Below are 288,358 nucleotides of genomic sequence, written 5' to 3' on the forward strand. Positions count from 1 at the left end.
ACAATGAAGACGCAGGGCATAGTGTAGTGTTTTGTAGTGTAGTTTACACCGTAGTTTACAACACAAGCAGAAAACAAAGTTAAGCCAAACAATACGGAAGGGTACACCAACGCCGAGGTGCTAATGCCACTAGCAGACACTTAAGTCAATGATTAGGGTCGTTTCTATCATTTTAATCCGGGATCGCCTTTCGAATTACTTATCATTTGACATCCATGACACTAGGCTCTATAAGAGTTAGAGAACACTGAACCATTGTCCCTTAATAGCTTTTCTGGTCACGAAACTCCGCCGTCACTCTATGGGAGAGTTTCAAATGTCGCATGAAGCCGCCGTAGCTGAGAGGCCACGTTTCTCCGTGTTAAACCCGGAGAGACTGCAGATGCGGCCGGCAGGCCGAAAGTTTGAACGCGTACTTTGTACTTGTGATTAATTTTTAGGCAAGATCCGAATTCTGGCATTCTACAATTGAAGTGACGCGTTCGCCTGACATGTCGTTCAGGTGTTGTGGGCGGGGGGGCCGTTCCGGCTACAAATATCCCACTTGCAAGAACCAGCGCCTTCCAGTGCCTTCCAGTGTGAAACCAGCGCGTTTTTTTGACACTGGATGGCACTGGGGACGCTGGCGCACACTGGGAGTAACTGCGACACTGGTGATATCGCTGGATAAGAGCTGGGTAACACTGTACGAGACGCTGGCTTCACTGTTATGACGCTGGGGCGCAATGGTGTGCGCTGTACCCGCACTAGTTGTCGCTGGAGTTCGCTGGCTCGTACTGGAGACTGCGCTGGTTTCGTTTGCGCCGCACTGCCGGAGTTTATGTGCTGTTGAATATTAAATGCTTGATAGAATTTCATGGGCATATACTGTCCAAAAAACAAACTCCTGTCGTAAATAGCGTTATATTTTGGGATCATAAATGTCTTTTTCGTGTCGGCGGTGTTGCAGCTTGGAATAAAGGTGCGTGAGCTAGCCCATGCATATGGGACACTTCAGATCACTTTCGCTTTGGACATTTCCCCTGTTGACTGTGCGGATAGCTGTATTCGTGAAGGAAATTACGCAAACGCAGATAACGCTTCGTTTTCTAGTAGTTTGTACGCAGTCGATGACTGCGAGTTGTCTCAGTGTTGTACAGTCGACACGAAACACAGCAGCCGTTCAGACGCTTTCGAACAGACCCCGGGAAGCCTGCCGCTGATTGGTATTATCGCACCGACAACAAAACTGCGGTGATTCGTGCGCTTCCACGTTCCCTGGTCTACTAAAAATAATAGTTAAAAGGTTCTGAAGCTCAAATACAAACATTTTCGCATTAGCCAGGTACCCACACCGAGATCGCTCGCTTCCACCGAAGATTAGGCCTACCGTACCCGCCGAGTCCGTTTACACTCTATCGGTCCGTCTGGGCTGAGGAATCAAGAAGTCTAACAAGGATAAATCACTCTAGTTCAGTTTTCCTGTCGGTGTTTTTAAACAGACCATTCTTTCGAGTCTACAGTGTCAGCACAACAAGCGATGAGCGCCGCTATTACGCGTTATAAACATACCTACATGTGCTGTCGCCGAAGGCTGCCATCCGCATTAACCGACCGCTTCTCTGAAAGAAATATGTGACTAAACATACGTGTCGATTGAAAAGCATTGTCGAGCTATGCAAATAGTGCATTACCTTTAAACGAAGAATAAGAAACGGCAGTCAAAATCGCCAGTAACAGCCCGTACAACATCCGGAATCGGCGGTTCATTTAAGGCTTTTTTCGTAGTTAATATACAAATCGCAAAAGCTAATCAGTGTTGCAGCACTTCCAGGCATACTATGCAATACGGACAACAACTTTTTCGTCCTGATAGAGGCGTAAGTTTTAGTTAAAGGCGATATCGCATCTACCATGTCTGTGCGAGACGTCTGTGCAACGCGGCAACTGTGTCAGCGCGTTGATATGGCAAAATATGATTCGTTAATCACGAATCAGCGTGGCGTAGTGGTAAGATACTGGGATTGGGATCTGTAGGTCGGAGGTTTGAATCCTACTGGCATTTTTGTTTTTTCTTTTTTTATTTCTTTACAACGCTCTCTTTCTTCCTGCACTTGAAAAAAATACATAAGGTAGCCAGGCACCACGCATTTATCGCTCTAGAGGTGCATTTCGCACCAGTACGCCGCGCCCAGCGCCTCCCAGTATGTCGCGCCATGCCAGCGTCCCAGCATCCAGCGCGCAACACTGGGCCCATATTCAGGCATGGCACTGGGCACTGGATAATGGGTTTTGCAATAGGGATACACTACCGAAATGATATCGCTATTTTGCATGTCGAGTGTTCGTGAGCTCTTCTAGAATGGGAAGCGAGCGATACCACGGCGAGAAATGGACGATTTCAGCTTCGAGTCCAAGCATGTATGTACGTGTGTGCGCGAAGCACTTCGATCCATCGTCCATCCCCATACGGCCGATTTCACGATAAACGGTGACGGCCGTATCGTTGCCGAAGGACAAGCTGCGCCTCAGACCTGCAGTCATTGCTCGTGTTTTCGACAGCCTGTGTGTGTGTGTGTGTGTGTGTGTGTGTGTGTGTGTGTGCGTGTGCATGTGTGTGCGCGCGCGCGCGTGTGTGTGTGTGTGTGTGTGTGTGTGTGTGTGTGTGATTCTGATTCTGGTTTAAGCAATAAAATATTTATGACCTCTGACCATGATTGCGCTGTCTGTGTGTTGGTATTTGTAGACGGCAAATTATTCGCATAACCACTTAGTTTGAGTTGCATGCTGATAGCAACAGCTATTGACCATTCTAACGTTTGCTTAAGGTTGCTACCTCAGCGCTGTGCGACTTACAAAAGGGCCATGCCATAGAAGTAATTTTGTTTGCTCAAGGAACGTAGGCTTCCAGCCGTGATAAATGGCACATTAGGAACTTAGTGCAACAGGCGAAAACAAGATGTCAGTTTTCTGTGTCAATACAAATTTCACATCATTTTTGAGCTCTACACTACAGCAATGCTGAGCGAAAGCGAAAATTCAATGTTATTTCTCATAACAATTTTCGCGAGTTAAAACGGCTACATTTGCTTCAAAGAAAGCTCGCGATTAAAATAATACTATGCGTCGCAGTTCGCCAAGGAGGTATGATACTGAGTGCAACGAAACGTCAATCCACGTCACTCTGCTTGTGCGAGTTAGAGATTAATAAGCGCAGTGCTGAGTCAGTCGCGCATAATAACCCGTTTTTGTTTGCATAGGGTATATTGACAACAAAAATCGCGTTTGGTGGTGGTGGTGGTGGTGTTGAAGCAGGCGGGGTTAGCCTGGCATACATAGCCGGCAATTGTTCCGCCTGATCCTCCTTCGAGTTGAGATCAGGGGTGTGTCACCAGGTGTCGTTGAGCCCCGTGTCTCGCATTCACAAAAGAGACAAACATTCACAAAAGAGACAAACATTCACAAAAGAGACAAAGGCGCCCCAAAAAGATTCTGGAACCATATAAAAGCACTCGGAGCTCCAACTAGAAACTCGCAAACGGCTATAAGGGATGAAGACGGTAACATCTATGAAGGCGATGATGCGCTGCGGTACATCACAGACGTTATGAGGCATAACTTCGGTACGAGAAAAAGGGTAGTTCAGACAACAGATCCAGCAACAACAGAGAGGCCTGAGAGATCAAAATTCAGCATAGAAAGCTTTTATTGGAAAAAGGCAGCAGAAAATGTCCCTAACAACACGGCAGCAGGACCCGATGAAATCCCAATACAGCTAATCAAAAACCTCGGTCCAAAAAGCAAGGCACTGCTGACTAATGCCATAGAGCAAGTGATTAGAACAAAGAATATTCCCGTTGGATGGCGTGAAAGCAAGATGAATCTTATCTACAAAGGCAAAGGAGATAAGGATAAGACGAGCTCGTACAGGCCAGTAACAGTAACGTCGGTGATATATAGAATGGCAATGCAAGCCATAAAATTAGAACTGTCGAAGTGGGTGGAGGAAAACGGTGTATTGGGGGAACTACAGAATGGGTTCAGGCCAGGCAGACGCTTAGAAGACAATATGTTTGTACTAACTCAGTGCATAGAGATTTCAGTAGCTCAGAAAAGACCTTTATGGATAGCATTTCTAGATATTAAAGGAGCTTATGACAACGTAGACAGGGAATTGTTGTGGGATATTCTTCAATACGAAGGCATAGATGACGATTTCGTGGAGCTGCTGAGGGAGATATATCGAGACAACCAAGTACAAGTGGCATGGGAAGGCCGAAAAGGAAATGAAATGGTGGGAATTCACCAAGGATTGAAGCAAGGATGCCCTCTGTCACCATTGTTGTTCACGCTTTACGTCAAGGGCATAGAAAGACGACTGGAAAACAGCGAATTAGGTTTTGATTTATCCTACATGCGTAATGGACAAATGGTGCAACAGAAGATCCCTGGACTGATGTACGCAGACGACATTGTGCTACTAGCGGACAATAAAAAAGATTTACAGATACTTGCGAATATCTGTGGGAACGCAGCGACAAATCTAGGCCTTAAGTTTAGCACAGAGAAATCAGGGATTATGATCTTTAATGAGCACACGAGTAACTTCGTGGTGTCAATTCAACAGCAAGTAATACCCATTGTGAAGCAATATAAGTACCTCGGCGTACACATAAACGAAGGAAAGAATTACTCAAGCAACCACCAAGATAATCTGAAAATAAAGGGGAAGCGGAATGCAGCATTAATGAAACACAGAGCACTGTGGGGCCACAATAAGTATGAGGTGGTGCGTGGAATCTGGAAAGGAGTAATGGTGCCAGCGCTAACATTCGCAAATGCCATTATATGCTTAAAATCGGATATATTGGTGGGTTTGGAAGTTAACCAAAGATCAGTAGGCCGGTTGGCTTTGGGAGCACACGGTAATACGACAAATGAGGCAGTGCATGGAGACATGGGTTGGGCCTCTTTTGAAGTCAGAGAAGCACAAAGCAAAATTAGTTTTGAAGAAAGGCTCAGGAACATGGATGAAAATAAATGGGCGGCTAAAGTGCACAAGTATCTCTACATGAAAAGCGTGGACACAGATTGGAGGAAGAGGTCAAGGAAGTTGGCAACCAAGTACAGGATAATCGAAACTGTAAATAGACAACCAGGGGTCATCAGAAAGAAAGTGAGAGAAATAGAGACCGTGAATTGGATGCAAAGAATGGAAACGAAAAGGACAATGGAGATTTACAAGAATGAGAAGAAAGAAATTAGAAGGGAAAATCTGTACGATAACACAAAGGGCAGTGCCTTGCTATTTGAGGCTCGAGCCGGTTGCCTAAGGACGAAAACATATCGTAACAAATATTCGGAATTAGATGAGACATGTGTATGCTGCAGTAAAGATCCAGAGACCACTCAGCACATCCTAATGGAATGCGACGGGATCCACCCAGCGAGAACCGTTGGTAACGTGCAACTCCCAGAAGCGCTTGGGTTTAAAGTGGAAGGAAACATAAACAGATCAGCCGTAGAGATCAGCAAGAGACGATTAGAGTACTGGTGGAAAAAAAGTAGGGAAAAGATGGATGCGACCTGATCTCTTAAAATCATAGGCAGCGGTACAAGGTAAATTTTTGAAAAAGAAAAATAATGATAGGTATACAAAAATGCAAGATAAAGAACATGTATAGTATACCTGAATAAATCAAGCAGGCTAGGTGACTATTTGTCGCCGCCCCGTTTCAAAGGGGATGCCAATAAATCATCATCATCATCATCATCATCGCAGGAAGGCTATCAGCAGTCGTTGCGCTCTCTTCCTGATTGTCGCAGGCCCTCCGGGGAAAACGACGTCTTCAAAGGTACTGTGCGTAAGACCGCTCTTTTGTAGGCTGTCGACCATCGCTTTTCTTTCTGTGTCAAACTGCGGGCATATCCAAATGAAATGTTCGATGTCACCAATGTCACCACAGAAAGCACAGAATGGGGATGCGCGAAACCCAGTTTTGAATAATCAAGCTGGGGTGTACGCCGAGTCGGTTCTGATGCGGTATAAAAGCGTCGCTTCTTCGCGGGTAAATCCATGAGTCACACAGGCTTCGTGGGGATTCTTGTGGATGTCCCTAAAGTGAAGGCGGACTGCACCCTTAGGGTTCTGAAAAGCTTTTGGAGCTTTCACTTTTGGGACACATGTCAGCGCTAGGCGGGCAAGGGCGTCAGCTTTCTCGTTTCCATCAATTCCTACGTGTGATGGTATCCACTGGAATCTTATGTTAAATCCTTTTCTTGTCAGATCGTTAATCAGTGCCAGAGATTGCCTTGTAAATTTCTCTAGAGGTAGGCCACGATGTAATCTCTGTAACGCTGACTTGGAATCCGTCTGCACCACGACATCTCGTGCAGAGAAGGCCCGTAGTTTCCGCAAAGCCGCGGTGATTGCGGCGCTTTCTACTGTAGTAGAGGAGACAACGCGATCCAGTCGGCCAGACCATGACACATCAAGGGATGGTATGCAGAAAGCCGCTGCGCAGCTATCTGTTTGTGCGCGCACCGAACCATCTGTGTACACTTGTAGGTGGCTTTGAAACACTGTGCTCAAGTGTTCCAGCACAATAAACTTTGCTTCTGCAGTTGAAATGGTGCGTTTCGCCGGTAGGTGGGGTACACTGAGGCTGCAGGTAACGTCTGAAAAGGACCATGGCGTGTCAGGGCGACTTCGTTTAGGCCATTGCAATCCTAAAAATCGGAAAGTATTCAGCGCCGCATGAAAATGTGAGCGAGTTCTTGCTCTTAGCCGCCGGAGAAGCGCCGTGCCTGCGCAGGACTCACCCAGCCTTAATAGCTGCATCAGCAACGCCTGAGATGCCAAGAGGCGGAGTGGAAGAGACTGTGCCTCATTAGTGACTTTCTTGTTTGAAGCCGTCTGTGGAACTCCCATCGACAAGCGAAGTCCCTTTCTGTGCACAGCCTCCAAGCGCTCGAATTGACTCGATGACGGTGATATCAGAGGGAGCTGATAGAGAATGCGGCTTGTTATCAGTGCAGCGTTCAGTTTAAGCATGGACATAGGGTTGTTTCCCCAACGTACACCTGCCAATCGACGAAGTGCGTTGACTCTTTGCACTGATGCAGCCACAACACTTTCGACCGCACGACGCCATAGTAGCTTGCTGTCGATGGTGACGCCCAGGAATCGAACATGATTTGCACGACGAATTGAATGCCCTTTGATGTTCAGCGTCAGGCGTGTTGACTTGCGTCTCACTCCCGGGAAAAGCATGAAGGCAGATTTTTCCGCTGATAAAAATAGGCCAAGCGTCGATAAGTGGCGTTCGATGGTGGTGATTGCGCCCTGGGCTATCCGGGCCAACCGTTTGTGTTGGTACCCCGAGATCCAAATGCAGATGTCATCTGCGTAGATAGACATTTTAACTGCCGTCCGACCTACTTTCAGTGCATCTGGAAGGCTGGCCATGGCAACGTTAAAAAGCAAGGGAGATAGAACGCTTCCTTGTGGGACACCGAGGGAAATTCGTCGTTTATCACTCATTATACTTCGGAGCTTAACTTGGACACATCGATCTCTGAGAAATTCATGGACGAATCGAAGAGCATTTCCCGAGACGCTCAAGTTTTGGAGTCCGTTGATGATGCCTGTATGAAGCACACAGTCGTATGCCTTGGCAACGTCCATAAAGATGGCGAGTGTGGAAAGGCCGTCTGCGCGATGGTGCTCGATATGGCTTAGTAAATCCAAGACACTGTCCTGGGCACTCAACCGTGGACGAAAGCCGGTCATGCACGATGGCAGTCTAGTTCCTTGCTCAAGATACCACGTTAGCCAAATCGCGTTTGAAAACTTTGTCGCACATTCGGAATAATACGCACGAAAACAAGCAAAGTTTCCGATACATGAAAATGACAATACTTCCCACCAAACAACCGTTTCATTGCTTTACGGCTATGATCTGCCGATGTACCTGTTCCAAACTAATTCTGACGTCATAGAACATATTATGTTACGTGCGATTAGAATCTGTCACCATCGCCTGAACGGCTCGAGTGCAATCGGAATTCAGTAACAGCACACGACCTTGAGCTAAGGTAGTCGTTTACTGGCAACGCCACGCCTCATGGTAGTCATGCCGCGACATTGATGTCACATGACCTATCATTTACATCCGAGCCCATTTAAGTGGTTTTTGAGTGTTAATCATTTTTCGCTGAGACGTAATTTCTGCTGAATAATGCTCAGAAAGACTTATACCATCATTTTTAGTGTTTCCATCACTTAGTACTAATGTCCGAACCCTTTTCAGTTACATACCAAGTGAACGAAACGACCATGAGAGTAGCAAGACGAAGGCCCCTGTTTCGTGACCTACGTGACATACATGTCATGATATTGCTCTCATGACACATCATTTATGCTTGTCATACACTCTTGTCATACTCTGCAATGTTTGGTACAGAAGTTATCCAAACGACCATGAGAACACCAAGACGAAGGCGGCTGTTTCCTGACCTACATGACATACATGTCATGATATTCAAGTCATAACCTTGATTTATGTTCGTCATACACTCTTCTCATACTATGCCAATTTTTGTACCTACCAAGCTAAACGAAACCACAAGGAGAACACCAAGACGTAGGTGGCTAAATATATAGATAGATAGCTAGATAGATACTGTAATAGTCGCACATTTTCGCCAAGAAATGCTTCTCATTTAAGAAATGTTTATTCAATAGCATTTGGACGGATATCTATGACTACGTGCACGGTAGATGGCTATCGTTGCCATAAAAAACGAAGTGATTCGTGATCACCTGTGACAAATTCCTAGCATATCCTGGTTCTTAAACTTGAATTGTCATTTGACTCCCTTTTAATTGGATACCCATAACTGTGTGCCGTATGAAAGTAGGAAAACATCGGACTGAACTTCCCTTTCTATGATTACCAAAGTCGAATCGTGACTCAGCACATCTGTTGCTTGCTGAGTCACACTCATTTCTACCCTCAAATCACATATATTTTTTGCAAGTCACTACCTCACTCCACCACCCCTTATTTCACGCTTAATTCACACTTGATTTACCCTATCACTACTTGATTTATCTTCATTCTCCCTTTATTCACTCGCATTTACTCTTCATTATCTTAGCTCGCTCTATTTCGTCATTACCTTTCGTTTTAATCCAATCACCCCATTGAAACTCTTTATTGACCATCAATTCACTCTTAATTCACTCTCACTTACTTTTCTTTATCTTATCTCTCTCAGTCTCATCAATACGTTGTAGTTTGACTCCTATCACACAACTAAACCCCTTCAATTCACCAACAATTCCCTCTTAATCACCATCAATTCACTCTTCATTCACCTCATTCACCTATCTCTGAATAGCAATTTTTCATCATTATCATTACCATCATTACTCATTACCATTAATAATTTTTGGTTCTTGGTCATTTTCGGGTTTTTGGACCCATCTTACCGCTCTGTCAAGCTGATTATCATAATTTGCACTTCATTCACTCTTGATTCAGCGTCTCACTGCTTGGTTCACCTCCAGTCATTCTAGCCCCACCTCGGTTTTACTTCCATCACATTTGGTTTGCTCTACTACTTCAAGTTTCCAATTTTCATCACGCATGATTCACCCTATCACCACTGGATTCACCTTCATTCAATCTTTATTCACTCTCATTTACTCTTCATTATCTTAGCTCACTTTACCTCATCATTACCTTTCATTTGACTGCTATCACGCAAATAAACCCCTTTAATTGACCATCGATTCACTCTTAATTCACCTTCATTCACCTGTCCCTGAATACCGATTTTTTATCATTACCATCATTACCATTACCGTATTTATTTTTTGGTGCTTGGGCATTTTTCGGGTTTTTCTTCCCATTATACCACTTTGTCAAGCTGGTTATCTGAATTATTTTAATGACTATTATGGTAATTTATAAATATTTATATCACTCATATATATATATATATATATATATATATAATGTTATGACGTTTGTAATTATCTTATTGAGTTATCGATTTTTATGTACATATGTTTTACCGATTTTCTGCCTGGTTCTGGCTCCACTTTTTAAAGGTCACTTCAGAACGAGACATATAGCCTGAAAAGAAACCCTCCAAAGGTTGCCGTTAGTCACGTGACAGGAAAGCTATTAATCTCTCATATATACTTTTATTTTGGAGGCACCTTTTCCCAAAATTGCAGTAGCCCTAAAGTTCAAAGGTTCTTGAATTGCGTTATGCTTGGATAAAATTCACTGGCGTTTGGCTTATTTCGGCTGGCGCTTGATTTTATTTCAGTGGTGCTTGGATTGAATTGAATGGCGCTCGGAATAAAATGACTGGCAGGTGGAATAATTTAAATTGCGCTTGGAATAAATTGACTGGCGCTCGGATTAAATTGGGTGGTGCTTGGAATAAATTCAGCGGGAAAACCTGTAGTTGCGCTAACAATAGCTCACTAAAAGCTTTATAATATATAAAGTAAGTGTTTCTCTACGAAATTCACCAGCCCGAACTTACACAGTGATCGAGAATGTGGTCTGCATAAACTTTTCACAGCATCGGCCAATTCTTGCAAGGGGTTGTGCGCTCGCTGCTTCGCATTTATAAAAGCGTACCTTTCAGATCGAAGCTGTTGAGTATGTTAAGGGCCTCTAGAAGCACGGCACCCTGTGTGGGAAGGGTCGTCGTATGCACTGCGACTTCTCTGTACGTGGTGGACGCGGGCTCTGTCTCAAGGGGTTCAGTAGACTCCAGGTGATCGGAGAGGTCTTCGGTGGACAAGACGCCGCCCGCACAACGCACGGCCTCCACAATGCCTTCAGCCACACGTCCCTTGTATATCACCTGCGGCCTCTCCTGGCCGAGCCTCTGCGGAGAACCGGTGAAATATTGATTTCTGAAACACTATTCCATGATGCGAATTCACAGAGCATGGTGTTGCTCTCCCAGTGCTGCTAACGACAAGAATGTGGCTTCTATTGAGTAGTTCCGCTGTCTCCTGACAGATTTTTCAGCAGGTTGGTAAGGTACTGCCTAGAGAGCCACAGGACCCTATACATGACAAGTAAGTGGCATCATACCGTATAGTTGCAAGACAGGTCAAATTACCACTACTGTGCCGGCAGGGATATAAAATGCGCAGTGCGGCAGAAACCGATTGTGACAAAATCGCAGAGAACTTACTTGGAAAGCAAGAAATGTTCTAGAACATTTCTGAAATCTTTTGTGAGTGCTTGGGGTAGGCCTCAGCCGAAGTCAATTAAAGCCAGTGTGCTGTTCTGACAGCGCATAAAACAAAATTCCGCCACGCTCTTTTGATTTGACCTAATTTTACTTTCTTTTTTGAAACCAGCATTTCCTATTTGTGCACTGGATGTAACCTGAAAATTGCATCCCACGATTTTTTGAGCTCAGTAGAAGGCGTTCACTGGCAGTGCCAATTACGCTTTAGCAAATAACTTTGGCAACTTACGTTAGTCAAATTTATACTATTAAGGCTTCTCTATGGGCATTCCCACTTGCCTTGCTTGTACAATCTTTCACTTGTGATGATGCCATTATGTATATGCAATAATGAGTGGTTGCGTGTTGCGGCATTTTCGACTATGATTGGGTGTGGGCGAGTGCGAATGGTAAACTATAGGCAAGCTCTCCTTCATTTTGATTATCGGCAAAAAAGTTTTCGCCGAAAGGATTTGTTACCTCGAGTTTCATGGATACTACGCACTCTGCGTTCTGTCTTCATTGATTGCGCAAAAAATGATAAATCAGTATTTGAGAAATTACAAGCGGGATATTTTATATTTTTCTTCATCCTTGAAAGCTTGTTGGTCAAGAATTTTAGGCGGTGTTAGCATTTTCATCCATACGCAACGTGAGATACAACAATGATTATTAGTCACGTGTGGATTACTTCAGCCTGGTCAATCAAGACTAAATTCTAGGGAGGCTTTATGTGCTTGGCATAGTTCAGCCATTGTGCTCTCTTGAATCATCATCATCATCATCATCATCAGCCTATATATATATATATATATATATTTATGTCCACTGCAGGACGTAGGCCTCTCCCGGCGATATCCAATTACCCCTGTCTTGCGCTAGCGTATTCCAACTTGCGCCTACAAATTTCCTAACTTCATCATCCCATCTGGTTTTCTGCCGACCTCGACTGCGCTTACCTTCTCTTGGCATCCATTCTGTAACCCTAATGGTCCACCGGTTATCCATCCTACGCATTACATGACCTGCCCAGCTCCATTTCTTCCGCTTAATGTCAACTAGAATATCGGCTATCCCGGTTTGTTCTCTGATCCACACCGCTCTCTTCCTGTCTCTTAACGTTAGTCCTAAGATTTTTCGTTCCATCGCTTTTTGTGCGGTCCTTAACTTGTTGTCGAGCTTCTTTGTTAAACTCCAAGTTTCTGCCCCATATGTTAGCACCGATAGAATGCAATGATTGTACACCTTTCTCTTCAACGACAGTGGTAAGCTCCCAGTCAGGATTTGGTAATGCCTGCCGTATGCACTCCAACCCAATTTTATTCTTCTGTAAATTTCTTTCTCGTGATCAGGGTCCCCTGTGAGTAATTGACCTAGATAAACGTACTCCTTTACAGACTCTAGAGGCTGACTGGGGATCCTGAATTCTTGTTCCCTTGCCAGGCTATTGAACATTATTTTTGTCTTCTGCATATTCATCTTCAACCCAATTCTTACACTTTCTCGATTAAGGTCCTCAATCATTTGTTGCAATTCGTCTCCATTGTTGCTGAATAGGACAATGTCATCTACAAACCGAAGGTTGCTGAGATATTCGCCGTTAATACACACTCCTAAGCCTTCCCAGTCTAAGAGCTTGAATACTTCTTCAAAGCATGCATGCAGTGAATAGCGTTGGAGAGATTGTGTCTCCTTGCCTGACCCCCTTTCTTGATAGGCAACTTTCTACTTTTCTTGTGGAGAAGCAAGGTAGCTGTGGAATCGTTGTAGATATTTGCTGAGATATTCACGTATGCCTCCTGTACTCCTTGATTACGCAGTGCCTCTATGACTGCTGGTATCTCTACTGAATCAAATGCCTTTTCATAATCTATCAAAGCCATGTAGAGAGGTTGATTGTACTCCGCAGATTTCTCGATTATCTGATTTATGACATGGATATGATCCATCGTAGAATATCCCTTCCTGAAGCCAGCCTGTTCTCTTGGTTGGCTGAAGTAAAGTGTTGCCCTGATTCTATTGGAAATTATCTTGGTGAATATTTTATACAATACTGAAAGCAAGCTAATGGGTCTATAATTCTTCAGTTCTTTAACGTCTCCCTTCTTATGGGTTAGTATAATGTTGGCGTTCTTCCAGCTCTCTGGTACACATGAAGTTGTCAGACATTGCGTATAAAGGGCCGCAAGCTTTTCAAGAATGATATCTCCTCCATCTTTGATTAAATCTACCGTTATTCCATCTTCTCCAGCAGCTTTTCTCTGGTCATGTCTTTCAAGGCCCTTCTAACTTCAGCGCTAGTTATAGAGGGAGCCTCTGTATCCGGTTCATCACTATTTTGAATGAAAGTAGCTTGGCTGTTTTGGGCACTGTACAGGTCAGTATAGAATTCTTCCGCTGCTTTTACTATGTCATCGAAATTGCTGATGATATTACCATGCTTATCTTTCAGTGCATACATCTTGCCTTGTCCTATGCCCAAGCTTTCTTCTTACTGATTCAATGCTGCGTCCATATTTTACGGCTTCCTCAATCTTTCCCACGTTATAATTTCGAATATCCCTTACATTTTTCTTGTTGATTAGTTTTGACAGTTCAGCGAATTCTATCTGATATCTTGAGTTGGACATTTTCATCTTCTGTCGTTTCTATATTAGGCCCTTTGTTTCCTGGGAGAGCTTACCTACTGGTTGCCTTGGTGCCCTACCTCCCACTTCAACTGCTGCTTCTGAGATCAACCTAGTTACGGTTTCATTCATTACCTCTGTGTTGTCTTTATCTTCCTTTTCTAAAGCTGCATATTTGTTTGCGAACACCAGCCGGAATTGGTCTGCTTTTACCCTTACTGCCTCTAGGTTGGCCTGTTTCCTCTTGACTAATTTCACTCTCTCTTTTCAAATTGAGAGAAATCCTAGACCTCACTAACCTATGGTCACTGCACTTAACCTTACCTAACACTTCTACATCCTGCACTATGCTTGGATCGGCAGAAAGTATGAAATCTATTTCATTCCTTGTTTCTGCATTAGGGCTTTTCCAGGTCCACTTCCTGTTGCTGCGCTTCCTGAAGAAGGTATTCATTATTCGGAGCCTATTCCTTTCCGCGAATTCTACTAACATCTCTCCTCTTGCATTCCTAGAATCGATGCCGTAGTTGCCAATTGCTTGCTCACCAACCTGCTTTTTCCCACTTTTGCATTGAAGTCGCCCATGACTACAGTATGCTGAGTTTGCACCTTTCTCATTGCTAATTCAACATCTTCATAAAACTGTTCTATTTCTTCATCATCGTGACTAGAGGTTGGGGCGTAGGCTTGTACTACCTTCATTTTGTACCTTCTATTCAGCTTTATTACGACGACTGCTACCCTCTCATTAACGCTGTAGAATTCATCAATGTTTCCCGCTATGTTGTTATGGACTAGAAATCCTACCCCGGATTCTCTCTTATCTGGAGGACCTCTGTAGCAGAGGACGTGGCCGTTAGTCAGCACTGTGTAAGCCTCACCAGTTCTTCTAACCTCACTAAGGCCAATAATATCCCAAGAAATGCCTGATAATACTCCAAATAGTCCTGCTAAGCTAGCCTCACTCGAGAGGGTACGCGTGTTGAACGTTGCCAGGTTCAGTTCCCATTGGCGGCCTGTCTTGACTTGGTGGCGTAGAGCAGAGGTAGAATACCCGGCTTCAAATCTGGAGGTCGTAAGTTCGAATCCTACTCCAGTCCACCACATTTTCAGGCATGGAGTGGTGCCTGACACCGACAAGAAAAAAAATAATATATCGCCGAGAGCTAGTGGGGCTATACTAGTTCAGGTGCAACCAAACTAGGAAAGCCCACTAAGCTTTATCAAAGTCACTCCCTCACTAGAACAGGAATTGGCCTCCCTGGTGCAGTATTCCGCCACTACCTCCCTCATGACTCCGACAATTAACCCATGGCCTTCAGTTCCCAGTGGCTGCGGAGCACCTGACCAAGGCGGCGGTCAGACCTGCTACGCGGCAGAGGGTGCTAAGAATCTCTTGAATACAGGCTGTCAATAAGCGCTTCAGCTGTAACGGAATAAAAGCCGTCAGATCCTACGCCCTGTGGAAATCAATGTTATGCGAAGCAGGGTGCGGGGAGCCTACCAAGTTAACGAAACGACAATGAGAGCACCATGACGTAGGCGGCTGTTTTATGACCAACATGACACGCATGTGATGACATTCATGTCATGGGTCCTCAGGAGAGCGTTGGCTTCGCCTATCGCCGAAGAAACCTTAAGCTGAAAGCCTTAGTCATGCTGATCACTATGACTTCGACCATTAACCTCTAGCCTTTTCCTTTACTTAGTACCACATCCGAACCCATTCCAGTGATTTTTGAGTTTTAATCTTTTTTCGCTGAGTCATTGTCATTTTTGCCGAGTCATGATTAGGACTATGGCTTCTATCACCATCATTTAGCCTTTCTTCCACTTAGTGCCCACGTCTGCACCCATTTCAGTGGTTTTTGAGTGTTATAATTTTTCGATAAGTAATTGTCATTTTGCTCAGTCATGCTCATGGCTATGACTTCTACAATCAGCCTTTATTGTTTCCTTCATTTAGTGTCCACGTCCGAACCATTACAGTGGTTTTTGAGTGTTGATATCTTTTCTCTCAGTCATTGGGATTTTTTCTTGGTCATGCTTATGACTATGACTTCTACCATCATCCTTTAGCGCTTCCTTCACTCGGTACCCACGTCAGAACATATTTCAGTGGTTCTTGAGTGCTAACGCATTTTCGCGGGGTCATTGCCATATTAGGCGGCTGTTTCATGACCTACATGACACGCATATCATGACATTCATTTCATGACCAATCAAATATGTTCGTCATACGCTCTTGTCCTACTATGCCAATTTTGGTACTTACCAAGGTAACGACATGGCCATGAGAGCACCAAGACGTAAGCGGCTGTTATATGGCCTACATGACACGCTTGTCATGACATTCATGCCATGACCTATCATTTATGTTTGTCATAACCTCTTGTCATTCTATGCCAATTTTCCTACATACCAAGTTAACGAAAGGACAATGAGAGCACCAAGACGTAGGCATGTAGCGAAATACATAGATTAGTAGTAGTAGTAAACGTTTATTCTATGAAGGGGATTAAAGGTTGAGTGGGTGGGTCCCTCAGTCCAGGGCTCCACTGGCCTTAGCGGCTCGCTGGGCTTAGTCGAGGAGAGCGAGTTGGCTCTCCCGTTCCGTGCTAGCATAGATTAGATTAGATTAGACAGATAGACACTGTCAAAGCGGCAAATGTTCACCAAGAAATGCTTCGCAATTAAAATTATATAATGTATACGTTAACATTCAGGTCTCTTGAATCACTGCTTATTTCATATGTCACAGGAATCACATTCGCTTGTTTATTGATACTAAAATGAAACCTCATATGAGTTTAGTACATTTTCCGGTAATCTCCTGCTTCGCTACTATGCAGCCTAGTTGTACCCCCAATGGTATATAGACCTCATTCTACCTCTACAGTAGACAGTAAAATCCAATGGTCTCGTCACGAATGCAGACATTGCTGCCTCGTTGAAGAAGTCCTGTTCGCCACGCGCGATACACACGCGGTAAAAGTAGGGCTTTTTGTGTTTCCTGATTTATCATACCTAAAAACACGCTAGGATTTAATTCTTGTAAGCATTACTTTGCTTATTCAGAAAGGGACGGAAGAGAACCCATTGCGTATGTCACAGGTAGGCCCGAAAGGTAATAAACGCGTTACTAGCTAGCCCTGAGTAATTACTTTTACGGCTCAAATACGTTCTTCAAATAAGAACATCAAATATGTTCACATAATTCCCTTTTTATTTTTGTATAAATGCCGACAGCCCAGAAAGTGGAGACATGAAAGAACTGGAATATCAAGCTGCAGCAACTCCGAAAACGAGGTCACCAATATTGCAGTAATGGTTTAGAAGCCCAAAGAAAACAATTGATAAACCTAATCTTGGTAACGCAAAAAAAGTTCAAAACAGACTCAAAAATATCCCTAGCAATGTGGGCGTACTAACTGGCACAACGGTGTATTATTTGAGAACTTATAACACTGAAGGCTGATAAATGATCGGTGCAAGTAGCACACATAGATAGAAAGGTAAAATAATACACAAAACACCCAATAACCGAAATAAAGACAGACATCATGACCTGTATATACTGTGCCGCTGGCCGAGGAGCTAAAAAAGCAAGAAAGTTAAATGAATTGATTCCGGATACTTGCCTTCAAAAGCGCGGCCAATGGCCTGTTCGCCAATATCTGACCAAGTGGGGGCACAGTGTTGCCCTCGTTCAGGAAATACCGGCCACCGGGTAAACGTGTGAGACGGTTGTGCATGGCCCGCCAGGTGCCATGCTTCACATGATCCATGGGGAATCCGTTCTCGGCATAGTTGATCGCCGGCGCTAAAAGCTCCGAAATGTTAAGCTGCGTGATAGATGCGCGAAGATTACATAAGACTATGAGTGCTGTCAAGTACAGTGCGACACTTTCCACAAGTCAGCATGTATACATGCACGTTTACAAGTAGGTAGCGTTACCACGCGTATTCGTTCGAGCAGAGCTTGCCACTCTTGGACTAAATAGCATGCATCACCGTCAGATAGCCATAGCCGCAAACAGTCCAGTATCTCGACTGCAATCAATGCCTCACTAACACGGACTACAGTTCCTTCGCCTTCATACACACCGTTTATTGTTGCTGTAAGAGAATGCTGTTCGTTTGACAAGCTACATCGGTAAATATTTAAGCCTCAAACCTCACAAGCAATATGGAGACATAGCATGCGACATTTTCTATATATACCTGATTGATACTGTTGTTCAATATTGCTGGGATCACTTTTGAGACACATAGATTCCGGGTGCCTTCTGCCTTTTTTGTGTCCTGTGCTACCAATTTACACCAAATGACCGGCTATATTTAGGCTCGATGAATATGTTTCATGATTGAGTGTGCAAAAAGAATGTTCACTGCCCTTTTATATTAAATTGTGTGCAAACAGAATAAATGGCTCACGTTTTAGATGCATTCAAGAATGAATTATAAGCTTCACGTTCGCGTACAGGTGGCAACACATATCTTTTTAAGGAAGACAGGTATTGAAAAAAGGTAATAGGAGTACTCTATCAAAGTCAGGCAAGTTAGGTCCCTTGAAGGGGCCCTGAACGGTTCCTTGCGCTTGGAGAAATGACATGGTCCACGGGTAGCATACGCTGCTGTGAACATCTCAACCAAGTTTGGCTGTCGTAGACGCTGTGTGGAGCTCCCAAGTGGAGCACGAAATTACCTTTCTCTGAAACGCTCTCTTTCATTGCGTTAGCAATTATATGGACACTCCAAGTGGATTTCTGCCGTTGGAGACGCCGTGAGGTTCCATATGAAGTCCAAGGGCGATAAAATCGTTGCCGCGCGCTGTAAGCTGTATGTGCACGTGCAAGCACGCGAGGGACGCGCGCTTTCTCGGAGAGCAAACGCACGGCGCAGAGAAAACATGACATCTTCCGTTGTGCGAAAGACCGTGGGGGGATGGAAGGGAAGGAGCGGGCGACGTTGCACTGCGGCACCAACTGGGTATCTTGCGGCCGGGCGCAAGTGGAACTGGCGACTCAATCTCGCACGCGATAGGAGGAAAGCGGGGAGGCAGCGCCAGTGGGAGGGGTGCGGCTTCTACACTGCCATCAACTGCGTACTTGGGGCGCTTTAACGTAAAATGATTCCAAACTGTTTTGATTCCGAACTCGTGACGTCAAATTTACGTAACCACCGACGCAAGCATCGGGCGGGCACCCACAGCGTTTTCTCAACAACCCAATCAAACACTCTCCTCGTTTATAGGAGGTAACCTTTGCTCGCTTTCAAAACCAATAACATTGTCTACACTCCGCGGTTTTTCTTGTCTAATTGGCTGACAAGAGGCGTGGAGCACGGTATAGTGGAGACGGTTTCGGCGGGGCCGAGCCAGCTCAGTGAAAATAGATAACCGCAAGGTAAATATACCTGGTAGCGAAGCTTCCATAGAAGCCAATACGTTAAAAACATGGCGGTTCATAGGCAGTTCATGGGGCTTAGCGCCACCTGTGTGAGGAGGGAACACTTTCGGCGGAAGAAAAAAATAACGTGACGTCATATTCGTTAAAAACAGAAGTGCTGTCATTTTGTTCTCAAAGGCGCGAAATTTGTTTCGGTGTACTGCCGTTACACCTGTATATTCAAATGCCCCGCCATTCGACTTTATGGGCGCTCCCATCTTTCAGCACGGAAAGCGATGCCGGAAAGGTCAGACGTACGGGTGTAAAAATCGCATCCCTGCACAAAATATACTTTCTTTGGAAGCCGACGAATGCTTCGGGCGTAGAGTGCTCGTCCTTTCGTCGGACGCCAAGCCCGTCGGCCAGAGCTGTCGCACGACAACAACTAAATTAAACAATTATCTGGCGGTCGTAACTCACTGCTTTTGACTGAACAGGTTATGAAACAACGAAACTACCCGCATCACCAAATTTATACAAACATCGACAAGCAAAACAATACAACATGTGAGGGGGGCCTATTGTTACAGGTAAATTTCACGAGCACGCCTTTCTGCCCACTTCAAGAGCTGCATTGCATTGCAAGTGATAGCGGCGTCAACACCCGCCGCTATCGATGTGCGCTCTTACGGTGGACGCAGAAAGAAGGTATTTATTGATAATGATCAAGTAAAATAGAATTGTCTCTTTTTTTCTCGCAAAGCGTATATAAAATTGATTAGGAATTTTATTTTCGTTGAATGGATCTAACTGTCTCTCTTTAATTATAAAGCCCTTTGTTCTTTCGCAATGTTTGTTCACTTCAAACAAAGTCGCGCTTCAATCGCTGCTCCCATAACCACCCTTGCTGATGTCGGTAACAATTTGTTCTGAACCGCTTTTCGCCCGATGCTTCGTGACCTATGTGGATCGACTTTGGATAACCGCATGAAGAGGGTCGTGCCGGCTTCTCCGATTGGTCCACTTCGCCTTACTTAGCTTGCGGTGGCTGGTCGAAAATCGTGGCGGCATGCAACGGAAGGATAAGAATGCCGCTAAAACGGATCCTCAGCAAGGAAGAGTTGGTAGAGCGATGTCGTATGTGTGATATGTGAAGTGTGCGAGTGCCGTGATCGTAGTGGGCAAGTGCCAGAAGTGAGCAACAAGCAAGGAAGCGACAGACATCGTGGCAGACGTGGAAGAAGAAAGCGAAGAAGATGCCCAGGGGGCGGGAGAAGCGGCCAGTCAAGACGCCTGCCAGCCTGAATCGGACATGGCTCGGTGATCGTTCCAGTTCGAAGGACACTGCCCTGGTGTGTCCTGATCCGGTTCTCATCCGGGTTTGCTGACATGTAGCTGGCGGTTACTTTTCTTACATTTATTGTTTTGTTCTTATCATCTTGACAGACAGTGTTAGTTATTGATAAGGTGATGTCTGCCTCATCTCCAGGCCAGAGGGCTACCCTCTGGTCTGCTTCTATTCCCCCTCAGGATCTACCGGTGGAATTGTTCCTTCGCAGTGGAGCCAGTAGCGTTCCTGTGCCTTTGGTACCTAACAATGGAGGAATTATCCATATGAAGAACCCCAAGGCTATTCAATCAGAACTTCGAGCTATCTCATCTCACTTTCAGCAAATCACCGAGCTCAGACAGTTTGGACGTGGGGGAATCCTTTGCTGTTCACCAGACCAGAGCTGTGCACAGGATCTACTCATATGCACTAACTTTGCAACGCAGCCGGTGAGATATTTCATCCCTCCTCATCAAGCTTGCTGCAAAGGCCCAGTCCGCTGTGTGGACATAAGCTTAACTCCACCAGAAATCCTAGAGATATTTTCTGCAGCAGGTGTAGTTTCCGTGTACCGCTGTACCAGACTTGTAGACAATAAGAGGGTTCCTACAGAATCAATCATAGCGACATTTGGAGAGACGGCTTGTCTATCAGGGATAAAGGCATAGCCATTAATTTACAGGGTTGAACCCTTAGCTCCACGACCACTACAATGTCTCAAGTGCTGGCGGTACGGACACAGCGCTAATGCCTGTCGTTCAAGTGCTCGATGCCGATTATGCGGAGAAGAACACGATGCCAATGATTGCACCTCTCAGGAGCAATCATGATGTTTATGCAATGCGAATCATGCTGCCGACTACTCCAACTGCCCTGTCAGATCCAAAGAAATCCAGATGATTGAAATAATTGAGAGGCGACGGTGCTCTCGTCGAGAAGCTCTTGAAGAAATTCAGAGCAGGACCCATGGTTATGCCGGTGTAACAGCTCGTCAGACATTTGGCATGGATCAGTCACTGCCCCAGGCAATTACAGCATCAATAGAAAAAGCGATGGAAAAGGCATTAGAAAAAATTCTGCTAAATCTCTCTGAATCTCTCTGAATGAACGCAATTGGCTGGTATATCTCAGACACTAACAAACAGTGCACAAAATACGGCCGCCTTACTTGCAACATCACCTAAATATCAGACAGCTCTTCCTTCTAACAGTGTGGATTCAGTACGTCCTTCGACTTCCGCTCAGGTTGATCATGAATGCCATTCCGATTCAGACTATCTAGGCAATCGAGAGGTAGCTATGGACACTCGAGTTCTTAAACGCACAAGATCGCCTAACAACAAAATGCCTCGTTCTCCTAACTCCAAAACCAAAAAGTGTGTGAAAGAATGACTTACGAGGACTGACTTTCTAAAAGACAGCATCCTGGACCAAGCAGTTGCGGCTGCTTGTCTACCGTCAACATAGAGTGCCTAAGGATACTGCAGTGGAACTGCCGATCTATACTTTCTGCAACTACATATTTATTATATTTATTCTCCCAACAATCGCCAGACGTTATACTATTACAACAAACTTGTTTTTCCGCTGCCGAAGACTTTCATTTAAACAATTATAAGTGTTTTCTATTAGAAAGACCTTCCCGAGGTGGCGGATTAGCTTTTTTTATTTCGTCTAAATTCTGTCATAAAGCAAAAATTTCGCATCATACCCTATCAACCGAATATGAAATCTTAATATTAGAAATAACTATTCCGGGTTTCGCCGCGCTCTCTATAAATAAGTCCTACTTTCCCGCTGGAGTGCAAACCGTACGCCCACTTGATGTCGCAGTAGCATACTGCAAAAAGAACATATTGCTTGCAGGTGACTTCAACTCACATCATGTGTCATGGGGCTTCTGCACGGACTTATCTGCAAAACGTTTATGGGATTGGGCTAATGTTAAAAATTTTACATGTTTAAATGCTAAAGTTGCCACTTTCGTGCGTTCGCAGTCACGATCTGTCCTAGATTTGACATTTGCTAGCTCAGGCATTTCCATTTCTTATTACACTGTGGTTGATGCCGCCACTAGTAGTGACCACCGCCCGATTGTCATTGATATTAACAACCCCCTCATTTCTTTAAATAAACATACGCATACATTCGTGGACTATTCAAAATTTGAGAATAATTTACAGTCAACTTTGTTTTCTGGGACAGATATGGAAACAGATTAAGGTAAGGTACTATTAAAAATTATCAACTTGTAGTATCATCAACAAAAGAGCGCATTGATTGTCCATGGTGGAATAGTGATTGCACACGAGATTATCGACGCCGAAAAGGTGCATGGAAGAAACTTATTTCCAATCAGTGCCCTACTAATTGGAGTAATTTTAAATATGCTGCTGCTACTTTTAAAAGAACAGTGTCCTTAGCGAAGGATAATTATGATGAAAAACTGTACAACGTTTTATCGAAAAGTGATAATAAAAATGCATTATTTATGTTTCTTCGCTCTCGTAAAGCTTTTCCAGTGCCCATAAATATTGATTCAGTGGTTCTGTCATCAAAAGAATTATTAGAATCATTAAATAAGATCGCAAAAGCCTTAGAAGAGCGTTTTAAAACTCAGCTACAAGTAAACTTCGTAGGGGTTCTATCAGAGGATGACTTTATAGAGGTATCAATGGAAGAACTTCAGCACGTTATTCGGCTGCTCCCTGGCACAGCTCCAGGTCTAGATCGCATTACATCAGGCATGTTAAAAATATTGTTTGACCTCTCCCCACGAGACCTCTCCAATATCGTTAACTACTCCCTCATGAACGCATGGATTCCTCTTGACTAGAAACTCCCAAAAATAATCCCCCTGCTCAAAGACCAAGGAGCTGGATTGGACGCAGATAATATAGAACCAATCGCATTAACCTCAAATGTTACGAAATTAATAGAAAGGGTATTGCACATTCGTAGTATGAAATATTTAACGGATAATACATTATTGAGCCCATGTCAGATTGGATTTAGACCCGGATGCTCGATATGGTGCGTCCATGTCGATTTAGAGGAACGCATTGAGCTTGCTTTGCGGCACAGGCGGCAGTATGCAGCTTTAGTGACCCTTGATTTAGCTAAAGCCTACGATAGTGTAGAACATGCCATACTCCTTAACGCTTTAAATAGCATGGATTTCCCTCAATATATTATAAATTGGATACATGAATTTTTAAAGGGTAGAAAAATTTTATTGTTCTCAGCGTGGCTTGGTGACACAAAAATATAGTCAAACAATAGGAGTTCCCCAGGGATCTGTCATTTCTCCTATTTTATTTACCATTTTACTAAGTTCAATCCCATTGTGCGATAGTGTACAAGTATACGTCTATGTAGATGACATAGCATTCTTTGCGTCTGCTAGTGATATTCACTCATTACAGAGTACACTACAGTCATACTTGGGAACACTTGAAGCCTGGTTTGCGAATATTCGAATGTCGCTCTATGATAACAAAAGCGCCTTGATTGTGTTTCCATTGAATGTACCAATTAATGTCTGTCTCCAATATCATCAGGAAATTATTCCGCAAGTTGACTTTATCAAATTTCTCGGTGTAATATACCACACAAACCTGAGCTGGCGAAATCACATTGATCTTGTTAAATCTAGGGCGACACGCGTGGTTGGCATGATAAGCAAACTTGGCCGACATCCCTCTGGGCTACGCAGAGACACTTTAATGATGATTTATCGTTTGTATGTTCGTCAGATATTGGAACTTGGGTACGTGCTATTCTCTGGTGGGACAGCGTACAAAATTAGCCCCCTGGTTCTTCTTGAGCGGGAGGCAATTCGGAAAATTGTCTCGGTTCGCCAAAATTTGTAGCTAACAATGTATTATATCAAGAAGCACGTTTGCCTACACTTCCCTGCAGATTCCGCATTCTAACGGTAAAAACATATTTGAAAATTTATGCACCTTCTTGAGAAGATCACAATTTGTATTTATTAGGGAAATGAGGGCATTTTTCGATTAGCATTGGTCCCGCCTACTTCGACCTCAAGTTTTGTTTGTACAAGCTGAGCTCGAGCCATTAAATGTTAATATACGCGAGATCGCTTGCTCAGACAAACCATTACCTAATATAATGATAGAATTTGACGATATATTTCCATCGAATGCCAAAATTCCTGCCCACTACATACTTAAATGGCATGTTGCAAGATCATTTAACGCAACTAGGAATAGATCATGTGATCGCGACTGACGCGTCAATGAATGAAGAGAAAGCGGGTGTGGGTATTTTCTCCGAATCACTATCCTGGTCTTATGCAGTACGCCTTCCGGATTTCACACCCATATATTTGGCTGAACTAGCAGCGATTATCTTAGCTCTGCGGAAAATTCCTTCAAGTTACTCAACAGTGGTTATAGTGACTGATTCACTGTCAGTATGTACATCGCTCACTTCATCTGCGGACACTACTGTAAACAATACATTTAAATTGTTAACCCGTCCTAATTTAAGTCTGGTATGATTGGTATGGGTTCTAAGACATCGTGGTATATTCTTAAATGAAATGGCTGACAAACGTGCGCGGATCTCTCTTGATGGACCAGTTATATCTGTCATACCTAGTTCGGCTTATGTCACTGCGGCTAGGTTTAGAAAATTTTCGCTATTACAAGATTCTACAAAACTGAAAATCCAAATGTCGCAATTTATTCATTTGTCCTTTTCGTGGGACAACAAATGGTGCCCCACACGTGAATTAGAAATCTCAATAACAAAATTACGCTGCTGAATCCCACCATTAAATTTTTACCTACACAGGTCCGGTCTGGCACCGTCCCCTCTGTGTCTTACCTGCCAGGAACCCGAAAACATTGACCAGTTTCTATTATTTTGTCGTCGCTTTAGGAATCAGAGGAAGAAATTCGAATTTTCATTCCGTAAATTGTGTATTTCTCAAAATATCCTCTCCTTCGGGGCTTCTTCAATGGGCTTTAGCCACAGGAACATCTGCGTGGCCCTCTGTGACTATATCTGTGACACAAAAAGACTACCCAGTTAATTCTCGAAATAAATAATTGGATAACTCATTAAATCGGTAATTGTTGTTTTGAAGTTATTCTAATGCCACCAAAAAATTTCCTGTTTATATACAATTACAACGATTTTAATTCTCTCTGCCCTGTAAATCTCTTTCCAAATTATTATAAACGCTATACTTCACCCTGCTTTATTTTTTCGTCGTTTTTTTCGGTCTCCCCCTTCCCTTTAGCCTTGAACCGCCGGCTTCTTGGCCAATCCCCCTTAGTGGGTAAGCGTCACGGATGAGGATCAAGCAAGCAAGCAAGGAAGTTCCTGGCACAAGGCCGCTCCAGGCTCCCACCAGGGATCGACACAACCAACTTCTTCCTGCAGCCTGCGGTTGGCGAACGTCGGAAGGGCATCCGACCCAGGCGGCCCAGTGTCTCCAGCGTAGTGCCTTAGCTCCGGCTGGCGAATGCCGCAAGGGCGTCTAGCCGTTACCCGTCTCCACTACGCCTGTCTTCACAGCACTGTCAACCACGGCTGCCTGATGATTAGGTGCCGACCGACATTAGAAGAAATGAAGCCCTTGTACCAGTCGCACAGGTGAAGCCCTTGGACTTGGTGTCCGGTGACAAGACCTCTACCGTACTAAGGTGACCTATCCAGGTTCCCAACGTCACAGTGAAACTTGCGGAACCTCCTCCTGCATTACTGGATCCCTGGTGTTCGCCTGGGGGCGACCAGGATTTTCTTCCACGGCTTCTAGCTTCACCACCGCTACTCCACTTCGTGCTCCATCTCTGTCGCCGCTTCTAGTTCATCTCACAGCTCCAGTGCAAACCATGAAACTCTAGGCCCCTTCTGACTTTGATGCTTTATTTATAGACTTAATCCTTTTGTGTTTTTGTGACTAGTTTGCTGAGTTTGATGTTCTCTTTTCGCAGTATTTTCTTTAATGAATGGCTTCGTCATTTCATTCGTTGAGGCTGTGCCTCAGTAGCGAGTAATTTATTGAAAGAACCTTATCACAGTATGCTTGCCGAAATGGCTCGATAACGTTTTACTGCCACGCAAAAAGGTTTATCATGCGCAAATAAATACGTGCTCACTGGCAGGTGCAAGTAGCGAGGGCCTGAGCGATCGGCGGGCAGCCATCTTCTATTCCTTTCGGAACGGGGCAGTCTGTGACTATTCAGAAAAATTTTCAGTTTTTATCGGCATATAATGCATTTTTCCGCATATACATCACTTTGACGTGGTGAGTTTTCGCGGTTTTTTGAGGTCGCGTGACAGACAGGCGAAGTGGGCTTAGGCAGAAAACATTAGGGAGAAAACACCAGCAAAGGGCTACTGGTGAAAAGGCGTCGATTCAGGAATGGTTATTTTTCTGTTGTGTGGTTTAATCATGCATAATCAGTGTGTACACGTTACATAAGATGGGGAGCTATCGCGGGTTTCGTGACGTCGCGTGACAGACAGGCGAAGTTGGGAGTGGCCCGAAAATGTGTTTTGACCAATCGTGGAGGCTGATTGCAGAAATTGGAATTAAAACAGTTTGGAATCATTTTACATTATAGCGCCCTTGTACTTTGCGCGGCTGCGGGCGGTCGCGCACACCGTATCTTGAAAGACATCTGCACACGGCTATTACCTTTGTATGTTCTCTGCTTTCGCAACTCTGTATGCGTTGAAGCGATAGACCGCATGAAGCATCGCTCGCTGCAGCAGCCACGCTTGCTGACGCCAGCGTTTTGATACCTCTTGTGTGCGGTCATCGAGTGTGATCTATTTATGTTTGCTTGTGCACGATGAAACCATGATTCTTAATTCAGTTAGTAAGCGAATGTGCCCAACATTTATCATCATCAGCCTATATTTATGTCCACTGCAGGACGAACGCTTCTCCAGCGATCTCCAATGACCCCTGTCTTGTGCTAGCTGATTCCAACTTGCACCTGTAAATTTCCTAACTTTGCCACCCCACCTAGCTTTCTGCTGTCCTCGACTGCCTTTCCCTTGTTTTGACATCCATTCTGTAACTTCAATGGTCCACCGGTCATCCATGGTCCTATGTATTACGTGGCCAGCCCAGCTCCATTTTTGTCTCCTAATGCCAATTAGAATAACGGCTATCCCCGTTTGCTAACTGATCCACACGACTCTCTTCCAGTCTCTTAACGTTTGACCTAATACGTTTCGTTCAATCGCTCTTTGTGTGGTCTTTAACTTGTTTTCGAGCTTCTTTGTTAACCTCCAAGTTTTCCCCATATGTTAGCACCGGTAGAATGCAATGATAGTACTCTTTTTTTTCAACGACAATGTTAAGCATCCAGTCAGGATTTGGCGATGCCTGTCGTATGTGCTCCAACCCAATTTCATTCTTCTGTAAATTTCCTTCTCATAATCAGGGTCCCCTGTGAGTAATTGACCTAGATAATCTTACTCCTTTACAGAATCTAGAGGCTTACTGGCGTACCTGAATTCTTGTTCCCGTGCCAGACTATTGAACATTATCTTTGTGTTGCGCATAATAATATTCAACCCCACTCTAACACTTTCTCGGTTAAGATCGTCAATCATTTGTTGTAATTCATCCCCATTGTTGCTATTAGGAGAATGTAATCTGCTAAACAAAGGTTCCTAAACATTAGCCGTGGATCATCACTCCTAATTCTTCCCAGTCTAAGAGTTTGAATACTTCTTCTAAGCATCCAGTGAATAGCATTGGAGAGATTTTGTCTCCTTGCCCGACGCCTTTCTTGATCAGTAACTTTCTACTTTATTTGGGGAGAACCAGTGTAGCTGTGGAATCTTTCTAGATATCTCGCAAGATATTCATGTATGCATCCTGTACTCCTTGATTATGCAATGCCTCTAGGACTGCTGGTATCTCTAATCAATCAAATGCCTTTTCATAATCAATGAAAGCCATACATAGAGGTTTATTGTACTCCGCAGATTTCTCGATTACCTGATTGATGACATGGATGTGATCCAGTGTAGAATATATTTCCTGAAGCCGGCCTGTTTTCTTGGTTAATTGAAGTCATGCGTTGCCCTGATTATATTGTAAATTATCTTGGTGAATATTTTATACAGTATTTGAAGCAAGCGTACGGGACTATTACTTTTCCGTTCACTAACGTCTATCTTCTTATAGATTAGTATAATGTTGGCATTCTTTAATTTCTCTGGTACACTTAAAGTCGTGAGGCTTTGCGTGTAAAGGGGCGCAAGCTTTTCAAGCATGATAACCCTTCGTGTTTCATTAAATCGGCTGTTATTTCATCTTCTCCAGCAGCTTTTCCTTGGGACATGTGTTGGAAGGCGTTTCTAACTTCATCGCTATTATAGAAGGAGCCTCCGTATCCCGGTCATCATTACTTCGAATGAAAGTATCTTGGCTGTTGTGGGTACTGTAGAGGTCAGTGTAGAATTCTCACGCTGATTTTACTACATTATCGAAATTGCAGATGATATTACCCTACTTATCTTTCAGTGCATAAATCTTGCCTTGTCCTATGCCAAGTTTTCTTCTCACTGATTTTATGCTGCGTCCATATTTTACTGCTTCCTCAATCTTTCCAACGTTATAATTTCTGTATTTAACTTACTTTTTCCTGTGTCCAAGTTTATACAGTCGATTATTCAGCGATCCTTACTGCGTATAGCTCTCTAACAATTTCCTATCGCAATTGATGCTTCAACTTTCGGGCGAAACTGCAACTTTTTTTAACAGAAGCTATGATCCTCACAATTTCTGGGCGCTTTGCCGTCTACACCTTTGCCGTCTACATTGGTCGCTGCAGCCGTCTACACCGCGGCTGCCGAGGGGTGCCGCCAGCAGTCCACTGGCTGAGCGCGCAACGGCTCACTGAGGACAACCGTGTTTGCCCGACGTTTAGCGCTTCGTAGGCACCAAAATCAGAAGTCCAAAAACAAATTTGAACTGCGCGCCACGGTGACGTTTTGGAGGCGGAGCTTTGTGGCCCCGCCCCACTCCGCCGTAGCCTTCGCAGTGCAAGGCATTGAAGGAGGAATGGGGAGCACAGCGGGGACCGTGTTTGATTACCAATGACTTCGCTTCTGCTGAACGCATTGAAGTACTTTTTGCGAGAAAGTATTTCTGTAATAGCCGATTTTCACTTGAAGTGCCTTTCACCGCTTCGATAAGAAATGGTTCAGTGCCCCTTTAATAAGACAATTTATTTAAAGGCTCCCAAATGGAGTAACTTGTGCTGGAAGATTACGCATGAGTACAAACACATACATGGAAACTTGCCCAAATTTTAGATATTTCAAGACTACGGTACAACACACAGGGATTTGTGTGTGTAGCAATTTAACATACGTAGAAACACGCAAGAATTTAGTTCTTGTAAGCATTACTTTGCTTATTCAGAAAGGGGCGGAAGAGAACCCATTCCATATGTCACAGGTAGGCGCGAAAGCAGCTTCACCATAGACGCGACTGCCATGAGCTACACGTTGTAGCCATGTATAGAATTCATTCAATTTTATTCATGCGATGTGATGCCACACACATGCCTATGGCCGGAATAAATGATGTAGAAAAGTACAATAAAAGTTCCAAACACTAACATTTGCGACAGAGGCTAAAACCTAAACCAATGCCAAAGAGTGAGCACTTCCACGCAAGGTATTCGAGCAGTCTATGGCATGCGTGAAGCCAAAGGGATGTTCGAATCTAGAAATACCAAAACGATTTCGACTGCGAATATTAAATGGAAATGAGCTTCCAATATCGACATTTCTGAATTTGATAAAAAAGATGATAATTGTAGTTCTACGGAGTCTGGCCCGTACCACAAGGCTTGTTTATGCCATTTGATACATGTGTAGCCGCTAAAATTGTCCTAGATGCATGTAGTAGAGTCTAGTGTGCGTTGAATGAGCTATGGTAATACTACGCTTAGAAACATGGTGACTTCGGGAAAATTATGCTTGCTTTGTCCAAATAGAGAAGGCGAATAGATATGCTGTGTAAGGCGAGAAAAGGTTACTGAAATCCTGCTAGCTATTGTAATAAGTACCATTCTTCACGTGTTTGTTCAGGGATTTTTTCAAGAGATCACCGCCGGTCCTCCTGAACCAGAATCCTAAAGCCGGGTCTCTGCTTCCGTCTGCCTTCCTTCCTCCATCCAGGCTGCAAGAACTATCGTCCATCTAGCATTCTAATGAAATAAATATTCGACAACTTTGATTATTGAATTCTAGAATTCAATAAAAATCGGGCATTGAAGACTATTCGATGTATGTTTGCTATTTGGAATGTTAGCACGCCCATAGGCAAACAATTTGTACATGTCTTCATGAACTTTATATGATATACTGCTCACCTAAAAAGAATTTTAGTCATCAAATAGTTTGTAAGTGATAGATATATTGTAAAAGGGGGACGTTGTTAGTTTTTATAGATGTGGGGAAACTTGAATCGATCTGTATGGAAACGCTTATGAAGCCGGGCTATATTAAAAACTGGAATCTTTGACGATAGTAAGGAAAGAAGTCACAATTTCGACCGAAAGGTGAAGCATTATTTGCGACAGCAAATAATTACACAGCTATACCATGTAGGGTTAGTAATTAAATTGCGTGCGTAAGCTGTTGTAAATAGTCGCTTACCAACTAAATTAACAAGCACGTTTCCAGGCATGCAAACACGCACACATCTCACTCGACGACCGCGGAGAACGCTGGCGTGATGGAGAGCAGCCGCACAGGCGAGCGAATTACTCTTCGTGTTGCCTCTTGTTTGAATGTGGACTAGCCGCGCGAAAACACAGCGCACATGAATCTATCAGCTATGTCGAGTCTCCTGCCCGTCGACCCCACCGCAGATTACGTCCAAGATAGGGTGCGCGTGACAATGCCCCGCCGCCGAGGCTGGAGTTGAAGAGGACATGCGCCCTAACCTGTCCCGCTTCTCCTAGCGCGTGTACATCTCCCCACTAGCCACTTCGCGCTAGAGAGAAGACCTTCCCGTAGTAAGCCACTGGCCTTCTCGGCTCACGATGGAAAACAACAGCTTGCATCTGCAGTATACAACGCGCGGCCACAATCGTATCGTACTTGGACTATATACGACACATTACGGTGATGAAAACGACGATGGCGAAAATATGTCTGGAGTATCCATATAATTGCATTCGCTATAAAAATGATGGTGGATGAACCACTTGGAGATGATTAGAGACGTTCATATTATTAGTAATTTAACTTATGATCGGCGTGTAAATGCGTATATATTACCGCTAGGTATCACGGGCGAGCACTAAGAAAGACGTCATGATGGGGATGCGCACCCTGAAATATTCGGGCGCAGGCAAAGGAGAAGTCAAAATTGAGGACGCAGGTTTTAGAGATGCGCGCCACCTTGTCGTGCTCTTTGTCTTGCCGGTGCTGTGCGCATCTTCAAGTGTAATTTAGTTTTATGTTGTTTTATATTGCCACGGGGCAAAAATAGTCAAGCCAAGGTGTATTTACACGTATTTACAAATTGCAGCAACGCTCGCTACACAATATGGCTGCCCGCACCAGCCTAGCGATCTCCTTGCCAAATGGTCGATGGTCGTCAAATGTTCGATGGCGTCGACTATCCGGCGGTTTCCGGAAGCCGTACACGGAAAATGTCCATACAGGTCAGTGCCTATGGGATCGAAGGGCCTGGCAGGAACACGGGTTTGGCTGGAGTGGACCAGAGACATTCTGAGCAGGAACCTTGCGGCGTTGGCACTGGGAACACTACTGAATTTACTTGCGCACAAAGGTGTAGATGCCACGCCAATAAAACCTGTGGTGGTGGGGGTAAATTGTAGCAACAGGCGGGTTTAGCCTGGCGATCAAGGCCGGCAATTGCTCCGCCTGAGAGTATCGTACAATATCGCTGAATGGTTTCACCATGTGTCCATCAAACCAGTCTCTCTTAAGAATTCAATAAGGAGACGTGAAGTTTCTGTGCGGGCTATAACTGATCCCTCGGTAAATACAAGGTGTTGCAGGCACGCATGCGGAAGGTCCTTTTTTGTAGATTCTCCTGGAGAACGTCCCTTTCAACTTGGAATTTCTGGCACGACCACAGAAAGTGTTCAATATCTCCTGTCTCGTCACATGCCGTACAGTTCGGAGAATTGATTCATCCCGTCTTAAATAACCAGGTCGGTGTACTAGCACATCCTGTCCTGATTCGATATAAAAGTGATGCTTCCTCTCGATGAAATTTCTCGGTTACGCAGGGCATATGTGGTGGATCCCAAAGCGACCCAAAGTGATTTCGAATGTCCGATTTTTTCACTTGATTACTCTTTGGAGCCTTCATTTTGGGAGGATGATAGAGCGCTTTGTATGCAAGCGCATCAGCTTTTTCGTTGCCAGTAATACCAGTGTGGGAGGGAATCCACTGAAACTTTACCGTGAAGCCTTTGTTCTTGAGTTCTTTCACAAGGGCTAGTGATTTGCGTGGGAACTTGGTGGATGGCAGACCGCGGTATAGTTGTTGTAACGCGGTCTTTGAGTCCGTAAGGACAACCACCTTCTGCGAAAGCAGAGTCTTTAGTTTGCGCAGAGCAGAAGCTATTGCTACGCCTTCCACAACTGTCGACACGGCCATACAGTCCAGATGGCCAGACCATGTATATCTCCGAGAGAAAATACAGAATGCAGCTCGGTCTTCGTCTACTTTGACAGAGCCATCTGTGTATACTTGTAGGTGGTTCGCGTAAGACTTGGCTTCTGCAGATGGAATGCAGCTATTTGACTGCAATCGTGGTATACTTAAGTCGCACGTGATGTCCTCGAATGTCCAGGGCGGTTCTACCTTTTCCCTCTCTCTCGAGCAGCGCAATCCTACGACGCGAAGTGTGTTCAGTTCTGCATAAAAATGTGACCATGGCCTGTTACTTATACGTCTTAACAGGGTGTTGCCGGGCGTAGACTCACTCAATCGTAGTAACTGGATCATGAGACTCTGGGAAGCCTGAAGCCGCACAGGGCGGGACTCAGCGTCGTAGAGCACTTTCTTGTTCGACGCTGGCTGAGGGACTCCAAGGCAAAGTCGAATACCTTTTCTGTGGATGGCTTCTAAGCGCTCGTATTGGCTATCTGAGGGTGACATCAGGGGTAGCTGGTATAGGATCCGACTGGTAACCAACGCTGTATGTAGCCGTAGCATCGACGTCGGGTGGTTGCCCCAGCGTATGCCAGCGACTCGCTTGAGCACATGTAGCCCCTGTGACGATGGCGCCACAACGTGGTGAACAGCGCGGCACCAGAGTAGCCTGTGGTCCAAGGTACGCCAAGAAATCGGACGTTGGTGACTTGTCGAATGTGGTATCCGTCCATATTCAGCTTCAAGCGTGTAGATTTTCTTTTAACTCCAGGAAATAGTACGAATGATTATTTCTCTGCTGATAGTGATAGTCCAAGCATTGCCAAGTGGCCCTGAATGGTATTTACTGCTCCCTGGGCTATTCGTGCGAGGCGCCGATGCTGGTAGCCGGAGACCCATATGCCGATATCATCGGCATTTATATATATCTTCACTGGTGCTCGATGGTTTAGTGCTCTTGGGAGGCTAGCCATGGCGATGTTAAACAATAAGGGAGATAAAACACTCCCCTGTGGCACGCCGCGAAATGTACCTATTTCATCCCTCAAAGTGTTACCAAGACGGACTCTGATGCCGCGATCATTGAGAACCGTATGTATGAAGTGCAAGAGATGACCCGTGACGCCCATAACTTGTAACTGGCTGATGATGGCTGTTGGAGACACGTAGTCGTAAACCTTGGAAATATTCATAAAAACAGCAAGTGTCGACAGGCCATACGCACTGTAATGTTCTATGTGGCTTAGCAGGTCTAGCACATTGTCTTGAGCACTTAAACGCTGGCGAAACCCAGTCATGCACGGCGGTAGTTTTCGACCCTGCTCGACAGACCAAGTGAGTCTTGTGCACGCCATCTTCTCCATTAGCTTCGCTGCACAGGAGGTGAGCGATACCGGTCTTTATGAGTCCAGAGCTGCAGGATTCTTTCCAGGCTTCAGAACCGGCACCACCCATGCTACCTTCCATAAATGTGGGATATCCCCTCTAGCCCACACTTTGTTAAAAATGCCAGCAAGTCACGTCGTTGCTCAATCGGTAGGTTCGTCAGCATCTGATTACTGATGCGGTCAGGTCCCACCGCACAGTGACGTCGGAGGCTGCTCATAGCTAGTTCCATCTCTCTCAGTGTAAAAGGAGCATCCATCGGAGACGACGATAGCGGCGGAGGCGGGTTCGTTGTGCCGGCTGACCTTCCAGAAGACTATACTTGGGCAAAGGCATTCGCAAGACAATCGAGCGTCTTGCCTAACTTCAATGCTAGGTCTTCAAATGGCTTAATTGGTCGAAAATTTCCAGCAAGGTTATTAACGACCCACCATATCCTTGGAACTGGCGTGAAGACTGATAGGCTTGCACAAAATGCTGCCCATTGATCTCTTCTTAGTTTCTTCGTGTAACGTCGAATCACCGCGTTAATTCTGTTGTATACTGTTTTCATTGGTGGGTCGCCCTTCGTCCTCATCAGCCTCCGTTCCGCTCTTCTACGAGCAGCGCATAGATTTTTTAGCTTTAGATCCGGAGCGGGAAAGTGGTCGGTTAGCTTCAGCTCAGCGGTAGCTAATCTCTTGCTACGTAGCATGTCCGTGAACTAGGTCTCCAGACGATTCACTTAGGCCGTCCCTTTATGTATCCCAATGCGTCACAGGACAGGATTTTCGGCCGTTGGTTTCATATCCAGCAATGTTGACGAAGACAGGAAATTGGTCACTACCCATTCTATCTTTACTCGTCGTTTACGATGCGAGGATGTCTGCTGAGTATAATGTCAAGTCAATGACACTGTAAGAGGCCGGTGGTTGAAAACACGTTGGTTGTTTGTGATTCGCCACGCAGAGTCCCTCAGTGTCTAAAGCACTAACAATTTGCTTCCCACGTGCATCAGTCACCTTGTCGCCCCAAAGAGTATGGTGTTCGTTAAAGTCCCCACATATAATCCTCGGAGCCGGGCAGCGGCTGCAGAGGCCTATTATGATTTCTCCCATCGAGACCTTCTGGCGAGAGCTCACATATACGGACGCCACGCTGAGGCTTCAGTTTCCCAGCCGCACTTGTACAGCAGTGACCTCCAAAGCACTGCTGCAAAGGTCTTGAACTGGGAGAACGTAATGTGGTATTTCACGTCTGACATATAGCGTCGCGCTTTCATTCGGAAATGTCGGAATACTTTGGTTTCCATGTGCGACCTAACCAGCAATTGATCTGGAACTTGGAAGACCAGCCTCGGACCGGGCCAATATTGGCACAGGCATGTTGCGTAAGAAAGGCGACAGTTCAGGCAAATGGCACACAAGACCCGCACAGTTCCATTGCATAATAAGTGGCACCTTTGGGCGAGATGGTGAACATTGTGTCCTGACCACATCAATATTGTTAGGTGCTTTAAGAAGAGGCAGAGCTTAGAATTACCGACTCGAGAGCCAGGACTACTTCGAGCATGTCCTTCATCGAGCTCGCCGGCATCTTCCCTATGTGTGATCGCAGGGCCTTGAAGAGAGCACGTAGCACCTGTTGGCAGTCCTCCTGTGGTGTTTTTTCATCGCAACACGATTGGGGTCGGTGCAGTGCAGACACATAGCTTCGCTGTTCTGGTTGTTCAGCAGTCTTCTCTTCTATGGGGTCTCTGTTCACTGATTTGACTGCTTTAGCCGGTCCGCTGCGCGATCGCACCACTGTGTCCTGGGTTCTTCAAGGGGGCTTCAGGCTTGTGAAATCAGTTTCACTCCATTTGATGCCGTCTGACTCTCTGCGACTCTGTCTTTTTCTTCGTCTTATTCTCCCTGCACGCGCATGTTTTGAAATCATGCGGTCCTCCATATCTCTTACACCGCTGATCACCACGGCAGTACTTGGCCACATGTCCATAGCGCTGACACTTGAAGCACCGCGGTGGAGTCTCACGTAGTCAATGGTCTCGTGTCTTGTGAAGCCCAAGTTGATCTACTCTGGGCGGTCTGTGTATGGAGCGAGCGTTAGAAACACGGCGCTGGTTCGCCTGGGCTCACATTCAGATTCGTGAGTTTGGACGCGTCGCGTGACCCTCCTTGCATGATAAACACCTTGTGGTTTTAGGTAGTTCAACAGTTCCTCGTCAGTGTACCACTTCGGCACTCCTCTAATAATGCAAGTGTTTTGTAGGTACGAATTGGGCACTCGTGCTGAGATTGCAGTCCCTGAGATTAACTTGCAACTGAGAAGGGCGTTCACATCTTCTTCTGTCTGTACATCTAGGAGTAGCGCCCCTTGAGCAGTAACTCGGCTCCTAACTGGCGATCTGCCAAGAATTTCTTAAATTTCCGTACACAGAGCAATGGGATTCATCTTTTTCAGGTCGGCTCCTTCTGTGACAGGCGTAATAATCACTGGGATTCCGACGGTCCTCTCCTTGCGGTGACGCACAAGCCTGAAGGCTTCATCGGCCAGATCTGTGATGTCAGCTATGTCACAGTCATCAATAAGCGTGGATTCTTCGTCTGTTTCTGTAGCCTTATATCTCTTACATTCACGGTTGCTCTCAGGGTCAGTTGGTTGCCTCAGTCCCGGTGTCAGGTCAGGCGTAGTCATGACGGAGCTCCTGTTGCTACCAGATCGGGCTCTTCTGCAGGCTCCTATCGAAGCGGCGGGAGGCGAAGGCGTCCCCGGCCTCCGGTAGGGAAGCTATCTTGGCGAGTCGTCCAACGTCTTCTACAATTCTGGTTGACGAAACGTCGAAAAAATGCAAAAACACTAGGGACCGAGACAGCAGTGCAACTGTGTTGAACCAAACTTCTTTTTCCTTCCATTTGCTCATCCAATGATTTGTTCTTCCAATAAAACCTGGAGCGAAGCGGGGTGTACGTTTTCAAGACACCCGCATGTGCACACTGTGGGTCAGTGTGGAACGCAGAACATCTTTCACCACGACGATGTGGAGGTATGACGAGAAACCACTGCGGACGTCAGAGACGTAATTCCGGGGATATAGAAGCCTATCCCGCAGAATGTGGAGGAACAGTCTACGGGTTTGAAAGGACACGAATAAGAGCACTAATCCAGGCATCGTTGCGTTGCCCCGAAGCCATGTCACAGCCTGCTGGCAACGAAAGTAGTTGGTCAACGGCAGATCGGCAGGCATCGCTTTCGTTTGATACGGGCGATCGGGAAAGTGCATCGGCATCGGTGTGGCGGCGGCCAGACCTGTACACAACGCGCACGTCGAAATCTTGCAACCGCAAAGCCCAGCGAGCTAATCGACCTGAGGGGTCCTTCAACGTGGGCAGCCAACAAAGTGCGCGATGGTCCGCAATTACTGTCGAAGGGGCGTCCATAGAGGTAGGATCGAAATTTACCAAGTGCCCAGATTATGGGCAAACATTCCTTTTCCGTAACGGTATAATTCGTCTCGGCTTTGGTGAGGGTGCAGCTTGCGTTTGCAATGACATACTCTTCGAATCCAGATTTGCGCTGCGCGAGCACAGCACCAAGTCCAATACCGCTGGCGTCGGTGTGTACTTGGGTCAGAGCTCTCTGGCTGAAGTGACGCAGTATAGGCGGTGAGGTCAGTAGACGAAGCAACTCTTGGAAGGCATCGTCACAAGCGGACGACCAGGCGCAATTGTTCAATTCACTTCGTAGAAGCTGATACAAGGGAGCGGTGATGGACGCCAAATTCCGAATGAAGCGGCGAAAGTAAGAACGCAGGCCGAGAAATCTGCAATGTTCTTTTATGGGAGAAGGTTTGGGCAAATCAGCAACTGCTTGGAGCTTGGCAGCGTCAGGAAGAATACCGTGTTTAGATACGACATGGCCAAGGATGGTGAGCGGACTTGCGCCAATGTGGCATTTATTCAGGTCGAGCTGAAGGCCGGTGGCAGTTAGGCACTGTAACACTTCCTGCAGCCTACAGAGATGGGTGGGAAAATCGGGGGAAAACATAACCGCATCATCTAAGTAGCACAGGCACGTTTTCCACTTAAGACCACGCAAAAGGTTGTCCATCATAAGCTCAAATGTTGCGGGGGCGTTGCAAAGCCGGAAAGGTATGACACGAAATTCATATAGGTCATTAGGTGTTACAAAGACCTTTTTAGCTTGGTCTTCGGGTGCCACGGGGACTTGCCAATAGCGGCTGCGTAAGTCGATAGAAGAGAATTACTCCGCGCCTTGGAGACAGTCAAGGGCGTCATCAATTCTCGGAAGAGGGTAAACATCTTTACGAGTTATTTTGTCAATACGACGGTAATCGACACAGAATGAAATCGATCCATCTCTCTTCATAACAAGCACAACGGGAAATGTCCAGGGGCTACCCGAAGGCTGAATGACGCCGCGCTTGAGCATGTCAGCTACTTGGTCGTCGATAACACGGCGCTCTGTTGCGGATACACGATATGGTCTTTGTCGCAGTGGCGCACTGGTGTCGATGCGATGACATACTGTTGACGTGCGGCCCAAGGGAACATGCTGGCAGTCGGTCGAAAGATGAACGGAACTTGTCAAGAAGGCGTAGAAGCTGGGCGCGTTGGGAAACAGTCAACGTATCGGTGATGGAGCTATGTAAAACAACGGGCGAAGTCAGCTCCGTCGCGAGTTTGCAGGTCACTCCGGCGACCTCATGAGTGGCGATGGAACCAGTTGGCATGTCAATGATGGCAGCAGGGCCGACACACTGGACGTGGCCAACGCACTCCCCATGAAGCAAAGTGAGAGGACAGGACAATCGGTTGGAGACGAGCAGTCTGCTGACGCCGGCATGAACGTCCAATTGAGCGAAAGGCAGCGGGGAATATTTGCGACGAGCGAAAATTGCACATGGCATAAAAAGTACATACATATACATAAATAACATTAGTCGGAGAAGGGAAAGGCCTTAGTCTGCTCGTGGGTGACGAAGTTCTTGCATCTGGAACTGCGGCGATTAGTTTTTCCGTTCCGGCGCAGAAGGACGACGACGCATCGGCGAAAGCGAGCGGCGTCGAGGCGATGGCGAAGGGCGGTCAACAAGAGGGCGGTGGTCCGACTATGAAGACATCTGGCCAGGGTTCTGAGACGCGGAGGACGACGGATATGGTGAAACGCATGGTTCGATGCCGAAGGTACGGTGGTAGGATGTTGCGCGGCGACGGCAAAATCGTGCAATGTGGCCAGGTAGACCACACGCAAAACCGGTTGTCAGGAGTGCGCCATTGTCCACTGCTATGTCGGTACCACGCCTGAACGAAGTGAGAAGCTGGACGCAGTGGCACGGCTGGTGGAAATGGCGCAAAGGGCTGAGGTGGAGGCCGTGCCAGAACCTCGGCATAGGTAAGAGGTGCAGTCACCTCAGGAAAAGCAACGGGAGTCGGCACCGCCGGAGTCTCGTGGGCAGGAGGGAGAGCGGCGGAAACTTGCTCTTGGATGATCTGGCGAAGGTTGGCCGGCAAAGGCGAGGGCGGTGGCGTTGCTCAGGACAGCAGCGAAAGCTGACGAGCGATCTCAGCACGGACGAACTCTTTTATCTGGCAACGCATGGAGTCCATATCAGGAGCCGCGGCCCTGCTCGCGAGGGTTTCGTCGGACCTATAGGTGGGTGCCGCGTGAGAAGACGCTGTCTGCAGAGCTCGTCAAACTCTGGCAAAGCTCAATGACCTGAGAAACAGTCCCTGGGTTTTTGGACAGTGGCGTATGAAAGGCATCGTCGGAAATGCTTTCATGATGTGACGTACGTTGTCCGCCTCCGCCATCGTCGGGTTGACACGCCGGCAGAGGTCGACGATGTCCTCTGTGTAGCTGGTGAACGTTTCACCAGTTTGCTGGGATCGGCTTCGTAGGCGTTGTTCAGCGAGAAGTTTTCCCACGCCGGGGCGGCCGAAAACTTCTGCGATGCTGGTCTTGAAGCTAGCCCACGTGCAGAGATCGGCTTCGTGGTTTTTGAACCACAGCTTAGCGACGCCCGATAAATAGAATATCGCGTTGTTGAGCTTGAGGGGTTCGCCCCATGTGTTGGTTTTGCTAGCGCGTTCATACCATTCCTGCCAATCTTCAACGCCTTCTCATCGGTGCCGCTGAAGATGTGACGATCGCTGACGCTGGGCACTGGCACATACGATGGCTGGTGTAACCAGTGGGGACGTCGGGCTGGGGTCGTCAGGCATAACAGAGGGTAGAGTACGGGTGCGTAATTTCAGGTTGGGGGAAAGCCGCAGCTCCTCCACCAGAATCTAATGTGACTACAGGGCAAGAGAGCAGCAGGCAGCGTTGGCAGCGTGTCTCAACCAAAGCAGCTCAGGCAATCTCGAGTTCGCGCCTCCCGGACGAATGGCGATGTGTCTGCAGCGCGGGGCATTCCTCTTCACTGCAATTCTTTGGTCAAGGAAACACCATGCCCCACTGCTCCGTAACATCACGTCCCCTTCGGAAAGCCGCTGTCTCGGCGGTAGTGTTTATGGGGGCAAACTCGCAGTGAAATATGGTTTCAGCCTAGCGACGTGGACATCAGTGGGAACAGGGGCAGACGAAGAACGATAGTGCAGCGGGGAGACTTGTCGCCGAGCTGGCGTAGCTACGTGTAAGGTCCGGTGAAGTGCGGGAGAAGTTTCTCGGACAATCTAATGCGGTGGCTTGGTGTCCATAGAACCACTAGTGACCCAGGGGACAAATGACCGACCCGGTGGCAGCTGTCGTACTTCGTCTTCTGTGCTACCTGTGAGGCAGTGAGCGGGCGATCTGGCGAGCTTTGTGAGCCCGGGCGAAGATGTCGTGGGCATACTCAGTTGGAATGTTGGTCGCGGGTGTAAGTGTGGGGAAGGCTTGAGTTGGGTGGTGACCGAAAAGCAGATAAAATTGTGAAAGGCCAGCGGTCTCGTGACGGGTCGAATTATATGCAAATGTTATGCAGGGTCGGCCCCTTCACTGTGGTCCAACGTCGTGTAGCATCTTCGTAAACATCCGGATGAGCCGCTCAGTTAGTCCATTGCTCTTAGGTTCGTAGCGTAGCGCAGCTTGTCGGCAATGCTCGCGTGATGGCGCAACGCGTCGTGTATCCAGTCGTAACAGCGACCCACTTATTACCGGTTTTAGACGTAAGAAAAGGGCCTAGAAGATCGATTCCAACTCGAAAGAATGGTTCGGAAGGGACATCGATGGGGTGTAGGCGTCCAGCGCGTAATACAGCAGGTCTTTTCCGACTCTGGCAGAGTGCACACACAGCAACGTCGCGGCGCACGGAGCGATACAGGCTGGGTCAGTAAAAGCAGTGCCGTACACGCTCGTTGGTACGGGAAACACCGAGCTGATCCGCGGTGGGCACGTCATGTAGCTACACAAAAACTTCTAGCTGAAGATGTCGAGGTAGAACGATCAAAAGTTCCTAGCCTTCAGGGCGAAAATTGCGTCGGTACAGAACACCGTGACGGAGTACAAATGCGCTGATAGCGGGATCGGGATGCACCGAAGCTACCCGATCGATGAGGAGACGCTAATCAGTCATCACGGCATTGTTCATTGCGAATGTCACGCAAGTCTGAAATTGCTAGGACACAAGCATTCCTGTCGTGGGCATCATGGTCTGGACGGTCGACTGGGTGACGGGATAGACAGTCAGCGTCCTCGTGTAAACAGCCGGATTTGTACAGAACAGAAACAGTGTATTCTTGTAGCCGCAGCGCCCACCGACCCAGTCATCCAGTCAGGACTTGCAGCGGTGACAGCCAGCAGAGGGCATGGTGATCAGTGATAACGAAAATTGGGCGACGAAATAAGTACGCACCAAACTTCCCCACTGCACAAACCAACGCCAGGAACTCGCGTTCCGTGATAGAAAACTTCCGCTCTGTGGTAGAGAGAAGGCGGTTTGCGTATACAATTACGCGTTGTGCGTTGTTCTGCTGCTGAACGAGAACAGCTATTATTCGATGGCCGCTGACGTTGGTGTGAATTTCAGTAGCAGCAGGTGTGTTGTTGTCAGCCAGCAAGGCGGGGCCGTTAGCAAGAGGACAGGGGCAGCGAATGCTTCGGCTTGCGCAGGGCCCCATGAAAAGGAAACACTTTTTTGAGTAAGTGAGCGGGCGAATGGTGCCGGCAAAATTCTTAATGAAGCAACGGAAATAGTTCAACAAAGCTTTTGACATCTGCGGTGGATGACGGTACGGGAAGGTTTTGGAAGGCGCGAATCTTGCCGGGGTCGGGATGAATTCCGGCGGAACTGGCAGGGTGGCCGAGAACCGCAATCTGGCGATGTCCTTAGTGATACTTGGCGGAGTTGAGTAGCAGGCTGGCGTGTCGGAAGGCAACAAGAATGGATGACAGAAGCGTAAGGTGAATCGCAAATGTGGGCGAAAAAACTATCACGTCGTAAGAATAACACAGACAAGCGGTCAATTTGTAGCCGCGAAGTAGAGTCCATCATTCGTTTGAAAGTTGCCGCGGCATTACAAAGGCCGAAATGCTTAACCTTGAATTGTTATACCCATCCTGCATTAAGAATGCTTTCTTTCGCGGTCCATGTCATCTACAGAGATCTGCAAATACCCAGAGCGAAGGGCTATAGACGCGAAACACTTGGCGCCATGCAGGCTGTCAAATGCGTCATCAATACGTGGCAGTGGGTAGACGTTTTTGGGCGTGATCTTATTAAGGCGTCACTAATCGACGCAAAAGCCCCAGCTGTCATCCTTCTTAGCAAGGACAACTGGGGAAGCACATGGACTCGACGAATTGTAGATGACGCATTTAGTCAGCATTTAGTCCACCTCCCGCTGTATAACTTGACGTTCTACGTGTGAAACGCGGTACGGACGTCGGCGTATGGGTTGGCGTCTCCGGTATATATATACGGTGAGCGACCACTGACGTCGGGCCTAAGGAACGACCATCAAAATAAAAAATGTCGCGATAAGCCTCTAAGTCGAGGCGTATGTCAGCAGCATTGTCTGGTGCAGGGTTTGACTGATCGAACTTGCCTGCGGATAATGGTGGACCTTCAGCGTCTAATACGGAGATCTCGCAATCACCGATAGGTGAGATATAGGCCAGCGCCATGCCTATCAGGATGACCTGCGCGCAGTAAAGTTGAGGAACGGGAGGGTCGTCCGGTTGTCTTTAACAATGAGTAAGGTATGCGGAAAGGCGACGTTCATTTCAAGCATTAGGTGAGCACGTGGACACGCCACATACACCAACGCCTCCTAAAACCTAGGAGGCGTTGCATAGATGCCGTCAGGAAGAGGCGGAAAAGAGGTCACAGTAACGCGCTTGGTGGCTTGCGGTGGAAGGCGGATGTTATCGAAGGAACAAAAGCGTGCTTGTGTCTCTTGTGGGATGTCGCAACTCTGGGGCAGCTGAAGCTGAATCATACTGGACGCGCAGTCAAAGAGTGCGCAATGAGAAGATAAGAAGTCAAACCCCTAGTATAATGTCGTGAGAGCATTGCTCAATATCTTCAGACAAAACAGTGGTAAGGTGCCCTGCGATGCTGACGCGAGTAGTGCACATTCCGGGCGCGGTGGGCGTTCCTCCATCGGCGACGCGGAGTGCTCGTGATGCGGTTGGTATGAGGACTTTGTTCAGGCGGCGGCGCAATCGGACACTCATCACAGAAAGTTGCTCACCAATGTTAATTAACGCCGGAATGTTTACGCCATGAACTGTGACATCAATCAGGTTTTGCAGGGTCGGCAAAGTGAGCGCATGATTTTTAGGTCGAGTCTTCTGTGCAGCATCACTTCCGGTAGCTGCAGCATTTAGTTTTCCGGGGAAAAGGGTCGGAGGTTCATTGCGAATGGTGGGCGACGAGCATGAGGTGATAGAGATGACGGCCGACGAGCTGGTGGCGAACGGGACGGGTGACGGCGGAATGACGGAGCGGAAGTGTTCCATGTAACAGTAGCGTCGGCGTTAGGCGGTTGCTGGTCGAATGGTGGCTGAAAACGGCGTGGGCTCAATCCTCAACGGTAATAACCATATGTCGATCATGGAAGTGAGGATCCAAATCGATTGCGGTAATGGCAGGCAATGTGACCGATTCGACGGCAGGCAAAGCAGATCGACCGATCATCTGCAGTTCGCCACTCCGCAGGGTTTCGATAGCCTGGAGGGATCCGCTCACTAGGCGCAAGATAAGGACCACCCGAGAGTGTGAGGGCGCAATAGAACATACAAAATGAACTCCTAGATTTTGGTGTTCTTTACGGGCTATTGCTTGGACAAGTACAGCGGGCAAGCTGCTGGGATCGCTGACGCGTTGAAAAGAGGTGGCAGGTGACATTGCGTCAATTTTGCTTAAACATTCATGCAAAGCGTTCCGAAGCCGATGGTAGCAGCATTCTGCTGTCCCCGCATTAGGAAGTCGCAGCTGTGCTCGGAAAGCGGGGGAACGACGTTGGCAACGTTGCAATGCGGTGGCCCTTTGCGTGCTCAAAGCGTTGGCACTCTTTAATAATATTACCTACTGCCCCAGAATTCTTACAGATTAACAGCTTGAAAGCATCGTCGGCAATGCCATTCAAAACATCCCCGACCTTGTCCGAGAGAGACAGAGAAGTTTAATCATACGAAATACAGAGAGGTTGGCCGGAGGTATATTCCTCTAGCCAGCTACTCGGCGTTGGGGGAAGAGGGAAAGAGAGAGGGAAGAAAAAGGCGCATGATGGGCGAAGATGACTAGAGGAGGAGGATCTAAAGCATATGGCAAGCAATTTGGCATGCTCAAAGCGTACAGTCAAGGCCCGTACTTTTTAAAAAGTTGAGTAACGCCTGGATGGCCTTGAAACTCGATTGAGCGTCTGGCCAAGGGCCTAAAATAACGTACTTCGACAGGGGTGGGCTGTCAAGAAGAGTAAGGTCATTGTTCTACTTTTGACGCTCTTCCACGTACTTAGGGCAGTCACAAAGCACATGACCTATAGTCTCATTCACATTACACTACTCACAGTCTGGAGACTCGGTGCGTCTCATGAGGTGCACGTATCCGCGCGTAAACGCTACCCCCAGCCTTAGTCCATGAAGAAGACTGGCACAACAGCGTTAAATTTTTGGTGGTAGCCTAAATTTCCTGGTAGGGTCCAATCTATGCAGTCGTCTGTGTCGATTGTCCGGTTTGTCCCAGTGCTTTTCTGTCGATTTTCGGATGACACTGGAGAGAAGGCAGTTGGCGTCCGCTCTTGAAAAAGAAATTGCAAGCAGTGACCCTGGTTCTTCGAGTGCTTACTTCACTTCGGTATCGACCAATTCCTGGCCGTGTTTTCCACAGTGACTGGAAATCCACTGAAATGTGATGTGGTGGCCATTTTCTTGAGCTAAAGTGTATAGATCGTCAGTTTGGAGAGCCAACACTCTGTTAGAGCTTTCTTTCAACACCACTATAAGTAGTTGCAGAACCAATTTTGCGTCACTGAAGACTGCCCATACTTGGGAGGCTGTCGCGAAGTATATTGAACTGCCTCTCTGATTGCCACTAGTTCCGTAGATGTAGCCGTCTTGTTACTCAGACGAAACCGTCGAATGGCTTGATGTTCCGAACCATACATGTCACTGTCAGCTTTACGGCACATAGCAAGCACGTCCTGCATATAAGCGACGTACGATCCCGTGGAAGTTACGCACGAGCCGTAGCGGCGTTCTTCCGCCAAAGTGGACGGCCACACAAGTCCTCCAGCTTCTGCTAAGGCATTTCGCAGTCCGTAAGCTCATCTTAGTGGTTGCCAAATCACAACGTCCCCATGCCTTGCAAATGTAACGTCAAGTTCGCCAACATTATGGATCCATCCCACCTGTAGTGGGCACTCACATGCTCATACATGGCGATGCAATCTTCCACGCCGACGTTATCGGTTACGTAAATAGTTCCTGGATCTTTCGCATACGCTATTACAATGGTTGAGGTTGTCGCCGCTGGCGCACGCCCCGCCTCCTCCGTCATGATATTAATACCGAGGCGACGACCGCGGCGGAGATCCGTGGTCTCTTGAGAGTACCCGCACCTCCAACAATGCGCCAAGGGGGAGAAATAGTCAAGCGAAGGTGTATTTACACTTATTTACAAATCGCAGCAATGCTGTATACAAAAGATGGCTGCAAGAACCAGCCGCGTCCTCTCCTTGCCAAATCGTTTTATTTGTTTATGGACACACCATGCCCCCCCGCTCGGTAACAATATGTTTCGCTAAAAATTGGCCACATATCTGCTTGCTTCGCTGCAAATGACGTCGAAAGAGATAGTCTTCTGCCGTCCCTGATATGTTACACCCGCTCTTCTGCCAACTCCAACCCCTCCCGCTCTTGCCCTCTCCTCTCACTCCTCCCATGAATGAAGGTTTTGCTGAATTTAATTCAAATTTCCCGCGTTCGTCCTGCTCCCGCGCCATCTGTTATTACCTTTTATTACTGTTGGCTTAAAGCCGGCTAGAGCCGCGGCTTCAATCGGCTTGTTTTTAACACGTAGCGTCTCTTCGACACCATTTCTAACGCATTGATTTGCAGCGCTTCATTATTTATTTATTTCTGTCTCTCTCTTTCTCTCTATCTGTGTTTTTCTTTCTTTTTATCTCTCTTTAAATGTCTCTGTCTCTCTCTCGCTCTCATTTTGTCTTTCTCTCGCCCATAGTAAGTTCTGTTACAATCACTGGTACAACGCAATCATATGGTTACCATAGATGCATGCTCTACATACGTGGGAGTATAGCCTAGTGATTATGACGCTCGCCTTCGGACCGTGGGTACCCGGCTTCGAATCCCGCCTCGCCAAGAAAGGTTATTTTATTTATTTATTGCTCTCGCTCTCTGTCTGTTTCTCTTTCTCTCTCTGCACCTCGTCTTCTCATGCTTGGTTTTGGCCGGGCAGTTGAATCGAGTTACAGACAGATAGACTAAGTTTTTCGCGTTTAGGTAGCCCAAGAAAGACTATCATCTTTAATAATATGAAGAACTGCCTATACTTATGACACACGCAGAGACAAAAGTGGCCGTGAAAGATGCTTACTGAAGAGCGGTACATGTATATCGGCGCTTATCGAGCCACCCGAGCTACAATGAAAGAAGTTCATTAAAGTGCGGATACATCTTGCGTCACATACCCTGTGACCATTGTTGGCGTAAAAGAAGCTCTTCGAAAAGCTGTTCGTACGGTGGCCCACATTGGTCCGATAGTTGGCTTTGAACCCGGTTCCCTTAGCACGGCCGCTTGATGCTCAGTGCTTTCGACCGTAGACTAGCGATTGTTTGAAGTCAACTGCGCGTCCCAAATGAATGACAGACAGAAAAGCGAAGCTGTGGCTATGGTGGGTCTGCTGTAGTAAATATTGCTATAGTGAACTTATATTGTTACGATGCGGAAGTCACACATAATATGTATTTACACTATTTACAAGAGAGACAACGACACATAAACCAGATGGCTCTAGAGACCCAGCACACCTCTACACGTCAAATAATCTTCTGACATGCGGTTGCGCCGCAACATGACCCCCGCCTGTAAACGCACCGCCTCGGCGGTCTCGGCGGTAACTGGAATGCATGAGAAGGCTTCAGCCGGGACACATGCGCAACGTCAGTGGGGCCACGCGAGTTCAGTGGAGCGATCTCGTAGTTCATATCACCAAAATGACGCAATGTCGTGTATGGCAATGTGTAGCGCGGTATCAGCTTTTCAGACAAGCCAATGTGGCGACATGGTGTCAATAGGAGGACAACGCTGCCAGGAGGAAATCAAACGTGCTGATGTCGGCTGTCGTAGCGGATCTTCTGCACGGCTTGAGACTCAGTGAGCCGGGATCCGGCAACCAGGCACGCCGTGTGAGCCCATACGAAGACCTTTTGGAAATAATCAGTGGGAGTGTTGGTCCAGGAAGGAAGCAGTGGTGTCAAAGGACAAAACAGGGTGGTGGCCGAACAGAAGCTAAAACGCAGAGAAGCCAGCGGTCTCGTGACGGGACGAATTATAGGCGAAGCTCACTAAGGGTAACGTACATTGCTAATCACTGCGGTCGTCAGAAACGCACATAGACAGCATTTCTGTTAACGTGCCATTAAGCCGCTCCGTTATTCCGTTTGCCGGCGGGTGGTAGGCCGTGGAAAGCTTGTGCTCGGCAGAACAAGAGCGAAGGAGGTCCTCAACAACTGGGGACAAAAATGTGCGGTCGTGATCAGTGAGAAGCTGCTGGGGTGCGCCATGATGGAGGATGACGTCGCGTAAAAGGAAATCCGTCGCCTCAGTTGCACTGCTTGTGGGCAGAGCTCGCGTAATCGCGTACCGGGTCGCGTTATCAGTCGTGACAACGACCCACTTACTGATAGATTTCGACGTCGGAAAAGGACCAAGACGATCCAGACTAACGCAAAAGAATGGTTCCTACAGGGCACATCGATAGGGTGAAGGCGTCTAACGGGCAGCACAGCAGGTTTTTTGCGGTGCTGACAGAGCGCACAAGCTGCAACGTAGCGGCGCACAGAACGTTTACAGGTCTGGCCAGTAAAAGCGGCGCCGTCTGCAATCGTAAGTACAAGAAACGCCGAGGTGGTGTGCAGTAGGTGCGTCATGCAACTGCTCAAAAACAGATGTCCAGATGGCGCGGGAGAACGAATAAAAATTCTGGTCTTTTAGTGCGCAAGTTGCGATGATAGAGAACGATGTCGCGGAGTACTAAAGCGTGCAGCGTGGGCTCCGACTCTCCAAAACTGAGACAATCGATGAGAAGACGTGAGCAGTCATCACGCTGTTGATCAGTGGGAATGTCACGCAGATCAGAAATTGCCAGTACGCAAGCATCGCTGTCATGCGCGTCATATTCGGGGTAGTCGACAAGATGACGAGAGGCAGTCGGCACCTTTGTGCAAGCAGCCTCACTTGAATAAAAGAGCAAATGCATATTCTTGGAGCCGTTGCGTCCATTTACCCAATCCTCCAGTGGGGTCTTTAAGTGACGAGAGGCAGCACAAGGCGTGCTGATCGGTAACTATGGAAAAACTGCGGCCGTACAAAATGAGGCTGATTTGGCTACTGCCCAAACTAAGGCCAGGGACTGCCGTTCAGTGATTGAAATATTTCACTCGGTGGGTGACAGGAGGCGGCTGGCGTGTGCTATTACGGGCTCTTCGTTACGCTGCCATTGAACGAGTGCAGCCCCAATTCCATGACCACCGGCATCCGTGTGAAGTTCAGTGGGAACCAATGGATCATAATGAGCGAGCACTGGGGAACCGTTAGCAAGCGTACGAGGGCGGAGAAGGCTTTAGTCTGAGCAAGGCACCATGTGAAAGCAACGTCCTTCTTAAGTCGGTGAGTGGGCGAGCGGTTTCAGCGAAGCTCTTGATGAAGAAGAAGAAAGAAGCATTATTTAAAGAGCCGGCACTTTGCTTTTAGTGGCTTCAGGGGTCGGAAACGACGGAAGTAGAAGCGGAGTCGAAAAAACTATCCAATTAAATAATGGGGGTTTACATGCCAAAACCACCGGCTGATTATGAGGCATGACTTAGTGGGGGACTCCGGATTAATTCTTACAACCTGGTATTATTCAAGCAGTTCAACAAAGCTTCTTACGTCTGTGGTGGAAGACGGAACAGGCAAGTTCTGGACAGGGCGAATCTTGCCATGGTCGAGTTCAACGACAGCGGCACTGACGAGATGGCCACGAAGGGTAATTTGACGAAGTTCAAAGTGGCACTTCGGACGTCGTCAGAAAACGCGTCGGAAAACAGCAAGAATGGCCGATAGATGGTTTAGATGACTCGCGAAAGCTGGTGAAAAAACTATCACCTCGTCTAGATACCACATACATGTGGATCATTTATAACCGCGGAGTAAGGAGTTCGACATTATTTCGAATTACAAAGACCGAACAGCATAACCTTGAATTGTGGTGTTGGGCTGCTGAGCACGAGGTCGTGGGATCGAATCCCAGCCACGGCGGCCGCATTTCGATGGGGGCGAAATGAGAAAACACCCGTGTACTTAGATTTAGGTGCACGTTAAAGAACCCTAGGTGGTACAAATTTCCGGAGTCCTCCACTACGGCGTGCCTCATAATCAGAACTGGTTTGGCACGTAAAACCCATAATTAATTATTAACCTTGAATTGGCAGATGCCGTCAGGTGTGACGAAAGCAGTTTTCTCCCGGTCCATGTCATCTACAGAAATTTGCCAATAGCCTGATCGAAGGTCTATGGATGAAAAGAACTTGGCTCAATGTAAGCATTCCAAAGCGTGATCAATACGTGGATGAAAAGAAACTTGGCTCCATGCAAACAGTCCAGAGTCATCAATACGCGGAAAGACGTACGCATCCTTGCACGTGATTTGTTGAGGTGTCAGTAATCTACACAAAAGCGCCAACTATCGTACTTCTTCATGACTAAGACCACAAGGGACGTCCATGGACTGTAAGATAGCTCGATAACGCCTTTAGTCCACATCTTATCGACTTCTCGTATAACTTGTCGTTCAGCATGTGAAACACGATACGGCCGGCAGCGTATCGGATTGGCCTCTCCGGTTCAAATACGATGGGTGACCAGCGATGTCTGGGCTAAAGGGCGGTCATCAAGGTCAAAAATGTCGTGGTGTGTTTCTAAGAGACGGCGGAGGCCAGCAGCTTGTGCAGGAATTAGGTCAGGGGCAGTCATCTTGCTAAGATCGTCTCTGACAAGAGTACGTGAATCAGGTGTGTTGTAGAGGGCGACAGAATTTCGGCTTCAAAAGGCAATACCTCGCTCTCATTGATAGGCAAGATGTCCCCAAAGACATGTGTCTGGGAACAATTGGATGCGAGCAGTGAAAATGAAGGAGAGGGAGCGAAGTCCGATTGCCGGTGATAGTGAGCACGGTATGGAAAACGAACTAATTATTTTCAAGCAGTAGGTCAGCGCTGGGCATAGCACATAGACACCGTCAGGAACAGATGGAAACGACAATACAGTGACGTACGGCGTGGCTGGAGGCGACCGGCGGATTTCCTCGGGAGAGCATAACCGTGGTGGTGTCACTGGTGGACTATAAGAACCGTAGGGCAGTTCAAGCGGAACGACACTATACGCGCGGTCAAAGAGGGCAGAGTGGGATGATAGGCCGAGTATAACGTCGTAGCGACGTTGTTCCAAAACGGCAAACAATACAGTGGTTAGGTGCCCTGCAATGTCAATGCGAACAGAGCAAATACAAGCACGCTAGGCGTTCCTCCGTCATCGCAATTGGGCACTCATCGAGGCTGCATCGGGGACGAAGGACGACGAGCCTGCGGCGCTAGGACGATGGTCAATGAGCAGGTGGCGAAAGTTACTGGTGACGTCGGGGTGACGACGAGCATCAATGTTTAGCTGTTCCGGTTCAAATGGCGGCTTGTAAAAACGCTGGCTCTGTTCGGGGCGATAATAACTGGCGAATGGCGGTTGCAGAGGCGAAACTCCAGGACGGTTGTTAGAATGGCGAGCAACGTGACTGATACGCCAGCAGGAAAAACAGGTTTTCCGATCGTCTGCGGTCCGCTACTCGGCTGGATTTCGGTTGCGTGCAGGCTACCGCTGACCAGTGGATGGACAAAGAGCACTGGACAGCTGTGAAGGGGCAACGGCACACACAGAATGAACTCCAAGATTAGCGAGTTCTGCGCGGAATATTTTCTGCACAAATGACAATGTAGGCAAGTTGTTCGGCTCGGGTGAAAGGCCTGCAAGAGCCATGGCTTCAAGTTTTTCCTGCACTATTCGCGTCAAGTCGTTTGATGATGATGGTCGCGACATTTCTACCCTGTCGTCACAAGAGGATGCCGCAGCCGCGTTCGGCAGACGTGCGAACGGCGTTGGAATGGAGCGGCTCTTGGCCCTGCTCAAAGCGTTGACACTCTTTTATGATGTCCTCTATGGTTTCACAATTTGGAGGTGCTGGATGAGTATACACAGTACCTCCACCAATCTGTTGCGATGCGGATGTCACATATAAAGATGTATTTACAATGTTTACAAGAGAAACAGTGATACATAAACAACAGGGTTGTCGAGTCCGAGTCCGCCTCTACATGTCAAATCTTCTGACTGGCGCCACTCTTGGTTGCGCCGTAACAACATATTATCATCATTGAATATATTGAGTGTCTTCGGCATATTCGTCAAAGAGAAAGGGCACCGGCATCTTGTTTTCGCCCGGCGTGAAGGGCAAGTATTGCGTTTTCCTGCACCAAGTCCGCCCCATCGTCATGAACTAGCGTATGTGCCACAGCGTTCACCGTGCAGTGTGCCGCAGTCGCGACACACTGCACGGCAGCGTCCAGGATCCTGCGAGATCTCTCCCGCTCCTGCTCTCGGCGGCTCATACCCGCATATCGAAAGAAGGTATATATGAGCCAAACGTGATTTGTTTCTTACCTTCCTTCATTCTTGTTCTTTCTTTCCTTCTTTCTTTCTTTATTTATTGTAGTCATTCTTTCTTTCTGTCTTTCTTGTCCCTGGCTCATGCCCGCACATCCAAGCGGGTATGCGCCACACGTGCAGTCATTATCGTTAATTGTGACCTAACTGACGAGCATGTTATGTTATTGATGTCTTGACTTATCAGCCATGTTTGTCATTCGTTTTGACACCTGTGCTAAGGCACAACTGACGGGAAACGGCCACGCACATGGAGCCGACCACCACGCACATGGAACCGAAATTCTGATGATGGTAGTATTTTTCTACACGTAGACGCGAGCTTCTATGCTTCTACGTGCAGACGATAGCGTCGCTGTAAAGACTAGGCAGATCAAACTAGCATGTTGGAATCTATGTGAATTGACGTTTTCGTGAAGCGGATAATCAACGGTTATAAATTTGCCCCTTTCCTTCATGCGTCATTAGCGTACCGGAAACTGGCGCGCATTTACTCTCGTGCAACCGTACTACGCAAATATTGCAAATAATATTTTAGCTGACTTTTCGTCATTTCTTCATTGTTTCGAAATGTACCGCTCGCTTGTGGCCAATCACCGTTGTAGGTATTGCCACCAGTATTAGAAAATATAATCATATTCAGCAAGTGGCGATCATATCGGAAGAACTAATTGGTAGCACCATATGTACCGCCAACTTCTTGACCAGCCCTTCGTTGTGGGTGTGTGCCACAGTATAGAGATTAAAATCCACATCCAACAATCATCTCAAGAACTAGCCGGCAGCAGGATATGTACCGCCCAATTCTTGACGTACCCCCCGTTGTGGGTATGTGTCACCAGTATGGGACACTATAATCATATTCAGCAAGTCGCTATCATCTCGAAGAACTAGTTCGTAGCGCGATATGTACCGTCACTTCTTGACAACCCCTCCATTGTGGGCATGCGCCACCCCCCCCACCCCCCCCAGTATAGAAATTAAAATCATATTCAACAAAGTGGCGATCATCTCGAAGAAGAACTAGTTGGTAGCACGATATGTACCGCCCGCTTCTTGACAAGCCTCCGCTATGGGCGTGTGCCACCCAGTATGCTATTAAAATCATATTCAGCAAGTGGCGATCATCTCGAAGAACTTGTTGCTAGCACGATATGTACCACTTAATTCTTGACCAACCCTCCGTGTGGGTATGTGCCACCCAGTATGGAAATTAAAATCTTATTCAGCATTCATCTCAAAGAAAAAGCTGGCAGCAAGATATGTACCGCCCACTTCCCCAAGCCTCCATTGTGGGTATCAGCCACAGTATGGAAATCGTCATCATTATCAACACGCGGAGACGCCGCTTGGTCTACCTTTCGTTGTATGTGTCATAGTATAGGAATTGCAATCATAATCATATCTGGTGGTCATATCAAAGAATTAGTTGCCGTTAGAATTGTATGTACCACGCGCTTCTTGGTCCCTCCCCAGTTTTGGGTATGTGCCATAGTATGGTAATTATTTTCATAACAAGTGGCGACCAGCTGAAAGAGAGTTGTAGCTGGCACGAAAGGAGTGTACAGCCTATTGTCACTTCATAGTTTCTGCATCCGGCTACTGCGCTGAGAACCGAATGCTGCCTCGGAACGCGCTTCCTTTTACACGTGAAAATGAATTAACTGAGTGAGAACGCAAATGACCGACCGACCTACCCAGGGAAAACCACCGAATCGTAGGCAAAAAAAAGCTTTGCGGTAAAAGTAGATACGTTCCGGATCCTCGTCAACTGCTTTAAAAGACCGCACTCATATCTCAACAGTTCGTTGGATAGTTCCTGCAAAAATTATTTTAGTAGAAGCAGCACGTATTCGGATGAATAATAGTCTTTACCCCAGCAGTGTTTCCCGACTCTGAATGACTAGAATCAACAAGAGTTCATGGGCCGCAAGGCATATTGTCCATTCAGACATTATTTGGCCCGGCAAATAATTGTCGAAATAAAGAGCTAAACATAATGTGGGCACGAACGAAATGTACCAGCATGTGCTAAATGCAAAATATTGTTTGTCAAAGCAAGTTCACTTTTCTAAGAGTGATAGCAGTATCCGAACACGGTGCGTTGCCTGCGTGTTGGTACCGCTTAAACCAGATCGTATTAACCCAGCAAACCGATACTTTAGGAATAATTATAAATAATAGTATGAATTACAAATTAACAGCAACTAACAAGGCTTCCCACATACTGTAAACAAAAGATCGTGAGATAATTATGTCTAACATCAGGCAAGTTGTTACATTACTGCAAACGCCAACACGCGTAACTTTTAGAAAAGGGGCATTGTTGTGATTACGAAACAGGTTACGGTCGGCCAGTGTTACAGATAAAACAGGGTGAACAGTTGCCCCCCTCTATTATTTTTTGATCGTAGCGTTGGTATACGTTCTTTAAAATGATGCTCTTCTCTATATAAAAATACTGGCAACTATTAACGGCCACTAATGATATTTCACGGCTCATCTACAGTGGCAAAATAATTATCACTATTAGTATGGTTTTCGCGTAGAACCAATACCGAATGTTGAAGAAAAGCGACCTTCCGACCTCAAATCAAATATCAAACAGTTCTCTGTCGAAATTATACAAATTAAAACAGAAATGTTCTGTGGTGTCAGTTTGTCAATAAAGAAAAACAATAATGTTTCCTATGTCTCATATCAACAATTCCGTTAAGAACTGGACGCCCGGTAAACTCAGGAGCTGGTAAATTAGAAACCACTGATTGTTTTTTTTTAACCGGAGTCAGTAATGACAGTAATAAACCACAGGAAAGCACGTCTCATCATCGATGTCAAATGCAATGTAGGCCGAAAGACGAAGGCGTAAGGAACAGCACCGCATCATCTTTTCAAAGAAATGCAAACATACCATAATTGTATAAACGGTAATTAATGAAACAATGCAAACACTGGCAAAGTAATAAATCACTTTGTCTAAATAAAGAATACAAATTTCTCTGCTGTAAAAAGCGAAGCATTCTGTTTGAATGATTAGAAATAGCTGACCTAAGTTTCAGTGTGCTCCTTGCATTGGTCAATATAGACAGTTTTGCTCCGTCAATAGAATCATTCCGAACAGTCACAATGTGTGACTATAATTTACTCTCTAGACGCGTTATGCCAAATATCATTATCGTATTTATTCGAATACTAACGAGTATTTAACATCCTTGATTTGTGAGTTGTTCATTGGAATAGTAATTTCTGAATAAATGCTTTCACTCGTATTTGAGAATTCCGATAATCGTACCCCGAAGTTTTTAGCAATAATCTAGAATGCGGACAGTTATTTCTGAGATTTGTCCATTTTGTTAATAGATCTTCTTTGACACCTAACATGTTGTTAAAACCTTGGTTTAAGCGTGAGTCTATCAAAGCGAATACTGTGTCTGCAGTGTTTGACAGTTGCAACGTTTATTGTACAACTACTCTACGGAGCAATAGAACAGAAAGCTGTGCGAGTGATTCATTTTAAAAGTATAGTACGCATAAAGAACGAAGGACATCTTCATGTTATATTCACTAGTATAGTTAGCTTGCCTTTGTTTTCCATTGTGGATGAACTGCGGCAAAACTGACTGCCGTGGATGGCAGGCCCGGGCGTGGCAGTACCGCTGTTTTATTCGTTTTTGATTTTCGTATGCCATGATTCAGCATGTGCGTGTTCCAATAAATAGAGCAAAAGCCAACGCAAGGATTTTCTTTGTTCGCGGATTTTAAGCGTGTTCGGTGGTACGCTGCAGTGCCGAGCGCCAAAAATGAGACGTAAAACCAGCTGCGGTGTTCAACAAAAGGCTCCACGGCTGCAGTTGGAAAGCCACAGTTTTATAAACACCTTTTGGGACAACGAATGGAAACGTGGAGATGAAATACCAGGAAGCTCTGGCAGCTGCAACGCGAAGTGCAGGAAACGCTATTGAAGAATTGTGGCAACATAAATGAACAAAAGCTTCGAGAATGTCAAAAATACTAGGGACCGTGAAAGTGGAGCACCATGGGTGCTTCGAGCACAAGGAACTAGAACAGCGCACATCAATCCATAATTTAGAAATAGCAAGCATTAAAGAGAACAGCGGTAGAAACCATGCAAAGTAATAATGAAAAATATACAACCTATTTTTTAGATATACCTCGCAGAACTCGAGAGAGGCATCGAGTGAGGCTAGCATGTGGTACACTTCAATTACATTGAAGACAATTCCGCTACAAAACATCGTCAAGGAGACAATCCCACAATCTTAAAAGAATGTGATGACAATTCAGTGAGAAATGATAAAGAGAACTGCAAAGCACTAACAAAATCTCAAAAATCCTTCCCAGAATAAAGTAATGGAAACAACAAAATGACGGCAATGACATTACCGGCAATACAAAAGTGTTCGAACAGTGTTCACAAAAAAAATAATATAAAATTTTAGAAACAACATTGGAAGCACTGGTAAAGGTCAAAATGAAGCATCATCGTAATTACAAGCAACTATATATGCACAAAGTTTGTCAAAAAAGTAAAACAAAGAAGAAAAAAGCAAAGAATAAGCTACTACACGTGAGCAAAACAATGTTGCGCTAGGTTATTACGGAAGGCGTCATGATTCTTAAGTGAAGCAACATCAACTGGAGGGCTCTTCCGGAGGTGGATAGCACGTAGCAGCGTTGATAACCTAAAGGTCTGTGCCACATCATATATGCAGGCGTTACTGAGATCGCCAAATCTGCGTGTTGTGAAGGCGTGGTGTCGCAAGTATGGCAGGGATGAACCGTCAGAGTGAATGATATTCAGTTACAATGACAACAAGACAATATCACGACGACTGCTTAAGGGCTTTTGCGATAGTTCAATTTTGATTTGAGGTATGCTTGTCTTGACCGCTGTTATTACAAGGAATAAAAGTCTTGCCCTATTTTTAATTAATTTCAAGCTTCAATAGGTTATGTGGTGGCCAGAGTGCAGAGGCACACTCAAGCTGGGATTGAATGAATGCTAAATATCGAAGGTAAATAAGTCAGGGAGAAGGTGCACTGCGCAAGTTCCGGCGCAAGAAGCCTAATGATTTGGACGCATTGGCTGAGACGCACGTAATGTGCTCAGACCATGATGCGTTCGGTGTGCAGTGCACGCTAAAGTATTACATTGTACAGTCGTAGATACAAAGATGCTGTCATTTTATTAGTAAAACTGTGATAAGGTAGCTTTACGGGTGAACGACATTATTTTACACTTTAACGACGAAAGGATAAATGGTCTATGGTGTCAGTGCCGCAGTGACGAAAAAGTGACCAACGCCGCAAAAAATGCTCGCATTGACGTTACATTTCTCAGCGACGTTGCAGTAATCAAACATAATTAGTGGCTTAAAAAATAAAATTTGGTACATTTTGGTCTGGGTGGTAATAGAGTCCGGGCCTCCGTGGTGCGGGACGAGCAGGCTTCCCGGAAGAAGGGGCTGCTCCACGGTTCTAAATTACTAAAGGTGTACCTAGTACACGCGTGATAGCACACGCCAGGTCGCAGCCATCTCTATGACTAACGGTGTGGCTTAGTGCTTGCACTAACATGCTGAAATTTAGGTACTACGTTAAGTGTTTATATGTGGCGTTCAGGAGGTCGCCTTAGGGTCACACGTGTACTTCCCATTACGGGCCGCTATGTCTTTCAATAAGTCTAGCCCCAATTATATAACTTCATGCATTACCAATATGCCTTACAAGGAAGTCTGTCTCCGACTGTAAAACTTCATCTATTGCCAAATGTGCAGCAGGCTTTCGCCTTTATTTGTTACAAGGGTATAACTTGCCGAATTCTTGTTATATTCAGAGACGCATTTTACCCCATTAATTCACATTTTCGATGTCATGTTGGAGCGCTAGATGATCATCACTGTTATTCACCTAATAATAGATTGTTCAATCGTCCCCGAATATTCGTATCCAAGAAGATAGGGTGTTCGGAAAGTCATTAACTTCGTTTAAAAATCAAGGGCCCGAGGACACTGCCTTGTGGCACACCAGAAGTAATTTCAGGTGGGGAAGAATTGAAGTTATGAGCAAAGCTAAATTGCTCACGATTACGAACTTGCATAGCCACACTCTTAGCACGGTAACGTCTATGTGAACCTATAATTGCGAGTCACTTATAACATAAAGGTTACTCGGTGACTAAAAAATTTGATATTTGTGTTTTCGTTAATTTCCGTCGCGGCTAGAGGTTACATGTGCCGAAGCGTATAATTTAAAGGTTACTTTAACGCGAAATGTCTTGTAACCTTTAAATTGTAACCTCTAAACGAGTTGGCATTCGTGGCTTAGGAGACCTACTGTATGGATTGGAAGTTTACTTATTATTATGTCGTATTGCGATCCGGATGTGGTGTTTTTAGCTGGGACTAACCTATACGATATGTTGTGCGGCCGAGGGAATCAGTCAGGTTGGACTAAACTAATATTTTAGTGACAGCAGTGGGGATCTTTGGTTTCGCAATGTAAAAAGCAATTTAAATCTTGCACGAGCGTATGCTCAGGAGAGACAGCAGCAATTCATTCTTCACTGATCTCTACTGCATACGTGCCGTTATAATCTAAAGGAAGCCACAGAAACAGTGAACATGCATCAGAAAATATTGTGGCAAACGTGTTCTGGCATGAATTATCACTACGGTTCAATGTGATGGAAAGCCCTCCGCTACCGCTGCACGCATTTTGGGCTGTGGTATAAAACATAGACTTGTGTACCTGCACAGAAACTAAAAGCGGATGCATTATGGTGATTGAATGTACATTTGTACCCAATATCTTTTTATTATTTCCTTGTATTTTAATGCTCCCTATATTCGCGTTTGTTTTAAATTCTCCTGAAACGCGACACCCACTAACAGCGGGCGCACACTGAAGGTCGCACGTGGGCGCACGCTAGAGTACTGTAAAATCTCGATGACCGAGAGAATCAAAGCGTAGAGAAGGTCGAATAACTAATCTGCAGGGCGAGAAAGATGCCTCGTAATCAGACTTACTTGTACATTGCAACTGAATGTTTGGCCACCGCGCTTTCTTTTTCTTTTTTTTTCTGTTTTGTATTTTTTCGTATTAAGAGGGAGTGGTTCCTAAATTACAGCAAAGTTGGGTTCTTTAGAGAACGCCAGGCACGCACCAATTTCGCCCGCTCACTAACACGCGAGAAAGACGCTGTTTCATTCTCATGACAGCGGGCGATAGCCTCTCCAGTAAGGTTTCGCAGAGAGAAGACGTGCGCTCACTGTGGGAGGACACAATGGCGGCCAAATGAGGAGGGCAAAATATACAAATACAAACGAACAGCAACATCTTGAAACATTAGAATATTAGCGTGTTGATATACAGGGTGTTTCAGCGAACACTTTCAAAATTTATTTTAGGTTGCCTGTGGCAGATAATCTAGTTAATGAGCTGGTCTACCCAAAGAGGCGGACACTACTTGCACAAATAATTGAAATGAATAATTGACTAATCAACAGAAATTCACTAATTAAGTTTTAACTAATTACCTGATGGCACATATTGCAATTTACCAATTGTAGCCGTGGAGTTCTTAAGGTGGATCCACTTGGACCTCATTCTCAGGATGACACCAGTTTCGAGATAATAATTCCCGACTTTGCGGAGAAATGCATTGGCGTTCCTGTTAATTTCTGGGCTTCATGCATAAAGCGACGTTTTGTTCAGACCTAACTGGAACATCAATGCATTTGTCCCGCAAAGTTCGGTATTAATATCTCGGAAAGTGGTGTCATCGTCGAGAATTCGTTCCAAGTGGATCCGCCTTGCGAACTCCACGGCTACATATTTGTAAATTGCAATAGGGCCATCAGGTAATTAGTTAAAAACGTAATTAGTGCGTTTTGTTAATTAGTTGAATATGCATTTCAATTTCTTGTGCAACTAAGGTCGCCTTTTCGAGCAGCTAGCCCATGAACTTGAATTGTGCCATCTGCCACAGGCAAACCTTTAAAGATTTTTGAAAGTGTTCGCTGAACACCCGTATATCAGGGCCTGTGATACTTTGATGGAACGGTAGTTTGAATATTACATTAGTTGCTCTAGATGTAGGGCGTAATCAAACGCGCTTCAGCTTCCCAAACATGAGCGCTGTCATATCTTCTTGGCATTGTGCAGCTGTCGCGATGCATTCCGGGAAGAGTATCACCGGTGGTGTCGTTTTGAAACGTCGTGTCGCGATTGGTTTCATCGCTTTACCCACGTTATGTACACTCTCCGATTTGGTGCGTGCGCTTTACCAAGCGTGTTGTGTGTCAGAGTCACTCGTGACAGGTGGTACAGTTACTAATGACTCCTAAAGGCGCGCGCGCCGCTGAAAGAAGCCATGACGCCAGGCGTGGAGCAGGGACATGTTTGGCGTGCTGCGTGGCCGCTGCGATGAGAAGCATTGCCGATGGCCAATGGTAAAATTTCTTCGCCTTACACTGAGACTGGTTGAGCATCGTTGTCTTGTGACTGCTGTAATGGATGCCGAAGACAGCAATAATAGTGACCTAGGTAAGCAATGCTTCCTGGTCAACTATTTATTTGCTGTGTGTTGTCTGTCGTAAATTTCACCGTCAATTCATGCTCATGCTCGCACTGTGCAGTTTTATTTAGTGAACTACTTGCTCGCTTCATAAACACTGTTGTATTAATATTTTTATTACTATCAATCACCGTGTTGGTTATTCTTAAGCTCAAGTTTATGTTGCCTTTTGTGCGGACGCACACATTGACCTCGTGCACGGAACTGGTGTTTTGTGCTGATATTCAGTTTGTAATCACTTGATATTGCGTTTTGACTGTTAACTGTCACATTATTGCGGTGTTGTATTTTGTACTTGTACTGGAGGGGAGTACGAACTGACTTGAGAATTCATTGTCGTTGAGTTTCTTAATGATAAATTTTTATTATTAGCGACATTTCCTAGACAGAAGAGTATATTCACCTTAGGCGTGTTGATTATTTGTTCTGTGGTAGTTTTTCATCTGTTTGTGGTTTATTTATGTCTCTTTCATTACATGTTAATATCTGTTGTTTGCAGGGCGACGCTAACAAGTAACTATGAGATCGTAAGATTAATTTCTGTCGTTGCAGGCTCCGCTACACAGCAAGGAGATCGGAGAATCAGCCTCTGACATACAAGCACCAAAGAGACATGATTGTGGCCTCGCAACAGGAATGAGATCGTCCTCTTCGTGGAAGTCTAAAACTTATATGTATTTGTATTTGAACATATTGTACACGAACCTTCAACATTTTATTTTTTTGCCCCATTCCTCGTGATGCTGTAGAACTTTGGGCTACCAGGGAGCGCTGTACTGAGAGGTTTTTTCATTATTGCTTCATGGCCGTGAAGAGAAAACAGACCAAGGCAAATGTAATTTTGCTTGTGAAGGGAAACAGTTGAGTTAGCTTGTTTTGTATATGCAAATAAAGTAATCATGACATTTTCACTAAATATTTTTTGTCAGCTTCCTTCTCACAGCTGCTACTCACATCATTTCCAGATGTGGGTGCTGCCGACTCACACCTCTATAATTTTTTCGATACAAGAGATGTTGCATGCTGAAATGCGTATTCATTCTGAAATGTGCCGCCTTTTCATATGTACTTTCCATTGTGCAAAATATAATTATTAGAAATCTCACTATCATGGGATGACATGATACTTTTTGCAAAAAAACCTTTAACATGGCCCGCAGCAAAGAAATGTGTTGTGGGACGAACCTGTGTACGATGCATTCACCTATACAAAAGCAACATACTGTGTATTTCATCAATTATTTAGTGTCTTGTGCATTTAATAAAAAACAACCAAGTATGTGCCAGCTTATATCAAAAGGTAGAACTGTCTTGATGCATCGTGCATTCTATACTAACTTCTGGAAGCTTCCTTGTGTATATCACATGCGCTGTAAAATAGCAAGGTGGCAAAGGTTTACACCTTAATAACCAGTCTGTCCTTGAATATTAAAAAAGAGAATTTGAGACGAAATGTTGATTTCTGTGGAACAAGTTTTATAGTCATTGCAACAGAATTTCAGCAATAATCATTAGTACGAATTGTGCCGATAAACTCGAATAATCATCATTAGTACGAATATTACCAATGTCTGACTGATTAGCATGTAAATAATCTATCGTGGTAAACGGCAGAGCTGGTCAATCAGCACTCCATATCCGGTTGCTGGAAGCATTCTGCCACAGAAAAGTCTCAAAAACACATACTGCGAACATGCCATAAATGAATTACTGTTCCGGTTGAGATATTTACAGAATTTTGCAGCAAACATGCCATAAAATGCATTGCTGTTCTAGCTGAGATATTTACAGAATTTTGCTGCAGGTTGTACAGAAAGAGAGAGAGAGAAACGTGGTGGGAAAGGCAGGGATGTTAACCTGAAAAGGATTCTGGTTTGCTACCCTGCACTGGGGGAAGGGGATATGAAAGACGGAAAAATAGGGAAGAGAAAAAGCTGTCACGAACCCTGAATTTTTTATTTTTTGTACAGAAAGAATAACTGAAACAGCGACGCACTTTATTGCAGATTCAATTTCTCTAAATTGGTGCCAGGCACAATTATAGTAAATCGCTATTCTTTCAGTGCTGGCTGCCTTCAATATGCAAAAAATTACCCCAAAGAAATCAAAAAAGCTAATTATGGAAATTTTGTCCCCATGTGTATTGACTATCGCGCAAATGCTGTCTGTCGTCGCTATGAAGTTTTCACAGCAATAAAATGTCATTTGTCTTAAGACCTGAATATTCTTTAGTTTTCGACAATGAGTCATTTCCAAGAAATTAGGGCATAACACCTGCGGCCATTTTTAGAAACCTTTTTTTTGTAATCTTTGTATAGGCATCCAGTCATGCACGTTTTCATCCGCACGTCCGTCTGCGCATGCACATGAATTTTTTACATTGCTCCTTCGGCCATCCATTGAACTTCACTGCAGGGCACTAGCGTAACTCACTGAGCAGCGTTCTCAGAAAAATTGTATTTCGGAAGATCAGCCGAAGATGAACAACTTTCCGTTAGCTACGTCGAAAGGACACCCTTTTCCGATAACATAAGCTTTTATGACACTTAGTCGTAATTTCCCTGCTGAGTTATAGCAGTGTTTTAACCTTGACCAAAACGCTAATATAACGCAGCAGGGAAGTTATGACTAAGTGCCTTAAATGCCTATATTTTCAGAAGCGAGTATCCTCCTGACGTTGGTAACCGAAAGTTGTGGAAATTCTGCCGATCATTTGAAGTAGAATTTTGATGAAGTTCTGCTCAGTGAGTTACGCTAGCGCATTGCGGTGAAGTTTGGTGGTTGGCCGAAGGATCAATGTCCTAAATTCATGCACATGCGCAGAAGGACGCACGTGTGAAGCCTTGCAAGACTGTATGCCTACACGAAAGGTTACATACATAAAGGCTACGTGTACCTATACTAAAGTTTACTATAGTAAACTTTAGTATAGGTACACGTACTATAGTAAACCTATACTAAAGTTTACTATAGTAAACTTTAGTATAGGTACACGTAGTCTTTTATTTTATAGGTGCACAAAATTATGAGAATATGCCCCTTTATTAAACGTTACTTAAGTAAAGGTTACAATTTTATGTGCAACTTATAGGTTACAAATTTGTGAGAATGTACCCTTTTAGTAAACGTTACCGTGCTAAGAGTGACCAATTTCGGCAGTATAATTTTAGCGCAGAAACTTTAGATATGAAGAGGCAACGTGCAGCACGGTCGAACGCTAAAGAAAAGTCAATAAATAAGCACTGAGTCTATAAGCAGCTGCACGCCCATATCGTGTGTCGCCGTCTGAGCGAAGCGTCATGCAGCAGGAAGTCAACAAGATGCTTGCGAAGGACATCATCCAGAGATGAGGCCACGTCTGCACGTCTGCTGTAAATTCGAATAACTGTGTCGCGCACGAAATCTTTTTGTGATACCATGTGGAATGTGGATAAACAAGCTATTATTTCTGAGATTATTATAAATTTGGCAATCGATGACGTGTTCTAGCATCTTGAAACAAATGCAAGTAAGCGAGAAAACCTCTAATTTTCACACGAGTTTTTACTTCCATTACTCCAAACCAATACAACTTTTGCTACTTACCAGCCATAGGAAAGCATACCAGACAATATGGCTAAATATATTACGTGGAAGCTCAGTAGGAAAACTATTTACAAGGTGTGTTTACAAGGGGTAGCAATCACTGGCGAACATGGAAGCCAGTCGACATTAAAGAAAGCAGGTCGTCGTCCTCAGTTCAGCCAGAGGCTGCCTATGCGTACGTCCTAAAACGTCAAAATTTCAACCTCATCTCTGAATAATGTCCTTCGCAAACATCTTGTTGACTTCCTGCTGCATGACGCTTCGCTCAGACGGCGACACACGATATGGGCGTAGGTGAACAGGGCTGGCATCATCTGTGTGTATCCGATGCGCGACTATAGACGTCTGGCCCATAGTTCGATTACCGAAGTCAAAATATCTCGATGTGATTCGAGAATACGTCTAAGGGCTTTGGTGTGCTCAGGCAGAAGGTCAATACACGTTGCATCCAGTGAAAAAGCTTCTAGCGTAAAGTGTTGCAGTACTTGCTTAATGAACACAAAATTCATAACTGGAAGGCAGGTTCTGTTTCCGGTAATGCTCAGGACCGTGTAGGGTGCAGCGAAACCGTGCGTGAGCAGGACGTCAGTAAGAGGCGTCACGTAGTAGGCGCATATGGAACAACTGCCGAAAATGACATTTGCGCGTACGTCATGGTTTTAGATGGTAGGCGAACAAAGTCGCTGCAATGTAAGCGAGACGGAGCAGGTTGGTCACTGGGTTCACAGAGGCGAGGAAGATCAAGGCATAGGACACCGGCGGAAGAATCGATCAAAGCGGAATCGGCAGAAAGAAAATCAAGTCCAAGTATGAGCTCGTGCGGGCACTGCGCAAGGACCGTAAACATAACAACCACCTGGTGACCAGCAACGCAAACCCGAGCTGTGCACATCCAAACATTAGCGACCGTGGCACCATCAGCGACACGTACGAATCGTCAGTTGAGGTGTAAGGATCTTCCTCATGCGACGAGGAAAACTGCCACTCATGACAGAGACGTGCGCTCCAGTATCAACCAAAGCTTTGACGCGGACGCCGTCCACGTGACGGGGACGCCGTCAACGGCGAACTTCAAGATTATTCCGATGGGCACGTAAGGCCAACACAAGATTCTGGGTCAAGGTCGAAAGTGCAGATTCACCTGCAGAAGCTGCGCAGTCTAGTTTTCCGGCGAGAAGCGACGGATAAAGGACGGCGAAGGAGAGCGGCACTGAGTCGGTGAACAAGATGGACGGCGTTGCGGCGTAGGCGACTGGGAGTAGCGTGTACGTTCCTCAGGCACATTGGGCGCAGAGGATTCGGTGCGGGGCAGATAGCGGCTTGCAGTACGGAAGGGACCAGGATAAGTAGAAAATGGGCTAGGCGGCTGAGATGGACACTGGCTGCGACAATAACGAGCAATGCGGTCAGCACGATTGCAACGAAAACAAATAGGCTTGTCATCGGCTGTTCTACATTCCGACGGGTTTCTAGATTTATGAAGGACGTACGGTCCGCGACGAGGCCTATCCGCGGAGACTTGGGTGGCGTCAGTAGTGTTCATGGCGCAGACAGTAGCAAAGAGGACAAGGTTCGCAAATTCCTGCCGAACAACGGTCTTGATCAACGAGACAGCTGGCGTGGAGGTCTCAGATTCCGTGGGTTTATCGAGTTCTCGGCTGACGATGCGCGTCACCTCTATGATGTAGATGGCTGACAAGGAGTTGCCTCGCAGGACGACGTTACAGGGGTATTCGGTAGACGGTCGATCTGCGGCGAGATGCGCTGACATTTCGTTTGCTCGAGACGACGGAACTCTTTGATGACACTGTCAACGGTGGTCACGTTGGTGAAGACGAGCAGATTGAACACGTCGTCTGCGATATCTTTCAAAATGTTGGCGATCTTGTCATCCTCGGACAGTTTCTGGTCAGCACAAAGTCAGCACACAAGGTCAGCACGTACCGTATGTACGACAGGTACGGTTAAGTGGACGTCTGGAGATGTACCCCAACTTGTTTCTTGGCGGCAAGCTGTCGACCAAACGGGTTGCCGAAAAGGCCGCGGAGCTGTTGCTTGAACGCATCCCAGCTGGTGAGATCGTCCTCGTGGGTCCAAAACCAGATACGAGGGGTTCCGCCGAGGTAAAATATGACGTTGGCTAGCATTATAGTTGGGTCCCAGCCATTCTGTTTACTGACACGCTCGTACATACTGAGCCGCTCATCCACGTCAACGCTGTTTGTCCCAGAAGAAGTGCCGGGATCGCAGTGCTGTGAAATAGCGATGAACTGTGTAGTGGTCGTAGGCGTTGCTGGCGGAAACGTGTCATCATCTGGCGGCATGGTGGTAGATTCGAGGTGGCGTCCGCTTCAAAGCTTCGTAGTCAGAAGTACCCAGCGCCTCCACCAAATAAATGTTACACGGAAGCACATTAGGGAAACTATTTACAAGGTGTATTTACAAAGGGTAGCAAGCACTGGCCAACATGGAAACCAACCGACATCAAAGAAAGCACGATGTCGTACTCAGTTCAGCCGGAGACCGCCTATGTGTACGTCCCACTACATCGAAGTGTCAACCTAACCTTCGACTAGCACGTAGCAATCAATATGAGGTAAAATAATGCTTCAAACAGAAGTGGGGTTCTTTAATATCCTAGAGTTTATTTCATCAATACCATAAGAACAAGATACTTTAAGGCTATTTATGATCGAAGTTATGCACTAGACGAAGATGCTTGATAGCCGACATTACATGTGCAAGTTATATTTAGTACGTTATTTTTTGTGACGCTGAACAGCCTTCGCATTGTTCGCAATTGTACTTTATATAGGCTCTTTAGCTGGAACTTCTATTCGGGGCGAATAGAACGTTTGTATAGATATATACAAAAAAAATCAGCAACGAATATGATACTCCGCAATGCTATGTTAATTTCGCGATATATTGGCTGGCCGGACGATCTGCCTCGCGCGCCGCGTTTACAACGGAAGGAAGTGTGGCGCAACTGCCTCGTTAATCGGGAGATCGCGAGAGGGAGCACATGGGCGACGCGTGGGCACGATTCACAGCTGCAGCCGCAAACAGACCTTCCAAACGACGAGCGCTGCTCTGGTGCCATCTCGTAGCCATCGTCGCCGCAGAGTCAACGCCACCTGTTAGAGCCTGTCTTGCGTGGCACTACGCGTTTCTTCTAACGCTTTCGCCATACCCTCCACCTCCACTTTTCACCTCATGGTTCCACTGCACCCTCCTCCTTCAGTTTCCTCCTCGCGCTCTTACGCTATCGCTCTCTTCCTTCTGACGCTGCGCTCAGCGTTCGCTCTTTTATCCTTCTAACTGCTCGTTCGCCCCGTTACGCCGACGCCGGCGCTCGCCGCAGGAACGGGCGCCTAAGAACTGTGCCCTAAAACATATCCTTATAGATTATCAGTAAACCATCCAACACACACGTCAAAGGCGGCAGTGCAGTCAAATAAAGTTTTGCTTTATTATAGTGTAGATGAAACCACAATGATGTATGTGATTTGTTGCAGGAAAACCATGAAGACAAGAAGCCGATCCCGCATGATTTGAACAGGATTCACCGATGCTTCTCTTGTCCAGGCCTTGTCCGTTCAGTCCAAAGGGGCGTTGCTGCTTATGGGAACTGCCAGCGCCGCAATACACAGTCAACGCTTCCTACAGAGTTTATTTAACTGCTCTATATACCATCTAGGCGGCTTTCGCGCGTTGGCTTGAACTTACTTGATCCATTTGTATTATCAAGTTCTGGGAACAAGCGGTTCGCTGCGGCCAACAGATTACCCCGCACGCTACGCAATCACCCGAGCGCTTCCAACAAGCGCCCCTGCATGAAGTTGCTTTGCAACAAGGACCTCCAGACTAACTGCTTACAGTGTCCGCACATGCCTTTCACAAATCATCGACGACATCGTATGTTGCTATTCATCGCACAACAACCTCACTGCATGTATTACACCCAGCAAACAAATGTTCTCTGAAAGCGTCTGAATCAAATCCTTACAGACTCTGGTAAGACCACAGTGATAGGGATCTTGCTCTTCCGTACGTCATATTTGCATGGAACCACGTCACTGCCAGTTATTCTCCGTTATCTTTTTTCTGTTGGTTTCGGCAGAACTCATATAACCACTGTGCATGTTCCTTACATCTGTCGCAGCACCGGTGAACGAATATGCACTTGACGCCAACATCCTTGCTGCCCCCCAAGATAAGTTACTACCGCTCGCCACCTCACCTAACGAGAGCCATTGGCGTTCGGAAGTTCAATGACGCCTAAATCTGCAATTTTCTCCAGGGACTCTGGTAGTGCTATTGTCCCGTCATGTTGTGCTATCAGTAAAGCTCCTGTCCCAGTACAAAGCCTCTCACCGAGTGCTTCAGGCCGTGAATACAGTTTCATATGATGTCGCCCCCGTCGCTCGCACTGCCCTATCGGCCCCGTATTCATGTGTCGCTGTCCAAGTAGCCTTATTACTCTCCTCTTACCCCCGATGGTTACACATGATAAGATGGCAATGGTGCCGCCATATATTGCTATGTGCATTCAGCATGCTTTTCTTGGACGATGCGCACGGTCCCACCAAACAGGAAGACAGTAACCTTACCCCTTTGCTAGAGCTGTCAGCTACGCTGGTAAGAACTGAAATTGCGCTTGTAAATGTAGCTTGTGAAGAGTCTTCAATCGGGTAATACAATTTTCAAACATGGAAGCGTCACCCTCAGGCGCATGTTAGAAATCTTGTTTCACGGCCAGACGACTTCGCGAAAACATTCATCAGAATCTTATGGCAAGTGCCCCATGGGTAACAACAAGGGGTACCAATGTCTGTATTGAAACGCGTTGCCGCTTCATAATGCCCACGATAAACCCACCTAGTAGAATTAAACCAAGTGTCCTGAACATATACCAGTGTCCTGGGCGCACAACAATGACCAGGACACTGAGGCGTGATCCGTGCAGTAGACTTGGATGAGCCAGAGTCATGGTCTCCTGCGACACACCTACGTGGAATTGTCCACACTAGTAGCTGTAGGAATACACGTAATCAGCTCTAACCCTTGCCCGAACCGTTTACGCAGTTTAACTAGTGTCACCGGCAGAACGTGTGATGGCATGTGCCAATATGCATACATGTAGACCACTAGAAATGACCATAGGCTCTTTGTAACTTTGTTTTCTTTACGTTAACATTCATAATTGAAATCACAGACGCAGCGCTCGGCTCCTTGTCAGGCAGAAACGTTTGGTAGAATTGACGAAATTTATCCAGGAAATCAGTGTGAAAATAAGGTCAGCTTTTGTGGGAACTGCAATGCCACTAAAGCGGCTTGGATGTGCGCTACCGAACTAATATTGGTGCGGATGTGTGTTTTTTCCCCAATGTGGCAACTGCTACAATTTCATAAAAATCAATGGTATTCTTGTCTTCAGCAATGTCATTTACAATTTGGTACGTCTTTGAAGGAGCATGTAGCTAGTATGCAAGATGACCTTTTTGAAGAAAATCCCCTTATGAAACATTTTCTATGGCAGATTGAGCACTTGGGCAAAATAAACTGGATTACTTGTAGAGTCGGATACTGCTAGTACGAGAAATCGAATTTTGATCTTACATATTAGCAAGGTGTAAGTATAAATTATTTGCTTCCCTTAGACCAGATGTCTTATTTTCAGACTATAATGCGATAAATAATGAAGTCATATCGAGTCAGAAGGCATCTTGTGTTTTGCACAGCTTTGAGGTATGCATCCTCTACTTGTGTGAATCACCTTCCAATTACAACTAATCGCGATTATCGCAAATTTAAGCTGAAAATAAAAGAAACCTGTCAAAAATAAAACATTCTTCCAGCAGCCACCCATGTCATTTCGAATGGCAAATGTAGGATGCTAGCGATGCAGGTCTATACATTAGGAATCAGCGTCTATTACAATTCACATAACACAAAATAACTACTTCTTACACTACCCACGCTGTATCAAAATTCTGTCATTTTGCTAGAAGTATCAGCGAAACTGAATACTGCGACGATCTTACGGTCACTGCCCTAATAATTTAATAAATTTAGCGGAAGGTTATACCTTTAACTTCTTGGTAGTTTTTCAAACTTCTAGAGCAGTTTTAAGGTGAACCGGAAAATAATTTCATAGAATCATCATTCGAGCATTGTAATACGGGTTCCCTTTATAGGTAGAGCTACGCTGACAGCACTCACGCAGCAAGACGCACCTTTCCCGAGCCGAAACGATTACCGATGTGGAACCAGGCCTTCGCTGCACCGGGCACCGTCGCCTGCAAACCGTACATGCCCCTCTCGCTTGTCCAGTCGTAGCGGCTCTTCGACTCCACCATCTCTAGCGTGAGCGCGGCTGGGCTCCTGCCGCTGCGTGTTTTATCATGTATAGTGCATGAAACCGTTTCTTAAGCGCACAAAGTACCGCATAAAAGCTGTCGACTGGAAGGCGGCATTGATATAGGGGCAATGAAGTTCTGATTGTAAACAGCTTTAGCGATGGAGTAAGATATACCATTGCTACAGCTCGCTTAGAGGGCATTCCAATATTGGCATGGGCGAGTCGTGCTTTGATGACACAAATAAGTGATGGCGCGGGAACTTGTTACTAACCTGAGCGGCGTATTCTGTGCCGCCTATGCGCGACCAAGCACCCAGAATCTACAGTAACCTTTACGTTACTAAGCTAAGGAGTAGTGTAAATGCCATTGTCGTACTGCTGGTGTTAAGCCAATTTTTTATCTTCGTGTGCATTTGTGGAATATCGTTTGATAAGACAAAGAAATGTGGTGAGAGAGCACCACACTGGCTTAGTGGCTGAGTCGCCGTGTTCCTCGGCATAGGGGCATCTGTTTACATCACAACGGTGGCGGTCGTATTCGGATGATAGCGGAATGCGAAGAGGCTTCTGTACCGTGCTTTGCAGCCTTTGAAACTTAAGTTTTACAGGCTGCAAAGGACGTCAAACCACACACTTATTGTGGGACGTTAAACCACACAATTATTTTTTAAAGTTGTCAGTTGTCTCGCATTATTGGACATTAACAGTTTGAGAGACTACAAACCTGGTGCTGAGCTCACAAACGTTTCCGTTGGTAAGTGTTCTTTGACACTTGCCAGCCTGCTTCGCTACAGATAGGTTCATCATCAAGGGCCGGTATAACATAAAACTATTCCAATACGTTATTATACCAAGTCCGCCATTGGACCTCCATGATAGACCAGAGTGATATGATTGAAGTTCATATGGACTGGCGCCACGCCAAAATGGGCAGAGCCAGAGCCATTTTGACCTTTCTTGAGGGCTAATGGAAGATTTATAATAAAACATTTTGAACTAGTTTTACGTTATACCGGCCAATATTGACAATTTGTTTCACGAACCATACTAGCATAAGACGTTTCGTAAATACAGGTCTTGATGTTTACCTTTTCTTATGTGTGCATTATTGCTGAAATGTTGTGAACTACCTATCACGACATACTTCAGTGCGCCCGAGAATACTTTTCCTATGTATGTGGGGTAGTACCGTAAAACAATGAGGAAGCTTTCAAAATGCCCTGATCTATCTGCATTTTTCTCGAAAACGCTCCCTATTACAATTTATTTTCAAGCGCACATAAACAGATCTTTTTTTGCTGGTGCTTTGAAAATCGACAAGTTTCGTTGACCTTTGCAGTAGCCTGACTTCAGGGTTGTAACCTTACGTTGGCGAACCAAAATAAGGAATTGGCGTCCGCAGAGATAAGGCGGAAATTTCATGATGGCCCACAGAACCGCTAGACACTCTTTTTCAAGGCTGTAGTAGTTGATTTCGGCGCGTGAAAGGGTGCGACTGGCGTAAGCAATCACTCGCTAAACGCCTTCCTGGCATTGAACGAGTACAGCACCAAGCACGATGTTGGTTGCGTAGGTGTGCACCTCGGTGTCAGCGTCCTCGTTAAAATGAGCGAGGACGGTTGATTCCTGCAGGCGCTGCCGTAACTCGGTGAAAGCTGTAATCTCGTTGCACTCTTTCGCCGATACGCGATAAGGCAGTTGTCGTATGGGACGAGAATCGTCCTGCGTGATTATTCGTTGTCTCGTAAAGGGCCTCTGGCGTACCTTAGAAGATCTGAAGCACTCCTGGAACCGAAGTATGAACTCGCGCCACCCTTTCTGCTTTTCCTCCGAAATGTTTGAATTGATGTCGACATAGCTGAGGGTCTGGGCGGGGCGGTCCATTGTCCTAGACACAAAGCATTCAGCAACGTCTGCTATGGGCTCAGCGAAAGCGATAGTAGTACGACGAAATCGGTGCCGATGGTCCTGGCTGAAATTCGTCACGAGGAGCGCAGAACGTCAACCTCGAAGCATATAGAGACTGTGGACTGCACATACGCCATGATTCAACAAAAGAGAGAAATTGCCCTCGGCACCAGGTTCGCCTCCACGCAGATCGTCGCACACGACCGCTACCAGGACACTTGCGCGTGGTGGTCAAGTTATACTGTTGGCGTAAACCCGAAGCGCACTACGTCGGCAACAGTCGCGGCTGTTCGCTGCTCTTTCTGTCGAAAAAGTCACTGTGTGCTCCCGGAGGTCTATAATGGCACCATACTCTCGCAGAAAGTCGACGCCCAGGATGAGGTCCCGAGAAGAATCGCGGGTATAAGGCAGCTGGCTGGAAACGTAGAGCCCGAATTTGTACTCTGACCGTGCACATGCCCAAGGGTGATACGATATGCCCGCCAGCAGTACGAATTTGCGTTCCCGACAAAGGCGTGATAAGCTTTCTAAGTTGCGTTGCTAGTTTTTCGCACAAGATTGAGTGCGGAAAACTACGGAAAGATTGAGTCGGCCCCCGTGTCCAATTACGCACTAACGTGGAGGCCGTCGAGCCCAAAAGGTATGTCTAGGGAGAGTCTGTCGCTGAGTTTGGCAGCTGTCGTCATTGAATCGTGTTGAAAAGACCCTGTTCGGGTTGATGGGAGGTCATCGGAAGGGGGGATTATCAGCGGACTCAACCCCGAAGGTCGCTGTTCTTTCTTTTCCGGGCGACGGCTTGCCGATCGTCTCTGCGCTGCCATTTGAGGGGCTTTTTGTGAGAAATCTTTGTGACGTGGGCTCTATTACGGCATTAGAATGGCTTCAAAACACTGGGGAAGATCGCCTGGGACGGCGAACGCGACTGCCGCCGCGGTAACAGTGGCATGCTCTTCTGGTTTAAGTATTCTTCAATCACCCTAGACTTTCGCCATATCTGGTCCTTGGTGAATCCGTGGCAAAACCTTGCAGTCCTAGGCGGCGGTATGCGTACTCGCGGTATGCGTGACCGGCTTCTCCTCAGTGATAGCACAGGGGCCTTCTGTCCGGGGTACGTCAGACGTCAGAATTCTTTTGGAGTGGGTGTCGATCCTCCATACGTTGGATCGGTTGCACTGATGGGAGCAGCGGGGACAGGGACTCCCCCAAAACTTCCACATACGATGCCCGCTACAGCTGTGCTGTTGCAAGCGGCCTATTGGTGCTTGGAACGCGACCTTCGATCGCTTGCTGTACTTATCGTGGCCAGAAATGAAACCCAGCGTGGGCTGAGGCGGGTAGGTGAGCTGTTGAAGCTCATCACGCACCCCAGAGTGGATAAGGTCTCGGAGAACGTCCACGTTTCCAAAGGCAATCGTGTCTGTCAGTAAAGCAACGTTCGCTTGCCTATCATACGAAGCTGAGCGCTGGTCTGAAGGTGAAGTAGCGTTCAAATGCCTTTCATAGAAAGCTTAGCGCTGCTGTAGAATCTTTTCCATCGTGGTGGCTTCGGTCTAGAATTCAGCCACGGTCTTCGACGGGCTTCGAACAAGACCAGCAAATAGCTGTTCTTTAACTACCCGTAATATGTACTGCAGCTTCTTTTCCTTTGACATGATTGGGTCCACCCGATGAAAGAGGAGCGTCATATCCTCGACGTACAACGTCAAGCTCTCATTCGGCAGATGAATGCGGGATTGGAGCGCCCGTTCGGCTCGGTCGCGGCGATGTGCATTGGTGTAGGTCTCCAGGAATGCACGGCGGAACTCGATCCATGATTTGATGAGCGCTTCTCGGTTCTCGTTCCAAGCGCGAGCACCATCCTCCAAGTAGACTTTTCTCGACATCGCTGCGTCGCTCATTCGTTTATCTCGGCAAGGCGCTCAAACTGGGCTCGCCATTCTTCTACATCCTCGCCAATATCCCCGTGGAACACTTTCGGCACTCGTAGATTCTGCACCCGGTACTGAGTTGCCGTTGTGGCGATACCATGCACAGTGGTCAGTAGAGACGTCGACGTTCCTTCCATACCAGTGTGTGGGGGAGTCGATGCTGTTTCGGAGAGATGATCAAGCTCTGTAAGCAATCCTCGGATTCGCCTGCTCGCCCCGTGGACAGGTGTGTTCACTAGTATAGGGCTGGTACTCCTGCTACCCGGAGGGGTTTGTGGCATCGGATGAACTGTATCCCGCACCTCCACCAGTATTGTTGCAAAAAGACAATTGAACATGTACCCGGGTTGGGCAAGACAGACAGCTGGATAACATGGCGTGCAAAAACTCACGCTGACGTCCTCAGCTTCTACTTCTTCATCAGCGCCTGCATCTTGCAGAGCGCGCGTCCCGGTCTCAGCATCTTTCTCAGCGCTGGCTCGTGCCACCTAGCGGCAATATTAAGGTGCTGATTTATTCAGACGGTGTGCTCTAGTTAACTGCATGTTCGCTAGTAGAACTTCGCCGAGCAATTCTGCATCAAGACTGAGAGGTGCGCTAGTTGGCGTGGTTCCATCATGTGAAGAAGTACGCCAGAAGACAAGGACGGAAAAATAATTCGGCAGAACCGATCTCACGACGACTGTCAATGGTAATGCATTAGCATTTAATGAATATATCAAACAACGTATTGCCACCATCGTAACGAGTTATGTATTAGGCGTAAACTGCAGCGAGACTCATCATTCGCGCCTAAGAACACTCGGCGCCGTATAGCGCCGCCGCCGCGAAGCCTTGGGTGGCGTTCGAAATCCATGGCGCACCGCTGCGTCCGAACGTTTAAAAACGTGGTTCCTCAGTCATTCTTCTTTTTATACACGCTGCTCCATCCAGTGACGCTGCCAAGAAGTCCACGCATAGCACCCGAGACAAAAAGCGTGGCGCGCTTCTGCCGGCGAACGCTGAGAAATGTTCCCTCGCTTGCCGCACAATAAGTGGTCTATACTCAGTGACCCAAGTTTGCTAGAAGGTCATTGAAGAGCGGCACATATCCAGTACATTTGTGCCACAGCCTCCTAATGAGTCGAGCTCCTTTTCTTGAGGAACCATTGAGACGTGGGCTCTATTCCGGTCAGCATCAGATAAATTTACGGTATATTTTACAGCGAAGCTGCCTACTGCTCGGCCAAACTAAAATCTGCACGTCCGATGTGTGCACAAGCTATCATCGTCAGCAATGGCTCGAGCGTCGTCGTCTTCTTCCACAGCTGGCTCGTTGCCGCTCATCATTCCAGCGTATGATTTCACTTCTTTTCTGCCGTCGTAATGGGGAGGCCGCGTTTGCGGGAGTATGAGTCATTGCTTAAGGGGGTATGAGCCATTCATTGTCTTACATCATGGACTGAATTAATCTTGAAGCAATTTAATGTTGAAGAATCGCAAGCGGCAATGCGACAACGACGGACTGCAGGCATACGGTCAGTGACGTCGTTCTCTCCGTCGCAGACAAACGCGTGAGTAACCTCTTTAGGAAACACAAAGACGTAACCAAATATTGAGAAATACTTTAACGAACCATTGGGTTTAACGCAGTGCTAAACAGCAGGGCCGCTCGTTTCAGCTTCGCTTGTTAACGATCTGTCTGTAGTGCTTGTGCGAAGTTTTTTTTTTCGTTATTGTAGAGCGACCCTTTTTGCTCATGACGACGTCGAAAGCTTCGCTGAAGAGAGACACGTGCGTACACAATGGAACATACGCAGCGCATACTTAGCGAGCGTAGTTGAACCGATGGTTGGTTTTGAAACCTGGTACCAGAGAACAGCAACCATATGCGCTAACCATTCGACAACCGACTACCCAGTGACCCAGGTAGAAGGCAAAGTAGTTATATGCAAACTTTGATACCTACAAACATAGATAAATAGATAGATAGATACATAGATAGATTGATTTGACGCTGTTTTGCCACATCTGGCCCTTGCGCCAATAAGCTGCAATTTTATCACCATCAGATAGATAGCCCCCGGAAAATGCGTGAAGCGTCTTAGGAAGGCTAATGATTTAAAAGAAGGCGACGAAAACAGTGACTCACAGCCGAATGTTTATTTCGGGATATGTAAAGAATATGTTTCGGATTAGGTAAGGAAAGCTGGAAAATAATATAATCAACACACTTAGATAAGAGGCCACCTCTCATATGAGGTGGAGCAAGAGCGACGCAGGTGCGCTCGTTAAGTCGATACAAGGCTAAATAGTAAAAATATAAATGTAAACATATAAGTATATACGTCATCTGCTCTTCCGATAAGACGATCAATGCTTGACTTCCACGAATTGTGCGTTCAATTGAGACAAAAAAATTGTTTCCACTAGGACTCTTCGGAGTTGCGCCTTATCTCCATACAGTATCTGTCTAACAAACAAGGAAGTACAACGAACAATGAACCGCGTAATGCGACCCTGTTCCATTTATGACGTTGAGCGCATTAGCGTTATACGCTAACAGCATGCAAAGCCTAACTATAAAAACAGGCTGCGTCAAATGTCCTGCAAGCAATGTCAGCATTCCTCCCTACCTTACTCCGGGGTTGTAGCGTAGCGTGTACAGCCTGCTTTACAGAGAAAATGTTATTATCTGTGGCGGTTCAAATGTTCAAACTGTGGTGGTTCGATTCCTATGGATTGCGGAATGCGAGGACGCTCGTGTACTTAAGGGCCACATTAAAGAATCACGAGTGCTCAAAATGAGCCCATGATCCCCTACTAAAGCATGCCTTTTATTCACATAGTTGTTATTGCTGTAAAACCACAGAAATAATTAACTTGTTTATGTGGTTTTGTCAAGCACTTTGAGGCATCCGTGGCCCTAATAATTTTGCACTGTGTTAGGACAGTCCACACCTGTAATAAACCTGCGGAAAAGGGTGCCAGCAATTCGAGTAAAACTTATAACTGAGATGAGAGGAACAGGCTACTTTGCCACCGTGCAGACTCTAGGGAATGAACATAGACAGCGATGACGCCCAGAGCAAAACATAGGCTTCAATTGGTATGAGCAATTATATTGTGTAAAAATTAACTTGATGCTTTCTGCACGACATGTTTAGAATTAATTTTGTTCCCCGCTACATCTTTTGCAAGACTCTTAGGGATAATTGTTATAGAATCAAGAAACATTTCTAGGTAAACTTGAAGCATCCGTACGAACTATCATCTGATACATTGCCTTGGCTTTGTCTGAATACGCACAAAGCTATACTCTAAGGTTCGTAGTTCTACACAATATGACAGTTATGTGATAGTTGAGTACTGTAAAATGATGTCAATCTTAATGTGTGTGAGCACAAAGAGTTGCCACAAAAATTAGTTGATAGTTAATAAACCTATTTTAGGCATTATAAAGAGCCATGTATATGGAACCATAAAGATGACGTTTAACAGCGGGGTCAGTTTACTGCATGGCTTTTCGAAAAACTTGTTATGTGGCAGTTTCTTAGGAAGTTTCAGACGCAAAAGAATATAACTAGAGGGATCAGTAAGTTCACAAGAGAAAAATCTCCCGCGGTAAGAAACAACTACAAAAAATGAACCTTTAGCAGTCGATATAACGAACATTTTGAGTAACGTGCTTTATAAAAAAAGGTTAAACAGATTAGGCGATTAAGATAAACGAACAAAATAGGTATGTACACATATTCGAAGCGGAACTACACACATTCACAGCTTCGCACATGCAATAAGATCATATGGAACTTTAACAGACGCATATGGCTGTAAAAAACACTCAGGAAGGCAGAAGAACTCCAGCGTGAATTGAGTGATCACGATGAGGTTCGCTGTTGGTCGGATAGCGTTTCTCATAGCTCCAATGGTAGTTGGTAGCGACATAAATCTTCACCCTACTTCAGTGACTCGTTTATCTGATTAAAGGTTTTCGTCTATGTGATTACAGCAAAGGAAAAGGCAATATTCGCGCGTGGGCTAAGGGACGGTTGAGTCAACCACTAAGCCAGAAGCACAGTACTGCGGAACGTTTCTTTAATATTACTTCAATATAACTTCGGTTCGCTGCTGTTATTCATGACAGGTAACCGCTACAATGTGTGAGCCCGACATAATGACAGCGGTCAACCCTGGTGAACTCTACGCAGTCGCGTTGGTACTATTCTTTAAAGAAATACACATGGTCACGAATCCCGCGAAGTGTTATAAAATCAACCAGCAGCATTAACAACCCTCCCCCCCCCCCCCCCCCGGAGTTCTGCCGCGCTTTACTTCAAAGAATCTGCACTAGTTTTGTGTTATTTGGTACTGCGTGACAAAACCCACATGCATCAAGCAGATAATAAAAGTCCAGAAACATATAAAGGAAATTTTTTTGATACTACAACAGAGATAAGCTAAAGCAAAATGGGCAAATAAAATTACTCGTCGCGGACGGGAGCTTAACCCACGCTGTCCTATTCTTTCATTGGGCCTTGTTATCTTGTGGATTTATATGCTTGTGAATCACAAAAATCGGACCCCTCAGTTTCCTTTTTTCTCGTTAATAGCGCGGTCGAAACCTTTGCTACAATACTTTGTGCGGTAGGGTTATATAAAAACGAATGAACTGAAACATGTTAAGCTAAGAGGCTATGACAGCTGCGCACGCACTCCCCTGCTGCTCACCATCCATCGATGCAGCGAACGTTCTTTGTACGGGCGTCATAGTGCAGGGCGAAGCAGTCGCCTCCAATACCGGTGGCATATGGCTGAAGAACTTGCATGCAGGCTGCCATGGCAAGTGCAGCATCAGCAGCGTTTCCTCCACGGCGCAGCACATCTGCGGTTTGGATGACGATTTAGGAAATAAAATTACGGATAATTTCGTAAGCCTACAAGCGATACCTCAAGGAAAGATGATTTTACTGTAGGACATGCGTTCCCATTGATGCGTAGGTTCTTCTTGTTAAAAAAAGGACATTCTATATAATTCTAGACTCTGAGCACTAAGAGTTATACGTGACCTAGAATACGTAGAGCCGCTTGTTCAGACGTTGGGGATTTCAGTTGACTTGATGCATCAGTTGCTGCAGCTTTTCTGAATAAGGAAAAACTTTTATGGTTGCGGGACGTTTTTGAGTTTCCAGTCTGCGTTAAGCTACTGAACAGCGTGCTGTCCTTGACGTGTTTAGACTTTCGCTTCGTTAGTTGCACGTGTATTTTTGAGCAATTGGAGGCTCAACCACACTACCGATGTAATAGAGTGATCTCGTCCAAGCACTTTGAGCCCGTTTTACGTATCAATCAAAATTTTAAAGCAAATGTTTTGCATAGTGGGGTCATTGATACCAATGATGTAAAGGCAAGTCTGCAGCGTTTAGATATAAAGGCGAGTCTGCAGCGTTTACATACAATGCTATGGGTTCTTGGGCGCATTTGTGCACCACGTGGTTTGTTACTTAGACTGTAGTACCTTCGGTATAAGATACCTATCCAGAAAGGGGTCAGGGATGCAGGCACAATCTCTCTAATGCTATTCACTGCATGCTTAGCAGAAGTATTCAAGTTCTTGGACTTGGAAGGCTTAGGAGTGAGGATCAACGGCGAATATCTCAGCAACCTTTAGTTTTCAGATGGCATTGTCCTATTCAGCAATAATGGGGACGAATTACCGCAAATGATTTAGGACCTTAACTGAGAAAGTGTAAGAGTGGGGTTGATGACTAATATGCAGAACACAATGATAATGTTAAACAGCCTGGCAAGGGAACAAGAATTGAGGATCGCCAGTCATCCTCTAGAGTCTGTAAAGGAGTACGTTTATCTAGGTAAATTACTCACAGGGATCCCTGATCATGACAGATAAATTTACAGAAGAATAAATTTGGGTTGGAGTGCATACGGCAGCCATTTCCAAATCTTGATTGGGAGCTTTCCACTGTTGTTGAAAAGACAAGTGTACAATAACTACATTGTACCGGTGCTACCATATGGGGCAGAAACTTGGACGTTAACAAATAAGCTCGAGAACAAGTTAAGGTCCGCTCAAAGAGCGATGGAACGAAAGATGTTATCCCTAACTTTAACAGACAGGAAGAGAGTGGTGCGGATCATAGCACAAACGGGGATAGCCGATATTCAACTTGACATGAAGCAGAAAAAATGGACCTGGCCAGGCCATGTAATGCGTAGGATGGATAACCGATGCACCATTAAGAGTTACTGAATGGATACCAAGAAAAAGGAAGCGCAGCCAAGAACGGCAGAAAACTAGGTGAGCTGATGAAGTTAGGAAATTTGAGGTGCAAGTTGGAATCAGCAAGCGCAAGACAGGGGTAATGAGAGATCACAGGCCTTCGTCTTGCAGTGGACATAAATATAGACTGATGATGATGATAATGACCTTCGGTATGAGCCCACATTTTTGGACGGCACTGTCTCCGAGATCAGGCCATGTATATCGTTGAGTGAACTCACACTCTGGTTGCGCTTATAGGGGTGTTCAGTTTCAGCAAGCGTATCTTGGTTTGGTTTCCGTATTTTTACGCTAGTTTTGCATTTTTAGTGCTCTGTACAGTGCCTTATGCTAACTGGCTTCGTCATTTTTGTTTCAAGCTTTATTTTGACGCCTTCTGCGTTGTCCAACAAGTGCTAGAAGACCGACCATTGTCTAATTAGACGGTACAAAAGTAGTCAGGTACTTAGGATGAACGCACCATGAAGTCCCCAAAGAAGGCCTTGGCTTGAAAACTGTTCACACCAGTACATCCTGAATACTGCGCAATATTGGCATTTCGCTCAGGCCACCTTTTTTACCCCTACATTTTTATTGACGTCAGTGGCAGCTGCTCAAAAAAAAAACAGAGAGAAAACCCCTATATATTCGTAATATCCATAATCTGCTCGTCAGGTAAGGAGAGTTCAATAAAGCTGTTGCCCAATAATAGCAAACGAAACCTAGCGTAAACTCCATAAACAATATCAGTTGAGGGGCGTATTAGATGTTTACGCGTGTCACCATCTGAGTGGGAAAACAGAAATTTTGAACCTAATAGTAGGGAAGCACGTGGAGTGTTGCATGTGTTTACAAACGCGCGGAGGAAGCAGAACTTACTTTAGTCAACAATGTTATAGAGGACATAGTTGTGAAATTATCACTGGAATAATTCCATCATATACATTGGCTATTCAGCATGATTTACTGCGCACTAGACACTACTAGATATGTACTGGTCTCCTGTTAGCTCAGTGCCACTGTTTCAAAACGCGCGCTACTTTTGGCTTCCTCAGTCAAATTGAACTTACTTTAATCAACATACCTGTCAACGCAAGTTTACAAAGTCCATAAAACCAATTATTTTATTTGAAAAATTGTGCAAAAAATAAATGCCGCCACCAGTATAAAAACCGCTTTGGTGTAGAGTTAGCGTAATACTGTGCTTCGGTGCAGTTCGCTTGTTGCCACAGTCACCTCGCAACACTATATTGGTCTCAGATAGTACCAGGGGCTGAACTTCATGCTATTTGAACAGGTAGCGCAAATACTACGGCTTACAGCGGGTCTGGTCAACATCATCAACTCAATTTTCCGGCAATCTATGCTGAAAAATAAATGCATATATCATATAGCACATAAAAATACCCCCATTTGGAAAAAGATAATAAAGATAGTTACGCAAGTTTCGAAGTTATAAAACAAGTTTTTGACCAGTCCTGCGAGAAATTTGGCCTCCTATAAAGGTGCGTTCATGACGCCGCAGTTCTTTCTCAAAATGTGTATATTTACACCTGAAACATTTTGCACGAAGCATAAATCATATGCCGGCTATTATGACCAGGTGATTTTCCTAGAGTTGCACTCTGAAACGTGGACACTGTGATTGTTTGGTTACCTAAACGCGTTAGAGACGCGTTCAGGTCCCTTATTTAAGGACTCCATCTTGTAATTGTTTACTTCCCATAAACTAGATATTTTACAGACATCAAAATATTGTTGAAGGTTTTTTGGTTGATGTGGCGCTGTAAATTAATCTGCAAGCCACTATAACATTGAGCTCGCTTCCCGCTATCTCTAACATCTTGGTCAAGAGTAAGGATGAAGTATAAAGTAGTTCACTAAATTGCTGTAGGAATGGGACAGAAACAAGACACTGAAACCCTTATTGAGTTCCCTGCTGCCTATGAGCAGCTTCCCGTAGGTTACATTGCAATTTAGTTTTTGAAAGAACAAGATGATAAGAATTGTATAATTGAACCCACTTCCTAATCCGGTAATTTTATGGTTCTGTTTGTTTTGTCTATCTGATTTTCATTGTATGTACCATATGTCGCCCTCCCTGCTTGGACCACGTGTCCACAGTATTTATTAAATAAATAAATAAATAAATAAATAAATAAATAAATAAATAAATAAAAATAAGAAGATAATGCTATATTAACAGAATTCTACTCTTGAAATTTACATAACGTTTAAGATTGATAAAGAAACATTCGTAAACCGGTATGTATTCACGACAAACTCATAACCACCTCTGCAATATTTATTGCTTCCCCGAGGACTGGTTGAACGCTGCTAGCATCCATTGAAAAGAAATATACTGAGTTCAATTGAGCTTCTGATTGGCAACAAGATTTCACAGACAGGAATCCAGCTAAGTTGCCGGATACACAATTGCATCCATGGTTTTTTCGTAAAGCCGCTGATTGTAAGAAAATGTGGAGCTTACCCAGGCCAGCCACGCTGGCCAGCATCTCATCGCTGACCACAGCCGCTTTTGGTGTAATTGTGGGAAACCGAGTTGTCATTCGCCTAACGCTTCTGTAGCTCAGGAAAGCCATTTCACCGTGCACGATTGGTGGGTAAAGCCCTCGAAAACGGGTCCCGCAATTCGGCGTGCTACAAAAGAGTGGCGAGCTTGCTGTTTATTATACATCTGGCTGCTCTGTACAAGTCGCAGCTGGTATGAAATTGCATATGCCGACGCGATCCCGAAGAGCCAAATAGCGGTGACATCTCTATATATAGGAAAGCCACCATGTGCTGTTGGGTTTTTGCTGGATGCTGTCACATACCTAGCTTTTTTTTTTTCAAATTCAGGTTCAGCCCAACGTATAGACTACCACTCCTCCTTCACCTAGAAAGAGAATGAAAACTTGGCACGCGTGTGCAAACCTAAAGAACCATTTTTAAATACACGTCGAGCTGTCGAACTTTCATGCAAAAGACCATCATGCCACTGTCTCTAACTGCGCACTCTGTTTACCTTTACTACTCCACAACAAGAGTTGCCCCAGTAAGCATCGCTTTGCCACCGCTAAAGGCATCCGGATGTAAATTTACCCGCATAGTCAAATCTTATGAGTTTCATTTAACAACCAGTAATACCCACATCGGTACGTGCAGTGTACGCACTACATCTGCGTAAAAGTAAGCCTACATTTCGTACTCGGCTATATGGAACATATACAATCTATTTTTTTTCTTTAAACGACGTTTCACCCACTGCTAAATAATACACCACAGCTGTTTCAGAACGTCCTCCGTGCAAGGTTGGGTAGCTGATTGTATTTTTATTTATTTCTTCGGAAGCGTTCCTGTTTTCATGAAGGCAAATGCCAAACAAAAGCATTTATTTATTGGTCTTATCGTACGCGAACATTCAATTTAAGCCTATTGAGGAATCACATTTTAAATTCAGGTAATAATATTGTTATTCATATTATTATCAGGGTTAACGACATACAGAGAATTGAAAGAAGAAAAGAAGAGGCTCATACGCAGGCTGGCATCTGCCTACGGGTAGGCCAGAACACCTGCTTGCTCCCTTTAGTTAGTAGAGAACAGAAAAGTTTAATAATGGACGCTGCACAAATAATGCGGCATGGGCGTCGGTAACTTTAGGAATACATACGGTGGTAGTCCGTGTGGTCTTGTCTGCACCCAACAAAAGATGTACACGCCCACATTTTGTTTTATTGTGACTGACGCCGCCAGACCTTCAAGTGGCGTATTGCGTTTGGTGACAAAATGGTGTTTTTTTGTTTTTTTTTCTAATCCCATAACCAGTATCAGACTTCCACGCCAGCACAAGAAGAAAGCGTAGCCACGTCCGTCTAAAATCTGCTCCTGGGCCCTATGTTGCACAGACCGATCCACGGAAACATTAAATACAAGAACACCAATTGTTATATCTCTCCCATACTTGTGAAGCACCTATCCATGCACTTGAAAAAGATATGTGATGGAAAACCTGGTGAAAAACAATAAAAGTATTTACCTTGCTATATGAAGATTATGAAAACTATCCAGCTTTGAAAACTGTAGTGATGTTAGAATCAGCAACGTACAGGTATCTGCTGAACTGTTTGCACTTAATTTTCGGCAATTCTTTGTCACGCATCGGGGCTACCTGATTGCGATGTCATCATCCGTGACTCGAAGACTGCTATCCGGAACTTCAGTAGCGGCTACATTACCATCCGTGCGCGCTATCTACTTGTCGCTCACCCACCAGAAAACTACACCGCTCTCATCTGGACTCCAGCACATCACGGACTACCAGGCAACGAAATGGCTCATGCCACTGCTCGAGTAATCACGGACCGGGTAGTCGCAAATGTGGGCCTTACTTTAGAACCCAATGACTCGTAACAACACACCAATAATGAAACACTCATCACATTCCATGAAATTTGCACACATTACAAACACCAACGCCTAACGTGTCCACCTCTCTCTGTGTCTAGCACGCGCCAGAGAGAAATATTCTGACGCCAACTACAAACTCGCATTTTGTTACTTCACGCACTTTGCACTTATTCTTTCCCGTCGCATACCCGACACCCAAGTGTCGCTTCTGCCCTGTCCAGACAGCAGATCTCTCCCATATCATGTGGCAATGCCCCATCAAATCTCCGCCCCGCACCTTCAAACCATTAATTATTTGCGAGGAGCTGTGGGAGACTGCCCTGCGCAGCTCTGATCCCACTCTGCAGGACCGAGTCCTGAGGTGGGATGAGGAGGTAGCGGAGGCCTACCACGACTGACGTCTAGCCACATAAAGTGGTGGGATGGAGTACATAGACTTCCCTCTCCCCCTCCCCCGGCCTCACCCCTTTCTTAAAAATGGAAATAAAAGTTTATTCATTCATTTATTGTCACGAAACGTCCCAAGTTTACACTCGGTGTTCTGGAAATATCTATAATGTTTGTAAAGAGATTTCTATATTGCTTATGTGATTCACTAGAATTGAGTGTACTCACTTTGCCATCCCATTGCAGGCAGTGCAGTAGCCTCGGCAGGGAGCACTAATGATTGCGTCTGCATACTTGCTTATAGCGTCAGAATCACTTGTACTCTGAACTATAAAATCCAGAAAGGACCTAACAGATGGAGTAGCTTATTATGGTGAAAAGCTTAAAAACAGGCATAAGGCCAGCCATTCTAAGGCTATTTGACGCTCTTTATAACCGTTACACCACCATGTGTTGGAAACTATTGTTCGTCCATTTAAAAGTGCAAGAAAAGTGAAATTGCCATGTTTTATGCCCGTTATGTGTCAGGCAGCTCCTGTCGCAATGATTAATGACGGGTATGCGTTCGTGCTCAGAAAAGCTCTTAGACTAGAAAGTATCACTTTATCGCAACTACAGTGTCAAATTTATTCCAGGGACTTACGTACTAAACAGCAAAATTTTGCCCTACGTTCATGAGACTAACGCGTTCTGAGACGTCGTAGGTCATATCGTTGTGTATGACCTACGACGAAAAGTCTATGACGAGCTACGATGAAAAGTCTATGACGAGCTTGTTGCTGGCGCTTCGTCATAGACTTTTCACGGATCAGCGGGCCACTGACGTACCTATCGAGTGACGTACCTACCTATCGACGTACGTCGAGTTCGAGTGGGAGACGCCGCAAGTCGAAGCATTTGAGGAATTGAAGCGACGCCTGCAATCGCCGCCAATACTTTCGCATTTCGACTAAAACGCCGATACCGAAGTCCACACTGACGCAAGCAGCGTAGGACTCGGAGCCGTGCTTGTTCGGAGGACTGAGGGATTCCACAACAGAAAAGGAGTGTCTCGCCATCTGGGCTAGATCAAAGTTTCGTCCCTACCTCTATGGCAATCCCTTCAAAGTTGTGAGCGACTAACGGGCATTGTGTTGGCTTGCTAACTTGAAGGATGCAGCAGGTCGCCTCTCTCGATGTAATCTGAGACTTCAGGAATTCGACATCACCTTCGTTTACAAGTACGGGCGAAAGCACTCTGACGCCGACTGCTTTTCTCGCGCCCCCGTCGAATCACCGCCACAGGACGACCAGTTTGACAATTTGTTGGGACCCATCAGTGCCGACCAATTAGCCGAACAACAACGAGCGGACCCGGAAATAAGGAACCTTGTAGACTACCTGGAAGGCAGGACTGTTGTTGTGCCGAAGGTGTTCAGGCGAGGATTGGCGTCGTTTTTCTTGCAAAACGACATTCTCGTAAAGAAAAATTTCGCGCCACTCCAAGCCAACTACCTCCTCGTGGTATCCTCAACATTGCTTCCAGAACTCCTGCAAGCTCTCCCTGACGACCAAACGGCTGGACACCTCGGTATTTCCCGCACGCTGTGGCAGATAGCCCAATTCTAGTTAATGAGCTGGTCTACTCGAAGAGGCGGACATTACTTGCACAAAAACTTTAACTGCATAATCGACTGATTAGCAAAAATTCACTAAGTAAGTTTTTATCTAATTACCTGATGGCCCATATTGCAATTTACAAATTGTAGCCGTGGAGTTCGCAAGGCGGATCCACTTGGAACGAATTCTCTGGATGAAACCAGTTTCGATATATTAATTATCGAACTTTGCGGAGAAATGCATTGGAATTCCAGTCAGTATCTTAACAAAGCGTCGCTTTATGCATTCTAGCACAAAATTAACGGAAACGCCAATGCATTTCTCCGCAAAGTTCGGGAATTATTATCTCCAAACTTGTGTCATCCTGAGAATTATGTCCAAGTGGATCCGCCTAGCGAACTCCCCGGCTACAATTTGTAAATTGCAATATGGCCCATCGGGTAAGTAGTTAAAAACTTAATTAGTCACTTATTGTTAATGATTCGATTATTATTTACAATTTCCTGTGCAAGTAATATCCGCCTCATCGAGTAGACCAGCTCATTAAATAGAATTGGGCTATCTGCCACAGGCAACCTTAAATAAATTTTGAAAGTGTTCGCTGAAACACCCTGTATATATATATATATATATATATATATATATATATATATATTGTAGCGAGGCGTTGGAACACTGAAATGGGGCGTCCACTCCAGCGCCACTCTATTGCGGAGAAATGCATTGGCGTTCCAGTTAATTTTGTGCTTGAATGCATAAAGCGATGTTTTGTTAAGAACCTAACTGGAACGCCAATGCATTTATCCGCAAAGTTCGGGAATTCATATCTCAAAACTGTTCTCATCCCGAGAATTCGTTCCACGTGGATCCGCCTTGCAAACTCCATGGCTACAGTTTGTAAATTGCAATATGGTCCATCAGGTAATTAGTTAAAAACTTAATTAGTGAATTTCTGTTAATTATACGATTATGCATTTCAATCGCTTGTGCAAGTAATGTCCGCCTCTTCGGGTAGACCGGCTCATGAACTAGAATTGTGCTATTTGCCAGAGGCAAACTTTAAGAATTTAGGAAAGTGTTCGCTGAAACACCCTGTATATATATATATATATATATATATATAATCACTGAATAAGAACCCATACTTCACCCGAAAGGTCCTTTATTGATTAAGATAGGCAAAAATTTGGTATACGAGGCTATGATTAGTACTTTTACCCGCTGTGTAAAGTGCTATAAACATTCATGATGTATTCAGATTATCGAGCATGGTGTCATGCGCAAGAGCTAACATGAACCATTCTCCCTCGATGCGCGCCTACACTCGCTGTCCAAACGCTGGCGGGATGAAGAGTCGCCGCAGTGGCGACCGAATTCTTCATGCTTCCTCACGCTTTAATGTAAACTAGACCTGGGAGAATTTAGCGCACATCAAGCACTCAACTATATCGTGTCGCATTGCCCACGAACCTACCGCAGATTACAGCCAGTACGGTCCCTAGATATAATAATTTTACAGCAGAGCTGTGTATATATAGGATCCCGGGATATATATATATATATATATATATATATATATGTTGCCTCCGCTGGCCAAAACTCAACCAATCACAGCGGGATGCGCACGACGCGTGCGGCGCTGGGTTCGTTGCAGTGTCACCAGATGGCGCTCTCCTTTGCGAATCCGCAAACATTAACTGCCCAAGTGAACGTTCGGTGCAAAATATTCGCAAAAGAGACAAAGGCACCTCAAAAAGATTCTGCAACCATATAAGAGCACTCGCAGCTCTAATTAAGAGAGAGAGAAACGAAAAGGAAAGGTAGGGAGGTTGACCAAGGACGTGCACGGTTTGCTACCCTACGCTTGGGGAGGGAAGGGGGAAGAATAGATAAGGAGCGAGAATATAAATAATCATAAAGAGTCAGTCATTCACACAGTCAGTCGCAGAGGAGGGTTCACTGTCACAAGCGTTCACACAGTCCAGTGTCCTTCAAGAAGTGAAGAGCTTTCGTGACCTTTCGCATGCAAGAATGCGTTGGCCATGGTCCCACAATCTTTTCCTCTGACAGCATTCTGCTATCTAACATGCTGAGTTGAGCTTGAAGAATCCGTCGTTGGGTTTGAAAAGCTGGGCAATGACACAGAAGGTGCTCTAGCGTCTCACTGCACCCGCACGAATTGCATGCCGCACTGTTAGCCATTCCTATTAGGAATGAATAGGAATTTGTAAACGCTACGCCCAACCACATGCGACACAGTAAAGTTGCTTCGCTAGGGGAGAGTCCAGGTGGCAGGCGAAGTCGCAATTTAGGGTTGAGAGAATGCAAGCGTGAGTTGCTGAAACCTGGGTAATTCCATCTTAGAAGCGTAGTGTGGCGAGCAAGTGATTGAAGTTGCCACGCAGCGTCCGTCCTTGAGAGTGGTATAGGCACTCGCTGATGTTTTTGATGGGCCGAGCGAGCAGCTTCATCGGCGCTGTCATTGCCAACAATTCCGCAGTGGCTCGGCAACCACTGAAATATGATGTCGTGTCCTTTCTCGATCGCGTGGTGATAAGCTTGCCTTATTTCGTACACTAGCTGCTCGTGTAACTCGTGACGTAGGGCTAATTGCAGAATTTGTAGGGCTGCTTTCAAATCGCAGGAAATGGCCCAACGATTTGGTGGTTGCTGGAGCACGTAATGGATTGCACCTTGAAGAGCCGCAAGTTCTGCTGTGTCGGCGTGGTGTTGTGAGATTATTTAAATTGCAAAGAGACGGCGTCCGATGGAACAACCACTGCTCCAGTAGAGCTGTTGGAATTGGTGGAACCGTCCATGTATATATGTATTCGGTAAAGATAAGACTCGCGTAGGCAAAGGAGGGACAACTGCTTCAGGGCTAAGTGTGACAGGTATGATTTCTTAGCAATCCCAGGAACTGATAGACGCACGTGAATTTGCCGGAGGCACCACAATGCCGATGTTGGGCGTTTTGCAGGCTTGAAGCCAGAAGGTATCGACTCGCGTTGCCTCGTCACAATACTACAGTATGTAGGCTGTGGTTGTCGCGCTGGCAAACCGGCTAAAATTCGCAGATGGCTATAAGGGATGAAGCCGGTAACATCTTTGAAGGATACGATGCGCTGCGATACATCACACACAGTATTAGGGATAACTCCGACTGGAAACCAAGCGTTGTTCAGACTTGAACTGATCCAGCAACAACAGAGAAGCCTGAGAGATCAACGCTTAGCAAGTATAGCTTTTACTGGAAAAAAAATGTGGTTGATCCCTCTTATATAGGAATCGGTATAGAACACGAAAGTGAAACGTGTCTTCACAGAAGTAGTGTAATGTTTATTGCACATTGATATATAATGTCTATTGGTGTTTTGTGGCTAAAGCGCCCTTAGGCGTTGATGCACCCACGCTGACGCCTGGTGGCACGTCTCCTCCATCACGACTACCAACGTCGATGACCATGAGCAACCGTCGTGAATATGGAAGCTGCACTACGCTGCACACGCTAGCACAACGCGAAAGACGAAGCACGTAACTGACACACTAATACAACGCGCAAGACAAAGCACGTAACTGAATCGTCACCGAGTCAAATCAGCGCGTACAGCGCGTCGTAATTGCAGCCTGCGCGATCAACTTCAGAAACATTTTCAGAGCTAATTGCGGAGGCCACGCTGCGCTGTGCTGAGTACGGTGAACGCCACCTAGGTGGCGTTGGTAGTGCTTCTTGATGCCAGCGTCCCTTCGAATGCTGGCATCGAGGCGTCGTAGTGCTGAGACCACCGAAGCGTTCACTGTCGGTGCGCGTTAAGGCCGGAATACATGGAGCGAATAACCGGCGTCCGAGCGAAGAACTTCGTCGGGCGGCGAACGTCCGACGGCCGGCGTCAAGAAATTTGCCGTCCGCAGCCGATCTGCCTGTCCAAACATTTTCGTCGGGCGAACGCCGCCGCCGGAAGCGTCTAGCGCGCAGCGGTGGACGACAGCCAATCAGGAGGCACTAGTTCCGGTCGCAATGCATGCTGGTGTTTCGCGCGCGCGCGCCTTTTCGCGTCGTCTGCAATCGCGTTGGTGTTGCCGTGTCTGCATGTCTCTGCACCGATTGAGTAGTTCCTAGTATGATCTCTCAGGAATCGCGTTGTATTTGTACATCCCATATCCGCTGATCTGCGAGGAAACAGACAAGCAGTGCAAGCTCTCTACAATAACCTTCAACAGAAATCTTCTGATCTCAGAGGCCACATGCTGTCGTCATGCCTATCTCCAGACTTCCCCGATAGATGGCGCTGGCATCGGATATTTCTTTCGCTAGGCTTAGACGCGTTCGAAACGAGAAGCGATCTCGAAAACTACTCAAGGTTATCCATAATACTCTGTCGTCGAAGCGGCCTGAGACTAAGCGAAAGCCGTTTACGCAGTCATTTGCTTCCAACTAAGTGAATTCTACAAGGACAACGCCAAATTCAGTTCGAAGCGGGCGGCCGGGACCGCCGCCAACACGGCGGCCAACGCGCGGCGGCGTTCGCCGCATGTATTGCAACACAGCAAACATCCTGCGTCGTGTCGCCGCGTCGTTACTTGACGCGTGAAGTTCGTCGAGAAAGTTCGCTCCATGTATCCCGGGCTTTAGTGTCATAATGCAGTACTTCTCTTTTCTGCTCGTAGGCGGCGGCACCGCCCCGAGGAAGAGCGCGGGTACACGGAGGAGTGTTAGATATATAAGGCGCGTCTGTGTAGCTCTCTGCAAATGCGTTTGTGGCGCAATGGGTTAAACGCTCGGCGATCTATCGTCGCGGACCGAGAGGTCGTGGGTTCGATTTCCAAATTTTGCATGTTTGTGGAACTTTTTCTTCTGGTTTCTTTCTTTGTATTATGTTCTATGACGTATTTCCGTGACGGAAATACGTCAGTGAAGTCTTGGTGGACCCCGGAATAAAACACTTTCGTGTTAAAAAATGTGGTTGATCCCTCTTATATAGGAATCGGTATAGAACACGAAAGTGAAACGTGTCTTCACAGAAGTAGTGTAATGTTTATTGCACATTGATATATAATGTCTATTGGTGTTTTGTGGCTAAAGCGCCCTTAGGCGTTGATGCACCCACGCTGACGCCTGGTGGCACGTCTCCTCCATCACGACTACCAACGTCGATGACCATGAGCAACCGTCGTGAATATGGAAGCTGCACTACGCTGCACACGCTAGCACAACGCGAAAGACGAAGCACGTAACTGACACACTAATACAACGCGCAAGACAAAGCACGTAACTGAATCGTCACCGAGTCAAATCAGCGCGTACAGCGCGTCGTAATTGCAGCCTGCGCGATCAACTTCAGAAACATTTTCAGAGCTAATTGCGGAGGCCACGCTGCGCTGTGCTGAGTACGGTGAACGCCACCTAGGTGGCGTTGGTAGTGCTTCTTGATGCCAGCGTCCCTTCGAATGCTGGCATCGAGGCGTCGTAGTGCTGAGACCACCGAAGCGTTCACTGTCGGTGCGCGTTAAGGCCGGAATACATGGAGCGAATAACCGGCGTCCGAGCGAAGAACTTCGTCGGGCGGCGAACGTCCGACGGCCGGCGTCAAGAAATTTGCCGTCCGCAGCCGATCTGCCTGTCCAAACATTTTCGTCGGGCGAACGCCGCCGCCGGAAGCGTCTAGCGCGCAGCGGTGGACGACAGCCAATCAGGAGGCACTAGTTCCGGTCGCAATGCATGCTGGTGTTTCGCGCGCGCGCGCCTTTTCGCGTCGTCTGCAATCGCGTTGGTGTTGCCGTGTCTGCATGTCTCTGCACCGATTGAGTAGTTCCTAGTATGATCTCTCAGGAATCGCGTTGTATTTGTACATCCCATATCCGCTGATCTGCGAGGAAACAGACAAGCAGTGCAAGCTCTTTACAATAACCTTCAACAGAAATCTTCTGATCTCAGAGGCCACATGCTGTCGTCATGCCTATCTCCAGACTTCCCCGATAGATGGCGCTGGCATCGGATATTTCTTTCGCTAGGCTTAGACGCGTTCGAAACGAGAAGCGATCTCGAAAACTACTCAAGGTTATCCATAATACTCTGTCGTCGAAGCGGCCTGAGACTAAGCGAAAGCCGTTTACGCAGTCATTTGCTTCCAACTAAGTGAATTCTACAAGGACAACGCCAAATTCAGTTCGAAGCGGGCGGCCGGGACCGCCGCCAACACGGCGGCCAACGCGCGGCGGCGTTCGCCGCATGTATTGCAACACAGCAAACATCCTGCGTCGTGTCGCCGCGTCGTTACTTGACGCGTGAAGTTCGTCGAGAAAGTTCGCTCCATGTATCCCGGGCTTTAGTGTCATAATGCAGTACTTCTCTTTTCTGCTCGTAGGCGGCGGCACCGCCCCGAGCAAGAGCGCGGGTACACGGAGGAGTGTTAGATATATAAGGCGCGTCTGTGTAGCTCTCTGCAAATGCGTTTGTGGCGCAATGGGTTAAACGCTCGGCGATCTATCGTCGCGGACCGAGAGGTCGTGGGTTCGATTTCCAAATTTTGCATGTTTGTGGAACTTTTTCTTCTGGTTTCTTTCTTTGTATTATGTTCTATGACGTATTTCCGTGACGGAAATACGTCAGTGAAGTCTTGGTGGACCCCGGAATAAAACACTTTCGTGTTAAAAAGAAGAACAAAATGTTCCTAATAACACAGCAGCAGCTCCCGATCAAATCCTAATACACCTAATCGAAAACATTGGTCCAAAGAGCAAGGCCCTGCTGGCTAATGCCATAGAGGAAGGGCTTAGAACGAAGCAAATTCCTGTTGGATGGCGTGAAAGCAAGATAAACCCCATCTACAAAGGCAACAGTAATGAGGATCAGACGAGCTCATTCAGGCTAGTTAGAGTAATGTCGGTGATATATAGAATGACAATACAAGCCATAAAATTCGGACTGTCAAAGTGGGTGGAGAAAAGTGAGGTTCCATGGGGAACAACAGAATGGTTTCAGAAGAGGCAGCCACTTAGAGGATAATATGTTTGTACTAACTTAGTGCAGAGAAATTTCAGTAGCTCAGAATAGACCTTTATTGATAGCGGTTATAGATTTTAAAGTAGCCTATGACAACGTAGACGGGGAATTGTTATGCGATAATGTTAAGCATACGGAGACATAGATACGATTTCGTGGAGCTGCTGAGGAAAATATATGCACACAAACGAGTACAAGTTGTACAGGAAGGTCGGAAATGTAATGAAGCGGTGTAAGTTCACCAAGGAATGATCCAAGGATGTCATGCGTATCCATTGCTAACGCTTTATGTTAAGGGTGAAGAAAGACGACTGCAGAACAGCGAATTAGGATTTGATTTATTTCACATGCGTCATGTACAAACAATGTAACAGAAGTTAACTGGACTGATGAATGCCGATGACACAGTGCTACTAGAGGACAAAACAATAGACTAGCAAACACGATCGAACATATGTGGCAACGCAGCAATCTAGGGCTTAAGTTTACCACAGATAAATGGAGAAGTATGATCTTTAATGAAGAGACGCGTAATTACGTTGTGTCAATTCATCAGCAAGTCACGCCCATTGTCAAGCAATATAAGTACCTCAGTGCAGGACCATAGCCAGGGGGGAGGGGGTCCCAAGGGGCTCGACCCCTCTCCGAAATTTTGATGGAGGGGGGGGGGGGTGATGTTTTGATGCAGGGCTCCCGCCATCCTGCTGAGCAAAGAAACTTGTCCCCAGCTGCTCCCCATGTGCAAGACTGAGCTGATCTGGCCATGACTATGTCTTACGGCGCTGACTACATTGGCCGAACGGGCCGCCGCGTAAACGACCCAGAGCACCACAAAAGAGCAGAGGACGGCGCACCCGAAATTCGGCGACCAATAAACAGACAGGGGTGGTTCTGCTCCCAAATTTGTCACCTCTGCGACCCTTCCCACCCCCCCCCTCGCCCCCTTTTTTTCTAATATTCAAAAAGTCACATAATAATTTACATACTGCGACTTTACCGAAAATAATTACTGAAAAATAGGTGCTTTGCTCAAATAGTCAAGGCCTTCAGCAAGTGTTCCCCCCCCCTCGAAAAAAACACCGCATATCCACGGGGTGAATGATGATGAGTGGGCGAAGCTCCGGAGGTAATCATCGGTAAACCGTGAATCTTCCGTGTAATTCGCCCAGTCTCGCCGCACTAAATCGAACGATTGACTTCCACCAATGACACTCGCCATATGTGACGTCATTCCTATTTTATAACAGCGCCCTTCATTATAATTGCACCATCTCCCGCTTAAGGGAACGCTAGCACAAACGCGTTAGAAACGTGCAGTACTCTCTAGTAAGGGGGAGAAGCCACAGCGTCTTGCGCAGCCGTTTACACATGCCGGAACGTGCACCGCGTTTGCCGACGCCATCACATGACTGCTGAGAGAGTATAACCCCCGTATCGTATTCATAAACGCTCCTCGACTTGAACTTGACTTGCCACCGCCTTCAACGCGTTTCGAACGCGATGCCCAAGGCGGTGGCAAGTCAAGTTCAAGTGGGGGAGCATTTATGAATACGGGGGTAAGGCGGAGAGGCCACAGCGTCTTACACCAGCTTCTTACACGGGCCGTAACGCGCTAGCACAAACGCGTTAGAAACGCGCAGTCTTTCGTTAATGTTGGGTATTTATTGTCATCGTGGTGCATGTGTCCATGTGCGCTTCGTGGCGTAGTCCTCACAATGATGCTAATGCATAAGTTGATTCGTGTGGCGACTTTAAACGTGCGTGGGCTTGCCTCACGCAGGAAACAGAATGAACTGTTCGGACTAGTAAGCGACTTTGACCTGGACATTTTAGCTGTGCAGGAAACGAAAGTCGAGGGCGACGAGGAAACCGGGGGCATGGTGCGCTATTCTTAGCGCGATACTGTGCTCTAGTGAGCCATGCTGTGGGAACCTCTTCCGGCTTCGTGTTGTTCGTCCGACAGAGTCTTGGAGCCAGAATAGAAGCCGTTACGTCATGCCCGTCTGGTCGGCTTATTGTATGTGATTTTTTGTTTTCTTCATTGGAGTGGCGTGTAATTTGTCTGTATGCGCCGACTGTTGCTGATGAAAGACGCAGATTTTTCGAACGGCTAAAACAGTATACCCGGTGTAATAGGCTTGTCATTATTACCGGCGACTTCAACTGCGTTCTTTCAGCCCGTGATGAAACTAGCCCTCGACCGTACAAGGACGCAAGCACCATTGTCCTAAACGAGATATTAAGGGACGATGGCTTGGAGGACGTGGCTGAAGGCCTTGGTGGTGGGAGGACTACTCAGTACACCCACTTTCAGGCAGCCAGCCACGCTCGCCTAGATAGAGCATATGTAAGCCTTGATTTGATACCCTTTTGCAAGGAGTACCAAGTGAGCGCCATTTCATTTAGTGATCACTGCTTGGTTAGCTTTTTAGTAGCAAGCGCGAAAGAGAGAAAAAAGGGCTTCCAGTGGCAACTATGGAAATTTAATTCGAAATTACTAAGCGATGAAATGTTTATGGCGGACGTAATGAAGCGAGTTGAAGAAATGAAAGCTGTGAGTAACACGTCACACAGAGAAAAATGGGAGAACTTCAAGCAGGCGGTTAAAATGAAAGCAATAGAGCGCGCGAGTGCGACATGCAGAGAAGAAAGAATTGAAGAAAAACAGATGCGCAGGAGCCTGGAAAAATTGACCAGTGAAGAATGTAGGATGCCCGGCATGTTCATAGATGATATTCGCGCACTGAAGCGTAAACTAGAACAGTTCGATATCGAAAGATACCGCCGTGCTATGGTAAGGGCAAGGGCTGAAAGGCTGATAATGGGAGAAGCACCGTCAAAAAGAGCGTTGGGCTCAGAAAAGTGGCACGCGCAGCACAATCAGATAACGGAAATTGAACACGGTGGGGAAGTCAGCGACGCAGCAGAAGATATTGAGCGCGCTTTCTTTGAGCACTACAGTGCTTTATTCGCATACTGTTCAGTTGACATTGACCGTTTTAAGAAGGACTTTTTAACGTTGATGCCAAAACTAGGCGACAACACGAAAGAAATATTGGAGGAACCTATTTCACAAGAGGAAGTGAAAAGTGCTATTGAAAGTATTCATCCTGGGAAGTCCCCGGGCCCTGATGGTCTGACCTCAGCCTTCTATAAATTTTTGAAAGGAGCGATCTCACCCGTATTAGCCGATGTATACAACGAGGCATTCGAGCTCAAAGTATTACCCCCGTCCTTTTCATCTTCACACACTGTTCTTATACCGAAATCAGAAGACCCCGTTGCATTGCGCAGAGTAACTTCTTACCGCCCAATATGCCTCACTAATGGTGATTATAAGATAATGATGAAAATTTTAGCCAAGAGGTTGCAGACAGTCATTACGGAGCTCGTGGGGCCTCATGAAACGTGTGGCATTAAAGGCCGGACTATCTTCTCTAATATACAAGTAGCACGGAGTATTCTCGAATGTTGCGACGCAATGGATGCACGAGTGGCAATGCTCCAAATTGATCTTGAGAAAGCGTTCGACAGAGTGCCTCATGAAGTTCTTTTGTGTATTCTCGATCATGTGAAGTTGGGTAAAATAATTAGAGAGGGGGTTGCCATGGCGTACCGGGACTGCTCAACGCGGCTAATTGTCAACAAGGCCGTGGGGGAGCGCATCCAAGTCAAGCGTTCGGTACGTCAGGGTTGCCCTCTCTCGCCACTGTTGTTTTGTTTATATATAGAGTCGTTTTGTTTGAGTGTCATAGAGAATGACTGTGTCCGCGGGTTTAAATTGCATGAGGTTGAAGTACGGCTGTTGGCTTATGCGGACGATATTGCCGTGTTTTGCACAGATTCCGACAGTATAACACAGGCTGTCAAATGTGTTAAACGTTTCTGTGCTGTGAGTGGCAGCGCAGAAAACTGGGGCAAGTGCCTCGGATTCTGGCACGGAGACTGGCCGGAGGCCCCGGACACCTTTGCCAACATGAGTTTCGTAACGACTCCGGTTAAATACTTGGGAGCTCCCCTCCAGTGCTACAAAGACAGTGAATCGTACTGGAGGAGTGAAGTCGATAACCTGCGGGACAAAGTAAACAAGTGGAATGGCTGGAATTGGTCTATGTTTTCGAGAGCTACAATTTGTAACATTTTTTTAGTGAGCAAACTTTGGTATATCCTCCAAGTGTTGCACTGCTCAAGGGTAAACATTCAGAAAATTCACCGTGTGTTCGCTGTGTTCGTGTGGGCATCGTCTTGGGAAAGATCAACTCAAACCAATTTATTTCTTCGAGTTCGAAATGGAGGACTTGGTTTGTTACATTTGTTTTTGAGACAGGTAGTCAATCGATTTTCTTTCTTCAGGGACGTAAAAAACCCGTTCCTATACACTATATGTCAACTTCGCCTGGGGAGACACTTGCCCAAGATGGTTGTCTCAACCGGCAGTTTGCCCGGTGGTATTTATGGTTTTCTTCGTGAAGTTGTGATTTCTTGTAGGTTTTTGTCAGCGCGGTTTTCACTAGAATACTTGAGTGAAGTCAATCGGAAAAAATTGTACAAGGACCTTTGTGATGTGGTTCTACCCGTGCCTCTATCTCGATCCCTTTATGGTGCAGGCCATGGGCACAATGCTCTAAAGCGCGTTAAGGCAATGCTAATACCGTCAGGTGTTAAGGCTTTCTTTTTTAAGTTACACACAGGCACGCTCACTGTCAAACCATGGATGGCTGAAAGGGGTTTTTTTGTTCCCTGGGGCACCCATTGTATAATATGCAGAAAGGAGGAGACAATTGAGCATGTATTCCTGGATTTTGGGATGCTGTTTTTTGGGGGATGTGCTCCAGCGCACAATCAAAAAAGAATTCCCCCTCGATGCGTATGGCATTCGCTACTTGCCAATAGAAAGTGATGACGGCACCCCATTCGATATGGTAATGCTCATGGCCCTGCATAGCATTTGGAAATGCAGAATGGCAGTAAGGCACGCTGATCTCGACGCAAGAGCGGCTCGCCAGTATTTTAAAGAAAGCATAAGGGACTTTGTGGAAGAACAAAAGTTGCTAGAATGTATTCCAGAATGGTTGCCTCGGGTGGAATTATTACTGACGATGAGACAATTTTAGCGTGTACGCGTCCGCACAAGTTGAGCGGTCGTATTTAACGAATATTGTGATTGTGATTCTGTTTGGTTATTCTCTGTGAATTTATATATTTCATTGTGTGCCAAAGACCGGCAATAAAGAAAAAAAAGCTTCGTGGCGTAGTGGCTGGCGCCGCGCGTCCGGAAGCGAGGGGTCCCTGGTTCGATTCCGCGCTACGGACACAACTTTCGGAATTTTTTTTTTCATAAAAGTAGACGTGGCTACCTACTACTACGACGACTACTACTACTACTACTACTACTACTACTACATACTACAGAGGAGGGACAGACCCACACCCTAAGCAGCTTCGCCCCTTAAAAAATCCCTGGGTACGGCCCTGCCTCGGCGTTTACATAAACGAAGGAGAGGCTTATTTAAGTACTCACCAATATAACCTGAAAACAAGGAGGAAGCGGCATGCAGGAATAATGAAACGTAGATCGCTTTGGGGCCACACTAAGTAGGAGGTGGTGCGTGGAATTTTAAATGGAGTAGTGGTACCAGCGATGACGTTCGCAAATGCCATTCTATGCTTCAAATGTGATATTGTGTCGGGATTGAAAGTTAACCAAAGATTGGAAAGCCGGTTGGCGTTGGGAACCCACTGTAAAACCACGAATGAAGCAATGTATGGTGATATCAGGTGGGCCTGTTTTGAAGTCAGAGAATCGCAGAGCCAACCTAGATTTCGAGAAAGACTCAGGAACATGGATCAAAATAAATGGGCGGCTAAAGTGCACAAGTAGCAGTACCTGGTACGCGCGGACACAGAATGGAGGAAGGGGGGAAAAGTTGGCAACCTAGTACAAGTTAACTGAAAGTGTAGATAGGCAACCAGGAATCGTCAGAAAGAAAGTGACAGAAACCGAGACAACGAATTGGATGCAAAGAATAGAAACAAAAAAGGCCATAGATAATTACAAGAATGGGAAGAAAGAAATTAGACGAAAAAAAACTGTATGATAAGAAAAAGGGCAGTCCCTTGCAATTTGAGGCTCGAGCTGGTTGTCTAAGGACAAAAACATACCGGAGCAAACATTCGCAACAATAAGAATAGGAAGAAAGAAATTAGAAGGAAAAATCTGTATGATAACACTAAGGGCAGTCCCTTGCAATTTGAGGCTCGAGCTGGAATTGCCTAAGGGCAAAAACATACAGGAGCAAACATTCGCAACAGCATGAACTATGCGCATGCGGCAGCGAAAATTCGAAGAACTCTCCGCACATCCTAATGCTATGCGAAGGAATTCATCCAGTGAGATCTATTCGTAACGTGCACCTTCCAGAAGCACTTGGATTTAAAGTGGATTGAAGGATAGACCGGTCAGCTGTCGAGGTAAGCCAGAGACGTTTAGAATATTAGTGGGGAAAAAAAAGCAGGAAAGAGATCCATGCGACAGGATCCGTTGCAGGCATAGGTAGCGTTACAAGGTAAATAGAAAAAATTCTCAGGAAGAGAAAAAAAAAGGATTAAACAGATGTACACAAAAATGCTACAATAAAAAGCATGTATAACATACCTGACTCACTCAAGCAGGTTGTATGCCTATTTTTCACCGCCCCGTTTCAAAGTGGATGTCAATAAGTCATCATAATCATGATCATCTTCACCGCAGCAGCGGTGGTACCGGCCGGGCGGGAGAAAGTAAAAAAAATAACCAGAAGGCTCGCCTTTGCGTAAAGCGTTCGCTCAAGTGTTTCCCAGTAAATATTCCGGTTGCATAAGCTGCAGTTGCCGGGAAGCGGCGACTGTAGCATACGAGGCATGGAGTGACGCAACTACACTTTCATATTGCTACGGAACAGTATTTGCCTTGACGAAGAGGCGAGCAGTGTGAAGACGACGACGAAGATTAGAGGCTACTGCGGGCTGTGGCTTCTCGGCCAAGTGCGGCGCATTTCTTTGTAAATATACTTGTATATAGCTTTTCGTCTGGGGCGATAACGAGGCCTCTGCGTTCTCGCATCTAATCGACCTCCTCACAACGCCTCCCGTTCTGGCCCACTTCGATCCTTCTGCGCCTACCGAAGTCCGTACTGATGCCAGCGGCCACGGAATTGGCGCGGTACTGGCACAACGCCAGCGCGGCAGCGACCGTGTTATCGCTTACGCCAGCAGGCTCCTTTCACCCTCCGAGCGCAACTATTCCATCACTGAGCGTGAGTGTCTGGCCCTAGTTTGGGCGGTTGCGAAGTTCCGTCCATACTTATATGGCAGGCCCTTTTCCGTTGTTACAGACCACCACGCGCTTTGCTGGTTATGCTCACTGAAAGATCCTACAGGAAGACTTGGTCGCTGGGCCTTACGCCTCCAAGAATATTCGTATACTGTTACCTACAAATCCGGCCGACTACACAAGGATGCTGACTGCCTGTCTCGCTACCCGGTAGACGAGCCTGACGACGCCGACAGTAGTAACGCCATCGGCATTTTCTCTGTGTCTGACTTCGCTAACATCGCCGATGAGCAGTACCGGGACCTATCGCTGCGAGCACTCATCGAGCGTCTGCGCTCTACACCTACCGACGCCTCCGTTCGCCGATATGTCCTCCACGGCGGCATTCTGTACCGAAGGAACTTCGTCCCTGATGGATCTGATCTTCTTGTCGTGCCAAAATATCTACGACGAACTGTGCTCTTTGAGATGCATGACGCACCCACTGCAGGCCATCTTGGGGTAACCCGCACGTACGACCGCGTCCGGCGCCGCTTCTATTGGCCTGGTCTCGCTCGCTCCGTCCGACGCTATGTTGCTGCCTGTGATCCCTGCCAGCGTCGGAAAACACCTCAGGTGCTACCTGCTGGTCATCTCCAGCCGATCACCGTCCCTGTGGAACCGTTCTTTCGTGTTGGACTAGACCTCCTCGGCCCCTTTCCCACGTCATCTTCGGGGAACAAATGGGTAGCCGTCGCAACTGATTACGCCACCCGATACGCTATCACGCGGGCTCTCCCTACCAGTTGCGCCACTGACGTCGCGGACTTTCTCTTGCGTGACATTATCTTGGTTCATGGCGCCCCGCGACAGCTGCTTACTGACCGTGGTCGCAACTTCCTGTCGAAAGTTATCGCCGACATTGTGCGTTCCTGCTCCACTCAACACAAGCTGACTACCTCATACCATCCTCAAACGAATGGCCTGACGGAGCGGTTAAACCGTACCCTTACCGATATGCTGTCGAAGTACGTTTCCAAGGACCACCACGACTGGGACATTGCCCTTCCTTACGTCACATTTGCGTACAATTCTTCCCGGCACGACACCGCCGGATTTTCTCCATTTTATTTACTGTACGGTCGCGAACCGACCTTGCCCCTTGATACGGCACTTCCTCCTGCTGCGATCTCAACAAGCGAGTATGCGCGTGACGCCATCGCCCTCGCCGACCATGCACGCCAGCTTGCGCGTGCTCGACTGACGGCCTCGCAAACCACTCAGCAGCGTCAGTACAACGCCCGCCACCGTGACGTGCAGTTTTCGCCTGGTGCGCTCGTGCTCCTGTGGTCGCCCTCTCGTCAAATTGGGCTTTCAGAGAAGCTCCTTTCGCGATACACTGGGCCCTACCGCGTGCTGCGCCAGGTGACGCCTGTGACGTATGAAATTGAACCTGTGAGTTCGACCTCGCCGTCTACTCTGGCATCTAGTGATGTCGTGCACGTCAGTAGGCTCAAGGCCTACTACAGTGCTTCAGAGTCCGGCCTTTAATCGCTCCGGGACGGCGCTTTTGCCGCCGGGGGTAGTGCTACGGAACAGTATTTGCCTTGACGAAGAGGCGAGCAGTGTGAAGACGACGACGAAGATTAGAGGCTACTGCGGGCTGTGGCTTCTTGGCCAAGTGCGGCGCATTTCTTTGTAAATATACTTGTATATAGCTTTTCGTCTGCGTCTTCCTACGTAACAATATAAATAGAAGAACCCGCCTGGGCTCTGTGTTCTGATAGCGCTATGAGCGTCTTGCGCTGAAGTTTGAGGTATAGTAGCGGCGCCTGGTGGCGGCGACAGAAGTTATATCTGGGTAGTACCAGCTTGGGTAGTATTGAGCCCTGGCTGTGGCGAAGCACGTTTCTAGCCCGAGTTTTACGTCAATTCGCACTTTTTTCGGCCCTGTTGCGAGTACTGAAAGGCTCGTCACTTCTCAGAGACCACGCCGACCACGCTGCGAGCGGGCCGCAGCCTAGTTTAACGAAAACGGACTCTCCGTGTGACGTGGGACGTAATGCTGGAAGCAGAAGGAATTGGCGACGCCTGATCCGGAGACCTAGCTCAGCCGCGAAAAAGCGTCACCGTCGTTAGTGCTGCGTCGTGAGCTGCCACGATCAAGAAGGCCTGAATCCCAACATCAGATTCTATCGTTTTCTTTCAAGGCCTCACGAAGCGGAGCATCGAGCGCGATGGATAACTTCATTACCCCACTATGAGCAGCCCAGAATTGAGAGTTAAATGTGCTCATCCTTGACCTCAAGCCAGCACTTTGAGGCAGCGCAGCAAGGCAGTATTGATTACAGCACATCGATGTTCGAGCGCTGTCATTAAAAGCTACATCAAGCGAGCAGCGCACGCGCTCGCGCTCGCGATTCGCACGTAGTACGTTACAGCGAGCACATATGCATTGCATCAGTTATTTATCAGTTGCTAAAGGGACTACTTGTTTAGCGGCATGCAGTGAACAAATATCGCAGGAGGCCCGCCGTTTCGCGGCATGCTGAAGCAGCGGTGCCGTCGCGGCGCGTACGATTATGCCCTCGAACTGCAGTTCGTACAAGAGCACTGCATGGGCCGATTTTTTTCAGCCCGGGCCCAGCACGGGCCCTTTTTTGCGATGGGCTGCCCGCCCGAGCCCGACCAAAAGTTTTATGGCGAGACCCGGGCCCGGCCCGGGCCCGAAAATAATCTACGTTACCCGCCTGGCCCGACCCGCTACCACTTTCCCTTATAGGCCCGAGCCCGGCTCGAAACCGGCCCGAGACCGAAAAAGATCAGCGAGCGGCATTAAAAAAAAATAAAAAAGAGAATAAAATGAATTTATTCGTAAGGCATAAATACATGTCATATGCAATTATGAACACCATTTCAGCGTTCTTAACGCAAATACCAGCGCGAGAAGTAGTACGAATGACCCTGCCGAGCAGTATCGCCAGCAGTTTCCAACGGCGCGACCTTGGTGCGGCTCAATCCACATTTATCGCAGCGCCGCAACAGTATATTTCCACGTCGGGCGCCTCACTGCAAAGCTTGCGCCGCGCTAGCCGCTCGTCTCACTCAACCGTATTTCTAGTCGAAGCGCAGCCACGACCGGTCGTGAGCGCAGCGCATGGATGGAGTAAATGGAGAAAGAAAGCTTCTCGCTCCTCCATGGTTCAGCGTAATGCGCTGCTGCTAGGCGGCCGGTTGAGAACATGCGCGCAATCATGGATGGACGCAGTGCCATATTTCGGCAGCGTGACGAATTATCTTATCTTACTAGTCATCGTTTTACCAATTCGCCTTTGAAGAATCAGGAAGTCGCGAACGCGCTTGCAGCGCGCTGAAAGCAATATTTACATTGATTTAGGTAAGGAATACAATGGCATCCTTTGGTTTGAGGCGACTTCGGGCTTTCTTGACTTTTACATTCTGTCCAAACAGCGGAAAGTACGCCGGAAGAAGTAAAGGGAAGTACACAGGAATAGCACTGCTAACTTCCAACTGCTCCGGGGCAACAGGTTTTTCGGAGTAGACGCGCGAAGATAACTTGCTGCACGTTACATGCAGACCACCAGAAAGCCGGAGCCCGCGCGGGCCCGAGTCAAAATACCCGAGCCCAGCCCAGGCCCGGGTGAAAAAGCACATGCCGTGCCCAAGCCCGTGAAAAAACTGCCCTACCCGGCCCGGCCCACGGGCCGGGCCGGGCCCGGGCTTTCGGGTAAGCCCGAGCCCGTGTAGTGCGCTAGTTCGTACATCGCGGCAAGCTGAAAGACCGCTGCCGTCGCGGCGCGTACCGTCGTGTGCTCAAGCAGTTCCGTATACATGGTGTCTGCTTATCGCTGTTCTGATTTCATTTACAGGAAGCATTTCCTCGCGTTTGTGGGCCTGCATATAGCAGCGTGCAAACCTTACCTGAAGTTCAACTTCGTACGTGGCTCGCTTCGCTTGCGATTAACTCCGCGCTAAAACTTCGCCGCTTATGTCTTGAACGGCGTACACGTATTCAGCGTTGCATAATTTCTTGCCTTTACGCAGCGTGCTACGCCTGAAAAAATCTTCGGTGCCCGATATTCTCTGCAAGCCGTGGTACAACACAACCGAAAGTGGCGGGTCCATATTGTAAGTGTGCTTTCCGAACCAGACGACCGAGCTTGGTTCTACCCAGTTTCGGATTGAGGGGGCTTTTTAGCACCATTTTTGCAGCGCCCCCTGGTAACGCAGAAGCACCATGGAAAGGCAACGCATATTTAGGACTTCCGAAGAGCAGTGTGCAAACAATTAACGGCGATGGTAATAGCAATGTCCAAATGAACAGCGGCGTTTTGGGGCTTTGTTATACTTGGCGGACTACCGTGCAATATCTCATTAGTACGTACTAATGACGCGGCTCTTGCGTGCGGCGTTTAGTCTGACAACAAGGCGGAGGCATTGGCAAAGATAACATTCCCCCTTCCCCTGGGAAGGGGGAATTAAATTAAAATATGGAGTCAGATATCTCGGAGCACAGACATGGTATAATTCTTACAAGTGAAACTGTGTAGAAACACAGTGCCTCTAACTTTTGAATACTAGACACGTACTGCAGTCAATGAAAAGTTAGTTATTCAATTTTAGGTAATTCGGCTGCTGACAGCGATAATTATCATCTCACTTTGTGTCTCCCTAGCTACATAACTTATTTGCACTGGTGGTTTTCGTGTGCCTCCCAGTGCCTAAATTTAAGAATACCATAAAACCTAATTTTCAACACCTAATATATGGACCTATATAGGCCCGACCACAGTGTAAGAACAGGTGCTCTGACGGAAGCACGCGTCGCTCTCACTAATGTTGGGCCACCGCTAGGGGGCACACACAACTAGGAGGCTGGGGTGCCGGGGGGCCAGATATTCCCTGGCCACCGTTATGGGAGCACCCTTTGCAGCGTGTGTTTTTTACAGTGCCTGTACTGTTTTTAGTGACAAACCCCAAGCCACTGTCTCTACGTTACTAAATCTTAAAATCGAATTTTTAAGTTCTGAGGTGCACTGCTGCATTTTCGAAACACAAGCATATATTATTTCCCTCTTTGTCGCGTTCACAGTGATTAAACATCCACGACGGAAAAGAGACTGGCAATAAATGCAACTTGTAAACCCCCCCCCCTCCCCCCCCCCCCAAAAAAAAAATGATGTCAATCGATGTGCTGAAGGCACATACGTACCCACGAACGTGGCTTATATCGTAGCCTAGTTTTACACGAGCGTAGCCAGATTTGTCAAATTTCCTCTTCTGGACGTGCTGACGCGAACAATATAAATATATCATGCACATGCTGTCCATGAATTTGTGACGTACGCTGGGTCAAAGTGCTTCTCGTACCCATACTCTCCTGGTCGCAGGACTTGGTCAACGTTCGAGAGCATCCTACGAATCATGTCGTCGGCTCTTTGCACGGAGCATGGACACTGTCTTTGCACATGAGAGAGTGAGAGAGAACAACTTTATTTAAAAATAGACCCCAGTCTGGGTCCACTAAAATGAGCGAGGCCAAATGTTCAGACAGGCCCAGAAGTTTAAGGTGTACAAGCAGTGCTTTCATGATGTCTGGGGAGGTGTCCGCCAGCCACTCCATATGAAAGACCCGCTGTTGAAGTCTGCGGCGAATCTCTTCTTGCCTATAATCTGTTTCCACCAGGCAACGTCACAGCTCGAGATGCAGACTTCCCTTCACTCTCTTGACATTCAGGCTGTTTGTCTGAATTGTTAAGCGCTTACCAAGAACGACAATGATAGATTGCTCAATTTTGAAGTAAACATAGCTTAACTGAGAGCTTATCATCTGGCCGCGCCGCTTGTCGGTAACCACTTCCAAGGATCGACACACGACGTCTGCTGTCATGCACTGTCGGAGTAATTATCGTCTGTTTCGGCGCCTGAGTGATTTTAATGATTAGAAACAGTAAAAAAGAATTACTTTTTTTCTACGCGGTTTGCACATGGTTACAAAATTTTACACATCCGAATTTCCCGCTTTTTTTAGCCTCCTAATGTGTGCTGCCATGCAGCGGTGCAGATGTGAAGCACCACCATTAATTAGTAAGACGCGTTTCTCACCAGCGGCCCCCGCGCCTTTAGAGCACCTGTTTTTCTTACACCGTGGGCCCGACTAAAGGCCGACCCGAGCCGAATGCTCCTAGAGACTGGCACGCCCAAGGGCCATGGCAAAGCTTGCATTTGCCACGCTGGATGAGTGGGTGGCAGGCCGCGACCTACCCTGTCAGTGCCAGGGGCCGCCAGTTTGTACGTGCAACAATGTTCAACATTTATAGTGCACCATTCTTTGACTAGTATACCAGCAATATTGGTAGCAAGGTAGTGTCTGTTGTGCAAAAAAGATTGTTTAACATCTTTCCCATAAGAATACATAGGGCTCCATAGAAAATACATGTGGTTGGGGTGGGTCAACTTTTAAAGGGGGTCTCTTGGGGGTGGCCCAACTTGAATTTTGGAATAATATGGGGGTGGGATAACCTGAATTTGGCGGTTGGCCAACTTGAAATTTGGGGGTGATATGGGGTTGGACTGACCTGAATTTTGGGGTGGGCCAACTTGAATTTTGGGATGGGCCAACTTAAAATTGTAGTTGGGCCAACATGAAGTTTGGGAGAAGCCAACCTGAATTTGGGGGTGATATGGGAGCCAATCTAAATGTGGGGGTGAGCTGAACTAAATTTGGGATTGATATAGGGGTTAGCCAACCTAAATTTGGCAATGGGCCTGCTAGAAATTTGGGGTGGGAGCAACATAAATTTAGAGGTGGGCCAACGTGAGATTTGGAGTGGGTCAACCTAATTTGACGGTTGGCCAACCTATACTTAGGGGTTGGATAACTTCAATTTTGGGGTGGGCCAACCGAAATTTTGGGGTGGGTGTGATGCAGTTTCTTCTATAATGTTTCAATTGTGTCTCTGAGGCACAACCTCAGGGAACACAGCAAAGACAAAGCCGTTTGTTCCAAACAACACATAAAACATTTATTATTAACAGCACGAAAACATATAGAATAGACACTCCGTGAATTATTCACAGTAAGGCACAAATACAATTCCAGTTAGGAAGGTAGGAACACAAAATGACTTTGAGCACACCGCGAGTGCACGCGCCCTTAACAGTTCAAAGATTACATGTGGCGATGTAGCAGTGACAGAAGCGGCGTTCGTCTAGCTAAACTATCCATGGGGCTAAGCGACGGGTTGGTGACCAAAGCGCAGTAGCTACGACTTGGAACGGCGACGTAGGCGGCTTGTTCAGGCCAGGCAGCTGTACCCAGAACTCGGGCCTGTAGCCCTACTGCTTCCGTTCTGCCTACGGGCACAGGAATTCGCTGTCACCAGAAGTCACGATGTTGCCAGGTTACGACAGACGGGAACAGGACGGCAGCATACCCGGCCGGGTGAAGTCCTGGTGACTGTGGTCCTGAACCAGATGGCCCGTCTCCCGTTCCAGTGGCTGACCTTCGCCCTGTGTCACCTCCGAAAACTCCCCCCCCCCCTACCCACCCTCCTGAAACTCCTACCGCCAGCGTGCCTCACTTTTCTTCCACTCTGGCGCCTGTGTCCTCTTCAGATAGATGACCCTCGGAACTATGTGTTAAACGGTGATTGGACCCTGGGAGCTCCGTGGGTCCTCCTGATTGGATCTTGTTCGGTTTATTTTCGTTGCTTGTGCCACACGTCCTCGAGCTCGAAGATCTTCGACGTCTTCTTTTGCCTAACACGGGGTTCACGTCCACCCATGCACGCTTTTAATTTGGTTTATTTACACTAAGGGCCCAGAATCGGGCATTACATGGGGGGGGGGGATAACAACAACAAGAAACTTCAAAAGAGGTTATAAGCATGAAGAAAGAAACACAAAGAGCAGAAATGTTTTCAGCATTAAGAGATACAGTGCATCTCGTAGTAGCATGAAGTGATGATATTATGATGCAATAGTTCAAGTTCGAGCTGTAACACAATTAGAAGTATACAACAATTATATGACAGCATTCAAAGGTAGTAAGGCACGCAAGCAGGACAACATGGTTGTTTAGAAAAGATCAGCTGGTGTGTCACGTTTGCTCATTACGGTAGGTTAGTGAACCCGATTGTAAAGAAGATAATTCCTTAATGTTGGCAATAGATGGAGCAAGGGCATTGTGCTCATTTATTGATAAAACTAAAGGTAAGCGTAAATATTTTTTGGGCCGAGATAAAGGTGGGTATACCTTGAGTTCGTGGTCAATTCTTGGTCATGGTCAAGATGTGCGCTGCTGAATGAATTTGCATGAAAAAGGACCGTCACGGTAATAAAAAGTGTGATAGAAGGATAATCGGGAATATTTTCAACGTATTACGAGAGGAAAACTACCAAGTGTTTATTTTATGGATGACACACTGTGATAACGAGAATACGAAGACGAGATGAAAATAGCGCCTTCACATTGAATTGATGTCAGCATTTTAGTAAGGTAAGCTTTACGGGGATGTCATATGTTAAAAGCGTACCCTAATAATTGTTTAATTAGCGAATTAAATGCCTGAAATTTAGTGTGTGAATTAGGAAGGCATAGGCAACGCTTTAGAATGCCTAGCTTTCTGAATGCCTTGCTGGCGAATTTTTTATATAATCCTTCCATTGTATAGACATTATGTGAGTGTATATGATATGTTCTAGTAGTTTGCAAAATTACATGTAAGAGAAATTGGATGGTAATTGTTAGCAATATGCTTGTCTCCAGATTTAAAGCAAGAACCTACATTTGCAATCTTCCAGTCTTCTGGAAGACACTCATCTCTTTGTCGTCTTCTTTTCACTTAACAATTCATTGCACTTTCTCGCGTGCACCAAACACATCACAATGGGCCAACTTGAATTAAGGAGTGGGTTAACCTAAATTTGGGAGGACATGGGGCTGGCTCAATCAAAATACAGTGGGGATATGGGGGTGGGCCCACCTGAATTTGAACATGTTATGGGTTTGAGCCAACCTGAATTTGGGGGGTAGGCCAACTTGAAAGTTGGGGTCAGCTAACCTCCATTTGGAGGCAGGCCAATTTGAATTTGGTAGTCGGTCAACCAAAATTTGGGGCTGACATGGGGGTGGGCCAATCTAAGTATGAGGGTGGTCCAACTTAAATTTAAAGATGATATGGAGGTGGGCCAACCTGAATTTGGGGGTGGGTCAACTTGAAATTTGGGGTGGGCATACTTTAATTTGGCAGTCGTTAACGTAAATTTTGGGGTGATATGTGGTTGGCCGATCTAAAAAATGCAATGAACCGGAGAATCCCAGAGCTACCCGATGCGATATATGTGGTTTGATTGCTTCTTTAGGATTGTATTTTGTGAACGTTGAATGAAGACACATTTCGTTCAGTTGTATTGCCTTTACTTTAGATCATGTAGCCGTTGATTACATGCACGCACTCACACTTTCACACACTGCATGCTTCGCCGATACACGGGATCGGCCTTACGGGAACGATAGCGCTAACGCTTATGTTCGCGTAAGGCAGCCTTTTCTGCCGTGCACTGCAACCCGCGGACTACCCATGGTGACGGCCGGGAATGCATTGCGTGACGAGCCTTATGCAATGGAGATATATGAAGTTAGTCTAGGTAGCGTGGGTTTGCCGTTCCCATTGTTCTTATCGGTGCAACTGCAAATGTTAGCTATGTCTGATCTACGATTGTGTGCGTAGATGCACAGATTGTTCTGTTGGGTGCGCAGATGTGCAGATAGTTCCATTGTGTAAGTTGGCGTTCCTGCAGTGCGTTTTCAGTGCTCATGGACGAATCAGTGATACAGAAAGCTTCGCTTTAATATGGAAGAAGGGAAACGAGGGGCTCGATTTTGTTATTCTTAGCCACATAAAGCCAACAGAAAATGAGGCCAAGGGAAGCATAGGGCAAATTAAGTGTGGTTCAAATTAGAATGTAGATACTAATGAATAAAATGGAAATGAAAGTGAACGAAAACTTAAGTTCTCGCCGGCGGGAGCCGAACCCGATATCTCTGCATTACACTTGCATTTCACTACCAATTGTGCTACGGCGACGGCTATCAATTCATCCACTAACTTGTCCATTTATATTCACTAAATCTAGCCCTAGGTGTGTTAGCCAGCGCCACACAGAACCATGGTTGGCGGATGTGGAACATCCTTTTTAGTCCGATGGCGTCACGTAACACGTAATCTTTGGAGAGCAGGCACGTGGCTAATAACCGCTCGCATGCCACCTAATGACATCAAGGCTGCCATCAAGGCTCATCAAGGCTGCCAGCCTTGATTTCATTAGGTAGTATACCAGGGTTTATTAGTCACGTGCCTGCACTCCCAAGATCACGTGTTACGTGACGCCATCGGGCTAAAAAGGATGTTCCACATCCGTTCACCATGGTTCTGAGTGGCACTGGCTAACACACCTAGGGCTAGGTCTAGTAAACATAAATACACAAATTAGTGGACGAATTGATCGCCGTTGCCGTAGCACAATTGGTAGTACAACGCACAAGTAATGCGGAGGTTGCGGGTTCGGCTCCCGCCGGCGACAAGTTATCTTTTCGTCCACTTTCATTTCCCTTTTCTTCATTTTTTAGATTCCAATTTTAACCACACTTATTTTCCCGATGCTTTCCTTGGCTTGGTTATCTGTTGGCTTTATATCGCTTTAATATGAGGGTGATGTGAGGATGGCCCAACCAGAATTTGAAGATGATATGGGGTGGGCAGACCTGAATTTAGGCGTGGGCAAACTTGAAAATGGGGGTGGGGTAACAAAAATTTTGGGTTGGCCAATTTGAATTCAGAAGTGGGTCAATCAAAACTTGGGAGTGATATGGGAGTGGGCCATCCTAATTTTTGGGGTGAAGGCACGAGCTAAACCATAGAATGGTATGCATTGGGAGAGAATTCTTGATTTTATAGCTTTTCTTAGTCGTAGCGTGTCGCGATTTACCATAACAAAGGTGCAAAGCGGTTGGTTGACTAACAAGGCTACGAGTACCGAGAAAGGTTCTGTGAACGTTTAGGGCCTACAACGAAACTGCAACTGCGGGAAAAGCAAAATATCCTTCATGTTTATTACAACGAACAACACACAAAAACCTAGAATGTGCAAGAGATGTGTCAGGCATTATAAAAATGAAATCTGGTCTCTCGCCTGTTATCTATAAGAAAAAAAACTAATGTCGGAACAATTGGCCATCCCAACTAAGTCACAACGCGAGACAATAACTGGAAAGTCGGCACTGTCCCTCTCTAAATGGGGGATGGTTGGAAACCCTATGTATTAGCCTTGAATGCAACTCGGCTGCTTGGTCATGCTTTCGCCTGGATACGCAGTGCCATTTAGCGACAGCGCAGCAAAGTCCCCGTGTGACGCCTGTGTGAATATATATTCCGGCAGGATTGTCTGAATACATGTCTGTATTCGACTATGCCCACCACAGGAGAAATATCATTTTTTTTTTTCACTGAAGACTGGCACATACCCAATGACACAGAACCAGTGAACCTAGTTTGCATCGAAGAGGTTTATGGAATAGCAGCACAAACCCAATTACACATAGCTAGCGAACCAAGTAGGCATAAAGGCACTCATTTCAGAGTGGCACATATCCAGTGACACACACCCAGTGTTCCAAGTTGGCATGAAGCAGGTTTAAGAAGGTGCGACTCAACTTTCGGCACATACACAGTGGCCCAAGTTGACGCTAAAGAGGTTCAATGAAGAGCGGCTCACGCCCAGTTGCATATGCACAATGACCAAAATTGCTATGAAAAGGCGCATATTGATTTGGGTATATGGAAGTGGTGAAATAGTGGCGCTATCACGCAGTTCGTTTTGTATTTCCCGGTCTGTCTTCAAGGGCAACTACAAGAAGCTTCATCAATGGTGTATATAGTTGCTAACACTTCTGTCGGCCATTTTTAAATGCGATCTAAGACTTTCATATTGGCAGCTTCTGTCTGACACCAATATTTGAAAATAAGGCAATTAGTTTATATTAAGTACCTTACTTTGCAAAACAAAAAAAAAATACCGCAGACGAGGCCGCGTGTTTCTCAACACCACTGATTTGTTTTCAGCCCCTCGAACACTGTTGTTTTAATACATTGGTGACGTTTAGCTTGGCACCCTGTATATATATATATATATATGAATATGTAAATTTACTTCTTTGTTTATAATATTTTTTTATTTTTATTTATTATGCATGCGTTCTTAGGCTTTATAATTTTTGATGTTTTGTTTGTATGCTGCTCTGCTGTCATACCAAAGCCGTCGGGTCCCCAGTCAAGCTCACGAATAATTTGTAACATTTAAACTACCTTTTTATGTGAGTTAACGCTAAGTGTCCTTATCACGTTGACTAAATCACCATAATGTACGGTCTCCTTTGTCTTGAACCTAGATATAATGGGAAAGTGGTGCTTTTGGTGCACCAGCCCAAAGAAAACCTAATGTAACCAACTGGTAGAAAAATTATTGTCACGTATGTGAATGACTTGAATATTCCATTGACTCAATTCGATCCAGCGTTTTAGATCTGAGACGGTGTATTTTATGCCTTCACGTCTCAACTAACATTTATATCGACGCCACGCCGCCCTCCATGTGGCGAATGTTACGGTAGCCAAAGTCGCAGTGTTTCAAATAACCCAAATTGAAGAGGAGCGCTATTTTTATAACAGGAATACTTGCCATAAGGTGCGGTATTGAGTAAATTCAGTCATACACCTCAGTAATGCAAAGTGGCAACGGCAATGTCCGCGCAAATGGGTCCCACTACAAGTCCTTTCAACGCCCTAAGGCCGATCCGTTGATGCGAGGTTCGACACCGCACCAGGTGGGACCGTCGTCGGCATAATGCTCGCCTGCGACGGTATTTCTGTCATCTTCCTTGGCACACCATAGCGACGCCTTGGCCATTATGTTGGCGTGCCCTGCGCCATGTGTTCGGGGGTCTACGTATTTGTCCTTTATGCTATGGCCCCGATTCTTGAGCGCCTGCAGCACGTCCTTTGGATATGTAGCTTCCACCAGAAGAGGATCACTGCGTTTTAGAGGAAATACATAAGTTTGAAAACTTGCACAATGTTAGTAATTATTACTCATCATCTATAAATGCGAGTGTTGGTGCGATGTCAGAAAAAGTAAAAAATAGGCAATAATAAAAAGATATTCTGCATGTTTACATATGGTTTCGAGTCATCAGCATAATTAGGTCAAAATTATAGGTCTGACTTCTTCCTTCTTTTGGTATATGCAGAATCTTTAACTAACATACTCTATTTTCCCGTACAATTATCACCGTATATGGACGTACAAATACTGAGTCGTCGTAGTAGCAATTGGAACCAAGGTTTACGCTAATTTTACGGCACTCGATGTTCTCTGTGAAAAATTGAGAGTAACGTACTTCTGCCCACAAAACTAATTTATTTCAGAAAAGCCACAACTATATCTTGAGCGCATTATAACAGGGCATCCTGCATAAAATTGCCTTTCGCCCTTTTTGAGCTAGACACCTTTTTGTGCGTGCCGATGTGTGTGTACAAATTTAGATGAGATGATTCAAGAGTGACACGGTATTTGAGGACATCCTAAATTTGGCCAGTCGTGGCAATGCGGTTTCACCTTATCGTATAAGGTGCGGTATTGGACTTGGACTTGGAAAACTCAGCTTGAGCTGAATCACGCCTCAATCACCCACTTATCTTCACTGTATATGTAGGAAGACGAGGAGTTGTTTCCTGTCTCTGTAAATATCCTAGTATACTTGCTGGGCAACCTTCTGTGGCAATGAAGGAAAAGCTACAGAGGCAAAGTGCGCACGAGAGAGGGCATTTCTGAAAAAAATGTTGCAGTGGCTTAGCTCGGCTATGCCAGGATATACGTAGCGTTAGCAAAGGTTCAGCTGATTATTCTTAGCTTTCCTGGTTGTCTAGATTGTCAAGGATTAGCTTGATTGTCATGCTTACTGCTGCTCCAATGACACACACAATGACACACAACTCAGCGGCGTCAAGTCTTTCATGTGCCATAGTCTTTCGCACACGTCGCACACATATCCAAACGAATTGTTTACGAAGTCTGTCTGGAAGGTCCGAGTCGCACTGGCGCTTTCGCTGAGTTTCACAGTATATTCAGTCGATCGGCGAGCCTTGACGTCATCGACGGCGTTTTGTTGTTGCTGCAGGGGTGGTCGAGCACGTCGCTCAGCCTCCTGGCGCCGCTTTGCTAGACGTTCGTCCCTTTGCTCCAGTGTCTCCGCAGCACGTTTAGCCTTCTTATGTTCATTCCTCCTACGCTCAACCGCTAATTGCCAGGCAACTACTTCGGGATCCGATGAGTCAAGCTTCTCCGTTCTTCTGCGCTGTTGAGCGGCATTTGCGCTCTCTTTCTCCATGGCTATACCACACTGGCAAACGCCAGTCAGAAGCGCAGCGGCTCCAGCGCAGTGTCAGACGGCGACTGCACCGCGAGCGAGCGCCGGCGCCAGTGCGTCTACCACGGCTACGACGTCACTCCTCTGGAATGCGCAGACCGGAGGCGGTGAGTCGCGCGCGGCGGCGGCGGAGTGCGCGAGAGGTGCCGGCTCCGGTGCCTCCGGTGCGCAAGCCGTGTGACATCACTGATCCTTGCGCATGCGCAGCACGGCTCTTGATGTGCCGCGCGAAACGGGCTTGGCTAGGCCAGTGTAGCTAACGCTACAAAATGTCTCACATTTGCTGCCCCGTTAATTAAAACTGGTGAAGAGGAAACATAAAGACCTTGTATACAACTGCTAAATAAGACAAACATACCACTGACTGTTCAAGTGAACTTATTACGCTGCTTCTCTACTCCTCGTCTGGGCCAACGCGATACCGTCGCATGTGGAAGCAGCGTCGATTCACCGAGCGTCTGTCCCGAGAAACCAAAGGCGCTGCCAAACGCTGCCGGACCATTTGACCTGGTAACATGTGCAGAAGCAAGACCCCCGTAGCTTTACTTTTATTGGCACACAAAGTTATCCGCGAGTAGAATTCACCAATTTTTTCTTGTAAAATTTATAAGAAGTTTTTATTCTGCTATAGCTTGTTGTGTGTTATAAAATTATAGTGCACGGTATCATTCTTGCTCTAACGTCGGATGTCCATAGCAATACGTCGTCATTGGCACCTATATGTTGATTTATCACACATTGCATCACCGTCAAATAGCGATCTGATCAACAGATATTTTTAAGGCACAATTAGCTAAAGAAGAAGATAGCGCACCATTCACTTCTTAAGGCAATACACTTACGGCACTTCTTACGGCAAAAACTGAGGTGCGGGAAAACCCGAGGTATCCGGTCGTTGGGTCATCAGGGAGAGCTTTTAGAACCTATGGGCGCCATGCTGAAGGTACCAGGAGAAGGTAGTTGCCTCGGAGTGGCGAGAAGTTCTTTAGAAGAATGTCGTTATGCAAGAAACACGACGCCAATCCTCGCCTGAACACCTTCGGCACAACGACAGTCTTGCCTTCCAGCTAGTCTACAAGGCTCCTTAATTCCAGGTCGGTTTGTTGTTAGGCTAATTCGTCGGCACTGATGGGTCCCAAGAAAGTGTCTTCTTTCTGGTCGTCCTGTGGCGGGGCTTCGACGCACCAGCCCCTCCTGTGATATACGAGAGCAGATGTAATAAAGATAAACACGATTATGTAAATCATTTCGCAGGGGGCGCGAGACAAGCAGTCAGCGTCAGAGTGCTTCCACCTGGACTCGTAAACGACGATGACGTCGAATGCTTGAAGTCTCTAACTCCATTGGGCGAGGAGACCTGAAGGATCTTTCAAGTTAGCTAGCCAACACAAGGCATCGTGGTCGCTCACAACTTTGAAGGGTCTGCCCTAGAGGTAGGGGTGAAACTTTGATGTAACCCAGATGATTGCGAGGCACTCCTTTTCTGTTGTGGAACAATTTGCTTCCGCCTTCGCCAGCGACCGGCTAGCGTAACTTACAACCCTTTCGAGTACGTGAGTCCTCTGCACAAACACGGCGCCGAGTCCTACGCTGCTTGCGTCGGTGTGGACTTTAGTATCGGCTTTTTCGTCGAAATGCGCAAGTATTGGCGGTGATTTCAGGCGTCGCTTCAGTTCTTCAAATGCTTCGGCTTGCGGCGTCTCCCACTTGAACTCCACGTCGGCCTTAGTGAGGTACATGAGTAGCTCGGCGATCCGTCAAAAGTCCCTGACGAAGAAGCTGTAATAGGTTTACAATCCAAGAAATCTACGCACGGCCTTCTTGTCGGCGGGCGGAGGAAAGTTGGAGATGGCGGCAGTTTTCTGAGTGTCAGGGCGCACTCCAGGCTTGTTGATGACATGCCCTAGAACAAGAGCTCCTCATCCGCGAAGCGGCACTTTTCTGGCTTCAACGTGAGTCCGGAGGTCTTGATTGCTTGAAGAACTGTTTCAAGGCGCCGCAGGTGTTCTACTAAGCTTGAGGCCAATACAACGACGTCGTCCAACTAGACGAGCCAAGTCTGTCACTTCAAGCCTGCCTGTATTGTATCCATGACGCGTTGGAAAGTCGCAGGTGCTGAGCAAAGACCAAACGGCATGACCTTAAACTCGAAGAGTCCGTGTGGTGTTCTAAAGGCAGTTTTTTCTGGTCCCTTTCGTCGGCTTCTATTTGCCAGTAGCCGGTTTTTAGCTCCATCGACGAAAAATACTGTGCGTTGTTGAGTCGATCCAAGACGTCGTCTATTCGCGGGAGAGAGAGAGAGAAAGAGAAAGAAAGACAAGGAGGTTAGCCAGTGTGAATACCGGCTTGCTACCCTGTACTGGGGAAAGGGGCAAAGGGAATAAAAGATGATAGAAGAAAAAAAAACAACAACATTGAAGTAAGAAAATTTGCGCAATAACGCGACCATACGCGCTACAACGTTCAAAGCCGGTCGCACAAGTCACAAGCCTTTAAAAATATCAGCAGAGCCCTTAAGGCCTTGAGTGCCGAAGTCCGTCTACACCAGTGTCCTAAAACTTTTTCTTCTGTGAGGGGGCGATTGTCCAGTTTTTCAAGCGCAGTCGCGAGCACTTTTCTTGCCACATTGTAGCGGGGACAGTCACAGAGCAGGTGCTTGATTGTCTCCTCGCGGCCACAGTTGTCGCAAGCAGGGCTGTCAGCCATTCCAATGCGGAAGGAATAGGTGTTCGTGAATGCGACGCCGAGCCACAGGCGGCACAGAAGTGTTGCTTCCGCTCGTGGTAACCCTGGTGGAAGACGGAGTTGCAGACATGGATCCAATCTGTGGAGGCGTGCGTTGCTGAAGTCACTGGTGTTCCACAGAGTCTGCGTAAGCTCGCGTGCGAGGGAACGAAGTTTTGTGGCTGCGTCTGTGCTCGACAGTGGTATGGATACAATAGGGGCACCATCGTGGGCCGATCGGGCAGCGTCATCCGCACTGTGATTTCCCGAAATTCCGCAGTGACCTGGTATCCACTGGTAGATGATGTTGTGCCCCTTGTCGGTTGCGTGATGGTGAAGTAGTCGGATGTCTGCTACTAATTGTGCGTTAGGTCCGTGGTTGAAAGGGGACAGCAGGCACTGGAGAGCTGCCTTCGAGTCACAAAAGATGGACCATGACTGTGACGATTTGGGGCCAATAAATTCCAGAGCAGCACGGATAGCTGCGAGTTCTGCAGCCGTCGATGATGTAATGTGAGACGTCTTGAATTGGATGGTCACAGATTTTACGGGAATTACCACTGCTCCAGCTGAACTTTTGGAGGAGACAGAACCGTCCGTGAAAACGTGGGTGCGTTCTCTGTGCTTTTCATGCATGAATGAAAGCACGGTTTGTTTGAGGGCGAATGACGACATGCCCGTTTTCTTTCTGATACCGGGAATTACAAGAAGGGCTTGGATTGGATGCTGGCACCACAGTGGTAGAGATGGTCGTGCTGCAGGCGTGAAGTTCGACGGTAAAGTTCCATGGCTGGCGGCAATAATCCTGCTAAACACTGAACGAGGTCGAGCGGCAGGAAGGGAGGCGAGATGATGCGATGGAAGTCGGGCGAAGTGCCGGATGTGCATCCTTAAAGCATCGACTTGAATGTACGTAGTGATGGGGTGATCATGCGCGATGGCTATTGTTGCTGCCGTGGATGCACACCTGGGAAGGCCAAGACATATTCTCAGACCTTGAGCTTGCACAGACTGGAGGACCCGGAGGTTGGTCTTACCGGTCCCACTCAGTACAAGTAAGCTATAGCGTAGGAGACCCAGGAAGAGTGCATTATAGAGTTGGAGCATCGCCCTCACAGATGCACCCCATGACTTTCCCGCGAGAAATCTGAGAACATGGGTTACCATGGTCAGCTTCTTTTTTAGGTAGGAGATATGAGGACTCCAGGAGAGGTCTCGATCGATTGTCACTCCTAGAAAACGGTGCGTCTTCTCGTAGATGATTGGCTGTCCATTAATTTTGACAACATATGGTCTCATTGCTTTGCGCGTGAAAGCGACCATGGAGCACTTCTCCGATGACACCTCCAGACCTCGTGCTCGGAGATAACCTGATGTAACTGTGGCCGCTTTTTGGAGTCTGGCGCGCACCTGGGGACGCGTAACTCCTGATGACCAAATGCATATATCGTCCGCATAGATCGACACGTGGACGGATTGCGGAAGGGAATGAACTAGGTCGATGAGCGCTAGATTAAATAGAGTGGGGCTCAAGACTCCACCTTGCGGTACGCCACGGTAGGTGTTGTGCTGCGATGTCATACCATCCTCTGTTTGCACAAAGAATGACCTGTCCTTCCAATAGCTGATAATCCATCGAAAAACAAGGCCACCCAGGCCAACATTGCCCATAGCGTCCAAGATGGCTCGATGAGTTATGTTGTCATAAGCGCCTTTAACGTCCAGGAACATCGCCGCTGACAGTCTCTTTAGGGTTTTTTCGTGCTGAACCGACGAGACAAGATCTATGACGTTGTCTATAGAAGAACGTCCGCGTCGGAAGCCTGCCATAGCGTCAGGGTATATCTCGTATCGCTCTAAGTACCACTCCAGGCGTGTAAGCACCATCCTCTCCATCACCTTTCCTAGACAACTGGCCAGGGCAATGGGACGATACGACGCCACGTCTAGAGGTGATTTGCCTGGTTTGAGCAGAGGCACAAGGCGGCTGGACTTCCATACAGCAGGAACCACTCCTTCACGCCACATATTATTGTACACGTCCAAAAGAGCTTGCCGAGCTGTTTGACCGTGGTTGGCAAGAGCTGCGTACGTCACCCCGTCAGGTCCAGGCGATGAGGAACGTCGGCACGCTGCCAATGCCGCTTGCAACTCCTCGGTCGAAAACAGATTGTCCATACGAGAATCCCTCGAGATGGGAACGTCATAGGAATCATGCGCGGTGAACGAGGATGGTTGGCCGGCAACCTTCAAACAGAAGTCCTCCGCTACGTCGATCTCTCGGCGACCTTGGTAGAGAGCCAGGCATTTGAAGGGGTGGCGCTGTTGCGGCGATGTTCGAAGACCGCGCACCGTCCTCAATATATATGACAGGGGTTTATGGGGGTCAAGGGAATCACAGAAACTCTTCCACCTTAGAGACTGCAGTAAGTTGATCCGACGCTGGATCTTCTTCTGTATGCGTCTCGACTCCCTTAAGTCGTAGATGGACTTGGTGCGCCGGTAGCGTCGTTCAGCGCGACGGCGAATTGCTCGGAGGCGTTCCAATTGCGCTTCGAATTCACAAAATTTTGGTGTAGGCCTAAAAACGTTTGTGGCCTTTTGAGCAGCGTCATTAATTAGCTCCTCGATGTTTCCAGGCACACGGTTCTGAGAATTTTCACACATCTGCTCCATGAGGAGTGTGTATTTCGGCCAGTCGATGCGTTGAACTGTGGTGCAGTGTGACTTGCCGATGCCTTCGACCTTAACATATGTTGGAACATGGTCACTACCATGCGTTTCGTTGTCCGGGAACCATTTCACACTGCTACTGATGGATCTTGAAACAAAAGTTAAGTCCAGGCAGCTGCTGTAAGTCAATCCCCGCAGTAAAGTGGGACTTCCATCATTTAGGCAGCAGAGTGCATGGTTCGACGCGAAGGCTAGTACATGTCGTCCTCGGCCATCCATCTTTAAACTTCCCCATAGCGGATGATGCGCATTGATGATGCGCATTAATAATCCATGGTCCAGGTGTCGATTTTAAAATTGCACTTAGTCTTGCGTTGTTAAATCGGCTCGAAGGTGAAATGTAGGCACCTACGAGCGTGAGTGTGACGTTCTTGCATTTTACGGTCAAGCATACGTACTGGTTGTCGTCATCAGGTGCCACTGGGTGTAACACATAAGTGAAATCACATCTGATGTAAACGATGACTTTGCTGCGGTCGCTACAGGTGCCAGACATGAAAGCTTCATATCCTGATAAACGGATCGCGCTATCAATGTTTGGCTCACAAATAACGATGATTGGAAATTTGTTCTTAAAAACAAAGGCACGAAAGTCCGAAATGCGGGACTTAAGGCCACGGGCATTCCACTGGAAGATAAACGCTTCCTTGACTTGTTTAAGGAACGAGTGCAGAGGAGCAGCCATGGTGCTTCTCAAGACTGGCCAGTACCGGATTCAGCGCATCCAGTATCTGAAGCGCACCTCGAGCCGCCGGAGTGTGTATGGACGTCAGGAGAACACGGAACGTGTTCATAAGGGCCCTTATCATGGTGACAACTTGTTTGTCGTCTTCGTGGCTGCTGTCCGAAGGTGAAGTATGATTCGGCGAGCGTGCGCCACGTAGCTTCTCCGCTGGTTGGTCTAGCCTCGGCAACGGAGGCCACTCTTCGCGTGAGGCAATGACATTCGAGACTTTCTGCGTAGGATCCTCGCTGCTAGTATTGCTAGTTGTCTGTGGAAGTGTGTGGACTGTCGGCGGACGCGGTGCATCCTTATCAATAGCAGTGGGTTTCCTCGAAGATCTCCGGCGATGTGAACGCCGGCGTCGCACCTTAGCGGCAGCCTCCCTGTGCGACGAACCATCCCTGACCATTTGCGTCAAGACTTTCATCTCCTTTTTCACATGTGGGCAATTCTTGGAAGATGCGTCGTGAGAGCCTTGGCAATTGGCGCACTTTTGGTTTTCTGCACGACAGGCGTCGGAGCTGTGTGACCCAGAGCATCGTGAGCACACGGCTGTCTTTGTGCAAACTGCACTAACGTGTCCTATCCTTTGACACTTCCGGCACTGAAGCGGCTTTGGCACAAAAGGCCGTACTACTTGTCGAAAGTGACCGACCTTGACGTGTGATGGTAGGCTGTCTCCTTTGAAAGTTAGCTTCACGCAGTTCGATTTCCCTAGGCGACGGGCTTGCAATATGGCAATTCCCTCTGTCGCCGGCTTGATGAGTATAGGCAGGTCGGCATCGCTTATGGAATTGTCTACATCATACACAACACCGGTCGTAGAGGTAGGTTCATCTTATTTGAAGCAGCGTACGTTGATGTTATCCAGCACATTGACGTTGTTCAAAACATCTAGCGCGCTGCGGTCTGCGACATCTATAGCGAGAATGTTCTTACGGGCGTTGATTCTGACATCTTTGATCTGACCCGGAGCAAGGGCCTCGAGCGCCACAGATGTAGCTTGACGGTTGAGCCGGTTTATGTTGTCGCTAGCAGCCACAGTCACAAATAAAATAGTGTGCTCCGATGACTTTCGCGTCGGTATCACAGTAGCCTTACTTGCGGAAGGAGATGTCCTGATGAGTCTTCTCTTTGCTTTGCGCTTTGCTACGGGCACGAAGTCACTGTCATCCGAGGTCTCATCACTGGTCGGTGAGTAAATCACAGTGTCACTCGGGTGACTAGACCGCTTTCTCGGCGCGGCCCCTGCTGAAGTCGAAGGGCCCGGCACCCCTCCAGGTGACTGCACATCCATCGTCGTAGTTATGGGAGCGGCGTCTCCCACAAAGTAGCTTGGAATTCGCAGAGACAGAAAAGCAGCGTTCCATACAACAAACACTTCGTCGTCGTCCCTCGCGGGAGAGGGACCACGAAGAAGGACGTATACCCTCTCGCGGGAGAGGGTATACGTCCTTCTTCGTGGTTTTGTTGAGGCGACGATAATCGACGCAGAAATGTAGGGTTCGATCCTTCTTCACTAACACCACGGGGGATGCCCACGTACTCTTGGACGGCTGGATGATGTCGTCGCGTAGCAGTTCGTCGAATTGTTGCCTTATTTCCTCGCGTTCACGCGCCGAGACTCCGTACGGGCTCTGACGGAGTGGGCGGACATATTCGTCGGTTATAATGCGGTGCTGGGCGACAGGGGTTTCTCAAATTTTATATGTGAGGGCATCTTATGCTCGGGGCAGTGTCCGTTCTGTGGCGTCCGCACCCATACTGCGCATATGCGACTCTCCCTCATTCTCCTCTCCTACGCAGGTGTGCGCTCTCCTCCTCCCCTCTCCGCCACAGGTGTGGCGCAGCAATTCATTGCATATAACTCTCTCTCACTCTCTCCCTCTCTCTCTAAGGGTACGCCGGTAGGCGGCGCAAATGTCGCGGCGCAGTATAAAGCGCGCGTTCACTGTGCTTCCGTCATTCTCTCTCTGTGCAATGATGTGCGAAACGCCATGAACAACGTCAACGTCGGCGCTAGTTGCAGCAGCAACGCCACCGCGACGGAGCAGAGGAAGGCTCGGGAAGCCGAACGTAAACGTCAGCGTCGGCAAGCGGACCCCGAAATTCGGGCCAGGGAAGCTGAACGTAAACGTCAAAGTCGGCAGGAAACTTCTACGGAAGCAACACAGACACGCGCCCTTCATACTCGCAGAGGACTTCAAGGTTGACATACTGACAACCGATTGGCTGGTGCAGCACATGAAGGACATATACTCTTTGCGATGCATTTCCCAAGATCACAAGCTACCCACCACCATCAGGGGAACGCGCATAGATCGGGTCTTTGCAAATTTCAAACTCGACCTTCTGCAGCAAGACCCATTGAAGCTACACTTCACCGACCACAAAGTCATCGTCTTCAAGATACCGCGCGCACCGACGCTGGGAATCACGTACGATCTCTAAATAAAGACGCAACAACCCCGTACAAACGTCTCCTCTCTTCTCAATACATTCTCTCACTCTAACTTTCATTGGGTTGTGTTGCCAAGTGAAATGAAACGGAAACTCGATGTGCACCCCCCGCGATGCTTTCGCTTTCGCTCCCACCATGGTTTCCCGTAGGAGGAGATGATGTGATTTTTTTTATGACGACGAGAAGCAGTCCTTGTACTGCAGGAGCAGGGCATTTAGCTGTTCTTTCTTATGCTTGAAAAGGTTCTCATTGACGTCGAAAGCTGATTCAGGTACTACAGTCGTCGTTGCAGGTTCTCTAGAGTCCGCGAAGGCGAAAGCCCTGCTTGCTTGTACTATTTCATCAATGTAGGCCACCGTGGTGCCTTTGTTAATGGGCGTGTATTCGTGGGTGAAGTTTGTGAACATCACTCTTGCTTTTCCTTCACGTAGCTCAGCTATGCCTCTAGCGACGCAAATCTCACGGTCGAGCAGTAAATGATGATCGCCCTCGACGACGCCCTCCATGTCTGCAGGTACATCGGTACCGACGGATACCATTACGCTTGAGCGAGGCGGAACGGTGGCTTCTTCCTCAAGCACATTGAAGCTATGGTAACTGATGTTTCTATCTGGCGTTGTCACTTTGTGCGTTGAAAGCGTTATCGACCTGCACCTGAAGTCGATGACTGCTCCATGTTGGTTTATAAAGTCCATGCCTAGGATAACACCCCTGGAGCAATGCTGCAGGATTACGAAGCTCGCAGGGTAAGTACGGTTGTTAAACGTGACTCGCGGAGTGCAGATTCCAGCCGGCGTTATTATCGGCCGCCCGCTGTCCGGATTTGGGCCCTGGGCAGGCCGTTTTCACCTTCAACTTGGCGGCGAACGGGCCACTGAAGACGGAATACTCGGCTCCAGTGTCGACGAGAGCGGTGACGTTATGACCATCGTCGGTAGACCACCACCTGGTGTTACAGTTAAGTCGTGGCATCGGATCAAGGCTGCGTCGGCTTGCTCCGCAGCTGTGACGTCGCGTCGGCAGATCTTTCGGCGGCGAAGTGTTGTCGACAAGGCTCTTGCCAGGCGGGGTGCTGATATCTAATAGTGATGATGCGCGAATCGTCGTCGTCGGCAGGGGAGGATCTTCGGTATTTCGTCGTACAGCAACCACACCTTCATCGGTTGTTGTATAAAGGGGATTTATTGGGGTTAAGTTGCAACCCGGCGTTGGTCAAGCAAGTGAGTACGTGCTGGAGGCGGAGCAGGTGCGTTGCGAAATAAGGGGCGAACACCACAATGTCGTCAAGATAACAAAGACAAATTTTTCATTTGAGGCCACGCAGAACATTATCCATCATTGTTTCGAACGTAGCAGGTGCGTTGCAAAGTCCGAAAGGCATGACGGTGAATTCATACAAGCCGTCTGGTGTAACAAAGGCAGTTTTCGGGCGATCGGCCTCTGCCATCGGAACCTGCCAGTAGCCTGACCGCAAATCCAGCGAAGAAAAGAACTCGGCTCCCTGCAAACAGTCCATAGCATCATCGATGCGTGGTATTGGGTAGACGTCCTTCAGTGTGATCTTGTTCAACCGTCGAAAATCAACACAGAAGCGGATGGAACCGTCTTTCTTCGTGACGAGTACCACGGGAGAGGCCCATGGGCTCTGTGAAGGTTGAATGACGCCCCGACGAAGCATGTCATCGACCTGTTCTGCAATGACGTGACGTTCCGTAGCAGACACGCGATATGGTCTTTGTCGCAGCGGTGAGTGAGAGCCAGTGTCGATGTGATGCTCGACTGTCGATGCACGGCCAAGAGATGTTTGCGCAACGTCGAAAGAACGATGGAAGTGCTGAAGGAGTGCGAGAAGTTGAGATCGCTGCGAATGTGTCAGATCGTCGGCGATGAATGGGCTGAACACATCTGTCCATGCTGAGTCGGCTACGGAGAGGGCACTCAGTTCATGAACGGCAGTAGAAGGCATTTCGTCGAGGACGGAGACAATTCGGGTTGAATCAACCGACTCGACGTAACCAAGGCATTCGCGGCGGAGCAGTGATAGCGGCGACGAAAGATGATTGCAAATGGGCATCGTGCTGACACCGGCGGCGAGGTCAAGAGCTGCAAAGGGCAAAGGAAGCGCTTTTCGGGTAACAAAGTGATGAGAGGGCATGAATAAGACCGTCCCGTTGGATATAGCACTACACGAGACCGGTACGAATGCTGAAGAGCACGGGGGAATACAGGTGTCTTCTTGCACGAGAAGTTTAGCGGCAGGTTGAGCATCGACCGAGGCCAGGTCACCAAGGTGGGAAAGTTCAATCTCAGCCCGAGTGCAATTTATGATGGCATTGTGGCGTGAGAGAAAATCCCATCCTAGAATAACGGCGTGGGAGTACGATGAAAGAACTATGAACTCAATCGTGTATAAAACGTCCTTTATGGTTATACGGGCTGTACAAGCAGCGGCAGGGCGAATGGGTTGAGCACTTGCCGTTCGAAGCGACAATCCAGACAGAGACGTCGTCACTTTACCAAGCAAGCGGCAAAACCTGGCATCCATAACTGAAATAGCGGCACCGGTATCGACGAGGGCGACTGTAGCGACATCTTCGACAAACACATCAATGACATTGGCAGGTAAAGGAGGAGGACTTCGGCATGTCGACACTTGCGCAGTTCTTGCCTCAGGAACTGCGTCGTCTAGTTTCCCTCTTCGTTAGAGACGGGTCGCTGACGCATAGGGGAAAGCGATCGGCGACGTGGGGAGGGTGACCGGAAGCGTTCGAAGCGAGGACGGCGATCAGTCTGGGAGCGAGGTGGTGATGGATCGAAGGGTCCGTAAGGCGCACTTGGATCGGGCGGCACATAGGACGCTCGTCGATCGTCATCGAACGCCTGCGATCGGCGGCGGCAGAACCTTGCGACGTGACCGGGATACCTGCATGCAAAGCATATAGGCCGATTGTCCGGCGTACGCCACGGGTTAGCGACGGCAGTGCTGGCCCAGGGAGCGGGAGGAGGAGGGCGGTGCACAGGCTGCTGGAAACGTGGTACGGGCGCACTGCAAGGGGCCATTGCAGCAACCGCAGCATAAGTTAACGGTGTAGCCACGGCATCCTGCTGGTGAACCGCTGGCAGGGCTTTCGTGACATCTTCATGGATCACATTACGGAGAGGAGACGGCAAAGTGCTGGCAGACTCCGGAGTGATGGACACCAGAGACAGCTGGCGTGCGACTTCTTCGCGGACGAAATCTCTTTGATTTGGGCTATCAGGGAGGCTTGTTCGGGGCCAGTGGTCAGGCTGCAGAGTGACGCCGCATTAGGTGTGGGATGTCGCCTTGTCAGAGCTCGCTGCTTTCGCAATTCATCATAGCTCTGGCACAAGCTGATAACGTCACCAACAGTGCGCGGGTCCTTGGCCAGAAGCATCTGGAACGCGTCATCATCGATCCCCTTCATGACGTGCTTAATCCTTTCCGCTTCCGTCATGGCAGCGTTCACACGCCTGCACAAATCGAGGACGTCTTCTATATAGCTGGTGAACGTCTCCCCCGTGTCCTGTGCGCGTGTACGCAAACGCTGCTCGGCTCGGAGTATCCTGACGGCGGGTCGGTCAAATACTTCGGTAATCGACGTCTTGAACGCCGACCACGTTCGGATATCCCTCTCATGATTCCTGAACCAGAGACTGGCGACGCCCGCAAGATAGAAGGATACGTAAGCCAGCTTGTCCGAGTCATTCCATTTGTTGTGGACGCTCACCCGTTCATAAGATGACAGCCACTCTTCAACGTCGTTGTCGTCGGTTCCGCTGAAGATGGGAGGTTCCCGCTGGCGAACGGTGCCAGCGCAAGGGACGGGTGACGATGGAAGAGTCTGCTGGTCGGCGTCCGGCATGGCAGAGGGTAGCGTCCGCGAACGAAGTTCCAGGATGGTAGAGTGGAACGTTACCCAGCACCTCCACCACTTATAAAGGGGATTTATTGGGGTTCGTAGCGACAGCGGGTCGTAGGATGTACCGAGCCCAGTCCTCTCGCTCGAGCTTCTGCTGCGCACTTGATGCTGCCGATGCTGCTGACTCTGCGTCGACGTTCGTCATCTTCCTTACAGTTGCTTTTAGTTTCCCGGATAGGGGCTCACGAACCGGCCCCGGGCTGGGCCAGTGTATGGTCGGCGCTGCGGCGACAGGTAGCGTCCTGGTGACGGCGAGCGTGAGGGTCGTCGTGGTTGCCACTGGACTCCGGGGAGGTAGTCGGCGATGACACGTGGTCGCTCGTCAAGCTGTGGACGTGGCGCGTTGACGGCGAACCTTCGTAGGCCCATATGGGCATAGGTGGTAGACATGGCCGGCGTCCTCGCAGGGATAGGAGAGCGGTCGTTGGTCGGGGGCGCGCCAGGCGTAGACGCCTGGCGCGCCCCCGACCACCGTCAATGACGTCACGGTGCATGCGCAGTAGCGCGAATCTAGCGGGCGCTCGGCGGAGCCGTATCTGTGTCGGGTGAAGCGAGCGCGCACCAGCGCCGGCGATTAGTGGGAAACGCGAGGTGACATCATCGTTCCCTGAAGTTTTCAACACGAAAGTGTTTTATTCCGGGGTCCACCAAGACTTCACTGACGTATTTCCGTCACGGAAATACGTCATAGAACATAATACAAAGAAAGAAACCAGAAGAAAAAGTTCCACAAACATGCAAAATTTGGGAATCGAACCCACGACCTCTCGGTCCGCGACGATAGATCGCCGAGCGTTTAACCCATTGCGCCACAAACGCATTCGCAGGAGCTACACAGACGCGCCTTATATATCTAACACTCCTCCGTGTACCCGCGCTCTTGCTCGGGGCGGTGCCGCCGCCTATGAGCAGAAAAGAGAAGTACTGCATTATGACACTAAAGCCCGGGATACATGGAGCGAACTTTCTCGACGAACTTCACGCGTCAAGTAACGACGCGGCGACACGACGCGGATGTTTGCTGTGTTGCAATACATGCGGCGAACGCCGCCGCGCGTTGGCCGCCGTGTTGGCGGCGGTCCCGGCCGCCCCGCTTCGAACTGAATTTGGCGTTGTCCTTGTAGAATTCACTTAGTTGGAAGCAAATGACTGCGTAAACGGCTTTCGCTTAGTCTCAGGCCGCTTCGACGACAGAGTATTATGGATAACCTTGAGTAGTTTTCGAGATCGCTTCTCGTTTCGAACGCGTCTAAGCCTAGCGAAAGAAATATCCGATGCCAACGCCATCTATCGGGGAAGTCGGGAGATAGGCATGACGACAGCATGTGGCCTCTGAGATCAGAAGATTTCTGTTGAAGGTTGTTGTAGAGAGCTTGCACTGCTTGTCTGTTTCCTCGCAGATCAGCGGATATGGGATGTACAAATACAACGCGATTCCTGAGAGATCATACTAGGAACTACTCAATCGGTGCAGAGACATGCAGACACGGCAACACCAACGCGATTGCAGACGACGCGAAAAGGCGCGCGCGCGCGAAACACACAGCATGCATTGCGACCGGAACTAGTGCCTCCTGATTGGCTGTCGTCCACCGCTGCGCGCTAGACGCTTCCGGCGGCGGCGTTCGCCCGACGAAAATGTTTGGACAGGCAGATCGGCTGCGGACGGCAAATTTCTGACGCCGGCCGTCGGACGTTCGCCGCCCGACGAAGTTCTTCGCTCGGACGCCGGTTATTCGCTCCATGTATTCCGGCCTTAACGCGCACCGACAGTGAACGCTTCGGTGGTCTCAGTACTACGACGCCTCGATGCCAGCATTCGAAGGGACGCTGGCATCAAGAAGCACTACCAACGCCACCTAGGTGGCGTTCACCGTACTCAGCACAGCGGAGCGTGGCCTCCGCAATTAGCTCTGAAAATGTTTCTGAAGTTGATCGCGGAGGCTGCAATTACGACGCGCTGTACGCGCTGATTTGACTCGGTGACAATTCAGTTACGTGCTTGTCTTGCGCGTTGTATTAGTGTGTCAGTTACGTGCTTCGTCTTTCGCGTTGTGCTAGCGTGTGCAGCGTAGTGCAGCTTCATATGCACGACGGTTGCTCATGGTCATCGACGTTGGTAGTCGTGATGGAGGAGACGTGCCACCAGGCGTCAGCGTGGGTGCATCAACGCCTAAGGGCGCTTTAGCCACAAAACACCAATAGACATTATATATCAATGTGCAATAAACATTACACTACTTCTGTGAAGACACGTTTCACTTTCGTGTTCTATACCGATTCCTATATAAGAGGGATCAACCACATTTATTTCTATGTACGACAGATTACGGCTAGGCATAAACAGCTTCTCCGAACTATGGCACTAAAATGTAAATCCCTTGCTGAAATGGTCGAGAAATGAAATTTAAGTTTAACCACCGCGAATGAAAGCCGGTGCGCGGCGGCGGCGGCTTTCATCGTTCCCCGAAGTTTTTTCTATCTACGACAGATTACGGCTAGGAATTAACAGTTTCTCCGAACTAAGGCACTAAAATGTAAATCCCTTTCTCAAATGGTCGAGACAGGAAATTTAAGTTTAACCACCGCGACTGCGTATACTAACACAAAGGGCGGACTAAGCCTTAACTGCCACCTCGCACAAGGTTGTGGAAACTGGTAATCTATTGCGCAACATTTGTAGATAGTATTGACATAACGGCGCCCCTTGTCCACCTGTCTTAGATAAAACCGTGGTCCTGGAAACGCTGAACAACGCGTAGCCCGCTGTATGCTAAGCGCATTCCGCATGAACATTCTTCGCAGCACGTGACTGCAAAAGTGAAAAATATAGTACGGAACATGCGAGTAAAGTTACAATTCTCGCACCCGATAACTTACATGAAAACCTCAATTTTTTTATTTAATGGCGAAGAGTACAGCCGGCTTTCTGAGCGAAGTTCCAAAGCCTATGAATGACATTTCCAGAACTACAACATTTTCTCTCCGTTCTCAGTTTCTTATTGTTTGAATTGGTTATCAATTCTTACGCTCCAAAATTCCTCACTCTGCTAAAATTCCAACATCAAAGGCTAGGTTTTCAAAGGGTGGCGAGAATTCTAAATCCTTGCTTTCTATTGTCCTGAACACGTTGAAGTCAGTGTAGTTGTACACAGGTGCCTTTAACAAGACGAAAAACAGTAAAGCAGACGAAAAAAAAACCGATTAACAGGTGTTATTAGAACGTTTTAGCGTGTTCGTTATTCCGGTAAACACAAGTGGACTGGGCGTTTTACCGGAGGAGCGGAGGCGCAAACGCGAATTTCCTGCACGCTAATAATGACAAAGCTAGTATTGCCTTTTTCAATACTGACTTTTCAAAAGCTAGCAAAACATATTTAATATTGCTGGGAGAAAGTGCATTTTACTTCGCCGCTGGTGTAAACATTCGGCGAAAATTTACATCACCCGCGAAGTAGAATACACTTATTTACTGCAATATTAGCTCTGTGTTTGTCTCGTCGAACTCTGTGCCACCAGGTGGCTGCATCGTGCAGGACGTTCACGTTTGCTATTCTGCTAATCCGGCAAAACGCCCAATCCGCTTGCGTTTGGCCACATACTATACACGCTAAACATCTCCATTGTCTTTAATGAAGTACAGATGTGTTTTATTGCGAGAGCAATTATATGGACACTCGAGGCGCATTTCTGCCGTCGGCGTCGGCGTGAGGTTCCGTATAAGGTCCTCGGGAGACAAAATCATAGCCGCGTGCCGTGTGCTCTATGTGCGAGTGAAAGCTTGCGAGGGTGACCGGCGACAGCGGCTCAATCTCGCGCCCGCAAGGGCGGGAAGCTGGAAGGAAGCGCCCGTCTTCCAGTCGCGCGCAACGCTCTGGAGGGAGCGTAGGGAAAGAGGGGGGGGGGGGGGGGGCGTTTTACCCGCGCCGCCCGAGCGACCGCTGAGCCATAAGTTTTCGGGGCGAGGGCAGGGAGGGGCGTTACGCGTAGTATAGTAAGCCGCGCGCTCCCGCCCAGGCGGCTTTATCTTGAAAGCCATCTGCGGCCGGGGCAGGCTCCTTCCTCTCTGCGCTGTTTTCGCGACTTGTTCGCGTTGATGCGAGCGGCGGGACGAAGGTCAATTCGCTCGCTGCTGCTGACGCGCTTACTCACTACAGCATTTTGACAGCGAGTTTTCGCGGTCATCGAGTGAGATGCGCTCATGTTTGCTTGTGCGCGCGTGACACCATGCTTGTCAATTTAGCTACTATGCCTATATTTGCAAATTTATTCGGCCGATAAAACTACTATTCTTACTTGTATAGCTGTCCACTAGTTTGCTATCGCAATCGATCCTTCGCCTGTCGAGCGAGACTGGGACACTTTAAACGTGTTTCTTATACACCGGAGAATGCAGCTGACGATAAAAGTGCAATTATATTTAACGCAACTTCGTCAAAGGGAAATTGAAATTGCATTGCCGAAAAACGCCAGATATGTGCCTCTGTTCTCACTCAGGATGGGTTCTATTAGGAGAGCCGAGCAGAAAGCGAGGCCGTGCCAGGGACTCTTGTGGGTCCAGACCAAGTTCCAGCATATTCAGCAACAGCTGCAGTGAAGAAAATAGAGCACGGGTTACACGTGGAACTTACTCGACGCCACATTTCAGCTTTTTGCAGAATGGTCGTCTCACTGGAAACGTGCGAGTTGAACATCACAGTTTGCGTTTATCTGTTTGCACTAGACAGGTTATATGTTTGTGATCTCGTAACCTCCAATGCAGAGATGGCCATGGGAATACTGGGCTACGCTCCACATACCCTGACCAAACATAAATCTTCTTGCCGCGATACGGGCGGCAAGACATCGATGTCGCAGAGGACTTTTGTGCTATGATCGCCGACCAAGATACTCGTCCAGATCCTCTAACCCGAGGTGACGTCCCCCATTCCCGGGATTGCCGCATGGACCTTCCATTTACAATGGAGGAGCTCGAGGCGGCACTAGCTCTCTGCAGGCGCTCTTCATCTCCGGGTCCAGATGGTATATCATACCGAGCCTTGTGCTATCTTGGAGAATCTGCACGGAGAGAATTGTTGAGCCTTTACAACTCCTCATGGCAGGAGGGAAACGTTCCTGACGAATGGAAAGTAAGCCGCCTGGTGCCACTCTTGAAGCAGGGCAAATCCCAACTCGAGCTCACCTCTTACCACCCAATAGCGCTGGCCAGCTGTGTAGGCAAGGTAATGGAACGGATGCTCCTTGGCCGCCTAGAATGGTACCTTGAACACTACAAGATTTATCCGAATTCCATGGCTGGTTTCCGACGTGACCGCTCTTCCATCGACAATGTAGTTGATCTCGTTTCGTATGTTCAGCACGAAAGGTCCCGTAAGCGTTTATCTGCAGCTTTATTCTTAGATGTGAAAGGCGCATACGATAACGTATTACATGAGTCCATTCTCGATGCTCTTGCGACGGTTGGCCTAGGTGGTCGAGTCTTCTTGTGGATTGCAAGTTACCTATCTGCAAGATCATTCTTTGTGTTAACTGACGATGGCCCGACTACGCGACGCTATACGAGCAGAGGCGTTCCTCAAGGCGGTGCTCTCAGCCCGACGCTATTCAACCTTGCTCTTCTTGGACTTGCTGAATACTTACCAACTACCATCAAGATATCAATATACGCAGATGACATCTGTGTCTGGACTTCGGCAGTCACACGTCCTCAGATACGTGCGCGGCTTCAAAGAGCAGCAACTTTGACAGCGAGCTACTTGTGTAAACAAGGTCTCAGCATATCACCAGAAAAATGCGCACTAGTGGCATTTACTCGCAAACCAATGACGCCTTATGTCATCTCAATCAGTGGGCGGACCATTTCCTATGTCAGAACCCACAGGTTTCTTGGCGTAATCATTGACCGAGACCTCTGTTGGAGCCCACACGTGGCCTACATGAAACGGCGCCTGACAGCAACTTCCCAGTCGTTTAAATACTTGACAGGAAAGACATGGGGGATGTCAGTAGACGCAATGCTGAAACTTTACAGAGCTCTCTTTCTCGGGTTTTTAAGATATAGTCTACCTGTACTGAACAACACTTGCAAGACAAATATTCGTGTTCTGCAGGCAGAACAAGCTCAAGCACTCAGAGTTTGCCTTCGTTTACCCAGATGCACGTCAACAGAGGCAACTATTGCGATTTCTCGAGACCATCCGATGCAAACTCACATTACGGTGGAAGCCCTGAGAACGCACATCAGACATTTTGCACGTGCCCCCTATCACCACCTTGCAACACTACCTTCGGACCGGCGTCAAGCATCGTTCTCTAAAACTATCATCAAGTACAACGACAAACTTCCCTCGGGCTTCACCGCTGCATCTAAACCATCGATACCCCCTTGGCGTCTTATTAGCCCCACAGTACATCTCAGTGTACCAGGAATCAAGAAAAAATCTGAGCTGTCGTCACCTGTGCTGAAACAACTGTCTCTGCTTCTTCTACACGAGAGGTATGCGGACAGTGTACATATTTATACTGATGGTTCCACAAACCTCCAGTGTTCGTCCGGTGCTGTGGTTGTCCCAGCAAGAGCTATTACCATTAGCTTCAGGACTGACCACCCAATGGCATCGACATCTGCGGAACTAGCTGCTCTTCGTGCGGCACTTCGTTTCGTCAATCGGGAGTCACCTCGACAATGGTCAATCTTCAGTGACTCAAAGGCAGCCCTACAATCTGTGCTATCAGCTCTGCGTCGCGGGCCATACGAACAGCTCGTATTCGATATTAGATACTTACTCCATACATCACAGGAGAAAGGACACCACGTGACGTTTCAGTGGCTTCCAAGTCACTGCGGCGTCATAGGGAATGAAAACGCCGATAATGCCGCTCGGGCAGCTCTTGACGACACACAGGAAGAGGCCATACCGCTCTCACGGTCCGACGCAGCCAGCAGACTTCGAGTGCTTGCACAGGAGATCACGCTCTCTCTATGGTGCACACCAAGCAGCCAGACCAACCGGAGCAATCGTCACTACCACCTGCCCTCTTTGATGCATCTCTGTATGCCAACTGGACTCCGCCGAAAAGAGGCCACTATGCTTTATCGCTTATGGCTAGGGGTGGCATTCACGAAATCTTATTCATTCCTCATTGGAATGGCCGACAACCCTTTTTGCAATGCCTGTCTTTGCGAGGAGACGCTAGAACATATTCTATGCGACTGTCCTGAGTATAATGTTCCGAGACAGTCCCTGGCGTCCGTTCTAGCACACCTGGACAATCGACCACTGTCAATTGAAACCATTCTCGCGTGTCGTCGACAGAAGACATCGCAGCTAAGAGCAACGAAGGGACTGCTTAGGTTTTTAAAGGAAACGGGCTTGGACAAGCGGCTATGACAGTGATGTCACGTACCACGCAAGAGTGACGGACTGTGACTGACGATGTGTGTGCTGTGTACGTTATGTGCTCTCTCTCTCTCTCTCTCCTCCCCATCTTTCATTCCCCCTCACCCCGCTCCCATGTGTAGGGTAGCAAACCGGTTGTCCTGAACTGGTTAACCTCCCTGCCTTTCCTTCTCCACTCTTTCCTTCCTTCCTTCCTTCTTGCCGCATTGCTGCACGAAGTCTTGCATTACTCTTTAACATTGTAGAACGCGAAGCTCTATAGACGTGCAGGGAAAATGTCTGCCTAGTAGGCTACGCGGCGTACCCTTGGTCGACAAATTTAACCTCGAATGAGGAAGCACCTTATGCAGCTGCCATCTTTTGGTGTACTTACAGATGTTTCTCACCACTCTTTACATGGCAATACGGCGGATATTTCATTTACTGCTGGCGTTAATAACGTTTTTAGCCATAGTGCAGAAGACTCGATAGTCTCGCCTAGTTCTCCGGACATGAACTCACGTCTTGTGTTTGCACCCAAAGATTATACCTTGCTACTTTTGGTGTAGTATTTATACCGCCGTAGCACTCGAAGAGACATCACGTATACCCTAAGATACGAACTTCGTTATTTCACTCTTTTAGGCTATTAACTCATTACAATGTCAAGTTCAAATCAATGTGCTCTTCCAAATCGACGCCGTGTATTGCTTTATTACCAAGGCAAACATTTTGCTTGCGCCAGAAACCTGCAAGAGCTCTTGTCTTACGACCCTAATATGGCGGCGTTAAATTATCGCCTCAGGCAGCTATTCAAACAACATTTAGAGCGAAGGTTTCTCTGCTTATTCTTCCCACTACACGTGTTCTCACTGTAGACTCTCGTCTTGCCGCCCAATGCAGAATACCTATTGCAAGACTACCGAACTACCACTATACATAGCAGGTACGCAGCACCCACGCAGGTAGTGAGGTCATAGAGGTCGCACTCCAGCCTTTTTTGCAGGGCAGTTGGTTTTTATCTGCGATGTATTGTACGCTACATAAAATTCAAATATTTCCACTATTTCTTGCGGGCTCAAATTCAATAAAATACGAATTAATTGGGCACATTTGTGCTTGCAGTCTAGACGACGTACTTTATTTTGGTTGCGAGCGCATATAGTGCGCTGCGTGATACGCCGCAGTGATATATCGCAGAAACATGTCTCTCCGCTTGCTTGGTGGTAAATAGGTTCAGGTCACTGACGTCATTCATGTATAAATACGTCCTGTTTTGCGACACATAAGTATGAGACCTGACTTTACATTTAATTACTTAGCACTGAGCAGCATAACTATCTTTCTCCGTCGATGTGAGCAGTGACAGACGTCTTCTCAAGGCTTCGTAGCGTTGCCTGCTAGGTTTGAAACCGAGTGCAGTCAGGAACTCGTAGAATGCGCCACAATGCTGTCGTGGCTTTGGCGTCGGCGCGCTATGCCGTCGAGTCAGAGGACGACGAGAAACTACGAGTGTGGTCCACATGGCGTCCACATACGCGAATCGGAGAACCGTGGACACACAGGACGGCTGGCTTGGAAGGCGAGAGCGCATTTGCTCGCAAGCGCAAAGATAGGCAGAATTGAGGCGCAGTAATGAAACAACAGTGCAAGCACACTGATTGACAATCACTTTTGTAGAGGATAAATTTGGCTTGGTACGCATTGTGCTCGATGAACTGTTTCGTGTCGGCGATGTGTCTGCGATGAATACGCTTGCGTTGAGTGAGGCATTTCTCTGTGAAAACGCGTCTAACTATATCGTGCGATGGACTTGCAAATTTACCTATAAGCGACAACGGCTTGTTTTTGGGTCCCTCGGAACATTGAAAACAACCTAAATGAAAATGAGGGTAGCCCGCACCACAAACGTATCGCGGGCTTAAACCAATCAAACAAAAATGAATAAGGGTATAACCCAAAAAGTAATTTAAGGAAAAGCCAATTGAGAAAAAAAAATTAAAGAATGCCGAGGGTGAGCCGACCCAAAAGCAGAGAAGATATGCGGCCAAATCCTGTCACAAGGTGGAAGCTAAGTGTCTGCCATGGCATGGCATGTCGCGTCTCAGCTGTTTATTTGAAACACACACGTAGTTCACAAACATACATACATAGAGTAAGAAAAGGGGAAAAAGAAATATAGAACTAGATAGAGAAAGGAATGACATAGATCGAACAGCAAGGGAAAGAAGAAGAAAGAAAGAAAGAAAGAAAAAGGAAAGAATAAGGAAAGAAAAGAAAAGAAAAGAAAAAAATTAGAGCAAACATCAGCAGCAAAAGTCCAGACAGCACGGTTGGCGTGCATGATGAAGGCGTCCATGAGGCATCAGCAGTACCGCCAGTCCGGGCCCGTGACATCGAGCAGGACCCAATGACACCATTGACGGAAGGCCTGGAAGGCTAGTTCAGGGATGACTTTTAGGCTCAAAGAAGGAATCATGAACAAAAAAAAAGGGTGAGAGAGAGTGATGATGATGATGGTATGGACCAGACATTCCGTCCCAACTGTCCCCGGAGGCAAGCTCCACCTTTGTTGGCATAACAAAGGACAGCAGGTAACGAAAGCTGAAAGTGAGTAAAAAAAAAAAGAGAGAGAGGGGGGGGGGCACGCGCTTGAACATGGTTAGATTACGCAGTTGCCGGGAATGTGAATGAGGCTATGAGGTGGTATAATTGAATGAGTAAAGCTCTCTTCCGCCTATTATTGAGCAAAGCATTATAATGATTAGTTGTTATTCTCGTTTGAGAGTTGTCCTTGAACAGTCGGGCGAGATGATGGGTAAGAGGACATTCATTAAAAAAGTGTTGCAGGTCGGTGCATGGCAACCCACACGCACAATTGCTATGAGGGGAGAGGTTGAAGCGGAAATAGTAAAAAGGCATCCTGCCATGTGCGGTAATGAAGTGTGCAAGTGGTTTTGGAGGTGGGAAAAAGACAGGTATATTGTTTATGTTGGGAATCCACCGAAAAAGTTCCGTGTCCGTGTTGTCGCGCGTCCACGCCACGTTCCACTGCGCATAGGATGAAGTGCGCATTTGAGATTTGATGGTGGTCGGAGAGGCGAGGACGAAGCGGGACAGACCCCGCGAAGCGGCAGAATTCGCAAAGAGGTCGGCCAATTCGTTTTCTTCAACTCCACAATGCGCGGGGACGTGAAAGAGAGCGACGGGACGGAGCGCACCAATTGATAACAGGTGTTGTTTTATGTGAAATACATGCGGATTAGTGGTAGTGAGAGATGATAAGGCAGTCAATAGCGATAAACAGTCAGAGTATATATGAACCGGAGTATTGTTTAACAGAGAGCGGATGTATGCGAGAGCTTCCAGAAGCGCAATCGTTTCCGTTAAATAAGAACTTGTGGCGCCAATGATTTTGTCTCTGCCAACTTTCGTAAGCCGTCCGTGAGCGTTAAGAACGAGAAAAGCCGAACCAGAGGAAAGTGGCGTGAACGATCCATCCGTGTAAAGATGGTAGACTGGGAGGGATGTGAGAGTGGGCACCTCATCAATGCGGAGGCGACGAAAAAGAAGCGGTGTTTCCGGCTGGGGTGAATGTCCCAGGGATTAAGAGGGAATTGGATTTGCTGCGGGTAGTAGGTGGTAGGGCCATAGGAGGTAATGGCTTTGAGTGTAAAGAGTGAGAATTGAGCATTTAAACGAGCTAATTCTATTGGGAGTGATAAAGTATTTGCCAGGACTTGTAGTGATGACGTTCTAGTTGTGCGGAATGCGCCGGTGAGTGTTAATAGCAGGGTGCGCTGAATAGGTAGAAGTTTTGTCTTAAACTGTGAAGTAGGAAATGGCGGCCACCAAACGGGAGATGCATATGTAAGAGATGGAAGCAGAACCTGATTATAGAGAAGGCGGAGAGCAGATGGCGACATCGAGTAGTGCATGCGGAGAAAGAGGAGGAGACGGGATCTGATTTATTCCGAAGATAATTCAATTGATCATTAAAATTTAGGTGCGTGTCGAAAACCACTCCGAGAATTTTTATGGAAGTCCGAGACTTCAGTGGTTGTCCGTTCACGCGAACAATGGGTTGGCGGATGCGACCAAATGAAGATGAATGACTATGTGAGAAGTAGAGGAAGTGAGACTTCTCGGCACTGATGACCACTTTGGCGCGGTGCGCCCAAGCGGAGATCAGTCCGAGCGCGATGGAAGATTTCGCCTCCAACTCTAAGCGGTTGGGTGCCGAAATCACCACAACTGTGTCATCAGCATATGCCTGTGCAAACACGTCAGCAGGGAAGGGGAGGTCTAATGAGCCATAAATAATGATGTTCCACAACAGTGGACTTATGGGTGACCCCTGGGGGCTGCCCAATGTTGGAGCGGCGGACACTTCACCTGCGCGTGAACGGAAAATCACTCTGCGGTCAGTAAGGAAGGATTTCAGCAGGTGATAGAGATTAGCCGGGCAGTTATGGGACCACAAAAAGTGTAACACCGCAGGGTGCCAGACGCTGTCAAAGGCGCCCTTGAAGTCGAGAGCAATCAAAAGGGCGTGCAATTTTTTAGCTTTGAAGGCCGCTAGGGTGCTCCTAAGGTGGTACAAAGCGATGGGCGCACTCTTCCCATGCGTAAAGCCAAATTGATTTTTGTGAAGAAGGTTGTGAGAGTGGAGGAAAAAATATAGGCGAGAATTGATTAACCGTTCCAAAATTTTACCAAAAAGCGAATTCATAACGATAGGTCGGTATGAGGAGGGAGAGTCAGGAGGGCGGTTGGGTTTTGCGATGAAAATAATTCGACCGTTACGCCAATAGGAGGGGAAATGTGATAACTGGAAACACTGGTTGAAGAGATAGAGAAAAAAGGGCGCGTGATAGCGAAAGAGTGTTTTGAGCATGGGAAGAGTGAGCCCATCAAGACCAGGTGCGGCGTTTAAATTCCCTAAGTGCAGCGCTTGTTCAATCTCGCCAATCGTGAAAGGAAGGTCCCGAAATGGCGTCGAATAAGGCGTGTTTACCAAACTGCGCACGCGATCATGATGTGCGTCGTCCGTCGAGGTAGAGTCAGCAGAAATTTGTGCAGAAAGCAATAAACGGGCGGAGTCGAGTACACTGGACGCATACTGTCCGTTAGGTAAGGGGAGTGAGGGAAGCTGACTGTTGTTAGGAGTTTTGCCAAAAGAGATACGAAAGGGGAGGCCGAATAGGTTACGTTTAGAAAGTTCAGAACAGAGAGATTTCGAAGCAGATGTCTTGGCCCGATCAATGTTCATTTTGTAGTTGCCATGAGCGGCATAGTAACTGTCTTTAAATGTTTGTCGGAGTGAAGGGTCTGTGGTTCGCTGATAGCGCCGGCGGAGGGCACGGACACGTTTGCGTTCGACAGTGAGCTCGGGGGTCCACCACGAATTAGTCGACTGTTGGTGCAGTCGTACCCAACGAGAATGCGCACGACAGAGGCGGTCGAAGATGGCGTAAAACTTGGCTAAAACCAAGTCGACCGCCTCTGGTGACCGCAATGTCGCTCCCTGCACCATGGTAAACCAGGGCAAATTGACGAGTGTTTGTAAGAGCGCCGAAGTACCTGATTTGGTCAAACGTTTAGTTTTAGGTTTGAGTTGGCCGAAGAAGGAAAATAGAATGAATTTGTGGTCGGAGAGTGTTCCAACGTCCGCCACCGCCCAGCTATAGCCGCAAGAGGCAAGAGGCACGGAAGCGAACGAAACATCGATTCAGCTTTCCGCATGGTGAGACTGAAAGGTGGGTGGCGAGCGGGGGTCATTTAAAACGATGAGATTGTTTGCCGCAGTGAATTGCGCGAGCTGCGCGCCTCGGGTATCGCCATCCGCAGGACCCCAGAGGTGGTGTTTTGCGTTAAAGTCACCTGCCATAATAACAAAAGGCATGGTGATCCTGGACAGGTGGAGTTGCAGCTCGTCGAATAGCGGTTCGAGAGGTTCATGCGGGGGGGGGGGGGGGGGCATAAACAGCAACCACCGTAAACGAAACTGAAGGGGCGGCACAGGTTACAACAACATACAGGGAGTGAGCGTGTACTAAAAACACGTCATAGGTATTTTTGGTTGCCAACAGAGCCAGGCGGGGATTAACCGGAGAAGCGTACGTAATATGCGTATGAGGCAGGTGAGGGAGGGAGTTACCGCGTGTAAAAGGTTCGGAAATAATGATGAAATCGATTTGATGTTGTGTAATAAAATCTGACAGAAGCAGGGTGGGTTGTCTGGAATGGGCTAGATTCGCCTGTAGAAATTTAATAGGGGTATTGGTATCCATAGTTGTTGTCCGATAACCTGAATGTTCTAGCAAACCCGAGACGCCACAAGCATGCGCTCCCACCACAATAAGCGACCCCCGCTGGTAACCGCTGGCTACGGAAGTACTCGGCGGCCAAGAAAAAAAGGAAACGGTGCCGAAAGATATGATTACATAGAGTGCGGTGTTGTGGCGGGAAATGGAGTGCGTGAGAGAAAAAAGGGGAAGAGTGCACAAGAGTATTGAATTGCCCCGAGAAGAGGGTAACTGGGGAGGATTGAAAGAATAAATGCAAAAAAAGAAAAAAGAGAAGGGAAAATAAAGGAAAAAGGTGAGTTAAGTAAGAAGGAAGAGAAGAGAATGACATATAAAAATAAAAGGTGAAATATGAGGGCGGAGAAGGCCAGGGGGGCACGCCCACCCGCCGGAGAGGGAAAGGGGCCGCGCAGCTGCCAGCAAGCGTTGCCGAAAGACAAAAGGGCCAAAACGGATCGGCCGGGCAGATCCAAAAGCCACCCGTGAACACAACTGTCGAAGGCAGCTGCGCGACCCCCCAGGTACCAAGAGAGGGTATACCCAGGCAGCACAACCAGGCTGGCCCCAGCACGGCAATATCACGGCAAACACCGGCACAAATATAGGCCCGAAACCGGCAGCGCTACCCGCGTCAAGAATGGCCCAGCGCGGCCATGCCTCTAAAGGGCCATTGTGTGGCAGCGCCAATACAGGCAGATAGCCGGCTCTGCGGTTCATTGCCATTTTAGTGTCCCACCTTGCCTACTGGCAGCGCCGGTATTGGTCAATAGCCGGCTCTGCCACTTTTAGTCAATTTATTGTCCCGCATTACCCACTGGCATGGCGATATTGGCAGATTGTGATGTATGTGGGCGATGCCGTTATTTCCTACGATTTTAAATTACGCAAATATGGCACGGTAGCTCAATGCAACATGCCATGATCTACTATAATATCACCAAATAATATACACAATTTCTTTATTGGTCTTAAAATAGGTTAGTACAGATTGTCGCTCGTATCCCCAATCCTGTGGGCCACCTACGAAAGCTTTGTTTATGACTCTACGGGGGGTTGAGCCGCTTCGGCGTAGTGCCGCCTTCTGCTATTAGCATAGTCGACGGCGCCTGGCAGCCACATTCTTATGAAGTCTTGCGCTTGATTGATGTCGATGTCTGTGTCTCTCAGGCACCATCTGCATACAACACATATACCTTTATTATCCTAACACTGTCAGCAGTGCATAATATAAGCAAGAGGCACAAAATGAGAAATAAATGCGTATCACCTGTTCCCACTCTGCATAGCCGCATGTTAAACAGTCTCTTGCTTTTGTTCCCATGCAGGCTGCACGGCAGTTGAACTGCATGGCCCATGATGGCGTTCATTATATTGAAGGCAACCTCCCACAGATATGATTTCTCCATCCAAACAAGTTGTTGAAGCTGAAAAAAAGAAGCAGAAATACGCAAAAATTAGGTACGAAATGCCGCTGCATCAAAATATGCGACATTTGTTCTAACTAGCCAATTATGATGAATTATGCCTTCATCACAAGACTTCTCGTAAGTGTTTGTGGGTGGCTGTACTTAGCCTTTGGCAATGCGTAAGCTTTTAGAACAGAGGTAGCAAAGAAAGGGTGCATTGTTTCATGATAAACACCTAAGCAAGCTGCAATGCAACAGGTTATACTTTTGCTGGAAGTTCTGAACACCAGTCAGCTCGCAGAATGTACTTCCTGAGTAAGGAATTACGACAATCCAACTTTGGTCTTCTTTAGTGTACCAGCCGAAATGTGCCCTGCTACGTGTTTTCAAACAGACAGTGCGTTTCAGCTGACGCTGAAGCGGTGCAGCACCGTCTACCTGCATAGTAAAAAGTGGCCGTACATTATCTCTGTAAAAAAATAAAATACACGTATTAGGAAATGCACTTAGTTGAAACACTATACTTGAGAATAAAAATAATACAATTGTACTTACCTTGCGATAATTGAGTTTATTTTGCAGTAAATGCAGTTTTCCAACGTTTGGCTAGTTGTTCATGTTTCACCCAATAGCAGTGTGGAACCAAGCTTGTAGTGGCGAAGGTCAAGCCGCTTGTACTGAACACGTTGCTGGACAAGTTGATGCATGCTTCGCAAGCAAAACATGGTGCAAGAAATGTGGGCTACGACAGCTCACAGGCAGAAGCAGAATGTGTACGGGTCCTACGTCCTCCAAGAGACCGAGAGTCACCACGTTTTTTTGGAAGTGGGCGAGGCCCGCGCAGGGAGCAACAAATTTGGCAGGGCATTATTCACGCTTCCTTGTGAATCCGGTTCTGATTAGCAACGCAGGCTCGGCTGTGCGCATTATAGACCGTGCATGCCTTCGACACTGCAAAGCGAGGGAACGCAGGGAAAACGTGGTGAGAGTGAAACACATTCTTGGTATTTTGACGTCACTTCGCCGGATAGTAGTGAAGAACGACACGCGCACGTTTTTTTATTCTTTTATTTATTTTTTCCCAAAAGCTGCTGCGGCTGAAGGAGCAGTAGCACTTGTGCTGATTTTATTATATATTATAGCTGAAATGTAAAACATGACAAATGGACTTGTAGAACAACTCAAAGTGATCAATGAATGTGGTCATTGTTATTTCTTTTTTTGCACTCATTATCCCAGGAGAACGGTAGAGCAAGGCAACGTGTGCGCAAAGGGGTAGTCCGGCGCACAGCATCACTTGCTAACATGTCCCCATGAATTTCTTGCTTCTAGTTAAATAATACAACTTCCCCCTTCGGAAAAAAAATGAATAGACACATAGGAGCGGCAGCCGTATCTAAGAAACCTCGCGACAATACATTACGCGGCGCATAACATATAAGTGAAGCCCAAAAAGCGAGTACAAGGATATCGTTCAAGTTCGCCATATTATTTACTTAATTATGTTAGTATAGTGTCAAAGCCCGAAGCCTTTACATAAAAAAAGCAGGCAGTTTTTTTTTTCTTTTGATAAACTAGAAAGCTTCAAACGTGGCCGCTGCGAGAAGAAACGTAGGTGGGAGGTAGAAAAATGTGTCCTTTAAGCAGCGGGAGTAATAAAATAAATCGTAATAAACAAACACAAGCGGGATCGCATACGGCGACAAGGTAAACCAAGCGATGATTTTGTAGAAGACGCACTGGCTACACGTGAGTAATTGTATGTAACAAAACAAGGACGGCAAGGTTTTGGACACTTTCGAGAGCTTGCGAGACAGAACTGGTGTACTCGAAGATTGACCCCACCATAGATTTATAAAATAAAAGCTTCCCATGAAGAAAATTTTGAAGCAAGAAACCAAACATGCGGTTGGCATTGGTAAATTGAAAACTCAACATGCATATTCCAAAAACGTTGTCTGTGATGTGTATACCGAGATATTTATCTACAAGAGGAAGAAGTTACCAGAGGTGTGTCGTTGAGGGTGTAAGTGGGAGCCTGAATTTAATAAGGAATAACGAAACTTATGTATGCCTCCTTGCAAAGTCAAAGCGATAGGTTTATTGATTAGCTGATATAAGATGCAAACGTCAGCAAAAAATTTATTCAAATCTGTGTTGCTCTCACAAAAAGAGTTCACCTACTTTAAAATATATATATATATATATATATATATATATATATATATATTAGTAGTTTCTTTTTCTTTATGCTTGTTCCACTTTTTAATCAGAAATTAATTTTATTCAGTAGCTTACATTTTTATCCAGTAGCGTTCTTTTTTTTTTCCACTCTATATTCCTGCATTCTCCTTAATCTTAGCCTCGTTCTTCGTTCTCAGTCCCAGGTCGGTAACTTCAACTCTTTCAGCCATCCGTCAAGGTTCGGAATGGCGCGGCGGGCCACGAACATTGCTGTTCTTTTTTTATTTTTCTTTATTTTCTGTTCCCTTCCAACGGAGAGCGCCTGACCAAGACCTTTCTCTTCACTCCCCCCATGCCACCCCCGTATATCTATTGTGGCGTTGTCTCTGTTCTCCGCCTTCCCCTTTCTCTTCAGTGTAGATATATTTGGCGTCGTGCAAAATAAGCATTTCATTGTAAGTTAGCGTTGGGCTTGTCTCACATTCTTGTCTCTTCTATTGGCTGTTTTTTGTTTTAGAAATATGCACCAATAGCCCAGCAGAAACCTCTTCTTCAACATGGCGCCATTTCTTTTTTCCCCCGGTTCTTTCTGCGGGGAGGAATTTACGCCTACTGTGCCAGTCGGTCTGAAAAAATCATCTGGCATTAAAAAAAAACAAAAAAAACACGCACGACAGAGTTTTCCGGGAAAGGCTCGGAATGGCGCGGCGGGCCACGAACATTCCTGTTCTTAATAAGTATAATGAAGCTGGCCACAGGAGACACAACTGCAAAGTTCGATATGCACTCTATGCAGAAAAATAATATAAGGATAAGTCATCCAAAATGCCTTGTATTGTACTGGTACAGATGATTGCACCATAAAGTTATGCAGTATTTTGAAATTCACCACCCGCAACACTACTTAAACGACACACATGTAAGCGCACATGATTTTTAATTATATACCCCCTTGAATTTGTTATTACGCCTATCGAGGATGCACACGGCAAGCGCGCATTGACGCATAATAATGGAGTGCCCTTGTGCCACTTGTTAACAATGTCCGATCGAATGATTCAACACAATAAATACAATTATGCGAAAGTTAACAGCCTTTGTAATAAAACGAAAAAAATGTGCAGAACTTAGTAAGAAACAAAAAAAAAAATACCAGAGTGATCTCGTTGCAGTTGGCGTGTGCGGTGAAAAATTCAAATAAATATTGCGGGCTTTATAACATAAATAATCGGGATTGGCTAGCGAATGCTGCGTGCAAAGTAATATTGAAATGCCGTTCTGTTTGACAGGCCGATATTTACGGGTCTATCAGAACTGCTAAACAATGTGGCTATGCCTATAGCTTTGAACGGACGTTCTTAACCAATGTTTAGAGATGTATAGCCAATGACGGCACTCCCACGGCAAAGCAGGCCCGGGATAGCCAGTTGCGACGCCCGGCCTAGCCGTTAACGGGCATTCACCGACAAAGCAGGGCCAGCGCTGGATGTCTGTTACAGTGGCTTTGCCAGCACTGGCATTACAGAGGCAACGGTGGGCCTTCGCGGCCCAGCCAGTGCCGGCTGAAAACCATCATCGGCCCTAGTTGGCTCCATGTGATGTGCTGCCTGGGTATGAGTCGCATCAGCCATAGTTAGTGCGCAAACGCATCCGCGCAACACGCTCCTGTAAAATGGGACACCGCGCGTCTCCCAACGGATGCAACGACTCTCGCTCCGCCCGCCGGCACTCCGCACAAGACACCGCCGCATCTCCCACACGAATGGAGCACTCCTCCGCTAGGTGTGCGCCGGCACATTTGGTACAGCGTGCCTTTGAGGGGTCCGTTCTGTGTGGGCACCCACGTTTAGAGTGCCCATAAGTGGCGCAGTGCGTGCATGACGGGATGTGAACATCCTCGCGCACCGCAACAGAAGTCCAGCCGATCAATAACCTGCCGCACGCCATAAGCGAGCGGAAAGCGGCCGCGTCCACTTCAAGGACGTGAGTGTAATTGCCGGATCTTTCCCGAAAAGAGACCCGCACTTTACACGTGTCAGGACTAAGTTGGAGAGTCGGGTTCCGTGCATTGATCGCAGCAATCAGGCCATGAGCACCAATATCAGGATCAACCCCTGATAGCCTGACATGGGGGTGCCTTTTTTCGGCTACCTTAATTGATAAAGCGGTGCAGGTGACTGAATTGCGCTCTATCGCGCGCTTGAGGCGGTCGAAAGACTCTTTCTCATTTGAGAAGACCGTCAAGCCGAAACGAGTGTGGCGCAGACGAATGTCCCCGATGCCCTCGGCAACCAAGTCGATGTTTTGTTTAAGCAGTGCCGCGACGTCTCGCGCGGGCGCGGCGGACGGAGCAATAGGCGTCAGAAACATAATGAAATCATGGTCTCGCCTGGGAGCAAAATCTCGAGGAGGCGGAACAGCCAAGTCCGGGATCGTGTGAGGGACGTCTCCAGGAGCCGCAGGGGTTGGCGGCGGGATCGTCGATGGCGGCGGCATATGCATGCCAAGGCGAGCAGCAGCCGCGTACGTCCTAATGGGGCAGGCTGTTTGTGCAGCGGGCGGCAAAGCGCCACTGGCCGGGCGCCTCTCCAGTCGGAGCTGGTCGCGCAACTCATCGACGCGACCCGACTGGTGCGCGGCAATCGCACGCACGTCGGAACACTCCTGCACAATCTCTGAGAGCCAGGAAATAATCTGGGACCGCTGGCTATTAGGTATTTTACTGTTGGGATGAAAAAGCAGGTCACTCGAGAACACTCTTGAAAGCTTCACCTAAACTGGGGCCGAGTTCACAGAGGTTTTTCTTTGTAAGTGCTCCTTAGCATAGGACGGCCGTCTTCGATTATGATATGTTAAGCAAATCATGATTACTAAAATTTTCTATTTCGAACAATTGTAGCGTAACGACTTCTCATGAATACGAGCTGTGATTCTGATCCTGCGTGGGAACCGCACACATCGTGCTTTTTTAGCTCAAGTGATTCTGTGTGTATACTTCACTCTCTCACGGTTTCCAAACGCCGCCCTGGGAAAACCTACTCGCCGTCAACTCAACAAGTGGGGATGTGTTCTCTCTGATTGAGGCCTCCGTTAGCCACAAACACAACAAGCATTACCCACTCATTGTCAATAGAAGGTGCTTTCAGTCTATATTGCGCCAATGAAATGGCTGGCTTCTACCTCATTGAAGCTTACATGCCAACCTGTTTCTAGTTTACACTTGAAGACCAAGCAAATAACGACCGCATCTCGCTTTCAGGCACTTGCCAAAAGAAGTTTTTACAAAACAGTTTATATTCAGCACGCTTTCAACTTCGTATGCGCATTGTTCATAATGCTCTCCATGTTTTCATGAAATTTAGCCTCAGTAGGAGTTTCAGTTCTCTCAGAATGGCGCGCTAAACTTTGGGCCGTTTCTCAATCATACCTATAAAGTTACAGACAGCGTGAACTGATTGAACAAGCCGTAATTCATACAGACGCATTTAAGTCTGCCTTCAGATTCCCCACAACCTGCTAATTATTTGCAACGAATATAAATCAGGTGCCACCTATTGTTCCTCGAGAACAGCGAGGAAACATGATAAGTGACTCGAAACGCAGACAAACAGGCTGATAAGAAGGCTTCAAAAATAGTTGCAAAGCTCTTATATATGTCAGAAACGTGGAAGTTTCGCCACGCATTAACTTCACCTGCCCTCCCACCTATCCCAGTCCCATTTTTCCCAAATGGAAATTTGATGTGTCGTACAGTTCGTTACCGTCGGAAATGTGGTTAATTACGCGGACCCATACTTTCCAACCTTTTTGCAAAATACTTCTTACGAAGACCGCTTGAGCTGTAGGTTTTCAAATTTGGTGCACGCATCGCCTATAATATCGCCCACATTTAATCATAATCCTAAAATTGTAGTAATTAGACTTATTTAAAGATGTCGCAGATTCTCCCGAAAGGCGAAGCATGAATTGCAATGACAAATTAGCAGATATCTATACCGAGTAAGGATAGTGGTTTTATAGGCTGCGTAAATTTGTACATGCAGCAGCACCAACAACGCGCAGAGCTGTTGTGGACGCTGTCGGCGCTTTGCCCGCGTTCGCACCGAACGCGCGTGGCGTTGGTGACTTGCCGGGGCCTCTGGGAGCGGCTTGGAGGTTTTCGACGACATCAGAATGGGACACTCGTCGAGCAGCGTCGCAAGTCTTTACCACATTCTCGCCTCACAACGTTTTAGGGGCGAAGCTCCTTATAGCGGCACCCGTTACGTCCCCGTCGTCGTAGTAGTAGTGTGTAACCAGTAGCGTGTAACCAGTCTGAGAAAAACGAGAGAAAAAATTCCGAAGTTGTGTCCGTAGCGCGGAATCGAACCAGGGACCCCTCGCTTCCGAGCGCGCGGCGTTAGCCCACTACGCCACGAAGCGGACATGGACACACGCACCACGATGGCAATAAATACCCAACATTAACGAAAGGCCGCGTTTCTAGCGCGTTTCTAACGCGTTTGTGCTAGCGCGTTACGGCCCGTGTAAGAAGCTGGTGTAAGACGCTGTGGCCTCTCCGCCTTACCTTCAACGCGTTTCTAACGCGCTGCCCAAAGCGGTGGCAAGTCAAGTTCAAGTCGAGGAGCGTTTATGAATACAGGGGGTATACTCTCTCAGCAGTCATGTGATGGCGTCGGCAAACGCGGTGCACGTTCCGGCATGTGTAAATGGCTGCGTAAGACGCTGTGGCCGCTCCGCCTTACTAGAGAGTACTGCACGTTTCTAACGCGTTTGTGCTAGCGTCCCCTTAAGCGGGAGATCCGATGATTCCCTCCGGAGCTTCGCCCACTCATCATCATTCACCCCGTGGATATGCTGTGATTTTTTATATAAATATGCATTTCGTGCCGCAGCTAAACGTCACCTCCCCTCCCTCCCTCCCGTCCCCCCACGGCCTATCGCGCGGCGGAAGAAGTCGCGTTTTTTCTCCACCGTGCGTTTGCTCCCCGTGAAAGCGCACGTCCCTCGTGCGCTTTCACTCGCACATACAGCATACGGGGGGCGGTGACAATTTCATCGCCGTTGACGTCATACGGAACCTCACGGCGACGGCGACAATGACGCCGACGGCAGAAATCCGGTATGAGTGTCCATATATTTGCTATCGCAGTAAAACACTGAGCAAAATGCTTACGTGGTTAACAAAATACGCTTGTACTGAGACGTTCGTGTAAATCATTCGCTGCATAGGTTGTAATAACATAGAAACTTCAAAGTTTACTTGGTATGCGCCCATAGAATGCCCCATGCTCTCCAAATGTATGACGGCTGCCATTGTTTGTTCTTTCTCGTCAGCGGGGTAATATTGTAAGCGTTTCACATACCGCCTTTAAACGTGAAGCAAGAGAGGCCATAGCAATTTACTTTTGCCGCTAATAATTCCGAACATCTGATAATTTGCCGGCACATTTACCTCTAACGCGTCGTATATTTCCTCTAACAATTGTGAGAGCTGTGCGTGGACATCACTAAAGTCTTGTGTATGCACTCATTATCATCCCTTTTCTCGCCAGTTCCTCGGGTCTGTCCTGTGCGGCTGCCCCCCCCCCACCCCCCAAAAAATGACGCATTTTTGCCTGAAAAGCGGAGCATCGAACGCGATAGCAAATCAGTAGACAACTTAACAAACTAAGGTTACTAGTTTTTTTCGTCCCTATGAACTTGTAAACATTATCTAACTAAATTAACAAGCACGGTGTAACGCGTGCACATGTAAACATGAACACATCGCCCTGGATGACCGCGGACACTCGCTGGCAAAACGCTAGTCAAGAAGCGCGGCCGCTGCAGCGAGCGAACTGACCTTCGTGCAGCCTCCCTTCAACGCTAAGGAAACGTCCAAAGCACAGCGCATACGAAGCTACTGGCACTAGTTTCACTTTTTCCAGATCGCAGATCGTTTTGAAGGTGAGAACCGCGCGGCCACGCACTTCATCCACGTCGCAGGTCGCATTCAAGATACGGCACCCGCGAGGCCGCCGCCGTAGTAAAACGCCACTCCCCCCTCCCCTCCGCCCCGGTGCCTCGCGCGCGACAGAAGAAGCACACTTCCGCCCCGCCTTTCTCCGCCGCGCGTGCGTAATTGAGCCGCAATCGTCGGCTTACCCTCGCAAGCTTTTTCTCGCACATAGTACGTGCGGGGTGGCGACGATGTTACTGTGTTTGGACTTTATACGGAACCTCACAGTGACGTCCACGACCACAACCACGGCAGAAAGCGCTTGAAGTGTCCAAATAATTATTACTATCGCAATACGAAAGCGCAGCATTGGCAGATGCCTTGGAGAATGAACTCGGTGAATAAACCAGTTTATTAATAAATAGGTCCATAATAGAAACCAAGTGATCAATGCTTCCGGTACTTACTCAAGGCAAATAACGACTAATATAAGGGTACCACAAGGGGCCATGTTGGCCCCACTTGTGCTTTTAATTTATATAAACGATCTACCTAATTTCATCACGTGCTGTAATTGTTTGCTGTATGCAGACCATACTACAATATTAAACTCGGATAGAAGCATGAACCGCCTAGTAGATAAACCTAGTGCGGGCCTTCTCAACCTATTCCACTGGCGTAAATTAAACTGGTTACAGTTTAATCCAGCTAAAACTAAACTGATTGTCTTCACATCAACGGTCATTAGTTCCTGTTCCTTCGATTTACATGTCACAGTACTCGAGCGAGGCTACTGATGACTTTATGTATTTTGGCGTCAGTCGAGATATCAACTTAAAATTTCATCACCCCATTTCATAGCTAAAAAAGATGTCCTATGGTATACGCATCCTCAAACAAGCTCGCCCTTTTTTTCACGTTCTATTCTCTTGTTATACATTCAACAACATATCAACTATATCAACTACTGTACAATTACATGGGGTAATACATAAAGTACTCATCTTGCGCCCCTACAAATTGTCCTGAATAGGTCAATAAAAATACCTTTCAGCTTATACTACACCTCGCCAAACACAGTGTCCGACATAATTCAAGATTGGCCCGTAAGTGTCAGACTTGAGATTGGTTCTTGAAAAGAATCTAATCTTACCCAAAATCCGAACACACCGCGGAAAGCAATCTGTTCATTTAAGCGTTTTTTTTTTATTACGGAAGTCGCTACCATTTGTTTTGAAATTAAGACACTACACACATTTATTACAGAACTCAAAAAGTTCCTTTTAAACCAACCTAGTCTCACATAAAATGTTTTTTTTTTTGTATATGCCGCATAGTTTATGCATTTGCATTTCATAGGTAAATACTACACTTTTTATCATGCTTGTGATTCCCGTATGAAACTGCTTAAACAGGGAGATTTCCGTTCAATTTGTTCATGTCTCCCTATGTTTCTTAATAGTTTTAATTCATGTTCTATTGTATATATAATTGCTGCCTTGTCCATTTGTTTTTATAGTTTTGTATTTTTACTGTCGTTGTTATGATTAAGTTTACTTTTCCTTTGGTTTATACCATTTGCAGGAGGTGCCAATTCAGTCTTCGCGACTCCGGGACCTCCTCCTGTGTATTACATGTTGTAATAACTTCGTATGTAATAATACAATTTGATTCTGAATTATTACAGAACACGTAACATTTCCGAACGTTTCTAGTAGCACTATCTAAATAGGCTTCGCCCTGAAAATGCATAAACCGCTAGCAGCGGTGCTGACGTTCTTGCAGGCATGTATTCGCGAAAGCATCGCCTTGTTGCTACGGTGACTGATTGAGAGAAAGTGCATAACGTAAGTTTTCTCTTTTCAGCACGCTCTTACTTCTTAGTGTAGTCAGCTATGAGGATGCTTCGCCATCATGGACACACCAGTAGCGCCACACTGAATTTGTACAATTCTACATACACCCCTGAGTTACCTAAACAGACAAATATTGTGAAAGATCACCCCATTTTCTATTCGATAATACGTTTATTTTTCTCGGGACGTGCTTTTTTTGTGGCACTATGTTGCTCAATGTGCGATGCGTGGCGCTCCCCTTACCAACGTGCCTTACGTGTACGCGGGAGTAAATCGATACTTCGAGCGTCAATTCCTCAAAGATGACTTCGGAACCCCGTTCACCGTCTGCGACCAGAGACTCAGCAGCGTGTGAAACGACAGCGCCTGCGCATTCGTCATGGGGCGTGGCATTTCAACGACAGCGTCTCAGAACGCTAGCTCCCAGGAAAGAATGCGGTACCACTGGTACCACTGCAGGTGTGTGCCACTGTGTTACGCTCCGCTATCTTCGGAATCAGCCCGTGAAAACAGTTAGACAGCCGCAACAATTTCCGGCTAGTTGTAGCTGAATGCTAACGCATAAACACGATGATGAGGATGATTTATTAGCAACCCTTTTAAAACGTGGCGGTGACAGATTGTAACGTAGCCTGTTTAAATTAAATTATGAGGTGTTATGTGCCAAAACCACGATCTCGTTAAGGGGCACGCCATAGTGGGGGAGTTCGGAAAATTTTACCACCTGGGGTTCTTTAACCTGCACCTAAATCCAAGTACAAAGGGGTTTTTGCCTTTCGCCCTCATAGAAATGCGACAACCGTGGCCGGTTTTGATCCTGCGACCTCGAGCCCAACGCGGCGGGTACCTAGCACGGCGGGTACCTACCCTGCTTGATTCCACAAGGCATGCTTTACATATTTTCATTCTAGGATATTTGTATAAATTTCCTGAATCAGTTTTTTTTTCTTCCTCAAAACTTTTCTATGTACCTTGCAGCGCGACCTAGGCCTGTAGCAGACTTCCCCGTATCACTCTCATCCCTACTTTGTTTTCCACCTAAACTCTAAACGTCTCTTGCGTATCTCAATTACTGACCGGTTGTTGCTTCCGCCTGTTTTAAATGCAAGTGCTTCTGGAAGGTCTACGCTACGTGCGGGCCTCATTGAATGAATCAGTGCGCATTCCATTAGAATGTGTTCAGTGGTCTCCTGACTTTTGCTGCAGCGAACATATGCGTCATATCGTTGATAATATTTGATTGGGAATGCTTTAATCCTTATGCAACCAATTAGAGCGTCAAATAGCTAGACACTGCCTTTTCTGTTATCGTACAGACTTTCCCTTTTACATTCTTTCTTACCATTCTTGTAAATCTCCGTGTTTATTATTGTTTCCATTGGATGCATCTAATTCCCAGCCTGTATTTCTCCCGCTTTATTTCTGGTGACTCTTGGTTGTCCATTTACAGTTTCAATTATACTGTACTTGGTTCCCAACTTTCTTGACCTCTTCATCCATTCTGTGTCCACGTTTTTTATGCAGAGATACTTGTGCACTATATCCGAGCATGCATTTTCATCCATGTTCCTGGGTCTTTCTTCACAACTAATTTTGATCACCGCTTCTCTGACTTCGAAAGAAGCCCAACCCATGTCACCCTGCACTGCCACATTTGTGGTTTTAGTGTGGGCTCCCAATGCCAACTGACCTACCGATCTTTGGTTAAATTTCAATCCCGATAAGACATCCGATTTAAAACAAAGAGTCACATTTGCGAACGTGAGCGCTGGCACAATTATTCTTTTCCAGGTTCCACGGGCCACCTTATATTTATTGTGGCATCAAAGTGCTCTACGCTTTATTATTGCTGTTTGCCGCTTGCCCTTTATTTTTGAGTTATTTTGTAGGGTGCTTGAGCAAGTCTTTCCTTCGTTTATTTATACGCCGAGGTACTTACATTGCTTGCTAACCTTACCCTTGAATTGACACCACGTATTTTTAAATATCCTGATTCCTGATTTTTCTGTGCTTAAATTAAGAGCTAGAATTGTCGCTGTGTTGCCACATATATACGCACGTGTCTGTGTATCTGTTGCATTGTCGACTCTAAGTACTATGTCGTTCGCATATATAGATGAGCTCATTATGCATGCCGGATAAATAAAATCCTAATTCACTGTTTTGCTGTCGTCTTTCTATGTCTTTATGATAAAGCGTGAACAACAATGTAGACAGAGGACATGCTTGCGTCAGTCCTTGGTGAATTTCCACCACTTCGTTAAATTTCGGCCTTCCCATACAGTTTGCACCAAGAAATCTTTTGTATACCTCCTTGGTTTGCACTCGGTTGTCTCTATAAATCTCCCTCAGCAGCAACAAGAAATCGTCATCGATGCTTTCGTGCTTGACAATATGCCATAACAATTCACTGTCTACGTTGTCGTAGGCTCCCTAAATATATAGAAATACTACCTCTAATGGTCTATTCTGATCTATTGAAAACTCTACGCAATGAGTTACTACAAACATTATTCTCTAAACGTCTTGTCTGGCCAGAGCCCATTCTGTATGTCACCCCGTAAATAATTTTTCTCCATCGAATTCAACAATTCTATATCTATGGCTTGCATTGTCTGTCTATATATCTAATAGATTGCAGTAACTGGTGTTTATGAACCCGTCTTGTTCTTATCCCCATTGCCTTTGTAGGTGAGGTTCATATTGCTTTCATACCTACCGATGGGAGTTTTCTTCGTTCTAATCGCTTGCTGTATGGCATACATCACCAGTGCCTTGCTCTTTTGATGCAGTTTTTTTATTACCTGTATGGGGATTTCATCGGATCCTGCGGCCGCGTTATTAGGGTCACTTTTTCGCCGCTTTTTCTAGGCTTTCTAGGCTACATTGTGAACTCTCAGGCTTCTATGTTGCTCCTGGATCTGTTTGAGTGTGGATTACAATTTATTTTATGCCTAAATGATCCCTAACAACGTCTGTAACGTACCACAGCAGTTCGTCTGCTTCAAAGATTTTACCGTCTTCATCTCGTATACCCATTCGCGAATTCTTAGTTGGAGCTCCGAGTGCTCTTACATCGTTCCATAATTTTTTGGTGCGCCTTTGTAGCTTTTTCGAATGTTGTACACCCAATGTTCACTTGCACATTTAATTTTCTCTTGCACGAGCTCGCTTGCCACCCTTTACTCGCTATTTGTTACATCTGAGGGGCACCTGGTTTTCGTGTGATCCAAACTTTTTGGCTTATCGATGATCACTAGACGCCTGCTTACGCTCTTCTACAACTTGCTTTAGTTCCTTGTTCCTCCCCTTAGGCGGCTTCCCTTTGCCACTCCAACAATTTTTGTGCACTGTCTCTCTTATATCGTGCTGCATAACGTTTACCACTTCCTTACACTCCCAGAATGTTTTATAAAACGCCACCATTTTTTCACTAGGTTTTTTTATCTGTTATTTGCTTTTCCTACTATTCTTTTTTTTAATTCTGATGCTATTGGTGTGGCTTTTGTGTTAGTATCTCTCCTAAACATTCAGGTTTAATGTTTATGATCACTACCCAGGCTATCTTTTCCGTGTTCTTCTATCATCATTTCATCTAGTGGTTGGTAGACCGTTTCTGAGACTGAGGCGTAGTCGATACATGGCTGCCTGTTTACACATTGCCGCATTACCTGTTCACGATACTTATTCTCCCTGTAAACTACTATAAGGTTCTGTTCATCCCACAGAAGCAGCATTCATACCTCGTAGTAAAATCATGTGGGCCTATTTCTTGAACTTTTGATATCGCTTCTGTTGGAATCAATTCGTGGCTTGGAGTAGCTTACCATATGTAAGCTACTCCAAGCCACGTATTTTTGCCTTCCCTTGTGCCACTAATGCACAAATTTTTCTTAATGTCTCTCGCACCATTTGCCACTTCACACCTCGTCTAATTATCTTGCATATACCTCCGCCTTTCCGTGACCTATGCATTCTCTTGCACCCTTCCTATACAAAGTTCTCAATAACAGGCGGCTGCTCCAATTTTTAAATTCGTTACGGTCAAGGCACACATGCTAAACGCTTCATCATTTAGCAGCGTTTGAATTTACAGGCATTTCCTCTGTTTGCGACCACCATGCATGACTGTGTAACAATTTTACCAACTGTATAATGTTTAGTTTTGCGTCCTTTCTTCATTCGTCGTGGTGTAATTCTGCTCCTTGCTGGTGTGTCGCTGCATTCAATACTTATTCTTCCTTCATGATTGCCTGGTGCCGGCATAAAAAGCTACTGCCCGTGCCATGAATCGACGTCTAAACAGTGTTGCTACACTATTGCTGAAATGCATCTCATCAAGCACAAAAGCGCCTTCGCGGGCAGCTCGGTGCATTTTGGGTTCATTTCAATGACCATAAAGTTCTTTACCCTAGCTAGCGTCCAAATTTTGCTGTATATTTCAACACTGCCTCACATCAATTGCATGCATGACCCGGGGTTCAACCTCTCGCACGGTGCACATCGCGATTTGCACTTCCTTTCAAGCATTCCACAACAAAGGTCACCTTACCTGTGTGATGATGCTGGTCTGTATTATCCCTCCCATGGAACCTAGCGTGCCGAGCCAGGCACCTGATTTGGCGTCGGTAAGCATGACAGGCATGACAGAGTGGTAAGGCTTCTTGCGAGGGCCAACGCAATTGGGGTGGCCTGGCACCTTATTGAATCCAGTTGCCCTTGTCTGAAACACAAGGAAAGCAGCAGTATCGGCTTTCCTGCTGATAAAAGAATAAGGTGCCAATATGTCAGCATTCACCGCAGTTCGTTGCGTACTCAAGCCCGCGGACGCTTCAAACTTGACACAACTAAGGGAAAAAACAAAAACAATTATACAGCATAGCTCTGATAGCAGATAAATTCTATAAATCTAGATGCAGTAAAGCTTATACCAATGATATCATGAGACAAAGCTTAAGTAAAGATTACAGACAATGTTCAGCTGCGGAGTAAAAAGATAGCGGTTCGAACCGGTTTGAATAGGTTCATACGAGTTCGCAATGATTCAAAATTAGAGAGCGTAAATATTTCTGGAAAATGTTTTTCAGCTGATGAAATTGATGTGTGTGAAAATAGTTTATTTCTGTCGTCACGTGACGGGGACCGATGGAAGTAGCTCTGATGTCTTTAATGATATGTAAAAAAATTAATATAATGAGACCTGAGCTGCGAACGTTCACATGTATTGTGATTTGCTTTCGTAGGCCACATATATCCATATGCATAGTATACATGGAAGAAATGAAAACCAGCGTCATTTGTGACGTGCACCAGATTATTACACACGAGTATTTTGCGAAACTTATCTCATTGGCAGACTCAGTTCAGTTGTCAGTATTATTCAGTACCATTCAGTACGTCCTTATATACCAAAAATCTTGTAATGTCACAGATGCGTGGACTAGCTAATGTTAGCGTATAGTCTTGAACAGCGATGCCGAATTCAAATGATTTCTGTGAAATCTATTCCGCCGACAACACATCCGAAGCCGCATTATGCACTATGCTGCTGCAAACAGAAAGCAGCGTCACCTCAGTGGCATAAAATTAAAAAAATGAAATGCTCCATCTTCCGAAGATGATTCAGGAGTACTAAATGCAGAAAGTATCTGCAAAAACTGCCCACAAGTGTAGCCGCAGGTAACTACGTAGACGCCAACGGGTTTGTAAGACTTCCTAACGAGATGAACCATCCTTTCCAGACTAACCTTCTTGCCTACTGCGTGCAGCTTTGAACATGAGGCAAAAATATACACTTAACTCGATGCTGCCACATACAACTACAGCGGTAGGCTACCATTGTTAGCAAACGGCTGCTTCGGACGTGCATTCGCCAGAACAACGAAGTCTGCCTCGGCCACTAGCACGGCTACACCCTTAATTGTGCATGTAGCATCGTGTACTGTTTCATCTTCGTCATTCGCGTCCTCTTTTCTTCCCATTTTCATCCATGCAGAGAGACTGGCTAGGTCGCACTAGTTCAGGCCAACCTCTCTGCATTTTGATGAGTAAAACCCATTTTTCGCTCTCCGGATGTGAAGCAGCGTGGCTACTGGTGCAACATGCATTTAAGGCATTCATTCATCTCATTGAAGTTTATTTTTTTTAATGTACAATTTTCGCCTTACCTGTATGCAAATACCTTGTTCCTCCACTACTGTGCATCCAAAAAACTCTGAATTGCTTCCCATTAAAGCGCATACATTTCCAGTATCGTCAACGGCCGCCATGAACGTCGTACCAGAGCGACCGGGGGTTGGCGCTTGTTCAGGGTACACAGTCTCTTCTCGCCTGCGTGACGATAAAGGACCGACTGTTGATCTCGCTGTCGAAACACGACACACACAAAGAGCACATACGGACACTGGTGGTGCGAGTGTCTCCTGCGACACTGTACAAAGTACAAACACAATAACACACCTGAACTGGTACTTGTCAGTGGTGAATACCGCTTCTTTCAAATGGTAAGTGCCACCGTGTTTTTCATGAAGTTTAGCGCACTCTCGTGGCACAACAAGAATTTGTCTGCTCGAGAAGTGGTGGAAAAGAAACGCACGTGCCCGAGACGCCAAGTCGCACGCCGGTGATAGGGTGCGCGAGTTCGGCGAATTCCATTTTGGTCCGTGAGAGATGTACGCTTTTGTTCATCAACATTCAGCTATACCTTCGGGACATATGAACGGTGTATGAGGATTTCCACATGACTTTAATTCAAAGTAAACAAGACAGTATGCTCGAAGCCGTGAGAAAACCACATTTAGAAGAAAAAAATTGCCCGCCAATCCACCCTGTGAAGGTGGTTGGAAAGCGAAGCTTTTTACGCCACCCTCACGGTGACTGCGGCGCACTTGATATTTCACACACTACAACGTAACTTTAACCACGGCCTTTATTATTATTTACTTCACAACAATGTTCACTACTGCTTTATGATCGGTGTGATATACATTCAAATTTGTAGTTTTCACTGTAGTTACGTTCTTTGCCAAGGTTAAATCAATGCACGTTCCGCGAATGGTGGTTGGTTGTTTTGCATTGGTGAAGCACACGAGTGCTAACTCTTTCTGTGGTCTACCCATAGTGGGGTAGTCTAGAAAATAAACCGAAGCAGTTACTAGGCTGGAAGGGTTTCGAATGACGTCAACGCTCTTTCAAGAAGCTGCATAAGCTTTGCAACAGCTGCAATCTAATCTTACGGACCACGCCGAGCCTGTTTCCGTTGTTCGCCCGCAGCCCTTATCATCCATCATGTTGGCTCATCACTTTGAAGCTTGTTTTTGTGGTTTTTCTTGCGAAAACGAGTGCTTAGTTGTACGCTGAATGCCTGAATTCAAGTAAGCTATACTGCTATACCTGCAATTGTTAGCTGTTCGTCGGGATCGTTTTTTGATTACAACGACGGACACGACAGAACCCTTGGCTGGTAGAGGTACAAAACTTCGCTTTAAAAATGTACCACTGGCAGTGAAAAGCGTTAAGACAGGTACATAATTATATATCATACAAGTAAGCAACGCACACAACAAGCTCTTGTGCGTGCCGTCCATCTGCCATCTGTGCATAGGGTTGTGCGTATCGTGACTGATACAGTGAGGGGTAGTGAGACGATGGCGTCATCACAGGAGCTGATCGCCAGTGCGGTTCTTGGTAAGTGCACATCAAATAAAATGAATGAAGCGCAGATCCATATGCATAATGATCTCATCTAAACATCAATAATTTTTATTTTATTTGGAAGCGCTGTTTCTCTGTTGTCGATGTTTCTCGCTATAATAATCGCGGTGCTGATTGCAGGGACTTCCGCTTTCGGTCCCTGGAATGCAAATTGAGGCCCTACTTATTTGTTGTCACCTTGACTACAGGTTTAACCGTCCCGTATCCTTATTAAGAGACACACAGTGCAAATACCTTTCGATTGAATATCATCATCAGCAACAGCCTATATTTATGTCCACTGCAGGACAAAGGCCTCTCCCTGCGATCTCCAATTACCCCTGTCTTGCGCTAGCTGATTCCAACTTGCGCTTGGAATACAATCGATTGAATATACAAGATGTTAATTATTTGTTTCTATGACTTTGTATGTGCCATGTGGTGTGGGGCCAGCGAGGGAACAATTATCAGCGTTTGCAGGTACCGGCACGCCACGCTTTTCACATCGGAGACCGAATGCGGACTTCTTGGCACCGCCACTAGATGGCGAAGCATGGCCAGGAAGAAGTGCGAGAAAGGAGCCTGGGTGCCACATGAAGCCTTTCTCAGCGTTCGCACACAACGGCGTGCCATGCATTTCGGAAGCCACGTGCAGGTTTAGCGGTTTCGCTAATTGATGGTGCTGTGTTCTTAGGGTAGCGCAAAATAGGAGCTCCGCTGCAGTACAAACCTCATACACAGTTAAGTTCGTTGGTGGAAAGGCGTTGTGTCGCTATATTGATTCTATGCTAAACGCATTACCGTCGACCGTCATCGTGAGATAGGTAGTGCAGATTTTTTTATTGCGACAACAATTATCTGGAAACACCAGGCGCATTTATGCCGTCGCTGCCGTCATCGTCGCCATGAGGTTCCGTATAAAGAGAAATGGCGATAAAAGAGTCCCCATGCGCCATATGCTAAATGTGCTAGTAAATGCATGTGAAGGTGAGCCGGCGGTCGTGGCTCAATCTTGCGCACGCATGGGAAGGAAGCGTTACGTCTTCCATCATGTCCAACGCTCTGGGCGGAACATAGGAAGGGGGGCAACGCCCGCCCGGAGCCTTCCGGCGCGCTCGGGCGTGCTTTGCGCTTATTTTCGCGGCTTAGTTCACATTGATGCGGGACGCAGCACGAAGGTCAATTTGCTTGCTGCAGCCCTTCCTCACTCGAGCATTTTGATAGCGAGTTACCGCGGTCCTCGAGTAAGATGCCTTCATGTTTGCCTGTACGTGCATGACGCCATGCTTGTTCATTTAGTTACTATGCCTATCAACTCTTTCCTTACTTCGTATAGCTGTCCACTAACTTGCTGTCCCAATCGATGCTTCGCCTTTCGGGTAAAAAGGCGACTTTTTTAGTCAATAAAATGCTTATTGCAACGCAAGCTGTCGGTGGTTCTAATTAATAAATTTTCAGTTTAGGGTTCTCTCACCTGTCAGGATTCAGCATCTCTGCACATCTCTGCGCGTGTTCTTTGGAAACCATTTTCTCCAGTGAGCCTCCGGTTGCAGGATCTGCCACGTATCGAAGACCATCAGCAACGGCATGGCGAAGGGCTTCGATCATCAGGTGTTCAAATTGTCCCGGAGTTTCTTGCAGGCCTGTTTGTGGCGATAGGACGGCTAGCATTTTCTTCTGCACTGTGCATTTGTGTACGTCTGTCTGCACCCTTATATCTTTGTGATGCCTTCAAAGATTAGAATGCGTGTTCAGATGGATTAGGAAACAGAAATTAGTGTAAAAAATATGACGTCTCAAAAATACCATCTAGCTCAAAGTGTCGAATATTTCCATTGCCTCATATGTGAAATTCAATTTGCGGACTAGCAAGTTCGAAAATGTGACGTAGCAAATGTATGTTTAAACCAGTGAGACAATTTTTTGTCTGTTCCAGCCACCTCCTTGAATATATGCAATCACGTAGCACATCTTTTGTTTAATATATTTATCTGGGGGGATGGGGGGTATTCTGTATGTGTCCACCTAGAGGATTGTCCATTTCGACCACCGCTGATTGGCTGCAACTGTACAATTGAGAGGGTGGCGGTCTACGTGCACCTGCTGCGATCTCACATGTATCCCAGCACAGCCGATCAGCACTCCAGCAGCAGCCAAAAATGAACTGTCCACTGAGTGGACACTGGCACAGTACCCCCCTCCTGCTCTTTTATTCCTCTTCACTCTTAAAGGCTCCGTGTTTTCGTTTTTGCACGAACTCAGTTGGAAGCTTAGGCACGGATACACGATAAACTTTGAAGCTGTTTTGATAAATAAGACTAAGGATGAATATTACAAGGAATTTGTGAAGGCTTTGATGTCTAAAATACGCATATTAGAAATTGGCCACCATTCGATAACTATATATTCACGCGACAGCGTTAGGTGCCCCGGTACGCAGAAAATCCGGTGTAGGCGTTGGGGGCGTTGCCTGGTCAAAAAAAGCATCCAGAACCACCCCGACCGTGCAGTCCCTCCGCGTGGCGCAAGGCGTTAGTGAACGAAATTGAATTTCTCAAGGTCATCACCATCTTCATCAGCCTATATTTATGTCTACTGCAGGACGAAGGCTTCTCCCTGCGATCTTCAGTTACACCTCTCTTGCGCTAGCTGATTCCAACTTGCGCCTGCAAATTTGCCAATTTCATCACCCCACCTAGTTTTCTGCCGTCCTCGACTGCTCTTCCCTTCTCTTGGTATGCATTCTGTAGTTCTAGTGGTCCACCGGTTACTCATCCTACGCATTACATGGCCTGCCCAGGTCCATTTTTTTCCCTCTTAATGTTAACTAGAATATCGGCTATATCCGTTTGCTTTCTGATCCACACCGCTCTCTTACTGCCTCTTAACGTTAGGCCTAACATTTTTCGTTCCATCGCTCTTTGTGCGGTCCTTGACTTGTTCTCGAGCTTATTTGTTAACATGGAAGTTTCTGCCCCATATGTTAGCACCGGTAGAATGCAATCATTGTACACTTTTGTTTTCAACGAGATTGGTAAGCTCCCACTCAGGATTTGGTAATGCCTGCCGCATGCACTCCATCCCAATTTTATTCTTGTATGCATTTTTTTCTCATGATCAGGGTCCCCTGTCAGTAATTCACGTAGATAAACGTGCTCTTTTGCAGACTTTTGAGGCTGCCTGGCAATCCAGAATTCTTATTCCCTTGCCAGGCTATTGAACATTATATTTGTCTTCTGCATATTAATGTTCAACCCCAATCTTACACTTTATTGGTTAAGGTCCTCAATCATTTGTTGTAATTCGTCCCCATTGTTGCTGAAGAAGACAATATCATCTGTAAACCGAAGGTTGCTGAGATATCCGCCGTTGATCCTCATTCCTAAGCCTTCCTAGTCTAAAACGTTGAATACTTCTTCTAAGCATGCAGTGAATAGCATTGGAGAGATTGTGTCTCCTTGCCTGACCCCTTTCTTGATAGGTAACTTTGAAATTTTCTTGTGGAGAACCAAGGCACCTGTAGAATCCTCATAGATATTTGCCAAGATATTCACGTATGCCCCCTCTAATATGCCTCCACGTATGCCTCCTCTCAAAGTAACATCCGTTAGAATATCGTAAAGTACGACTTAACCCCAACCTGTAGATATGATAGCGTCGTATTGCAATTTCAATGTACGAGAAAACATAATTCTGTTACGAGGAAACTCAAACACAAATCCTTTTTCCAGCACTTCTACCATACAGCAGCGGTGTGCCCGGCTAGGTTACTTGCTAAAACACCATCCAAATAGCGCTCGCGTCGTCGTAGGTCACACTGTGATTTGGCCTGCCTAATGCGCTTTGGACGCGCGCGCGCCTCGGTGCAGCAAACAATAATATAATAAAAATGTCCTGGGGCATTCACATTTTGATATTAGAGAGCTTATATTGCCCCTGAAAAAATTTCCTCCCAGCAATGCATTTGTGTTTAAAAGTGAAGCAGACTTTAAGGAGATCGGTGATAGCTTGGTGTTTGTAAGCTGGCTTTTCCACGTTGTGGTGTTGCAGTGAAGACTACTTATAACGAAAAATGCGATGTGAACTGGGCCCAATAAAGCTATCGCATTCCACTCTTAAAGGCGGAGCTTAAACGTCCTCCAATTTTTCACGTAGATTAGTTGTCGAGTCAACCTATGCTCTGCTTCCGGCCGTCCTACTGTACCACGGCGCTCAAGTTCGTCGCGAATATACATAAATGATTGCCCGCAGTACTGCTAGCACTCCTTAATATCTGACGGCCTCTCTAAGAGATCTGCGTATAATGAATTGGAATTTACAGAAACGGTTCCTAGTACTAGTTGGCAGTGCACAAATAAAGATGGCTACGGCATCCAGGGTCACGACGTATCTTTCGCTTGGTGTTGTGTTCAAGTTTCGCGTTGTTGTGCTCGAATCGAGTTGTTTCGCCGGAGCCGAATGCGTCCTTGAAACCAGTCACCTTAATTAGATCCGTCTCAAGGGTTTCAGTGATTAAAACGTTGAGCCTGCTCCGAAAGCCGCATTGCATTAAAAAAATAACCCTTGAAGCAAGCTGAACGTTAAAAAAGTAAAGTGTTTGTGCGTAGCGGGCTTCTCTGAAGGGTGCGAGCACTTTCTCTTCACGTTGCACCACTGCTACCGGTAAGATACCTGACTGTTTTCTCCGCACTACGAGTCGTGTGGCAGTATATACATACATACATGCAGTAACGTCTCTCGTCCTTCATAAGGTATATGCGGATTTTGCGCACAGATAGAACGAGCCAAAAACTGGACTGTTCCACTAGCGATGGAAAGAGGTAGTATATTTGACATGTTTAATTTTCCTGATAATAGTACACAATATGCATACGTCACTGAATGGTGGAAAACTGCAACTTGTCTTTTTTTAATATTAGTAAACTGGTAAAAAATAATCAAAGGTCGTCGGATGCGAACGAGAATATTATGAAATGTATTTTTTCTAAATTTTGCAACAATGCCTAAGGCCACGCAAGTATAGTAATAGGAAATATTTTTATTTACGCTGCAAACACATATAAAAGGCAAGTAGCTCCCAGAATTTGCTGGATTTCTGAACAAAGTAACATTTTAAAAAATTATTGAAAACGCTTGAATTTTAAGACTTGCTCATCTTTGGGAGTTTTATATACATTCCAGCTTGTTGCGATTTAGAGCAGAGATATGCCTTTATGTGGGTAAAAAACCTGTGCATTTTAGTTATGCTACTTTAAAGTAAAGCTTTATATGTCTAGGCGACATCGTATGTGGCTGGGCGAAATCGCTTGTGTACAGAAAATTATGATCATCAGCATTGGCCTGAATGTCGTGTTCTTATTCCGCAGCTGGCTCATTGGCTCGTGCTCGGCACGCGCTCATATCACTGCTCCCACGTTCGGAGTCATTTGCTTGCACAGCTGGCTGCGTTGCCGCTCATCATTCCAGCGTAGAATTTCACTTCTCTTCTGTCGTCGTAATGGGGAGGCCAAGTTTACGGGGGTATGAGCCATTGCTTAAGGGGGTATGAGCCATTTATTGGCTTACGTAACCGACATATTTAATTCTGAAGCAATTTAATTTCGAGGAAAGCCAGCGGTAATGGTGGGCGAATGCTGCTAACCACGCCATCAAAATAACTCGAGACATCCAACGTAAGCGACAACGGCGGGCGTCGTTCTCTCCGTCGCAGTCGAACGTGTGTGTAACCTCATAATTGAAAAATACTTTAATGAACCCTCGGGATTAACCCAGTGGTAAACACCGGGGCCATACGGTTCAGCTTCGCTGGTTAACCAACTTCACGGAGTGGAAGGGCCGAAGAAGTTGTAGTTGTCACAAATTATTTCTTTCCTGGTTTCGTTTTTACCTGTTAGGTGGCTACTAATAGCATGTTTAAGTAACACATTTTTTTACTCAAATCACTCAAATTTTCAAAATGCTACTTTATTGATAAATGCCCCTCTCAATTTCGTACAAAGCCAGTCATTTTGTTTTCTGAGGATTGCGGCATAATATTAGGGAAAAAAACATGGTCATATATTGTGTTTTGAGAGAGCAGTCCATAGTGCGGAACTGTGCATTTCTTGCAAAACGGTAATAACAGGACGCGCATCCTTCTCTTGTGAGCCTTGCTCAACGGCAAGAATGAGCTATTTGCGGTTGGTGGAAAATGTTTTCGGAAAAGAAAAAAAAAAGCGTTTGAACAAAATTCACTGGCGACGTTCGTGGCTTCAGTAAAGCGACCGATATTCATCAGTCAACAGGCAACGAGCTCATTTGCTGCCCTTCATTTATTTCTTTTTCAGCAAAATGCCAAAATGGAAGCTATGGAAATAGCCAGTGGGCTTCAAATGTGTGCCTACTGCAGTGTTTCTGTGTGGCCGTTCAGACGATGTCGAAGCGCAGACAACTGGGAAATGCGCATGTGTAGAACACAGTGAAGTGCACGGCTCTGCCAGTAAGCCAAGTATAGCGGGAAACTTGGGAGCTTTATGTTATGTCTTTTATGACTATTTATTTAGTTTTCTGTGCGTTAAGCTTGGCGGCTGCAGGTGTTCTGTTTCGCGTGAGACGTCATTGGCTTACTGCGGCTGTGCCTGGTTTCTGGTATAGTTCAGTACACCGGATACAACCGCGTGGGCTACAGGGGTCACAGTAAGCGAGAGTGAGGCGCGGTGCCTCGGCAATTGTATAAAAAGAAACCGTTGAGGTTGCCTGGGTGGGACATTCCGCTTAGGCTTCGAAAGCGCACTTAATTTTGGTTCTGTGACCATCCTGCGCTCGGAGCGCCGTTATGACTAGGCCTTACAGCCGCGAACGAGCTTTTTGTGCCGATTACCTGATGGTGCACAAGACGAAAATTCTGTTCCAGAAAAAATTCCGTAGTATTGAAAATGTCGGTGTCACTCTATCGTGGATGCTTGCATCAAGCTGCGTGTCCATTTAGAGGTGGAGACCAGATATGCCAACACTGCTTGAAGCGGTACAAGGATTTGGTCTTAGCCCTTTCAGACTCTGGTGATACCGGTGACGTCCTCTGAAACTGACGTTTCCCCCTTGAGATCCCAAAGTCGTGTTTCCCAAAGACGAAGAAAGGCTTACGCAAAAAGCAAGCAGAGTTAAATCTGAAGCGCTCTTGGAGTCCAAATTCGAACTGGGGTCATCACACTTTTCGGGAGAACCGATAGCCCTTAACTCTCAAGAAACTATCGTGATGACTGCCTTGAATGGTTGGGAAACTTGAGGAAAGCCTACGCAGTGTCTATGTCTTGTCAACAGCGCCTACAATTGTTGACATGGCTGCCAGCGAACTTTGATCCGCGAGAAATCCAGGTCGCCATGCGAACTTTATCAAAGTACATGATTCACAAGGAACGAAGGTGGTGTGAGAAGCACGGCGTGTGGTCAGCACAAGATCCACTTCAGAGGTCTCATTTAAGCTCATAGGATGTGCAGACCCCCATGGTCTACTATCACAAATATGAGTATGAGTGCTCACTACAGAGCGCAAACAAACGACGTTGCGCTGTTGACGGTGAAAAGCGGTACTTGTCCAGATTATTTGACTTGCTGAATACAAAAGGCCCAACGTGTGTTCAACGCGGCGAATGCGGGCATTCAAATGGCTTTGCCGAAGGTTTATTTACTTCGTTCGAAGTGGTTTCTGCTAGCTCCCCATCAAGAAGTGTGCCTTTGTGCGTATTGACCCAACATCGAGCTCATAGTTTTTGTACTAAATATGTTGAAGGGTGATGCCTATACTATCTGTTGTGACAGTATGAAGTGAATGCCACACCCCCTGTTCGTACCTAGATAAACAGCGCGTGTTTTGGAAATAAAGCCATTCATATTTCTGCTATCTGCGTAGCGTCTGTATGCATGCTATATCAAGTGGTGACGAGGATGGGATCCGAAGCCTTGGTCGAGATTGCGCAGTACGAGAAGAATGGTGAAGTTTTTGGATGTTGACCCTTTCGTCGATGACCGCGTAGAAGATTTCATGTCTTATGTTGAAATATTTGGCCACTACTAGGAAAGTGACTCAAAACAACGATGACAGCCAAAAGAAATCTACCTTTATAGGGGCCATTGGTAAACACCCCTACAAAACGCTAAAGGACCTGTTGCTACCAGCGAAGCCAGAAGTAAAATCATTCGATGAAATCGTCGCAGACCTGGGAGAACACTACTCTCCGCAAAGGAACGTTGTCGTCGAAAGGTTCAGGTTCAATCGCCGCTACCAGATGGAAGGTGAGACAACTCCCGCATTTGCAGTGGAGCTACGCCATATGGCAGCAAGATGCGATTTTGGGACGTTCCTGGACGATGCTCTTCGAGACAGGTTCGTGGCTGGCCTCAGCGACGCTTCGATTCAAGCCAGCCTTCTGAAGAAAAAGGAGCTAAGCTTCGAAATCGCGTGTAACTTAGCAAGAAGCGCGGAACTGGCTGAGAAAGAATCGAAAGGCTTCCGCCCAACCTCTGACAGGACTTCTACGTCAGGTGTCCACGTCATTCAGAAGGGTCAACAAAGACAAAAGGCGAGGACTTCGGTTGGTCTTGCAGCCGGTAACTATTGTTACCGATGTGCGGAGCAACACGACGCTGGAGACGGTCCTTATCGAAAGGCAAGGTGTCATTATTGCAAAATGACCGATCATCTGGCTCGGGCATGCAAGAAAAAAGAACGGAAAGCAGTTAATGCATGACAATGCAATGACAATGATGAAGAAGTGGAAGAGTTACAACTATTTCACGTTCAGCAAAGTGGACCGACGACTCGACCTTACCGACTGCAAGTGCACGTTGCAGGTACGCCGGTGGAGATGCAGATAGACACAGAAGCCACTGTCTCGATTATTAGCGAGAGCGTCTTTTCGTCCCTGTCGTGTTTACAGCCATCGGTCAAAACAGGACTGCAACTTCAAACGTACGTAGGCGCAGCACTGGAAATTGTAGGGCAAGCGGAAGTGCCTGTGGTCTACCGACAACAACGCACGACGTTGCCTGTCGTGGTTGTACCTGGAAGGAAGCCGTCCCTACTTGGACGTGACTGGCTTGCAGAACTGAGGATTGACTGGAAAAGCGTATTCACGGTGCAGACAGATGGAATGGTGGAGGAGCTGCTACGCAACTATAGCGGCGGTTTTTCGAGGGAGGTAGGACTAATAAAGGGACACAAGGCACAGCTGGTCCTAAAGGAAGACGCCAGACCAGTTTTCTGCAATGCTCGACCGGTTCCCTTTTCCCTACGGACAGCAGTCAAAGAAGAAATTCGACAGCTCGAACGGAACGGAGTCCAAGTTCCCGTGGCACAAAAAACTGGGCTTCACCAGTGGTCGTTGTCCCTAAGGCAGACAGGCAGGTGAGGCTGTGTGGAGATGTTAAAATTACCTTTAATGCTTGCATAATGACGGAGTATTATCCATTACCCTTAGTAGAAGACATCTTTGTAGTAATTGCGGAAGGCAAGGTCTTCACTGTCTTAGACCTGACCACAGCGTACCAACAAATAAAAGTGCACCCTGACTCTCAAAAGCTGTTGACGCTTAACACGCACATTGGCTGATTTCAGTGCCTCCGCATGCCGTACGACATTTCCAGTGCCCCAGCCATATTCCAGTCGGTGATGGATCAAGAATTAAAAGGTGTGAAGGGCGTTGTCTGCTATCTCGATGATTTCCTCATCACTGGAGCGTCCGAAAGGGAATGTTTCAAACGCGTGGAAGCCGTCCTTACTCAGTTTCGGGAGCACTGCGTTCGGATCAAGCAAGAGAACTGTAAGTTCTTCAATGACTCTATCACATATCTGGTGTATATTATTAGCGCAAGTGGAATTATGCCATGCACAGAAAAGATTGAAACTGTTAGGAATGCGCCAGCTCCAAGGAATGAATCGTAACTAAGAGCGTACCTTGGCATGCTATCTTTTTACTCTAAGTTCATCACCAACATGTCCACACAGCTGAAACCACTATATCGATTACTTAAGGGAACTCGGCAGTGGCAGTGGCCGAATGACACTGAAGAGTGCTTCCAGAGGAGCAAGCGTTGGTTGACAAGTGACAGTGTCCTAACCTTCTACAATCCGGAGAAGTCAATAGGCTTTGTAGGAGACGCGTCTCCATATGGAGGGGCGGTGCTCTTCCACGAATTCGAAGGAAACGAAAAACCGATACCATAGGCTTCGCGAACACTCAGTAAAGCAGAGACTGGGTATTCCCAAATTGAAAAAGAAGCACTTGCCCTGGTGTTCGCTATCAAACGATTTCATAAATATATTTATGGACGAGAGTTCACTATATAATCTCATCACCTGCCATTAAATGGCTTACTCGGACACAACAAGCCCATTCCAGCACTATCAGTTGCCTGAATGCAGCGCTGGATGCTGCTGCTTGTGGCCTACCGTTACAAATGGGTATATAGGAAAGGGAAGGCTCTCGCTAATGCAGAAGCATTATCGTGGCTAACCTTAAAGAACGAAGCAGACGTCAGTGACTACGTGCAATTTTTCTCGGCAACAGACGAACCGCCGTTATCAGCTGAAGATATATGAAAAGCAACAAATAAGGACCCAGTCCTACAGAAGGTCCACTTCTTCACATTAAATGGATGGCCAGCAAACGTTGCCGATGATAATTTAGCACCGTACTTTATTAGACGCCATAAACTATCGTTGGATCGAGACTGCGTGACCTGGGGCAATCGCGTAATTGTGCCAGGTGCGCTTGTTACGCCGGTTTTAAAATTGCTGCACGAAGGACATCCAGGCGCGACTACAATGAAAATGCTTGCGAGGAGCCTTGTGGGGTGGCCCCGGCAAACTTCGGACATAGAAAACACTGTTCAGAGTTGTGCAGTCTGTGAATTTGCGTAATACACGCCGTCCCAGGTAGACTTCACGCCTTGGGCCCGTGCAAGCAAACGATGGGAAAGAGTGCACTTGGACTTCGCTTTTGCAAACTCGTGCTGGTTACTAGTCCTGATAGATGCTTATTCCAAATGGGCAGTGGTTGTGTGCATGAAAACAAATTCAGCGGAAGCAACTGTGCAAGAGCTGCGAAGAATATCTGCCAGTTTCGGTGTACCGGAAATGGGCGTCACAGACAATGGACCTCAGTTCACGTCTGCTCAGTTCTCCGCATTCCTTGCCTCCAATGGCACACGCCACCTCACTTCTCCGCCTTATCATCCGGCTTCGCATGGGGTGGCGGAACGACTTGTGCAAATCGTCAAGAAAAGCCTACTAAAGCAAGTCGGAGAACATAAAAAGCATGGCAAGTCTATGCAGCAATGTGTCGATCAGTTTTTGTTCTCGTACGGGAACACACCCTGCAAATCGCTGGGGTTACGCCAGATCAGTTGTTTTTGACATGGGCCCCAAGAACACGTCTTAGCCTCCTGCACCCGGAGCTGAGTAATCGGTTGAAGACTGAATCGGGGCAGCCGACTTTTGTCCGCTCAAGGCCAACATGGCGCGAGTTCGCAGCAGGTGACTATGTTCGAGTGAAAAGAACTGGTCCGCGCGACCCTCTTTGGTTGGCAGGCACCATCACGCGCCGTTTTAGTGCCGTTCCGTATACAGTGCGGGTGATTAATTAAGAACGTTTTGTGCATGCCGACCACATCGTTTCAGGTAAGCGCCCGGATTACCAGCCAGCCAGAAGCTCGCATTCAGTCCTACCACTTCCAGGACGGCTCGATCAAGTAGACCCCACGGCGGCCTGAGAAATGGCAGCCCTTCCAGGCCGTCAACAGGGCGACGATCAGACACTGCAAGACCAATCGTCACATAAGCCCCCAGCATCGAGGCGCCTTGAAGATAACCAGGTGATACCCGGCCCCGAGAGCTCGGAGCAGGTTCCTGTGCAGTCTACACCTGAAACCTTAAGGCATAGTACACGAAAACGCAAGAAACCAGATAGGTGGGGACACAGTTAAAAAAAAAGTTAAAGCTTGCAGAAGTTTTCTGATAGTATAACGTCAATGCCGCACCCCCTGTTCGTACCTTGATAAACAGCGCGCGTTTTGGGAATAAAGACATTCCTATTTCTGCTATCTGAGTAGCGTCTGAATGCATGCTGCCATGGTACCGTTCCTGCTACCATGGCTGTGGACAAAAGCACATTAAACCCCCGCTCTTAAAAGCATTGGTAACCGTAATGCAGTGGCAGAAAACGATAAACTAACAAAACCGATTGAAGCTTTAGTGTACGTCGCTATAATTTATTACCGTACCGGTCTAAACAAAGCACACTCCCCGATTTGAAACGCCAGCAATTTATTTAACATGGATAAAATGAAAACAATCATTTCTGGGAAGCAATACTTGCTGGGAAGAAGGAAATCCCGAGTAAAGTGTTTCAAACACACAAGCATATAGTATCAGTCATATCTTCCCAATGCGCAAGTTGCTTATCCAAAACGCTCGCCGATGAGCGTCGTCGTCTTCCTAAGGGAAGAGACGAAATCCTACATTGCTGTTTTTCCACCGCGATGACATGCATAATAGTACACAGCAAAACTGTTTTCACATCCGTGGTTTTTTTTTCTGTTCAGGGAGCTGTGCGTGCGTATTTACATAGAGAATACCGTTTACGTCGAATGGGAAGGGATGAGGAGGGAGGAGAAAGTTGATATCACCGAGGGACTGCGACAGGTCTACCCTTTATCTCCGCTGTTGTTTATGATGTACACACTAAGGATGGAAAGGGCGCTAGAAGGAATCAATATCGGGTTTACTCTCTCATACAAACAGGCGGGCACAATAGTAGAGCAGCAGCTTCCAAGTTTGTTTTATGCGGCCGACTTAGTGCTGCGTGCTAACTGGCAAAGTGCTATTCGACGTCTGGCCAGGAAGGTGTGAATTTAGGATTAAAATTTAGCGTTCAAAATCAGGTGTTATTGCATCCAATGAAAACAGTAAACAGATAGTAGAAATAAGTGCTCAGGAAACAGTGTACTTCGCTTTCTAACTACGCGTTCTAAGGCATCCTGATCTCGCTTCGAAAAGTAAAACGCTCGCCTTTAAGTTGTCGTAAATTATTCCTCTCCTCATTTCCTTTTTACCTGTTAAGTATTTACTCATAGCAGGACTTCTTTTTTCCATTGCCGCCGCCCAGAAGATTGTCTTAGCCTGTCTGACTATGCGTTTGACGTTCTTTGTTTCCATGTTGCTTACCATACCAGTCGCATACTTGCTGGTAAGCTTCCTAGTTCTTTTCCTCCACTGTGAGTCAATATGTTTCCTTTACAAATACTTGAACACCTCTCGCAACTCATTTACTTTCTTTCGTATGCCTCAGTCGTTTATCGAAATAAATTTGACTTTGAGCTTCCGCGACTTCAAAACTTGCGCAGCCCATATAACCCTGTACAGCTTGATTTGTAGTCTTCCCATGAGCATCCAATTCCAGGCTTCTCATTGACGTTTTTTTGGAGTCCTGATTGTACCCCTGGCTTCAAGCAAAAAAAAAAACCACATTTCCCAATGTCAGTCCTGGATCCATTACACATTTCCATAATCCGCGGAGCACCTTGTACCCATCATATCCCCATGGGGCCCTGTGTTTCATTAAGCCAGATTTATCTTCCCCTTCGCTATTATGTTTTCCTGTTTTTCCATACATCTGTTGCCATCGTTTAACCATACACGAAGGTATTTGTATTCTTTTACTCTAGCCAAAGAAGAAGAAACGTGTGCTTGCTGCGGTAAAGCTAGGGGAAACGATTGAACATATTTCTTAGGATGTGAAGATATCTACCGAGCTGTCTGTTTAGGCTCCGATGGCCTCCTTGGGTTTAGGGATAGCTTGGGAAAGTAAACATGTACGCAACAGAGATTAGTAAAAGGCGATTGAAAGCTTTGAGGCAGAAAAGTAGGGAGACCACAAACAACGGAGGCGTACAAAAACAAAGTTTCCAATAGTAGTTCAGAAAGTTTATTGCTGGGAATTCTTGGCGTGTTAAAATAATAATATAGGTTGATGAAAAGGTACAAGAGGAACAAGAGCCTGTAGGCGTAACCCACCGCTCCGTTTCAAAGAGGAGGCTCATAGTATCAATCCATCCATCAATCGCGAAGAGCATATAGCATTCGACACAATACAAAATAGGCCTGGCAGTACTAGAATTTTAAAAAGTTCTCGAGTACTAGAATTAAAAAAAATATTCTCGTACTCTTTTGTAGCGCATATTCTTTTTGCATCGAAGCTGTCACGGTGCCATTGATGCACTTTAATTGTAAATTACCCAGCGTGACTGAAATGAGGTTTGGAAACGTGATTATGCAAGGTAAGCATTTACGATAGGAAGCAGAGATCCCAGGAGAAACATTTACGAATGTCGGTAGTACAACTCTGACAGCCATAATGGACATAGTTCGAAACCACAGACTGAAATGCTGTCACACAGTTCAGCTCACCTCTCCATTGAAAGCTCTCGAATATGTTGAGCGCCTGTAGCACCACGGCCCCTTGGGTGGGTAGCGGGGTCGTGTGAACTTTGACATTGCCGCGGTACGTCGCAGAAGCAGGCTCCACGTCGAGAGGTTCCACCGATGCAAGGTGATCTGCAAGGTCCTGAGTAGAAAGGACTCCACCCGCTCGGCGCACGGCGTCAGCGATGTTTTCGGCTACGATGCCCTTGTACACGGCTTGGGGTCCCTCGCGGGTGAACTTCTGCAAACACGCCAGACAGCGTCGTTCTTATAACTTGCCACATTGTTGTTATTCATTAGTGCAAAATAACTTCCTTAAAGCAACCTGGCAGACACAGGCGTCTCAAAGCACCAAGGGTGTTCTAATGGCCGACGAGTAGACGTCAGCACGGACTATTTTGCTTTGCAAGTGCGGAACGCTTCTGTTATTCCCATTATGAGCTGATTAATATTATGGTGGTGATAGTGCGTTGCTCAAAACGGGCTTCGGAGCCACATATGCCACAATGCGCTCCGATGCGCATTGTGGCACATCATTCTTGATAGTACTTTGATGCTCTTTCAAGCAAACTTTGTTGCCGCACCCCGTCTGCTCTGTATAAACACTTTCGCATGATAACGGCAACTGGTACACCACACCCGTTCTACAGGGAACAAATGCGGGCCTATGCTTAACGTCGCACTTGTTGGAAAGACAAATCCTTTTGTCAGGTTTTCGCTGAATGTCGGCGCAAATGGCACTCATTTTCCTTGGTGACGAAAAAACCACGACAAACCCGTGCCCTCTTGATACGCTTTGTTGGGCCATGTGACACACGATGCACGTATTACATACCAGCCACCTTGCATTTTGTGCGTTCAGCTGATTTTCCGCCTTGTTTTAGCCAACAAATAATCTTCCCGCATGAAAGGGTGAGGAAATGCGCCGGGTGGCCAGCGTCTTTGCGCCTAGCCACTTGGTGGTCGAAGCTCTCCTGAATGGTCTCTGGGCACGACTTACACAACGCGACCTTTAGGCGCGAGACTGCGATACCCCTTTAATGAGCTTGGCATGACAGTACGACTGAACGCGAAGCCCAGGAGTGCAGGAAAATCAGGGGCCAGATTAACAAAGCTTTCCTTTCGCAAGTTCGCTTTGCCATTGGCTGGCCACCTTCGCTAATGAGATGCCTGGCATCCAGATTGGGTAAAATTATTTCTTACGTAAAATTATAGCGTAAGACGTTTTTGTGAATTCGGGCCCAGAATTTTGTTTAAGAACGAAGCACTTGCCGGACACGTCTCAAAAATTGTAGCGTAAGACGTTTTTGTGAATTCGGGCCCAGAATTTCGTTTGAGAACGAAGCACTTACCGGACACATCTAGACGATTTCTGGAGTCCCAGATAGCGCTTCATAAAACCTACCTGTGTCGCATCTCGATAGGGGCGAGAAAAATGGTGAATGAAACGGGCTACAGTGAAAACGGTAATTTAAATGCACATGTTGGCAGAGGCAGGTGGAATTGAATAAAAAAACCTGCTGCAAGGTTTTGGGTGGTTTCTGGTTGGACATGAACGCCAATGCAACCGACATCTTGAACTTGCGCCCCGGTTCCGTCGAGTAATCACTGTGAAACCAACTGACTGATCGTTACGTTAAGTGACTGATAGTTGGCTTCAGGTTTGGGACGCTCCGATAGCAGACGGCAGCTTCCAATTCGTTCAGTGACTAAGGTGATATACTGACCTACAAAAGTGATTCTCCCACTCAGCAATCAAACCTCGAGCCATCTGCCGCTACTATTTAAATATCCCCTTCAGCCAGTCGTGAAGAACGCGCCGCCATGGCGGCATATTTGCTTTCGTAACGTATAACTGTAATATATGGCTGTTTTTATTTACCTTTTCCTGCTTCGTTTCTTGTAGCTGTTTGTAATGTCTAATCGAGTGGGGAATTTTCGCTTCCTCTATCTTGCCCACCCAGGCTGGTACATCGCTCCCTTGGCGCATATCAAATAGGTCAAGAAAGGGTAGCCAAAGGACAACAAATTTAGGAAAGTTATCATCACTGAATATTATGCACTTTCCCATTAAGACTTATTTCTGCTTGAGATATACCTACGAGTGCACATTACGCGCATGAGTTCGTAATATACGGTTTTTTTGGGGGCAGGACAGAGGTGCACAGACAGGCAGTAGCGTGTAGTACAAAATTCCGAGTTATATAGCCGGAGCATCCCAACACCCACATGGCCAGCTATCCAAAAATGACACAGTACAGGTAAAGATCATTTAAGAGTACCAAAAAACAGTGACAATGGCGTAAATCATGTGATGCGCCCCTCTGTTGAGGCACCTCTGTGCTATAGGGATAATTATGAGCAGAATATACTTGTGGAGATTAATGGCATAGTTTATTGTTTTTCTAAGGTAGGACAAAGGTGCGTTCGCTGGCAGAATTTTGAGGCTCCATTCCAGGTGTCATAAGCGCCCTGCTTGGCGTGACAGCATTGCTGAACGCGAAGCCCAGAAGTGTACGCAAATCAAGATTTCGTTTAAGAACGAAGAACTTAACGCACACGTCTAGACAAGTTCTGGAGTCCCAGATAGCACTTAATAAAATATTATGAGAACTTGCTGTTTCAAAACTAGAACTGCATTCCTGCGAACAAGCAATGTAACCGATGAAATTCTGTGGTCCCAAAGGAATAACCTCATGACATTTATCAACCTGCCCTTTAAAAAGCAGGCAGATCAATTGCCTCTACCATTAAGCTCGTTTAATTCACCTTTATTCTTTGTTCTCGCATCTTCAGATCATTGTTACTAAGCTAACGCATTACCAAATAAAAATTTTTATGACCATCCCCCACCCACCCTTAAGAAGGTTTACCGCCTGAATATCTGACAAGCATGTATGTGAAGCCAAATTTAATGCCAAATAGTGAACATACAGACTCGTTGGGCATTTAGGCTCGTTGGACATTCACTAGATCTCATTAAACGTTACGTCGCGCGAGTCATTTAACCCGTTGAATACTCGTTTCCCTGAACATTCCGAATCAGAATCCCAACAGAAGACGCTTACTTTCAGTCCGTATTACTCCTACCTTCACACCACTGATGATCTTTTCATCCTTTTACTTCTATCCATCCATCGTCATCCATCATCATCATCATCATCTGCATATATTTATCTCCACTGCAGGACCAAGGCCTCTCCCGGTGATCTCCAATTAACCCTGTTTTGCGCTCGCTGATTTCAACTTGCGCCTGCAAGTTTGCTAACTTCATCATCCCATCTGGTTTTCTGCCGACCTCGAGTGCGCTTCCCTTCTCTTGGTATCCATGCTGTAACCCTAATGGTCCACCGGTTATCCATCCTCCGCATTTCATAGCCTGCCCAGCTCCATTTATTCCGCTTATATGTCAACTAGAATATCGGCTATCCCCGTTTGTTTTCTGATCCACACCGCTCTCTTCCTTTCTCTTAACGTTAGTCCTAAGATTTTTCGTTCCATCGTTATTTATGCGGTCCTTAACTTGTTCTCGAGCTTCTTTCTTAACCTCCATGTTTCTGCCAGTGTTTCCAGGTTTGGCTATATGTAGCCAAATTGGGCTGCAGAAAAAAAAATTGTCGTCGACTTCGACGAGTTGGCTATGTGGCTATATTTGGGCTACTGAAAATCTGCGACTTGGCTTTGTTTGGGCTATAAGTGGCGCCATAATGAACGCTCCAGAGGGGCTCTGATGGAGTAGAAACAAATCTCGAAGCTGACTGAGCCAGCAGGGCGCACCTCTGCGTGTGGGCGTGTGCGAAATGCCCTCCGCCCCCTCTCCCCCTCCATTCTCTGCGCCGTTGTCTGAGCTGGTGGCTTTGATCTTTGATGTACTTACATCGCGCTACACCGTGAGACACCCGATCCCCGTGCATCGGGATGAGCCTGGCAGTAGAGGGTTTTTGACAGTATACACTGTAGTAACATCGCTATGCTCAGAGAGCAATATATATATATATATATATATATATATATAGGGTCGGGCGATCGTGGCGCCAACATGAAAGAAGCACGGATAGATGACACGTTCCAGTGTGTTCCCGGCCATGGCTTCTTGGTGAACTATCGCGCGAGACCAGTAGCGCACCCAGGATCTCTGCCAGGGGGAGGGGGGGGGGGTTGACAGTTTGCGAATACCATCTAAACAACACTAATTTCGCATTATTCACGGGAAATTGTGAAAAAAATGCGCTTTTTGCGAGTGTGCAGACGATTTCGCGTCTTACATCTTAGTTACAGCACTCAAATGCGTAAGGAAAGAAAAGGGGTTAAACAAAAGGGGGGGGGGGTTAAGTCGGCCTCAGGGTGAGGGGGGGGGGGGGGCTTACTACCCCCGAATCCCCCCCCCCCCCCCGGTCGGTGTGCCATTGCACCAGACACAGCTTTCGATCTGCTTCACGTTTCTCACGCTAAGCTTTACTGGCATTTTCTTTTTCTTGGAAGATGAGTTTTTTGTTTGTGCTATACATTCGAGATTCATTTCGATAGGATGGATTTAAGATCCTTCTCGGAGAGGAGAATCGAACCATGGGGAAGTGGGCCAACTAGGCGAGAAAGTATAAAAAAAGAATGGGCGCAAGACGCCGAGCTCAAAGGCGGGTCCTGGTGCTTTTACTTATAGATGGCTTGCCCGTAACGACACAGATGCAGGTACTCATTGTGATAATATCGAAACATGTTTGCCACAATGACATCAGTGCGGCACGTCACTTGAACATCACCCACTGTGTTAGCTTAGCAGGTGAGGTGTCGCTCTGCTGCCTCGAGGACGGGGGTTGGATCCTCGGCCAAGGCGGCCGCATTTCGATCGAGGCGAAATGCTGGAACACCCGTGTACTTAGATTTATGTGCACGTTAAAGAATGCCAGGTGGTCAAAATTGATCCGGAGTCCCCGAATGTTTCATGCCTCCCAATCATATCGTGGTTTTGGCACGTAAAACCCCAGTAATTATTATTATTAGCATATCAACATGGTTTGCTTTCTGGCAGTAACCGGTTTTCACAGGATTACCACTGTTGTCAATTAGTCGTTTACCTTTGCTCTTTGTGAGCCGACGCGGCTTTTGCAATTTCGAGCGAGTTGCGTTCGGGACGTGCTCGTCGCCGCAAACAACTGAGCGTTTCTTACACTTGTGTGCCGTTTTGCGCAGCAACCGCTTAAAGTTTGGCTTACACCAATTGAGGCAGCCAGTGGCATCTGTTGTCTTTCAATTCTCTTTAACGCATGTTCTTCACGTGCTGGAGACCAGGTTGATGGTGGCCAGGTTGATGTAAATGGAAACTATATAGAGTGTGTCCTAGGTAACCCGGGCTAATCTAATTAACGAGAAAATAAGATAGGACGATGAGACAAATAACAAGGGATATCATAGCGCGATACACTGATTTTGGCTCATAAAGAAGAAGCCGTGGGTACGTCACCGTCGCATACCGCAGGACAGCTGAAGTTTTTCTACGCCGCAGGCGGATGTCACGCGAGAGCTCAATGATGCTGCACATTATTTTGCGTTCACGTGAGCTAAAAAGCAGAGTTCGTAGTTAGTATTACTGCATATAACAAAAAATAATAATTTAGTACTATCTTTCATAGAATAAAAGCACTATGATTTCGCCTTCTGCAGCGATTCGCTGCAAGCGTGATGTCGACCGTCACACGGCGTCAAGTAGATTTGGTTACAACGGGTTCTGCAAAAAACTATTGCGTTGTTGAATGTGAAAATTTATATACAAATAAAACTGCAAATAAAAATGACTATATTTGGCTACAAAATATTTTGCTCTCTTTTTGCGTTTGGCTACATTTGGGGTACAATAACTCTAACTTTGGGCTACGCCGCCTCGTCCGACCTGGCAACACTGAAGCCCAAATGAAATTTTAGGGTTGCCAAAGCGGCGCAAACAAATCTGGGGTCATCTCCCTTTGGATGAACTATTACCTGGTTTAAAATATTTGATATTTTGTACACTTATTTTGCTCGGACCTATGAGCAATTCAATTGATTCATCGCAACAATCATCGTGAGGCCGTGGATAAGCACATCGAAGGGAAAGAGAAGTAGGCTGGGGAGCGGTGAGGGCAACTTTGCGGCAGCCTGGATAAACAGGTGGGGTTCCCCAAGGCCATTAAATACAATGGACTGGCACTGCAGCATGAGGGCATTTTCGTAAAACGGTCTCACTGATATCAATTGACTGTAGCTTCGCTAGAGTGAAACTGGCGAGACTTGCCTTCAGCAGTGCCGCCAATGGTTGGTTTTTGATAGTCTGGCCGAGGGCTGGCACACAAGAATGTTCATCCAGGAAGTAACGCCCACCAGGAATCTCAAGCATCGCCTTGTGCCGGAGCTGCCAAACGCTCTGCTTCACGTGGTCCATGGGGAAACCGTGCTGGGCGTAATGCACCGCTGGTGCGAAGAGCTCGCTCATTGTCATCTGGGTAACAACAATAGAGCACAAGGACATGTTTGTGCTGCTGCCTGACACACATGCGAAAACAGTGCGCTTATGTATGGAACTTGATTGAACCCCTGTTTGATACCCAAGGCGGCTGCGGTAACACAAAACTGCGACCTCGCCCATCGTATAAAAGATCCTTAGATTCCCGAGACTAAACGCACAATCTGCTATGAATGTAATAGTATTAATCCCAGCATTATTCGATATTTAAATATACAATATCGAATTGCAGTGGGCGTCTATTAGTCATTGATTTGGTTTGGTCGCCCTGTGGGCGCTGTGGGTTCTTTGTAATCCACCCACGAAATGTCTTCCCTCTTGGCAATTGCGAATTCGCGGCCTTGTGGTTCTTCCAAGCCATGCGTATGGTATGAAAAAGCATTGTGCAGAAACCATCGACGATTATTGGCCAATTTAATTGAATAGCAGAGCGCGTTTGGAGAGCTCCGCTTCATTAAAGGAATGATGCGTTTGGCGACGTGTATTTGTTGCCATGAGGAGAATTAGGTAGCGTTTCTTGTTTTATTTCGCAATTGCGTGAGAACAGATCCATTAACCAGCACATTTGTTGTAGTGCTAGTGTCCGCCCCAGCCGCCGCCACAGTGAGATAGTACGGCTGGAGAGGAGGAGGTGAATCATTTTCGCGAGCACAATATCCAAACTCTCGGACGCCTTGAAGCTCTCGCGCGACAGCATAAGCCGGAATGCCCGGGCATCCGCTTACACGCACAACTCTTCAACGCACCAAACGCATCACCCAATCCCTACCTTCACAACCTGAGGATTAGCTCGGAATGTGTAATAAATTTTCACGCAATAATTTAGAGTTGCCATACCTATTTTTTTTTCTATGCCATACCTAGAACTCATAGGTTATGAAAACTACTTTTGATTTAAAGATTTTTAATCTGATTTATTTACTGATGACCTTCGCCGACTAAGCGCCTGGCAACTAGCTTGTTTTAAGGTATGCGCTGGTTGCATCGGCGCTGAAATTGTGATAGCCAACCACCAATCATCGACCAAAAAACTCGTAAAAGAACCAAAGAAAATAATTACCTTTATTAACATCAATGTCATCAATGAAGGCTTTCTCACGCATTACAGCATATTCGTAATGTAGCCAATACATAAAAATTATATCCAAGCAAGTTTTGCCTCGTTGCAGACAAATAACGCTAGGTCGGTAGGTAGCAAGCATATTATGAAAGCAGAATTCCTAGGTCAGTAGGTAGGTAATTCCGCTCTTGCTGCACTTCGCTATAATAAGAATATTCTGTACTTTCGCCCGAACGGCGAAGCATTGACAGCGATAGCAAAATTTAGCGTTGCATTTGAATACCTTGAATGGTGCTGTAACAATCTACGCGTGCGACATGTTAGGAAATCCAGGCTGCAAGGTAAGTCCTACAGGGCTTAAGGAAAAGTGCCCTACCAGCTAACAGGTGTCTGAGGAAGATAGCGTCATGAGGGCCGCCAGTGGGATTAAAGACGTCGCATCTCGACGCTGGAAAAGATGAGACTGACAGGAAACCGCTAGCGCAAGCCAGCCCACATTGAAGTATTACATACGTTAAAAGCGCTAACGCCTATACCCGCGAAATTACATCAGTTTCAGACTGTGAGCCTTAGTATTGTTTGAAAATTCCAATGATACAATGCATATGCTGGGAAACAAATATTCTATAGGTGTCCTTTGCTGTGGTGAAATCGCCAACATTCCGATGAACAAATCAATCAAGACAACAAAACGTGGCCTGAGCAACACTGACGTTCCAATTATTCATGTTGATACTATACCGAAGCATCCAGGTGGACTGTCACTCTGATGCCCACGGCGAAAACTCAGCTGGAGTGTGCGTGTAATTGGTATGGCAATAAATACAAATGCTTGACGAACAGTGCACTAGAGCCCTTCCTTCGAGGAAAGCAGCTGAGTGCTCTAATCCCTGGGCAACCGCAGTCTTCTTTCTTTATTGCCTGTTTTGTACATGTTACAATTAAAACAATCAGCACTTTCGGAAACTATTTGCAGCTCTACTGGAATGAAACTATTTTAGAATTGCTTGAGCGCTGTCACAGGTTCTATCCTCGAATTCATACTGAGCGTATCACCTGTCTATGTTATCAATACAGATAACATGGCTAGTTCTGTATGTGGTTTTGTATGTGGTTGTCTTAAGTACGGTACTGGTCTGTTGCATTTTCGAGCGAAATGTAACAAACGTGAATGCGATTTAGTTCTCCCTGTTCCTATTTACAGTGGAGGCCAAGGAACTCCAGAGAATGCAAGTGACATCAGAAGACATGTGTTACATTTCTAAGGTTTACGCGCGTAAGTTTCACGTCAGAACCTTTCAATACTTCGTTTCAAACATTAGGTCTGTGGAGGCTATGTAAAAAAGTCGGCCACGAACATTTATAAGTGCGCGGATTCCGTCAACGCGTCGCGGCGCGTTCCGTCTACGCTTGCGTGCGCTCCAACAATCCTTGTTCACGCGAGCATGCGCGTGAGGCTGCTGCGACGGGCTGAAAACAAAAAACCCGGAAAGAAAAAAATGAAAAGAAAATTCACCGAAATCAAACAAATTATCAGCAGTATGCCCGTTTCTTTCTAAGCGATAAAAGTTTTTTTTTAATTCACTACTGAGCCTATATAAAGAACAGTTTCGCATAACTGAAGCGAAAAACATTGAACTCTTTATGGGTGCTAGCGCAGCCACTGCAAAAGTGTCTCACGCCTCCACAGCGTTGCACCTGATGCCTATACACCTGAGTATAGAAGAACGTGGTTTTTATATGCCACAATAGCACGAACACTCCTACTGTGCTAAAGCTCACTAGATCTTTGAAACTGGCGCGTGCATCGCGTGCCAGTTTCTCTTGTTATCTCCTCGTGAAAGGTGGCGATTAGAGGCGCTGTGTTAGACTTCGCCGTCTTCTGGATTGACCAACATTTATCACTGCTGTTCTCAATGATCGTAACGCTACGTATAATTTGTGTGACGCTATACTGCTTTCATATGTGGCTGCGGTCGAAGAGGGTTTAATATTTCATCGCTGGGGTTATTCTACAATGTCAACGTCGTGCTATGTAAGAAGCGAAAATGTCAATTCTTGTGGATCTCAGCTGAAGTTCTTTTTTTAATTTTTAACAACGGAGCTCTTTAAGCTCTCCGTTGCGCCTCGTAGCATAGACCAGAAACTGCACCTGGTTATGACGTCAGCAGGCACTGCCTACCAACCACTTGGCATAACTGCGCCTCGCTTCGCCTAGCTTCGGCAACGCTCCTCCGCCGCTTCGCCAGCTGCTACGGCCGCGCGCCTTCTCCGTCTAGCCATGACGTCACTTCGCGTCACCTACCCAGCACCTGCCATTGCCATATATAGCTGCTCCGCCGCTTCGCCTAGCCATGCAATTGCTTCGCCAAGCTCTTCATGCCGCCCTTCCGAGCTACTGCGCACATGCTTCGCCTAGCCAAACCGACACCGCGCGCCAGCCGATGGATCACGTGACCTCATCAAAACCCCGGCTCCCACCAAAACATCCACGCTCTGCCGGACAGGCGGAGCCAAAAACCTTGACATCACTGCGCGCCAATACGGTTCGCGGGCTGTGTGGGCTTTGTCTAGCTGTGCCCGGTAAATGTGGAGGCGGAGCTTATCGTGACATCACCGGGAGGTAAAAGTTCGGAGCTGCCGCGATGGCAGCAGAACTCTTGTTGGCTCTGTGGCGAGTACATGTAGCCTCTACATGGGACGAACAAGGAAGATCCGGACACCCGAAGAAGAAGCCGCTCATCTTGAAGCGCGTCGCGCAGCCAAGCGACAATCTGCGCGTCGGCGGCGAGCCGATTCGGAATACCGTACCAAGCAGCACTCAGCATATCCTAGCAAAACTTAGCCAATCCTAGTAAAACCTGAAAGAAGCTACGTCGATCACCAGCTCCGCTGTTTACTCCAGCTTAGCACCACTAGTGCAAGATGCCCACAATAATTTATGCCTAAAGCACATCGTATAACTTGTCTACTTTTCTCTATTACCGAGGAAACAAGCTTTTCATTTTTTTTCTTTTTTTCACGGCTGAGAAGTTACCATAAATATACATTTCAACGGGTGAGTCGTAGTTGACAGGGAAAGTCGTCGCGAAGACGGCGCACAACTGTTGGCAAATGGTCAGATATCAAGTGATCCTGACCACAGAGAAAGAAATTCAATAAGAGGGGACACTCGGCGAAAAGTGGCAACGGGAAATGCGTCACGCTAGTATTATTACCGTCCGTTCGCGGCCGCGAGCATCGGAAAAAAGAATGTGAAATTATGTGAACAGACATTGTCTTAGTTGTTTTATTGTTTCCCGCTAAATCTAAAAAGTTTTGCACATAAATGAATTTATACTTTGCGACCTATTTTTCTTGCCTTACCTAGCGACAGGCCAATGACACGCCAGGCGCTCCAGATGCACGTATCATGCGTCAGACACGCCACCGAAGCGAGCGAGGCCGGCTGTGCATGTGAGCGTTCGCGTATTCGGCGACCCTAGATGTAGCCTAGTTCCTTGGGCTTCCTGCGTATTCTTGTGTTGCTTCTGCACTTCGACACGGCACTACTCCATTATTGGACTATGGCAAGGTGAGACATTTTCTTTGGCAGTCTGCGACGCATTTCAAGCATTGAGGCTTACGGCACGCAGCAGCGTGTTGTGACGCAGTTAGCGAAAAGCAGCTCGGCCGTCCTGACGCAGGTAAGTTGAGCTAATGAATCGTACATGGAAACGTTTGCGACGCTTTTTATGGGCCCCAACATTACTGCAACTTATTTCAGTGGTTTTTCACAGTTAGTCATTATTTCAGTAGTCACAAAGCCGCAACAGGCTTTGTGACGCAGTTTCGCATATACTGAAATAACTAGGACAAGTTCGTGACGCTTTCTCTCATTCTTAACATTATTTTAATCATTTCGTAACATTTTGGGGATACTTTTCAGGCATGCTCGCCGCACCTGGCCTTGTGACGCAGTTAGCGAAAAGCAGCTCGTCCTTATGACAAAGTTAGTTTGGCGTGTACTGAATCTTAGTGGGACAAGTTTGTGACCTTTTAATGGCGCTGCCACAACATATACCTTCTTTCGGTACTCGCGCTGGTTGAAAACGCGATGAGCGATTGCCAAGGGTGAAAACACGAGAGTGTATTGCTTGCGCCGGCAGAACGAGCAAGAGATAACGCCGAAGAGCTCAAATACGAGGAACTTGTAACTCGAAAATCTCGTCGTCTGAACGACTGAGAACAGGCTTTGCACCCACGAATTTGTCTTGAGTGCAATTAGAAGGCATTCTGCGAGCATGAAGCATGATCTGGCTCTAGACCCTGTGTTGTGGCCACGTCTATGTACGTAGCATATCATCGTGTCGGCTGAGGCCAAGTTGTGTGGAAAACGTGCAGTTGCCCATGTATTTGTGCTCTTAGAGTGCAGGAAATAATGCTCAGGAATGGGGGAATGCCTGCGAATCATATATTTTCTACATATTTTATGGTATTTCTTAGGATGAGTCGGGTATTTTCTACGCCATGTATAAAAAGCGAATCAGTTTTGTTTGTAATGTCGCCCATTGACCACTTTCGCATGCTTCCCATCTATACGCAGTGTTCCTATAAGGTCTAAATACCAAAATTACACATGCTTGTAATTTAGTATGTTTAAGCGTATGCCGTCCGGTAGAGCTTCGTACGGTAACTAGTGCAGCTTACTTGGTGCCACAACATTGGGTGAATGCACAAAAAGCCAGAAACAAGCATTCAGCAAAATAAACATTTGCTCATTTCACAAGGCGTCTTGTGTCTACTTTATGAAATTGCACGTTGCACATATTCAATGTAAGCTTGTAAAGATCGTTCGGAATCTACTAAATGATTTTACTAAAAAAAAGGCCGCGCCGGGCAGTGCAGTAGGCGTAACGCGCACCAGCTAGCGTTCAAAACGCGCGCGCCCTAAACCGCAACCGGAAGAGTGGTTCAGGTTTTTACAACAGTCACTTGGTGCGCTACAGTCAATTCGGCGGCTGTGCTCTGTGGGAGTGTCCGCTCTCGTTGAATTTCTGTCTCTATGCCCATACGGTGATGAAGCGTGGTGCGACAATAAAACGGGCATGCCGACAATGTAAAAAACAGCTTGTGAGCGTCGGCGATGGTGGCGGTCAATGCATAGCGCGATACCACAAGCGAAACAAACTCGCCTGTTATCGGACGTCTGCCACACGTCTTGGCAGCGGCAAGCGGAGATAAGGCCGAAAGCCGCGAAGCGGGGCCACACTCATGGGTGACGGCAAAGAAAAAACTGTCAGCTCAAGTCAAGCAGTGATGACGGTGGGGGGATGACACGGGGACGGGAGCTTATTGGGAAATATCTGACAAGGGTCTTACCAGCCGGGTTGGCATGTTACGTGGAGCTGGTGGATGACCTCTCCAGGGATAAATAAAATCCTTTATTGTGGTGAGCAGCGACTTTTGATTGAGGACCAACGATGAGCGCCAGGTGTTACACGAGCTCTGACAATCCCCTTGATTGGTGGGTGATCGCCTATTGCCTACCCTGGTTTCCAATACTGTGGCATAGAACAAGTGAAAATGCGCTGCTGGTGGAAGGTTATTGAAAGCCACATCTGAAAGGCTTCGTTATTCAAGGCTGTTGATAATGTGCTCATTGTATGCATCCATCTTAGTTGGGTAGCGCGGTTGCAGAGGTCAAATACATCATTAACATCGCTGTTGAAATTCTCACCAGCTTCCTGCGCACGTTGATGAAAGCACTGCTTAAGAGGGAGTGTACGGGAAGCAGGACGGCCATGCCTTAAACACTGACAATGCAAACAAGATGTTTGCAATGACCAGTGAGATAATATATTACACTACTCAATATCATTCGATTGTTCCACTTGTGCGTGCTGACTCGTTCACTTGAAACAATCTATTTCCCACGTCAGAGCCACCTGAGATTAGAAGATGATCTGATGCCTCTGAGAGTTGACGGCGTCAGACATGATGGGGCCTGCCAAAAGACCAGGCTGCACAGGAGCCTAGTTAGTCATGCTGGTAAGGGCAGTGTAAACGAGGGAAAACGTCCGGGAATGGAGTTTTTGCTGCTTCTCAGGATCCACACACTTCCTGCAAATGGTATGCGCTTTATTTACTTTGAGGCACATTGATCAACGAGGTGCACCAGGTAGTAAAAAAACAAGCGAGCCTGAGGTCAAGTGTTGCGGCTAGCGAGAAAACAGTCACTCGCGTATCCGTCTTGAGCACAAGAAGTTTTTGAAACTTTCAAATTGCTCGACATAGTATAAAAAGTAAAATTATTTGCCAGCTTACACTACCGCCGCATTAAAATATCACAAATAGGTACAGATCAATTTTCAGAGACATGGAATTCGTACACTTCCTTATGATGCGGTGAATCAGTTCTCCGGCAGCCTGCAAAGAGCATGAAGGTTCATGAAATGCAAAATTTTAATCTGCCCGACAGTAGCATGAAACTACAGGGGAAATGCATACGGGTTTCTGTGAAAGAACGCTTCGCAGCTGAAGAAAGATTCCTGCAGGTAAATGAATCAAACGTGCTACCAACGCATTTCCGGACCGATCGCTCTATCAACTAACCTAACCTATAGGCTAGCATATCGGAATTTAGTCGACAACTCAAACCAAAAGGACATGTAATATGGGACATCATTTATATGAGGTGCAATAAAGTTTTTTATGATTTCGTTTTCTGACAGAAAAAGGTTTCACTATTGCCCACGATCTTTCTGCCCTTGCTTCACAGATACGCCTGTTCCTATCACGTCCGGTGCTGTACGTTCTTAATATGGTGTTGCGTCTGTTCAACCACCTCCGATCTAACTACGCTGCTTGTGAACTAACTAGACTGCTAGGCTTGTTCGTTTACCTCCATAAAAACTGAATGAGCGCGAAATGAAAACGGAGAAACGTCAGAAACCCAAAGGTAACTCGCACAGCAACAAGCAAACAAGTATTACTTGCCAGAATAACAAAATTAGCAGAGCACCCTGTCTAGTAAAAACGTTATGTGACGTACCTTTCCCGAGCCAAAGTGGCGGGCAATGTGAAACCACGCTTTTGCCGCCCCCGGCACTGTTGCTTGCAGGCCTGAGACGTGCTCCACCGAGGAGCAGTCACGCTGGTCCTTGGAATTTTTCACGAGTTCTAACGACAGGGCAGCCGGGCTTCTTCCGCTGCGGGGGTCATGTTGTAGAATGTGTTTGAAGTTAGTTGTTCGAAACTGCTTAGTAGAATATGGGTAAGCATTTAACTTTAGCTTCCTACCTGAAACTTGAAATTTTTACAAAGCAAGGAAAGGTATATCATCATACAAAACGAAGAGAGCATATTTACTTGCAAGAATTACAGAACTGTCCTGATGTTTTAGTAACCGAAGCAACGAATAGGTCGTAGTAAAATTGTGGGAATAGGTATGATTTGTGTTATTAGTTTACCTTGCTATTTTTATTATTAGAAAAGACAGCCGTAGAGCCTACAACATTGTCCAATATGCAGCAACGTCAAGCAGTGACTGTTTGTAATAACTTCCCACAGTTATGTTACCTGCGTTTGATGAGAGCTATTTCGTTTGTTCACCTTTGTTTACTTATCTGGGGGAGAGTTAAAGCGTGCTGCGGCTACAAAAAAGGGCCCAGAAGAACTACTTAGTGAAATATTCATGAGTGGGCGAGGAATTGGGTCACGCTGCCACATTTACAAAAGCGCCTCGACCAGATAAAAATCTATGATGAGTTTTCTCATACTTCAAGGATTAAAGTTAGGAAAATTTAGAGGTAATGAGTACTACCTTTATTCCAAAACAAATACATATGCAATTACCATGAAGTATATATTGATTATATTGTTACGGGGTGATTCTATCTACGATGGATATATTTACAAGGTAAGGCGCACAAGGCTACACCAATGGTAAGGCGAGCGCGTGCACACCAGTTAGCCACACCGTCGTCGTCGTAATCGTCTAAGCACCGACCACAGGATCACCGCTCGTGACAATATCATACGTGTAGAATTTTCTGGCCACATTTGCACATACTATTTTAATTATTCGCTATACTGTCACATGTCTCATTTTTCCGCTGTAGCGATTCTGTTGCCGTCTATGTATTCTTTGCTGAAATTGTTACATCAGATATATGTGGAAGGTATATAGTACAGTCAAGCTCTCCTATAACTGGTTCATGCTCTAAACATAGTTCCATATAATATGAAACCTAAACGTGGGTATGCCTAACTCATATTAAGAGGATGCGTAACTCGGTGCTTTTATATAAATACATGGGAAAGGATAAGTTGGTTTTCTCGGCAACAAATGCACCACTTTTGATGAAGTTTGATGCACCTCATCTCATCGACCTCTGTGCCCGGAGCAGCCTTTGCTAAATCGTTCAACTTACATTAGAGGGCACTAAAAGCTCAGCGCGATAGCTAGCAGTCAGGCGGTATTTTTAAAAACTTCGCTCACTTTAATGAAAGGCTGAAAAAAATTTACAGGGCAGTTATCTTAGCATTTATGGAATAAACCAATGCTTCTGAACAAACGCTAAACCGTTTCCATGGAAGATTTTTCGCTAGAGTTCCTATTAAAAAGTTAATTAAGCAATCTTTATGAATTATTGAGATTGGCGGATTGAGAAAATATCGTGACGTACTCCATAAGGCTCAGAAGAATACTCCGCCAGTGCGACATGCGTAGCGCCTGTGTTTCTTTTAATTACTTCGCCCAATTTAGCTGAAGCACCCTGTACACCTTCATATTCGGCCATGCGTCGTGTTGGACCTTTTCTGGTTGCGTCCGGAAATGGCTGTCAAGCTTGCTGAGTTGCATGGTTAAAAATTCAATCAATCCGAACAGTTTGCATCAATGTTATGTGATGTGTTTTGAAGGTAGCTGGCTATCAAACATCGATTGCGGGTCTCTAAAGGGTTACTCGATGAACCAGGGTTTTCCTGAACGCACAGCAATGTGTATGTTCCACGAGTGATTGCGTCCCGACAACATCAAAGGCATAACGATAGCGGTGACGTTGGTATGACGGCAAGGACATGACGGCAAGGGCATGACGATTGACCTTTTGTGCGCTAACCAAGAAACCTTACAACCTGTTAGGATATTGAGTAATGCCGATCTCGTAGGCGGTGCAGTCCAACACAGCTTGTCCAAGCGCTAGCAGCCAAGAGATGAATGTCAGCAAATGGCACGCTCTCGCTGTTCTAACCAAGTTATTTGTATGCGTCGCACACACGAATAAGGCAGTGTTAATAGTTATCACTTGTGCGGTTCTTTTCTCGAGTCTGTTTCCCGAGTATGTCGTCGAATGGAAACTAGTACGTCTGCGCGTGGTCTTGCTCATGCTATTCGACGTGCAGCACATGCCAAATGTCTTAAAGAGCCAGCTTGCATTGCCACAACACATGTGTGCGAATGATCGTAGATAATTAAAACAGCGATGAATGGGACTAGTTGGTCTACGTTCATTCTTTACGCTCATTGCGTCCTCATTAATGTATGATGTACATAGCACAAAACAATGATTCTATACATGAAAAGTACGCCTAAAAAGGTAGATATTACACTATAGCCGATATCATTTTCTACCAGTTAGGGACCCTGGCGGTCCTCCGTAAGACATGTGCATCTTGTCGGGACGACATAATCATGGGTGAAGTCGTACGTGTAAACGCCAAGCAGAGGCTCTTTGACGTACGACGTCATTTCTTCCTGATACTGTATCCAATATGCGTAGCGTCTATGCTGAGTAAAAGCAGCCGCCAGAGGGGATCTTTTAATGGAATGCATGCGTTTCTGTGTCTGATTATTAGGTGCATGTTAGCGTAGTGCTTCGTAGAACTTTACGTCAGTTGTAAGTCATAAAAAACCCGATCAGGACCTATTGGCTAGAGCATAATTATTTTCTGCTGAATGCTGCAGCTAGATCCTATCATTGGACACTCAAGTTATTTCTCTAGGAGGGGTATGAAATGGTGCGAGATTTCAATTTACCTACTGCAATGTGCCTATGATGGGTCAAAGAATGCATCGCAACAGAAGACATAGACAAATACCTTCAACCAAAAAAATATACCGCTGCGGGTTCTTTATATAGCACAGGTTGAAAAGTCTCACAGTTCTCTAAACCCAACCTCCAGATCATTTTAGGCTAATAAGTTTATCTTAATTTCGCCAAATAAACTTTTATTGTTCAACATTGAGCATAATTTGCAGTTGTATGGTTAGTTATATGTGGGTTTGACAATGCTCGATTTAGGTTCTTTAGGAAAAATGGTGTTTTTCTAGAGGTCACAGTCCCGCTCGCAAGTGATAAAGGCTCACTATTCAGAGCATCCCAGCTAAAATCGGCCAAGCTTTAAACCAACGGTATGTAATACTATCATGGGACCAGCGACGTTCTCTTTGCAGTTGTTCTTCAGCGGACTAGGATATCTTTTGTAATATGCAGTTTGATTATCATCATAATTAGGCCAGTTAAAACAATAATACTGGCCTACTGGCGTATGTTTGATTGTAAAACTGTTATTTTCCGAGTTTGGCGGCAGAGTACACAAAAAGGTGACATCAGCACGTGCCTGCCCACCTCGCCAGTGTGACAGAAAACCTCTAACATAGCGTTTCTCAAAACTCGCTCGCTAAGTGGCGGACTTGGCCACGGCGTAAATGTGAGTACGCGTTATTGTACTCGTTCCCTTATGTTAAAGAATAGAGCCGCTTTACAGTAGTGTCCTTCAGATTATGTGAGCGATAAGTAGTGGGACTCCTCTTTCACTGACGCCTTATTAGAAGGAACGCGTAGTGGACAGAAAACTATAAAATACACAGTTTTCCAAAGCGACTACCTTTTTGGCATTCGAGCATCAGTCATTATACGACTAAATACCAATTTGGCAAATATTTTCGAATATTTCGCCAAATAAACATCACAGAAATGTACCCCAGCTTACGGAAGACGAGTTCAAACGCAACACCATTCTTCCTGTCGTCGTACCTCGTAGCGTGCTCATTTAATACCCGAACCCACGTTAGCTTGGCACACCCTATATGCAGTCCAGAGACATTCATATTTCTAGGTCTCCACGTGCCACTTTGCAGAGTGGACCGCAGGGTAGCAGCGCCCTTCTCTTATGGAAGGGTCACTGCGCAAACCGCGAAGCCTGAGCTATATTGTCGCATTCGAGAAGCTTCGGTCAGAGTGCTTGTCTCAACGAAAGCGTCGACACAAAAAATCGCCAATAAGCCCTCTTGAAACAAAGCGAAAAGATTGCTTACTTTAAATATTGGCACGCGCCTACGCGCCCACAAAATTACATAGCAGCATCGAGTCCTGGCGAGTTTATGAGCAGAGGAATGACAACTGATATGAATTTGTTAACGAATGGGGCAGTTTTTCTGGCGCGCCAGCATCGAGTCTGGATGAGCCACTCACCATCCGTCCACACATCGCACTTTCTTCGTCTGGGGCTCATAGTGCAGGGCGAAGCAGTCCCCGCCAAGTCCCATGGTGTAAGGCTGCAAAACCTGCATGCAGGCCGCCATTGCGAGCGTTGCGTCAGCCGCGTTGCCACCGCGACGTAGTACATCTGCGTGCGAGGAAAAAGGTAAACGCAGTACTGTTTTTATCCCATAAAATCTACCAAGCAAAAGACCCAATTTCTCAAGACCGTTTCCTGTGACCTTTTCTTGCTTGGTGCAAGTTGTACTGAAAACTGAACACGCTAGCTGCAACACTGCGAACAACGCAGCTTTTCCCGAATATTTGCGATGTGTACGTTACAAGAGAGGTTGCTATTAACACTTTAAGAATAGCGTCCATTACTTTCTTGTCTAAGGATTTGTCTCATTCGAGCTCCCAGAAAGCTTCCTCGCCGAGTCAGGAGACACAGTCACGGCACGCGCCTTAAGGCCAAACTACACGTACGCGTCCCGGTGCGCGAGAGCTCGCGTCCACGCGCCTTGCGTTTGCGGCACCTCGCGTGTAGTGGCGGTTTCAACTTACAAGACGCGCTCCAGCGCGCGCCCACTTGGCTCACTATTTTCGCCTTGGTAGACATCGTTTCATATTTTTGCGAGGCAGCGAGCGTACCAACATTTGTCTGGAGAAGATACTGAAAACTGAAAGCGCTTCAACGAGTACGATCTATCCTGCAGCATCTGCGCATGCGTGAACAGCATGGGCACGAGCTATTTCGCGCCGGCAAGCGTACGTGCACTTTCGCAGTTAGTGAGCGTAGGCTGCACAGAACCTTGATAGCATCAGGGGTGCTATGCAGGATGCGCCGAGTTTCTCGTTCGCACGAGTTTTACCCGAGTTTGCTCGATGGCAGTCAGTGAACGGAGATAGCAAGGAAAGCGCAAGGACAACGGGCCAAAAGAAATGTCGAGATAAAGCCGCGTATGAAAACATGAGCACACCATGCGCGGCGTTTCACGCATAAAGACTGCGCAACCAAACGCGCGAGAGCCGCGTATTGTTATCAACGCATTATCGCAATTTAGCAATACCGTGACTGTCCCGCTGTTTATCTCCACACTTGCTGTGAGCCGCTTGCCACACCTTTCTCAGGCGCGTCAAGGGCGTGCCTCCTCTTTCGGACCTTATCTTTCCATCCTCTGTCGCATGCGAACAGGGCACATGCGGCGCATTCTTACGCCTACACTTTCCTTCAGTCGAATACTTTAAAATACAACAAATAAAATAATCAACAATTTATTTCCTAAAGTATCTTTTTTAGTTGTCAATGCTATAAATTTCTTATGAGAAACGGAGATCGAGGGAATTATTAAATTTTCCATGCTATAAATTTCTGATGACAAACGGAGATCGAGCGAATTATTGGATTTTGCACTTTTTTGCCGTGAGTGGCGACAGCTTACAAGCGGATCCATTCTAGAGGGTCGCACGCATGAGGGAGTTCATACGGTGAGAATTCGCCAGGGGCGCTGCAGTGCTATTCTCGATTAAGTTAGTCAGGACAATGATGCGACCATTCCCTGTCTATTAGGGGAAGGGCAACGCATCGCCGCGGCATGGCTGTTCACCGCAGGCGCTTCACTGAGGCTATTAAGGCCGCCGCTTTACCAACGAAAAACGAGACTCTAGCCATAGAGAGGGGAGCAACGGCTGTCGCTGCAAAATGGATGTACGGTATCAGTTTATTTCTGTGCGCGAAGCCTCCGTGATGCATTGTGAAGAAGAGCGTGCTGCCCAGCGTCACAATAATTGCTTTTCATCATAATTGCCCAGTGAAGGTGCCTGTCTGCGCATATACGCAGTATTTTGAGTGTGTTGTGCACTCCAAGGTGCTTGCCGAGTGTTTCTGCTGGAGCTAACAGCGATCGCAGATGGATATCGTAACGACACCGCAATAATTGCATTTTGGCGGGTGATGGCCTCTTGTGTGCAGTTAGAAAATTAGCCTACGAACGCACGAATGTGTTGCAACTGTTTAGTGTGCGGTGCTTGTGATGAAGAAATGTCATCGTAATGGGTCTAGAAAAGCGAGCGATGCCCGACGCTGGCCGTGTTAGCGACACTACACATAGCCGATACATAGCCGATAACAGATCAGTCATCTCAAATGACAGCTGTGATACGTTGTCGTTGGAAAGCACCACGCACTCCTCAGCATCGTCGTCCACCACGGCGCATCGACACCTTGCAAGCAGCTACAGTGACGTGCCGATAATTATTTGTTGTTGGCTACGTCGCCACAATGCAGGCATGTCGTGGGGCCATCACAACCCGAGAAGATATACGCGTATGTACAAGCCAGCGATAGTCGGCGCACAGTACATCGGCGCACAGTACTATCGTGAGCAATATGAGCTCGAACACGCGAGCGCGTGGAAAATAGCCTCGAACCCTACATCGGCCGATTTGCAGCGGCCGCTTTTGGAAACAAATCGGAAAGGGCGCCGCGCTTCCGCTGGCTGTTCACACTCCCGCCTCGATATCATTGCTGCAAAACGGTAGCTGGTAGCATGTCACTGGCCGCTAGCGGTGATATCAATTCACATCAACGCGCACAGCTACATCAAATGACCCATCAAGCTCTGCAGCTGCTGAGATATCGGCTGTGACGTAGACTTCCATAATGCACAGGTCATGCTTGTATTAAATCTAGGCGGTGTTGGCTGAGCGTTCGGATACGCCACTTTTGTCATTTTTTTTTGTACGCTAGCGAAGCGGGAGAGCCAACAGTTAGCGGAAGAGCGCCCCTCCTTTCACCTCCGGTTTCGGCAGCGCCATCCACGTATGACGCTATCTAGGTTTTGAGGCTATTTTCCACGCGCTCCCGTGTTCGAGCTCATATTGCTCGCGATAGTACATTGAGTAGTGCGTGCTTTATCTCGGCGGTCAAGATTGTAGATGCCTCTCTTCTCCGCACCGCGTCCCTGGTGCCAAACAATAAGTTGGGCGTGGCTCAACTGTGGTGGGTGCGCGCTCAAGAGTTACATGCCTCGCGTGGGGTGTGACCTATGGTTTTAATTGACAGGCGAACTCGTGCCAAACTCGTACATCGCGAAGCCCCCCTCGAGTTGAACTCGGGAACAAGGCGGCGGCAGCAGCCTGTCTCATCGCATCCAGCGACAGCAAGCGTCAATACACCGTCTGGACCCGTTCCCGTAGATAACTGACATAGTGGTTCAGCGTCATTTTTCCAAAACTTTGGCTTTCCAAAACGTCCGTGCGCTGGCTGTGTGACGAATTAGGTGAAGGCCGTCGTCTGCGGAGACAGCGTGGCGCGCAAATTATGCTTTCCGAGCACAGAGTGGTGTGACTAGGCTGCGGAGGACAAGTTCGTAAGATCGCTTCGGTTCTCTCCTGTTTCAAACGCTGCTCGTCCACCACCACGCTCCAGCCCCAGGCCAGGTCCGGCATCGTCATCGGAGTACTGGGGCACCTGCGAGCACCTGGGGTACAACCCGGACCAACCAACCTGCGCAGGCGAAGTGGTCACATTATGAAGGAAGACTCAGAATGGACGCTGGGCTACCTTCCGGTGCAACAGGTGCCGAAAGCAGTTTTTGGCCGTTACACGGTACCACTTCATTGCACAGGTAGAGAGGCGAAGGAAGTTACTTCGTGAACATGGACCCTCTCGGCCGTCCGAACGACCACCTCTTCAGGTGGCAAATGATTTGGCTCACATACTGCGTGAGCAAAAGCGTAGACATATGGCTGTTGAAGGAGATGACCGGCGACTAGTCTCCTCTATCAGAGCACGTCATCGCCGACTGGAGGAACTACCCCCGTGAGGTCGCGAGAGACGAGCTGCTGGCGCAACCTCTATTCGGTGGCCCCGGGAAGATAGCGCAAATTGACGAGTGCCTTCTTCGTGGCGAGAAAAAGTACAATCGAGGCCGCCTAATCACGGGCGACAACGTTCCGCTGAGCCGCCAAAATTACGGCCGTGTTAAAGATGGTGGTCCATAGGTCTTCGGCATGGTCTGCGCGACCAAAGGGTGTTGCGGCTTTCAAGGTCGACCGACGAAAGGCGGCGACGCTAGGCGCTATTATGGCACCCAGTGTTCAACGGGGGACCATTATTCATAGTGAAGAATTGGCCCTTTACCACTGTATCCTAAATTTAGTGGATGCTTACGGGGCTATCCCTAAATCTGCATTGGTAGACAGTCAACCACGGCGTGAACTTTGTGGACCCCATCATGGGCGTTCGCGTGGAAAAATACAAAGTTATTCACAAAAAGTGAAGCGCCACCTCGTCCGCGGTGGGTACACGGTAACTGCACCGAGGCTGGAATCCCACCTGGGATGGATGTGGTGGCAGTCAATGGCCACGTGCCCCGCAAAGACCCTTTCTTGCGTTTGTTAGAAGCCACGGATCGCTCGGGGCTACCCTGTGCTTGTTGGTAGCCATCGCTCGGCGCTAGCCAGTATGAAGGTGCATCACAAAGTAAAAGAAAATAAAGCGTAGTTTTCTGACCCTTGTATGAGTGCTTTCCGGCATTCGTGAGTGCTTACACGGTAAGCGCGTGGCAAACCACTTCTGCGCTAGCCGACGCGCATTCGTCTCGCTGCCTTACTTTAGCGCGAGCAACAAGCGATGTGTTAAAAGACCAGTGTGAAAACCAGGCGCCCACCAATCTGTGCTCGGAAGTGGGAGCGCAAGCACGTAATGAGCCGCACCAATTCAATCCAGAGGAAAGAGAAGGAGCAACGAGCGATCTGTTGAAAGCCTAGTGCGAGAACCAGCGCACAACGATCTGTGCTCGGAAATGCTAGCGCAAGCACGTAGCGAGCCGCGCCAATCCAATCCAGAGGAATAAAGAGGAGGGCGAGCGTCCCCTCGTGGTATAACGCGAAACGTATTAAACGGCAAATTAGTCTAATACACATTCAGTGCACATATTGTAAACTTTAAAATGCTCATAACCCACATTAATGTGACTAATATTATCATACTAAATACATTTATTTTATAACTTGCTCGTGCTTGTAATACACTCGGTGGAACGACAAGAAAGTGAAAGAAGGTGCTACCATTCACCGACCGTATGATCACCTGAGCCCCAGTTGGTCGACCGCCCATATGGCAACGCCCAGGAGATGATAGCCACCCAGAGTGAATCTAGATAAACCAATGAAACTGGAGGCGTGCCGATGGACAAGCTTTGTCTTGTTACCATTAGTTCTTTCATCGTGGGGCGTCGCCAGAGCTCGGGAAGATCCCGAGTTTCGCCAAACTCGGCGCATCCTGCATAGCACCCCAGGTGCAGGTAATACCTTGGAAACGTTTTTGTTACAATGTCTACTTAACTTGTAAGCACGGTGATACTTACTGAGACCAGCTTGATTGGCAACCATCTCGTCACAAATCACAGCTGCTTCAGTGAAACCACAGAGTGGCTGAATACTGAATAAATAAATAAAAAAGCAAGCAAACAGCTTTCACAGACCCATGTAGCCCCGGAAGTGCATGGCGCCTACAGGCTTCACTGCGCAGTTTGGGTTTCACGCGCAATGCTGTTGACACAACCAAAACCGCTACGTCGTTTTCACGCGAACATGGTTATAAGGCAGCTGCTTTGTGCTTCCCGACACAACTATTTATGCAGTGTGGTGAACCATGTGAACATTGGTGGTCTGAAACAGCGCTATCACAGCTTTTCATCATGCAACGAGGTTCAGTAGGTCATTTTGCCAGAAAAATTACATACGAGGATACGTTTCCTGAACCCTCGTCGATCACTAAAAGGGAGCGGTTTTAATGACCACATCAGCTGGTTTGGTTATTGCCATTTACGATAGCAAGCGAATTCATGTTGAATACGAAGACGGCAGTGGCGCGGAGCATGAAGGATCATGTAACACTACAAATTTAGCAAAATCTTGTTTTGAGATAGTTTGTTGTTCGCGTCTAAGCGGAAACAAGCGGCGCAATACAAGGACAGCAATACATGTAGCAGTCCTCGTCGTATTGCTCCACTTGTTCCCATGTGAGTTGAGTATAGGTGGCAGATATGAGCGGATTTTCAATAATCAAAAATAATAATGAATTTCCTTCATTCACGGACTCCGTCAGCCACTCCGCGAAGCTTAGTGGGGCCTAAAGAAGTTTTACTCACAAAACTTTTCGGTGTGATCACAATGCTGTTGTCTAAATAGTCAGTTGATTGTTGGGCATCTGTTCGTAACTCTCGCGGTACGGCACGTGGAGACGCCAGACAGGCGATTCGTGTGGTTTGCGCACATCGTGAGAATCAATGTTATTATTAAAGCTATCGAAGTATTATAGTAAGCCGATTCGCCATTGAATGACTAAGTCAGTACTAACACTAATGAAGAAGAAACACTTCCGGACCAGAGATGTAAGACCATGTAGAAGCAACGACTATTACATCGAGTAATTTCGAACTGGCCGTAACAACCTCACATTTGCCAATTCATGCTCGTAACACTCGTATTACTCCTGTTTATTAGCTTAACACGCGCGTAACTGTAAACAGTTAGTACGCACAATTATTTCAACGATAAAACCTCAGTGAAATCGTAGTACCACGTCATACGTAAGAGAATCTGGAATACATTTAGAAACATTAATTGTGTCCTTCAACAGGTATTGCTGAGACATTGTTGCAGGACTAATGAGTGCTGGCAATAGAGCGCACTGGATGAAGTATTCACCGTGGCATCACATATACTCTTAATAAATACCAGCTTCAATAATTTTGCTCGTGGACAATGCTGTTATGATTTAGTATTAGGTGGTATGCGACAATATTCCTCTAGTGGAATTAAAACAACCCATCTTCCATGCATTCTTGCAAAGCCATACAATACCTATGTAGCACCTAGTAATTGGCATGTCTTAAACTTGCGTCGAATGCCTGGGGCATAAATCATGTCATCGTCGTCATATAACTGGCGTCACCATTTTGGTGCTCCTCTCATCCCACAGATATTCGTATGCCACTTAACTGCTTGCCCTATAAAAAAAGTTGCAGTTTCGCCCGAAAGGCGAAGCATCGATTGCGATAGCAGATTAGTGGACAGCTATAGAAAGTAAGGATACTAGTTTTATCGGCTGTATAAACTTGTAAACATAGGCAAACTAACTAAATTAACAAGCACGGTGGCACACGCGCACATGCAAACATGAACACATCTCACTCGATAACCGCGGCAACTGTTGTCAGAACACTGCACTGTAAACACAAATTAGCCCTTTATCAAGGAAGTGCATTGAGCTAGTTGGTGCATAGCTAAACGAATGAATTGTGGCGCAAGGAAAAGAAGGAAAACCAAGAAGGAGACAGGATAGGGTGCCCTATCCTGTCTCCATATCCTGTCTCCTTCTTGATTTTCCTTCTTGTTTTCCTTGCGCCACAATGCAATTCCTTATGGGCGTTTTCACAGCCGACATGCCCTTTTTCCTCCCACACTCAGGATAGGTGCTCCCACGAGAAGGAGTAAAATAAGCTAGAACCATTATTTTATCCCCGACTTCATTCAGCGGAACATTAAGGGGACATTGTGGTAGTGAAATGGGGGTTTTTTCAAAAAATACCGGCGTCGGGTAGATAGGGAGTGCTGGAACACGCCCATATGTGACCCGAGGCAAACAGCTAAAAGAACAACTCAGCAGCCTGCTATGACCAACATGGCTGTCACCCCGAGTGACAATTTCAGTATAATTATTTCTGCAGTCGGATTCGAATATCCCGCGCAATGTGTTTCCGCGCTCTTTTAGGGGCGAAGCACCTTAGGGCCGAGCCTTGTCCCTCGTATTCCGTTGTCCGTAGCTCTGGTTTGCCTTTATACTGTGTATACCAGAGGATGTATATGTGTACATGTGTACTGCCCACATGTACGGTGTATATATCTACATATATATTGTAACGCCTTGGTTGAGGCGAAAGGAAGAAGAGGAGGACGACGAATCCTTTAGTGTGCGGAGCGCAGAAAGAAACCGCGGCTGGACTGCTTTCCTAGACTCTCATCCATCACCTGTAAATCAACACGCCTCATCCGTAACAGTTTTGTGGTGGAAGGTGCTGGGTACTCAACCACGCAACACGGTTCTGCAACCACCTGATCTGCGCTGAAGTCGCCGCCTTGCGGGACTGCCGCCGTTGCCGCTGGTGGTCGAGATGTCTCGCAGTGAAGACGGAACCCGGACTGTACCAGTTCCTACAGCTGCAGCGCCTGCCCTGGTTACAGCGGCCCCTTCGGTACCTGCTTCAGCCGCGGCTGGTCCCTGGCAGCGTCAGCACCTGATAGAGCCTCGTACATTTGGAGGCAAGTCTGGCGAGGACGTGGATGAGTGGCTCACTCACTACAAACGGGTGAGCAACTATTACCATTGGGATGCGGCAACTCAGCTGTCCTACGTCGTGTTTTTCTTAACGGACACGGCACTGGTGTGGTTTGAAAACCATGAGGACACCCTCACGACTTGGGATCGGTTCGTGTCGGAAATAACGGAGTGTATTGGGGACTCAGTCGCGAAGAAGAAGCAGGCTGAACAAACGCTGCTGCAAAGAGCCCAAGTGCCAGGCGAGACGTGCACGACGTATATTGAGGCTATATTGAAGCTCTGCAAGAAGGTCAACCCTCGCATGTCAGAGGAGGACAAGGTCGGCCACCACTTAAAAGGAATTGCCGAGGATGTATACCACTTTCTCATCGGCAAAGAGAACCTTGCTACAGTAGCTGACGTCATACGGCATTGTCGTACATTCGAGACCCTGAAGATGCGACGTATCACGCCTAAATTCGGTCGGTTACCGAATGTGACTACCGTTGCGAGTGTTGACGACTACACGTCCCTTGATCTCGCGTCTACAATACGTAAGATAGTACGGCAAGAGTTCACCCGACACGTGAACTCGACACCTTATGATGCTGCGCCAATCCCAGCCCCCACTCATCATGTTTCCATCGCTGCAACGGGCGTAGAGGACTACAACTACAGTTCTCGCTCGCCACCGAGGCCGCAGCCCAATCACTACCCAGAGTCGCGGTACGAACGCCGCTTCAGCTATCCTCGTCAGCCGGCCACTACACACCAGGAGCCGCGTGAAGATGCATTTGTCCCACAGCGTCGCGACAATGCTTTTCAGGAGTACAACGCATATCGCCAACCTCCTGTGTGTTATTGTTGTGGTGCTACCCGACACATAGCTCGGTTCTGTCGTCGGCGCAGGGAAACATCCCGATACGATCCGCCATCAACGTTTCTTCGCGCCGGCAATGGTCACAACAACGATCCCTGGTCCGCCTATTCCAGGAGAACCTCACGGCAAGAGAATCGGCGCAATAGTTCACCCGCTTCTGAGCGTAGTTTGACACCTCCGTCCGCCCGACCACGCCGCTCGCCTTCACCGCGACGGCGGCTATCACCACCGCCACCGCCGGGAAACTAGCCGGCGCGACCGATGGAGGTGAGGTCGCACAAAATGACTTACCTCAGCTGCCTCCGCCAGTTACGATGTTTAGGAACAAGATAAAGGTGTTAATAGATGGAGTATGTGCAACGGCTTTAGTGGACACTGGTGCAACCATTTCTGTTATGAGTCGTTCCTTTAAAGATCGCATTGGCCAAAATGTTATGTTTTCTTGGCACGAATCTACAAGATTTCGTGGTGTCGGCGGAGAAATACTTCATCCTCTGGGAGTTTGCGTCGTTCACGTCTTGTTGGCCGGAAAGGTGTTCCCAACTGAATTCCTGGTTCTGCAGCGGTGTACACACGACGTTATTCTCGGTATTGACTTTCTGCAAGAGTGTGGCGCTTTCGTCGACTGTGGCACCGGCGAACTTTCAGTCAGCAGTGAAGTTCTTCCTGCCCTCTGTGACGAGCTGCCACCCGCGGAAGACACACTGGTTGTTTCCGATGAAGTGACAGTGCCACCATGGTGCATGCGGTCAGTTGCCGTGTTCGCTTCCGTCTCTGCCGTATCTCCCTTTGATGCCATCTTTCAACCTCTCACCGGTCAGTGTGCTAAGAAAGACATCTTAGTGCCTCGCTGTATTGTGTCGATTAGCAACCGAGTCACGTCTTTGTGGGCACTTAACTGTTCGCCAGTGCCTGTTATACTTCCTCGAGGAATGAAGCTCGCCATCTTTGATGGTGCCAACGGAAATTCTATCGCTGCCGTTGACGACGACGATCAAAAACGCTTGGCCGCACACGAATGCAGTTGCTCCTACGAGTCGCAGATTCTGAAGATGGTTAGTAAGAACCTACGGTCACACGAGCGACAAAGATTGGTTGAGCTATTGGAAAGACATGCTTCTGTGTTTGACTTCTGCGAAAAGGAGAAGCGACCATCTTTACCCTGTTCTCGAGCTCAGCACAGAATCGATACAAGTTCTGCTCATCCGGTCCGACAAAAACCTTACCGAGTGTCGTCTTCGGAGCGGAAAGTTATTGCTGAACAAGTTCAGGATATGTTGCAGAAGGGCGTTATTGAGGAATCGTGCAGCCCTTGGGCAGCACCTGTCATTTTGGTGTAGAAGAAAGACGGCTCTTAGCGGTTTTGCGTTGATTATAGACGATTGAACGCGCTCACAAAAAAAGATGTATATCCACTACCTCGGATAGACGATGTCATAGATTGTGTGCATTCGGCTTCCTACTTTTCTTCACTAGATCTACGATCATGGTATTGGCAGATCCCTATGCACCCTGCTGACAAGGAGAAGACTGCATTCGTGACGCCTGATGGACTTTATCAATTTAATGTTATGCCGTTTGGGCTTTGTAATGCCCCCGCTACTTTTGAAAGATTTATGGACTCCATTCTTCGTGGTTTACAATGGGAGGTATGTTTGTGCTATCTACATGACGTTGTCATTTTCGGACGTACTTTCGAAGAGCATAGCACCCGTTTAAACCTCGTTTTAGACTGCGTCGAAAAGGCCGGCTTGGTTTTGAATTCCAAGAAGTGCCGGTTTGGCGAACGACAAGCATTAGTCCTTGGTCACCTGGTTGACAAAGACGGTGTCCGGCCAGACCCCCGGAAGATAGAAGCAGTCAGTGCCTTTAAACCACCTCAGTCACTAAAAGAACTCCGCAGCTTCCTGGGTTTATGCTCCTACTTTCGACGGTTCGTGCCCAGATTCGCGGACATTGTCTATCCTTTGACAAGCCTATTGCGAAAAGACAGCCCATACGAGTGGACACCTGAATGCGACGCGGCATTCTCTCAACTCAAGTTCCTGCTGACTTCAGAACCCATTCTTCGTCACTTCGATCCGTCTGCTCCTTCTGAAGTGCACAGTGACGCCAGCGGAATTGGCATCGGTGGAGTGCTTGTTCAGCGCCATAATAATGAAGAGTATGTGGTTGCCTATACGAGCCGTTCTCTCAGCAAGGCTGAACGAAACTATACTGTGACAGAGCAAGAATGCTTAGTGGCTGTCTTTGCTGTTCAAAAGTTTCGTTGCTACCTCTACGGGCGTCCATTCAAAATTGTAACCGACCACCATTCCTTGTGTTGGCTTGTTACCCTCCGTGACCCCTCCGGTCGTCTAGCACGCTGGGCTTTGCGGCTCCAAGAATTTGATTTCAATGTGTCGTACAAAAGTGGAAGACGTCATGCCGACGCTGACTGTCTTTCTCGCCTTCCACTGTCGACAACAGAGGATAACGCGGACAACCTCGACACCTGCTTTGCTGCTGTCTCTCACGCGTTTCCTGACGCCACCGTATTCCAGCGGGAACAGCGCAACGACTTATGTTTGGACCCCCTTTTCGCCGATGCCTGCAGTCCCAAGGCCAGTGGTCGCTTTTGCCTTCGCGATGGACTGTTATACAAGACAAATTATTCAGCAAGTGGCGCGCGGTATTTACTGGTTGTTCCCCAAAGCCTGCAATGTGACATTCTCCGTGTCATGCATGATGATCCGACGTCAGGCCACCTTGGATTCATTCGCACCTTACATCGAATACAGGAGCGGTTTTACTGGGCTAAGATGCGACATTCCACTAAGCAATACGTCTCGAGCTGTGACAAGTGCCAGCGTCACAAGCGACCGACAAGTGCTCCGCAAGGCCTTCTTCATCCTGTAGCGCCGCCTACTACACCTTTCGAGCAAGTTGGTATCGATCTGTTAGGACCGTTTCCACGATCTTCGAACAACAACGCTGGGTCATCGTCTGTGTCGATCACCTAACTAGATACGCGGAAACAGCTGCGATATCTTCCTTCACCGCTACCTGCGTCGCTGCCTTCTTATTACGCTACGTAATCCTTCGTCACGGTCCGCCTCGCGTTATCATCAGCGACCGTGGTCGCCAATTCGTCGCTGACGCCGTGGAAGAATTGCTTAGACTCTGCACTTCGCAGTTCCGCCACTCAACACCATACCATCCCCAGACGAATGGCCTTGTCGAACGTACCAACCGTACCCTGACCAACATGCTGGCTATGTATGTATCATCCAATCACAGGAACTGGGATGACATCTTACCGTTTATTACCTACGCCTACAATACAGCGAAGCACGAAACTACGGACTTCACACCTTTCTACCTGCTCTACGCTCGGACACCACGCAGCTGTCTGGATACCATTTTCCCCTTTACACTCCATACAGCGGACTCAGTTGCCGAAACTTTGTGCCGTGCTGAAGAAGCACGACAAATTGCTCGACTACGTACTCTGGCATCACAAGATCGCTCCAAGGAGCGGTATGACCGCCGCCATGACTCAGTTTCATTCGAAAAAGGTGACGGTGTGGCTGTGGACCCCTCAGCGCAGACGAGGGTTATGCCAAAAGTTCCTGGCTCAGTATACCGGTCCCTTCACAGTCATCGACCGCATTAGCGATTTAACGTATGTGGTCGCCCGTGTAAGGTCACCAGGACGCCGCTCTAGCGCTACTCAACTTGCCCATGTTACGCGCCTCAAGCGATATTACGCCAGCACTCAGCCCTAACTCCCGTGGTGGGCTTCGTCTGCGAAACGGGGAATGTAACGCCTTGGTTGAGGCGAAAGGAAGAAGAGGAGGACGACGAATTCTTTGGTGTGCGGAGCGCAGAAAGAAACCGCGGCTGGACTGCTTTCCTAGACTCTCATCCATCACCTGTAAATAAACACGCCTCATCCGTAACAATATGTACGCCAAGCTCTGGCTTCCGGAGAACGCTTCCGGCGTTTGGCCCGAATGATTCTCCGCTGCTTCGCCCACTCATCATCATTCACTTCGTGGATATGCGGTGATTTTTTTTCTGTTTGGAGTAGCCGCGCCTTTGCTCTGCCACTTTAGCGCTGTAGGCGCTGCAGGGAATGCCACGGTTAAAGCCAAAACCATCGAAGCGACGCGCGGACGGGTCTTCTTCGTAGTGCACGCGCTCGAAGCAACCAAGCGGCAGCCATTACCAGCATCGGCGCATTGTTCTGCCGTCGTTGGTGTCTCTCGCAGTTTTGAGCACCCAAGACTCCACGGTAAGTGATTTTCAACGACCGCTGCACGTTCTGTGGAGGCATATGTGTTGTAAGTGAGCAGAGGAACTGATACGAATTATTGAAGGCCTCAGCGCAACACTTGGCAGTCCAGAACCACTTTGCACGATCACCGTGTTTGTGCGAGCTTTGCCGTATTCGAGGCGAGTTGAGTGCTTAGAGTGGGGCGAGAGTACTTAGAAAACATGATTTTACATGATGATGAACTTTGACGTGTCTTTGAGGTCTGTTAATCGAATGGCTTTGAGCATGCGAGATGTTTCCCCAAGCGTAAGCCAATACCAAAGAAGTTACTTGCAGTGCGAGGCCAGCTAAGCCGCGAAGCTTCGCCGCCTAACGGCGGACTTAAAATGTGTCGGCTTGTTCTTGCAATGCGCGTGTGTGCGGCTTTCGGCGCTTCTTTGTGCGCGGTATTTGCTAGCTGCCGCGTACGTGGCGCCGATCCCCTCGTACGATTGTGTGCAATAGGTCGCTTGCTAAGCAAGCGCGCACTGTACAGATTTGCCGGTACACTGCGTGGTAGCATTTCTCTTCGTGCCCACGCCGCTGAATGTGCAGGCAGTGCGCGATTGCTGCGCGTAGCCGCACAGCTTGGTGAGCCAGCACCTGTCGACTTTGGTCTGCGGGCAACAGATATCAGCGGTGCGCTTCGGTTATTAAAGGTGTGTTGTGCGCTTCCAACGGCACTACGAGTCTACGCCGCACGAGCTACCGATAAGCGTAATGGAAATGGTTCTCTTTAAAAAAAATGTCACAGTTTCGCCCTAAGGGCGAAGCAATGAATGCGATAGCAACACAGCAATGCCATACGAAGTAAGGTGAGCGGCTTTGGTAGCAATATGAATTGTAGTAAAGATGAGCTGATTAAGTAAGCAGGTGTGCTGCGCCGTAAGTAGACCGATATGAAGAGAGACTCGATGACCACGAGAAGGCGCCTGTGAAACGGTGGTGTTGATGAGAAGCGCTTCCCGTGGGCAGCGCGTGCGAAGGGACACACCTGTAGCGCTGCACTGCCGATCCGGGCAGCATTGCATGTGTAGCGTGCGTTGGAAAATGTGGCCCGACGATTACTAACTGAATGAACAAGCGTGGTCTGAGCGCGCACAAACAAACATGAATAGATCACACTGAATGACTGCAGACAATGACTGTCAAAACGCTGGCAGCAAGCAGCGGGCGAAGGTACGTGCGGTCTATCGCTGCAACGAAAACTGAGCGGCGAATGCACGGCGCATAAAGGTCAGAGCCGTGTGGAGATAAGCGACGGTGCGAGCGAGCGACGAGCGCGGTTGCTGGCAGAGTAGAAGTGCCCCCCCCCCCAGCTCCCTCCGGCGCTGTCTTCCCGCTTCCTTGCTTGCGCGTGGGAGATTGAGTGCGTTCGCTCTCCGTGATAGCGCGCGTCCCCGCACGCTTCCGCTCGGGCATACGGCGCGCGGCGAAGATTTTATATATAGGGAACCTGACGGCGACGGCGACGGCGACGGCGACGACGACGCCGATGGCAGAAATCCAGTTGAAGTGTCCATATAATTGCTATCGAAATAAAACTATTTAGTTAGCGTATACTGTTTGGCGGCAACAGGTGTTCCGCTTGGGTTCAGATCACCAGATACGCCGTCGCTCGACTCTCGGCGGAAAGAAAACGATGCGGTTGGCGTGACGAAACACATCAATATACGCCATAGCGTTGGCGGCGATAGGTCGCGGGTGCTTAGCTCCCTGGCTGTGTTATTTGCTGAGGTCGCGACTACGCCTCCCATGCGAGTACAATGCTATATCTATATAGTCGGCGCTTGTACACTTATTATTCAACAGCCGTCTCGGTGCACTGGAGCCTAGACTTGTTTAATGTTTAATTGTTTTGCTGCTGCGCCATTGAGTAAAAATATACAGCTTTGATTTCTAGATACCAAATTCACACAAATTTCAAGTTTCAAACTCAGGATCTTATCACACTTCAATTCAATTCAGTTTATTTGGACATACATAGATGGTACAGTATGTCCACGAGGCGTGCAAAAAGGAGGCAACAATGCCTCCTGACAGGGCCGTCACCTCGGGATCACAAATCGTGACAGCAGATCGGCATGACAGAATACTGCTCTACATTGAGAAATCAAGGCAAGAAGTGAAAATTCTACAATACATACTGTTTTACATATGACAAATTATCCTATGATTTGACATTATACAATAATTACATCATTCTAATTCACAGAAAGAATGGTGTAGAAAATCATTCAAATTGCACTTGCTCAAGACAAAAGAAAGGTACAATTCTAAACAAAAGAGGCAGGAGAAGAAAGCATCAATTTCATTCTTTTCTTAAATTGAGAAAGGGTTTTGCAATCCTGTATGCAGTTGATCATAAAAGGATATGTGTTACAGAGTTTAACTATTTGGTTGTCTGTGATCTGAGTACCATAATTTGTGCGTGACTTCGACCAAACCATAGATACGGTGCGCAAGTTATGGGTAAGGTTCCTGTTTAAGTACTTAGTGAAGAAGGATGTAAAATCATGCCTAATGTTATGAAAAATAAGTACAGCCAATGAGAAATCGTAAAGTTGATAGTACGGCAGTACCTCAACTGCGTCGGACAGCGATTTTTTGGCAATAGGTGCGGCACGGAATACCGTCTTCAACGCCCTATTTACGCGTTGCTATTTAACCAGATCTGTAGCTGACTCAGCCACTGGTTTGCATGTTGTTCAAGTGTGGCTAGATTTGGACCAGAAAAGAAGACATTAGTGTCATCCGCGTAAAGGATAATATCAGGTGTTCGGGGGATGTTAACGAGATCATTGATGTATAAAATAAATAACAAGGGCCCAAGTATAGATCCTTGTGGCACACTGTACCTAATTATTCCTGTATCTGACAGAAATTGATTCATACTAGTGTATTGTTTTCTTTCTGTCAGATAACTGTCTACCAGCTCATGTGCTATTCCTATGATACCATACTTTCCCAATTTTTAAATCAGAATTTCATGTTTAATAGAATCAAAGGCTTTTCGAAAGTCAAGAAAAATGCCTAGTGTATACATTTTCTGTTCAAAGTTTTCCAAAATACGCTCCTTTATGAATAGCAATGCTGCCTCCGATGATTTTCCAGCCTGCAATCCATATTGTTGTTTGCATATTATATTTTGAGCATTTAAAAATTTGTTTAACCTCGTGTATATTATGCGTTCGGGGATTTTAGAAAAGAGCGGTAAAACAGAAATAGGTCTGTAATTATTGAAATCATTTTTCCTCCTCCTTTGAATATTAAGGTTACGTTGCAACTTTCATTTTGTCAGGGAATACACCGGTTTGTAATATGCGATTGCAAATATGTACTAGAGCACCTACGAAAAATGGAAGTACGGCCGTGATAGGACGCACACTAATATCGTCGTTTCCTGGCGAGCACCCATCCTTCATTGCTTTTACAACACTTACAACTTCCTCCTCCGATGTAGGTATTAGAAACAGCGAATTAGTGGAAGTAACGTATGAATCGACAGGCCTAACGCTTTGGTCATTCGTGAGTAATTTGGTGAGTATGAATTAAGAAAATGTTTGTTAAACTTGTTTGCAAGTGGTACACCTGCAAACAAACTCATTTGCCGTCGATGTAAAAATCCGTCGGAATGCGTGCTTTGCCACCTTTTATGATGCTGTTAGCTGCTTGCCACAATAATTTAGGACTGTTCATGACTGTGGAAAATTTTTTGTCGTAGTAAGCTGATTTTGCTTTCTTAAGATCTGAAGTTAAGTTGTTACGGAATTTTTAAACTCCGTGAAATGAACCGGATCTTTCGTTTTTATGAAACGAGCAAACAGCCAGTTTTTCCTGTTTATAGGTCTCTGTAATACCGGAGTAATCCACTCCTTTCTTATCCTCCTGTGCTTTTTTATAGACACGAGTGGGAAAGCACTATTATAGTGGTGAAGCACTTTCTCTAAAAAAATGTCATATGCCTTACACGGGTTACTTTCACTATATATATCATCCCAGACGGCGTCAGCCATCAGTGAACGGAACTGCGCAATGTTGTTTTCATTGATCATTCGTCGAAGGAATTTAGTTCTACCCATTTTTTTTCACCAAGATAAAGAAGGCAAAAAAGGAAGGCGATCACTTAAGCTCGTCAAAATTACACCGGTTGTTATTTTATTTGAAGGTAAATTAGTAAAGCATAAGTCTATGAGCGTTTCGGAGTGTTGCCTGATTCGTGTCGGCTTGTCTACAATATCTTCACACCCATATGATAACATAAACTCGAGCAGGTGCACCTGGCAAGCATTGTTTCTTAATAAATCAATATTCATGTCACCAAATATAATAACATGCCGTTTAGTGAAGGTAGCATATTCAAGAAAGGACTCAACGTAAGTAAGAAAAGCGTTAACTAATCCGTGAGGGGGTCGATATGTGAGAAGTATAATCGCATTATGGTTCGTCACACCAACTGTTCCAAATCATCACAAACTACGGTGAATTCCGGAAGAACCTCATAGTCAATGTCTTGTTTTATATACAAAGATACGCCGCCACTATGTTTTTCTTTCCTAAATACAGAGACGTTGTCATAACCTGTTAACTGTGTAATATCGCTATTCGATGTATACCATGTTTCCGTAAATCGAATGATGTCAAAGCGACATTTTATGAGCATGAGATCAGCCTCAATTTCATCAATCTTATTTCTGAGGCTTTGTGCATTTAAATGATACAAGGAAAGAGATTTATAATAGCTGTTTTCATTTACGAACGTGTTAAAGGAATCGCTAGTATATTACATCGTAAGGGTTAAAAACAATAGCAACAACAAAAGAAAGAAACCAACTTAAGCAATTAGCTCAAGGTCTTCTTCAGAGACAATCCTTATTGCCCTTGCGCCAGGTTCTTTCCTTACAAAGACCTTTACATCTGAACACCACGAAAAGTGGTAGCCTTGTTCGCGTGCGCTTGTTTTGGCAAGCCATAAAAGCTTTCTATTCAGTGCCGTCAGGTTATCGAAAAAGGAAATGTCTTTATCATATTTCTTCACAACATTACGCTTTGCAAGCCAATTTACTTTCATAGATTGGCGGAAAAACCTTATCAGAATGATCGGCACTTTGTTCATAGGTGCTGGCAGGCGATACAAACCCTCCACATCACGCTCATTCAGCAGGGGCAGTTAGAGTTTCTGAGCAAGATTGTTAATTTTTGCAAGAAGGTTTTCTTTTTCAGTGAAAGGTATACCGTGAATTTCCATGTTGTGACGCCGACTGTATTGCTTCAATTCGTTTAGTTCTTTAGTGAGCCTTGTAACTTCATTTTCGTCATGGTGCGTCTCTAAGACTTCAACTCTCTTGCTAAGGTTCTCGATCTGCCCCTCATGTCTGTCAGAAGTGCCAGAAATATTTTGTCTTAGAAGCCATTCAGTTTAGGTGATCAGTAAACATTTTATGGCTTAAGTGCATAGCTGCATGAGATGGGTAACGGCTTTAGTTTGCAAAGAGCAAAGCCTGTTAAAATATTAAGCTTTGGCAAGCCTAATTTACCAATAATGTAAGCTGAACAGCATACAAAACTTAGCGTAGCAGCGGAAATAATCCAATAGGAACTTGGGGCCAGCTGTTGCACGCTCTATGTGATATCACTATGTCGAATTTTTCAATTGTGTTTCAAGACTGCAGCCGTTTGATTGCCGGCTGTGAAGATGAAGGAACTTCATAGCCAGACATCAGACGCCTTCCAGCAGTTCCCCTTTTCAGCAACAGAGGCCTAGGTATGCTCTTACCTAGTGTTTTTACCCTGTATCTTTTACCTGCAATGGCTAGTATAGTGGCTTCAGTTATAGGGATTGCTGTGGCGCTTGTTCCCTGGAACAGAACACATATATAGGCATGTGTGTTACAATAAGAAAATAAAAATACTGAAGGAGCCCAACATGACGTATTTCAGGACAAATGTATCATGTAAATTATATGTGACAAATAAAAAAACAAAATAACAACACTTGTTGCACAGTGTGCAGATGTGTGCATCAACATAACGACAAAAACCTGGTGCAAGTTTTTGAAAATGTTCACTAGGTTGTTTTGTGTTGCATTATTGTCATTGTTCTCTATCGCATTATTATTGCAAAAATCTGCTCTCTAGTATTGCATGGTTAAATACTGACACGCGTGCTCTAGGCAGATGACAACGACGATGGGGGCATTAACGGACTCCGTCTAGTGAGTCAGTGGGATTCTTAGAGGAAGAAGACGTTTCTCTGTTCTGTTTTGTTGGAACAGGTCGTCCTGTGCTGTTCTTGAAGAACGTCGCCCTGCCTTCTGTTCGCGTTGTACCGCGACACTGGTGGAGGTGCTGGGTATTGACAGCGCCTGATGCCCCGGACTCCTTCTGGGAGTCGTTCATCTAGCCCGGACGCATTGTCACCAGTTACGACACCCGTGCATCGTTTCAGTCGTCGACTGCTAGGTCATGCCCTGGAGTTCTCCCCTCTTCAACCACCTCCCAGGATCTCCACACATCTGGCAATGGCCGAAACCATCCCACCGCAAGCACCCCAAAGCAGCCGGTCTCCCAGCCCGCAACAGGTAACCGTTCTTCATCCGCTGGTTCCCGATCGCTATCGCGGTGCAGCCTTCGAAGACATTGAAGACTGGCTTGACAAGTATGACCGCGTCGCATAGATTAACCTACCCGCCGGGGGGGCTCAGTCAGCTAAGGCGTTGCGCTGCTGAGCATGAGATCCCGGGATCGAATCCCGGCCACGGCGGCTGCATTTGGATGGAGGCGAAATGCAAAAACGCCCATGGGCTTGAGTTGTAGTGCACGTTAAAGAACCCCAGGTCGTCAAAATTGATCGGGAGCCCTCCACAACGGCGTGCCTCATAATCAGAACTGGTTTTGGCACGTAAAACCCCAGAAAGAAGAAGCGCAGATTAACCAGTGGACAGAACAGCAGAAGCTCTCTTACGTCTATTTCGCCCTTGACGACAGTGGCCGTACTTGGTACGAGAACCGCGAAGGTGGCCTAACGACATGGAATGACTTTCGGCAGAAAATCACAGATACTTTGGAAGTGCCGACAGAAGCGACCGCGCCCAGCAGTTGATGGAGCTACGGGTACAACAACCCAACGAGTCGGTCACAATGTTTGCCGAAGACATGGCCCGTCTCTTTCGTAGAGCCGACCCGAACATGACCGAGGATAGAAAGCTGCGCTACCTCATGCGAGGTGTAAAAGAGCAGTTGTTCGCGGGGCTTGTACGAAATACTCCAGTCACCGTCGCTGATTTTATCAAAGAGGCTGCGGCTATTGAGCGGGCTCTTCATCAACGGTGCAGGCAGTACGATGGACTGTCCAACAGCACCGCACTCAATGCCGCCGCATTGACTCCACCGTATCAGAGCTCCTTGCGGGAAATGATCAGAGAGCCCGTCAGAGAAGAACTCCACAGAATTATGATACCGACAGTGGATAGACCCGTCGCGTCAATCACCGAAGTGGTACGCGACGAAATCATGCAGGTGCTCCCGGCTGCCGATCTGCAGACCAACAGCGTCCCACGAGTTACGCCGCCGCCATCCGATGTCCCCCACCCGTTACAGCCACACCGCCGTACCACCAGCCTCCGACAGCCGCTCCTTGGCCGCCGCCGCAAGAGGAGGCTTTGAGGCGCGCACCCGTGATGCCGATGCAGTCATACCGGCAGCCGACATTCGCCGCGCCGTGGAACACGCCGCAAAATGACCCTACGAGACGGCCACAATTTTTGAGATCCGACGCGTGGTGTACCGCCGATAACCGCCCTCTCTGTTTTAACTGCGGGGGTGCCTGCCATATTTCGCGCCATTGCTGGCATCGCGACTCATCATTTCGACCTCTTCGTCCGTGGCCTGATGTTCGATGTGCAAATGACGACTCCATGCTACGCCGCGACGACGCTGCTTTTCCTCCCATAGCGCACCCGAATCAAGCATCTGCGCCCAATGATCGAACTGATTTTGGTCGTCGGTTACGCTCTCCAACCCCTCCACCCCAGCTGCCTGCTGGAGGCACTTTTGCTGACGTTCAAAGACGAAGGTCGGCCAGCCGCCGCCGAGGAAACTGAAGGCGATGACCTCTGGGGGTAAGGTTGCAGGCCCGCCGCAAGACCATAAAAAGCACCCAAATCTCCCGCTGCAGAACGCCGAGAAGCCGATAACCACAGACCCCGAAGAAATTGTGAGCGCCGAACTTGATATTTTAGTGGATGGACAGCCGGTGACAGCGTTAGTCGACACTGGTGCCGACTTCTCTATAATGACTCAGGAACTCGCCCTCCGGCTGAAGAAAGTACAGACGCCATGGACGGGACCTCATATAAGGACGGCAGGTGGACAATTGCTGATGCCTACTGGAAGATGTACTGCTAGGCTTAACATTGGAGATTCGTCGTTCGTGGCCGCTTTCATTGTTCTTCCCGTGTGCTGTAAAGATTTGATTATTGGAATGGATTTTATAAGGGAATATGACGCCGTAATTAGCATCCCAGACCGCATGGTGACGTTTTATAAGAGCCCTGGTTTAGTCCATTGCTTATCGCCGCAACACAACTCCTTTCGTCTAACAGAAGACGACGTCGTAATCCCACCTCGGTCATGGATCCTTGTTTCCGTGGCATGTGACGTACCGTTTCATTGCGAAGAAGTTGTCTACCAAATAACCATTTTGTTGTTTACTCACGGTATCTCTGTAGCACGAGCAATTGTAAATGTCACCGACGGGCGCACGAATCTATTGCCGACAAACTTTAGCACATAGCGACGGCACCTTCCAAAAGGCACGGTTGTGGCTTATTTTGACGGTGTTGCGGATGTTCGCGGCTGCTGTTCACTACTCTAAGAAGCGGCTACACACGACCCAGCTCCTGCACTTGACGTCAGCACTGTTTTGCCGCAGCACGAACGCGAACGGCTTCTTACGCTATTAGCCAAGTTCACCGACTGTTTTGCGTTGACGTCAAGAGTTGGTCGGACGCCTCTAACAAAGAACCGAATAATTACAGAGGATACGGCAAGACCAATTTACCAAAATCCTTATCGTGTGGCTCCCAGAGAAAGTGAAGCCGTACAACAACAGGTGACGAAAGTGCTTGAAGACGACGTGATCCAACCATCAACGAGTCCCTGGGCATCCCCTGTAGTTCTAGCCAAGAAAAACGACGGCAGCTTGCGTTTCTGTGTCGACTACCAAAACTAAATCAGGTGACGAAGAAAGACGTGTACCCGCTTCCCCGTATCGACGATTCCCTCGACAAGCTTCGACACGCACGTTACTTCCATGGACTTAAAGAGCGGATATTGGCAAATTGAGGTAGACCCGAGGGACTGTGAAAAAACTGCTTTTGTGACGCCAGATGGCCTATACGAATTTAAGGTTTTGCCTTTTGGCTTGTGCTCTGCCCCTGCTACGTTCCAACGCCTCATGGATACTGCGCTTTCGGGTCTTAAGTGGAAAACCTGCTTAGTGTACCTCGACGACGTCATCGTGTTCTCCGCAACGTTTGAGGAACATCTCGCACGGCTTGAAGCGGTTTTGCAGTCCATACGATCCGCCGGCCTCACCCTGAAGCCGGAGAAGTGCCACTTTGGCTTTGCGGAACTACAGTTTCTTGGTCACGTCGTCAGCCATGCCGGTGTCCACCCAGATCCTGTAAAAATTGCCGCCGTCGCACATTTTCCCGTACCATCCAATAAAAAGGCTGTCAGGCGTTTCCTAGGTCTGTGCTAGAGCACTGCACGGGCCGACATTGGGCGGCCCGCCCGAGCCCGATCAAAACTCTTATGGCGAGACCCGGGCCCGGCCCGGGCCCGGAAATAATCTACGTTACCCGCCCGGCCCGGCCCGCCACCCCTTTACCTTAAGCCCGAGCCCGGCCCGAGCCCGACCCGAGCCCGACTAGAAACCGGCCCGAACCCGGCCCGAGACCGAAAAATACATGTTTTTCAGAGTTGAGAAGCCCGAGAATAACTCGCAGAAAGTCCGAGCCCGGCCCGGGCCCGCGTCAAAAAACCCGAGCCCGGCCCGGGCCCGGGTCAAAAAGCACACGCCGTGCCCGAGCCCGGCCCGAGCCCGTGAAAAAACTCCTCTACCCGGCCCGGCCCGGCCCACGGGCCGGGCCGGGCCCGGGCTTTCGGGTAAGCCCGAGCCCGTGCAGTGCTCTAGTCTGTGCGCCTAATACCAGCGATTTATTGCAGATTTTGCTCACATTGCGTCGGCGTTAACTCGCCTCACGAGAGACGACGTTGCTTTTGTATGAGGCGACGAAGAGCAAAGTGCATTTAACGTCCTGCGGCAACGTCTCCAGACACCTCCAGTGCTGGCCCACTTTGATGAGACCGCTCCTACATTGCTCCACACTGATGCCAGCAATGTTGGCTTGGGAGCTGTTCTTGTGCAGCGGCAAGAGGACACGGAAAGAGTGATTGCCTACGCAAGCAGAACGCTCTCACGCACAGAGGCAAATTATTCCACAACTGAGAAAGAATGCCTCGCCGTGGTATCGGCGGTTATGAAATTTCGCCCATATTTGTATGGCCGAACATTCCAAGTTGTCAGCGACCACCATTCTCTGTGTTGGTTGACGAACCTTAAAGATCCTTCTGGACGATTGGCGCGTTGGAGCCTAAGGCTGCAGGAGTTTCACATGACAGTCATCTACAAGTCGGGGAAGCGACATACGGATGCTGACTGCCTGTCTCGATCACCGATAGAGTCGGCTTGTTCACTCGAAGAAGATGACACAGCATTTCTTTGTGTTCTGGACACCTCCGCCATCGCTCAACAACAACGGGACGACCCTGAGTTGCTTGGTCTAATCAATTACTTAGAAGGAAGATCTGCGAAAGCACCTAGAGTTCTTGCAAGAGGATTGTCATCGTTTTGTTTACGGGCCAACGTCCTTTACAAAAGAAACTTTTCTTCGACCGGATCCCCTTATCTGCTCGTCATTCCTGCAGATCTTCGTATGGAAGTACTTCAAGCCTGTCACAACGAGGTGACTTCTGGTCACTTAGACTACACACGAACATTGGGCAGAGTGTGGCAAAGCTACTACTGGCCGAGACTTACCACCGCCGTGAAACATCACGTTCGCACTTGTCTCGACTGCCAGAGGCGCAAGTCGCCCCCGACGAAACCAGCCGGCCTCCTACAACCTGTTCAGGTTCCACGAACACCATTTTATCAAATCGGAATGGATAATTTGGGTCCACTTCCTACTTCTACTGCGGGAAATCGCTTTGTTCTCGTCGCAGCCGACTACATGACACGTTACGCTGAAACAAAAGCCTTCCAGAGGGGCACAGCAGCCGAGGTAGCGTGATTTTTCATCGAGAATGTTGTGTTGTGGCCCGGCGCACCGCGCGTCGTAATAAGCGACCGAGGAACCGCATTCACAGCTGCGCTTTTAGATCACGTCTTGCTGCTAAGTGCAACGGCTCATCGGAAGTCAACCGCCTACTATCCACAAACCAACGGATTGACGGAGCGCCTCAACAAAAAAATTGAAGACATGCTTTCAATGTACGTGGATGTCATGTCGTACGTCAATGTCGTGGATGAAAAATTGGGATGACATCCTCCCTTATATCACGTTTGCGTACAACACGGCGAAACAAGAGACGACGCGCATGACTCCGTTCAGCCTTGTTCACGGCCGGGATGTACGAACGATGTTGGATGCAATGCTTCCACACGAATTTGACGACACTGACACGGCCGCCGATGTGTTTACCCAACGCGCCGAAGAGGCTCGGCAGCTCGCGCGCTTGCGGATCTGACAGCAGCAAGACTACGACGCAGGCCGCTATGATGCTCACCATAGAACCATAACCTATGAAGTCGACGACCTAGTGTGGGTTTGGACACCCATATGGAAACGAGGCCTCTCCGAGAAGCAGTTAAAGCGATACTTCGGCCCATATCGAGTATTGCGGCGACTCAGTGATGTAACTTACGAGTCGTCCCGGATAGTCCCAATTGTACGCGGCACCGCCCGCACCGCCCTGAACTTGTGCATGTTGTGCCCATGAAGCCGTATGTGAGCGAATGTCTATGCGAGGGACCCTCACTTCCGCAAGTGACATTTCTGGTCTGGCTTCGGGGCGATGCTCTTTTTTTAGGGAGGGACAAATGACACGCGTGCTCTGGGCAGACGACAACGACGATGGGGGCATTAACGGACTCCGTCTAGTGGGTCAGTGGGATTCTTAGAGGAAGAAGACGTTTCTCTGTTCTGTTTTGTTGGAACAGGTCCGTCCTGCATGCCTCGGCGTTCATGCACATTGTAACCGAGCGAACGAGCCCAGCGAAAGATGAAAGCGAACGGGGAGCGCAGCGGCAGATGAAAGAAAAAATGTCACAGTTTCGCCCTAAGGGCAAAGCAATGAATGCGATAGCAACACAGCAATGTCAAACGAAGTAAGGTGAGCGGCTTTCTTAGCAATATGAATTGTAGTAAACATGAGCTGAATAAGTAAGCAGGTGTGCTGCGGCATAAGTAGACCGACATGAAGAGACACTCGATGACCACCAGAAGGCGCGTGTGAAACGGTGGTGTTGATGAGAAACGCTTCCCGTGGGCAGCGCTTGCGAAGGGACACACCTGTAGCGCTACACTGCCGATCCGGGCAGCATTTCATGTGTAGCGTGCGTTGGAAAATGTGGCCCGACTATTACTAACGGAATGAACAAGCGTGGTGTGAGCGCGCACAAGCAAACATGAATAGATGACACTGAATGACTGGAGACAACGACTGTCAAAACGCTGGCAGCAAGCGCATACGCCGCAGCGGGCGAAGGTACGTGCGGTCTATCGCTTCAACGGAAACTGAGCGGCGAATGCACAGCGCATAGAAAGGTCTGAGCCGTGTGGAGATAAGAGAGGGTGAGGGCGAGCGACGAGCGCGTTTGTTGGCAGAGTAGAAGTGCGCATCCCCCCCCCCCCCGCTCCCTCCGTTGATGGCTTCCCGCTTCCTTGCTTGCGCGTGGGAGATTGAGTGGAAAGTTCCCCTTGTGCCCGGTTGCAAGATAGGCCTTTGGTGCCGGAGCGCAGCGTCGCCCCGCCTCCCTTCCTCCCTCCCTCCCATACCCCCACGGCGTTTCAAAGCGCGACGGTCGCGTTTGCTTTCCGCCGTGCGTTCGCTCTCCGTGATAGCGCGCGTCCCCCCACGCTTCCGCTTGGGCATACGGCGCGCGGCGAAGATGTTATCTATACGGAACCTCACGGCGACGGCGACGACGACGGAGACGCCGACGGCAGAAATCCGATTGTAGTGTCCATATAATTGCTATCGCAATAAAACTGCGCGCGAGGAGAGCATGAGGCCGTAGCGGAGGAGGAGCGGAGGGGAGACGGCCTGCGCATGCGCTGAGTTGCCGGCGACCACGTCATCTTCAGCCACGTGGGCGATCTCATCTGCGCTTCCGAGGGGGGCGGGGGGGGGAGGCAGAGTGGCTTGTGGTAGCTTGCGGTGGTGAGGGCTACGGACCTTAGGCTACGCTCGTCCGCGGCGTCAGCTGCTGAGTTCAGTCCGCGGTAACACGTGCGTGACGGGGATCACTGCCCCTGCAAGGGGCAATGGCGAGCGGCTACTAGTAAGCTTCGGTATTGTCGCCGTTGACACTGGTTAAACGATTTCCACGCTACGAAGGGCCGCTCTCGTCGTTGGTGGAACGAACGCGTGCGAAGAAAGGCATAGTGCCATGCAAGACGGACTGCGCGGCGACGATGGCTACGATATGGCGCCATAGTAGCGCGCGTGGTCTGTATGGAAGCAAAGCGCTGCATGGTGGCTGCTGTGAATCGCACCCACGCGCTGCCTCTCGCCATCTCCCTCTTAGCGAGGCAGTCACGCCACGCCTCACTCCGTTTGCAATGTGCCGCACGAGACAGATTGTCCGCGCCAGCTACGCCACTCACAGCGTTCTCTTCCTAACATAAACTGTGTATCTATATAATCTTAATACAAAATATTTACACGCGAAATGAAAACACGTGTTCTACGCTCAAGTTCAAGATTAGGGAATATCGTAATCGTCGGTGATTTCTTTGCTGCACCGATATAAAAAAATGCCTATGGCAGATTGCACAATTCGAACTCTTGATCTAAATTACGAGAAGAGACGGTCAATAAATCTACAAAAAATAAATGTGATTATTTCAATAATTACCATAGATATGCCCATGAACTTCTTAAATAATTTCTTTACGGGACAGATTTCAGTCTACGAATTATGGCCGGTGAGTTCGCAAGGCTATTTGAAACGAATTCCCAGGATTGTACCAGTTTTGATATATAAATTTTCAAAGTGTCCGATGACATGTATTCGTTTCATCTGCTTTTTTAAGAAAACTTTGTTTTATGCACTGTAACACAAAAATGCCTGGACCAGCAACGCATTTCTTCAGAAACATTGAAAAATATTATCTTGAAACTGGAGCAGTCCTTAGAATCTGTTTCAAGTGGATACGCGTTGTGAACTCACAAGCTACACTTTGTAGATTAAAATATGAGCCGTAAAATAATTGGTGTAACTATATTTATATTCAGTTAAGCATTTTCGTTTCTCGTAGAAGTAATGGCTACCTCATTGAGTAATTTAGATAAAGGGTTAGAATTGTGCTATGTGCCACATGCAATGTTGTAAAATTTTGTGCAAGAAAAAAAAAGACGCCCTGTAGAGCGTTCATCTATAGTCTCGTAAACGACGACGTTTTGGCGAAAATTTGCCAGGAGTGTATTTTTTTTAATTCAATAAAAGAATTAAGGTAAGCGTTTCATTGCGTCATGGTACGCATCACAAACGTCTGGACCAATCCGATAGATAAACATTTTACAGCGTATAACACGGGTGCTCTGCGATGGTTTTCTCTCATCCCTCTGCCAAGAGTCAGCCGCAGAGACTGATTCCCGCAAATCTGGGTGAACGTAAACCACGACGTGCGGAGGCCGAGGGTATTCGATTCGCCGCCTAACCAGAAGAACAGAGAGCGAAGTGTATTGCGCAGATTATAGAGCGACATGCAGCGGAAGATGCCGACGTAACTTCCCGTTGACACATGGTAAAACAGGCGCTACCTCCCGACTCGGAGCTGCATGGTGTTAGTTCTTGCTGAACGAACACATTAATCGGTGGTCTAAATTTCATAATTTTCGTGTTATAGATTACGATGCATTGTCAATGAAAAGTTAGTTTGCATATGGTCCACCGAGTTCCGCCATGTTCTGAAATTGCCCTTGTATTGTTTCTGTACAAAACAGCTACATCATACGAAACAAGCCCATTTTCATTTCGCGGAAAGTCCTCGTAAGGCTTACCCAAGCCAGCTGCGCTCGCCAGCATTTCATCGCAAACCACTGCTGCCTTTGGCGCCAGAACGGGAAACCTCCTGGACAGTCGTCTGAGGCTCATGTAGAAAAGACCGGCCATCCCGCAAGTATCCACAGAAGAGTAAAACGATTGCATGCGATGAAGACTGTGTACTGAGGCACTTTACAATTTTTCCAACTGGGCGGGTTGGCGTATCGTACAGGACGTTGCATGTGTAGCGCAGCTGGCGGTGACACCGCTGGAAACGTGACTCATCAACTGAAAGTCGGAAACGGACGCCAGTTGCCGTTAGGTTCTCGTTTATTTCCGAAGTACATTAGCGCGCTAGCTACTCTTCTGCACCAGGAATGAGTTACTGACAATAAAGTGTCATGCAATATATAAACACCAACTTTTGAAAGCAGGTTGTCTTTTCAAGGTATAATTACAAGACGATAAACGCGTTACAATTTCAGAAACTGTGTAGCTAAACATATCGTACTGGATGTTGTGTGCGCTACGCACCTGTCGGCGATACCGCCAAAACAGACCAGTTCAATTCTAAAACACCTAAATATGGGCAATGTGCCAGTAAGTAAGCAATCAGCCTTTTACTTTTAAAAATATGTTTGCATGATAGTTTTACAATGGTTAATCTTCAGATAGAGCAACTGATGTTAGGCTATTGCGCAATCATTAGAGAAGGTATGATCAGCTGTCCATTTGTATCACGACATACATTTAGTTCACAAGGAGGTCAGTAGCTTCAGCTTGAGTTTAACTGTATTTTCACCGTTATCATATCACATTTCTGTAACACAAATACACACAGGAACTAAAGAAAGAAAACTGTGGCGTGGAAGGCGGGAAAAAAAAGCAGCGAGTGAAAGCGCAGCTTGTCTGGCGCCACCTCCGAGCGAAAAAAAGGCGGCAAAGGGTTAGCATTAAAAATATAACACATGTTATAAAATATAATACATGTTATAATACACACAAAAGTGGTCAGTAGCTTTATTTTGAGTTTGACTTTATTTTCACCACTATCATATTACATTGCTATGACAGAAATACACACAGAAACTAAAAAAGAAAACTGCACCGTTGAAGGCGGAAAAAAAGGTGCGAGTTCAAACGTAGCTTGTCAGGCGCCACCTCCCAGTGAAACAAGGCAGCAAAGGTAAGCATTAAAATGTAATACAAGTTATAAGTATATTACATGTTGTAAAATATAATACATGTTGAATACACAGAAAAGTGTATAAATAACAAAAAAGCAAAACAGGCCGCATATTGAAAAAGTGAAAAAATATACTAAGAGTATGGCAACGTAAAATTTATTAATTGAATGTAAGCTGCAAGAAATACAAAATATACATTTGAACATTTTTCTGATATTAGCTAACACAGGAGAATCCATTTCAACAATTATATCAAGACAACATATTAATTGGCGGAATCACTCAGATGGAAGTATAAATTCATTAAAGGGACACTAAAGAGAAACCGGAAGTTGAGCTTAAATGGTAGATTATCCTTTCACGATCACAGCCATACCATTCTTACTGCAAACAGATGTTTAATAAGCGAGAAAATAGCGAAAAACTGAAGGATAGGTGCTGACGCCCCTTCGAATTTCCCGCACTACACGTTCGTGACGTCGGAGATTACAAATGCAGGCCAGTCGCGATTGGTCGAGAGCGATTTATCGCTGTTAATAAAACGCAAAATGAAATACACCTTGAACGTACATAAACAGCATTTGCCAACTTTTTAAACGGTTTCAAGCGAGTAAGTACAAGTTTAGCACAAAATTAAATAAGAAAAAATGGCATGGCGATACATCCGGTCGTGATAGTTTCGTAGATTCGTCTTTGGTCAATGCATCGTCGCGCGCGCGTGTTCCGCTCTACGGTGTTTGGTTGCGTGTTGCGTGGCTCGAAAAACGTTGACTTCGCGGGAAACAGCCAGAAAATGCTTCGTGTGTGTAGTGTTGAGGGCTGTATAAATGGCCCAAGGCGCTTTCTCAGGGGCAGCGGCATTCTTGACTCGATTGTGTCCTTTCATGTGGTGTCGCGCGGTGAGCCCCGGCTCCCCGGCGTTCGCAATGGCTCAGTGCTCTGCTGAGGATAAAACGGCAAAAGAGCCAGAGAAACCGATGGTGTGCTCTCTGCATTTCTCGCCCTAGGATTATGTGTATAATCCTGCCCTCCGAAAGTATCTTGGCGTGCCCCAGAGGTCAGTCCTTTCTCGAGCAGCTGTTCCCTCACTGCGGCCTTCATCAAACCCCCTACCGGTGCCCCTGCAGCAGCAAACTGGCGGCTCGGTGAGTGCTGAATGTCATTAAATAAAGCAACGAAATAACCTTACCGAGTACGTGCGCAACTTTCTACGCTTGTTCTGTCGGGAACATCGTCGCCTGGCGGACCGGACGCTTCGCTCTCCGTCGACGAAAACGATGCTCTGCTTTCCGCCGGCGCGGCCGGCGGCTCACCGCCATCGCACGCGGAAACACCTACCGCTCGAGCACGGAGCATCATTTCACGCTCCGTTTCACTGAATATCGCTGAAATGAAGTCCTGCTTCCCTGGCGAGCTCTTCGTTGCAAGGTTCAGCGGCAGCAATGGTATCCATCGCGGCGAACGCAAACGCAGCGACCATGCATGCAGCCATGATGCATCCAGTGCCTCGGCCGTTTACGCAAGCGGTGACGTATCATGGCGCATTCTGATTCGCTGAGAGCAATGAAATCTGTGACGACACTGCTTCAGCGCCAAATCTGGGGTGAGAGAAATTGAGGAAGAGATCTTTGGTCTTTGTTTACGAATTTCTCCGCTAATAACTCATATTTTTGCACCCAACAAAAACTGCATGCATTCCTGAAGGTCCTTCTTTTATTCCAGCTGAACTTCCTGTTGCTCTTTAGTGTCGCTTTAAGTGTGTGCGGAAGCGGGAATTTTAGCATTTGGAAACCATAGCTTGTTCGGCACCGGTTAATGTTCCAGTACTCACTGTACCTAGTGAATCGGGACGAGTTGTTTCGCTCTGGACATGCATGCAGCTAAGGTTGTCATTCCCTTTTTTAATTTCAGTTTTATGAGCAACTATCAACACGTATTTGTACATACTATCAAGTCTTAACAGTTTAAATTCGCTAAACAATGGTGCAGCATGAGCAATAAATTTGAGGCTTGCAATAGAACGCCATGCATTCTTTTGAACTACGAGTAATTTATGTTTTGGTTGCCAGGCAACCATATCACACGCCAAGAGCCCATACCGTAAGTATGAATTGAAAATTGCGATATAGATTATCAATTTCTGACAGACTCGTAGGAACGACTGACGCCTCTTAAACACGCTTAAAGCCTCTCTTAACTTTTTTCCGACCTTTTCGGTATGGGAATCCCAGAGCTTATCTTCAAGAAAAATAACTCCCCGCGCTTTCGCTGTCGAATGAAATTCAATCATAGTGTTATTCAAGCGTAGTTTTTGTAGTAGTGCATACGGTTCCCTTGGAACGGCAAAGAACGGCCTTTGTTTTTAAACCAAAGGCCATATGTACAAGTCATTTATTGTTGTGTTAGCAACTAAAACAAAGTCATCCATGTCCATACTTTTGAGAAACAAGGTCATGTGGTCTTCATATACGATATACTGCATCGGCTGATTTATGTATACAAAATCAATAATATAAATAAGAAGTAAGGGCCCCAATTTACTACGGTGCAACCTATATAATTTTTTGCAAAAGTGATTTTTCTTTTTTTATGGTTACGCATTGTTGCCTACTCTTCAGGTAACTCGTAATGAAATCCGGTGCAATGCCGCGAACGCCATAATATAGTAATTTTTCCAACAGAGTTGGTGACTAATCCGGTCGAATGCCTTGGAAAAGTCCCAAAATACGCCTATAGCATTTTTTATTTCTTCTTTGTTGCATGATATGAGTTTCTTTTGCCATGGCAGTGCTGCTTCTGTCGACAACCCAGACCTGGAATCAAACTGAGTGGGCGTGATTAATAAGTGGTGTTGAAAAAAAAATTCGATAATCTGACAAAGCTTAATTTTTCTATGGGCATTGAGAAGAGTGGTCAGATAGATATTGGCCTCTAGTTACACAGATCGTTCTTCTCCCCTCTTTTATACAGCACTAAACATTTGCATGCTTCATACGTAGCGGGAAAGAACGTGTGCTTAAAATTAAATTGTAAGTGTATGGTGAAGGCGCGACCAATAAATCGACAACAAAACAAAATGGCTTCAGCTTCAAAGCGTCGATGTCGATATCTTCTGATTTGTTTTTTTTAAGTTTACTAAACACATCCATAACTTCATATTTTGTAGTAGGCGCAACAAAAAAAATTCACCGACAATTATGATACTCCCTAATGTAAAATTTGAGCGCAGCTGTATACGCGCTTTCATTTCGCGATATATGGGCTGCTGCAGACAATGTGTCTCGTGCGGCACGATGCAGACGGAGCAAATTATGGTGCGACTGCCTTGATAATCTGCAGATGGCGAGAGCCAACACGTGGGCGCGATTCACAGCAGCCGCCGCCGACCAAACTACCAGACGACGCGCGCTACTCGGGCGCCATCTCGTAGCCACCGTCGCCGCACTACGGTTTTCTTCTCACGCTTTCACCGTACCCTCCTCCGCTTTCCGCCTAGTGGTTTGGCTGTACCCTCCTCTCCGCTTTGACATTCACGTCTTGCATCCTCCGCTGCGCTCCGCGTCCGCTCTTTCATTCCTCGCTGTGCTCGTCCGCTCGGTTACGCCGCCAACGTCGACGCTCGCCACCGTAACGGGTGCCTAAAAGCTGCACTCTAAAAGCGAAGAAACAAGTGGTGCGGGCACGACACGCACTCCAGCCCTGTCGTTCACAACGTCTTCTAATGAAGTGAGATGGTCTTTGAATTTCTCGGCCTGCGCTTTTCCTTCGTATGTTCGATCACCGGCAGTGATTTCTTTGACACTTTAATGAACTTTCCGTATTGACAGAACGGAGTCTAGTTTATTACACGATTATTTAAGCCTTGTAAGGCCTTCAATCATGAGAGAATAATAATTACGCGCTACTTGTCTCAGAAGCCTAGCCAGTCTATTTATAATGTTCTTAACGATTGCAATGTCTCTAGATCCGCAAGTGCTCAAGAATAATTCAGACATGTTTATCTCTTTATCATTTTTAGCAGTTTGCTTGTAACCCATGGTTTCCGGGAGCGCTTTTAATATGTTTATATATTAAACAATCTACAGCGTCTGATTTTAGGATCCTTTGAAGCCATGTTACGCTGTCGTCGTTATCAGTGTGCCATTGATAACGCCTTTCACCGTGTGTTCGGTAATCTTTAGCCAGAACTGCCCCTTCCGCAAATAATAACCAGCAAACAATTTAGTTATTAAGTGCATAGTTACAGCAGTTTATGGAGCTGATTAAACGACTGACGTTATTTCATAAAACAGCCTAGTAGTTTGCTATCACACTCAATGCTTCGCGTGTGGAGCGAAACTGTGAGTTTCGTTTTAGAGCGCAGCTTTTGGCGCCTGTTCCTGCGACGAGCCTCGGCGTTGCCGGCGAAACCAAGCGAGCTATCGCAGTGGATCAAAGAGTGAACGCGGAGCGCAACGAAAGAGGAAGGTATGGAGAAAACGTGAGAAGAAAAGCTTAGTGCCACACACGGTGTAAGATATATACTCTTTAGGTAGGGACACTTCTCGGCTTGCTTGCTAGACGCGATCGACCAGATATAGTAGCAAAGGCGCCCGTCTATCGGGGCGGTGACAGCAGCGGATTGCTATCGGCGGAACGACGCAACTTCAGTTAGAACTCAGGCGAGAGCGCGCGCCGACAAGGAACGCGCGCATTCCCTCTCGCCGGTGACCTACTTTCGTGCGTCACTCAATCATTTCGCATTTCCCGCGAACCGCCGGTTGCTATAACAACGGGAGATTAAACCAATAAAAAGCTTTCTGTGTTGAAGTTGCGTCGTACTGCTGATAGGTATCCGCTGCCGTCACCGGGCCGATCGGCGCGCGCCTTTGCTACTTTATCTGTTTGATCGAGTCTGGCGAGTGTCCTCACCTAAAGAGTATATATCTTACACCGTGGTACATCGGGATGAGATGCGCTGACCCGTGTTGCACCTAATGGGAAAAGCTCGATTCCGTTAGTTATTTACATCAGACCTTCCCAAATATAGCAAGCATTTGAACAGGTGAAAATAACCTGCAAATATATATGTGAAGGAGATGAGATGGCACAACGTCATGTGAAATTAGCGCATTTTGTTCTGCGAAATATTTTGTTATCCTAGGAAAACTGAAAAGAAGACACACACACACACACACACACACACACACACACACACACACACACACACACACACACACACACACACACACACACACACACACACACACACACACACACACACACACACACACACACACACACACACACACACACACACACACACACACACACACACACACAGAGAGAGAGAGAGATGGAAGGCTTTACAATGCAAATAAATAACTTGGCGGCCCATGTGATGGTTTGTCGCAAGACTGTACGCGTATAATAAAATGTTTAAGGTTTAATTTGAAGCCACCGAAGAGGCAATCCTCCTGAGCTAAAGCAAATTATTCTGCACTGCCAAGAGCACTAAAATGCGGTTTGTTATGATGTTATCATTCCTCAAGCCAATGTTATGAGTTTTTCGCTAAATACTCGTGCTTCCGCTGTTGCTCAACAACAACAACGTCTCTTCCAATTGTAGACTAAAGGCATGCACGCAATCCGACTTTGGTTACAAGTTTAATATAGGATGTACCATTTGCTGCTTAAAAACGGCGATTGACCGTTGCGGTCACTTTTGGTTCTGTGGAAGTGTTTTGTGTTGCCCTTCACCAATGTCATTAAACCATCCTCGAGATTTAAAAGTGCCAGTGTACTTTTTAAAACACGGCAACATTTTTATTCTTAAGTAGTTGAAACAAACCGGTTTTCTTATTAGGTAAGTGTGCTAAATGGCCGAGCGAAGATGATCCCGTAGTAGCTTTTTTTTTCTTAGCTGCGTGATGTCGTTGATGTATTCATCGTCCAAATTGGAAAAAAAGTGACACTGAAAGTACTGCTGTGTGCATAGTAGTAGTATAAACTTTAATTTGTCCGAGATGGAGTTAAGGAAGGAGGGGAGTGGGAGGGCCCGTGCATTTCTTACTCAGGCTAGTTTATTTATTTTTTAATCAATATTGGTCTTTGCTTCAGGAAGGTACTTCAGAAAAAAATGACGCAAATGACGAATGCATGGTATTTCATATACTATGCATCGTTAGAGAGTCAAATGAAAATGAATGCAGGCACACTTTATAAAGTACGCTGGGCCTATGTGTATGCTACCTTTAAAGGCACGCTTGTTATCAAAGCACGCATGACTGTTTTATCCCTATAGCAATTATAATGGGCACTCCACGAACATTGCTGCCGTCGCCGTGCTGTTCCGTATAAAGTCCAACAGCAATAAAATCGCCGCAGCGTGCAGTATGCTGTATGTGCGAGTGAAAGCGCGTAAGGCTGAGCCCGCAATGGCGGCTCAGTCTCGTGCGCGTAAGGGAGGAAAGTGAGGAAGAATCGCGCCGTCTACCGTGCTTCTAATCTGGCGGGTGCAATGTATAGCGCGGCCGCACGCGGCAGTGCGGGCCCCATATTGAAATCGATCTGCTACGGGGTCAGAGTGCGCCGTTTGCTGTTTTTTCGCCAATTAGTTGGCGTCGAAGGGAGAAGCGGCGTGAAGGCCAATTCACTCGCTGCTGCAGCCGCGCTCCCTCACTCCAGCGTTTTGACAGCGAGTTTTCGCGGTCATCTAGTGAGATGTGTTGAATTTCACTTGTGCGAGCGTGACACCACGCTTGATAATTTAGTTCATAAGCGAATGTTTAAAATTTTATACCGCCGATAGAACTACTATTTTTAATTCGTATAGATGTCTACTTTTTTGTGATTGCAAACGATCCTTCGCCTTTCGGGCGAAACTGTGACTTTTTTACTTATATTATGGCAAAAAATTTTTGGATGGCTACAAAAGTTTCTCAGGCGGTTGCAAGTATACATACAATAACCTTTAGATGAACATTGTCAGTTTTCCTACCGGTTCCTTCCTGGCCACTGACGAAAATGACAATGCTCTTTTCTTTGCATTCCTTAAATACTAAACAATGTGACAGTAAATTTAGATAATGAAAATTATTTTGATCTTTTATTGTGGTTTATATAAAGATGGATACGTTATGCAAAACATTATTGCAAATTGGAAAGTGGGATAAACAGAAAATGACAAAGACGATGTTCATATATACATTGTACAATATCACGTGTCCATCTGCATGAATTACTATACTAGCCCCGCGGGCGTCTGGTAAAACAACCCCAAAGTTCTTTCCTGTGGCTTACCTACCTCGTATGTAACACACTTGAATAGTAAAGCAGGTACCACCCAACGAATGATGAACACCAAGATGCACATTTTGTTACTAGACGGCCATAGGCACCCGTGTAGAATTTAATTTCGCCATTCAAGTTCAGCGATCTTGTTTCAAGGTCAAAACTATGACATAGCTCTGAGGACTTCGATTGTGTTTTTCTCCAGTAGAGACCCAGCGTGCTGTATAAATAAAACAATCGTACTATTTGCAATAGGAAAGCAGAATTCGCAAAACTTTCACGATGCAGTTACGCAGGTAGTAGGCCATTGCGTACCAAACATTAAAAAAAAACTGGCTGGTAGATATTCCTTGCACATTAATAGGTTAATGACCGGACACACGGGAACCTTTGCTACCGATTGTGCTGACGTTTTCAATTTTCGACAGCTTCCTGCTAAAGTTGAATGAACAAAATTGTCAAATTCTGAAGTTGTATATAAACCCATTTATGACGTACCAGGCGGTTTCTAGCTTTTGCTACTTGTGCTTATAAGGCTTTTATATTCGGGGATCAATTCAAAATATTTCGCTGGACAACACCAGAGAACTCTCTTCAATGTAGAATTTCATGATCAGCACTAGTCCAACCCATTAAGGAATACCCGTTGGCATACGAATGACTCAAATACCGCCACTTAGGGCAGACTTACCTGTCTATAACCATTTTAGATTACAACGGATAGACGCGATGGCTAGGGCTATGGCTAGGGTTCAGTGAATTTTTCGTGGACGGCAACAAATATGCGTGTTCTAAAGCTCAGCTCCCAAATTTGATGCAAAATTGCTTCATTTAAAAGCCTATGCGTATCATGACTTGGATATGCATTAACAGTAGATTAGTTATCAAGAGGCACCATTTTCAAGGTCAGTAGACGTCCAGGTAGATAATAAGGGTTTCTCAAAGATTTACCACTGTGCGACCCGCGTCGGCCACGTGTACGCTTGCACCGCCCTCTCTTTGTCGTCGGTCAAAGCGCTTGCGTGCCTAGTTTCCTTCCGCTCTCCCGGCCTGGCGGTCCCATCGGGTGTGTCTGCTTTCTTCAGGCTCCACGAGGTGGCGGTAGTGTTCTACGTGAACGTATGCCGCCTAAAAAGTACGTCGAGTGTGTGCGCGTGTGTATTTCTTCCGGATGACCGCCGTCACCGCTCAAGAGAAATAAAATTTGCTCATACCTTTGATGTAAATTCAGTGTCACGTCTATGTCGTTTGCTAAACTGTTTCACTGGTAATCCACCTTTACAGCAGTGGAATGGTGCGTGATTTTTTGAGTGACAGATATGGAAACCTTATGATACATTTCGCAGCTTGTTGACACAGCCTTCTTGCCACCACATCCCCTTTATTTGAGACATCAATCTTTAAACATCATGGAATAAAGAAATAATTAAAGATTGCATTCAGCAAAACACACTCCACGGTGCCATGTGTCGGGGGGCGATAATCTGACTTAAAAAATCACACAAACATTCACCGTTGCGGAGTTCCATGCCAAACGCCAAGATTTTTCGACGAAACAATATTAACCTTTTTTTTTTTGTGGATGCGCCTTCGTTAGCCGGCCTCCCCTTTGATTCATTTCCATGGTGATCATAATTTGTCAGCACTGAGTGAACCTTTTTCGCATCATGGTTGTGGTAAACACTTTAAACATTTAAAATACGGTAATGATAGGAGATATTGTGCTTTAGCAACAAATACCTTTAATGTATCCTTAAATGCATAATATATATTGCATTCTCCTGATTAGCTGTATTAGAGAGCAGAGTGTTTTCACATATCTTATCTATAATAAACAGGCACCTTCATCCCATGATGAAACATTGTCAAGGCGACACTGTGAAAATGTCGTTCGACTAAGTAAATCTATCTATCTACCCATATACTGATCGATAGATCTATATATCTATCCATCTATCTATCTGTTTTTCTATCCATTGGTCTATCTATCTGTCTATCTTTATATCTATTTATAAATCAATCTACCTATATGTCTAACCTCTAACGCCACCCAGTGGCTCAAGTCTGATTTCAGAATCATCATGAATCGTCATGATTTCAGAATCATCATCCCAATATCAGAATGCCGTTGCCGTCATACTGCCTTCGTAGTTCCATCGAGCTCATTCCCTCTACGTCATTCTTCATTCATACGTCATTAGTCATTCAGTGCGTTATCATCAGGTCTTCATGGTCATGCCAGACCCTGGACGCGGAGTGTCACAGCAAATTGGACCGATTGTGGAGCGAGTTTACGTCGCACATAGACGAAGCAATGAAAATCTCAGATTGACCACTACAGATGTAAATAAGGGTATATTCAGCAATACGTTGTGTCGCAACATTGTTTGAATGCTGATTGTATTAAATGTCGACAGGCATCTTGAGAAGGGTTCCGCTTTATTTTTTTCTAATATTTATTGCATGCGATATATGCGATATAAGTCGCATAAAATTTGTATTTCCCAACTTTCTCAAGCCAAGATGCATAAGCACCGACACCCTTTGCACCCTTGTATTTTTGACCTTGTTCAGTAGCCGAGGGAAACACCGTTAATGCGAGGCTCTACTCCGCACCAGATTGAACCATATAGCTTTGACTGCTGGTTTGTTTGTTCCTTGGACCATCAGTGCGTTGTCCGGGCCAGGATATTGGCGTGGCCAGCGGTGTAAAAGCGCAGATTCTCTGGGTTGACGCAAAGTGCGTGACCTCGGCGTCTTAGAGCAATCTGTGCCTCCTGAGGATAGCTCGGCTCCAAAACCAGTGGGGAGCTGCGGTAAAAGAGAATCACTGATTATTTTGAATAAAAAATATGTTCATAGTTGGTCGCGCGCCTGTTAGGGCAATATTGGTAGGATAAAAGTTGCTAAAAATAGTGAACATAGAGTGCAACTCAGCCTCCATTATTGACACGGATAAGCTATTACCTTTGCGATTACTACTAGTATGACTGTATAGTCAGAAGACACGTGATAATGTGCTCAATATTTAAAAACGCGCACTGCGCTATGTCACCCGTCCTTAAAGAAGAGCTCTTACCTTTTCTGTCATTGTGAACATGGGACCCGCACAGGCCGCGAAACCTCAAGTTTCTTTCAGTTTAATATATTCTTGGCGGGTGTTTGTCTTAATTTCATCATCTTCCTCCCTGCCAGACGGGTTTCCGTCAGACTCGTTCTTATGTGAGTCTCCGCCACAAGCACGGCTTTTCCTTCATCACAAAAATTCGAAATTTCGTAAACGAAAAGACAACACTCGCCTCCTTCCAGACTCATCTTCACTTTAACTTTCCCGGCAAAGCATATGGTATGACACCTAAATCACTGCGAATGCCAGTTTGGGACACACCCCGTTTGGAAGGAAAATCATTGCCCTAGCCGAGCGACGTCTAAAGCAAGCTTGTATCACCATCACTTACCATCAAGCAGTCACCATCAAGCAAATGGAAAACAAGACATTCTTCTAGGGCCGTGCGCTTCAGGATACCCTACAAACAATATACTTCGACATTCTACTGCATGCCAAGAGCGTCCTCGGCAGAACGCAAGACAGAATTGGTCAGTCTCAAGAAGTTCACATTGCACAAGGCACGCCGATTTACCTGAACGAATCGGGGAGGTGACCAAAAGTGTCTACAACCTCTCTGCAGACTGCCTGACAATCCTCCACATCCTGATGAAAAACGCCTACTGAGCAGAGGCCTCTACTTGAGCGCGAGCGCACCACCGAACGAAACAAAGATAACCTGTGATGCATTGTCACCAAAGATGCGACCAAAGATGCATATCAGAGCAATGATAAGACAGGTCATTCCATAGACTGGGACTCGGCGTCCGTTATTACCCCAGACAAGCTATTACCTTCCCGATGACTATTAGTACCACTGCATATACAGCAGCCGACAACGCTCTTTGCAATGCCTGTCTTTGCGATGAGACGCTAGAACACATTCTATGCGACTGTCCTGAATATAATGTTCAGAGACAGTCCCTGGCGTCCGTTCTAGCGCACCTTGACAACAGACCAATGTCAGTTGAAGTGATTCTTACATATCGTCGACAGAAGACATCGCAGCTGAAGGCGACGAAGGGACTACTTCGCGCTTTAAAAGAAACGGGCTTGGACAAGCGGCTGTGACAGTGATGTCACGTACCACGGAAGAGTGACGGACTGTGACTGACAATGTGTGTGCTGTGTGCTCTCTCTCCTCCCCATCTTTCGTTCCCCCTCATCCCGCTCCCATGTGTAGGGTAGCAAACTGGTTGTGCTGAACTGGTTAACCTCCCTGCCTTTCCTTCTCCACTCTTTCCTTCCTTCCTGCATATACAGACGACGTGCCTAGCGTTGAACAAGACACGTTGCAATGTGCCTGAAATCTACGCGCGCGCATTGCGCCATCACACCTGTACTTAAATAAGAGTCATTGCCTTTACTGCCAATGTGGACAATGGACCCATAAGGACCCTGAAACGTAATTTTCCCCCTTTTATTATACTCTTGGCAGGTCTTGATTTTAATTTCATCATGCTCTTCCTTCTAAAAACTTGTTTTTGTCGAACTGTTGATTATGTATGTAAGTCGGAGTTCACGCAACACCTTTAGCACGTAAGGTCTAATCTATTCTTTTCTCAGAAAAGAAGTCGCAGTAGATTTCCGACAATCAAAATGTATAAACTGCATTCTTACTCTGGGTGTACCCTTAAGGCAGATCCAATCAGGAATCGTAGTCTGGATGGCGACTGTTGTGGGTCTAGACCAAGCTCGACCATGTTAAGCAGCTGCAATGACATCAATCAGAGGAACATTTTCTTAAACATAGTACTGTGAATTCATATATTCACAAACGCATTATCTCGACATTGACCAGTAGCTCAGTTTTACAAGAATGCTAATATTTTGCAAATTAGTCTTGAATTATTAAGGAATATTTCTTGCGATAACGGTGGCACCTCACTTGCACCTTACATTGGTACAGCTGAATTCAAATAGGGCGTTGAAATAAAAGCAGAGAAACTGCGGGAGATACAGTGATGATGACAAAAAATTGGTCATGTGTTCAGACTCCGGCTACCCTTTTCTGGCTTTGTTAAATATTTAGCTTGTCTAGGCAACCTCATAGATTCAGACCTGTTGCATTCAAAACTATGGTGGTATCAGCAGGAAGCACTGGTTTCTTTCTTCAGTCTTTATATGCACTAGAAGACATGAATTATTTCAACCGGTTTCAATTCAATCATTCACATGCATAATAAATATTATGCTACTCTGATTAGTCATAGTAATAGACAATTTATTTGTGCAGCAGAACTGCATATAAAATGAGCAAACTACAAGCAATAAAAACAATTATTTAAATGTGTGACCACCTAGCGGTATTAATCGTTTTATATTTTAAATAAAAGAAGATAGCACATTTTAATTTAGGCTATAATTATAAGTAGTAATTAGCACACGGTGTAAACGCACAGTGTTTCGTTCATTTTATCTCTAATTGAAAATTGTGCTTGCGGCTGTTGAATATGCCATTCAAACGTACTATGTATGTGGAGGCAATGTCTAGTTTGCAAATTCTTCTTGAAAAAGTCTCAACGAAGCAGAGCAAACAAGGAAGTGTTAGCTAAGATAGGAGGGTGGACACCGATGAATTGAACTCAGTTGTATTTTATTTCCAACAAGCATGTTTACATGTTTGAGGCTTATGGGCTGTAAAAGCCGCTAAGAAGCCGCTTGACAAATATCCTATATCCCGTTTAAACTTGACAATGCAGGGCAGAAAACACACAGTACAACGGTTAGACAACAGATAATTATAGTGTCTTAAAATAAAACACAAAAAAGCAGTACAGTGCGTTAACAAAAGTGATAATACAACAATACGAGGCATTTACAGGTTTAGCTTTGTTGAAACTGCACTCTCTCAAGCAATTATATTGCATCAGGAAGGAAAAAAGTTCTGGTACACTTTTAAAAGAAAAGGATTGTCAGGATTGTCATGCGAGTTTGTGGTGTCTCTATGCTACATATTGTTTTGATTTACGTGAATGTTATAGGACATAAGAATACGTAATTCAAATATTTTTTCTGCTTCCATGATGTGTTATCTTGAGAAAAGGTAACTAACGTGTGATGTAAAACGTACATTCGTTATAGCTCTCATCGTAGATTTCTGCAATACTAGAAGTTTATTTTTACAAGTAATGGTAGTGCTTCCCCACACTAAATGGCAGTAGTTAATACGCGATGTGAAGAGAGCGCGATATATTAACATCTTTGCTTTAGTTGGTAATGGACGTAGAAATTTTCTTGATAGCCCTACAACAACTCGATCTAGTATGTTAGTTATCAGAGCAACGTGATTGTTCCATAACACGAATTCATTAAATACCTAGGGTTTTCACAATGCTCAATATTTCTATAGTACTATTGCTATGTATAGTAAGCGCTAAGCGGAGGTTTGTTATAAAGTGCATATTTTTCGGTCTGGATATAACGGCTTTAGATTTGACTGTGTTAATTGCCAAAGCATTTCTTCTGGACCATACGTGAGGTTTTGCGAATACATCATTTCCCCTACGTAGTAAATAACATCAATACGTTCCTGAAAAAAATATGCTTGTGTCATCAGCAAAAATGATATAATAAACCTCACTATCTATTTGCACCAAATCGTTTATTTAGATATTAAACACATGGGGGCGCCAGTACGCTTCCCTGTGGAACGCCGTGGCTAATTGATTTCCACTGCGGGCGAAAATTTCCAAGGTGAACCGATTGAGTCCGATCAGTCAAGTAGCTAAAAAGTGTGTGTGTGTGTGTGTGTGTGTGTGTCGGGTTTTTTGGCACAAAATCAACTGTGGATATCCTGCGCCAAACACAAGTAGCTAAAAAGTAGGTTAGGCGGTACGTCGCGGACACCATATATAGACAGTTTCTTCATAAGAGTTATGTGATGTATCTGGTCGAAGGCTTTAGAGAAGTCTACAGATACACCAAGTGTAAGTATTTGCGTTCAATGTTATTTATTATTAATTCATTCTGTTTAAGTAGCGCTATTTTTGCTGATAAGCTTTCTCTAAAACCGAACTGCTTAGCTGATATAGCATTTTATTTTGGGGAAAACCTGTTTAGGCGAATAAAATGTATCTTCTCTAGGCCTTTGGGAAAGGTCGGAAGGGTCGACACGGACCTGTAATTGCTGAGCACATTTTTAGGACCACTTTTATAAATAGCAACGACTTTCGCTTTTTTCATCACTGACGGAAAGACTCCGGAGCTAACTGACAAATTAAATATAGCATGTACGATTGGGGATAGGGCATCAAGTACATCAATAACCGGCTGCACTTTTAAACCAAATGCATCTTCGCTCCTGCTCTTTTTTTCGTATTATTAAATACTGTTAGTACTTCTCCGTTGCTTGTAGGCAACAAGACAATGAAGTCGCGCACGTGATTATTATTGTAATGGAGGGCTCTAGGATCATGTGAACTGTTAACTAATGTAGTAAAATAATCATTAAATTTGTCTGGTAGCTTAGCGGCTCTATACTGAATTCGATCGATTTCAAGAGATTCAGGTGTTTCATTCAAAGTTCTGTCAAGTAGGCGATTAAGCTTAGCCTAGACTTGACTTTTTTCTGTTGTGGCATTGAACATAAAGATAAGGTAGTCATCCTTCACCTTTCTGAAGGCTGAAGTCACGCTACTTTGGTACGCTTTGAAGGCTGCAATGTCATCTGGATCACGGCTTAGCAAAAACTTCTGAAATAGTTTATTTTTATTAGAGATCATATGAAGCATAGTCGACGTCATGCAGGGCTTCCGAGCTTTTTTTGGAGGCTTGACAGATTTGTAGGAAATCTTATCTCGATATACAGAAATGCATATCTCATAGAGTGTATTAAACGCCTCACCTACTTCCGTTCATTCGAGTGCTGGCTCCCAGTTTTTATGAATGATGGCAGCCCTAAATGAGTCAAGTGATCCTGAGTTTCTCTGCTATATGTGCCTAAAGCAAGAACTTTACACGCTAAAAACACATGAAGGTGGTCACCTAATGCATAGCATAAAGCACCAGTGGATAAAACTTCAGTTGCCATGCTAGTGATGAGAAGATCTAGAACTGTGACAGATGTAGGTGTCACAGTTCTAGATCTAGTGACAGATGTAGGCGGGAGCATACACTACATTAGTCTTAAGATGACGATGCGTGCTGCAGGAGTTTTTTGTTACGGGTGAAACAACGAAAAAAGAATATACACGGCAGCGCTTAACTATCTGGTCCCAAAGGAACGAAAACCGAGCACTTTAATTTTGTTTCTTTGAGGTTGTAATATTTATTTATTCGTTGGTAGTTGTCTGCAATTACCCTTTTTTTTACTGTCATAATTCTAAGGAAAACGTGCATTATACTCAGTGAGTTTTAAAATTGATGAATTCAAAACTGATTTGAAATGCTTCATACTGAAGTGACTGAATTATTGATATTACTGAAATATTTCATGTCGTTTCTTTCTTAGGTTCTTTTTCAACTTTTCACACCTAGTATCTGCCTAAATTGTGTTTTCTAGAAAACCTTGGCCAATTGTGACAGCAACGTCTGATCATCATTTACGTTTCTTTCCCAAGAGCCCTACTATAACAGCACCTTGTGCGCCCCCTCACCTACTATAAAAACTAATTTCTCATTTTTAACGGTCTCTCACTCAAAACTTAGCTTATACTGTAGTAAAGTGCTTGTGGTCTTCGCTCCTGATAAAAACATGCACTACAATTTCCTCCCAAATAAATCAATCGTTGCCCTGAAAAAGGAGAGGCTGCTTTTTAATAGATTGACTTCGGGCTGAGGTGACCATTCCTCGCTGAAAGATCAATATAGGTTTATAACCAGGAATTCAGGGCATTAGGGAAGAGCTCCACTGCCCCTAACAAAAGCTAGGTAAAGACATTTCGTTGCTTACTTAAACAACTTCTGCAATACGTGATGTACAATCCAAGCATAAATTGCATTGTGTTGCTGATTCGTGGCTTATGGTTTCAATTACGAACTCACCTGGGCAAGGACGCTTGTCTGTATGAATCCCCCCATGGTGCCCATCGTGCATAGCCAGTCCCGCGAGCGTGCATCTGTCACCATAACAGGCATGAGCGAATGGTAAGGCTTTTTCCGGGGCCCGAAGCGATTCGGGTGCCCGGACACTCGGTTGAATGCGCCTCCCCGAGTCTGTAAGAAAGCCTAGATGAATAACTCCTGATCAAGGAAATTTATCAAGATCCGGAAAGTTGAATGGTTTGACTGTTTCTGTCATGAAACATGACTTACAGTGCATACATAGACAAAAGGACAGCAGACAAAGTGAACTTTGCAATGGAATACCATCTAGCCCCTATCCATACCATGCTCTGTCATAAAAGAGTCTGCTGGCAAGCACACGCGCTTTCGAAGTGCACAAGCTAACCGGGAATCAGGCTTGAATTCGAATATGATCCCACAGAGCTAAATATATTTCAGCGAGGCTGTTAAGGGCTAGTTGCCCCAGGATTGTGTCCGCGTGTAAAAAAAAATTGTCGAAGTTTCACCCGGAATGCGAAGCATCAATTGCGATAGCAAATTAGTAGAGAGTAATACGAAGTAAGGATAGTAGTTTTATCAGCTGTATAAACTTGCACATGCAGCAGCACCAGCAACGCGCAGAACTGTTCTCGACGCCGTCGGCGTTTTGCCCGCGTTCTCACCGACCGCGCGCGGCGTTGGTGACTGTTGCCGGTGTCACTTGGGGCGGCTCGGAGGTTTTTGACAAGATCAGAACGGGTGTAGTAGTAGAGGTTGAGGAAAAGAGAAAAGATGCATGTTTCTGCAGCCCTTGTAGGAAGCACGGCTCAGCATCTGAGGGGCGGGGAAAGGCGGATAGAAAGTAGGAAAAGTGGAAGAAGGGGGGAGAGGGTAGTCGTGTTCGTATCGGGCAGGGTGCCCTTACAGTCTGGGAAAAGCAGGTCCGTGCTGGTGGCTGAAGGCAGGCCCATGCGGCGTAGTTGAGCCACCATGGTGGCTCGGCGTTGGTTGAGTGCAGGGCTGAAACATAGGAGGTGCTCCAGCGTTTCGTCTGCCCCGCACTGTGTGCAGGCTGGTGAGCCAGTTCTACCCAGGCCGAAGCTCCGGGCGGCTGTCCAGCAGCAGCCAACCCGTAGACGTAGCAGGAGGAATCTCTCCCTCCTTCTCAGTCACCAGTCCGGCAGCCGTGTCGGGGGACTCCGTCTCGCCACGCTTGCGTCGGGGTGACAGCTCAGCAGCAGTCGCTGCAAGGTGCTCCTGGAGTAGTCTGAGGCAATGACTGCCGGGCTGATCGCCGTGTCCATGCCGTGTGCATCCTTTGCCAAGGCATCTGCATCTTCATTGCCCGGGATTCCCACGTGTGCAGGGATCCAGTGCAACGAGACATGGCTGCCACTGGCGCGGACGGCGTGAAGCTTTGTTACCAAGAGGGCTGCACTAAGGACAGCCCTCTCCGGGAGACACAAGGCCTGGAGAGCTGCTCTTGAGTCGCTGGCCACCGCCACAGGTACTCCAGGAGGGTCTGCTGCCAGCAGGTCTGCGGCCAGATGAAGGCCCGCCATCTCAGCAGCGGTGGAGCTGGCCGAGAAGGAGAGTCGGCAAGTCGATGCCCTGCTGAGTGAGGGGACCACACAGGCTGCAGTGGCTAAGTCGGTGTCGGGGAGGACGGAGCCGTCCGTGAAGACGAGCAGTCTCCCTGCCAGCTCTTCCTCCAGCTTAGAGGTGGCCACCTGCAGGAGTGTGCAGCTGGAAGATCGGTGGTGGCCAGCAGCACATCGAGGCAGCTCTGCATCGCTGCGTCCGCGGCAACCACATTCCTTTTCGCGTTTACGCGCACCGCAGTCACTCCCTCGAGAGATAATAGTACACTAGCCAGTGCAAGGCGCGATTCCTTCGCGAAGGAGCCGGCTTTCTCGGAGGGCCGGAACAAGACCGTTCCTGCCACGGCAAGATCTGAGGCCAGAGCCACGGTGAACGGACACTCGTCGAGCAGCGTCGGAAGTCTTTACCACCTTCTCGCCTCGCAACGTTTTAGGGGCGAAGCACCTTAGGGCTGAGCATAGTCCCCCCTTCGTCGTCGCCCGTCGTCCGTAGCTCTGGTTTGCATGGAGTCCGCTAGGGGCGCTGCGGTGCATAAGAGCGTTCGTTCCCGACGCGCGCTCTCTTTCTCTCTTCAACCATGGATGATAATGGCGCGCCCGCTATGGATGAAAAGGCGAGCGTGGCGGCTCAATTGCAAGCGGAGTCGAGGGCTCGCAAAGCTGCTGTAGCACGGAAACGCCGGCATGCGGACCCAGAGCTGAGGGCTCGCAAAGCTGCAGCAGTACGGCAACGCCGGCAAGCGGACCCGGAGCTGAGGGCTCGCGAAGCTCGCGCTTGAACGAAGCATCGGCGCCACCAACCTCAGGTACAGAACGCTTCCGCTGTTTTTTCGCCGCTTTCCGTGGTCTCGCCGCCTCTGGGTCCGCTTGCCGGCGTCGCCGTGCTGCTCCACTGATCACAAGGCAGTCTTAATGAAGGGAAAACGAAATCCGCAACTCAATACCATATACGACCAATAAAACAACATTGTATATACTGTACACAAGTGCTGTCATTGATTTGCATGTTCGAGAGGGAAATGTACGGGAGATTCACGGTTACCCGAATGATGCCCCGGTGCTTCGCCCACTCATCATCATACACTTCGTGGATATGCGGTGTTTTTTATATAAATAGGCATTTGGTAGCGCAGCTAAACGTCGCCTTCTCTCTATCCCTCACTGCCTTTCGCGCGACGGAAGAAGTCACGTTTCCTCTCTCTCCCCCCCCCTCTCTCTCTCTCTCTCTCTATATATATATATATATATATATATATATATATATATATATATGGTGATTTTAAAAGAGGCAAGAGACGATCAATTCTGCAGCCCTTCACGGAGCACGGCGAAAAACACGCGTTTTCCGTCCGCCGTGCGTTCGCTCCTCGTGAAAGCGCGCGTCCCTCGCGCCTTTTCACTCGCACATACAGCAGACGGCGCGCGGCAACGATTTCAACGCCGTTGACGTCATACGGAACTTCACGGCGATGGCGAAGCCGACGGCAGAAATCCGCTTTGGAGTGTCCATGTAATTGCTATCGCAATAAAAAATTGCAGTGTCGCCCGAAAGGCGAAGCATCTATTGCAATAGCAAATTAGTAGAGACCGATACAAAACAAGGATAGTAGTTTAATGGACCGTATAAAGTTGTAAACATTCGCTTACTAACTAAATATACAAGCACGGTGTCACGAACGTACAGGTTAACATGAACACATCCCGTTCAATGACCGCGGAAACTCGCTGTGAAAACGCCGGAGTGAAGCCCGATCACATGGATCTACGGCAGCTGCGTTTTTCGCATACTCGTTAATTATTTTCTCACTGGCGATGACGTATGAGCGAGCCACCTCGTATTGGTCGTCTGTTTCCACCACTACAGTGGCTTTTGCGTTTTCTCTGAGAAGTTCAGCACGCCGAACATCGAAAAATGGCACGCACGAAGGATCCGGTGGCCTATTTCCCGCAGCTGGGAATTCGCAAGTGCGAATTCGCAGTCAAAATTGCACCATTTGAAACGGGCTTGATAAAGCGCGCCAACAGCAGCGGGCAAAATGACCTTCGCGTTGCATCTCGTCTCGCTTCAACCTGATCGAAACGTCGAAAGCACAGCGCATACGAAGCTGCCGGCATTTGGCGCGTGCACTTTGTCCCCATCGCAGGTCGCTTTGTAGATGAGGCCCGCGCGGGCACGCACTTCGCCCACATCGCAGATCGATTTCAAGATACAGCGTCCGCGCGGCCGCACTGTGAGCAGCAGCGGACGCAGCAAAACACCCCCCCCCTCCTCCCTCTCCGTCGGCTCGCCCCCGTGGCTCGCGCTCGAAAGAATACAGTGCGCTTCCGGCGCGCCTTCCTCCCTCGCGTGCGCTACATTGAGCCGCGATTGCCGGCTCATCCTCGTACGTTCTCACTAGCACAGAGCATTCGGCGCGCGGCGGCGATTTTATCGCCATTGAACTTTATACGGAACCTCACGGCGACGGCAAAAATTCGCTTGGAGTGTCCATATAATTGTTATCGCAATAAAAACTATCATCATCACTATTTCGGCTTCATGTGCGTGGCGGTTTCCCGCCAATTGCGCCTTAGGACATGTGTTAAAAGAGATGATTAACATGACTTATAGGTTATGACATCAATAACATCACATGCTCGTCAGTTAGGTCACGATTAACGATAATAAAATGACGCGTGGCGCATACCCGCATTGGATAAGCGAGTATGACCCGGGACAAAAAGAAAGAAGGAAAGAAGGACAGAAATAAAGAAAGAAAGAAGGTAAGAAAGAAAGAAATCACGTGTGTCTCCTACCCGCGTTGGATATGTAGGTATGAGCTGATGAGAGCAGGAGCGGGAGAGATCTCACGGGATCTCTCCCGTGAGCCGCGGCTATGAATGCTGTGACCTCATGCGTTGTACTCGCGGAAAGCTTCCTGCGGCAATGAAGAGAAAGCTACGAAGGCAAAGCGCGCACAATTGAGAGCGCTTCTGAAGATTCGCGCGTTTTGATCCGCGTTTAATCCACGGCTGAAGAAGAGAAAATACACACCTTATTATCATCAGGTAAATAAGACAGAACACACCACTCCGCGTAAAAGTATGCTTATTTTGCGGCTTCTTTCCTTCCACGTCTGCGGAAACGCGAAACCGTCGCACGTGGAAGCTGCGTCCATTCAGCGTCTGTTCCGAGCAACCGAAAGCACTGTCAAACGCTGCCGGAATACTTGGCGCGGTAACAGATGTGCAGCAGCCACGCGCCCGTATCTTTCCCTTCATTGCCATAGAAAGTTGTCCGCGACTTGTCTATGATGATGGGGCGGACTTGGCGCAGCAAATGCACTACTTGGCTATCGCGCCGCGAGAAAAGAAAACGCCGGCGTCCTTCCTCTTTGACAAACACGCTGCAGACGCTCAATATAATCAATAATGATAATATATGAATTCACTGTAGCAATATACACTACAGCAGACCCACCATAGTCAAAGCATCGCTGACTTCCACCTTCAAAGTAGTGGAAGGGCTTTTAATTTTTTGGTAACCCCAACAAAAAGATGTCGCAGTTTCGCCCGAAAGACGAAGCATCAATTACGATAGCAAATTAGTAGAGAGCTATATGGAGTAGGGATAGTTGTTTTATCGGCTGCATAAACTTGGTCACATTCACTTACTATCTGAATTAACAAGCGTTGTGTCAGCGTGCACAAGCAAACATGAATAGATCACACTCGATGACTGCAGACAACTACTGTCAAAACGCTGGCGTGAACAAGTGCTGGCCACCGCAGCGAGCGAAGTTTCGTGCGGTCTATCGCTTCAACGGAAACTGAGTGGCGAAACCACCACGCATACAAAGGTCAGAGCCATCTGGAGATCGCTTTCAAGATACGGTGCGCGCAACAGCCCGCACCGGCGCAAAGTACGCAATTGTTAGAAGAGTAGAAATCGCCCCGCCCCTCACTCCCGCGCTGACTTCCCGCTTTCCTACTCTCGCGTGGGAGATAGCGTTCGCCAGTTCCCCTTGCGCCCGGTTGCAAGGTACGCATTTGGTGCCGCATCACAGCGTCGCCCCCTCTCTCTCCCTCACTACCCCCACGGCCTTTTGCGCGATGGAGGAAGTCGCGATCGCTCTCCGTGAAAGCGCGCGTCCCCAGCGCGCTTTCACTCGCACATACGGTGCGCGGCGACGATTTTATCGCCCTTGGACTTTATACGGAACCTCACAACGGCGACGGCAGAAATCTGCTTAAAGTGTCCACATAATTACTATCGCAATAAACCTTCTTCAATGTCGTCTCAGTACAACTCCAACAGAAACCTTTTACACTGTTTAAAGCAATCGGTAGCCTGCGAGCATAAAACTGACGCAGCGACTTGCATCGAAAGCATCCCTTCACTCAATATTCTCCAATCGTCGCATTTGTCTACTACCTGAACGGCAAATCCATGTTCTTCGACGATGGCGCATCCAAAATAGAATGAGAGGCTTCCAATCAATCCACACACGTTTCCGGCCTCATCAGCAGCCGCCAGAAATGTAGTACCTGATTGTTCAAGTGGAAGTGGAGCTTCCGGGTACACATCTTCCGTTCTTCTGCAAGTAAAATAAATGATTCCGCGTTTTTCTTCACGAATTTACTCAGTGCCAATTGATGCCGTACGCACAATTTCAGCAGCGCTTGGTGGCAGTCTATGATTGTTAACTCAGTAGCACGACTGAACAAGAGAGAAACTGCTTGAACAACGGATACAACAGACGGTCACCTCTAGCTAAGCGCGCAGGATTGGTCGTTTTCTTTAGGTTAATTATGAAATATGAACTTGTAGCACCGTGACTATGTTATGCGTAATGATATGGTATTTGTCACTGATGTCTCTGATTTACTAGTTACACTGCAATAACGTTATTTTGTAAGCAAATGCAAAGAATTTGTCGAACAAGGTGATATAATTTAAAGCAGCACTCTAGCATTTCCATATCGTTTGCTCAGGAAAAATACTGATACCTAACACTTGAGAAGACTGCCTTGTCGAGTATTGATTATATAAAATTTGATGCATATGACTGAGCATGCTTCGTCAAAGAATACGAAGATGTTTTATGCGTTGCTGTTGTTTGCATAGCTATGGCACAATTTTACTGGAAATCTTGAGTCACTGGACGTGTGGCGCAACTTAGCAATGCGGGTTAGAAAAACGAAAGCAAACGCCTCGCAGGAATGTGAAGGAACATATTGATCAAGAGTGGATGTCATGGGAAAGCTGGTCCTCAGTTCGTACTCAAGAATTTGAGTAAAGAAATGAACAAGACACGTCCCGTTATCAAAACGCTTACTATTGACATTGTTCTAGCAGTGCTCATCACATTTTAATAAGTGTCACAAAGAAGCTTCTTTGTGCCGCTTACTTTGTTATTTACGGTAGTTGTCAGAACATGTTACGTCCTTACCACATGTAGTATCTCATTTTCCGTGGAAGCTTTCTATGCCTTCAGTCATTCGTACCTGTCAAAATCCACCATCGTCGCACTGTTACGTGCACGCTGATGCGAGAGCATCTCATTGAGCGAGCCACCAGTGCAAGGGTCCCCCACGTATCGTAACCCATCGGCGATGGAGTGGCGAAGTGCCTCAATCACAACGTGCTCAAATTGACCGGGAATGTGCTTCACATCTGCAAGAACAACCGGAGTGTTGGTTGATTTACCGCATCAAGGAAGGAGAGGAAGGTGAGGAGGAGGAGGAGGAGGAGAGAAAGAGAAGGCAGGGATGTTAACCAGAAATGCGTCTGGTTGGCTACCCTACTCTGGGGGACGGGAAAGAGGGAATAGAAAGATGAGATAGAGAGAGGAGGGGGGGGGGGGGAAGGACACGGTGAGTTCGCGCACGCACGCGGAGGGCCTGAGCAATTCAAAGGCGTTCACATAGGCCAGTCGTCCTCAAGTAAGACAACAGTGCCTTCACAGCTTTGTGGGCTGACGAGCGATGGGGACGGTGTTCAAGGAGCACCTGTACAGACAACGGTCGATCGTCAAGTCGTCGCAATGCGTTCGATAATGTTTGTCTTTCCGACTGAAATCGAACGCAGTGACACAATACATGTTCTATGTTCTCTTCGCTGCCGCAGTCGTCGCACGTGGCACTTTCGGTCATTCCAATCAAAGCACAGTACGCCTTCGTGAAAGCCACTCCCAACCACAGCCGGTATAGAAGCGATGCCTCACGTCGGTGAATCCCGGGTGGAGGTCGGAGTTGGAGCGAAGGGTTCAATTCGTGTAGCCTCGTGCGCCTTATGTTTGGGGTGTTCCACTCTGATAGAGAGAGCTTGCGTGCCAGGTGACGAAGCTGCCTTCCAGCGTCTGTCCTGGAAAGCGGAATGGGAACGCTGTGTTGTTCTTGATGTGACTCTCGGGCAGCTTTGTCAGCGCGATCGTTTCCACTGATCCCGCAATGGCCAGGTAGCCATTGGAAAATAATTTCGTGGCCTTTCTGTTTGACGTCGTGGTGAAGTTTGACAATTTCATACGTTAGTTGTTCGTGAACTCCACGTCGGAGAACTGCCTGCATACTTTGTAAAGTTGGTCTCGAGTCGGAAAACACGGCCCATGTGCCAGGACTCTCTGCGTCTATAAATTGAAGTGCACTGCGCAGAGCCGTGAGCTCTGCAGCCGTGAACGTCGTGACATGTGAGGTCTTGAATCCCATTGTTAATCCTCTCGTCGGTATAAACACAGCACCGCCAGAACTGGTCGATGTAGTTGATCCGTCCGTATAGACGTGCACGTGACTGCTGTATCTCTCGTACAACAGAAGTAAGCTGAATTGCTTTAGTGCAGACGGTGATAAATCTGACTTTTTCTGAAGTCCTGGAATTCTAAGTCGGACTTCAGGGCGGCACAAACACCATGGAGGAGACACCAGCCTGGCCGGAGGTGCGTACCACGACGTAATCGAGGCACGATATGCACTGACAGTTGTGCTATATGACGTGCGGGGTCTTTCCACGGTGAGTGCGGCGAGGTGGTGGCAAGGAGACCGGGCAATATGCCTGACATGTGCACGCATTGCCTCGATGGCGATGTGCGTTGTGATCGAATAATCTTGAGCAATGGCGATAGTTTCAGCCGTTGACGCACTGCGTGGTACTCCAAGGCATATCCTAAGAGCTTGCGCCTGAATGCTTTGGATTGTACACAAGTTAGTTTTGCAGGTGTTGGATATAACAGGTAGGCTGTACCGGAGGAACCCAACAAACAACACCCTGTATAGCTGTAACATGGGTTGTGTGGATACCCCCCAGTACTTTCCTGCAAGGAACTTGAACAGATGACAAATAGCCATCAGGCGCTTTTTCACGTGGTTGACGTGAGGAGTCCAGGACAGATCTCTGTCAATCACAACTCCCAAGAACCTGTGACTCTTGCTGAACGATATCACTTGTCGGTTGATTGATATGCCGTATGCAGACATTGGCTTCCGCGTAAATGCCACCACTGCGCACTTTTCCCACGTCACCTCCAGTCCTTGTTTACGAAGGTAGCATTATGTCGATGAAGCCGCCTTCTGAAGCCGAGCGCGAAGCTGAAGCCGTGTCACCCCGACGTCCAGATACAGATGTCGTCGGCGTAGATAGAGAGTCGAACGGTGCTTGGCAGGTTCTCGATTAGTCCAATAAGGGTCAGATTAAAAAGCGTCGGGCTTAGTACTCCGCCTTGAGGGACTCCGCGGCTACTGTAATACTGGGGTGTCGGGCCATCCCCGCTGAGCACGTAGAATGATCGCATCTGTAGGTAGCTCCGAACCCACAGGTATGTCTTGCCACCAAGTCCTATTACTTCTAGCGCTTAAAGGATGGCTTCATGGGTGACGTTGTCGTAAGCTCCTTTAACGTCTAGAAACAAGGCAGCAGACAAGCGTTTACAGGCCTTCTGGAATTCGACATACGTTACCAAATCGACAACGTTGTCTATAGACGAACGGCCGTGCCTGAATCCTGTTAACGTGTCTGGGTAAATTTCATAGTGCACTAGGTACCACTCCAGTCGCGTTAGAACCATCCGTTCCATTACTTTGCCTACACAACTTGCAAGCGCGATCGGACGGTATGACGAAATGTCTAAAGGCGACTTGCCAGCTTTGAGGAGCGGAATCAGGCGACTTGATTTCCATTCCTGGGGAACGGTGCCTGTCTGCCACGAGTCGTTGTACAGGAGCAATAGTGCCATTCGAGCTCGTTCACCAAGGTTACACAAAGCGCGGTATGTAATGCCATCTGGTCCTGGGGCTGAGGAACGCCTGCATAAAGCGAGCGCAGCTTCAAGTTCGTCCAGAGAAAAAGGGCACTCCATACGGGGATCACGTGAGGATGGTGAGTGGTATGGGATGGTGACCGGCAATCCTCCTACAGAAGGATTCTGCGACTTCAATCTCGCTGCATTGTAGATAAAGGGCGAGGGAATTAAATGGGTGGCGCTATCCAGGGGTTGCACGGAGGCCCCGAACAGTTTTCCATATAAGAGACAAAGGCTTTCGGGGATCCAGAGACTCGCAGAAAGACGCCCATCGTTGTGAAGCCAGCTTATTCATTTGACGCTGTATTTTCTTCTGTGTGCGTCTGGCCAATCTCAAATCATGGATGGTCTTTGTGCGCCTATATCTTCGTTCCGCACGGCGTCGAAGTGCGCGAAGTTTCTCTAGCTCAATGTCAAATTCGGTGCGTTTGGAGCTTTTCAAAGTCGAATGTGTGGCAACCTGTAAGGCACCTTTTATTTCGTCCCCTAGGCTGGATGGCATCTCGTCTCGACAGCGGTCTTCCAGGATTGATTTAAATTTCGGCCAGTCGATGGATTGGACGGCACCGGAGCACTTGGAGCTAGTCAGCCCCTCAATCGTGAGATAAGTTGGGATGTGGTCACTTCCCCGCGTTTCCAAGTCCGAGAACCATTTAACTCTTCTGTTAAAGGAGCGCGAAACAAAGCTGAGGTCAAGACAGCTACTATACGCCGTTCCTCGCAGATAGGTGGGGCTTCCGTCATTTAACAAGCAAAGTTCTTGTGCAGAAGCAATCGACACCAATCTTCTGCCCCTCGAGTTAATCTTGGAGCTCCCCCAGAGGTAATGGTGGGCATTGAAATCCCCAGTGATAACCCATGGCTGTGGAGTCGTTGTCAAAATTTCCCGTAAGCGCTCGCCGTTTAGACGACTTGATGGTGATAGGTAGGCTCCCAGAATTGTGAAGGTGACCTTGCTCTTCTTCACAGTCAAACACAGGTACTGGTTTTCATTGTCAGGTGGCACTGGATGATGAACATATGTCAAGTCACAGCGTATGAAAACAATAACCTTGCTGCATTGCCCCTGGGTGGAAGATGTAATGCACTCATACCCGGACAGTCTGATGGGATATGACAGGTTTGGCTCGCAAATGACAATAATGGGAAACTGATTTACGAATACAAACTGTCGAAAATCGGACATATGCGACTTAAGTCCTCTGGCGTTCCATTCAAAGACAGATGCATCCTGGACCTCCTCTCTGAACGATGACTTCTGGCGGGCCATTGCTTTACCCTAGGGCCGCAAGCACTGGACCCAGGGCGTCCAGCACCTGCAGCGCGCTCTGCGCCGACGGGGTTTTCATGTTGCTGAGTAGAACTCGCATAGCATCCATCAGTGACCGCAACATTATTATAACTTGGCGATCATCAGTCGTCGTTGGAGCAGTGGTTGGTGAGGGTGTCGATGGAGGTGGCATTCGAGGTGTCTCCGTGGCAGGTTGTGCACTTGGAAGTGCGGGCCACTCTTCGGGATGATCGACACTTGACATTTTCTTCGCTTGCGCGGCATCTTTCATGTTGGCGCTCCGCGTTGATGGAGCAGCCGTTGTGGCGGAAGACGTTGTGTTGCTTTGTGCGGTTTTACGTTGCGCTTTTCGGTGGCGATGCCGTCGCCGTCTAAGTGTAGCGGCAGCCTCACGGTGTGTGGAATTATCCCGAACCATGCGCTTTAGAACCGCGAATTCCTTCCGCACCCGCGGGCAGTCCTTCGATGAGGCTTCGTGGGAACCGCCGCAATTAGGGCACTTCAGGACGGTCGCGCGGCAGGCGTCTTCCAAATGGGACTCCGCGCACCGTGGGCACACGGCATTGTTCGCACAAACGCTTTTTATGTGGCCAATCTTGAAGCACTTGTGACATTGCAGGGGCTTCGGTATGTAAGGTCGAACTGGATGGCGGACATGACCAACTTTGACGTGAGAGGGAAGGCAATCTCCCTCAAACACAAGCTTCACGCAGCGTGTGTTTCCGAGTCTGGTAAGATGAGCGATGAGCGTGCCTTCAGTTGCTGGCTTTATTAATATTGGCAAGTTGTCGCTCGAAATGGAAATGTCGACGTCATAAATGACGCCAACAGTGCCGTTACCGCCAGTAGCAATCTGTGGTCGCACTTGTACTTTGTCAATTTCTGTGACATTCCGAAGGCTTTGTAGTGCGCTACGATGGAAAACATCTACAGCCATGACATTCTTCCGTGAGTTGATTCTCACATCCTTAATCTCATTCGGTGCAATACCCTCGAGTAACGTTGAAAGGACCTGCCTGTTCAGGAGCCGCAGATTGGTCGTGTGGTCCACGGGCAAGAAGAGCACAGTGTGCGGCCAGTGCTGTGGTGTATCCTTCACGGTGGAGACACTTGCCGGCGATGACGCTCGCAGCAGTCTTCTTTTTGCCTTTCGGCTCATGACAACCTTGAAGTCGTCGTCCGAGGAATCGTAGCTGTCCGAGTACAACTCGGTGGCCTCGCTGTCTGTGTCACTTGACTGGCTCCCGCGTTTCCTGGACGTAAGCCGGCCTGACGGCTGCGCGCCAGGAAGGTCCTCGGAAGTATCTTCGTCCATTGCCGCAACGAGGAAGCGGTAGCTCCCAGAGATTGCAACGAAACAAAGCGAAAACGCAGACAACAGTGCAAGCGTTCAGCTATAGAATCACTTCGTCGTCTTCGTCACCCTCAAGGAAGGAGAGGAAGAGCATGAAACAACCAGTGGGCATGGTGCCCAACTACTTCTTCGTTTTCGCCGTTGGTTAGTGTTAAAGCTTCACGGTTCGGGTTCAGATGCAGCTAGTGAGTATGAAATCGGTCACTTACAACAACTTTGTAACGTTCTGATTTGTTGGTAGTTGCTTGAACCTATAGAATCGAAAAAAGAATCCGGTAGGCTCTATCAGGGGTGCAGCAGCCGTGAGTCACGTGCAACGTCTTGTGCATGATGCAGAAGATGATAGGATAATAGAGTACATAAATGACAAACCAAACACACAAGTTACATTTATTCAAGGACGAGAAGCAGGAGGAAGAATCACTATTTCAGGCCAAGCTTACTTGCTGAATTTGTGTTACAGTTAGTGGGATGTTGCTGTCTAATTCTGCAGTCGTGCACGCTCCCAGTATGTATTCGATGTGAAGATATTGCTGAGGCGGCTGTGGGCACTAGGATACAGAAATGACCCCTCTGCTAATGGCGCCAGAGACTAGCCTGCGGCACTCGAGTTCGCCGCTCTCGTTGGTGATTAGAGCTTCTGCGCTTGCCTCAATATCTTGGGCTTGCGCTCCCTATATAGACGGATGTTATACTCAATGGAGTTGTCTTGTTTGCCGAGGTATTGCACGCAATTTCTGGATCCTACGTGTATAACGCTGATGCGTCAAGGTCGAGCAAGCATAACTTTCCGCAAAAATTGCACTTTCTACGCGCTATAACTCCTGATGAACGCCGCTTTGACTTCGATGATTCATTCCTTCTATGGTGATAGTGAGCTCTCTCAACCGCCACCACTTCCATTGCAATCGACAAGTCTGCTGCAAAGCTATACGCGTATACGGATCTCTCCGCACCACGCGCTAGACTACATTTAGCTGATGATGATGATGAGCTTTCCCCTTTCAAACGGGGTGGTGACAAATAATCACCTAGCCTGCTTGAGGGAATCAGGTGTGCTATTCAGCCTTTTCATTCTAGCATTTGTGTATGCATCTCGTTTATCTTTTTATTTCTCTTCCCGAAAACGTTTCTATCTATAGTGTACTGCTACCGATGCCTGTAAGGGATCTGCTCGTATCCCCAAATACTCTAAACGTGTCTTGCTTATTTCGACTGCTGACCGGTTGATGCTTCTGTCCACTTTAAATCCATGCGCTTGTGGAAAGTGTACGTTACCTAGGGGGTTCACTGGATTAATCTCTTCGCATTCTTGTGAGATGGGTTCGTGGGCTCCGGATTTTTATAGCAGCATACACATGCCTCATCTTGTTGCGCATATTTGCTGTGGTATGCTATTGTACAGAGCGAACATGTTCGAGCCTTAAGTATCAAGGAAGTGACTTTTGTGTCATCGTACAGATTTTCCATTCTAATGTCTTTCTTTTCATTCGTCTAAATCGCCAAGGCATTTTTTGGTTTCCATGCCTTGCATCCAATTCACTGTCTTTGTTTCTCTCACTTTATTTTTGATGACTCCTGGAAGTCAGTTACCCTGTGCGTAGTTGCAACTTTCTAGACCTCTTCCTCCATTCATTCTATGTCCACTCTTTTCAGGTACAGATACGTCTGTACTTCAGCTGCCCATTTATCTTGAGCCATCTTCTTGGGTCTTTCTCCAAAACTAATCGTATTCTGCGCTTCTCTTATTTCAAAATCGGTCCAGCCTTGCCTGAAGTGCCTCATTTGTGGTTTTACTGTGGGATCCGAAAGCAACCGGTCTATCGATCTGTGGTTAACTTCCACCCCGACAAGATATCTGATTTTACCCAATGAATAGCATTTGGAAACGTTAGCACTGGCACCATTTGCTGTTTCCCGATTACACGCACCACCTCATATTTAGTGTGGCTGCAAAGTGCCCTGTTTCATTATTACTGCATACCTCACCCCCTTAATTTTCACATTATCTTGGTAGGTGCTTCAGTAAGTCTTTCCTTCGTTTATTTACACTCTGAGATATTTATGGTTCTTTACTATGGGTATGACTTGCCGTTTAACTGTCGCCACGCAATCACTCGTCTCTTGATTAAAGGTTTTCATTCCCGATTTCTCTCTGCTAAACTTAAGGCCCAGCTTTGTCGCTGCGTTGCCGCATACATTCTTGTCTGTGAATCTCTTCTATTATCCGCTAGTAGCACTACGTCGTCCACATACATCCTTCCGGGGACCTTCTATGTCCACAAGTCTCTATTGTGCACGTAGGATAAATCAAACCCTAATTCGCTGTTTTCCAGTCATCTTTCTATGCCCTTAACATAAAGCGTGAACAACAGTGGAGACAGAGGACATCCTTGCTTCCAGCCCTTGGTAAATTCCAACCACTTCCTTATCTTTTCGACCTTGTCGTACAACTAGTACGGTTGCGTATATATATCTCCCTGAGCCACTTCATGAAAGCTTCATCTATGCTTTCTTCCTTAAGAATATCCCATAACAATTTCCCTGTCTACGTTGTCATAGGCTCCTTAACTATCTAGAGACGACATCGATAAAAGTAGATTCTAAGGTACTGAAATCTCTCTGCACTGAGGTATTGCAAAATATCATACTCTAAAGTTCAGCCTGGTCTGAACCCTCTTTGTATAGTTCCATTTCCTCCAGTACATCATTTTTCGCCCCCACTTCGACAACTTTAATTTTATGGCTTGCATTGTCATTCTATATATCACCGATGTTACTCTGACTGGCCTGTGTGAGCTCGTCTTATTCTTACGACCGTTGTCTTGGCGGACGAGGCGCAACTTCCTTTTCCGCAATCCAACCAGGATTTTCTTCGTTATAATCACTTGTTCTGTGACATTAGTCAGCAGTGCCTTGCTCTTTGGACTGAGGTTTTTGATTAGCTGAATTGGGATTTCATCGGGCCCTGCTACTGTGTTATTAAGGATATTCTGCTTTTTTCCAGAATTTTGATCTCTCAGGCTTCTCTGTTGTTGCTGGACTTGTTTGGGTCTGAACTACGTTTTGCTTCGTGCCAAAATTAGGCATAATAATGTCTGTGATGTACCACAGCGCATCGTTTCCTTCGTAGATGTTGCCGTCTTTATCCTTTGTAGCCGTTTGCTCCGAGTGCTTTTATATGGTTCCAGAAACTTTTTGAGGCGCCTTTGTCTTTTCTTGCGAATGTTATGCACCCAAGGTTACATCAATTTTTTCTTACACAAACTCACTCGCTACTCTTTTATCCATATTTGCTCCATCTAAGGAGCACCTCTCCTTCGTGTAGTCCCAACTTTAGCTTCTCGATGATCCCTAGACGTCTGCTTACGCTCATCTATAGATTGCTTTATCTCTTTGTTACATCACTTACGTGGTTTCCTCTTTGAAATCTAATGACGTTTTTGCCGTGTCTTTGTTATCGCCTGCCGCATAACGTCTAACAGTTCTTTTTATTCCCAGAATGGTGTAGGAAAAGCCCCCATTTCCTTCCGCATGTTTTTTACGATTTCTGCTATAAATGCGAAGCATTTCTTGGCGAACATTTGCCACTTTGACAGTATCTATCTATCTATCTATCTAGCCGCCTACGTTTGCGCTCATGGGCGTATCGTTAAATTAGTAAATACCCAAATTGGCATACGGTGAAAAGAGTGTATGATTAACATCAATTATAGGTCACGACATGAATATCCTGACATGTGTGTCATGTAGGTAATGAAACAGCTCCCTACGTCTTGGTGCTCTCATGGTAGTTTCGTTAAATTGGTAGGTACCAAAATTGGCATAGTGTGACAAAAGTGTATGACGTACATAAATGACAGGTCATGACTATATTGTCATAGCATGCGTGTCATGTAGGTCATAAAACAGCCGCCTAAAGTGAGAATGACCCAGTGAAAAAAGATTAACACTGAAATACCACAGAAAGGTCTTCTGACGTGGGTACTAAGTGAAGAAAACACTAAGGGATGGTGATAGAAGCTAGTCATGAGCATGACTCAGCAAAAATGACAATGACTCAGCAAAAACTTATTAACATTCTAAAACCACTGAAATGAGCTCTGACTTGGGTACTAAGTGAAGGAAGAGGCTAAAGGTCAATGGTTAAAATCATAGTCATGAACATGGCTAAGGCTTTCGCCTTAAGGTCTTCTAGGCGTTACTAAAGGGACTCCTGAGGACTCATGACGTGGATATCAAGACATGAGTGTCATAAGGGTCACGAAAAAGCTGTCTACGTCTTGGTGCTCTCATGCTCGTTTCAATAACTTGCTGGCTCCCCGTACACTGCTTTGCATAACTTCGATTCCCACAGTGCGTCGGATATGCCGGCTTTTTCTTCAAACTTTCGAACTTTGCTGCCTACGAGAAATTGGCAAATTTAATTGCGTTGTAACTCTGTGAGGGCTCTTTCTATGGCGTACTGAATAAAATGGACACTGTCAGAGGGCAAAGGGTAAGCATGTACGATGATTTATTATTCCTATTCGTATTGTTATTACGGCAGCTGCTGCCAGTTTTTACAGCCTAAGCTTTAATCATCAATTCAATATTTAGCGTGGGTCCTCTCTATTGTTTTATTCCTGTAATCATGCCTTATCATATTTAACCAAGGCATTGCTTCCGAGCAATTGTGTTTTAATGCGACAGTATTTCTACGGATTCGGAGTATATAGACTGTTCTTTTTACCGTCTCCGTTGGTGGCGTTGTTCTGTCACGGCATCGATGCTGCTTGTACGGCCCGCTCACGGTGTGTTAGGTTTGTATAGACGTGAGGCGTAGTGGGGGCGTTTGGCGACAAAATCTATGAAAGAAAGTGGACGCAATGACACACTATCAAGCTTTGCTTTAACGGCTCTGAAGCCGAGCCGTCTTGCTCAGTTCGCTTCGTTGTTTTGCGCACAAGCAGTTGTGTCCATACAGTAGTACTACATTTTCTTCTGTCTCACGTCGTGCACGATCGATGTCCGACGCCTACAACGCACTCCACATCACGCCAGCGTTTAAGATGCCTAGTAGTTCCCTTCGTGCTCTTTCTGCTCTGCACATTCAGTTGCTTTGCGTTCTGTTTCTGCATTGGGCCAACATTTCGATTGAGCGACTTGTTAGAACCCCTTCGTAGAGGCTTAAGTAAAAAGTTCAAACTTGCTATCTCTTTAAGAGTTTTGCGCATGGGGTGAGACTGAAAAATTTTAAACTAAAGTATTTATTTTCCTATTCCCACTAAGATTTACCTGTTTCGCTTTCTTGTCTTTGTTACGAATCACACGTGATGTTCTTTTTTGTGTTGCGAGTGTGTACGATGCTATGAATCTCACACCGATTGTCGCAGCAGTTGAGATGGGTACTAGAAGAAGACCGCCCCCATCCCCTTCCCCTCAGCAGGCGTTATTCAAGAGTGGAAGCGTTGGCGTGCTGCAGTCGATTGTATCCGGATGCCGCAAAACCCGAGGAAGCCAGGAAACTGCAATTACAACAATCGTTACACGTGTAACACAAACTAGCTGCGCTAGAAATAGCTAAACAAAACCTCTATCATGAAAATAGTTAGTGTTGCTCTGCGAAATTGGCCCGCACTAACTTAGACAATGATCGTAAATGTGTTCTGCTTAAATTTTTTGTAGCATCGGCCCATTCAAGCATGGCTTTTGGGGTTGCTGCTTCGCATTTGTGAAAGCTCACCTTTCAGATCGAAGTTTTTCAGTATGTTAAGGGCCTCTAGAAGCACTGCACCCTGTGTGGGAAGCGTCGTCGTATGCACTGAAACTTCCCTGTACGTGGTGGACGCGGGCTCTGTCTCAATGGGCTCAGTAGACTCCAGGTGATCGGAGAGGTCTTCGGTGGACAAGACGCCACCCGCCCGATGCACGGCTTCGACAATGCCTTCAGCCACACATTCCTTATATATCACCTGCGGTCCCTCATGGCCGAGTCTCTGTGGAGAACCAATTTAATACTGATGTCTGAAGCAATAATCCATGATGAAAATTCACAGAGCATGGTGTTTTTCTCCCAGCATTGCTAACGACAAGAACACGATGCATTTTACAACTGCCAAATTATGTACTGCGTCGGAACGGCAGAGTGTACGGCACTGTTTGATGCCGCTTCTATTGAGTAGTTCCATTGTCGTCCGACAGCTTTTTTCAGTAGGTTAGTAAAGTAGTGCCTAGAGAGCCGCCGGATCCTATACACCACAAGTAGGTGGCATCGTAATGTATCGTTGCAAGGGAGGTCATATTAGCACTACTGTGCAGGCAGGGATATAGAATGCGCAGTACTGCACAGACGCGTTGTGACAAAATCGCAGAGAACTTACTTGCAAAGCAATAAATATTCTTGGAGATTTTGATTCTCTGCTCTAGCTGTTTTCTAAAGTCTTTTTGAGAATGCTTGTGGCAGACCTCAGCCGAAGTCGATTAAAGCCAGTTTGCTGTTCTGGCAGTGCAAAACACACAACTGCGCAACCCTCTTTTGAATGGTCTAATTATGCCTTCTTTTTTGAAACCAGCATCTCCTTTTCGTGCATTGGATGCAACCTGAAAATTGCATCGCAAGGTTTATTGACCTCATTACAAGGCGCTCACTGGCAGTGTCAATTATGCTTTGCCAAATGACTTTGGCATTCTATGTTAGTCAAATTTCTATTATTAAGGCTTGTCTAAGAGCATTCTCACTTGCCTTGCTAGTACAATCTTTCAATTGTTATGATACCATAATATATATGCAATAATGAGCGATTGCGTGTTGTGGCTTTTGCGACCATGGTTGGCTGTGGGCGAGTTCGAATGGTAATCTATAAGGAAGCTCTTACTTAATTTGATTATCGGCCAAAAAATGTTTGCGCATTTCTTATCTCGAGTTTCGCAAAGACAACGCACTCTGTATTCTCTTTTCATTTATTGCGCTAAATAAGTTGAAGCAGTATTTGTGAAAATGGCAAACGGTATATTTGCAGTTCTCGATCCTTGAAAGCTTGTTCAACAAGAACTTCATGCGGTGTTCGCATTTTCATCTATGTGCAAGGGGGGTAAACAGCTGATTTATTTTACAGCGTAAGCAGATATGAGCTCATTCCAATAGCCGCTTCGGTTCCCGATGGTGTCCGCCGCCGCCGCCGCCATTGGGGACCGTAACCGCTATGGCCGGAAATGCAAAAAAAAAAGAACCCGCGCCCGCTGCGTGGAAGCCAGATACTCTACCACTGAGCCACTCAAGCGCTTGATATCGGACAGCGGAAAAATGCCCTGTAAACAGTCCCTAGGCAGGCGCACAGGCGCAGATGACCCGAGCCTCCGCCAGTACGGTGACGCCATCTAGGTTAAGGCACCTGCAAACGCAGCGTGCGCAGGCGCAGACTATGAGATGCGATTCAGACGAGGCGAGCAATAATAAAAAAACGCGATCGCCAGCCTCCGCCAGTATGGTGGCGCCATCTAGTTACGGTGCCTGCAAATGCAACCTGCGCACGCACACACGAAGAGATGCGATTCAGACGAGGCGCGCAATCAACGCGATTCCGATGTGAGATGTGCGCCACGTAATTTCGATAAGTCTTCCGTACACGTTTTGGCGTCTCCTCGCAAGGTACGAACCGCTGCTGAAGAAGCGAATCGTAGAGCTACGTGCACGGCTACAACCAGGCATTATCGGGCTCAGCAGACTGCTGTACAGAGAGCATTACAAGCCGCAGATCGCCGTCGACGCCGGTGCAGAGTTCAAATTGTTCTCATCAAAACGAGGCGAAGAGACTTTGTGGCGAAGACCTTGGTGTGCGTGGTGCCGAAATAGGAGCAACTCTTGAGCCGCTCCACCAGCTCACGCTGTGACTGTGCTGCCTGCGCCGCGCAGGCCTGTGACTTTTTTTAACAATGATTCTTAGTCACGTGTGGATTACTTCAGCCTGGTCAATCAAGACTAAGTTCTAGGGAGGGTGTATGTGCTTGTCATAGATCGGTCATTGTGTTCTCATCAATAGAGGCTGTCAATAAGCGTTTCAACTAAAACATAGTAAAATGATAGTATATACGGCAATAGTATTGTCTCTTGAATCACTGCTTATTTGATATGTCACAGGAATGACATTTGCTTGTTCATCTGTAGTAAAATCAAACGTCATATGAGTTTTGTAAATTTGCCAGTAATCTGTGGCTTCGGTAGTATGCGACCCAGTTGACCAACGATAGTAGATAGCCTTCATTCTACCTCTACAGGAGGCAGTTCAATCCAATCGTCCCGTCACGAATGCAGACATTGCCGCTTCATTGAACGACATGTCCTGTTCCCCACGCGCTGTACACAGGCGACAAAAGCTGAAAATAAAAGCGTTACTAGCTGGCCGGACTAATTATTTTTAGGACTCAAATACGTTCATCAAATAAGAACATCAAATACGTTCACAGACTTGCCTTTTCCTTTTTGCATAAATACCGACAGCACTGAATGTTAGAACGTAGAAGAAGTAGAATATCAAGCTGCAGCAGTTCCGAAAATGAGGTCACCCAAACCCAGCAATGGTTTAGAAACCCATACAAAACAATCGATAAGCAAATTATTGGTAACGCAAGAATTTGTCAAAACAGACTCAAGAATATCCCTGCCAATAACAAAAAGAAGAAACGTATGCGTGCCAACAGGCACAACGAAACATTATTTGAGACATTATAACACTGCAAGCTTATAAAGGAGCGACACAAGTAGCATTCAGAGATAGAAAGATAAAATAATATACAACACACCCGATAACTGACCCAAAATCAGATGCAATGACCTCGATATATTTTGTCGCCGGTCTAGGAGCTGAAAAAGGGAAAAAATGTTGTGCGTTGACTTCCGGATACTTGCCTTCAAAAGCGCGGCCAGTGGCTTGTTCACCAATATCTGACCAAGTGGGGGCACATTGTTGTCCTCGTTCAGGAAATGCCGGCCACCGGGTATACGTTTGAAACGGTTGTGCATGGCCCGCCAGATGTCCTGCTTCACGTGATCCATAGGGAATCCGTTCTCGGTGTAGTTGACCGCCGGCGCTAAAAGCTCCGACATGCTAAGCTGCGTGATACAAGCGGCAGGATTACATACGTGTTCGATTGCTCTGAAGCACACTGCTATACTTTCAAGAAGCCATAATGTCTACGTCTACGTTTAGAAGTAGGTAGCATTACCAACAGTTTTCGTTTTGAGCAGAGATATCAATCATTGGACTAAACATCATGTAACACCGTCATAGAGCCATATCTGCAAACAGTCCAATATCACGAGTGCAATCAATCCCTCGCTATCACGGACTGCAGTTACTTTGCCTTCATACATACCATTTATTCTTGTTATAACAGACGACCGTTTCTTTTACAAACTACATCGGTAAACATATAGGCCTCAAACCTCACAAGCAATATGCAGACATACCATACGGCATATTGTGTATATACCTGCTAAAGTCAGATACTGTGGTATAATATTACTGGGATCAATCTTGAGACACATCGTTTCTGGTTGCTCTCGTTCTGCCTTTTTTGTCTCCACTGCTACTATATTTACATCTATTGACCGGCTGTGCTTAATGCCAATGAAGCTCTCTTATGGCTGAGTGTGCAAAAAGAATGCTCACTGTACTTTTTATTTTAAATTGTGTGCAACCTGAATTAATGGTTCACGGTTTGGTTGCATTCAAGAATGAATTATAAGCTTCACGTAAGCGTAGTGGTGGCACCAGATATTCGTTTAAGGTTGACAGGTATTGAAAAGGGGCAATAGGAGTACTCTATCGAAGTCGGGCAAGTTATGACCCTTAAAGGGGGCCTGGACCAGCCCTCTGACATGGAGAAATAGCATAGTCCGCGGGTAGCATACGCTGCTGTCGTACGCGGTGCGTGGAGCTCGCAAGCGGAGCGCGAAGTCATATTTCTCTCAACTGCTCTCTTTTCAACGGAACCCATGATCCTCACTGTTTTCTGGATGATTTATCACGTAATAAAGCTGATTCCCATACGCAGCTGCCATTGGTCGCGGCAGTCGGCTACACCACGGCCGCCGCGGGGTGCCGCCAGGAGTCCACTTGCTAAGCGCACTGCGGCTCGCCGAGGACAAGCGCGTTTGGCTTACGTTTAGCGCGTCGTAGGCACCAAAATCGTAAGTCGTGGCGTCAAGGATAAGGATCAAGGATCTTTCTCGTGTTAGCTCCGAAAGTTAATGGTGACCCGATAAAGAACACGCAACCCCAACCTTCCCGCATGGATCCCGCCGGCTCTTCCACCCAGTCTACCGGTCCTGACGCCCAAGAAGACGCCTGACCTAGCAGTGATGCGGTGGCTGCGATCCAACATGTCAACCTGCCACCATTTTGGCTCATACATCCCGTTCCTGATGCCCCAATTCGTCTCATCACCGATGCATCGAGTGTGGCAGTTGGCGCTGTTCTCGAGCAGCACGCATCAGGTTGACAGCCCCTTGGTTTTTTCTCGCAAGAACTCAAACAACCGGAAGTAAAATACAGTACATTTGCCCGAGAACTCCTTGCGGTGTACCTCGCCACCAAACATTTCCGCCATTTACTGGAGGGCCGGGACTTTTACGTCGTTACAGACCACAAGCCCCTGACGTTTGCCTTCCATCGCAATCACGGCAATTACACTACAAGGGAGATTCGTCAACTATGCTTTATCTCCGAGTTCACCGTGGATCTCAGACACGTCCATGGGCCGGAAAATGCCGCCGCTGATGCACTCTCACGCATCGATGCCTTGTCGACCCAGCCACCACTAGACAAGGAAGAGCTAGCAGCTGCCCAGAGGAACGATCCTGAGCTGCATAGTCTTCGCTCTTCATCCACGTCTCTATCTTTCACCGAGTGGCTGCTACCATTTTATACCTCATTAATAACGTGCGAAACGTCTACTGGTGTTCCTCGACCCTTCGTGCCTGCAGCTTTTTGTCGTGCAATTTTTGATCAATTGCACAACAGGAGCCATCCGGGTATTTGTGCGACCCAGAAGCTAGTCACATCTCGTTTTCTTTGGCCAAGCATCAATGCTGACGTCCGACGCTGGGCGCGAACCTGCCTTCAGTGCCAGCGTGTTAAAATTCACCGTCACACGGTCACGGCACCATCCCCCTTTCGGCCTCCCGACGCCAGGTTTTCCCACGTTCATCTCGACATCGTCGGCTCTCTTCCACCATCACAAGGGATCTGTTACCTACTGACATGTCTGGATCGCTTCACCAGATGGCCGGAAGCGTCATTTCCGACATTACAGCACCGACAGTGGCTAAGGCTTTCAAAAAAAGGCTGGGTATCACGCTTTGGATGCTCTTCTGTCGTCACCACCGATCGCGGTCGTCAATTTCAATTGGCCCTTTTCGCCGCACTTGCCAATATCGTGGGCATTCGACACATCCACACGACTGCCTACCATCCTTCAGCCAATGGCATGGTCGAACGGCTTCATCGACAACTGAAAGCTGCCCTCACTGCTCACCAGCCAAGAGAACGTTCGCTTGATCACCTCCCCTTCGTACTTCTGGGCATCCGATCAGCATTGAAGACGGATCTCGGCTGCTCATCAGCCGAACTAGTCTATGGCGTGTCCCTGCGTCTTCCAGGGGAATTCCTTGAGCCGTCGTCGCCCCCTTCCACTCATGATGCCTTCACATACATTCAAGAGCTGCGCACCACGTTTCACGACCTTGCTCCTGTAATTCCTGCCAACCGACATACCCAGTCTGTCTTCGTCAGTCAGGATCTGCATGACTGCAGTCACGTCTTCGTTCGGCGTGACCAAATACGGCCACCACTCACACCGGCCTATGATGGCCCATTTCGCGTACTCTATCGTACACCTAAGACATTCACGCTGGACATCAACGGCCGTGAAGACGTCGTGGCTGCCGATCGACTAAAACCTGCATACTTTGCCGCTCTCGTGTCCGCGGAGCTTCCATCTCCAGTCTGGATGCCCACATCCAAGCACGTTCACTGGGAGACTCCAATGGCTCACGCTCTACGGGTGGGAGCCCTGTAGCGCCTCAGCATGCGGCGCCCGCCAAGGAAGAAGAAGTTGGCATTCGACCGCGCGGCAGGTGCAGAGCGAGAATAAAAAAATCAGTTCGAAAACTCAACGCTGTCAGGGCTGGATCTTTCTCGTGTTAGCTCCGACACATACATACAAACTTGCCCAAGTTTTAGATTTTTAGTGCTATGTTATAGCACAGAGGTTTTTTGTGTGTCCTAATTTAACATACGTAGAAACACGTCAAACAAGCATTGCTTTGCCTATTCAGAAAGGACAGAAGAGAACCCATTCCGTATGTCACAGGTATGCCTGAAAGGCAGCTTGCCCATAGACGCGACTCTCATGAGCTATATATATGTTGTAGTCATGTATAGAATTAATTCTTTTATTTTTATTTATGCCATATTCCGCCACACCAAGGCCTATGGCCGTAATAAATTATGCAAAAAGGAACAATAAAACCGCCAAGCATTAACATCTTCGATGGTGGCTAAAACCAAATTCAATGCCAACGAGCGAGCACTTCCACGCAATATATTTAAGCAGTCTATGGCATTCGTAAATACATACGGATGCTCGAATGTCGAAATATCTAATCCTTTCGAATGCGAATATTAGAAAAAGATGAGCTGCGAAAATCGAAATTTCTCAATTTGTATAAAAACTGACAACTGTAGTTCTACGGAGTCCGGCGCGTAACTCAAAGCTTGTTTATGTTATTTGATACAAGTATAGCCGTTAAAAACTGTATATCAAGCGCAGTGACAACCTTACAGATGGGAGACAACTGTAAGTAGGATCAGACATGGTGTACGATGACCATACGATTAAAAAGAGAGACAGTCCGTCCTAGACGGAAGTAGCAGAGCCTAGTGTTTGTTGAAAGAGCTATGGTAATACTACACCAAGTTCCATTGTTTTCAATGCTTATAAACATGAGGCCTTTGAGAAAATAATAATTGCTTTGTCCAAATAGAGATGACGCATTTATATGCTGCGTAAGGCGAGAAAAGGTTACTCAAATCATCGCAACTATTGTGTATAAGTAGCATTATTCACGTGTTTGTTCAGAGAATTTTTCCTCTATGGGAAGGACCACCGTGGTTCTCTCAAACGAAAATCCTTAAGCCGGGTCTCTATTTGCGCCTGACTTCTTCCCTATTTATTTATTTATTTATTTATTTATTTATTTATTTATTTATTTATTTATTTATTTATTTACATATACTGCAGTCCTATATAGGGGCTATAGCAGGAGTGGGAACATTATACATTGCTACAAAATAACAAACATACACATACACAAAAAAAAATAAAAAAAGAAAGCGCTTTACTTGTTAGCGAGGTGCTTAGTGGTGGTAGCTATAAAATCCTTTAATGATAGTGAACGAATGTCGCCGGGGAGAGAATTCTATAGCTCAATTGTACGTGGGAAAAAACTGTATTTGAATGCGTTAGTACGGGCAAAGATAGGTGATATGTTCAAGGCGTGGGAGCTACGGGTACAACTTGCGTTTGTAAATGTTTTGTTGTTACAATCAGAAAGACCACAAGTGGAGTTAATAATTGCATATAAAAGTTTTAAGGCTTCGATGAGATACCGTGAAAGTAATGGCTCGATGTTCAAAGATTGTTGAGCCTGTGTTGGCGAGGAATTGCGGCTGTAATTTTGGCAAATGAAACGGACAGATTTACGTTTAACATTATTGAGCGAAATTATTTCACAGTGTTTGTAGGGAAACCAGACAACAGATGCATATTCTCAGAGAGGGCGAATTAACGTTTTGTATAATAACAGTTTAGTATCGCGAGGGGCTTAGATAAAGTGCGGCGCAAATAACCAAATTTTTTTAGGGCTTTCCCATTTATATATTCGATGTGTTTAGACCATGAAAGATGCTCTGTAAGAATGGCTCCTAAGTATTTGTATTGAGAAACTCTTTTAAGTGGGATGCCATCCAAGGAATAATCGAATGAGAGGGAGCTCTGTCTATTGGCAAATGACATCACGACTGTTTTATTACAGTTGATGTTCATTTGCCACGTTTTGCACCAAGTGCAGAAAGACATAAGGGATTGTGCAAGACGTTGATGGTCATCAATGGAGTTAATAGATTCGTATAATACACAGTCATCTGCATAAAGTCTGATTTTAGTTGAGGTGTTACAAGGCAAATCATTAATATATATGAGATATAACGGAGGGCCTAATACGCATCCCTGAGGAACGCCAGATGTGACGTCAACAGGAGTTGATTCCATTGAATTAAAAGAAACAAATCGAGAGCGACAATGAAGAAAACTGGCTATCCAAGAAACCAGACAGTTTCTGCTCCTATAGGCCGCAAGAACTGTCGACCATTTATCGTTCTACCGAAATGAATATTCGACAACTTCGATTATTCAATTCTAGAATTCAAAACAAATAGAGTATTGAAGACAATTGGATTTATGTTTGCTATTAGGAATATTAGCACGCCCCAAACAAAACTGCAAGTCTCCATGAACTTTATATGATATACTGCTCACTTAATAAAAAGTGTAGTCATAAAGCTTTTTGTACGTTATAGAAATAATGTAGAAAGGGAACGTTGTTAGTTTTCATAGATGTGGGGCAACTTGAACCCATCTGTATGGGGGGGGGGGGGGGGGGGGGGGGGGTTGCCGCTTACGAATCAGGGTTATATCACAAAGTGGAATATTTCACGATAGTAAAAAGAGAAGTCGCCGTTTCGACCAAAAGGGGAAGCATTAATTGCGCTAGCAAATACTTATACAGCTATGCCAAGTAGGGCTAGTAATTTATTCACCTGTATAAACTGCTGTAAATATCCGCTTACTAACTGAATTAACAAGCACGTTGCCAAATATGCACAAGCAAAGACAAACACATCACACTCGATGACAGCGCAAACTCGCAGTCAGAACGCTGGCGTAATGAATGAGCGGCCATACAGGGGAGCGAATTTCACTTCGTGCGGCCTCTTGTTCCAATGTGAACTAGCCGCGCGAGAACACAGCGCACATGAAGCTATCCGCTATATCGTGTCCTCCGGCCTTCAACACCACCGCAGGTTACGTCTATGATGGGGCATGAAATCTGTCACATGAAATTTCTCTGGAGTATCCATATAATTGCAATCTCAATAAAGAATGGTCGTGCATCAATCCTTCGGAGATGAGTGGCGACGTTCATTTTATTAGTAATTTATCTTATGATGGGTGTGTAATTGGTTGTTATATTGATACTAGATATCACGAGCGAGCGCTAAGAAAGACGTTAACACTGGGATGTGCGCTCTAAAAGATTCGGGCGCTGGAAAGGAGAAGTCGAGACTGAAGACGCATGCTTTATTAGAGGATCCGCGCCATCTTGTCGAGCTCTCTGTCTTGCCGATGCTGTGTGCGACTTCAAGTGTAATTTAAAGACATTGTGTTTTATATGTCACGATGAACAATATCAAGGACTGCATATACCCAATGACATACGCCGTGATACAAGTGGCCGTGGAACATGTTTATTGAGGAACTGTACTGCCCTATCCGCACTTATCGAGCCACGCAAGTTGTAGTGAAAGAAGTTTACCGAAGAGCGGGAATATACAACCTAGCGCGATTTTTAGGTTATCGCGCGAGCGTCGACCAACAAACAAGACCAGCGCCACGGCCCAGAATCCTCTTTCGAAGAGAGGGAGGGATCAGGCCAGCTTCGCTCACTCTTATTGCTGTTCCTTAAACTGTGGTCACTCCCGTCCGAGGAAGTCGCTTTTTCATTTTCTTTTTTTTCATGGAACAGGGAGTCATCATATGCGCGCAACGTATTCCTCGGTATTATCAGGAATTGGACGCTCTGAATTGAACTCTTTTGTTATCTTCCGCGAAGAGGCAACTAAGTCTACGCTTGAACCCAACGATTGGAAAGCATAAAACAGAGAGAAAAGGGTGGCGAGTTCGTCGTGAGGGTGATTGTTGTAGCAGCGCCTTCTCTATTTTTGGCAATGCCAGACAGATGCGGTCTATCCAACGGTTCACCACCCTCTCCGATCGCCCTTTCCTACTCTTCCCCGTCGGCTAGCGTTCGTGCCTGCTTTACGGTAGTGGGGGAGAGTACCCTCTGGATGGCGCCTCACGACGGAAGTCGGAGAAAGCAATCCTGACAGACGCGTGAAGCATTTACCGCATCCCCTCCGGAACGGCAGCAGCGCCCGCTTAGTGGCTCAGAGGCACGCGTGACGCAAGCAGTCGTACCTGTCGGTGCTAAATCCCTATGTAGTAAAAGTACTGCCATCTACTCTTTCCTCCGCCGTCTCCTCTCCTAAAGCGATTTTTTTTCTTTACTTTTTGCTTGTGCAAGCAAGTCGACGGTGGCGCACCTAGAAAGTCCACGTTGAAGCTTTCAGGCCGGGCGCGCGCCGCCGCTGCCGGCGGTGACTCCGGCTGCGCAGTGTGACTTTCAATGTGGCTCTGAGGCGGAGAAAAACAAAATATAAAGAAGTGAAAACGCACGCTATCATCGTCCAATCGGAGATAAAGGAGAGAGAGAAGCGGCGTTGATCAAAGGATTGCGGTACTTTTCTTATATAGGCATTTTAGTCGGAGCTAAAGTCCCTAAAAAAAATAAAGTAGCGCCAACCGCACCCCTTAGCCTCTGCCTCCTCTCTCAGTAGCTGCAGCAGCGCCCCTACAGCGTCCAGGAGGAAACTACGGACGCGAAAGCGAAAGCGGCGCGCAGCCGCACTCGGGCAGCCGCTCGGCGAACGGTACGCCGGTGTCGTCTGTGGAACGCGCGCTCGTTTCGCGGCTCTTCGGGTCGGCATCGCGTGCCAAAATAAACAACGCAGTGGACAGACAAAATGGCGCCTTCACTACCTTCAGAAAAGCTAGTGCGTCATGCTTGCAGATTCTTAGCGCCGCCGAGTTTACACGGCGATAGTGGCGCTGCCATCGAGAGCGTCAGCGCCGAGCGCGTCCGCAAGCAAACGGTCGGCTCTCGCATCGAGTATTGCTTGCTTGAAGTGATGTTTTTTGCAGTGCAAGTGTTTTTATTATTTCACTGGTGTACAAAGCATGATACTTGCCGTATTTATCTCTCGAACACTCTTCCAATGAATCGCTTTAGACCGCAGCGCTCTAGTCCGTTTAGCGGAAAGATTTGAACAAGCCCATCTTTTCGGCCAACAGCCATGCCACCCCTCAACTGGCTCCATTTACAATCTGCAAGACACGCGGGAGAGGAGGAGCCTGCATGGGCGACACGAATGGCGCTACTTTATTTTTTTAGGGACTTTAGTCGGAGCCTCTGGGTAGCGTCATATCGCGGCAACTCACTGAACTAAGGCGCACCAATGGCTCCCATTGCGGAGCGAGCGATTGCACTGGTATTGAAAAAAGTAGAGGCGGCGCTGGTTGTAGCATGCAACAGTCAATGAGGGAGAGAAGAATGAGCAATCTTGATTTTCACTGTTCCGAAACGGGCCGCTAGGTCCCCGGGATGCTAGGCCGATCATCGCTCGCATGATAACCTTCAAATCGCGCTAGCCTGTACATTTCGTCAAATACCCTGTCACTATAATTGGCGTAGAAGAGGCACATGGAAGAACAGCCCGTGCCCAGTAACGCACACCCGGCGGTCCATGTTGGTCCGATAGTTGGGTTTGAACAAAGTTCTTTGAACAGGGACGATCGATGCTCATTGCATTCGATTATAGACTACCGATTGTTTCAAGTCGACTGAGTGTCCCATATGAACGACAGACAGAAAGGCAGGCACAAAGACCAACAGAAAGGTAGACATACCGCTATCTGTATCATGGAGGAGGAGGAGGAATAAATTTGATTTCAGTACAGCGCATTTGTGAGACCTAGGGTTCTCTACATAGATGACGGCCTCGAGGCCTTGTGTTCCATATAGCTCTCGCTATCGCAATTGATGCTTCGCCTTTCGTCGAAATTGCGACTTAAAAAAAAAAAAAACTATGCATGTGGTGTAGCTTCTTGTGACAATAGGCAGTGAGTATCTGTATGAAGCTTCCAAAGCATGGTAAGCTTATTAAAAGTGTTATTCGAACAGCACATAAATTACACTGCTCTTTTCTGTATTGCTCCTTACTTGTTAATACCGCATTTTCTAAATGAATCCCAGAAGCCTGATGCATACCATATATATTCGGCTGAGTTCGACGCTTGGTGGGTTGGTGCACATCATATGCGCTGTAAACGGCGGAAACGCCTTAGCTCAATTTTTCATGTTATGTTGATGTGTCGCCATCAATATTTTGTTATTGCGATAACAATTATATTGATATGAGCCAGTTGTCCGGCGGACAAAGAAGATGCTGAAGCATAGAGCCGACGAGATGAGGGAGAGGTGAAACTGTGCTTCGCCATCTTTAGTCTTCTTGTACATAGTGTAAATAAACCCCCTTTTCTGTAAATCTCGCCATAACATGTTGGTGGAAGTGCGGGGTACATCACCAGCACATCGCGGAACTTCGAAGCGGAAATCTCGTGGGCCCTCTGAGAGGCCCGCTGCTTCGGCTTCGGCTACCACAGCACCGATTGTCTTGAATCAACTCCGGGACCCTGGCGCCTTCTCGGGCAAGACAACAAGGACGTTGAAGACTGGCTACTCGAATACGAACGCGCCAGGAAGAGCAACCATTGGGACCCTACTATAATGCTGGCTAACATCATTTATTACCTCAAGGGAACTGCCCGTGTTTGGTTCCGAACGCACGAGGAGGAATTGACCAGTTGGGACACTTGCAAGCAAAAACTGCAAGAACTCTTTGGTAAGCCACTTGGCCGCCAGCGAGCCGCCAAGAAGGAACTTTCTTGCCGGGCCCAAACATCTACTTAACCCTACGTTGTGTACATTCAAGATGTATTAGCACTCTTTCGCCGGGTCGATGACAAGATGCTTGAAGCTGACAAGGTCAGCCACATTCTTAAAGGCATCGCAGACGACGCCTTTATTTACTCGTATACAAGGACTGCTCGAAGGTCGGCGACATTATAAGAGAGTGCCGACGCTTTGAAGAAGGAAAGAGCCGTCGTGTCTCACAACAATTCGTTCGGCTCCCTAATACCGCCGCTAGCTCATCGTGTGAAGACGTCATGCCACCTGGTGCCGAAAACTTGCTGCGTCTTGTCCGGCGCGAGATTGAGGCTGCGTCTCCGTCGGTTCCCCCGATACATTCTTACGACGAGTCCCGCCCGGCAGTATCTCTGATTCAAGCTGTCGTATGCGAAGAGCTGGCGAACACAGGCATCCGTCCGATCTGATCTGTAAGAAGCCCTACGGTCGACAATTTGTTTCGACCTCCACTCCCACAATCGACCTACCTCCGATACCGCGACCCACACAGTGGCGCACACATGACGACAAGCCAATATGCTTTAATTGCAATGGAGTAGGTCATATTTCCCGCCATTGTCGCTATCGTCAGATTTCGTCTCCTCTTCCCGCGTACGCTTACCGCCCGGAAGAAAGCCGGTCCTCGCCTTTTCATGCCCGCAATGACCTGCCGCACTGTGATGTTGCTGCTCCGACTCCACACTACGACCGCCGCTCGCCGTCCCCACAGAACCGGCGTTCTCGCTCACCGATTGCCTGTCGCTCACCGTCGCCATACCCTCGCCGTCCCTCTTCGGAAAACTGACCGGTGCAGCCGCCGGAGGTGACGCTGCATTGACCAACCGACCCGGAAATCATCTGTTGACCCTGACCCATAGAGTTTCTCACTATAACACCTAGAGGGTAAACTGACTCCACCGTCTATGCGAGTTTCTTAAAGGGCTGCCATGCCCTCATGGGAATGACCGGATATGTGTCTGCGAGGCTTGTGTTGGCTGGTGTTGTACGAGGCTTCGTCTAAAACGTGGATATGGCTACACAAATAACGCGTTCTTAAAATAAAATCTACATAAAAGGCTTTCATTCACCCATATTACATCTCTCAATAAAGTTTACTCACCTACAATGCAGCATCAAGCGAAGAAAAGCAAGAACAGACGACAAGTTGTTCCAAAGCGAACGAGAAACTTGTCTGCCCTCCAACTTTAGCAGCCAGCTGATACTTTTTACGTTTCATAGAATTGTTCATCCAATAGTATGCCCTCAGAATTAAACAAAACATGTTTCTGTGTAATAATAAAGCTAAATCAGTTTTTTACGTCCTGTTTTAGCAGGAAATAAATCCTTGTGGCACACGGAACACTGCTAGCCAGGCGCGTCTTCAAGGCGTTCTGGCTCTTCAAGAACGATGCCAATCCGAATCCACAATATCCCGGCATTCCCTTGCATACCACGGCGCAGCAGCGCCACATTTCCCTCTAGGTTTTATAGTGTGAAACTCTATGCCCTGACCACCCGACAAAACCTTTTAGACATAGAAGTGGACGGCGTTCCTGTTTCGGCACTCATAGACGCGGGGGCGCAATTAAAAGTTATGAGCGCTTGCCTTTCTCGACGACTCCGCAAGATTCTGACGCCCGCAGCGTCGCCTGTCGTTCGTGTAGCCGACGGCGGTACATCTTTCGTCGTTAGGATGTGCACTGCGCGTGTGAGCTTCGCTAGCCACCAGACCTCCGTTCTATTCGCCGTGCCGCAGCAGTGTCCACATGAAGTCATCCTCGGCCACGACTTCCTGAGTACCCATTCTGCGCTCATCGACTGCTCTTCTGGCCTTCTCCAGTTGGAACTTCCTTCTGTACCCGATCTCCCCACCGAGTCACAGCCGCGTTTATGTGTCACCGAGTTTGTTCGCCTTCGACCAGCCGCCACGACGTATGTCACACTGACCTCAGATTCCGCCTTTTGTGACGGCGACTACGTCATCTCTCCTTCCCTAGGCGTTCTTTTAACAAGGCAGGTAGCCCTCCCTCACTCCATTGTGAATATGTGTGGTTTAGTGGCGCAAGGGCCAGGTATGGCCAAAGAGCGCCATGCCAGTGTTTGTTAGTTCGCAGTGAAGTGATGAATTCTGAGAAGTAGATGTGACGGGGCTGTAAAGGGGCCTAAAAATAATCGCTGTAAAGTGCGTAAAATATACATGTACTAAAATCATGGCAATGACTAATGAGGTGTACTATGCAATGAAGAATGCATTGAGAAAGAATGACACGATATTTAAAATATGTAAGATGCAGTGATTATTAAGAAGCACTACTGCCTAGACAGAGCCCTTGAACCACAAGGGCCTGGAGGCATGTGCTATAAGAATCTATCACAACGGCATCCTCTGGAGAGAGGATGCGCTACGAACTAGTCGGGCTAATAACATGCAGGACCACATCGTTCAAGAAATCGACGACTGCTTTGGCATTAAAAATCGGTTCTTCGCCAAGAAACATAATGGGGTGAAGCGGGACATGATATCGATACGCTTGTGAAAAATATTTCTTCCTTTCTGTTTCGGCTTCCCGGCACTCCACGAGGACATGGAGGACAGTCAGCCTCTCACCACATCTGCCACAGGTTGGTGGTTCACTACCAGTAAGCAAAAAATTGTGGGTGCCATATGTATGTCCTATTCTGAGACGACAGAATAGGACATCAGTTCGTCGTGTTTTCGTTACGGGAGGCCAGAAACCTAACTGTGGTTTAATGAAGTGAAGCTTATTATTTATTTCAGCGTCCCACAAGCGTTGCCAGTGGCTTCGCAGTTTCTTTCGCAGGAAAGGCTTCAAATCTGTTGAAGGAACAGCAGTTGTAGGGTTAATAGCCTGAGATATAACAGATGTGGCCATTTGGTCTGCTCGAAGATTACCTTCAATGCCTCTATGGCCTGGCACCCAGCACATAATCACATGCTGGTTAGATATATACGCTTAACACAGAATGGAATAGAGCTCATTAAGTACAGGGTTTTTGTGTTTACAGAGTGATTGCAATGCTTTCACAACACTTTGCGAGTCTGTAAATATGATAGTCTTTTTAAGTTTTGATTTCATTATATACTTTACAGCCGATAATATAGCATAGGCCTCAGCCGTGAAGATACTTGTCTCCGGGTGCAGCACACCGGATACCGAAAACGATGGACCGATGGCTGCATAAGTTACCCCGGCATGTGACTTGGAAGCGTCTGTGTAAAACTCTGTACACGAGTATTTAGATTGGAGCTCTAAGAAATGCATTCTAATGTGTGCCTCTGGCGCGTGTTTAGTGACCTCTACGAACGATGTGTCACACTCTATGAGCTGCCACTGCCACGGCGGCAACAGTTTCGCTGGAGCCATAGGAGATTGCTCAAGCAGTGGAACACCCATTTCCTCACTAAGATTCCTCACACGCAAAGCGAACGGCTTTCTCGCTGCAGGTCGATTATGGAAGAGTGTGGCAGCGGTCACGTCATTTATAGTTGAATAAGAAGGATGTTCAATGTTTGCTTGTATTTTCAGAAAATATGTAAAACTGCTGTATGACCGCTGCAGATGAAGTGACCACTGATTCGACTCTACGTAGAGGCTCTGGATTGGACTTGTCCTGAAAGCACCGGTCGCGAGACGGATACCCAGGTGGTGGACGGGGTCTAGGATTTTTAACGCACTTGGCGTTGCAGAATTGTAAATTATTGACCCGTAATCAAGGCGTGAGAGGACAAGAATTTTATACAAGTTAAGCAAACACTTTCGATCACTACCCCAAGTCGTACGCGACAGAAGCTTTAAAAGGTCCATAGTCTTCAGGCATTTTGCCCTCAGATGCTTAAGATGGGGAATAAATGTGAGTTTACAATCTAAAATGATTCCTAAAAACTTGTGCTCGCTGCTCACAGAGAGTGCATCTCCTTTGATTGCAATACTTGGGACTGGCGTTACGCCTCACTTGTTAGTAAAGAGTACGCACGTGCTCTTCTGGGCATTTACTTTGAAACCATTTTCGTCTGCCCATTCGGACAATTTGTTTATTCCAAGCTGCACTTGTCGTTCGCAGATGGCAATATTGCATGACTTGAAGGCTATTTGCACATAGTCGACATAAATTGAATAAAACATTGCGCGTGGAATGACTTTGTGCAGGGAATTCATTTTTACAATAAATAGTGTGCAACTAAGCACGCCTCCCTGTGGCACACCGGTCTCTTGGGTGAATGACTTAGACAAAGCGTTGCCCACTCTTACGCGGAATGTGCGATTAGATAGGTAACTTTCGATTGTATTTAACATGTTGCCACGGACACCCATCGCCGAGAGATCTCGGAGAATGCCGTAGCGCCATGTCGTGTCGTAAGCTTTTTCTAGGTCGAGAAACACTGAGAGGCAGAACTGCTTATGTATAAAAGCATCCCTGATATAAGACTCAATGCGAACAAGGTGGTCTGTTGTGGACATACCTTCCCTGAAACCACATTGCAAGGGGTCTAGTAGTTTGTTATATTCAAGGAAACAGATTAAGCGCCTGTTTATCATTTTTTCAAATAGTTTGCACAGGCAGCTTGTTAGCGCTATTGGCCTATAGCTGCTGGCTAGGGATGGGTCTTTGCCTTGTTTAAGCTCGGGGATGACTATAGCTTCCTTCCACGAAGACGGGATATACCCATCCGCCCACATGGCATTGAAAAGATACAGGAGTGTTTTCAGAGTTTCAGGATGTACGTACTTAATCATTTCATATATGACACGATCACCACCTGGCGCCGAGTTATTGCAGCAAGCGAGGGATGCCTTAAGTTCAGTTAAAGTAAATGGATAGTTGTAGGCCTCACTCGATGATTCTTTACGTTTAAGGGGCTGGCGCTCTTCGCGTTCTTTGATCCTCAGAAATGTTTTTGTGTAATGGGACGCACTGGATACATGTTCGAAGTGTTCGCCCAGACAGTCTGCCTGGTCTTCCAGGCTCTCACCTTGGGTACTGACTAAGGGGAGTGGGTGTACCTCCCGGCCTTTTAATTTATTTACTCTATTCCACACTTTTGTCTCATCAGTGTAAGAATTTATACCGGAGATGTACTTTTCCCAACTCTCCCTTTTAGCTCGTCGACGCGTTCTTCTACCCTGGGACTTTATTTGTTTGAAAGTAATCAAGTTTTCGGCAGTTGGTGAGTCGCGAAGTCGTACCCAAGCCTTGTTTTCATTTTTCCGGGCTTGTTTACATTCTTCATTCCACCACGGAATGTGACGTTTATTCGCAAGTCCGTTAGTTTGACGGATGCATTTCGTGGCAGCGTCAATTATTAAGCCTGTTATATACGCCACAGCGTCTTCTATATTAAAGGAGGCAATATCGTCCGTGCTTAAATATGTAAGTTCTCGGGAATGTTCCCAGTTACCCGTGTCAACCTTCCATCGGGGAATGTGTGGTGAGCATATATCTTGTTTTGTTAAGTTTATTATAATTGGGAAGTGGTCGCTCCCAAAGGGGTTCTTGAGAACGGACCACTCCAGGTACGGAATTATTGTACTCGACACGATACTTAAATCTATAGAGGAGTATGTATTATGCGCCACGCTGTAGTACGTTGGCTCTTTCTTATTAAGCAAACATGCTCCTGAGGAAAAAAGAAAGTTTTCAATTAGGCGACCTCTCGCATCGCAACGCGAGTCTCCCCACAAAGTGTTATGTGCATTTAAATCTCCGACAACAATGTATGGAGCCGGAAGTTCATCTATATAGTTTTGAAATTCGGTTTTATTAAGTTGATAACTGGGAGGGATGTATATAGAACTGATAGTGATTAGCTTGTCAAAAAGCACCCCTTGGACAGCAACTGCCTCTAGGGGCGTACGAAGTTTTATTTCCCTACAGGCAACACCTCTGTCGACTATGATAGCTACACCACCGGATGACACAACAGTGTCCTCGCGGTCTTTGCGAAAAATAGCATATTGTCTGAGGAAATTTGTATCTGTACGTTTGAGGTGTGTTTCTTGAACACACAGCACCCTGGGACTAAATTTGCGGAGGAGTTCTTTAACGTCCTCAAGATTTTGAAGAAGACCTCTAACGTTCCAATGAACTATTTGAGTGCCCATATTAAAAAGTGTTTTGTGCTGTGTGTTTACGAAAAGAGAGTTAGCTTACAGAACCCTTTAGGGGCCCTGTAATGCGGGGTTTCTCTTTTTTGGAGCGGTCGAGAGATTCTCGCCGCTCCTTAGGCGCTGGCTGCGCCGTCTGGCTAGAAGATGTGTCCATCGTCTCTTGCGGCGCGCTGGACACCCGCTCTTGAGAGCGGTTTGTTCGCGTTGAAGGCCTCGTCTCAAGAGACGAGACCCTTGAGGCCACCAGCCTGGAGGTCGATGTCCCCTTCTTCTGAGATGGCGGAGCAGCACTAGCTGCAGCCGCCGAGGGGGCGGATGGCGTCACCGCTGGCTCACTACGCGTGTGCCAGACAGCCGCCGAAGGCCGTTGTGGCGCAGCCCCCTGACGCGTCACATCGGCAAAGCTGGTTTTTGGCAGGTAGGACACCTGCCTTCGTGCCTCTTTGAACGAAATATTTTGTTTAACTTTAATCGTGACAATTTCCTTTTCTTTTTTCCAGGATGGGCAGGACCGCGAGTACGCGGCGTGCTCCCCTTCACAGTTTACACAATGTGGGGTGTTATTGCACGTATCAGACGTGTGTTCAGAAGCACTGCATTTGGCGCAAGTAGTTCGACCGCGACCGCTCTGTGAGCTATGGCCAAATCTCTGGCATTTGAAACATCGCAGGGGGTTAGGAATATACGGCCTGACTCTGATTTTCACGTAGCCTGCCTCGATAGTCTCGGGCAGTACACTTGTGCCGAAGGTTAGAATGAGATGCTTGGTCAGAATTTCTTTTCCGTCACGCCTCATCTTAATTCTTTTGACATTAATGACATTTTGGTCACTCCAGCCCTCTAATAGTTCTGCTTCACTTAGCTCCATCAAATCATCATCCGAAACTACACCACGACTGGTGTTCATAGTGCGGTGCGGGGTCACAGTGATGGGAAAGTCTCCAATGGATACTAGGTTCTGTAGTTTCTCAAGTTGTTTCATATCTCGGAGTTCAAGAAGGAGGTCGCCGCTAGCCAATTTCGTAGCTTTGTAGCCGGCTCCTATTGTCTCTGTCAGGCATTTTGAAACGAGGAAGGGAGAGATCGCTCTCACTGCCTTTTCAGATTTTACGCTGTGTATGACGTGGTAGCGGGGAAAGTTTTCTTTGTGGTGCCCAAAAAATTGAAACACTTCTTCGGTGCGCCCCCTTTTCTGGGGGCGATCGGGTAACGCAGGGAAAGAGTAAGCCATAAAAATAACATTCATTCGGCAGGAACGCCAGCCACCCACCATGGAGCCCAACAAGGGGACGATGTAGGACCTGAAAACACAAGTCCCACAAACGCCAGCTGTACGTTCCCGCTATAACCAAATACGTATAACCAAGGGTGGTTATGACACACAAGGTTAACCCTCGCCGCCAGGAAAGTTAGAAGTAAATGGAAGAGAAAAGAAGATAGGAAAGATTAAAAGTGAGGGAGAAAGACGAAGATTGAAGAGAAGGACAGGAAAAGGCGACTACCGATTTCCTCTGGGTGGGTCAGTCCAGGGGTGCCGTCTACGTGAAGCGGAGGCCAAAGAGGTGTGTTGCCTCAGCCGAGGGGCCATGAAGGTCCGAGCACCCGGCATCGGCTCAACCCCCAGGATCCTCTTTTCCCCGGACACGGCTAAGCCACGCACGGCTACACGCGGGAGGGTCCAGCCCTCGTGTGCTCGGGTACGTGGTGGCGCAACTCACCAAACGCCTGCTGACGCAGACGCCCCTGCGGGGCCCTCACTCCATTGTGACTGTTTCTGCGAACCGGGCATGTATCCCTATTCTGAACTTTGGACGCACTCCACAGTTTCTTCCCGACGTTATCATGCTGGGACGCATAGCACCTTTAGACACACACGACCCTGTGGCCCCTACTGTCGATGCGCCCCTGTCTTGTGGAAACCCTGACACTAGCACTTCATTTGATGCACATTTTGACGCCTTGATCGCCCCCGACCTTTCGGCTGCTCAGTCTGACGACTTTCGTCGCTTGCTAGCCGCTTACAGCGACGTTTTCGATTTTGCTTCGCCCCATCTCAGCCAGAGAAAAGTTGTGACTCATCGCATTGACACCGGCAACGCCAGTCCCATCCATAGGCGTCCTCACAGAGTGTCTGCGACTTAACGCCTTGTAATTCAAACCCAAGTCTAGAAAAAGCTTACAAAGGACATCATAGAATCCATCTACGAGTCCTTGCGCATCCCCTGTGGTGCTTGTCAAAAAAAAAAAAAGACACCTGGCGGTTCTGCGTCGACTATCGCCACCTATACAAGATTACTAAAAAGGACGTGTACCCTCTGCCGCTAATTGACGACGCCCTCGACTCTTTGCATGGTGCACAGTACTTTTCTTCTATAGACCTTCGGTCCGGCTATTGGCAAATCGGCGTTGACGAAAAATACAGGGAGAAGACCGCCTTTATAACACCCGATGGGCTCTACCAGTTCAAAGTTATGCCATTTGGCTTGTGTGATGCCCCCGCAACATTCGAAAGAATGATGGACTCCCATCTTCGTGGTTTGAAGTGGTCTAGTTGCCTGTGCTATCTCGATGACGTAGTCATTTTCTCGCCTACGTTCTCCAGTCATCTAAGTAGACTCTCAGCTATTCTGCGCATCCTTCGCAATGCATGTCTTACACTTAACTCTGCCAAATGCCGCTTCGGTCGCAGCGAGATCACTGTACTTGGCCATCTTGTCGATGCTACAGGTATACGGCCTGACCCTGCCAAAGTTAGCGCCGTTGCCAACTTTCGGACACCTCGCTCTACCCAGGACGTCCGTTCCTTTTTCGGCCTGTGTTCTTATTTTCGGTGGTTTGTGAAATATTTTGCAGCACTAGCACGGCCCCTCACCTGCCTGCTTAAGAAAGACGCGACTTTTTCTTGGGGTCCTGCACAAGCGTCCGCCTTCTCACAGCTGATTGAAATACTGACATCACCACCAGTGTTGGCTCACTTCGACGAATCTGCGCCCACAGAAGTCCGTACCGACGCCAGTGGCCATGGAATCGGCGCAGTTCTAGCCCAACGTCAGCATGGTCAGGACTGCGTTATTGCTTATGCCAGTCGCCTTCTTTCCTCGGCTGAGCAAAACTATTCGATCACAGAGCGAGGACGTCTCGCTCTAGTTTGGGCCATCGCCAAGTTTCGCCCTTACCTCTACGGCCGACCCTTCACCGTCATTACTGACCACCATGCTCTATGCTGGCTGTCTTCTCTCAAAGATCCCACTGGTCGCCTTGGTCGTTGGGCACTGCGACTTCAAGAATACTCGTATACCGTCGTTTACAAGTCTGGCCGCTTGCACCAGGATGCCGACTGCCTCTCCAGATACCCAGTAGATCCACCGGACGCTGCCCTGAGCGACTTCAGCCCGTGTGTTCTTTCCATCTCTCAACTATTTAACATCGCTGCCGAACAACGCCTTGACGCGTCTCTACGCAAGATCATCAAAAAATTGCACTCCCACGCTCCTGATCCTTCCCTCCGCCGCTTTGTACTCCAAAACGACACGTTATATCGTCACAGTTTACTCCCTGACGGTCCTGACCTGTTGTTAGTCATCCCCGCTCACCTCCGTTCCACTGTCCTGGCGCACCTTCCCGACGCACCAACGGCGGCACATCTTGGCGTGTGAAGCACATACGACCGCGCACGCCGCCGTTTCTATTGGCCTGGGATGTCCCACTCAGTGCGCCGTGACGTGGGCTCATGCGACCTTTGTCAGCGCCGAAAAAAGTTGACTCTGCCGCCTGCAGGCCATCTTCAGCCTCTGGACATTCCTTGCGACCCTTTTCACCGCGTCGGCCTCAATTTACTTTGTCCGTTTCCCCTATCCGCCTCTGGGAACAAGTGGGTCGCCGTTGCCATAGATTATGCGACGCGGTTTGCCATTACGCGGGCACTTCCCACTAGCTGTGCCACCGACGTTGCAGACTTCTTTCTGCATAGCGTCATACTACAGCACGGAGCTTCTCGGCAACTGCTCACTGACCGCGGCAGATCGATGACATTCGTCATTCTAAGATCCTGCGCCACGCAACATAAACTGACTACAGCCTACCATCCACAGACGAATGGCTTGACAGAATGCCTGAACCGCACCCCTACCGACATGTTGGCCATGTATGTGTCTGCCGACCACCACGACTGGGACGTTGCACTACCCTTTGTGACATTCGCGTACAACACTTCCAGGCATCAGACCGCTGGTTATTCGCCGTTTTTCCTCTTATACAGTCGAAACCCTACATTGCCCATGGACACTCTGGTGCCTTCTTCTGGGCGCCCACACAGTGAATATGCTCAAGAGACTATGGCATGTGCCGACCATGCACGTCAAGTTGCTCGCACTCGATTTTCTGAGTCCCAAATCTACCAGCAGTCTCGCTACAACAGCCACCACAGGACCACCCACTTTGTCCCTGGATCGCTCGTTTTCCTGTGGTCCCCAGCACGACGCGTTGGCTTATCCGAAAAACTGCTCTTCCAGTACACCGGTCCATATCGCGTGTGCCACCAAGTGATTGATGTCACTTATGAAATCGCTCCACTGCGGCCTTCGTCATCCTCTGCTCCTCTCCGCAAGGACATTGTACACGTTGTCCGTCTCAAGCCCTATCGTGCGCCAGACACCCCTTAATACTTTGTGTGCTAGTTTTTTTTTTATCTACCCTTCGTTCACCTGCACCGAGTCGGTGCTTTCGCCGCCGGAGGATAGTAATATGAGCCAGTTGTCCGGCGGACAAAGAAGATGCTGAAACAGAGCCGACAAGACGAGGAAGAGCTGAAACTGTGGTTCGCCATCTTTGTTGTTGCTGGCCAACATTTAGTCTCCTTGTACGTAGTGTAAATAAACCCCCTTTTCTGTAAATCTCCCCGTAACAATATGAAAACTCCAAGCGGATCTCTGCCGTCGACGTCGTCGTCGATGTGATGTTCCGTATAAAGTCCAAGGGCGATAAAATCGTCGCCGCGCGCCGTATGCTGTAAGTTCGTGTGAAAGCGCGCGAGGGACGAACGCTTTCACGGAGAGCGAACGCACGGTGGAGAGCAGACACGACGTCTTCCGTCGCGTGAAAGCCCGTGGGGGGATAAGGGATGGAGGGAGGGCGGAGCGACGTTGTGCTGCGGCACCAAATGCGTATCTTGCGACTGCGCGTAAGGGGAACTGGCGACTCAATCTCGCCCGCGGAAGGACGAAAGCGGCAAGGCAGCGTGGGAGGGAGGGGGGGGGCGGCTTCTACACTGCCAGCAACTGTGTACTTGGTGCGGGTGCGGGCGGTCGCGCGCACCGTATCTTGAAAGCGATCTGCACACGGCTCCTACCTTTGTATGCGGTGTGCTTTCGCCGCTCAGTTACCGTTGAAGCGATATCCCGCTCGAACCTTGTAGCCGCTGTAGCCGCGCTTGCTCACGCCAGCGTTTTGACAGCGGTTATCTGCCGTCATCAAATGTGATCTATTCATGTTTGCTTGTGCGCGCTGACACCAGGCTTGTTAATTCAGTTAGTAAGCGAATGTGTCCAAGTTTACACAGCCGATAAAACTGCTATACTTACTCCGTATACCTATCTACTAATTTGCTATAGCAATTGATGCTTAGGCTTTCTGTGAAACTGTGACTTTTTTAACACTGTGCTTGTGGTGTGGTTTCATATGATAATAGGCAGTGAGTGACCAAATGTTAAGAAAAAATGAGGCAGATCAAACTTGCATGTTGGAATATATGTGAATTTACCCTTTTGTAAAGCGGGTTGTAAAACTGTAATATATTTGCCCATTTTCTTCCGGGGTCATTCGCGTACGGGAAACTGGCGCGCATGTATTTTCGCGCACCCGTACAACACAAATATTGCAAAACTTATGCCATCTTGCATTTCATGATTTATTGTGATTTTTTCAAAGTGTACCGGTAGCTTCTTGGCCATCCCCGTTTTCGGTATATGCCACAGTATTAAAATTGTAATCATATTCAGCAAGTGGCGATCATCTCCAAGCACTAGTTGGTAGCGGGATATGTACCGCACACTTCTTAACGAGTCCCCCGTTGTGGGTATCGGCCACAGTATGGAAATCGTTATCATAATCAACAAGCGAAGACGATGCTTGGCCGCTCGCTCGTTGTCGGTTGACGGTCGGCGGACGGTCGGTTGACGGAGTTGGCGGTTCGTTCGCTCTCTGCCAGTCGGTGCTGCGTGTTCGGCTCTGGGGGTTGCGGCCAAGGATTGAGTAGTTTCTGACTCTATTTTCATTGTTAACTGTTTTAGTAGAGTACTCGTTGTCTAATAAGTGCTTTTTTGCCAATCAGACCAGACAGATGTCATTTTCGTCACCAGGGCCAGGGGCTTCCCTCTGGTCCGCCTCTATACCCTCGCAGGATTTACCTGTGGATTTGTTTCTGCGCAAGGGCGTCAGATCAGTTCCCGTGGCTATCGTCCCAACCAATGATGGCTTCATACGGATGAAGAATCCGAAAGCGGTTCAGGCGGAACTGCGATCGGCGACAGCCCATTTCCTGAATATCACAGAGGTCCACCAGTTTGGCAGAGGAGGTGTTCTATGCTTTTCCCCAGACCAGCCCTGTGTACAACACCTTCTTAAGTGTTCCACGTTTGCTTCAAATCCGGTAAGGGCATTCATTCCACCTCACTTGGCGTCTGTGAAAGGGCTGGTGCGTGGCGTTGATGTTAACATGACACCAACAGAAATATTAGAGATGTTTTCACCAGCAGGTGCAATTTCAGTCTATTGATGCGGACGTGTGGTAGGCAAGAGCAAAATTCCTACTGAATCGGTCATTGTCACTTTTGCAGGGACTGATAGACCAACAGAAATTAAGGCATGGCCCCTAATCTATCGAGTGGAACCTCTATCCCCTCGTCCTCTCCAATGTGTCAAGTGTTGGCGCTACGGACACACTATGAGAGGATGTAGGTCTGCTCCTAGGTGTCGAGTTTGTGGGGAGGAACACAATTCCAGCGAGTGCACCAACAAGGAAGAAAAGTGCTGCCTCTGCAATGAAGGTCACTCTGCTGATGATATGAATTGCTCGGCAAAGGCACGAGAAATACAAGTTCTTGAAATCATTGAACGAAGATGTTGTTCTCGTCAAGAAGCCATATCTGAAATGCAGGCTAGAACACAGGGATACGCAGCTGTCACAGCCCGTCATACAATCGCCACGGAAGCGTCTCTGTCAATTGCTATTGCTGATGCAGTCGAAAGGGCAATGGAGAAGGCCATGGAGCGACTAGCTGGAAACCTTTGTGAGTCCTTGTCACAAATCCTAACTAACCAGATGGCGGAGATATTCGGCACAACAGCAGCTATGAGCATGACTTCGCAAACTACTGAGTGTCCACGAATATCAAATGAAGAGGTAGCGCCTAAACTCACGTTCCAAAATGATCAAATTGCTGGTCCATCTCTTGATGTAAGCAAGAACCACAGTGAAGGCATCAATGTGGATGCAGAAAGCTCAGATGAAATGGACATGGACCCACGATCGCTAAAGCGATCTGGATCCCCTTTGTCGAAAACAGCCACTTCACTTATTCATTCAAAGACGAAAAAATACCTCAAAGACAACCTTACAAAGAACGATTTCTTAAAAGACAGCATTTTTAGTAAAGCAGTTACTGAGTCAATCCTTTCGCAACCATAGGATTCCTCAAAATTATTCATTGTAATTGCCGATCCATTCACTCTGCCGTAACAGATTTATTGTATCTGGCATCGAAATTCTCCCCGCATAGTATTGCACTGCAAGAAACATGGCTTTCAACACATCAATCTTTTCATATAAATAACTTCCGATCTTTCCGAGTAGACCGTCCTTCGAAAGGCGGAGGCTTAGCATTTTTCATTAGTAATAGAGTTAGTCTTAAGGTGAAGATTTCATATAAACTTAAGTCGCCTGAAAGTGAAATTTTTGCCTTAGATGTAACCTTACCGGGCTGCCTACCATTCACTTTAGTAAATGTATACTTTCCTGCGGGTGTGCAAGGCACTCGATGTTTGGATTCCGCGGTGTCGTCATGGTGCAAGGATAAAATCCTTGTGGGAGATTTTAACTCCGATCACACGTGTTGGGGTTTTCGAACAGATCAATGTGGCAAACGTTTGTGGGATTGGTCAATAGATAACCATATGACTTGTCTCAACACCAGAATTCCTACATTTATTTGCAATCGGTCGCGCTCAGCCTTAGATTTAAGTTTCATAAGTTCATCTCTCACTAGTTCATCTTGGGCAGCCTTGGACTGTGCCACCAACAGTGATCACTGTCCAATAATATTTGAAATTGCTTGCCCGTTAATACCATCGTGCTCTCAGATCCGAGTATTCGTAAACTACAATAAATTTAGAAATGATTTAAAAGCACATTTGGCTCACCATTCTGAAGAGCACGAAGAAACAAAACCTATGAAAATTTGTGCTGTAATCAAACGATCATACAAAGAAGCTGAATTTATCGTTGAGTCTACCAAGAGAGCCTCTCATAGTCCTTGGTGGAATCCAGACTGTACACTAGACTACAGACGAAGAAAAGCAGCTTGGAAGAAACTACTTTATAACCAGTCCCCCCAAAATTGGGCTGATTACAAATTTTACTCTGCTGTATTTAAACGCACAGTAGCTAAATCTAAACAAGATTATGAT

General features: G+C 47.0%; 3 protein-coding genes across 3 annotated transcripts; all 3 read right to left on the reverse strand.

The window, feature by feature from the left end:
- Window positions 1-2,138: 2,138 nt before the first annotated feature.
- LOC119454425 (glutathione hydrolase-like YwrD proenzyme) lies at window positions 2,139-84,377 on the reverse strand. The gene is made up of 7 exons (XM_037716364.2): window positions 84,191-84,377; window positions 80,151-80,304; window positions 71,480-71,633; window positions 66,948-67,145; window positions 17,519-17,722; window positions 10,644-10,896; window positions 2,139-2,257 (listed from the first exon to the last, which is right to left on the reverse strand). Exons 1-7 carry the CDS (start codon window positions 84,300-84,302, stop codon window positions 2,139-2,141), a joined length of 1,194 nt encoding a protein of 397 aa, XP_037572292.2. The 5' UTR covers window positions 84,303-84,377.
- Window positions 84,378-115,053: 30,676 nt separating this feature from the next.
- Window positions 115,054-224,742, reverse strand: LOC119454426 (glutathione hydrolase-like YwrD proenzyme). Its single transcript, XM_037716365.2, has 10 exons — window positions 224,590-224,742; window positions 195,724-195,877; window positions 191,298-191,454; window positions 182,977-183,180; window positions 176,694-176,949; window positions 163,725-163,893; window positions 160,726-160,888; window positions 159,111-159,281; window positions 133,978-134,072; window positions 115,054-115,506 (listed from the first exon to the last, which is right to left on the reverse strand). Exons 1-10 carry the CDS (start codon window positions 224,735-224,737, stop codon window positions 115,251-115,253), a joined length of 1,773 nt encoding a protein of 590 aa, XP_037572293.2. The 5' UTR covers window positions 224,738-224,742; the 3' UTR covers window positions 115,054-115,250.
- Window positions 224,743-243,559: 18,817 nt separating this feature from the next.
- On the reverse strand, window positions 243,560-263,726 carry LOC119454427 (glutathione hydrolase proenzyme-like). Its single transcript, XM_049668058.1, has 4 exons — window positions 263,529-263,726; window positions 260,367-260,619; window positions 249,211-249,379; window positions 243,560-243,659 (listed from the first exon to the last, which is right to left on the reverse strand). Exons 1-4 carry the CDS (start codon window positions 263,724-263,726, stop codon window positions 243,560-243,562), a joined length of 720 nt encoding a protein of 239 aa, XP_049524015.1.
- Between the last annotated feature and the right edge of the window lie 24,632 nt (window positions 263,727-288,358).

Source organism: Dermacentor silvarum, chromosome 5, assembly GCF_013339745.2.
Source record: "Dermacentor silvarum isolate Dsil-2018 chromosome 5, BIME_Dsil_1.4, whole genome shotgun sequence".
In the NCBI taxonomy this organism is placed as follows: Eukaryota; Metazoa; Arthropoda; class Arachnida; order Ixodida; family Ixodidae; genus Dermacentor; species Dermacentor silvarum.

What these genes read in the sequence shown, in the direction of transcription:
- LOC119454425 (XM_037716364.2), bottom strand. Translation starts at nt 84,302, where the DNA reads ATGGCTTTCCTGAGCTACAGAAGCGTTAGGCGAATGACAACTCGGTTT. An exon ending in GTTCGCTGCATCGATGGATG is followed by an intron (nt 71,634 to 80,150) that starts GTGAGCAGCAGG and finishes TAAAACACGCAG; the next exon opens with CGGCAGGAGCCCAGCCGCGC. An exon ending in CATTGGCCGCGCTTTTGAAG is followed by an intron (nt 10,897 to 17,518) that starts GCAAGTATCCGG and finishes GGTTCTCCGCAG; the next exon opens with AGGCTCGGCCAGGAGAGGCC.
- LOC119454427 (XM_049668058.1), bottom strand. Translation starts at nt 263,726, where the DNA reads ATGTCGGAGCTTTTAGCGCCGGCGGTCAACTACACCGAGAACGGATTC. An exon ending in CACTGGCCGCGCTTTTGAAG is followed by an intron (nt 260,620 to 263,528) that starts GCAAGTATCCGG and finishes GGTTCTCCACAG; the next exon opens with AGACTCGGCCATGAGGGACC. An exon ending in GAAAAACTTCGATCTGAAAG is followed by an intron (nt 249,380 to 260,366) that starts GTGAGCTTTCAC and finishes TTGTTCTTGCAG; the next exon opens with ATGTGAAGCACATTCCCGGT.
- LOC119454426 (XM_037716365.2), bottom strand. Translation starts at nt 224,737, where the DNA reads ATGCAATCGTTTTACTCTTCTGTGGATACTTGCGGGATGGCCGGTCTT. An exon ending in GGCGAGCGCAGCTGGCTTGG is followed by an intron (nt 195,878 to 224,589) that starts GTAAGCCTTACG and finishes CCTCGCACGCAG; the next exon opens with ATGTACTACGTCGCGGTGGC. An exon ending in AGACCAGCATCATCACACAG is followed by an intron (nt 134,073 to 159,110) that starts GTAAGGTGACCT and finishes TCTTCACTGCAG; the next exon opens with CTGTTGCTGAATATGCTGGA.